Genomic DNA, 223873 nt, shown 5'->3' with positions numbered 1-223873 from the left:
TAATCAATCAATTGTAGAACAGCGTGTACAACAACTAAGGTGAGTCTCATTAAGCTTAAAAATGTTTATGCTGACAAGGGTGACCATCTGAAGCACCAAACATTACAGATGATCCTTATCATTATATTCGCCTTGGATCATTTATTCAGAAAGTTGCACGATTATTTTAAATCTAAAATCCAAGATTTTTATTTTTACATGATAAACTTCTTCACTATATTTTTTGTGAAGTGGCCTTAAGATCAGCCTGTAAGTAGTCATTTTATACCCGATCAACAATTAACAGTCTGCAGGCTAAATCCATATACATTTTTACAGACCAATATGTGACTTGTTGTCTGTCTATGTGTGCTGATTTCACCTGTAAGTGCCAACAATGCACATTCCTGACTCACTGCAGTACAAAACTATGTGCTACTCATTTCAGTGAAATGTACAAGGCTAGAACTAACAATGCACCTCTCGTTATCTACCATATCTGTGCAAGTGTAAGTGCTTAGGTTTATAGACCTTGATGTAATACTGTGAACAGATTGCAGATGGGCAGCATTAGCACCTTGTGTTTCACATTTCATCTGAGACAAGAACATTTTTTTAAACTTACACTTGAATCAGAGTGTATATTCTTGAAAAAGAGGAAGTTCTTAAATTCAAAAGTTTAAGTTGATATGAATGTTTTAAAATGCGGTGGAATAAGGTGTTGGCTTCTCATGGCAGGGACCAAGATGAAGACAATACATCAAAGTCATATTAAATTCTGATTCATGCATTTTTTTCAAGCTTCCACAGGGAGTATCAATCTTCTTGAGTTCTGTGTTGATAATACAGAATAGACCCAGTGTTCATGCATAGGGTTCAAGGTTAGTGAGAAGAGGAGGATACTTTGAAATCACTCATGTCTCTCTATTTAAACAAGTAGCTTTTATTGATATTAGAGTCAGAAAATGTTGACTTATTGTATTAAATGTAAAATGTGATGGGGATTATACTTGAGACTCTTACATTTTTTTTAGTTTTTAACATCTCATCAAAATACAGTCAGAGAGTCTGTGACCTGCTTTGAAGATCTGTTCGTATGAAGGCGGATTTATGCAAGTAAGTGGAGAGAAAGAGAAGGAAGAAATTAATTTGTACAAATTTAGAAAAACTAAATAACATTGGCTTTATTAAAAAGCGTCAGACACAACTGGCACACATCAAAGTTTTTGGCATATACAATTTGGGTACTTTGTTAATTGACACTTTGAGTATCATAGCGCAACAATTGCAAATGGCCGGAGAGAAGTAGATCAAAGAAGTATGGGGTTGCTTTGAAAGCTTCTGTTCTGTGCAAGCATTGGAGAAATTGGATTAGGATTTATGTCATGGCTGTTTCGATATTCATCTATTTCACATATTAAAAGTATGTGAGAGAAACTCAATTTAAACTAGCTGAGTGATAGCCAGATTGATTTAATTAAAATAAAAAGAAACGACTCTGGTGGATGGATGCATATCACTGTGCTCTCAGTTTTTCTAATTGACTGAGCTCAGGAGCCAGATCACAAATGGTCCAGTGACGCAGGTACATCACCCTCTTAGACCTCACAAAGAGCATCGAGTCATGCCCCAACAAACGGCCTCAGGGCCCAACCACTTACTACATTGCCCGAGAGGAAATCAGTAATTGGCATAATTTTTCATGAGCTCAACCGTAAAGGTGAAATAAATGACACTGTTCAATAATGCATTATATGCATCTATAATTGACTATGTTTTTTTTCTTCCAATGGGATACCTTCAGAGAGACGGGGATATGAAAAAAATTCAACCAAGAGATGAGCTAGAACGTCAAAAACAAACAGTAATACTTTCCTTATAGAAAAACAACAGTGACTTCTGTTTGGTGTTGTGTGTCTGGCAAATACTACAGTAAATATGTGCTGCACGTATATTCAGTCTACTTTTTGCTATGTGCTGTGTGTAATATGTACTGTACATTCAGTCTTTTCTACTCCACCAAATCCCAAGAGGACCGTCTGGCTTTAAGTTGCCAAGTGCTTTAATAATTTTATAGGATAGTAACTAACTGTTTGCTGTTTAATGCTATGCTAAGGGTTAAACGATGAGTTGCCATCCTACAAATAGCTTCCAGCAAAAGAAAGCAGTGAAGTTGAACCAAAACAGTAAGTTACAAGATAAACATTACCCACATTCATTCCATGAAAATATTAGTTAGAGCAGCATTTGTAGCACATTTTTTGACAATCACAACAACCCAGCATTGACACTTTGATGAATCATCACTACAGATGCAACTTGGAAAGTAGCTGCAGGTGTAATCCCACAGAGTAACTGTACAATTTGACAAACGTATGGTTCAGTATCATCCCAGGGCTGTGATCTTTTACACAATAGAGCTGATCAGTTGACAGGGTTTAACCAACCATGACAGTGTGCTTTCAGAGCTGCTGGGGCGCTTCATTTAAGTAAATGTGCAATCAATGCCAATGAAGAAAACAGCAGGTAATGATGAATTCACTAACTGGCTGTTTGCTGAATTAGAAGAACTTAGAAGTTGCCCAATGATCACAATTTAGAATTTGCAACCAGAGCTTAAATTCTTTAGGAAAGACTAGGAAAGTCTTTAAACCAGGACATCTGAGCAAAGCATCAAACAGGCGGTCTCATTCCAACACTGGTAAGGTCATAGCAAGATATTCTTTCATGCAGATACTTTCTCTTTCACGAACACTCTCTTACATGTTAGGAAAAGAAGACAACAAGAGAAAAGAGAGAATCACATAGACAGTGGGATTGATTCAGCTTCCCATATTTCAGAGGGCACTCGTGTTGCATCTGTTAAGCAAGCAGAGCCATTGTCTGGGTTGTCATCGCCATCGCGGTGGGGGACTCAGCACTGCATGGTATCATGGCACCGGGTGCTTCACGTTGACAACCTGACAGCAGGAACCATGGGTAATTAAAGCAGCTCTCTGCTTTGTACCCTCAGGGCAAGTATGCCTGGGACAGGAAGATCATACCTGGCCCTCCTGCATTCAATACTTGCAATAGCCAGCTAGAGCAGTATTCCACCTTAACAACATTCCTATGTTTGTAGTCATATGACCATGCAACAACTACAGGGGTGACACAGTAGTTTGACCAGTGCATGACCCAGATTTGAAATTTGTAAAAAGGTCTCATTTAAGATTTGATGATAGTCTAGGTAATTCTGTGATCTCAAAGGCTAAAAACATAAAAACAACATAGAGCAGCCCTGAGACAGCAACAACAGCCATTCAGAGCCTGGCAGTCCATGAGTAAGCATTCCCACTGATCTGATCTGCCCAGAGGCAATACACCATGCGCTGAAGTTAAATGAATGTCTTCCAATTTGCTCTCATGAATATTAAGCAGTACTGTGACAGTAGAAAGGGTTGGCTGTACGCAAGCTGCTGATCCACACCGACAGATCTGTCCTCTGATGTCAAGGAGGGGCGGGTAACGCTGAAACAAGGCCCCCACAGCAGATGAGTCTCCTCCTCCCCGGTCTATTTTCATGTCTTAAATGGGCCAGAGAGGCTGCCTGTCTCATCAAGGGGGAAGCTACAGACCCTGGACCGTTTCTCACTTTTGTAAAACTGAGTGATAAAGACATTGATGTCTAAATTATGCTGCAGCTGATGATGATGAGTGCATGAGAGAGGATCTGATGAGGGATTATACTGTTGCAAACTAAAGCAGCTCCCTCTGCTGCTGCTGATGATGAATGAAAAACTTCCACTTGTAAAATTCTATATTTTTGTAGTGGAATCAGCACAAATGAAAATGTGGGAGATTTAATATAAATAAAACTAAAGTGTCAAACAAAAGGACACAATCAGGATCTTCTGCTCTTCACTTCTCTTCATATAAGATTGAACGTATTACAGATTATTCATACTTTCCTTACCTATTTTTAAAATAATCTCTAATTGTAGCAAGAACTGAGGAGAGCAGCACTGCGATGATGCCACTCCTCAACCCTAATTAAAAAGGATGAAACTAAATATTTTTAGAAAACTAATGCTTATCCGTTAGACAAACACCACCAGGCGAATATATTTATAAATACATTTTATGGTTGATTTATTCTTGTGAGGCACAACACAGAGACTGCCAAAAACACAGCAGTAAGTGCAAATTACTGCAGTCTGATGAATGCAAGGAAGAGATGATGACTACAGTTTTTTAGTATTATGTAAAATAAAAATGTTTTTTTTTAAGTCCCATTAATCATCAGACTGCTTGTTTTGTTATGAAATTGAAAATATAGATAACATAATTCCTAGAACTCTAAATGCTCCCACTTATTTTTTTCTAAGAAATTCCATAGTAAGTAGAGGTTTCATGTACAGTGCAGTTATACAAAGAGGCAGATCTAGGCGATGGCTAGGGGTCCCCCCTCCTGAAATCTGATCGGCCACCCCAGTTACCACCCCAAAATTCCCAACCATGATTCACTTTTTGCCCATGTCACAAGCAGGACATCTTTTTGAAACCCTGAAGATTTAATGATTTTATAAAGATTCTGACATCTTTTGGAAATGAAATGATATCTAGATAGGATGGGTAAATACAAGCTTTTCATTCATGTCAGTTTGGCTACCACAATCAAAATAACCTGGCTCCATGCCCCTGATTACACATCCTAGATCTGTTTTTTTTTTTAGCTTGCCAGTCAGCATTTAATGTCAGAATCTATAAGATTATTTTTGTAATTAACTATTATACTAAAACATGTCTGATTGAGACTTGAGTACATATAATGAAATTCCCCTAAAACTAATCTAATGTTCAGCATATCCAGCCTCTTGTGATAACATGATTACACAGCAGCATTCTTGTACAGACGCCTGTTGGCAAAAGCCTTACCTCAGTTTAGCAAGCAGACATGGCACATAGTGGACAACCAACCTTATTATGTCATCAAACATTAAGGTTAAGGGCCGTCAAAAGAGTCCCTGTTGATGGTGTCCTGACATGACGGTTGTCCACCTGCATGCCAGTGAAGGTAACAAAATGTCCATGGAGGTTTCAGTGTACGCCACATGAGGGGTTGCTGGAGAGAGTGATCTGACAATGACAGGGTTTGGCCAGCAAGGATCTGATTTAATTAGTGAAATGATGTGTAACTGTACCTTTGTTATATAGAGTGGCAGCTAATCTTAACTCATAACTATACTTAAAGTTTTAGCTTCCTGAATGCTTGAAGACCAAAGTCAGCATGTCAATTCCTGATGATCAAACTAATTTACAACTTTAAATGCTTAGTGAATTGTAGGAGGGTTTTTTAAGTAGAGAGTGGAGGAAGACATACTGTACGTCAAATGGCCATGGCAAGGAGTCAAACCAGCGACCACAGCACCGGAGACTATAGCCTCTGCGCATGGGGTGGATGCTTAAACCGCAAGGCCAACAGCACCCCATGAATCTGATCAGGGTTTTAAAGAAAATACATCATGATGGTAGATATAAATTGTGGTGGTGTTATGAATGCATGACGGCTGTTCATAAGCACGTACACTAATGTTTAGGATTTGGGTCCATGTTGGACAGACTTAGGGGACGAAAGGCTTTAGGTTAAGGTGAGGGATGGATTGCAAGTTCAGTAAAACATGAAGAAAGTATGTGTGCCCTGTCTCTGGCTTCAAGTCACTTTATCACTTCCCTACGGACGTCCCTACTACTACTATCTCTCTCTCTCTCTCTCTCTCTCTCTCTCTCTCTCTCTCTCTCTCTCTCTCTCTCTCTCTTAATCTCCTCTATCTCTCTTTCAAGCCCCAACTCGTTTGAAGCAGATGGCTGTCTAACATGAGTCTGGTTCTGCTCAAGGTTTCTGCCTTTTAAAAGGAAGTTTTTCCTTGTCGCTGTAACTACCTAATTACTGCAAGGTGCAATGCTCATGGTGGGTTAAAATGGGATAAGATCGAGTCCTGTCTGTTAGAGAGGATTGGATCTAATCCTGTCTTGATGTTGTGTCTTTGTTATTAATTTAACAGAGTATGATCTAGACCTGCTATGTTTGTAAAAGCGTCTTGAGATAACGTTTGTTGTGATTTGGCTCTATACAAATAAAGATTGATTATCATATTGCAGGACCGACAATGTTAGAAAACAAATTGAACATTTTTGCAATGTAATATTTACAGATCTGTTTAGCATTAACATTTTGTACGTGTCGGAAAACTCTTTTTTTTTTCTTTTTTTTGTGCTTTATGCCTTTATTTGATAGGACAGCTGAAGAGAGACAGGAAACGTGGGGAGTGGAAAGTGAGGGAAGACATGCAGGAAATGGTCGCAGCTGGGAATCGAACTGGCGACCCCTGCGACGAGGACTGTAGCCTCTGTATGTGGGGCGCTTAGACCGCTAGGTCACCAGTGCCCCGGAAAACACGTATTTAAACATTTTTTATTTCATAGTTTAGGTGGCATTCTGGTTCAACCCTATTTGATGCTGGTATGTCATGTTCAGCTTGCTGAATGGCTTTATGTTTTTTGTACATCAAGTATATTCTTATGTTTTATTTTCCTTTTTGTAATTATTTTCAAAATGGTCGTTACCCTGTTAAATAGTGTGACTAGTACAACTGATATCCTCATATTTTCAACCAAATTTAGATTTTTTCCCCTTTTTCTACAACACTTTTGAACTGAATTTTGTTATACAAATGTTCTGCACTTACTGCTAATGTTGTACAGGTAATAATGTCATTATGGGGCCGTGGTGGCCCTTTGAAGATATACTGCTGCCTTGTTTTGTCCAGCAGATGTCTGTGACCAGCAGCTGGTGGAGTGTGTTAATGTTGATGTCACAGCAGCTGGTTGCTCTCATCCTGTTAGCTTTGCCTGCCATTATCAGCCTCCCCCAACCCCTCCCACCTCTTCCTCCTCCCCCTACCCCTCCTTTAAGCTGCTGCTACTGCTGCGTGCCATGCTCATTTTAATACTCCAGACTCATTTGACCGTCTTTATGGACTTATCATATTAAACATTTATCGCAGCCATTTCCCTAAACCAAGCATGTTTATTCAACACTTAAGGGACCACAGCAGGGCTCCTTTCAGCACCACCCTCCACCCCCACCTTACACACACACTCACACACACACACATACATGCTTACTTTCTCCTTTTCCTTATTTTTCTCCATCTCTCCTCCTCTCTCCCTCAGCCCCACAGCAATTTCATCCCTCTTCCCTCTCCTCTCTCGTTTTTTCTGCTCTCCGGTCATCCTTACCTCCAGTGGATGGGACACCGGGGGACTTGAGTTGTGTGAAGCAAGGCAGCCAAGCAGACACAAATGTATTCTGAGCATTTAGTACTTTGGATGAATCGAGTTTTAATTTAATCATCTGATCAAACACTAATTAGCATAATCACTTGTGGGGATGGATGGTCTAGATAGAGAGACACAGAGCTACACATAATAGAGCTCATCCTGGCAACAGTCTATGGGGACACTTAGCAACATGTAAACAGTTTTATGCTTCTGGGGAGCCATGCAGGGCTCTGTCCAAATTACCTCCCTTTGTATTAACAATACATACAATTCTCTATTTCCTTTAACAGCGCAGCCACTGCAGAATGATCTATTCACTGCCAGACTACCCTACAATCAAATGCACTGCTGCCAGGCCCTGTGCCCTTTTATTTGATCTTGGACAAGATGGCGTACTGCAGCATCACACAGTGGTCTGGGCAGAGGAGGTCTGGGAATTCTAGGAATACCACAAAGTGCTAAGATTATTGACAATGCACTCAGTCTCACACCGGGACTGGGGATCGATGAGTGGCTAGAAGGACATAAATCAGACTCCTGTGGCTCCACTCCATGTCACACCCTAACCCACCCACCCAGCTCCCCAATTAAAAACACACACACACACACACACACACACACACACACACACACACACACACACACACACACACACACACTCACACTCACACACACAAATGCAAAAAAAACTGTAAACCCATCAGCCTCCCAAGATATGTAGGTGTTAGCATGTAAAAATCTGCAAATACACTATAAAGCACCCACTTTACACAGCTCTCACACACCCTCACACACCTTACCTCAACTCCTACAAGATGACAGCGCTTTAAAAATGACCTGCTAAAAATAACCGCCACTTACTTGGTCTTAAATCTTAGCATCTGTGCCAGGTTTAAAAATAAAGAGCAGTGTCGAGAAACCAAGCTGGACCCATTTGTCTTTCTGTCACCCTGTCTATCCTGATTCGCCTTCTCCGTTATCCCATTGCCTGCTTATATTCGACTAAGGAGCGTCAGAAACATAGGCAGATTTAGCAAAGAAAGAAACTCCTGCAAATGCAGCCTTGAATATGTCGGTTAAGGCGTGGATGTTTGATGTGCAATAAACTGGTTGGGAAATGGCGGAGAGGTGAAAGAGATATGGTTTTGTTTTAAAAACATCAACAAACGTTAGTGAATTCAATGATATATAAGGGGAGACAGCAAACTGCAAGTGCAGCATGAAGAAGACCGAGATAGAGACATGTTAGTGAGCCACAAAACATCAGGCACACGCATCATGCCCCAGCCAAAGTCTCAGGGATCAATTCAGCCTTGGGCCTCAGAGTGTGTCGAGTTCAAAGCCTGGCCCTGGTATGTGGAGGACTGGATTAAGAGGCAGTATTTATGAGGTCTAGCCAGAATGTTTGTCTTTGTGGGTGATGGATAGCAAACTCATCACACCTCTGCCACCTGTCTCCCAGAAGGAACAAAAGCTCTGGTGGGGAGCTCACTGCAAGAATTAGGAGCAAAAGTGTGCGTAATAATGCACAGCAGAGAGTACACTGCACTGTCATGTTTTCATCATGATAGCAGGGCTGTTTTGTGCTTTTCTCAAAGTTTTCTAATTTCACATCTATGTGTGATGTGAATTTTCTTGGGCCTCGTCTGGGTGGATGATGGAGCTATACAACTTTTGTCTGAGAGAGGCCTTCATGTGGTTTGGTTGAGATAACAAAATAATTATGATAAGGTAATAAAAAGCTGGGGATGTCAGTAAAATATTAATACAATACAGACACACCCAACCAAGTATAGAAAATGACAATCTAGGGATGTACGATACCCCTAGATGTTATTTAGTCATGACACCAATTACATTTACATATTTAAAATGTGTTGCTAATGCACACATATTTATATTTATACTCTTTACTTAGCAATCAAAGTCAAATCACTGTTGACACACAAAAAACAGAGAACTCTTTATTCATCATTTATATTTTTTACTGCAAACCCCGAGCACTCCTGTGCATGTGATGTCTTTTTCATGTTTAAGTCTGATCCAGCCACTGGGCTGTCAAACTAAGTATACTCACTGAACTAACATTGGAAGTCCATACGTAGTGATGATTTGCGCTACTGTTGCACATACGTCCAGGAGCTTCCAAAATCCTTCCATCTCCCAGGGAAAAGGATGGCTCATATGCTGCTCCAAATTCAGTGAATTGGACATTAATTGTTTTAGCCTTTGAGCCGTCACTGGTAAACTTTCTGCTGTTCTCAAATTGGCACAACATCACTCACTATTTCATTGATGCCAATGCTAGCTGTGGATACTGCTGCTTCATGTTTCATCAATGTATTTTTGATGCGACAATGATTCTTCACGTGACTTGAAAGATTCATTGTGTTAAAATTTAGGACTTGCAGCTCATTGTTGCAAGTTATAATCATGTTGTTCCCTTTCCTAAAATGTAAAAACCTCCACACAGGTAGCGCCATTTTTACTCTCTATTGAGCTTGTTGTCTTCTTTTACTCTGTAAGGTACTGCAGCTGCCATTCGATGAGCTGGAATGTGTAGGTTGGTTGATAAGTAAAGGATAGCAACTTTTAACTTTCTTATTCTTTTGATTAAATTGTATTAGCAAATAATAAAGGATAGTACAATATCACCTTGATTGGGCTGATCATTTTTCTTTTTTTCTTTTTTAAGTTATATTTTGGGGCATTTTTGGCTTTATTGGATAGGACAGCTGAAGACATACAGGAAATATGGGGAGTAGAGATTGAGGGAGGACATGCAGTAAATGGCTGAAGCTGGAATTGAACATGTGACCTCTGTGACAAGGGCTATAGCCTCTGTAGATTGGGCGCGCGCCATAGACTGTATAAACTATGGACGTAGTATCCGTGACATCACCCATCTGTTCCTAAGAGCTGTTTTGAAGCCAATCGACGGCAGCAGCCATATTGGAAATGCGGAACTCAACCAGGCAGAGTGTGATGTAGTCTGAGCCTCCTAGCCAACAGCTATGTGTTCCCGACCGGGAGTCACATCAGTCATGTCCTTATTTGGGCAAAAACTCGTAATCTTAATATCTTTAATACCGTCACGTTAGAAAAAAATTCACCCCCCTTACAGTGTGTGCCGATAGAGATAGATATTAGGTTTCCGGTGCTTCTGCAGGCAGCCTCAAGCGGATTCTCAATGTATTGCAGTTTATAACACTTCTGCATGGGCTTCATCGTTTGAGACCGGAGGTTGCCGCTTGGCGCGCGACCACTAGGCCAATGGCGCCCCAGGCTGATAACTTTTCAATACTACCCATATTTCCTGCCTCCCTGCTACAATATTTTGCTCCCCTACAATTTGTCACTTTCTATTACCTACTACAATCTTTTGCTTTCCTTAAACAAATCCATTTTTACCACTTTTGACCATAGACTGCATAAAATATGGACGTAGGATCCATGACATCACTCATCTGTTTCTGAAGAGCTGTTTGAGGCCAGTCGGCGGCGGCAGCCATATTGCTTCTGTCGAGCGATTGTGACGTAAGGAGGTGGAGTTTGAGCCTCCGTGCCAACAGCTACAGTGTTCCTGCAGTCAGCTGTGCCTCTCATTGAAAGACTCGTGAACTCAATATCTTCGAAATTGCTGCGTTAGAAAAAAATTCAACCCCCTCACAGTGAGAGCACATCGAGAAATGAGCTATCCAGACTACACTCGTCTTTTGTACCAGGCTGTAAACATGTTTATTTCTGCTGTAAAGATCGTCTTTTTCCCATTCATGTGTATGTGACTTCCGGTACTTCCAGAGCCATCCTCAAGCGGATCCTTGGTGAACTGCGGCTTTTTAGCACTTCCTCATTGGACTCATATTTTTAGACCGGAGGTTGCCGCTTGCTTTTGACTCACTGAGTGGATATCATTGGTGGATACTGATGGGGAAAATATAATCAATGGTGCAAATGTCTCTTTGCAAATAAATTGTCAAAAACAACAAACCTCGTAGAAACGTTATTTTGAGGCTAACCACACAACATTTTGAAGTCTTGTTCTATATTGAAACTTTTTCCTTTAGAACAGACATTGACTTGAGCTTTAAAGTGAATTAATCTTCAATGATCATGATGCCACCTAGTTCATTTACCAATGACGACCAATGATGGTGAAATCTGATGAAATTCTATATGTCCGTCTGTTATTTATTGATAAGGTGTTAGCTATACCTTTACACTACAGATGTGTTTCACAAATAACAGCGCCCTATGATTAACAAAAAAAACCATCTACCTTAATGGCGAATTGAACCAGTATTATCAATTCCTCATTCAGCCTTTAATCAACCTGTATAGTGCCACAATTGTTAACTTAGAGTTTAAGTTGTTGGTGAAATATGAATAACACATTTCAGTCTAATGGTGATGAAGCCCTAATTGTTATTAAAACCATGCTTAGTTGGCCACAATTATTGCTGGAATAACAGCACAAGATTATTGTAATAATTCCAACAAGCATTGCACACTGGATTATTAAATGGTTGGTTGTGGGACAATTATGCAGAGTTCTACGGGCAAGATTTCTCACATCTTATGTAGGTGTTTGCTTGACTCCAGGGCTCTTCTTCATAAGATCTTTGAAAGATTAAAACACTCCTGCGTAGAAGAGCAGAAGTACCTCTTTCTTGACTTAGTCTGTTTTAAACTGTCAAATAAAGTGTTTATACAAGCGCCTCCACTACAGTACCTGTGCAGTGCAGCACAGTAATATAACATGTCACTTTGACAGGTACTGAGTGAATTAAAAACATCCTCTCTACTGAGAACCCTGTCTGAGAGGGAAACCCCCGCCAGATGTACTACAACCTCACTTTGCACGCATGATCAAACAGCTACATCTGGGTGCTGAGGGCTTTTCTGCTCATCCCTGCAGATGCTAAATGATATCGTTAACATTTTAATGCAGGAGACATTTACACACGGGCTTGCGCAATTACACCTCTGATTCAGTGGAATCCAGACAGACACAGTGTGATCGGTAATTAGATTTTACATTGGGTGAAACAGCTCGCACACACATACTCACACACACACCAGTCGCCAAAGCCTGCTCCTAATTAGAGAGCTAGACAGGCTTGAGGAGTTGGGTACAGTAGAGTAGCCCTCATTATGGTGAGGATGTATGAACTAGGGGATATCTATTATGATCACACATCAGGGCATCCATTACCCAACATTAGCAGCTCTTTCAACTGGAATCACACACAGAGTTCAGAATGTAACCAAACAAACCCTCTTATAACACTCACAAGTGAGCAAGAGTTAAGTGGATTCGACCCGTTATATATATTATAGCAAGACGGGACAAGATGATCACTTGACTGTACCCTGTGTTTTCATGGGGTTCTTTAATTAATCCATGAGCTTTTCTCCTGCATCTGAAACCAAACTTTAATTTAGAATCAGTTAACAGTCTAATGGCTATGAGTGCAGTGCATGATTGGTCAGGTGTCAGTTCAGAGACTATGAACTGCCTCGGTGACCTCTGATCAGCTGCTGATCTTTGGACGTATTAACTCATACTTTGGAATCACCTCACATCCCCTACAAATGGGGCTCTCATTAGTGCACTCCTTTATCGCCTTCCTTTGGATTTATTGCCATGCAAAAACCTGGTTCCCCAGTTCTACTCACAGCCAAGTTCAATTTATCTATCCAGCCTGATCCCTGTAGCATTTTCATCTAGTGTTTCAGGTTTCTTATAATGGTGGGTCATGTAAAATTGGCAGGCTAACTGATGTTGGCAGCTATTTACTGTACTGAAAGTTACACTGGGAGGATGCTTTGGAAGAGCCTCCTTATTTCAAAGTGGATCTGCCTTTGGCCTGAGAAATGTCAGATAATTGAGATCAAAATTTGATTGTGTGATCCACTGACCTCTGTGTAAAAATGTTCAGTTATTAAAAAGTTGGTGATAAGTCCTATAAAGTCATGAGCATCAGGTTAAGCTGTGTTTTAACGTAGACTAATCATCTCAATGTTCATGGAGACCGAGCAAGAAGCCTTGCCTCGTTATAGCTTTTGGATGCGAATTAGAATAGGCCAGTTAAGCTTGCTGTGGTTTTGCCGAGAGGTTGCTTTGAGGGCAAGATATTTATTATGATTCCTCTCTAAATTTATGGATTCTACTTTGATAAGCCTATCAAATGGCAAAAGAATAAAGCCTTTGATAGAAAACAAGAAATAAGTGTTACTCTACGCTGTTAGTGTGTCAGAGTTAGCTCTTTTTTAACAATCGAAAAATGCCTCAGGGATGCATTTGTCTTTTGCTTTTGTTTAAAATAGCCAGCAATGATGAATCAATTGAAATGTATCTTTCATATGCAATCAAACTGCGTCATTTGGCATTGGTTGGTATCTATTATCATGAGTTAAGATGACATTAGTATAGTTAAATTGAAAAGAACCTTGGACACCCATAAATGAGTGACAACAGACATATTATTGAAACAGGATGTGATTTGATTTGGATCAAGGTGGTCTTGGTCAGTTGCCTTTGCAACGACAGCCAAAATAACAACTAAATTTCCCGAATCGTCCACCTCGTAATCCACTTTTTCCTTGGTCTGCCATTTTGTAGTGGTGTCTGACTCGTCTTGGAAGCATTTTTATACCCAGAATACAAAAACAAGCCCACTATGCAATGCAGACAAAGAGTAAACAAGTTCTTACCAACAGTAACCCTAAATTCTGAATGATCTGAAGTGTCTGATATTGTTTTTGTCATCAGACACCATATAGTTTTCTACCCCATATAGTGAGAAGTGAATGAGTGAACGTTTTCGGACGCAGCCCCAGACACCCATTAAGGAGGTTACCATAGAGACAGGCCAGTGAGCATGTGATAGGCCTAACTCTGAAACAGCAAGAATTGTCTACAATCCAATCGCTGCGCCGGCTTCTATCTACAAGGTCATTCATTCATTCTGACAACGCCTGCTCAGCCGATGAACACCTCATTTTCATGATAATCAACAAAACATCCAACCGCGGAGGACAAAGTCTTGTAGCAGGGCTCCTGTACACACAGTGATGGAGAAATCAAATAAAATGGCAACTGAAAAAGCCAGTGATAAAGCACCATGATTGCAGCGAAAATGACGAACACAAAAAGTGTAATGTCTGCACTCAGCACCATCGACACTTTAATCCCTATCAGTTGTTGGCCACAGGCCTCCTCAATAATCCCTCATGCAATAATCGGACACAATCTTGCATGGCAGTTGATCTAATGTCAGAGACAGATGATTATGATTAATGAGGATTCCTTATTGTTTCTTTATGAGTTTCAGTGCAAGCTGGGCTGTGGGAGATACCATTTTATATGGAGTCAATGTCAATAAACGGTACGGACTGAGGGTTGCTTCCATACTGAAAAAGCGACGACACAATAACAAAATCCATTTTGAAGCCTTATTTTATCACCCCAGCCAGAGGGGAAAATCCATTTTGGGGGCGCACAATCAAATCTTAGCCTTTTCGTGTGGTTAAATGTATTCATACCTGTAAATCCACCTCTTTTCAAATTTTGGCTTCGTGATTTTGTTTTTTCTTGACCCTTTCATATAAATGCAGACAAGAGCAAGCTTGATTTTGTTTCAATATGTGAACAATCCCCATCTTATCCCCCTCATGTGTTTTCTCATAAACATGTTTCCATTTTCTTTCCTTTCCCTCCCCGTCTTCGATTCTTCCTTTTTCTTCCCCTGTTTTTCGCACACACCCAGTCAGCCATAATCCCTCCCTGTAGAAGGGACTCTGGCCAATAAGTGAATGCAATAAACAGTATCAATTTTCTGCTATTGATTATTGATACACTATATGAGCACACAAATATGCATGCTGCATGCGTGTTTGCAATGGTGCACATGTACTAGAGCAAATCTAAATGTGTACAAATAAGAAAAATCACAGGCAAGGCGCACAACCAAATCTTGGTGTTTGAATACACCATTTGAATGGAGAATGAGACTTGGGTTGATTTGAAAGGAAAATGTATTCCACATTTATTGTGCGTTTGTAAACTACTTCTGGATTGCCCAGAGATGTGACCTCTTTGGAATTTGCCTCATCAACTAAAATAAAGTTTCATTTTTAAGAATGAGTAATATCGTATGAACCAAGTGTGCTTATCTCCTCTCAACAAACTGCATTTGGAGATAATCCCCATAAAACTGAATTTAAATTTCATCCAAAAGCGGTATATAGATGCTGGTATAAATCTGACAGAGGCATAAACAATTTCATATTCTGCATTAAATCTGTTTAAATTCGAACATAGATAAATGATTCTCTGAATGAATAAAATAAACACATTTATGCATTATATTCTTTTGTTCAATTTTGACTTAAAAATATGCTCACTGTTAGGGAGGGGGGAAGGGGTTAAACCAAATGTCCATTATATCAAATACGTCACTTATTACTAAGGGCCACAGTGGAACATGGCTGTGACAGAAAAAGTGTCATTAGGCAGCACATAAAACAGAATGAATCACATAAATTGGATGTAAATTAAAATAATTAAAACGTAAAACAATACAATCCTATCTAAGCAACAGAATCAATAAATTAATTAAACAGAGGCCCAAACCAACATTATTTATCCTGTTTTTTCATCAAGCTCACTGTGTATGTGAAGGCCAGAAATGTGTATAATGGTTGGCAGTAGAGCTTGAAGGATTTAAAACGCAATTCATGCCTCTCCCGCCTCTCCCTCTATCAAGGGTGTCAGCCTTTTGACAAGCATATAAAATCCATTTCATGTGGGTCACAGGTGACCCCCATCCTCCCTCTCCAGTCACTTGGCTGTCTACTACTCATTTGCCTTTTGCAATAGGTAATGAGCACTAATAAAAAATTAAAAGAAAAACAACATCCAAAATTGGAGTCAGTGAAACTTACCATTCAAGATGCACTGGAAAAAGATAAAAGCCAATATCCACATGCCCTGCTCCGTTCAATCCCCCCAAGCTATGCTTTCTCTTCTTCCTCCGACCGGTGCCTCCCTGGGTCTCTCTTCTGTGTGCTTGGGGTAAGGTTAAACATTTGCCACTGAGCAAACCGGTCCGAGTCTACACTTTTAATATATCCTTTATACTTTTTCGTTTCACTGTTATTTTTCCCCGAGCCCTGTCTTAGCGCTGGGATCATAAATGAGCCTCTGTGATTGTCTTGGGGAGAGCTGTGCTCAGACTCTCTTCTTCTCCTCCGCGTCTTGCTGCTTCTCCCTGTTATTCAAAAGGATGCTGAAGGGGTAAAGCCAGCCCAGGTGTGTGTGATGCTGAGTCAGAGCCGGGTAAGAGCGGATCCTTAAACAAAAATGAACGCAAAAAAGAATTTGACTGAACTAAATCTTAAATGTCAGAAGCTCCGATTTTGTAAAGAAAATAGTGACTGACGGATCATCCTTGAGGAGGAAAAAAAAGAAAAATTAGAAATTAAAAACAACTAAAGAGCAAAGAAGCCAAAAGGGAGGAGAGAGTGACAGAATAAGAATGAAAAACAGTTGTTTTTTTTCAGGGACTCCAAAGTCAGATCATCTTCATCGCCTCTGTGCGTCCAGCAAGAGGCGAGCAAGCGCATCTTCCCCGCTGCCGCTCTCTAATCGCACCACACTGACTCTCTGAGCATTACACAGAGTAACCCTCTCCCTGCCCCTGCAGACGCTTTAATTCCTCATTGCCTTAAAGGAGCAGAGGCGGCTACCGGTTTGTCCTGAGGGCAAAATACTACTGGAGGTGAGAGTGTGAAAGCACACTGTGAGCAGAGCAATTTGCATTAAGGAAATGAGCTGCACCTGACGCACCGAAGCACCTAGGATAACATTTTTACGCACGGAGATGTGCCGGCTCAGACAGAAAGCGCTGTCTGATGTTGTGCAGGTGCACTCAGTATTCAACATTATGGACCAGATCTGGCTTGAAGTAAGTCAGTAGGGTATTTTTTCCACTAGAAGGAGCAGAGCAGAGGTCCCTATAGGGATGAGAGTACAAGGACATCCAATGACGCATATTATTTATTTATTAAATTAACTGTAAGAATAACAAAATTGTTTGAATGAATCACACTTTAAAAAATATTACATTTATTTAACAACAGTGCAAAGAGGAAATAGAAAAGCAATTTAGCATTTTGTCAGTGGTTCCAGAAAAAAACAGGGTTTGCCAAAGCATCCCCCTCCCCAAAGGCGCGCAGACACACCCACATCCACACCAGCACACACACAAACACGCTTTCTACCGCCTCCCTCGACCCCATAATCCACCCACCACCACCACCACCACCACTCCATTTTAATGCCTGCCTTGAGGTCAAGGGTGTAGCCGTTGTAGGCAGCAGGAGCCTGTGGGCCTGTCCACAGAGCTGGGTTATACTGAATGTGATATAACCAGTAGGGCTGGTCTGCATCTCATTCTCTCTTCCACATGACAGAATATATTGAATGTGAAATCCTGTTTATTTACCCCAGGATACCCATTTTCTGTTCTTATATCTTGTCTGCCCTCAATTTATCCCTGCCTGTACGAAAGTATATATATGTTTGTATGAAGGAAATAATTAGTCTAATCTCTGTGTCCAGATAGATGGAGGCATGACTCTAGCTTTCCTGTATCTAAGAGCGAGTGTTTTGATCAGCCTGTACTTTCCTGTTGACTAGTCTTTATATGTTTGTCTACAGTGCCTGTCCACTTGTCTGCTTGTGTTCACTCCTGTGCAGCAGACAAACACGAACGCTGCTCTGCCTTTGCTTAAGTCTGTACAAGTGTACCAGAACAAACTGTACTAGCTCACCTTAGAATGACTTCAAATGCCCTGTCTTTCTTCACTTCTGTGTCGTATTCAGCAGGTCCCGATTACTTTCATCACTGTTGTCCTTTTTTAACACTGTTATAACAAACTTAATGTTTGACTGGGTAAGGATCATTTTATTTATTTTTCCTAATGGGTCACAAGATAAAACCAAACAAGTTGGAGTCTCAGCACTGAGGAGAAAACATGGGTGAATCAGGGCAGTGGGTCAGAGATCCTTCCTGTCATTTAGAGTGGATTAGGAACGTCATGCTTGTGTTTGGGCTTTATATTTTTGGCATGGATGGGCAAGTTAGTTCATCAGCAGCAGCAAAGTTTAAGATATGATCATCACTAAAAAGGGATGCAATACCTACTTGAGAGGAAATGAGATCAGACCTTAGGTTTTCCTCTTGTAATATAAACATGCTGCTTTTCTGCAGTAGTGTCCTGTTTCTTTGTTTTGTTTTGTTTTGTAAAATGTCATGGTTATATTATGAATGCCATATATTTTCTGCTGCTGAGCAATTTCAGAAGGGAAAGTACAGGGCACCTCTGAGTTTTTACTTTACTTACCCTGTAAAGTTCAAGGACTGTGTGTGTTTGTGCATGATCCCAAAGGCAAATCCGACTCATGCCCAACAGGTAATCAACCATACCAGAACGAGATGTTGTTTTCGCTGGTTCTGCCTTCAGCAATGGTGAATGCTAGAATATTTTTTCTGCCACTGAAGGTGACATTAACCGCCGGCAAAGACAAACAAAAACTAAAGAGGGAAGAAAAACAGGATCCTACTTGGGCTCAAGGGATTGAGAGATGGGATCCATGGAATTAGAGGGTGCCATCTGACATTTAGGGGGAGATGAGGCATTGGTGTAATCTAGCTCAGCAAACAGGATTTCATGAGAAATTCAAACTAAAAAACTTTGTGGGTAAATGGAAATTACTTAAGAAATTTAAATTAAAGGTTATTTTGGTTTTTTTGTTTGTTTGTTTGTTTGATTGGGATATCAAAGCTAAAACAAATGGAACAATCAAGACCAGAATCATTTGAGCAGAAAATAAAAGTAATTGCTCTTTTGATCCTAGCATGCCAGGATGCATTGGCAGGATGGGACTATGCAATGTGTGTTCAATATAAACACAGTACACACACCCTACATATAAGGGAGTTGCTTGGTCTAGGCAGCACAGTTTGAGAGTGTGTTTTGAGAGCAAACAAACGTAAGATAACATCAACTCTGACCAAATGACCTCACAACACCCTAAAGACAGCAGGTGTGAATGACACTGTCGAGGCAGATGGCTATATAACATGAGTCTGGTTCTGCTCGAGGTTTTTGCCCAGCTTCAAGTCACTATTGGACCTTTTCCACTACACAGTTCCTGCCCTACTCGACTACTCGGTGTGGGTACCTTTTCCACCAGCTCGATTACCGACTCACGATTGGTGGGGTCGTCATAAACACAGCTGCATGAAACTGCGTTCACCTCATTTATAACACAACACAAACACAACAATCACAAACAATGGAGGACATGGAGGCAATGGTGTACTTGCTGCTCGGTCTGTGGCTTTTTGTCGCAGGCCGAGCGACATTTTACACATTGCGTGCAGACATTGTACAGTACTGATATTGTTTTTTAAAAATGGCGGGTTCCTGTTGGGCGTCGCACTCATAACTCTTCGGTGATGACATTCTCTGACCAATCAGTGGCCGGCAATCTGTTGACGTCACCTTTTAGTATCGGCTCAGCTCGCTTGGAACCAGAGCAGAGCCGGTACGAAAAACTGGTATCTGACAAGAGGTACCGTGCCCGTGGAAACACAACACAAACCGAGTAGAGTAGAGTCAAGTTGAGTAGAGTAGAGTTAAGACGAGCCGGTGGAAAAGGGCCATATGTCACTTTGCTATGGGCGTGCCAGACTCCAGCGGCAACAGCTACTGCTACTACTACTATCCGTCTCATCACTATCATCTCTCTATCTTAATTATCTCTACTCTTTCCAACCCCAACTTGGTCGAAGCAGTTGGCTGTCTAATATGAGTCTGGTTCTGCTCGAGGTTTCTGCCTTTTAAAAGGAAGTTTTCCTTGCCGCTGTAACTAGCTAAATGCTGCAAGGTGCAATGCTCATGGTTGATTAATTTGAGATAAGTCCTGTCAGTAAGAGGGGATGGGATCTTACCCTGTTTTGATGTTGGGTCCTTGTTAATAATTTAAAATAGAGTATGGTCAAGACCTGCTAAGTTTTTAAAAGCGTCTTGAGATAACGTTTGTGTGATTTGGCGTTATAGATAGATAGATAGATAGATAGATAGATAGATAGATAGATAGATAGATAGATAGATAGATAGATAGATAGATAGATAGATAGATAGATAGATTGATTGATTGATTGATTGATTGATTGATTGATTGACTGATAGATTGATTGACACTCAAATATGTATTACAAAGCATGATAATAAGTCAGAATGAATTCAGAATGATATTTTCTAACTCACATTAGATTCCTATGGAGTATATGTTGAGTTGGTGAGGGTAACTTAACATTGTGTCTTAAAAAGTACAGTACAGTCTGGTTCCTTAGACAGATTGAGTACCACAAACAAAAAGGAGCACTCCAGCATCAGAGCACTCCATAATGTAACCCTGGTGTTATGTGGGTGGTATAGGTATCACATTCAGCTGACCTTAGTGCTGCATACAGATCAAATGTTAGTGTTGGTGGCACACAGAGACTTCCATCCGTATGGAGAACAGGTGCTAGTGTTTATCACTTACGCCAAGTGGACAGCTGTACAACTGAACAGACTACTTGTGATGTGAAAGACAATACCTTGATTTTCACTCTGAAGACAAGAGCCTTGACCTTGTGACCAGTGCACTGAGGTATTCAAGGATTATCACCAACAGATTATACTCAGAGAAGGCACATATATTCACCAGCTGCAAAACAGCAAAACCTTACGAGGACGCCAAAACGGTCCTCTGACTGATGTTACTTATTTTTTCTCATAAGACAAAGTTGGAGCCGAACCCCTCAAAGGCTTTTAACTCCTCTGCCACTATGAAACTCATCGGTTTGGTGGAGTGTGGAGGAACACTAACACTAAAACTGCATTATTAGAGACATTGATCAGATCTGTCGGATAACAATTCAAGCCATATATTACTTGTTAATAATTCACACACCATGAAATCCAAGGAAACATTAAAAAGAATAAAAGAATGAAGTTTTGAGGTAGTAGGAATCTCATGCACACCATAGTTTGCCATGATTGTTTACTATGCTCATGACAACAGGTGATATCTGTGCAGTGAGTCAATACAAATATTTATATATTATGAAATAAGAACAGCCCAGTTAGTCCACGGTCAGGTTTTGAATATAAGTAGAGTGGATATTTGGAGGGGTTTACTGTGTGGGTAGGGGGAGGAAGCGGGTGTAGTTCATTTTAGCCCCCCGGCATGATGCCTAAACAGTGGTAAGTGAATGTGACAATGAGGCCCCTGGGCTGCTGCGCTGCAGACAGTCTTGGCCATGCATGCGTGTGTGTCTGTGGATGTGTTTGCATGCGCCACAACTGACTGTATGTGGATACAAGAAAGGAAGTAGAGCACATATGAGACAATTCATGAGTACAGCTCAACCCAAGGTCGTGACTCCTCTGACTGTTACACTCACACTGGCAGGGAATCTGTGCATGGTGTTCTTTGTTTTGCCGCCAACTTCAGCATGGATGACAAACATAAGATGATGTTTATTTATAAGAGAAGCAGCATCATAATCTGAGTATTTAAATCATCATCGGGCTGTTGATGTCTATTTCTAGTTAAATCTATTGTGAAACAAAGAAGATGTAAATCAATGGAAGTAGGCTAGTTAAATGAGGGATTTAGAGCAAGTGGATTGTGCAAATTATACTGAGACTTTGTTGTAGGGAGGTTTCTGTCATCAGTGTAATTTTGTTCCATTAGATGTTCCAACTCGGTTAAAGCAGATGGCTGTCTAATATGAGTCTGGTTCTGCTCATGGTTTCTGCCTGTTAAAAGGAAGTTTTTCCTTGCTGCCGTAACTAGCTAAATACTGCAAGGGGCAATGCTCTTGGTGATTAGATTGAGAAAAGTCCTGTCAGTAAGAGGGGACTGGAACTTATCCTGTCTTGGTGTTGGGTCTTTCTTAATAATTTAACATAGAGTACGGTCTAACCCTGCTTTGATCGTAAAAGCGTCTAGAGATAACATTTGTTGTGATTTGGCGCTATACAAATAAAGATTGATTGATTGATTGATGTGCAATTTATGGATATAATATGATCACCTCGCTACGTTAACTTTTTTGAGACATTTATCCAAAAGAAAAAGAAAACACTCAAAAATGATAAACAAGAGCAAAGTAAGACATGAGGACAGCATGAAAATGACATATACCTCATAACATTGTTTGGAGTCTAAAGTTAATATTGAAGTGAATTTGATTCTGTAGTACACTTAATTTTTAACAGTAGGTCTGTTGGATTCGGTAACAACTCACCCACTGTGTTACACAGCTTCTGTAACTTTCAGTTACTGCTACATTTTACAACTTCTTTCTCTTCATTTTTCAATCATACTCCAAAAGATCTGTGTTCAGAGACATTCATGTAAATACTGTACTCACGAAAATGTTAATGTGAATATGTCTTACAGTAATAATGGACAAAACATAAGATAGTGAAAAGAAAGGCTCTCTGACTCTAATTGCTGTAAATTGCTTTGTCAGAATCCAACAGGTGACAATGGTGTGTCATAGAAAATAACAACATGTGTATAGTAATTTATGCAGATGATGGTCCGGTTCATTTCTGTTGATCATATGGAGTTTTCACAATTAAGCCTGGACCATTTGATAATAATAACCAGTCTAAAAGTCCTTACAGTGGGTCATTAAATTCATGTTACAGTGAAATACTATTATGTGATCTATCTTGTTATTGAATGGAGATTATATACACACAGTGTGTTTCAGTAGTGAAAACAATTATATCATAAGCTGAATCAAATCAAGCGCTCCTTGTAATTTATTTCAATATATTCCAATACAGTCTCGGTCAAGGCTGAATGTGATACTACAGCCTCTGTCGTCACAAAACATGTGCAATTCTAGGATTTATAGAGTATATTTTTCCCCAGCTATGTCTTTTCTTTCATTTGACATCTTCTGCAGGGCACACAAGCACCACACATGTTCATAAACACACACGCATCCCCCCTCCCTGCCGCTCCCTGTCCCTCTGGCTGACCGTGTCCCTGGCGTGTGGGTAGACAGGCTGCGTAATCCCTCAGGATGGGGCCTCTTGTTTTGACAACTCCTGTGAAGCCCAGTGTCTCTTAAAACAAAACACAGACTGGCCTATCATCAGCAAAATGTCAGCATGGCTCACTCCTTGGTGACCCAAAGGAGGATCAGGTTGCCTTTACACTATGTGACCCATTAACTCAGAATAGAAACATTCTCAGCGCTGTAATAATGATCCCCTTTGTTTGCTAAGACAATGACAGTGATAAGAGACAAACCACTTGTAGCTCCTGATAGAAGCGTGTATAAGGTTACAAGTCTTCAGGGCAGAAGTGATGTGGCTCCTAAACACAGTTTCGGGTGGTGTACTCTTACATGCAACTGGTCCCAGTGGGATGAAAAGACTCCTGTAGGTCAGTCAGCATCAGAGCACACATGCACACTCTTTGAATTAGGACTGCTATAAAAAGGTTGAAGAAGTTCACCTGTCAAAGTAACAAATGATAAAATACACAGGAGAAGATGTGTTTCTGTGGAGGTCAGTGAAAAATGCAACTTCTTTGGAGGGCCACCCACATCAAACATACTGTGCTAGGTGACCTTGGTGGAAAAAAATAATATAAGAAAGTTAAGATCTCAAGTTTTGACATTTTTTAAAAGTCCAAAATCCTCTCTCTTGAGTCAAAAAGTTTGTCATTATGCCCAGTGTGTCCTTCTTTTCTTGCCAAAGTTAAAGAGAAGATTGGTACTAAACTCAAGTTAGCATACTAGATGCAGGGAGAGGCAATGTACACACTATACAAAACAAATCATGGTGATATATTAAGGCAAGTTGAGCTCTTTTATACTTGCCATTGATCTCAGTCAGTAGTGGGCACTGTAGACCAGTCTACCACAAGAATACAGGAAGACAGCCAATGAAGAAGAAGGCTGAATGCACAGATTCTTAATTAGAACTTTTATTTTGTCTTCATGGCTGTTTTTATGTCATTTGGTTTCAGCAAATACATTAGGTATCTGAGTATTGGTGTGAGGGATGTGTCTTATACATATACTACATAAGCATAACTTCTTTATTTAAATCTGCTAATTTCAATTTAGGCCCAGATTCCAATTACTGATTGAGGGTCTTAGAGTTAAGATGTTTCTCCATATTACTTGAATACTTCCCCACTTCAGCTCCACTCTGCAGAATGGACCATAGCACATGCACTACAGTAACCTCGCCCCGTCTCCCTCTCAATTCATGATACCAACACCCCAGCCTGCTACAGCAACCCCAGCCGGTTTCCCATTGGTTAGCCCCAAGGCACAGAGGAGCATATCTGTAGCCAACCTTGACGTGCTAAACTAGGACGCTGAAGGGGACAGAAATGGGAGGAGAGAAGAGGAGAGGCAGGAGAGCGAGAAAAAGGAGGGGTGGGGGCGTAATGAAAGGCTGCTGGAGGAGTGGCAGAAATACGGAAGTGAGGAAGGAGAGCTGCGAGGTTGATGGAAAAGAGGGTATAGAGAAAGGAGTGATGGAAAAGGGAGTGAAGGTGAGGAGTGTGAGTAAAAAGAAAGAGAAAGGAGAGAATGGGGTGGGTTTAGGTGATTTGTACTCAGGCTGCATAGACGCCTGGTCTTCATCTCCTCCATTCTCTGCTTGAAAACTGGAAAAATCAATACACCCACAGCCGAGTGTATCCCCACATGAACTGGATCATTAAAAATATATAATCTAACACCCCAACATCATTTTTCATCACTATTACTATCATCACATATATGAACAGGTAAGGATATCTGTACATCACCAGTATAGCTGTAACGATGTAATAACCCAATCAATGGCCATCTAACTATTTCAGTGCTTCAGTTAATCGGCACTCAGAGACAGGCTTGTTAACAAATACACACAGTAGAACTGAAGTAGGGCTGTTGTAATAAGAATATCTGACTTCTCAGCTTCACAACTCAATCCAACTCAGGGTCGCAGTGTTGCCTAGTAACGATGGCACACTACTGACCTTATCTATGTGGTCATAAAAATGTATGAAGAAGCCCCCCCTCCTCTCCTTCCATCCTTCTCCCTGCCTTCGTTCAGCCTATCCTGCTACCACACTGCCACCCTCACAGCCCCTTATCTCCCCTCTCAGAGCAGCATCCTGCCAGGGGGCAAGCACCCTCCACGCTCTCCTACCCCTGCCAGGGCAGCTCTGCAGTGGGTGTTATCTGCCTGCGAGCTCCCCCTCTCTTTTATTACAGACGGGGCAAGGAAGCGTAGACATTTGCCCCGTTCACAAAAACACATTGTGCTTGTGTACACTACATGTGCACAGTACATGCAGGCAACAGATACAGCACTGGTGGGCGGGTAGTGGGAGGCTGCAAGGATGCAGATTGCATGCAATGAAACTGATAGATAGCTGTTAGAACAGAGGGACACAGTCAAGCGCAAAGGAGACTCAATACCAAACGCAAGGTGAGACCAGCCTTCATGAGAATATCACTTTAGAGAGGAATTTCTACTCTTCCCACTGTGGGTGAAAATGGGCTTATTTATATTACATATATACAAAAACATTGTCTCTGTAATGAGTATCAAAAATACTCCATACCTATATTTGTGAGAGATAAGATGTATGTGATCTCTATTCACTCAGGAGTCCTATAAGAGCCAGGCTTAGCTTTTCTAATTCGCCATCACCTTGGAGATGCCCACCTTAATGAGGAAACAAACTCCAGGTGTTACACCTGAGATAACTCCTCTGGATCACTAGAGGACTGCTGCACATACTGTATACACAGCCACACCTGCTCCATCTGTCTGCCTGACAATTAACACCTTCAGGCCATAATACATCAGGATTTTTATTGCAAAGTCAAAGCAAAGATCTTCAAACTGCTGTTATGATGCTAATTTCACCATGAAGTTATTTACTTTTGCACATGAAGACAAGTCTAAACACTAAACCACAGAAACAGTCTTACCTGCCTTGTCAAAATAAACACAAGTTTTATTTTTATTGGTCCCTGCTGAACAATTATAACAATCAGCATTACAATAATGAGGATAGCTGCACACTGCCACTACTCTCCATCCCACTGCTACTGTAACATCTGCTCTGTGGCACCAAGCCCATCAGGTGGGATCCCTGGTATTTGAACAAACACAGGAGGCATATGTGTGTGTATGTAAGTGTTAGAGTAACCAGGGAGACTGGTGAGGGTATGAGTAGTAGTGCCTTGAGGCGAGGAGCAGAAGGGTGGCAGGGTTCCTGACTCCCACCGTGGCCTGCTTAGACACTAGCCTCTGTGACTCATCTACGTGTCACTGATGCTTTTCCTATGCATGAAAAAACAGATACAGATACACTGCAGGGAGGCAACTCTATCACCACGGGGGAAGTATATGTGTGAATAGCCTGTGAGACTAGCATGAGCCATCCTTAGTCATACTCCCGCCTGTCTAAGCAGTGAGAGTTGCCATGAAACTACTTGTAATTGATGCAAAAAAGAAAAAGAAAAACGAAATATATCAAAAGCAGCTGTCTTTTATACTGCTGGGAACATGCAGCGTGGTACCAGTGATGTATCCGTGCACTTGTTGTCTGGCTCTTCCCTCTTATCTTCTTCGGGCTCTCCTCATTTGGGCTGCTCTCCTGCAGCAGCAGCTGTGAATATGTACACCTTGTTAGGGAGTCGACAGTTCTGGCAGAGAGAGACAGGGAAGTACTTTGCTAGGGAGAACAGGCTAACTATGTGTCAATCTCTGCTATAACAGATACAATACAAACAAGAGATCTGAAAACCCTTAAAAGATTAATATCATGTTTTGATGAGTACAAATGAATTAATGAAGCAAGCTGCATTTATCAATTTAAATGTTTTAATGGACCAAACTAAAAGCTAATTGAGCCCAACCACTCCGCTAATATCCAGTCTACAGTACGGTAGACTGGATATTAAAATGAGATTTGTCTCAGTACCATGAAGCCGGCCTGATCATAATGACCTGGCCCTATGTAATCCCCATTTGCTGCTCATCCAGCTCCGTCATGCCTGTGCTATAATTACACTGCATTGGACATCACAGAGAAATGCTAACAGATTCAGAAAATCTGCGATCAGCATTATAGACTTAGTGATTGGGGGTGTCTGTGGGGCTGATTACCAGACCTTTGTGTGACACTGTTAAAGGCCAAGAGCTGGGGTCACTGTACAGGCAATATTACTAATTCAGTACTTCCTAATGTACAATTTCTATGCTTAGCTGAGCTGATTTTTTTTCTACCAAACCTGGGAAGATAAATGATGAAATAAAATGTTGTACATTACAATGTACATTGGATATCTTGAAGATGTATCATGAAATGAAGCACTCGCTTAGCTTAACACAAATTATCTATATAGGGAGTCACACTGGCTTATAACACATTAGTGTTTATACAACTTAAAAAACAAGATACTCATGCACATGCAATGCGTTTTCCAGTCTTAATGCCAAAGTAAACTAACTAGTCTTTTTTATTTTCTTATTTTACTCCATGAAGAAAATAAGTGTATTTTCTGTAACTATTATATCAACTTTGGTTTCTAAGATACAGGTTCCCATCATAGTAAGCAGTCATTCTTTGATTTAGATCTGTTCATGTACCACAAATATGTGTCTTTGTGGCATGAACTAAATAACAAAAAAATGTGTTTCTATTTTTCAATATTTAATTTATGCTTTTAAATCAATTTTTAAAAAGATCATGAAGTCATTATAGCTTTACAATTGTAGCCCAGTTCTGTATTGATTGCAAGATGAATCCTTTATAAGCAAAAAAACATAGCTTCACTTAATTTACTTAAAAAATAATAAGCAGCAGCATCATCACTCAATTTACGGCTAATCATTTTTATTGACTTTGACCTGCTTAAAGCTGCTGTGATGAACTTTCTGTTCGTGTCAACTTTGGCACCCCGCTGTGGAGAAAGTGATACCTGCAAAGTGATACCTGCATCTTGCAGATTTCGTCTTGTACATTTGTAAATTATGATTATACTGCTTTCAACTTACAGTCAAATAATTCACTCATTAAGAATATCTACTGAAGAAAAAGCATAAAAAGGGTTTTTCTTTGATGTGCTGTTTATCACATCGTCTGACACCTACCCCCTCGCAGCAATTTCAGACTTCAAATTGACAAAACAGAAATCACCAATACCTTTTCTTGTTTGCTTTTGTAGGTCATAAAGAGACATCACTTTTAATTTCAGTACATTTCATGACCACACAAAAACTCCTCACAGGAGCTTTAAGTTATTAGCGAGGAAGAAACAGTCTCTCACTACAGTTCCAAATTTGAATATTTGGGGTTGCTTTGTGATTAATATGAAATCCTTATCACAGCAGTATAGAAAATAATCAGTTGCTGCCAGTGGTAATTATTTACATTACTTGTGCACAATATTATCTAAATATTATCTAAATGTTCTTTTGTCATTTCTACTGTTCACTTAATCAAAAACAGAATATTGTGTCAACTAGTCGACATAAAGTTGCAATTTTCACAAAAACATGAGCAAAAATTGCATCAGTAAATAGTCTATAATCTCATTTAGCAGCAGCTTTAAATTCAGCACATGCCGCTTTTTGTTAACACAAATCTGTTCCGCTACATAGTTGTGAAAATGAGTGACCTGAAAAATAACAAAGCCTTCAGATCGGGAGCCACTGGATATCTGTAATTAGGTGGAGATGTGTGTCTGTTGTTATAAGGCAAAAGTGGGTGCATATGGGATTATGTAGAGCTCTCTTATTTTTTTTCATCATCAGCTGTAATGATCAGTGATGTCAGGATTAAGTACCAATGTCCCAGTAAAGGAGCTTTGCACTGCCAAATGTAGGACCACTGGCTCTCCCAAGCTGCCTAATTTGTTTTGAGACAGACAGACAATTTGAAGGCTACAGTGCCTGGAGATTGGATTACAGGCACAGGGGTGGTATGGAGTGCCTTGTTGTGGCCAAAAGTGGAACTGCAGGGGGGAAATGCGCAAGTGCCTTAAAAATTCTGAATCAACAGACAAAACACAGGAATATTATTAAAGTATGAGCAAGAAAAATTGTTGGTAGGAAACCAAATAAAGTTTGGCTATTTAAGTCATTGTTGATATGTCTTTGAACAATCCTCAGAGATCAATTAAAGTTGACAACAAACTTTTATTTCATGAAACTGATTATGCTTACAAATCAAAAGCTATAACTTCTACAAGAATGTTACATCGGATGTGTTTGATGTATCTGATCACACTCAATTGGATATATTTCCATCAATAATACATTTTTAGCTTATATGTCTCAGATTTCACAGGATTCTTATAGATGCATTTTATTTATACACCCGTGGATTGGACCCTTTGAAAATCCCCTTTATGCCTTCATGGGTATAACATACCAACCACTGTATTCACAGTGTTTCATTGGTAGGGGGGAACAAATACTTAATGGATCCTTGCTTCCCCCTTTGCTTTTATACTCTGAGGCCAAGGAAGTATCTCGAAGTTACAAGAAAAACAAGAATTATGCTTAAATGGGTCATTCACAAGACCCAGTGCATGACAAGAAATACACCGGAAAGAAGATTTTTTGTGGTCACAGTCATTCCCCACATTATTCAAGTTATTGTAACTACAGTGATTAACTTCAATGAGATAGTGAGACAGAGAGAGAGGGGGATAGGGTGAACATGTGACACTGTAACTGTGGACTCATGAGGATTCCAGAGCAAGACAGTGGTAGTCTCTGTGTGAAACAGGCAGCATGGAGAAGGCCTGTGACATTGATCTCGCCTTACCGCTGGGCTCTTCTTCCTCTCTCTGTGCCCTGTCAATGCAGCAAATGTGACTGACCCGGCTGAAAAAAACAAGAAACTCAAACCTTTAAGTTTCTAACACTTAAAAATAACTGTTGGCTGTTTGAGATAGCCGTAACTAATACAAGAGCTGGAATTATTACTCACACTGACTGAGAAGCACAATCTCTGACCAGCAGTTGAGGCTTGAGCAAATAATGAGCTATAGAGGCATGTGATTGCTGTGTGCATTAATGCTGATTTGGATTATTTTTGATGACTTGATCATAAGTAACTCATTTAACTGAATGTATCAGAAGAGTTTGCTCTAGGGATTAATGGGGACTGTTAAAACACATCCGTGTTGGGTTTAACTAAACAACAGTGTATAACTGTGCCTGACATCATAAAGAGCTTATGTAACTAACTGTCATTTAGTGTACAATACTCGATATTTGGAGATTTGGAGAGTCTATGTACACACATTACAACACCAAACAGCATATTAAGAGGCCTTCGAAATGACTAGTGTACAAAAGAGTGCTTCAGTCTGACATTATTGAAACATGTGAACCTGTTCCTCTGGTTTGATGGTAATACAGTAGTTCATTATCACTGTTCAGACTACAGTTAGGGTCAGAGACAAAGTTGTTAGCTAGCCTTAGCATGTTTTATTGTAAGCTGATTCATAGAGTTTCTGAAGGGCTGGCCTGTAATCATTGAGCATTTGCTATCAGGTGGAGCAGTTAGGACTTTAAAAAAGTGGACAGACACATGTACTGTGTGATGTTACAGTACAATAGTTTGTCTAGTCACCCAAAAAGAACTGTCTGCTCTGTTTAGTCTTTTTACAGACAAATTCAATGTGATCTTTCCAGGATAGCAAATAGTCACTTATTACACCCAAGAATTATGAGAAGTCACTTGCTTGATTGGTTCATTATGTATGGCAATAAGGGCTTCTTGGGAGTCGGATGTTAAACCAAATATAAGTGTCTCTGATTTCTTTGTATTAATCTCCAGAACATTATCATTCCTCCACTCAACCACTTTGTTCACAGCATGCTGATGCCGCCCCAGGTCATACTTGCAAAGATATCAGAACTGTATTATCAGAATTATCAAGACTGTACTTTGGTATAACTAGATTACAGTCATCCTTATAGGCACAGCCGAACTCACCTAACCCTGGGATTCCCAGCATGAGTTGTGATAGTGGATGAGAGGGTGTTATTGGCCTTAACAAAGTGGATTCAGTTATAAAAGAGGCATACCAAAGACTCAAATATAGATTCAGTCCCTTTTGAATCATTTTGTTCACTAAAATGCCTGCTTTTATTGTGTTGAATGCTGATGAAAAAAAGCCAGAAAGAGTGCTCTTGCGTATGTGTTTGGCTTGTCTAAATGTAGGCATAAAGACAAAGGAATTTCCTTTTCTGTGACTGAACACAATTAAAATACTACACTGCCACAACAAGACAACCAAAGACCATGGCCAAACTGAAAAATTAAAATTTCATTGAAAATGTAGTCACAGTAAGCGAATCAAAAGCTGTGACACAATGTTAATTTTTTTGACACACTTTAAAAAAGACAGACGCACACCACCAATTGTTGCTGCTCTGGTTTGTGAACAACAATCTGTGTCGCGGTGGGAAGTTGGTTGGTTAAATTCCTGAGCCATGTATCCAAAAGTCTTCAACAGCAGTATTGAGGCAATGAATTCATGGATAAATGAATGAATGAATGAATGAGTCAACAAATCAATCAATCATCTACAGAGAGATTTTTAGCGCCCTCCCTCATGAATGATTAAATGCTGTCATAAACGGAAAGAATGAGCAGTTTTTAGGGGTTTGGTCACCATTTTTAGACTATCTGCCTTTAGACCTAAAGAAAATACTTATGAGGGGAGGACACTTTTCCGATCGGAAGACCCACAACCCCAGTGTGTGTGGGACACAACGTGACATGACTTCTGAGGTCTGGTTACCCTAAACTCACTTGTGGACTGGAAACATTGTTATTATTATTATTATTATTATTATTATTATTATTATTATTATTATTATTATTATTGTTTTTTTTTTATTATTATTATTGCCGAACATATCTGTTCAATGAGTATTCAGATTCAATTCCATGTTTGTTCGTTGTTTTTTTTTTTGCTCTTGTTGTTGTTGTTGTTGTTGTCGTTGTTTTGTGTTGTTGTTGCTGTTGTTTTTTTTTGTTATGTTTGTATGTCGCTATTTGCTTATTTATCTTAACATTCTATTTTTTATCTACGTATTTACTTTATTTGATTTATGTTCGTATTCTCAATGTATTTATTATTATTATTATGTTATGCAGTCAATTTTCTATGTTTGTATTTGATGTACTGGATAGCGGCTTTGGGTGGGGGGTATTGTGCACAGTTTTATGTATTGTAATTTTCTTAGTTTAAACTTATTAAAAGGTGGATAAAAAATAAAATAAAAATCAGTCAATCAGTCAATCAAATGGTTGGGCTATGTTACCTTCAAAATAAGAGGGGGAAAAAAACAACACAAAATATATTTAAAAAAACAAAAACAAAAAAACCCCCCCGCATAATAATGTTTTAGTATTTTTATTTGTTTGTTTAGGTTTGAAAATTGTTCACTTTTCTGTGAGATATAAAACAAGCTCCACGAGGTATAGCAGGAAGTGTTGAAGAAGTTGACATTATTAACATGCCTCCTCTTTTTGGCTACATTTCCCTGATAAAGTGTTTTGTTATTTTAACACTATTTATTTTGTATATTTAAAAAAGAGGGTCACGCTTCCACATAAAACCACAGCTCTATTTTTTACGAAAACGAACAAATACTTTGTTTTCTTTTATTTTGAAAGTTTAAACAACCGGAAGTTAGGTTATTCGTGGTTTTGTCGAGCTTGATTCCATTGTCGGATTGACTGGATGGAGGCGAAACATTCCGTGAAGTTCGTTGACTGCAGGCGAGCAATTGTAGTCAGTGACATAGCGTGTTACCATGTCAGTATGTTTAGATATTTACTGACGGCGAAAAGGCGTCGTTTCCGTGATGACGGTCACCGCGGTAGTGGCGTTTTAATGATGGCTGAACTCAAAACTTAAGCTGAGTTGCAAACTTTGAGCAAAGGAGCTGGAGACCTTTTCCCCCAAACTTTCCTTGTTATTGCTATAGAAACAACAACATGGCAAACACCGTTTCTCTTGTGATAAGGGCATTTGCTTTAAGTTTGTACTTCGTTCCATGCAAGTGTTTATTTTCAATACCGCTGAAAATCTATACAGGGAAGTACAATTTATCTTCGGCTGTGGATTTGACTCCTCTGAGGCAAGTCATGTTAACGTCTGATGGAAACGGCCTCTCATTGGCCTCTGATCCAACCGGGACTGTGAACTTTCTGGACATGGTAAATAACCTGCAAGGGGACTCTGGAAGAGGCTACTATATAGAAATGTCCCTTGGTACCCCAGGCCAAAAGGTAATGTACTGTTTGTATACATATATACTGTAACTGGCACATCTAATGTCTTGTTTCACATCTTGATCATTGTTGTGGTGTCCAAATGTTTAAGCTATTTTGTCTCCTTTTATTCTATTTTAGAAAAACATGTATTTATTTATTTTTAAATTTTCCCCTTTGAGTATCATAGTATTCATATAGGGCCATGTGTGTTTTTCACTCATTGGTGGCAGGTCTGTCAGTTGCTGTGTGTGAAAAGGGTCTGGTGGATCCATCATGTGATCCAATGAAGGGGGCTGAGTGTGAGTGGACTGGGTGTGTTTGTTCCACCCTGGGGTTTTAGATAACTGTCTATGCAATATCTGCTGTTTTGATGTATTTACGAGTGTTTTATATTTCCAAGCATTAAAAAAAGAAAAAGGAAAAAAAAAACTTCCGTCATGGGAAGAAGAGTGTTTTATTCTGCTCTGTAGCACTACTTTTACTGCAAAATCAGCTGTTTATTTCCAGGCCCCGTCCTAGAGGACAGTCAAAGCAGGAGAGAATCATGGGTGCGAGGTGCAAGCAGCTGGTACAAGTCTTCCGGGCCTTGGGCTATGTAGGTAGACTAAACCCCCCTCACATGCACTCACATGATGCTGCCTGGGAGGACTGCTGTTTCTTACCAGGCAGCTGACGGGGATTATGAGGCTCCCCGGGAGCAAAGAGCAACCCCAGAGTTGGAAAAAAATAACCCTATTGCCTTTTCAAAGAGTTTTCTCTTTTTGGAGTGAATGAACATGTGCCTTTATATTTCATGGTTAACCTCTTTTTTTTAGGCCTGTTATGTAAAGCGCCCAACAAGATCATATTAATGATTAGGGGTGACTAAATGCTCCTGGCAGACTTGGAAGAATGATCCTCCTGTCACAAAAGGAAATTATGCCAGAGGGTATTGGAAGTTTGAAGCTTCACGTTATTGTCGTGTCTTGAGTTGTTTGAAAAAGAAGAATTATCCCAATAGTGACTTGATCCATTGTTGGTATGTTAAATCAAACAGATCAGAGCTTTTAAGACTCTTTGCTGGCACAGCTCAGAGTACAGTTCCGACAACAAGTCATCACAACTAGTCTAAATATGTGATTTCTGGATAGAGTAACATAGTTTACGGTGTTTAAAACTTTACACTTGCTACTTGTTGAATGTATTATTAAGCTTAATAAGGTAAAGAGGTATATAACTATTCATATCTGATTGCCAGGGACAGGGACAGGTGTGGTAGCTGTTTGTCATTGACAACCAGCATTCAGGCTCACAAAATCAACAGTTGAATCTACTACAGGTCAAGTGTTCAGGGATAATAAACAGTGTATTAGTATTTTGCATGCACAGGACGTTGTGGATGATGCACCTGACCTTTTTCAAAGCAGGGGAAAGCAGGAAAAGGTGCGACTAAAAACATTTGATGGTTTTGTTCCATTAACTGTTCCAGTCTGTTTAAGAGAGACCCGGCAGACATGATACCAAGGTAATGAAACTAGCTTTGAATATAGAGAGAATTAGTTCTCGAGTTTCTTAAAATGACATATTGACAGTTGTGAAAAATGTCAGTGTCAGTGTCAGGTGACTTGTTTTCCACACAGCCCGGGGAAGCTTAAGAGGAAGTAAACACTGATGTTTTTGAACAAACATTTCTTTGAAACGTTGCACCCAGGATGATGCATTTTTAGAAACTGTGATGTCTGTGCTTGCAAAGATTGTGTCAATTTTCTGTTATATAATTTTCCATAGATTTAAGAAGTAGAGTCGCTACATCACTACAATTGTATGAACTTCTTCCAGTACAGATAGAAGAAGAAATAGTTCTTCCTCAAGACTTCAGAGAAACCTTTACATCAGTTATTCATGCCAGCAGAGCTTAACCCACATTGGTTCAGATGGTTTAAACGCCCTGTAACTCAACAGTATTGAGTAATACACTTTATGTTATTCAGACTAAATGATGATGTGATTACAGGGCCGTGGTGTTAAATGAGGCACTATTCAAATGAGCCACTAATTGCTGCATCTGTTAGCATATGGCACAGCCAGGCTGAGGTGTCGGCTAGAGAGCCTCACATCTGCTAATTGGTACAAACAGGTAGCAGATGCACATTGCCGCCATGGAGCCATTGCCAATTAGGCATTGAATGCTCAACTGCAGGCGACCGCAGGCTGCCGCAGCAGTGGGAGGAGGAGGAAATTTAGCCTGAGGCACAGCAGCTGAGCTAGGGGAGTAAAGTGTGAGAGAAAAGGAAGCTGGTATGGAGATAAAGAAATGCCCCTGCTTCACCTCGTTCCCCTCAAGATTCCAGTAGTTTCCTAAAAGGCCTGTTTGGCTAATTTAGGCCTTGTTTGAGTGGACTGATGCCATCTGCAAGGCAGGAGTAGGATTTTCAATGGCACAGTCACGATGGTGGGGGATCTGACAGAGACTGTCTGTGCTCATCTATACTTGTTGATACCCAGAGTTATATTTTCTAGCTGTTTGACATAATGACATGAAAGTGAGATGTGTTCTGCAAAGCAAAAATGATGACACTTGTGGTTCCTAGGAAATGGTGCTGTACAAAGAAGAAGGGGTTGTACTGTAGTTATACATGGTTTATGTGTGATAGGCTTTAGGAACCACACTTGAGAATGTTGCTTCATTCAAGTCATTTTTTTTGTTCTTTGTCTGTCTGTAAAACGCTTGAATGTTTTCTTTAAAAACTACTTCCTGCTGTTCAGGTCTGTCCAAAACAATAGAAGCCACAGGGCAGTGCTGATTGGTGGATTGGTTCAGTTACATTTCCCTGTGCCTCTCTCTGAGCATGCTCACTGGACATCTATGGTTTTATAGACTTTTCATGACTGAAGACACTGTATAGATCTCTTTGTTGTTGAGTCATCAGATGGCTGTGGGGCATTAGGTTTATGACCCCATCACGGTGAGGAATGCTCACTACTTGAGTGTTAATGTGGCCAGCACTCTGTAGTTGGAGGTGACAGTACTCTTCTGGCTAATTAGTTCCTGCTCGTTGACTTGATGCCTGGAAGATAACATTATCTCAAGAGCTGTTAGCTGGTCCCAACTGTGCACATGACACATACCATGATGGGTCACACACTCATGTTAGTATCTAGAGGCTATTCTGTTTGACTCATAGATCACACATTAGAGAGCAATTATATGAGTGTTGGTAGTTATTTTAGTTCCATATAAGCTTTTCATGCAAGTTTGCGACACTGGGATTTTTTGAAAATGACTCGGATCAGGAGCTTTTTTCAAGAATTGATTAAATGTCTTTCTAATGCTGAATCCCAGGAAGATGTTATCTTGATCATATTTTAATACAGCTATTTTGGGTATATTTAACAATGAAGGCTCTTCATTAAAAAAATTGTCTAACCTAAATTTGAAAGACATTTGTTTCCTTGTTACTTGGAGCCCCCATAACAGATATCAGTTTTGTCTACCTGTTTTGTTATTTTAAACTCAAGGTCCCACAAAAGACCCACTGCCCCCCCCCCCTCTGGTCTGAAAGTACACCTCTAACTTCAGGGCGCAGCAGGTACAGAATGCCCAGGATGCAAAAGAATCAAAATGGGCATCACATCCTTTGTTGCAGGCGTTGCATTCAGCTGCTTTACAAGCTTCGATACACAGTCTGGACTTTGCACCCTAGGCTTTAGTAAACTTGGCACTTGAAATTCCCCATAAGCAACCATGCAATGCTCTCATGGTGTTATTTCCAGTAACTGTGTTTAATGTTTATTATGGGCTGTCTGGTATGGCTGAGGATGTCTTTGTGATCTATGTGTTTTTATGCTGTTGGGGCAAAGGGAATTCCCCTTGGGACAATAAAGGTTTCATTCATATTTTAGTCCATCCATCAGTATGTCCATCCATCAGTCCTTCCGGCCATCCATCCATCCATCCATCCATCCATCCATCCATCCATCCATCCATCCATCCATCCATCCATCCATCCATCCATCCATCCATCCATCCATCCTTGTTTTTTATATTTTTATGAATTTTGTTACTCCTTTTACTTTTATTCTATTTTATTGTCTTTTGTGAAGCACTTTTTTAACCTCTATTGAATCAAAATAAAGGTATAAATATGAAAAGTATCATAAAGTTATAATGCTACAAACAGAATTTGAACTTGAGTAAGCTGCAGCTTTAAACTTTAAAAGTTTGAACGACTCTAATTTTGTAAACTGAGTCCAAGAGATTTTAAGGTCAGGGTGGAGTCGTTTTGTCGGGGATTAAGTTTGATGGTTTTTTAAAAGTCACTCTGCTTTGTGTCTTTCAGCTGAACATCCTGGTTGATACAGGCAGCAGTAACTTTGCCGTGGCAGCATCTCCACACCCCTTCATTACTCATTACTTCAACACTGCACTGTGAGTGGTTGGAACACTTTGAGTAGAAGACCTTTATTTTGTTTGCTTTTGATCTTTCAACGTGGTGGTTATATTTTGATATCAATGCCATGTATTTAATTTGTGTTTAACACTGTGTTTAATCTCTACACATCTGAGCTTCTTCCCCTGTGTTTAGCTCCAGTTCATATGAATCAACTGGGCGGACTGTAGCTGTTCGGTACACCCAGGGTAACTGGGAAGGGGAACTAGGCATCGACCGGGTCTCAATCCCAAAGGGCCCAAATGGAACCATCATCATCAACATAGCTGCCATCCTCACTTCTGATGGCTTTTTCCTTCCTGAGGTTAACTGGCAGGGCATCCTTGGTCTGGCCTATCCAATGCTGGCACGGGTGAGAGATGCCCAATAATTCAAATGCAATCCTTGACATTTAAAAGGAATCACAAATTGACAGAAAGGATAGATAGTAATTGCTGAATACTGATGGTGTTTTTTTAAACTTACTAGACTTATCATTGTATTTATTTTTTACCTATTACATCAATTTTATTTTAAGATTATAAAGCATGTACTTTGCAACAATGGAAAAATAAAGAGATCTTGCGGGGCTGGAAAAATAAGTGACTTGATAGTATTAGGGCAGAGCAGTTCCAAATAAATTCCATCTGTCCCACATTTTTGTCAAACCTCTGAGTGACGTTTACAACTAAGGTCATATAAGGTTGTAGTTATTTTTGGTAATCCTTCCTTTTTATTTACTTGTCTTTCTCTTAAAGGTCTTGCACACGTGTTTTTTGAAACACCCTGATGGTATTAAAATCTGTTTAATTTTTCCTCCTTCAAATATTTGATGACTTAAAACAAATCTAAAGTGGATACAATATATATCAATAATTTAACAATTTAGTATGCTACTGATGTCCTAAGTTAATTCATTAACTTAATCTTATTTTTTTTAATATAAAAATCCAAATATATATATAGACATTTTAACAATTCAGTATGTTCTTTCTGTTGTTTGATTGTGTTTATTTGGGTTACAAAAACATCAATCAATCAACCTTTATTTGTATAGCGTCAAATCACGACAAACGTATTCTCAAGACGCTTTTACAAACATAGCAGGTCTAGACCATACTCTATGTAAAATTATTAACAAAGACCCAACATCAAGACAGGATATGATCCAGTCCCCATTTACTGAAAGGACTCTCAATCTTATCTCATCTTAATCCGGCATTGCACCTCGCAGTATTTAGCTAGTTACAGAGGTAGGGAAAAACTTCCTTTTAACAGGCAGAAACCTCGAGCAGGACCAGACTCATGTTAGACAGCCATCATGCCTCGACCGAGTTGGGTCTTGGAAGAGGGATAGAGGGGAGTAAGAGAGAGGTGATGATGAATTATGAAGACAGAAGCTTACAAAGTTCTATCATGTTACCAGACCAGACTCATGTTAGACTGCTATCTGCTTCGACCGAGTTGGGGTCGAGAGAGAGAGAGAGAGAGAGAGAGAGAGAGAGAGAGAGAGAGAGAGAGAGAGAGAGAGAGAGAGAGAGAGAGAGAGAGAGAGAGAGAGAGAGAGAGAGAGAGAGAGAGAGAGAGAGAGAGAGAGAGAGAGAGAGAGAGAGAGAGAGAGAGACTCCAATCAGCACTGATCCAAAACACAACCAAATTAAACTCATCATGAAGCACTCCAAAGATCTGTATTTAGATCACTGGGGAAACCAAACAAAGACCCAAAGTAGGATGAATTGTTATTTGACCCTAAACCGTGATTATAAATTATCTGAATATCTGTACAGTGTCAGAGATACAAAACAAAGATGTATCCTGACCAAATACAGGCTGAGTGACCACCAGCTGGCTATAGAGACAGGGAGACACAGACAGACATGGCTGCCCAGAGAGGAGCGTCTATGTGCTCACTGCTCTACAGGGGACATAAAGACAGAGATGCACTTCCTCCTCCACTGCAGCAAGTTCTCTTTACTAAGAGATGCCCACTACAGGGACATTACTAAAATGGTACCAAACTTCCCAACATTAACCCCAGAAGAGAAACTGTCAGTTCTCCTGGGGGAAGGGTCAGCAGCTCCTCTGGCTGCTAAATATGTGTCTGCCTGTCACAGCCTGAGGGATGTACCATCCCATGGTGTTTGATTTTGGGTGGAGGTTTTGTGAGCGCGCCGCATCGGGTGAGGACATTGAGATATGCTGTATAGGTGACACCATCGTTCATTAATGCATATAAAATATGTAATATATGGTTGATATGTGTGTGATGAATATAATATGTAATGAATATGGTGTGTGATTAATGTATATATGGTGAGTGTAGTATGTTGTGAATATATATAATGTACTGTATGAATTTATGTGCTTTGGCAATAATATCTCGTTGTTCATGGCAATAAACCAAATTTGAATTGAATTGAATTGAATTGAGAGAGAGAGCTCATCTGATGTTTGTGTGATAGACACATGGACCCCAGGGTGCTGAAGATCAGCTATCTTCACTGTGATTACTTGTTGTTGATAAGAAAAGAGTGACGTCAGCTTACACCAGCAGAATACATTCCTTCATCCAGTGCTGACTAAAGCAACCTTTTAGATCAGTTACTTGTGATGGAGGGGCAGATTTGCCCACACAGGCCACTTTGTGCTGCTGATGTCTCCTGAGAGTTCAGGTTCAACTTGCCTGAGGGCTGTTTGTCATCTGTGGCATGGTACCACCACACTGACATTAAAACCTGCCTGAGAAGAAAAGGAGAAACCTCATCCTTTCTCTGCAGAGGTATACCTGCTGTGAAGTATTCGTGTATGCACAGGGGTCAGAATAGTACCTAATTTTGTGAAAAATGTCATCATTAGAACTCTACATTTTTTATAGCAGCATTGGTATTTGAAAGGTCAGTAAATAAGAATCATCTGCGTACAGTTAGAATATTTTTTATTTTTTAGATATAACCTTTTCCTGCTCCATATATGTTTTACAAAAATCAAGATCCAAGCAACTTGAATTTTGTTAAAAGTACTTTGGTAAAATATTTAGCTTTATGAACTGAAATTTTTTTGATGTTCTGACTGTATTAACTGGAAAAGAGAAAATAGTACATAATTTGCTTTTAGTTTCACACAAACTTCAAGTGTAAAATGCTGATTAAATAAATAAAGCTGAAATAATTGGATATGAGATAATGATTACATTTTTCCTCTCTCAAATAGCCCGACTCGTCCGTGGAACCATTTTTCAACTCTTTGGTGAAACAGACGGGAATTCCAGACATCTTTTCCCTCCAGATGTGTGGTGCTGGACTGTCAGCCAGCAGCACAGTGGACGTGGCAGGGGGCAGTCTTGTGAGTGGATGAGAGAGATTGTCATGTTATGTATTTTTGTCTAATAGCTTTAACAATAACTGCATGTTGCTTAAAGTATAAATGTTATATCTTTTACTCAGGGGTTGCGCTCCTTTTTTCATAAAAAAGCTGTCCTTAATGGATCAGACAAAGAAGCTGAGCACATTTAAAAACATAATAGCTGGTGTTCTCCTTTTTAATGTTGTTTCCACATTGGAAGCCAAGTCTAGTTAGAGTGGAGATAATTAAGCTAAGATAGCATCCTGCTGAGAGCAGGTCTGTCACTGTTATACACACAGCCTAGGTGTCTCACTCACTGAGTCTCCGTCATGTGACCCACTGATACAGACAGATGGATAAAATGGCAGGGTGCTTGTTTGTGTGGACGGTGTGCTAATTTGTTTGTTATGGCAGAATAGGAACACAAGGATGTACAGTTCTTACATCCTAATAGTGATTCAATGTGTAATTGTGTTTTCATTCCTCCTCAGATTATGGGAGGCGCTGAACCAACTCTCTACAGGGGGTCGGTGTGGTACACCCCTGTAGTAGAGGAGTGGTACTACCAAGTTGAGGTTTTGAAGCTGGAGGTTGGCGACCAGAATCTAGACTTGGACTGCAGGGAGGTAAACTTCAAACTCTGCTTTTCTTCTCAAGTTTTCTCACCATCTCTCGCCATCCAGAAATAAAATATGTCTTTTATCTAGAAGCAGTAGAGCAGAACTAGTTTTTCAACATTTGTTCTAGGTGAGATGATTTTATCAAGGTTACAACACGGAAATGAAACTGAGTCTGAATAGCTTGCCTGCAAGGGCATGAAGTCATTTTTTTTGGCAACTTCCTCATTTATTCCTTTTATTTGTTCGCTCAAGGTCTTCTATAGGAGTCTGTTGAACTAAAAGAACCCCTACTGCACTTCACTCTTTCTCCCTGTCTTTCAGTATAACATGGATAAAGCTATAGTTGACAGTGGGACGACACTGCTGCGTCTTCCTGTCAACGTCTTCAATGCCGTGGTAGCAGCCATCACACGCGGCTCTCTGGTACGCTGCTGTCTTGCTACTGACAATGATGAAACATGTCAAAGCAAAAGAGATGCAGGGGAGGATAACACACACTCACTGTTCAAGGACGTGGTAGCTTTTAGAGGAAGGATGAGGGGTTTCTTTGATATAAAAATGTGTGTGTGTGCATGCATGTGTGCCAATGCTTTTATGTGTTTATCCCCATTCTGTTTATACTTTTTCATGTTTTGCTAGCGCACACAAATAATGCTCAAGGTTAATTTGAACGTGGAAGCAGTGTTTTCAACCAATGTTCCCATATCCCTGTAGATTTATCAATGGGAAAATGAAAGAGAATAGCAAAACCTGTTTTGGTGCCGTGCTGACCTTTTTTTTCAGTCTGTTTGTCTTAAACCCTGTATTTCTTCCTCTGTCTCCCTTTGTCTTTTATTCTCTTTGGTTTAGATCCAGGAGTTTTCTTCAGGGTTCTGGGAGGGCACAAAGCTTGCATGCTGGATGAAGGGAGAGACGCCCTGGAGGTTTTTCCCAAAGCTGTCCATCTATCTTAGGGCAACAAACACCAGCCAGTCCTTTCGCATCACCATCTTGCCTCAGGTAGCTGGATAAACACTAACACTAAGACACAGTTAATCCTTCTCCATCCGCCTAAAACACACCAACATTTATTGCTCTCCCTTTGTCTCTGCTTGTTTGTCTGTCGTCTCACAGCTGTACATTCAACCAATCACAGATGTGGATGGAACCTTAGATTGCTTTCGTTTTGGCGTGTCGTCCTCATCCAATGGACTGGTAATAGGTGCAACTGTTATGGAAGGCTTTTACGTGGTGTTTGACCGCGCCCAACGGAGACTGGGCTTCGCGCTAAGCAACTGTGCCGGTGAGGGTGCATTTGCTTTTGATCATAATGTTGGTTTGGATGCTAACCTGCTAACACAGAAACAGAGTACTGTGCATTGGGTTGTCAGACTCATACAACAGTACCTTTTATGTGTTGTTCTCTGTTTAAAGTTTTGAACCATATAAATCATAGCAGAGAGTTTGCTAGATAGTTTGGACTCCATTCTTAATAAGTCACCAGCATATGAACAAAAATCACACAAATACCTAATGTTGATTTTTAGATTGATGTCAGGTCCAGTATAAGTGAGTGGCCTAAATAGACTAAAACATTCAACACATACAGGAAAGATGACCCTTCAATAAATCAATCAATCTTTATTTGTATAGTGCCAAATCACAACAAACGATATCTCAAGATGCTTTTACAAACATAGCAGGTGTAGACCATTAACTGTGTAAATAATGGATGTAGTATCTGTGACTTTAACCATCTCCATCTGAAGCGCTGTTTTGAGGCCAATCGTCAGCGGCAGCCATATGGCTGCTGTCAAGCGATTGTGACGTAAAGAGGCGGGCTTTGAGCCTCCTAGCCAACAGCTACAGTGTTCCCGCCTGTCAATCAAGTCAGCTGTGCCTCTCAATGGAAGACTCGTAATCTTAATATCTTCCAAATTGCCACGTTAGAAAAAAATGAGATGAGACGGATAGTGATGAGAAGGATAGTAGTAGCTGTTGCCACTGGAGTCCAGCAAGTCCGTAGCAACCAAGCGTCAAACTCTGGCCGCGACAATTGAAGCCAATGCGGATGTGTTAAAAACTGCAGTTTCTCAAGCATCTGCTTGAGGCTGGCTCCGGAAGTACCGTAAACCACATACACACCAATTCAAAAAAGCCGATCTTAAGATAGGATTATTTAAGATACTCCTTTATTCGTCCCACAACAGGGAAATTCATGGAGTTAAAGCAGCAAACAAAAAGGTGTACAGTACAAGAATTTCAACAAGAATATATATAGAAAAAAATGTTCATCAAAGACGACAGCTTGGCCATAGTTCTCCTGTCAGCCACCACCTCCACAGGGTCCAGGACTGAGCTGGCCTTCTTCGCCAGTTAGTTCAGTCTTTCTCTCCTGTATCCTGTCCGCCCACAGCAGGTGAAATCCTTCCAATGTGGCGTTTGTGTCTGGCGTTAGCTGTGTTAGCATGATGCTACTCTGCCAGTATTCCCTCTGGTGCTGGGTTAGCTCGTCCACCTTATTGTAGATAGATCTTACATTCCTCATAACGGTGGGTGGAAGGAAGATAAATAAACACGTTTACAGCCTGGTACAAAAAACAGTTGCAGTCTGCATAGCTAATTTCTCTATTGGCACACACTGTACTGGGGGTGAATTTTTTCAGAACGTGGCAATTTCAAAGATATTAAGATTACGATTGTTCCATTATGAGAGGCACAGCTGACTTGATTGACAGGTGGGAACACTGAAGCTGTTGGCTCAAAGCTCGCCTCTTTACCTCACACTAACTTGACAGAAGTTAGGTTGAGTTCAGCATATCCAAAATGGATTGGCTTCAAACAGCTCTTCAGAAACAGATGGGTAATGTCACAGATACTACATCCATTATTTATACAGTCTATGGTATGGTAGCAACTGGAGTCTGGAACGTCACTGCAGCAGGCCGAATACAGCTTCACAGTTGTTCAGAGCAGCAACTGTTTAAGATTACACAAAATGGCTATGTGTTCGATCTCTGATATATTTCAACTGTCTGTCTTTAATTTTTCTTTTGCTAATGTGTTCATGATACTTTTGCAAGACTTCTAGACATTTACCTTTAATCAGAAAAGAAGAAAAATCAACATTAAGAATTCTGTAAAGTAGTTTGACTAATTGCTAACTCATGAAAAGGGAATCTGCTACATGCAACAATGCTGTGTAATATAAACCACAACTTGCAGGTTCACTGATTAAGGCTTTAAAAAACTCCTTATTCATTGCTTCCTTAAATGTACACAGTGTTACTTCCTTGTACTGCTGTGTAAATATGAGCTCTGACAAGACCTCCCATTCTCATCTTAAAGTACAAAGATCACTTTTGTTCAGTATTTAGCAAACTTACTTGGAGCTGATGTAGGCTGAAGGTTAGCGATACAGGCTTGTGACAGTAAAGTTCCCAGCTTTAATTCCTAGGATGGCTGGTTGAATCTAAAAGGAAAAAAAAACTCCTATCAAGTAATAAGTTACCTTCATGTAAAGTAAACCAACAGCATGCAACCAACTTTGATGGTAGTGCTGAGTTTCTACCAGTCAAAAACAACTGAAGCTGGTACAACTCACATGACATCTAAGCTTGATAGTTAAACAGTAAACTTTTGTTCAGAATCAGCAGAGTGATGCCAAACTTTTACTTGTAAAATAATCTCAAATTGATTACAGGAAAGCCCTTCTCAACCTGCCACTCGTCAGGTTGTCAGGCTGAAGCCTCATATCTCCATAACTTTTCCAGGGAAATAAAAAAAACAGTGTTTTTAAATAAGAAAACACTGAAGGGAATTCAGTCACAAGCGCTGTTTAATATGTTTCATTGGCTGATCACTCATTTTGTAATGCCAACTGACAAGCAGGGTGACCCAAATCAACAATAGATGAATAATGAAACATGGAGATTCAAGGTTTCTGCCTGACAAAAGCAATACGTGTTTATTTTAATTGTCATTTACATTAACATCAAGCATGTTTTCTCATGGATTTCACATTTTAATTTCTTCTTCTGTGTTGACTCCACTGGTCAAAACCATAGACTGTATAAAATATTGACGCAGTATCCGTGACGTCACCCCATCCGTTCCTGAGCGCTGTTTTGAAGCCAATCAACGGCAGCAGCCATATTGGAAATGCGGAACTCAACCAGGCAGAGTGTGGCGTAAAGGGGTGAAGTTTGAGCCTCCTAACCAACAGCTATGTGTTCCTGACCGGGAGTCAAGTCAGTCATGTCCTTATTTGGGCAAAAACTCGTAATCTTAATATCTTCTGAACCGTCACGTTAGAAAAAAATTCACCCCCCTACAGTGTGTGCCGATAGAGAAATTAGCTACTGTAGAGCCAAGCCGTTTTTTGAACCAGGCTGTAAACATGTTTATTAATGCTGCAAAGATCGTCTTTTTCCCATTCATGTCTATGTGGTTTCCGGTGTTTCTGCAGACAGCCTCAAACGGATTCTCGATGAACTGCAGTTTATAACACTTCTGCATGGGCTTCATAGTTTGAGACCAGAGGTTGCCGCTTGGTCACAAAAGAGCTTTGTAACTGTTAGTCTTCTCTCTCCCTGCAGTGAACAGTGGGATTGCTCTGTCGGAGATCGCAGGACCCTTCTCAGCAGCAGATGTGGCAGGCAACTGCTCTAGCGGGCCGCTAAAGGAGCCTCTCCTCTGGGTGATCTCCTACGCCCTGATGGCGGTCTGTGCCTTCGTCCTCATCATCCTGCTGCTTCTATTAGTCCTGCCCTGCCGAGGCAGACGACACTCGGGGGAGATAACTGACGAGTCCTCGTTGGTCCGCCATCGCATCAAGTGACTGAGAGGAAAGAAACAGGAGGGCAGGGTGATCAGACAGGGGGACAGCATGCAGGGCCAAACCACAGCAGAGGACATAGGGGTTACACTTAACCTGCACCAATCAGTGACACTCATCTCTGAATGCCTGACAGACTCTAGACTGAACTCATCAGGTTGCCCTGTGGAGGTTGAAACAGACAGATCAATGGCTTCTTGAAGGGAACATTTACCCTGAAAACAACTCTTAAAGACAGATATTGATGTATTAATTATGTTTCATTGTCATGTTTTGGGCACATCTTACTTGGCCTCAGTTGATTACTGGTCATATGTCACATGTTGTATGACGTTTCTTCCTAACAGCAGGAGGGAAACACTCATTGGTGCATTTTTAAGACTTTAATTATCCCTGTAATCAGTGATGTCATGTTTGTTGTGCCATACTTTGTTTCAGAGTTAACCTTCACATCTTCTAAGGAGTTTAGTTCACGCCTGTGTGTGTTGAAATTAAAAAGCTGCTTAAACAATCACTCTAAATAGAAAGACTTTCACTTAAAGTGAAAAACAGATTTACAGCCCTGTTTGTGCCTTGACGCCTCCGCTGACTGGTCATATAAAAGTGACACACATGCACCAGCAGCGTGAGACTTACTCTGCTGAACTGCACTTTGTTTCTGAAGTCAATCAAAGTTGTATTATAAATCTAAAGATCTTTTGTTTTCAATCTGTAATGTAACTTGTTTTGTTAATGTAATTTTGATTAACCTATATACCACTAACTATATTTAATTCTCTTTGAATGTGATTGTAATAGTTTTCCAAATTGTGTTTTGTAGCCACTAGATGCTGAATGTTTAGTACAAACTCAGCTCATTGTGTACAAATCTACATTACAGCCAAAGGACACACTCCTTCTACTTACCTGCTGACTTTAGATTACTTTTTAAAAGGGTGACCGGTCCATATGCAATAAGTGAGTTTCTTGACATACTGACAGCTGCTTATGTAAAGCCAATGACACAACACGTAAAACCTGTTCTACCTTGAGACTGCTGCACATCAGTTCAGCCAGTCACCATCTGCCAAAAAGTAGAGTAGTACAATCGAAGGAACACTTGAATCTTTGAATGTTCCCTTATCCATAAGCATAGTTTTTGTCCCCAAAACTGTCCATGTTTTGTCAACAAAAGAACTTGTGACCAAATCAAAGATGTAAATCTTTTTAAATTAATAAATATTTTTCTGGAAAAGGTTACTCAGGAACAAATCATTTCAGAGTCAGTGAGAAGCTTGATGTGTTGTGAGAGTGACATCTTGTGTTGTGGCGGAAATATCACATTTAATTATATGAAAACTTAAAATCATTTTTGTACAGGCGAGAGTAGAGATGTTTAAATATATACATTCATAAAACAAACAAAAAAAGATTTATGTATGCATTGTTTCTTAGAACTTATTACATCAGCTAGGCCAACATCTGCACAAGCAGAGGTGTGAATTATCAATCAATCAATCAATCTTTATTTGTATAGCGCCAAATCACAACAAACATTATCTCAAGACGCTTTTACAAACATAGAAGGTCTAGACCACTCTATGTCAAATTATGAACAGAGTCCCAACTTCAAGACAGGATAAGACTCAGTCTGACCCCACCTTAATCTACCATGAGCATTGCACATCGCAGTATTTAGCTAGTTACAATGGCAAGGAAAAACTTCCTTTTAACAGGCAGAAACCTCAGGCAGAACCAGATTCATGTTAGACAGCCATCATGCCTCGACCGAGTTGGGTCTTGGAAGAGGGATAGAGGGGAGTAAGAGAGAGGTGATGATGAATTATGAAGACAGAAGCTTACAAAGTTCTATCATGCTGGAAATAAGTTATGTGACAGTGAAAGATACTGTTGAAGCATGGATACACATTTTTTTTCTCTCCCGTTATTAAGAAACAACATCCCAGAAAGTTCATCAGTAGGCTTGACATCAGTCATCTTGATGCTTCTGTAAACAGAAAAACAAACACATCAACAATATAATTAGTTTCTAAAAAGAATTTTCATTTTGTCCATGCTTTAATATGAAGAACATCGCCTAAACATACTAATGGTTCATAATGTAACCACTGTCATCATGTAAACATACCTTACAAAATGTCAAATTATGACAATAAACTATGGTAATAAAGTGTTTTTAAAATTACTTTGTAGAAATAATGATGATTCTTTTTTAAAGATAACATAAGATAAGATATTCCTTTAATCGTCCCATAACAGGGACATTTAAAGTGTTACAGCAGCAAAGTAGATAGTGCAAAAAAAGTATAAAGTAAACCAGCATATAAAATTGTGATAATTAAAAAATTATTAGCAATTAAAAAAGTTAAGTTAAAAAGTAAAAAAAATAAAGAAGTAATAACTAAATAGTAAATAATAATACATAATAAAAATAATAATTAATTAAATCCTAAATAATCTATACTATGGTTTATCTTTACTGGTTATTCAAAAATAATTATAATAATCTATCATGACTGTCAATAAAAAAATTTGAAAATAAATTTCAAACAAGAAAATGAGTCATGTCTGAACAATACAGTATTGTTATGTTCAGTATGAATGACAAAAATCGCTCACACTACAAGTACCATAATGTAAAAACTTTAAATAAACTGGAATCAGATTTTTGTTAAATAGTCGAAACAAGTCAATCAGTTAATTTATGTTTATATAGCTTCAAATCATGATAAAAGATTCCACATGACACAAAAAGGGCACCTCTAGACTGTAATCTTTTTTTCCATCTTAAAATGACCCAACACCCATCTACCAAGCTACCACATGGCTACACAAAAGCACAGAAGAAGATGATTTCAACAGGCAGAAATCTTGAGCAGGACCAGACTCATCTGCCTCGGTTGGATGGGCTGAGAAAGTGGAAAAGAGGGAGAGATAGTTTTTTTTACCCTCATCTGTTGGAACATCCAGTCCAGATAAAAGGTGATGTTGCTATAAACACCAGGTTGGTTAGGCTCTATGCAGTCCTGCCCCCAGATGCTGTCCCCTATGAGCCACCATAAGCCATCCTTCAGGGATACCAGAAGTCCACCGCTGTCAGTCTGAGAAAATGTTCAGCACAAAACTGAGAATTGTCTTTTTGTTTCACTTATCAGATTTCCACATAATCTTGAGTATTTATGAGGATATTATAATATCCGTTTTGGTGAAATCTTAACTCTTAATATTATTCTATCAGATTGAGAAGCATACAGGGTCTCTCCAGGACTCGATAAGCTTGATGAAAAGAACTGTTTAGTTAAGCTCCAGAGTGGAACCGTTTCTTTTATGTTGTTACCATATGCATAGAACAGAGCTTGTCTGTTTGAATCTTCAAAGCAAGTTACATAAGAGCATGAAATGCTCTGAATTCTTTCAAGAACAGAGAATGCTTACATGAAAAAGCTGAATTATGCAAGCATTATCACAATATAAGGAATTTTTTTCCTCTTATGAGCACTGACTTTCAACATTGAACAAATGCTTTTGCAGCAAATGCTTAAACAAATACACCCTGAAGGCAGGGGAACAATCTGATACTAGCTTCACAATAAACAAACCACACTGTGACATGTTTAAATATATGGGTGGATCATGTCATTGTCAGTCAATACAGCCATTTTATTTGTGCTGGTTTTTACATTTGTCCTTCACACCTCTTACAGAACAACGTTTGTTTGCCTACGTGTGTGTCACTTGTTTGTCTTACCCGGCACATATTGTCTGATGTCTCCACCCCTTTGGCACAGAACATATCCTGTGATATTCTGCCATTGTAAACCATGGTGCTGTTGCAGTCTGCAGTTTCCATGAGAAAAACCTCAGCCTCCATAAGGTAGGGAGAGCCAGAGTCTGTCAAACAACAAGACATTACATTAAGTCATTAAATCCACCATCTTTCATCTAGTCTGTCAAGTTTATTATTGTTTCATAGACATTGTATGTGGAACTGGACAAACACTAGCAAGGAAAGCAGAACAAAAGTCCAAGAGCTCCATCTAGTGGTAGTTAAACATGAGATCACTTCATAAGTAGACATCAAATCCTAATATTTATCTTTTATAATCTTGTATTCACAGTTATCTTGTCATTAACAACCACAAGGAGCCTGTCTCAGTCGAGGCAGATGGCTGTCGAACATGAGTCTGGTTCTGCTCGAGGTCTCCGCCTGTTAAAAGGAAGTTTTTCCTTGCCACTGTAACTAGCTAAATACTGCGAGGTGCAATGCTCAAGGTGGATTAAGATGAGATAAAACCGGGTCCTGTCAGTAAGAGGTGACTGGATCTTATCCTGTCTTGATGTTGGGTCTTTGTTATTAATTCAACATAGAGTACGGTCTAGACCTGCTGTGTTTGTAAAAGCGCCTTGAGATAACGTTTGTTGTGATTTTGCACTATACAGATAAAGATTGATTGATTGATCTTACCTCCATTGATGGTGCCGGAAAATTGTGTTAGCCAGCCTTTCTGATTGTTAGTGGTGTTTACACCAACATTTGGGAGGCACACAGGTCCGATATTACTGGAAACTAGCAAAGAAAATAAAAGATCTGTTGTTATGTGTGCAAGGAAAAATGTGGTTCCTCATGATAAGGTGTTATTGAGGGAGACTCACTGCTTCTGTGCTCTCTTGACACAGTTTTTACACAGTTCAAGAAATCTACACCTACTATAACCTAATAAATGAGTCATTCACTGATCATTCAATCACTCTCGTCTTCATGACTTCACTAATTTTCAGTTTTTGTTTGTTGTTTGCTCCCAACATGCAGGCCTGCTTGTTGTACCTAAAGTCTCTAAAAGTCACTTTGTCACTTCCCTATGGACGTCTCTAATACTATCATCTCTATCATCTCTCTCTATCTCTCTCTTAGTCTCCTCTATCCCTCTTTCCAACCCCAACAAAGTCGAGGCAGATGGCTGTCTAACATGAGTCTGATTCTGCTCGAGGTTTCTGCCTGTTAAAAGGAAATGTTTTCTTGCCGCTGTAACTAGCTAAATACTGCGAGGTGCAATGCTCATGGTGGATTAAGATGATAAGACTGAGTCCTGTCTTAAGAGGGGACTGGATCCTATCCTTATAACGTTTGCTGTGATTGGGCGCTATACAAATAAAGATTGATTGATAAAGATTGATTGAGAGGTTCTGGTTAAGGCCATTTGGGAGAATCAAGTCAAATAGACAGGTCTACCTGCATGTGTGCAACATGTGATAAAATGGGGTTAGTTTTGCTCCGTTCATTTGTGAAATATTTTGCATTGAGTATGTAAAATATGTTTTTTGGCACCTGTGTGGTCCAGAGGTTTAGACAGCTTCATCAGAGCAATGTCACTCCTATGAGTTTTGCTGTCATAACCTTCATGGGCTATAACACGGCTCACAGAGTATGAGGGGTTAAAAAGGGTGCCTAAAGATTCCACTACCCCAGCGTACACTGCCCAGTCTCCTGGTGTGGAGACACTGCAAGCAGAAACAAGCAACAGATCAGAGATTGATTCAAGCGGGATTTAAACACAACACTGCTTTAGAATGTGATTAAAGAACCACAGCCTCACCTAGCCACACAGTGAGCTGTAGTGACTATCCAGTAGGGGGAGATGATAGCTCCTCCACAGCGGTGGGAGCCTGCAACCTGCAGGCTGACCTGCCATGGCCAGGCCCCCAGAGAGGCAGGTTGGATCCCAGTTGCTCTAGTTGAGTTCACCCCACTCCCACAATCTGAGGACAAAATTGTTGTTAGAGAAGATATGTGGTGACAGGGCTTTTGTACAAGCAGGTTAAAAATTGTCATAAAACCCATGAGTATTTAAAAAGGGATTAAAAAAAAAAATGCAAGTTCATTTGCTGTGTTCCTAAATCGTGTTTGCATACCTGTGCAAAGCAATGTTACTGCGCTGTTGTTTGGGCAGGTACTGCTGCAGATAAAAAGAATACTTAAGTATAACTGAGAGCACGTTTAATAAGCATTTTCATATTTGCACATGTTTATTATCAATATATCACTAACCTGAGGACAACCTGCTGCAGTAAAGATTCATCAGGTTTATAGTTAGACTTCACAATCACAAAACCATCACTGGAGTCAATCTGTTGGGGACCTGATTTAAAATATGTGCCTCTTCCAAACCACACAGCAAGACAAAAAACATAACATTATTTAAAAGTTTACATTCTCCAGGATTCATATGTCAGAGTAAAGAAAAACAGCAAGAGTGTCTTACTTGCTGTATCCAATATGCTGGCAGCCTGCTCTACCATGCAGGTCGCTCCAGCCCTTATAGCAAACTGTCCTCCAGTTTTTACTCTGAGTGGAGTAGATCTGGAGTAGGAATCTCGAACCATGTACCCTCACTGAGCACAACCAACAAATACAAAATTGACTTGACGTGTTGGGAAAAGAAGCAAGTAGGTGAAGAGGGCAGAAGGGAACATAACATGGATGATGGACAATTACCAGGCAAAGCAGTCAAGTTTGATATTTCAATGTAAGTATAAGTAGTCTCCTACTTAAAGTTTTTATATAAATTCAACATTTAAAAAAAAAAACTTTTCTTACACATTTTTTTAATGAAATAAGAAAAAAATAAGAAAAATACTACATCCAGCTGGAAAAAACAGGAACACAATTTTGATGTAATCTCACTGAAAGTATATATAACTACTCTTTCAAACAGTAAACTGCATGTTTTATGACTCTAGATGTGAGTGAACCCCCTCCGGAATAAGCTGTTTACCACAGTTAGCCTCATCCTGGCCTGCACGACAGTCCATCACTCCGTCACACCACTGAGACTCCCACACACAGCCCCCATCACCGCACTGCCTCCCGTGCACACAGGGCGAGGAGTCTGGGATACAAAGAGGACACAGAGGAATGAGATAAAACAGTGTGATGATACAGTTTATGTATTCAAGGTCACTATTATAGTTGCATATTATATTACAGACGCAGATGGGGATCAATATTGCACTCACAGTAATAACCAAGGAGGACGCCAGCCACCAGAAGGAGGAGCAGCAGGCTGATCACAGCAGCCGCAGTGAACTTTATACACCTCTGTTTTACACCTGTCAGGACATCGCACACACTGTGACTCCAAACCCATTTTCACCAAGCTTATCCTTTATCAATCCATTAATATGAAAATGTTATTTGAAAAAACAATGAATGTACCTCTATCAAATATAAAATGATGGCTATATGTGGCTAACATCAAAACAAGAATAAACAATGAGTAACTATGTTTTTTTGGAAATGTAAATCAAAATGCATTAACATCAGATTTATTTTTAAACTGAACTCACTAGTGTCTAAATCAGAAGTTCCCAAAGTGGGGTTATGGTTGGGACCCCCTTGGAGGTCGCGAGACACAAAGTGGGGGTCGTGAGAAGACTTCCAGAATGTTTTTAAAAATATACAATTTCACATAGCACATTTTTCCTATTATTGTAAAAAATACTGTAAAAATGAAAAGTTACATTTGAAATAAACCCTTTAAATATTTTTTTTCATTAGTTTAAGCCTTACTTTATTGCCAGATGACTCCTCAGGTTATGGTTATTTAAGTTAATTAACATGTATGTCAGTGGCTAATTTTCTGCAGACCAGCTAAATGAAGTATGAGGCAACATTTAGTCACTTCAAGGGACAGTGGGGGTCACAAGTCTTTGGCACCTATGTTTTGGAGGTCATGAGCAGAAAAGTTTGGGAACCCCTGGTCCATATCTTTTACTATTGATAAATGTAATACATACATATATATTCTTGTATTCTTTCTTATTTTAAAATAAGTTTCTGTTTTGACATTTAAATAGTATCAGCAGTATTTGTCAGTACACAGAAAAGGAGACAGGACTACCTTTGCGTTTGGGAATGGAGTGGCTGATCTCAGGTGGAGGATTTGGGGTCAGATGATGAACATACTGAGGGTTCACATCTGGACTGCGGGGTGGAGGAGGTTTCCAAGAACCGGACTCTTGATACTAGGGTGTAATTGATGAGAAAATACATTTAAAATTTGGAGAGAGAGAAATGTAATAATTTGATTTTGGGGTGTAAATCATCAGAAGTATAAGTCAAATATGAATATAAAAAGGTTATTCAATAGCTTTAAAAATCTGAATCCTCATTTAATTTAGTCATATTTCCTAAATACACATTGTTTCTACCTTGGTAGTGCTACAGGTCAGAGTTCTAAAAGTAAAAAAATAAAAATGATCACTTACTGGATTTGTAGCCATTTTCTTTTTAACCAACAGTATTTTGGAATCGATTGATGGGTGTTATGGAAAATGTTGCTCCCTGTGAAGATTCAAGCATCAATCTTGCATGCAGAAAATTAAATAATTTCCATTCAAAGATCCAAAAGCAAGTGGAGCTTTGAGAGTCAACTTGCTATGTAGGTTCTCTCCTCTCACATTTCACTGCTCTGTCCTCAGAATTCTCCCAAGCCTGTGATAGAACAAAGAGTTTGTATGATCTTAAGAGTGGCCACCCCTCATGCTTCATTAGCATTGGTTTAGAGTTTCTCTCCTGAGCACACAAATAGTACAAAAAGGAATGTTATCTTATATAAACACCCAACAACTTTTTATCTGCAGGCTGTCAGTGTGGCCAGTGACTGAGTGCTGCCACAGAGTACACAACGGAAAGGTACTGCACTGCATACACTGTATACAGGGAAACACATTATGCTTGAGTATTAAAGCTAGTGTATGTGACGTGCAATGAGCACATTTACATTATAGAAAATGAATTTAGTTTACTATATTACACCATTTAAAGACAGGACTTTTATTCACATCAATGCATCGTTCACATCAGAGCAGCCTTTGTTACAGAACGGGCGACTTAAAACAAAGTTGCTGTTGAACAGTTGAAATCTGTACACGTCCTTCATTACAGTGAGAAGTGTTTTTTCTAGGTGAAGAGCTTTCTTTATAAATCATTTCATAAAAAGGCTGAAAATAATAAAACATTCACATTCAAAAGGTTACATACAAAAGCCCTTCTTAACTTTACAGTAACCATGACTTGAACAGACTTGTCCATTTCAGGCCCACAGTTTATGTCTCTTCAAACATCGCAGTCTTTTGGAAATGCTCAGGTTTTTGTAAAACTGAAGTTGTGATTTTAAAGGTTTAGTAAGAACTATTGCAAGCATTTGATAAGTTGACCCTTTTCAGGATATAGTGCAAAGCAGCAGAATGTCAAATAACAATTCAAAAGGAACATTCGATTTGGACCAGTGGGTGTTTAGAAAGTGCCATGTAATGTTTTCCTATTCATGCAAAGTAATTGCCTTCGTGTTCTTTGAGATTGGCACAGGCAAAAACTGAGAGTGGATTCAGTTTATATCAAATAGAGGCTAGAAATACAACAAAAGCCATTGTACTTGTTGCTTTCAGTATCGCTGAGGTCTGAGGTCTAAGGTCTACACCCAGGCCTGCCACCCTGGAAAGAGTCTGCTGAGGTTTTTTGGGTCCATAGCTTGTTGGATTAGAAGGTTGGCCTGCCCCCCAACGCTGAGCACCGTGCCCTCCTCCACCCCCTTCAACTTCTCTTGCAACCTCAGTAGCACTCGCTCCGCCACTTTATTGAAGCTCTGACTGTCACTGTTGAAGGAAAAGAATAATGTCAAGAGAGAAATAAGTTAGGAGAGATGAAAACTATCATATGAATAGTCACTCACCTGGATTTACGGTGGTTGTCCATGTCGTCTCCCCCCATCGTGGAGCTGAGGGTTGCGTTGAGCTCCTGCTGTTCGTCATGTTGCAGATAGAAGGCCTTCAATGGGTTCATGGTCCAGTCGAATAGAGGGTCATACAGCAGCACCTACATGACACATTAACACATTAACACATTAACATGAGGAGGGGCAGTTTCAAAGGTGTTACTGTGTGGGCCACTGTCAATGTTCTTACCTCTACTATAGTCAACAGAGCTTCTTGAGAGCTCCTCATCACCTCAATAGTCTTCTCACAACATCTGACGGAAGAAAACAGGTTCAACCAATAAAACAATGATCATGCTAAGCAATACTGCGAGAAAAATCCAAGGCTCAAGTTGATTTTCAAACTATTGCAAGAAAAGAAAATGTCTGACTGTGAGGTGAGATGTCAGTCTTAAAAGACGTGCCATGTTTTGGAAATTTTTCAGGAATAAGTGAATATATGCTTTGAGGTGAATTTGTAACTATGTGTTTAAATAGATTTCAGGTCAAGAGGTTAGACTATTCGGACAACCAGGATCTTTCCACACCTCCTGAAAACTCCCTCCACTCCTGTGATGCCCATTCCATCCACAATGTCTCTAGACAGTCTAAAGGGGACAGTCTCGGGGGTGGGGAGGATCTTCCCCTGCTCGAAGGCCACACCTGGGAAACAAAAAGCATGCAAAGGAAACAGGGTGATGTGTTTGATACAATAATTTACTCTCATGAGTCCATATTCGGTAGGTATTTCAAACAGGATATGCAGAGCGTGCCATCAAAAAATGAAGAGAGAGGCTGACCTGGAAAGCCCCTGGGCTGATTTCAAGCCCTGTACACTGCAGTTAGTATTAAGCGTGCAATAAGAGCCATTGAATCCTTTTTGTTGAAATGAAAGATGATCTTTACTAGATTTAGAATGGGTCCGCTTCAGAGTTTCGAAGACCTCTTCATATTTCTTTATAACAATGAGCTCAGTACACGCTTTTGTGAAGGCAAGAATGATGTTGCAATGTTCATAAGTGAATATACATATATATTTACCTAAATCAATGTGCACCAGCTCTGCAGTCTGCTCATCAATCAGAATATTCTGAATGTGTCTGTCGCCCAGGCCCACAATGTAGCCGACTACGGACAAAAAAAACAGCAGAAAGTTACCGGTCATCGTCAATTTACAGTCCTCACAATGTGTTATATTTAATTCTCACTGTTTTTTATATGATTGAATTTAAAACATGACCTGACTGTTACAAGTAAATGAGTTAAATTAACCAGGGATCCTTGCACATAATCAACTTCAACTTTGGACTTAAACAACAAATACAATGTTATACTTTTCCTATTTAATGCAGGCCTCAGGGTTCCCACTCTTTTCCAGAGATCATTTTCCAGGACATTTTCAATGATGATCAAGCTGGTATGACAGTCTAAATTTAGTTCCTAATTTAGTTACTCAATAGTCTAATATCTTCCTATCAGTGAAAGTCTAAATTGAATGACGTGCAGTCTATGGCTATCCATGAAATCATCTCTTACATGATTAAAGATTATGGCAAATTTATTATAGAATAATGCAACCACAGATGCACAGCACTTTATTAGTGCAACCAAGTAACATTAATGGGCAACATCTCATCTCAGCTTTCTCTTTTCTCAAAAAATATATGATTAGCTAAGTAAAAAACAAAAGAGCCTGCAAAGGAATCTGGAATCTGCCTTACTGAAATAAATAAATAAATAAATAAATAATAATAATAATAAGAGGATTAGTGCATTGATTAACCTAAATAGAACTGAATGACAAAAAAGGCCACAAATGTTGAATGGGAATGTGTTTTTTTAACCTTGTCAGGTCGCACGCAGTCATGTTGGAATATTTTTCCAGGACAATAAGTGATTTTCCAGGACATTTTATTTTTTCTCCCATTGTCCAGGTGTTTTCCAGTACTGGAAAACTGGTCAACTGTTTTCCATGCTTTCCAGATTTTCCAGGTTTTCCAGGACGTGTGGGAACCCTGAGGCCTGCTTCCTTTCTAGTCTTGTTTAAATGAACCACCCACTTCAAACTTTCTTTCACATCAAAACATGACTTTGAGATAAGATAAGATAAGATAAGATAAGATAAGATAAGATAAGATAAGATAAGATAAGATAAGATAAGATAAGATAAGATAAGATAAGATAAGATAAGATAATACTTTATTGATCCTGGGGGGATATTTGGTTGTTGCAGCAACACAGACATAGTAGCAAGAGTAGTATAAGAATAATAGAGCACTAAAGTAAAATAAAAATTATTAAAAAAATAAAAAAATAAATGAAATAAAAAATAATAAATAATAAAATTAAATTAAAAAATATAAAATAAAAGTAATCAATTAAAAAAATTAATCTAGAGCCGTTTTATGGAACCCTGTATTCATACCAATGACTTGGGGTAAATGTACACGTCTGTACCTATAGAAGAGGTGGCCACGCTGCGGGTGTAAGCCAACCGTTTCTCCATCCACACTGCAGGGTCCAGGAAGCTTTCCATACAGAAATACCGGAAGACTGGCCTGAAGTTCTTACATACTTCACTGTAGGCCTGTAGCTTCTCATCAAATGCAAGTCTCTGGGCCTCCTGTAAAGACAGCAAGACACTGTATTAACAGGTCAGGGTTTTAGTCTCTGCAGTTATGCAGCAGGTTACACAAAACAAATTGGCAAAGACTCATGAACCAAACCGGCTCAAATAAAAAGATAATTACCATCATCTTCTTACGGCAGGCGAGGTTTGTCGAGTCCTGCGGTCTGAAGCGTTTGTGTGCTCCATTACTTGGATCCACCAGAAACTCCCCAATAGGCACAGTTCCTGAACACCACTCTAACACACCACTACGCTGCGAGAATGGCACCACCTGGAATGACGATGAAAATTGGCGAGATACAAGTCAATCACACAAAATCAAAAGAAAACAACAACCCAGTCATGATTTGTTATTCTCTTTAAACTAAAGAGCAAAGCTTTAATTAAAAGAGATCAGATGAAACAACACGTGTAATCAATGCATCTTGCCTTGTATCGTCTGATGTTGAGCTTCCTCTTGCGAGTGTCTGTGTTGCGCTGCAGCAACATGGAACACATGCTGAAAACCTGCTGCATGACTGCATCCTGCCGCAAGTCATCCTGACCCTGAGGACATTTAGAGGGGATCGATTACCAAAAGACAAAATGCAAGAAATTATGGTGACAAGGAATACAAAGACGCTGATTTCACATTAACATTTTTAAATTTGTATATTGCATATTTCACAAATTAATTATAGTACGCCTTACAACCATCTTTATTAACACTGAAACTGGAAGAAAATATTTACAGTCCAATGAAAGTCATGTATGTAATCATGTTAGCTTTGATTTTCATTTCATAATACGTTCTGATCCATAGCATTTCCCTGTAATATATTCCTGATGAAGCAGCTATAAAACAGACTCAGTGCGGGTCAGCACACTGTCAGTATTATGCACAGATGGTCTGCTTGTCTAAAAAACTACTCTTGTCAACATAAATTGACCAAATATAAAACGTTTTTCTAAATGGGGGGTCAATAAACTTGATCTAAAATATAATGTCTGAGGTTAAAGATTAAAAAATGTTATTTCACCATGACTCTCTGAAGTATGAATAAGGTTAATTATTAGCTATCAAGTGTCTCACAAGTGTTCCCTTAAAACACACACAAACAGTCTTGTGAAGAATGTCTTCATTGGAAGGTGTGATCTTGAAAAAACTAATATTTGTCCGACTACAAAAACAAGATTAATCATTTGCGACAGTCAAACTGACATGGGGAGAACTTAAGTTGGTCAGACTCTAATTACACATGTCATCAAAGAGAAGGACCTTGTTCAGGTGAGAAGACAAGTGTTTACATCAGAGGGAAAGTGAAATAAACTCAACCTCACAGGATCACTCACAAACATTCGCACCCACCTTCACCAGCTGTCTCCTGCTCTTGCCGTCTGAGCCGACACAGTCCAGGATCTTGGGCAGGTTCACTCCTCCAGCCAGGTGATAATGGGGCAGGAAGGATCTGACAGTCACAAGGTTGTCATAGCAACCAGATGGATCCACCTGTTTACACAACAAAACAGCTCTCTTTAACAAACACACCTGTTAAAAAAGTCTTCAATGTTTAATCTGGGAGAAGATTAAAAAAAAATGGCCAATACTTCTCTAGAGCTGAGATCACATAAGCTTTGACTTGTAAATAAAGACATACAAATCATTACTTCACAACAAATCTCCAATGATATAAATCTGTAATTCCATACAAAGTAAATTAAAAAAAATTATGCCGACCATATGGCCTTTCTGGTTTTGGAATCCTTTAAACTTCTTTCAAACAAAAGGAATTAGCAATAACAGAAGAAGGGAAGATCCATCACCTTGATCTCCATTGTGGGGATGACAACTTCATTAAGGTCTTTGATTTGCATGATGGGCTGATCCGCCGGGATGGGAATCGCCCCTGTAATGAAACAATAACACTGATCATAAGGATGACTGACCAGCTAATTAACAACTACAACTCAAACAGGAAGGTGTTGATTGTTCAGGTGAATGGCTATAAAGACTATGAATGAGTTTGACTCAGAAAAAACTATCAAGAATAAATGCTGAAATTTAAGAGAAAAATAAGTTAAATCTTTGAAATGACACTATTCCTCTGTAAATGTTCTCAGTGAGCCTGACAACACTCACGCTTCTCAGTCTTGTGCTTGCTGGCGTCCATGTAAGCCAGAGTGATGTAGGCGTCGCACAGACGTTCAATTCCTCTTATCATCTCGCCTCTCTTTTTCTTGATCACATGAATAATCTTTCGGGCCACATCTGAACGCTCCTGCACAAAAAGCAGAACAAAATTGTAACTTTAAAATCCAAACTAAAGGTACGAAGAGAGCTATGCAAACGATTCATTTAGAGATGGTGTACGGATTAGCATTTTCTGCTTCAAAAAAGATATACAAGAGCTAAAGTAGAAGAGGAAGAAAATGCACAAGAAAATTATGGGACATTTCTGTTTGGAACTATCAAAGAATACAAGAGTGACATTTATAGCATTGCTGTTAAGAGCTGTACAGGCTGTGGAAACACTCCATATACTGATTTTAACGAGTGATTGAAAATGCAATAAATTAGGGATGCACCGATCCTACTTTTTAGATACCGATATCGATACCTGGGCTTTGGTATCTGCCGATACCGATACTAGCCGACCCGATCCTGGTATTGATTTACCAATCTCTATTCCTTAATGTGAGGACAGAATCATGTTATGGCAACTTCAGGCTTTTCTGACTTTGTAAACCAAAATAAAGTAAACATTTTTAAACTGACATTATCATTATTCAAGAGATTATAAATGTGTACCAGCAGTCTAGTGCGTTAATCTTCATAACCAATAGATATTGTAAACACAGAAAAGAATAGAACTGAGATGAATAGATCTGCCATATGGATCAGCACTATATATCGGCCCCTTGTCACCGATATCCGATCTAGCTTTTTGAGTCCGATCTAGCCGATATCCGATCTAGCTTTTTGAGTCCAATCTAGCCGATATCCGATCTAGCTTTTTGAGTCTGATCTAGCTTTTAGAGTCCGATCAAGCTTTTTGAGTCCGATCTAGCTTTTTGAGTCCAATCTAGCCGATATCTGATCTAGCTTTTAGAGTCCGATCTAGCCGATATCCGATCTAGCTTTTTGAGTCCGATCTAGCCGATATCAGATCTAGCTTTTTGAGTCCAATCTAGCTGATATCTGATCTAGCTTTTTGAGTCTGATCTAGCTTTTAGAGTCCGATCAAGCTTTTTGAGTCCGATCTAGCTTTTTGAGTCCGATCAAGCCGATATCCGATCTAGCTTTTTGAGTCCAATCTAGCCGATATCCGATCTAGCTTTTTGAGTCTGATCTAGCTTTTAGAGTCCGATCAAGCTTTTTGAGTCCGATCTAGCTTTTTGAGTCCAATCTAGCCGATATCTGATCTAGCTTTTAGAGTCCGATCTAGCCGATATCAGATCTAGCTTTTTGAGTCCAATCTAGCTGATATCTGATCTAGCTTTTTGAGTCCGATCAAGCCAATATCCGATCTAGCTTTTTGAGTCCGATCTAGCAGGATCGGATTGGTTCATCCCTACAATAAAAGCTATGGTGTGCTGTTTGTAAAGTTGTGCAAGCTGAAAATAACAGCAACAACCCTCCACATTTAGCTCTGAAATGTCTTAAAATTTAGTGTGAATTTTTAGAAGTTCCTTTTTTATCACATTTAGCTGAATATTTGTGGTCATTTTCAAATTTAATTTTGTTGTGACGAATATGTTTTAGTTAAAATCACTGTTAACTCTAAATACTAAATATAAATTTAAATGTTAAATGTAAATGTTGAATTTTAATCAAATGTTAAATATAAAATCTAAATGTTAAACATAAATCTTAATGTTAAATCTAAATATTATATATAAATGCAAAAGTTTAATGTTAAATCAAAATGCTAAATTTACATAAAAATGTTAAATCTAAACGTTAAATGTTGCTCTGTGATCCTAAATATTTAGCTAATATGCAAATTCACTCTGCCACCAAGCTGAAACACTAAAACAAAAGCTTCATAAAGTGATACAGATTTCCCAAACTAGCTTGTCTGTACCATAGACTGGGTCAGCACTGTCTCTGAGCGTTGTGAAATCTCTTCATGGCTTCCAAAACTGCCTTTCCAATATTGTCTGATAAATCAGTGAACATTATGGACAACGGGCAGTACTGACAGACTATGGCTGGAATATCTGAATTGCTTTATGAAGCTTTTATTTTGGTAGTTTTGCCAAAAGTGTGAATTTGCATAAAAGTGAAACATCTAGGATTGCAGAGCAACATTTAACATTTGTCACACCAGGGGGCGCTGGTGGCCTAGTGGTCTAAGCGCCCCACATACGGAGGCTACAGTCCTCGTCACAGGGGTCACCGGTTCGATTCCCGGCCAGTCAACCATTTCCTGCATGTCTTCCCCCGCTCTCTACTCCCCACATTTCCTGTCTCTCTTCAGCTGTCCTATCAAATAAGGCAAAAGGGCCAAAAATATAACTCTGCTCTAACTGTGATAGAAAAATGACTTCAAAATTCACACTACATTTATATTTATGACATTTTGGAGCTTAATGTGGAGAAATGTTGCTGTCATTATCTGTGTGCACAGCTTCACAAATGGTGCCCCATAAAGCAAAGTTAGTTATATAAGCCAATAACAGAAGAGTGTTTTTGTTTAGTGTACACTAAAAAACTAATCAATTCTCAATTTACTGTTAACAATTGCTTAAGGTATATATACCAGTTGCTAACAAATGTTTGGGCAATGTGCAGACCATCCTCAACACGACTTCTTACATAGCGCTTTTCTAGTGTTTCTGACCACTCAAAGCACTCTTACACTACTCATCACATTCACCCATTCATACCCATTCACTCACTGATGGTAGAGGCTGCTATGTAGTGAGGGACCATCAGTGTTAGCTAATCTCATTCATTCACATTCACACACCTCTGAACAACAGAGTGTCTTGCTCAAGGACACTTCAGTATGCGACTGCCGGAGCTGGGATCGAACCGCCAACCTTCCAATTGATAGACGACCGACTCTACCCACTGAGCCACAGCCGCTTCAATATCACTTGTGTACAAAGTCAAATTATACAAAACATTTTTAAATTCAGCTAGCTCTTTTGTGTATATATATATCCTTTCTCCCTGATGCTTGACATGAAATGTAAAAATATCTCAGAATAGTCTCACCAGGTCAAAAGGGGAGGACTGTCTTGGAGCACTCTTAGATAGCCGGGATTTGCAAAAGTTTTCGTCTTTGTTGGCATTGACCAGGGCAAAGATGATGAAGAGTGTGTGGTGGGGGTGCTCAAGAGATGCTCTGCAGATCAGCTGGAAGGACAGAAAACAATTAAAGCAGAAGCTCTGCAAATGGTCATTTATAATCAACTAATCAGACTTTTGTTGGACTGTTATCATATACACATGCACTAATCAAAGAAATTCAGCTGTAAAAAGCATTACTGCATTGAGGACATCATGGAAGCCTGTTTCCTCAGTGACACCAGATGCTATCTTAGTTCCCATGCGAGCGGCCAGCTGATACATAAGAGGTAGAAATTTGTAGGAGGGGATTTGCTTCACCCCTTTCTGAAACACACAAAATGAAAAAGAAAACTAAAAGCACTGAACTTAGGTTCATCGAGTGACTTTACCCCAAACTACAAAAGAAAAACAATCACATCAGGAGAACTTCACTCACCTTCATCATTACATTTACGGCCTTCACATCAGCATTCTCCAGCCAAAGTGAAGCCAGGCGGAACACCCAGGTATCGTGCTCCTCCCCTTGCTCCAGACACTGGATATAATTCTCCACTGCCTTACAAAGGAAACGCTGCCTGTCTGCCTGCAGGTTGGACAAGGCCTTCTCATCCAGCTCTAGCTCTCTCTGCACCTTTATAGTGTACCTGTGAAGTGATTTATGACCATCTTAAGTTGGTTAATTGCTTTAATTTCAGGTAAATCCTTGTTTTAAGGTTAAAAATGTATAAACATAACAATGACCTATTGGATGTCACTTTGCGCTCCCTCATCAAGTCCACTTCTTCTTTGGCCTTCTCCAGCAGTGCCTGCTTGTTCTCAAACTCAGAGGAGTTCATGTATTTGTCAATGCTCTGGTACTGAGCGTCAGAGAAGCGTGCCAAAGACAGAAAGGCCTCCGTCCGCTGAGCTTCTAGCCTGGAGTCGTGAGCACCTGACTCCCCCTCGATCACTTCCACTGCCTGACAGAACGGCACAGAAGAGACTGTTACATATCTAAAAAGCAGACTGTAGGAGGTTATTGTCAACATAACATAACATAGCTATTCAGACTTAAACCTTTTTTTTAACCAGGCTGTAAACAAGTTTAATATTGCTGCAAAGATTGCCTTGTTTTAATTGGTATGTATGCTTCCTCCTACCCTCTCCAGGTACTTCTCCAGTATCACTCCAGGGTTTTCCAGACAGGTCTCAGCAAGCCAGTTACCGCACAACCTGAGACATTCTGTGTAGACCGGTACCAGAGCAGGATTCATGTCCACCTGCATAACAAGTGTAGTTCAAAGAAGATGATGGCATGGTCACATTAATTGCTAAGGCTATTTGGTACAAGTCAGCATGTGTGTGCCTTACCTTGTCCTCAAGGTTGTTTATCATCTGCCTCAGCAGCCCCAAAGCCAGTCCCTGCTCTCCCTTTGCCCAGAACACCTGGGCTTCCTCTAGTTGCCATGACGACACAGGGGATGACGCCCAGGACCCTCCAGTACCTTGCTGCTTTATTTGGAAGACGGCCCGCTCTGCCATCTGGACAGGAGTCACAACACTGTAAGTCATTCTGACCATTGAAGAAGGAAGAGTCGCCTTAATTCATACGCGTCCTACCTGTGTATTCCCAGCCTTGCGAGCAAGCTGGCAGAGCTCCATGAGGTGGTCAGTGAGCACAGATCTGAGGTACTGAGTGCTGTCAGGGTCTCCCACCCTTCCCATCAGGGTGTGCTGGGCGACAGAGCGGGTAGCAAGAATAGGCTCAACCAGAGAGAAGTCTCTGTCAACAAGGAGCTGTAAGTGCTGCCCCCACTTGCTGCAGACGTCCTTCAACGTCAAATCGGAGAAGGGTCTGGATTGAGGAGTACACATGACAAACATTTACTACAGGAGACATTTCTATAGAACTTATTCAAAATGGCAAGAAGGAAAGTTTACTGGCTTTAAAATCCTGTAAATCTTCAGGGCTCTTTCCTTTGTGAGATGTGAAGCCAAAAGATCGCCTCTATTAGGCACTGACATAATGCACAGAACAGATTCTTTAGTTGATTTGAAGATGACATTCATGACTATGGAAAGCTTAATGACTCTTGTGTTATTTTTTATAATGTTTTCTTCATTATTCCTCCTCTACTCTACTGATCCGGTACAGAAAGCTGCAAAAGCTGCAGGATCACTCGTTTGTCGACAAACCTTTTAAAAATCAAATAACTTATTAAAATTAAGCATCACAGATAATAATCATCTGTAAATTAATCAGCATGATTATAATTTACTATAATGACAGAAACCATGCTTGAGAAAAAGGTATTTGATGTGTATCTTAATTTTAAAGTTTGACCCATGTTCCATCTGTTTGAATGGAGGAGGCAGGGTTTTTGGCCTACACTGCACCAAGCCAGTAGAGAGAGCTCTGAATCTTTTGGCTTCACAGTCAGCGAAAACTTAAGGTGTCCATTTGATTACCCAGGGTGTTTTCGAAACAACCTGCTAGATACTACCTACTAAAGTAGTACGCAGTAGGTAGGTATGGTATGTAGCTGCATACTACATACTGCGTTTGAATTTAGTATGTACAGGGTTCCCACTCTTTTCCAGAGATCATTTTCCAGGACATTTCCAGGACATTTTCATTGATGATCAAGCTGGTATGACAGTCTAAATTTAGTTCCTAATTTAGTTCCTAAATAGTCTAATATGTTCCTCTCAGTGGAAGTCTACATTGAAAGACATGTAGTCTAGGAGTTTCTGTGCAGTTGTGTCGCTCTTTTTGTTCCGTTTGTTTTCACTATCGGGAGTTTGCACTCCTACTAGCTAGAGCAGGGGTTCTCAAACTTTTTGGATCCAGGGACCCCTTACAGGTGAGAAAATTGTCCGAGGACCCCCTCATAATTGTAACACAGATTAAGCACATTAGTGATGTGTCATGATCAAAAGCTGCGGCTCTGAGACCCGATGCTTTATAGTGAATCAGAAGAGCCGGCTTGCATCGAGAGAGAGCCAGCTCCCAGTTTTTTCCCTTTCGTTTTTTTCTCACATTGCTCAACCCCAGCTCTGCTCACAGCAGAACTTTGTGTTGATTGGTCAGCTTGGCAGCCATGCAGCCAATCACGTGAGGATATAAGATACAGGTGATGGAGGGGAGGCTCTGTATCGTGGCTTCATCTGTTCCTTCAGAGAGAGTCTTCTTGAAGACCGGGCAAACACTTACTGAGAGGAGAAATCAGATCAGCCCATCCAAGCTGAGGCATCGGATTTTTCTCAATGCCAACCTGAGGACATTAATAATGTTTGCTTGAGTTTGGTTCTGGTTCTGTTCTGGTTCAGTTCTGGTTCGGTTCTGGTTCAGTTCTGGTTCGGTTCTGGTTCGGTTCTTGTACGGTTCTGGCACGGTTCTGGTTCGGTTCGGTTCTGGTTAGGTTCGGTTCTGGTTAAGTTCTGGTTCAATTCTGGTTCGGTTCTGGTTCGATTCTGGTTCGGTTCGGTTCGGTTCTGGTTCGGTTCTGGTTCAGTTCTGGTTAAGTTCTGGTTCGGTTCGGTTAGGTTCGGTACTGGTTCGGGTTCTGTTCTGGTTAAGTTCTGGTTCAGTTCTGGTTCGATTCTGGTTCGGTTCTGGTTCGGTTCTTGTACGGTTCTGGCACGGTTCTGGTTTGGTTCGGTGTGGTTCTGGTACGGTTCGGTTCTGGTTCGGGTTCAGTTCTGGTTAAGTTCTGGTTCGGTTCGGTGCGGTTCGGTTCTGGTTCAGGTTCAGTTCTGGTTAAGTTCTGGTTCAGTTCTGGTTCAGTTCTGGTTCGGTTCTGGTTCGATTCTGGTTCGGTTCTTGTATGGTTCTGGCACAGTTCTGGTTCGGTTCGGTTCTGGTTTGGTTCTGGTTTAGTTCTGGAACGTTCTGGTTCGGTTCTGGTTGAGTTTGGTTCGGTTCTGGTTCGGTTCTGGTTGAGTTCTGGAGTGTCTGGTTCGGTTCTGGTTGAGTTTGGTTTGGTTCTGGTTTGGTTCTGGCACGATTCTGGTTTGGTTCGCTTCGGTTCTGGTTCAGTTCTGGTACGTTCTGTTTCGGGTCTGGTTCGGTTCTGGTTGTGTTTGCTTGAGTTTGGTTCTGGTTCTGTTTACTTAAGTTTCGTTCTGGTTCTAACCCTAACCCTAATCCGAACCCTTACCCTAACCCTAATCCGAACCCTAACCCTAACCCTAACCATAACCCTAATCCTAACCCTGACCCTCATCCGAACCCCAACCCGAACCCTTAACCTAACCCTAATCCGAACCCTAACCCTAATCCGAACCCTAACCCGAACCCTTACCCTAACCCTAATCCGAACCCTAACCCTAACCATAACCCTAATCCTAACCCTGACCCTAATCCGAACCCCAACCCTCACCCTAATCCGAACCCTAACCCTAAACCTAACCCTAATCCGAACCCTAATCCGAACCCTAACCCTAACCCTAATCCGAACCCTAACCCTAATCCGAACCCTAACCCTAACCCTAATCCGAACCCTAACCCTAACCCTAATCCGAACCCTAACCCTAATCCGAACCCTAACCCTAAACCAAACCCTAATCCTAACCCTAACCCTAATCTGAACCCTAACCCAAACCCTAATCCTAACCCTAACCCTAATCTGAACCCTAACCCTAACCCTAATCCGAACCGTAACCCTAATCCGAACCCTAACCCTAATCACAACCCTAACCCTAATCACAACCCTAACCCTAATCCTAACCCTAATCCGAACCCTAACCCTAATCTGAACCATAACCCTAACCCTAATCCGAACCCTAACCCTAACCCTGATCCGAACCCTAACCCTAACCCTAATCCTAACCCTAATCCGAACCCTAACCCTAATCTGAACCCTAACCCTAACCCTAACCCTAAACCTAACCCTAATCACAACCCTAACCCTAATCCGAACCCTAACCCTAATCTGAACCCTAACCCTAACCCTAACCCTAATCCGAACCCTAACCCTAATCCGAACCCTAACCCTAATCCTAACCCTAATCCGAACCCTAACCCTAACCCTAATCCGAACCCTAACCCTAATCCTAACCCTAACCCTAACCCTAATCCGAACCCTAACCCTATCCCTAATCACAACCCTAACCCTAATCCTAACCCTAATCCTAACCCTAATCCGAACCCTAACCCTAATCCTAACCCTAACCCTAACCCTAATCCGAACCCTAACCCTATCCCTAATCACAACCCTAACCCTAATCCTAACCCTAATCCTAACCCTAATCCGAACCCTAACCCTAACCCTAATCCGAACCCTAACCCTAATCCGAACCCTAACCCTAATCCTAACCCTAACCCTAACCCTAATCCGAACCCTAACCCTATCCCTAATCACAACCCTAACCCTAATCCTAACCCTAACCCTATCCCTAATCACAACCCTAACCCTAATCCTAACCCTAATCCTAACCCTAATCCGAACCCTAACCCTAATCCTAACCCTAACCCTAACCCTAATCCGAACCCTAACCCTATCCCTAATCACAACCCTAACCCTAATCCTAACCCTAATCCTAACCCTAATCCGAACCCTAACCCTAACCCTAATCCGAACCCTAACCCTAATCCGAACCCTAACCCTAATCCTAACCCTAACCCTATCCCTAATCCGAACCCTAATCCTAACCCTAATCACAACCCTAACCCTAACCCTAATCCGAACCCTAACCCTAATCCTAACCCTAACCCTAACCCTAACCCTAATCCTAACCCTAATCATAATCACAACCCTAACCCTAATCCCAACCCTAACCCTATCCCTAATCACAACCCTAACCCTAACCCTAACCCTAATCCTAACCCTAACCCTAATTCGAACCCTAACCCTAACCCTAATCCTAACCCTAATCTGAACCCTAACCCTAACCCTAACCCTAACCCCAACCCTAACCCTAATCTGAACCCTAACCCTTCCCCTTATCTGAACCCTTACCCTAACCCTTATCTGAACCCTAACCCTAACCCTAATCCTAACCCTAATCTTAGTCCTAACCCTAATCACAACCCTAACCCTAACCCTTATCGTAACCTTAAGCCTATCCCTATCCCTAACCCTAATCACAACCCTAACCCTAACCCTAACCCTAATCACAACCCTAACCCTAATCTTAACCCTAACCCCAACCCTAACCCTAATCCTAACCCTAACCCTAATCCTAACCCCAACCCTTCCCCTTATCTGAACCCTTACCCTAACCCTTATCTGAACCCTAACCCTAACCCTAATCCTAACCCTAATCCTAACCCTAATCCTAACCCTAATCTTAGTCCTAACCCTAATCACAACCCTAACCCTAACCCTAATCGTAACCTTAAGCCTATCCCTATCCCTAACCCTAATCACAACCCTAACCCTAATCATAACCCTAACCCTAATCCTAACCATAATCACAACCCTAACCCTAATCATAACCCTAACCCTAGGATCAGGGTGAGAATGGTTTTGTAACAGAAATGCACAAAATTGGGCAATTATAAGGCTGCTCATAAAAACACGGTACCTTAAAGGGTTTTCAACACAAACCATTAGTTTTTGCAAAGTTAAGGTAAAATATACGGCAACAAAAGATCCTAAATTAAGAGCCGTTCGGGAGTCGAAAGAGCCGGCTCTTCTTTGGGAGCCGAGTTAAAAGAGACGGCTCTCTGAAAAGAGCCGAAGTTCCCATCACTAAAGCTAGTAATGCTTACTACCATTTGCACTCTTAGTTGCCCTTGGAACTATTTGTATTGTAAAACGTATCAATGTAAATACTTCAGACCTGTACCATAGTGATAAACAGATAACACTTCAATTTGAATCAAGTAAATACCACTTGTATACTTTAAAACAGAGGGTCATTTCATTCCTTGTGGACTCAACATGACAACTTTTATACTTCTCAAGTAATTGATCTTAAACGCTTTCAGAAAATTAACAGTAGCAAGACTCACATATCCCTTCGAGCCACCAAATGGTATCATAACAATGGTGTATGCTGTTTTGTAATGACACAGCACAATTTTATAATTTACTAGAAATGTATTCAAATTGTTTCACGGACCCCCACGCTATGGTTCATGGACCCCCAGGGGTCCAAGGACCCAACTTTGAGAACAACTGAGCTAGAGTACGGTAATTGAGCTCTCAGCCTGCAGAGAAAGTTGTGAGGCACAGACCCCCAAGCTCTCTGCCCGACTCCACTGGTCACACTATAACTTTAATATAAGACTCTTTGAATTAAAAGAGCACTTTACAAGGTTAATGTACCATAAAACATAAACAATATACCCCCGTTTTCTGTGAATGCATGATTATGAAGTGAAGGAGAAAAGATGTGAAAAAAGTTGCACAGTGTCGCTGTCTTTTCCAGCACAGCGTGCACTCAACTTTCAATGAATGGGGATGTGTTTTCTTAATAGGGTCAGGTCAAACGCAGCTATGTTGGAATAATTTTCCAGGACTATAAGTCATTTTCCAGGACATTTTACTTTTTCTCCCATTTTCCAGGTGTTTTCCAGTACTGGAAAACTGGTCAACTGTTTTCCAGGTTTTCCAGATTTTCCAGGGCGCATGGGAACCCTTTATGTAGTATGTCTGGTCTGTTGGATCTGTTGTGCAGTATGCTGGGTCAGGTGACGCTGGATTTCCGGTTTCAGAAAGCGGAAGTAAAAACGGCCAAGCTGATAGCGGAAACTGCTTCTTTAGCATCCACTTACAATTTTAGAAGTTAAGAAGTGGTTTATATGGAATTTAATAATTATCAAAGCACCTAAAAACTGAGTGCCCCCCGTTCAAAAAGAAGAAAATATGATGCGGAATGTTAGCGCTGTACATTGAGACTGGTCCGCTGCACACTGAGAATTTTTCCTGATTCAGTACAACATCTGGGCAGTTTTGGCATACTGCAGATTTGCTCTTGTTTACATACTGCATACTCGGTTGAGGCAGATGGCTGTCTAACATGAGTCTGGTTCTGCTCAAGGTTTCTGCCTGTTAAAAGGAAGTGTTTCCTTGCTGCTGTAACTAGCTAATTACTGCGAGGTGCAATGCTCATGGTGGATTAAAGTGGGGTAAGACTGAGTCTGTCTGTCTGCCTCACCCCGTCTTGATGTTGGGTCTTAGTTAATAATTTGACATAGAGTGTGGTGTAGACCTGCTGCGTTTGTAAAAGCATCTTGAGATAACATTTGTTGTGATTTGGCGCTATACAAATGAAGATTGATTGATTGATTGATTGATTGAATCAAATTTTGGCCAACTCAGTACGTACTACTAGTATAGTAGGTGGTTTCGAAAAGAGCCAAGCCTGTGGTTGTTACTGTTGTTTCACTGCTGTTATCACCTGGAGAAAAGCCGTTTGACACTCTCCAGCTCCCTGATGCTCTGCAGGTTCCTGAGAGCTGGGTACAGAGAAGAAACAGCCTCGAGACTTCCTCTACACAATTCCTCCACCTCTGCAACCCTGTGGAAACACACAAGCACATACATGGCTGAATTAGTTTGCTGGTGGAGAACTAAATTACAGTTCAAACTAGAGTATCTAGGCGTCTATCATACCTGGCCTGCTTCATAGTTTCATCAAATATTGAGAACTCTTTGTCCCTCAGCGCTTGCAGGGAACAGAACACTGATTCATGGAAGCCTGGCTTGGATTTGTCGCTCCTGATAAAACAAAAACAATTTTGGGGGAAAAACAAAGCGTTAAATCTTTTCGTGTGTTGTCACATGTGTGTTTTATGTGGCAGGTAGCTTTGCCTCACCTCTCTGATACCTCGCAATCCCACTGCATGTTCCTCCAAGCAGCCTGGAAGCGCAGCTCACTCAGCTCAGCCCCCCACTCAACCCCTTCACTCTCCAGACCCCTCATGTAGGTGGCAAGGATGCTGCTCAGACCAAAGTTCTGCAGGCCCTGTGGGTGTGTCAGAACAGAAGGACAGAAAAGTAATCAGCTACGTCTCATCATTTTTTTTAACAACAGTGGAAGCATCCATATAATTTTACCTCCACGATTCCCACTTGTCGCACAACATCTGGCAGCGAAGAGTGGAGGTCATAGGATGTCAGGGCTTTCCCCCACATAGCTTCATGCTCGTATGTTCGAATTCTATTAATGAATGTGACAGAATAAGCTTTGAATGTCAGACAACAATTGACAACATCAGGGTAAGAGCCATTTTGAATTTTACAAATGAGGTCAGGGGGAACCAAAAATGTGTTTTGACAACCTTGTCAATGGACTGGTCAATGTCTCTCCCCCACAGCCATACAGACTGTCAGGCTCTCCAATGCTGCGATACACCTCAATCAGAAGCTCCTACAAAAGAAACAATCATGAAGTACTGGATATTAAATTGTATTTTTTGTCTTTTGTAAATCACAAGCCAATATCCAAACTTATTTTGTCAAGTTTTGAAGATTATTGACCTGCTTTGGTCAATAAAAGGTAGAACTTTAACATTCTCAGGTAGACTTTTCTTAGAAAACACAGCGGAAAAACCCAATCAGCTTCTTTGTGTTTTGAATAGTATTTGATAGAACATTTCTCTGTTTGCCAACCTTGAAAGCAAAACCCTGGTTCCTTTGATAAAATGGAAAAGGCTGAAGGATGTTTCATTTTAGAGTTGGGCGATATTGAAAAAGATGTTTTCACGATAAAATGTTTCGCATCAGTCAATATCGATAAATTATCACAAGGCATATTTTTGCCCTTGAGGGAAAGTTGAAGACGGTTTGTTAGCTTGCATCTGGGTTTAGTTCTCTGATCAGCGTCTTGAGTAGGGGAAAACGGGGTTGGTTGTCACACTTTTTACTGTTTTGATGATTGCTCATCGTCAAAACATTTTTCAATAGACATTCCTACATTAAATTGAAGCTTAAGGTGTTGGCTTGAAATGTGTAAACCTCTCATTTTCCAACTCATTGTAACAAAGAGGCAATTAACTATCAAAGACACTCTGACACATTATGACAACCAACCCCATCACAGGGATGGTTGTCACACACTATGGGGTTGGTTGTCACCAAGCGGCAAACTCCGGTCTCAAACGATGAAGCCAATGCGGAAGTGATATAAACTGCAATACATCGAAAATCCGCTTGAGGCTGGCTGCAGAAACACCGGAAACCACATAGATATGAATGGGAAAAAGACGATCTTTGCAGCATTAATAAACATGTTTACAGCCTGGTTCAAAAAACGGCTTGGCCCCACAACGCTAATCTCTCTAATGATACACACTGTACGGTGGGTGAATTTTTTTCTAACGTGACGGTTAAGAAGATATTAAGATTATGAGTTTTGCCCAAATAAGGACATGACTGACGTGACTCCCGGTCGGGAACACACAGCCATTGGCTAAGAGACTCACACTACGTCACACTCTGCCTAGTTGAGTTCCGCATTACCAATATGGCTGCTGCCGTCGATTTGCTTCAAAACAGCTCTCAGGAACAGATGGGTGACGTCACGGATACTACGTCCATATTTTATACAGTCTATGGTTGTCACACACTACGGGGTTGGTTGTCACAATGGTATTTCAATGGGAAAAATCTTTTTAAAAAGGCAAGAAGGCAGAACTAAATTTGAATGTTTAATTGCACTGACAAGTGATAGGCCTACATAACTTAATGCATTTTAACATAAAATGAGCAAGGAACATGAACAGGAAACACATCTTTAGGCCAGCCTATATAACAACATAAAGCACTAAACCAATAGGCCTAACAATAATGGTCGACTCAACTAGGCTACATGCAGCCACTGTCTGAGTTACAGTGATGGCAAATGTAGGGTCTGCGCATTCCAACTAATTTCACCATGCATGATTTTGCCAACATAGGGGTTAGTTGTTACATGTGACAACCAACTCCAAAGAGAATGTGACGACCAACCCCAACTGGATTTTTTTGCCAGCATCAAGGCTAACAACCATCTAACAACTATTTAGCTAGCTAATAAAAATCTAAACTATAGCTTTCCCCTCACACTTTGTAAGGGTAACACTTGTTTTATTATAAACCCATCGTTTAAAGGCCTAGAAGAAAAATAATGAGGAGCTGAATATTTACAATTTGGCATGAAAAACAGAAAAAGTCCTCTCACCTCAAGTTCAGCTGTCTTACTCCAGAGAAGACTATGTAGATGAGCTCTGATCCTAATTCTGGAAATGTCTATAGCCCAATTTGAGAGACAGCACCCTCTGGTGGCGAGATATAACGAGTGTGCCAACCAACCCGTGTGACAACCAACCCCGTTCTCCCCTACCTCTTTTTGAGGATGTTAACAGGAAGCAGGCCTTTTGTGTAAGATGAGATTTTTGGGAAGTTTTAGTTTATAGATTTTTATTTTTGTCAGGTTGAGGTAATTTGCAAAAGTTGATTTCAATTTACAACAAAGATATATCAAATTGTATTCTGTGTACCAGTTTAGTAGAGTATTGTTTTGACTAGTGCACTTCACTTTAAGATTATTAAGCGTTAAGAGGGGAGTGATTGTTTCCCACAGTGCAGTGATCATGGTTATTCAGTGTTCAGTTGTAAGAAAACGAAATGCTTACTCATTCCCACGATATCAGACTTGTTCATACAGCACTGTTTAGAAATTTCTAGGGCAAAATGATACATGACATTAAAGACAAACCTGCAGACTGATTTTGGTGTCCTCCATACTCTTCTCAGTCAGGCTAGAGATCGTGAAGTTCTGGCTACTCTCTTCAAAATTGAGCTTGCGTGTTGCTCTGGACTTGGTTCTGCAAGTTTCGTATTTCATGTATTAAAAATATGTTCACAGTATTTTATTATGATTATGACCTGGATAAAAGACATTAAGAATATGAAAACTTGTATACCTGCAATTATCTTCCATATCAGCTTTGATCTTGTCAACGTAGATCTCAGTGTACAGCAGAGCAGTGAAGTGGGCTGAGCAGGACTGAGCAGCTTTAGCCACCTCCAGGTAGTTCAGCTCCAGCCAGAAGTTTGACTCACACACGGTGCCACAGGAGCTGCTGTAGGAAGGTTTTACAGACAGTGTTTCAGTTAGCATGAATGAACACATCAGTCATATATGTTATATGTTACAGAATAATACTCCAAACCTTTCAGCTTCACGTGGTCTCTTTTGGTGTCTTAGATAGTCAATAACAGCAAGCATGGTGCGCAGAGAGGTTTTGTCATACAAGCTGTGACTGGCACTATCTGACTCTATGAATAAGACACAAATGTTACAGAATGAAGAGAAAAACTGATCAAAGGAATTATGTCTCATGCTTACAAACTTACGAGAGTTACAGATGAGAGGTGTAGTCGAGCGACTGGAGGCATGAGGACTTCTGGAGCAAAAGTTGAAGAAGTCCTGAATGTGGGAAGAGAGCAACTCCCTCCATGAGCCGTTAGAGTCATTCAGAAGGATGGAGTGAATGATGAGGGGCAGCAGCCTCTGACAGCAGTCCACCCTCACCTGGGGAACAGATAAGAGGAAATCGAGTGTCATTAGATCTGGAGCTCTGGATTAGAGGATGGGATTAAACAGGTACAGAGACATCAATCAATCATTATTTGTATAGGGCCAAATCACAAAAAATGTATCTCAAGATGCTTTTACAAACATAGCAGGTCTAGACCATACACTATGTGAAATTATCAACCAAGACCCAACATCAAGACAGGTAAGACTCAGTCTTATCTCATCCTAACCCACCATGAGTAGAGCACTTTGCAGTATTTAGCTAGTTACAGCTGCAAGGTAAATCTTCCTTTTAACAGGCAGAAACCTCAAGCAGAATCAGGCTCATGTTAGACAGCCATCTGCCTCAACAGAGCAGAAACTATTGCACAGTACAGGAATGTTTAAAACCACCTACTTGATCAAAATGTGGCATTGATGAGAAAGTCCAGTAAGAAGTGCTTCTTTAGGTAACTTCCAATCACTCACCACACACAGAGGTCGTGACAGCAGCAGAGATTCACTCCTGACTCCTCCGCTGTCGAGCAGGGCTGTGCACAGAGCCTTCAGCCAGGCCTTGTGTCCACCTGTCTGAGGTATCCAAAACTCCGGTCTCTCTAGCTTATCCTTGGCATCCGAGCTCTCCTCAGGAGACACAGCTGGCTCCTATTTAGCAAAAATAGTCAGTAAGAACTGAGTAGAGACAGTAGTGAAGAAATTTTTTATTGTACTGCAACAACATCTCTGAGCCACCTTCTTCTTGGACTTTCTGAAAGGATTGAGGTAGGCTAGCATGGGGTCACTGTTGACTTTGTGTTGATCCCAGAAGTCCACTCCAGACTGCGTGGCGAGGATGTTTTTCACACACTGAGCAGCAGCCTGCCTCATCTCAATCCTGAGAACAAAAAGGCACAAAAGACAGAAACAAACAATGCAAACTTCTTTCTCCTGAACTGTCATACGACAAAAGTTCCAAGAGTTGCTGTACCGCTGTTGAGTGAGAGCGTCGTTCATGCAGTTGAGGATGATGTAGAGGCACTGTGACTCAGTGGAGGTGAAGAGAGACACAGCCCTTTCATAGAGGGGGTCGCTGCCGTGAAACAGGGCAATGGTGGAGAAATCAACAGGACCCAATTCTCCCAAACAGCTGCCTGCCGCCTCTACAGAAAAGATTTGTGTTTGTAAAAATGGAAATATGGAGCAGTTCATGCATTGCAGAGAAGTTATTTGATTTATACCAAGAATTTCAGCTCCACTGGGGTGGTTTGCAGCATGCTTGCAGAGCTGGAGCAGATTGAGAACTAGCTTCAGCAGCACACTGTCAGTTGGGTCAGCTAGATGGAAGAAAATGATAGACAACTTGTAGAATTAAGCTCATCCAAGCATGAACAGACCACAACTTTTTACATTTTCCTCATAGAATCTTTCACCATGACACTCTTTCAGCAGCTCCCGGATCTGCCCCTTATTTGAATGTAGCTGTCTGGTCAGCTCCTTCAAACCCTCCAGTCTGGTAAGAGGTAGGCAGTCAGAGGATGACACAGACAGAAAATGGGATATCTCCTGTAGTAGGAAATATGAAGGATTAAGTTCAGCAATACATTAAATGTGAAATCTTTACCACTCAATTTGCTTTGGCATAAAATCTATATATTCATCATGAGAATATTCCTTCAACACATGATACCATAAATCAGGTTTTAGACAGGGCATCACCTGTCGGAGCGTAAAGGTCCCAGAGTTGTATTTAAGCAGGTGCTGGACAGACCGCAGCTCTCCGAACTCAGGAAGGTCAGGAAAAGGCTCCAACCGTCTGATGGCTCCTTTTAACTTCTCTTTATTTTCCATCACAAGAAACTGCAACAGACTGAGCACCTGGAGAATAAAGAGAGGTAGAAAAGAAAATGTTGGGTTTAGAAATGTTGGAGGGAGGCAGATATTTCTTTAAAGTGGTAATGACACAATGTCTGAATGTATTGTGGGACTTAGACAAGTTGAATAGCTCAATCTAAAATTTGTATTATTTATTTTTGAAAGTTATATTGTTGGGAATGTTTTGCCCTCATTTGATAGGACAGCTGAAGAGAGATAGGAAATGTGGGGGGTAGACAGTGGGAGAAGACATGCAGCAAATGGTTGAGGCCAGTCTGTATTAGGGACATGCACTTTAACCACTAGGCCAACGGTGCCCCACCTCAATCTAAATGAACTTTTTTAATGGTGTACAATAATGTTACAATCATGCTCGATCACTGAAATTAGATGTTAAAAAAATATTCAACAATTTAGAACAATGCAGTCCTGAATTCATGTATCATTTACAAGCATTTCTGTGTTGTTGTTTTTTTTGTTCTTTTGTGTTTTAAGTTATATTTTTAGGCTTTCACAAGTTTATTTAGAAAGGAGAGAACATTGGATACAGCAGGAAACTGGCAGAGAGTGCAGGAATGACATGGGGGATAGGGGCCACAGGCTGGAATCAGACCCATGCCGCCTGCTATATGGGCACACAGTTTAACCATAAGGCTAAACTGCAATTGCAAACCCAATTTGTTAAATGTATAACTTGTGCAATTTCTTGAAAGGGCTCCCTGTTACTTACCTGTTGTGATATTGCAGGCTGACTCGTCACCTGAGCAGTGAGAGTCCCGATGATGACCTGTAGATGGCAGTCTAGAGCATCATCACAGAACTGCAGTGCAGCCCCACACACAGAGGTCAGCAGATCGCAGCACAAGGAGAGACTTCTGATGGAAACCTCATCACACTGAGCCGGTCTGGGGTCGAGAAAAATACAAAGGTTCCAATCTAGTTGCCTACACTTTTTACGGTGTTGCACTCTAATTTGTAAAGCATTAGTACAGGTGCACCAACCTGCTGTTGATATGGTGAATGAGTGTGTAGATGATATCTCTGAGGACGAAGGCCCAGGCTCCTCCAAGGCCATCCTTCACCTCCTTGAGCAGCAGACTGACAAACAGGTGATACATGAGGAGGATGCGATGGCGTTCGTAGCTGTTGGTCGTCTCAGCTGCTTTTTCACACACAGCCAACAGAATCCTCTGAATGGAAATCTACGAAACAGTAAAGGGTCCACAGTTACAGCAAAATTCATAAGAAAGGGAAAACACAATCACGTTATAGTTTTATTATTATCAAGGATAAGGGGTGATAACTAGGGCTGTCAGTCGATTAAAATATTTAATCGCAATTAATCGTATGATTGTCTATAGTTAACTGGCAATTAATCTCAAATTGATCGCACATTTTTTTATCTGTTCTAAATGTACCTTAAAGGGATGATTTTCAGGTTTTTAATGCTCTTATCAACATGGGAGTGGACAAATATGCTTGTTTTATGCAAATGCATGTTTATTATTATTGCAGCAATCCAAAACAATGATAAATACTGTCCAGAACAATCGCCACACAACAATGCCACACAATATGCAGAGGGCATTTTGACCTGAATGTAACATTACTTAGTAATACTACTGTAAGATGAGATTTATTTTGGTCTAAGTATTTGTGTCATTGAGTTCTTTAATGAAGTTTGAAATACTTCTGTTTCATATATTGCACTGCCTCTTTAAGGTTGCTAAGGGTGATATGGTTTTGAGTTTAAGTAAATGTGTCACGAGTTCGATGTGCTGTTGTCCTATGTTGATGAAGAGTCATTAAAGGCATCACAACGCACAGCAGAAGTTGTGCCGTGCTCTTTCTTCCCCACAGCCCTGAAGTATAATTAATTAAGTTTCTAGTTAAGGCTGTTGAAGTTTAACAGTTCTGAAGAGATTAAACAAGTTACGGCGTTACACTCCCACCATGTAATATCCAACAAACTAAACATCCTGTTTTTTTTAAGCAGCTCAACACAAAGTAATTGAGCTCATGCATCACAACAACAGACGCATTGTCCATGCGTCTCCACAATGTTATGTTACTGCTGTATCGATTCCTGATTTCCAAAACTCCGGGGCGGGCTGAGGGTCATACACAGAACGTGCACGCATTAATCGCGTTTCAAATAAATTAGTGGCGTTTCAACAGCCCTAGTGATAACTGAAACCTCTTACCGGCGTTTTTGACAGAATGGCGACCAAAGACTTGTGGTTTGCACTGTGGCACTTGCTCAGATAGTCCAGTGTAGCTTTAATGACATGGGAGTTGAAGTGCGGTGGGTTTGGCGCAGGGTCAAGTTCCCTGAGGGAATCCAAAAAGTTATTCAGTCAAATGCTGAACTCCATTTCTGTATTATGTAAATTTATAGGAAGACAGACTATAAATATGAGTGCTCACTGGGGGGTGGGCTCACGGGGGGTGCAACTTTGTGGAATATCTTAACTACATTTACCCGATAAAGCGTTTCAGATCCCCTTGATCCCCTTCAGCTCCACTTTCTTCATACAGAGTCATAAGCAGCTCCACCACTATGTCTGCTAGGTTACTGTGGATCAGACTGTCAATTTGCTGCAGACACATGCACAAACATAAGAAAAAACAAGTCAGACTGTTAGGAAAACCATCCATACAATGTATTTTAACACTTTTGTTGCACAAACTGCTGGGTCTGTAATCTTTAGTGTCTCAGATCTCACCATACACATGCATCATTGAGCTAGGGTTTACCTGTTTGCCCAGACAGTTAGCGTCTTTAAGCAGATCGTACACTCTGTGGGCCTTCTCTCTCTGCTGTGCAACCTGAGGGTCCTGACCAGGCCGGGCAAAGTAAGGCAGGATGTTGACCATGATCTTGGGGAAACAATCAGCCAACAACTCTTTCCAGTCCTTTTCTAGACACCTGCCGATAGACTTCACCTGTTCAAAGTCATCCAAGAAGACCAGGTGTGGGATCAGTACCTGGTATGAAGAGCTTCAAAGAGACAAAAGGCAATAGGCATGTTTGATGTTAATGATGATCAATCTTTCCATTAATGTGTTTTATGTAAGATCATTCCATTAATAAAAATAAAAATGAAAGCTTTTTTCCTCACTTATAAAATTCTTTGACCGTGTTGTGATCTAAGAGGGTGAAGGGAAAAGATCCGAGAGTGTAGCGGTCGTCAGACTGTCTCTGGGCCAGCCACTCAGCCACCAAGTAGTATAAATGAGAGCTGACAAATGTTTTCACGCTCCTGTAGCCAAGGGATGTGGATACGCTACACAACATCTGTGATGAAGGCAGAAACAGTTCATTTTAATCTGCAGTTCTATTGATTAGTTAGAAGTCTACTGAAATAAAGGATCATTTAAGTATAAGGTTGTTCGTTAAAGCTGCTCTCAGTGATTCCACTGAATGAGTCACCTTTTTGATGAGCTGTTCCTCTATATTGTTCTCTTTGTAGGACTGGAAGAGGGCGAACAGAGACTGTTTTTCACAGACTGGGCTACAACACAGCACAACAGACAAACTCTTCAACAGGGTGGCCTTGCGGTTGAATGCCTCATCATGCCCGCGCTCTGTAGAGCTGCTTCTCTGCATCGGATCACAAAAGATAGACAAGGAGGGTTAAAATGTGACAGAGTACATATAAACAATTTAGTGCACGGTTATGACAGCACATGTGTTTACTTACCTGGAGCTTCATTCCCTCCTGAGCCTTCAGGTAAATGGTCTCAAAAGCGGTCTGCTGGAGTTTGAGCGGCAGCATCTTCCTCTTATCTGGGTGCTCTGGTTTCAGCTCCAGAAACAACCTGGATGAAAAGAATGATAATGGTGACAGTCAGATCTTGGATCCAATAAATGACTTCCACTCCTCTATAAAATGCAATACTTTTTTTTCGTCATTGCTCCAGCTAAAGCATACCTTTCCAGTGACATGGCTACCATCATGCGGACTTGGTGGTGGGCATCTGCAAGGTAGGACGGTAAGATGATGGACACTGGTTGCTCTTCTTCTCTGTCAGGTCCCCTGATGCTCAGGATCGCCCAATCACAGCGTGGATCAGCCTGTCAGAAGAAAGACTTTCTGAGTATTGGTACTTAAGATGTTTTACAAATAGGCTAGAAAAAAAGGTTGAAATGTGTGGTTGTTTTCATGCTACAATCCTCAAGTTCCCTCTTGATGTTCAGTTTCTTCATAACTACATTTTAGATTTCACTGATGTATACAGTAGTTGAATACAATAGGTAACATTTTTACCTCCAGCAGAGCAACAAGACACCTCACAAGAGCCACTCGTACAGGTGCAATGCATTTCCCTGTTTGGCTCAGCACACTGAAACACAGCATATCAATTAAAATCTGTATCTGAGCAGAGTAACACATAAAATACAAACACATTACGAGCACCACTAACCAGAATCCATACACCACTTGTATCAGAGATCCCTGAACATGTCTCATTTCCTCCAGTGCGTGGTGGGTTTTCCCCATGCTCTTTATAGAAGGTAACAAACCCAGCAGGACTGCAGCACAGACCTCTTGGTCCTGTCTGTACTGAGAACACACTTCCCTGTAAATACAGAACAAGCAAACTTTGGAATAAAAAAATAAAACAAAATAAATAAAAATCAGTCAACACTTAATCATACGTCATATTTAACATACATGGTAAATCTATATGTTAAATATGAATTTAAATGTTTAATCGAAATGTTAAATCTAAATCAAAATGTTAAATGTGAAATCTTAAATGTTAAATGTTGCTCTGCGATCCTAAATATTTTGCTTATATACAAATTCAGAGCGGAAATTTCCCCCAAAAAAATTCATAAGGCAATAATTTCCAAACTAGCTTGTCTGTATCATAGACTGGGCCAGTACTGTCTCTGAGCATACAAAATTTAACATTCATATTTAATATTTAGCATTTATACTTAACATATAACACTTAGATTTAAATTTAACATTTACATTGAACATTTATATGATATATACTTAGCACTTAGTTTTAACAGTGATTTAAATATGTTCGTCATGACAAATAAAAATTTTAAAAGATCACAAATATTACTCTAAATATGATTTTAAAAAGTGACTTTTCAAAATTCACACGACGTTTTTATGACATTTTCAGTGGGCACAACTTGACAAACAGCACCACATATGTTGTGTTCATTGTGCATTCATTTCAGTTTCATTTCTAAATCAAACCCAGTATGTGTCATAGAAAGATTTCCCTACGCTAAGGGACGAAGTAGTGAGTCAAATTCCTCAGGAGACAGTGAGTCCTCAGCAGGAAGCTTCTTTAGAAGGACCAGATACTGAAAAAGAACCGCATACTCATTACCACATATTCATAAGCTGCACCATCACTGCCCCTTCAATCAACACCTCCCAGCAACCGCTACACCCACCATGTTGAGCTGCACGGCTTTGCCAAAGTCAATCTGCTCCACCACCAGCAGCAGCCTGCGCCGCACCTCCTGAGGTTTGAAGAGAAGGCCATGGACAGGCTGGACAGAGCCGCACTCACACAGGAACTCCAAGATCGCAAGGAAAGCCCGGTCCTGGTGGGCTAGATGATCATCTGCTAAAAGACTTTTTGCACCTGATACACAAAAGTACAAAATAACATCATCAAGAACATGCACTACATTTTATTCTACTGAATAAACTGTCAGTGGAGAGGCGAAGAGGTAAATAGGACTCTTTATGCAAAGTGTGATGAGAATATTCAATCAAAACCTGAAAGATAGATTGATTGATCTTTTACCTGGCCCACAGGGATTGTCGTTATTATCTCCCGTCTGTCTCTGGGTCCCGTTGGCACTGCTGTGGGGCTCCTCATCATCTTCAAACAAGTCAATGTCGTCCCCTTGTTGGGTTCTGGTCACGTCCATGTCAGCATCTAAGTAATCATCTTCTTCCACAACACTAACTCTCTTAGAAGCACTGCTCAACTGAAGAGTCAAGGTCATAAAAAATAAAGTTATATTTTCGCCTAAAACCACAACAATCTTACATCTGCTTTGTTGTGAATGCTGCTTACCAACATTTTGAAGATCTCAGCCAGTTCACTGAGGAGACTGGCTGGCAGGATCATAATGAACAGACTGGAGGAGACAGGGCAGGAACTCTGCAGAAGACATGAAGAAAGTTGAGAAGATTCTTTGGATTTATATAACTGCTGTGTTATTGTAATTTCGTGGACAATGTCATAATGGAGACTTAAGTCACCTTGCTTTTTCTGCAGGCGGACTCTGTGCAGAGTTTCATGATTGACCGCAGTGTGCTCATTGTACCTTCCTCTGTCATCTTCACTTTCACACTAGAAACAAAACCACTGAGTTCTTGGGCCAGGGCCTGGATACAAGAACACAACCATAAACTTTCAACATCCACACATCAATCAATCAATCTTTATTTGTATAGTGCCAAATCACAACAAATGTTATCTCAAGACGCTTTTACAAACATAGGAGGTCTAGACCACTCTATGTCAATATATATAAAATCTATCAGAATATCTAAAAAAGAAATGTTCATCAAAGATGACAGATTGGCCATAATCCTCCTGTCAGCCACCACCTCCACAGGGTCCAGGACTGAGCTGGCCTTCTTCACCAGTTAGTTCAGTCTTGCTCTCTTGTATCCTGTCCGCCCACAGCAGGTTTAATCCTTCCAAATTCTACACATGTGCTCTTGATGCAATGTTTTAACATTTGGGATGATGAATCACCAAACTATGGAATGATAAGGCTACTACACATTTCATTTCATGTATTACATACATCTGTGTAATACCTTGGCTTTTGTGAAGAGCTGTGAACGACAGGCCTCCTCTTCACTCAGACAGCCAGTGGAGACATAACCTGCTAGAACCCCAGTAAGCAGACTAGAGCAACGCACCAAGCACTCTGCTGGGATGGATTGAGACTATAGAGGGGGGAGTCAGAATGGTTTCCATTATTTTCTGTAACAACAGCACAGACAAGTAAGCTCAGAGGGTTCTACTTACATCAGGAGAGTAGCAGTTGAGTAGGTTGTCAGCTACACAGAGTAGTGATTGTTCCAACTTGCTTTTGAGGCCCGGTAAAGCAGCAAATTGGCTATCAGCTGAAGCTGTGTTCACGGAGTCCTCCGCCTTTTGTTTGGCTGAGGGCAGCATGTTGAAGCTGAACTGTGTGTACAGTCTCTCGATGTCCTCCAAGTTATCTTTGGCATTGGATGAGGTTTGTTCTTGCAAAAAGGCACTGAAAGTGATAGAAATTGAATGATTTATAACCAGAAAAGACACAGAGAGATAATACAAGCATAGAATCACTTTTAAAATCAAACATATCAGGTTGTGTAGCTATAACAATGCCTAAAAAACATCTGATTTGTGATAGTGTGATAAAGGATTACAAGGATGTACATGTGTTTTAGTGTAGATGGTTCATTTATCTCACCTTTTTACTCCATCAGTGCCCAGCAGAAACTTCAGGCCAGTTCTTGTGTCTTTCAAAGTCAGAGAGACCAGGATGTTTGCTATGAGGCTGTGAGGAAAGTCTCTGCACACGAGGAAAAAAAACAAACAATTACAGACCTTACTCCTCAAATCAAAGAAATATTGATCCATCTTCAAAAACAATTTAAAAGATTACTTTTAAGCTGATATTTTTTATTTATAAATGCAAAAGAAATTGCATTCCTGGAAAAAACAACTCTGTATTCAAACATAGGAGCAGATTTACATCCTAAAGTAAGCAATAAACAGACAAGGGAATCATTGAATCAACCTGCAAATGATGGGGTGGGGTCTGGAGCTATCCTCCATCTCATCGCTCTGATCTGTCATCAGCAGCCAGGTCGTGAGAGTCTCCTTCAGGGTAGGTGATTCAGATCCATCTGTGACTCCCATATACTCCCAGCCTGAGCCGGAGATGAGACTTTTTGGAACAGGAATCTTCAGCATGGCCTGGGCTAAGCAGAGAGCAGCACTCCTGTGTGGCAGGGAAAAAAGAGCTACTGAGTGCAACCACATGAAAAAAACAGCTGTGATGACATATTTCAGCCCTAGTAGAGAGCAAAGTTATAAACTGACACACTCACTCAGAGGGTTTACATGCTGATCCAGAGTAAAGCTTCCAGAATTCCCTGTCCATATGGATCAGTCCACCATCGACAATAGAGCTGAGCAAGTCTAGGCTGTCGACCTCTGTCTGGGGTGAGCTGACCCCTCGCAGTGCAAGGGCCCACACTCGACCCCATAGCCTGCTTAACTCTGTCCTGGGGACTTGGGTCCTCTCTGGGTAGCGAGCCTGGCACCGAGCTAAGTCCCTTAAACAGCGCAGCACATACGGCCCTCTCTCTCCTTTCCGCTGCTCTGCCAGGAGCTGGTGCAACACTGACAGAAGCGGAAGCAGCTCCTGGCTGGGTACCATGGATGGATACTTAGAGGTGAGCACTGAAGTGACCTGAAGCCTGTGGAGAAAACAGAGCTGGGTTAAATATCGTCGAATTACCATTAAAATAACACTTTATCATGTTGAACTTTTTTACTATCCTGTTTGCATGTAGATGTTTTGATATTAATTCTGATTTTCATACCATGGTATGATATCAAAGTCGTTTTGCTGAGGCTGGAGATGCTCCCGGAGGACCCCCCAGCCCAGTTCAATGCGACGCCGCTTGCTGGCTGCTCCATGTGTGGGACTGAGGGTGGCTCTGACGGAGACCTGTGTCACCTCCAAGACGTGGGTGTCATTGTCATCACTGAACAGCTAAATGTGAGAAAACAGACAAATTAAGTTGCTAGTTGGTGTTTCTTTTTGACACATTCAGCTTTAAGTAGTGTTTAATTACCTCAAATTGGCAATATAATTGTCGAATAATTACATTAAAAATATTGTGACGTTCTGTCTGCATATTTGAGACTTAATCTCTGTTACCTGGTGACAAATATCAGCGGTGAGCTCAATCAGATTGTCTTTGACAGCAATATGCCGTGTCCCTGTCACGTACTTCCCTCTGCTGCCTATTTGGCTGATTTCTCTGATTAAGGCATCATATAGGTTGTAAAGAAGACTCCGCCATTTGACCCAGTCCTCTGCATAAGCATCTAAGAAATAAGAGGGAGGGGAACATGTTATTGGTTATTGTAACCTTAAAGACTTACCTGTTTTAAATGGGAAAGGTAATCCAACCTTGTCCATCTGTGGTTACCTGTATCCTGTGTCTTGGCTCCTTTGGGGTGATGAACGTGAATTTGCAGGTTAAAGAACTCCACTATCTCCTCTTTGAGACCTGCACTGGGCCTCATGTCTGCCCAGATATACATTACTGAAGCTAGAAGCTCCTCTCCTAGATGGCACACCTTCATCCGACAGTTCAAAGCAGCAGATCTTAAAAAGATGTTGAGAGCTGAGACGAGGTGCTCCAAAACAGTCAAGTGTTTCTCCTGCCTAAAAAGAAATGACAAGGTAGGTGTATCACATTTGCATGCATCAGTTCAACTATTTTGTATCATGCTCATAATAAACAGGATGAGTCGCAGCTGTAGATGTCCTGCTGCTGTGGATGTTCAAGACTCCAGCTGCTACAGCTACTACAGCTACTACTACTATCGGTCTCATCACCATCATCGGTCTCTCTCTCTCTCTCTCTTACAACTTGGTCTGGTTCTGCTCGAGGTTTCTGCCTGTTGAAAGGAAGTTTTTCCTTGCAGCTGTAACTAGCTAAATACTGCGAAGTGATATGCTCATGATGGATTAAGATGAGATACGACTGAGTCCTGTCCGTAAGAGGGGAGTGGATCTTATCCTGTCTTGATGTTGGGTTTTTCTTAATAATTTAACATAGAGTACGGTCTAGATCTGCTGTGTTTGTAAAAGCATCTTGAGATAACATTTGTTATGATTTGGTGCTATAAAAAAAAAGATTGATTGATTAATTGATTGATTGATTGATTGATTGATTGATTGATTGATTGATTGATTGATTGATTGCATTAAAATAGTGATCACCTGGCATTTAGCAGTGCTTTGGAGAAGAAGATGAACAGCGAGTTATTAAATCCATCAGTCTGCTTGCAGCAGCCCTGCACCAATGTGTGGATGACTCTGCTCACCAACACACGGTTAATAGACTTTGATGAAGCGTTGAAAAAGCTGCAGAACAATTCCAAAAGACCTGAGAAGCACAACATCAAACAAAGATAATGCACCAAATGAAGGCAAGATGGTGTCATAGTATCAGACTACAGAAAAAAGGGAGTGAAATGCTCCTGAACAAGCCTTACTGCTTAAGATATTCTGCTTAAATTGTTATTTCATTCATATTTAACATAGATGAATATCCCACTTACTGTTCCACTGTTGAGCAGTAATGTCACACCAGTACTTGCGAACAGAGAGGATATCCTTCAATAGAATGCTGCTATAATCTTCTCCATAGGCTGAACAGCTGTATGAATTCTGCAGGACTTCCATCACATGTTTCAGCAGCTCACTACACTTTAGACAGGGTCTGCCTGCAGAGAGAGAAAAGGCACCTGATAACAGCAGCCCCTTTAAAATGTTCAGGGTTATTACTCTGAATTTTTGTGGTTTTCTGCTTAGGCGAGTAAGTCATAATGTCCTTACGTTTGTTTGCATAGCGGATGAAGTATTTGATCAAGCTGCACACATCAGCCATCTTCTTCTGACGTGTAGCCAGTGTAGTTGCTGTAACGTTGGCTTTACTTGATTTAATGCTTTCTGTCTCCTTCTGGACATAACGCTGCAGAAATCTGAAGTGAAAAAAAAATAAAGTATGTATTAATAAAAGTGATTTGTTTTGGCAAATGACTAAGCAAAACACAAGGAGGTAACATGTAGACTAGGCTCATTGTTCAGGAGGGCAAATCACAACACAAGGTTTGGTGCAGATGCTTAAAAGTGTGCCTATTATCACACAACCAATGTGTGGCTCATACTGCAATGGAGAACAGTATTTGTATCTTAAACTAGGCTGACATGCATCAGGTAGCTACCTGAAGACAGCATCCCATGTGAGCTGCTTGGATCCTTTGTTTTTGTTTCCAGAGGAGCGATCCAACTCCTGCACAACTTCTGGAGTTCGAATGAGCCGCCTGAAGCGTTCAGCCTCTTTCTGTGGCATTAAGAGAGGACTGTCAGAGCACAGGATATATACAGCACTTCATAAAGCAAATGTTGCTATAGTGAGGCTGGCAAAGTCAAGGAGCAATACATCTCATCTAATTGTTTCAATGCCCATTGTAGCTGTGATTACCTTCCTCTCTGTGATTTTGTCATTCTCCAGCCCCCTGCAGCAGACCAGAAGATCATGAAGGGCCAGAGTCATGCTTCACTGTGGATGAGAGCACAGCTGCATCAATATGACCCACTTTCCTATAGGAGAAGGATGTTGACAAGGAAGAATTGTTCGTCCATGATATGTTAAATAATAACATAGCCTTGGCAATTCTTATTTGAAAAGCAGTTCTGAAAAACTGTCTGCATAACTTACAGCGAAATGTGGCCTAGTAAGACGTGCTGCTTTTGCAACAGAGCAGTGCCAGATTAGCCTGAATTAGAATGGCAAACACATAGTTAGTTTAAGCACTCAGTTCACTGACCTCCGGTGCCTGCTCTGTATGTGGACACGGAGCTGGTACTTGTCGAAGATGTAAGCTATGGTCCTATACTGTTTGGAGAAGGTGTTATTGTGCACCTCACAACTTTGCCATCTTGACGTGCCTGCTTCACACACACGCGCACACATAAGCATACCATGCAGGAAATTCCCGCCCCAGCAGCTATGATGAAGTCACATCACTTCCTGGTTAGTCCAATGACGTTGGTCTCAAGGTTAAAACAGTCATACTGTTTCGTCAAATTAAACATTAATGACACTTCAACGTCCAAAAGACGTCCTATTCGATATGTAAAAGTATTGGGTATGTTTATGGAAGTTTTATGGGTGTACGGGAGTTTCGCTTTTGACGCTGGACTACAACTCCCAAATTTGCTCGTGGCAGATTCATTAGAAACTTCCGGGTTATGTGTGCTTGAGTTCCCCGCCTTTTGAGTGGTGTCCTCGGGACGTCGCCTTACTGTAATACGCTGACGGTTTGTGAATTTGACGCTTTCTAACGGGTTTCAGAGACTTTCTTTGAATATGCAGCTAACCGTTCAACATTGAACTCTTTGTGTACGCCATCAAGCTGCGATGTTGCTGCCGTCTGACGTCGCCCGGCTTGTTTTGGGTAAGTCTTTTGTTGTTGTTTCATTAAGCAAAGCTGTAGCTGTAGCTTTAGCCCATGTTGATAATTGTAAACAAGCGCCCTTAAGCATATCATGGTTTACTTTTTGAAAGCCAGGTGTGTTCATGTAACATATTTCGAGTACCTGTTTGCCACTGAAGCGTTGTTAAAACGTGTTTCATGTTTCTTAACCGGCTGTATATGATGTCCTCCCCCTTCACAGGATACCTCCAAGATGAAGGACTGACCGCAACAAGCCAAGCTTTCATTCATGAAAGTCCAAACTTGAGAGAGTATGCCGACCACACCACAGGAGATGGGACAATTCCTGCGTGTGTGTTTGTAAGTGTTACCCCTTCACAAGTAAATGCCCATCACATAAAGGTACAACTTGCTCCCAATGCTCATTGTTTATCTTTCACACACAGTCTGTCTTTGGGAAAGGCCTAACAATGATATTGAACGAGTATGTGGCTGCTAAAGCAAAAGGTGGGTGTTATCTGACATGATTACCATGACAACATTTAACTTCTGTAATGCTTGCATGCCTAGTCATGTGACAACTTTGTGTTTCTACTTTGACAATCTGTTTTACAGAGTCAAGTCGAGAGGTACCTGTCATGATGACTTCCTTGTGGAAAAAGCTGGATTTTACACTAAACCAGATCAAGTAATGAGTCCTGTCATCAAAATCACACATAGTATTTTGGTAAAGAAAGTGATATTTGAGGGGAATATTCAGTGATATTGTTTCAATATTCTTCTTTATCTTTCCATAGATCATTGCAAAACTCCCCAGCTATATCAGCATGTCAAAGAAGTAAGTGCATTTATTTATTTTTTCAAATTTCATGTGATTTTCTGTTGTTATAGTTTCGTCAAGTACTGCAGTGGCACATTTTTTTATTTTATTTTTATTGAGCTTTTCTAATATAGACACATAACATGCAAACAATCAGAAATTGTCAAAAGGGAAGCCTAAGGATATATAAGAGATCACATGTCTAGTGGACAGTGTCCGTTTTACACTTCCTTATATACAGTGACAGCATTGAAAGCATAGAAATACACACAGCAATACAAACAATACCAAGATAACTCAACCAAACAGACAAAAAGAACAGGAAGGGGGAAAAAAGGTGTGTTGGGGGACCATGGTACATGTCAAAAATAGAAAGTTACAAGTAAAGCAATATGGAGACAGCATCCAAGTGTAGCAAATTTCTCAACAGTACATCATCATTACTTTTGCCAAGGTACTTCTTAAAGTTCCTACCACTCTATAACAGGTTAGTTAGATATTCCTAACTGTGATCTACCAAGCCTTTCATCACAATGGCTGCCAGTCTAGGGCCAATATAACCTAAGAAAGGGGACCATATATCAATAATACTTTGATCATACACTTTGATCTGTATGTCAGATATTCTATAGGTATAATATAAAAAATAACCTTGTGCCACCCAGCAATTGTTGGAGGTCTGTGGTCTATCCACCTCAGCAATGTATTTCTCCTGGCACAGAAAGTGAGGACACATAAAAGTCTCTTGGATATGTGCTTTTGAGTTGTGCATCTGACAACCCCAACAGTAGTCACAAAGGGTCCTTGTTCAGTCAGTCAAACATTAGAATTAAGTAGGGGAGAACAAGGTTGGTTGTCACACATTTTACTGTTTTGATGATTGCTCATCATCAAAATATCTTTCAATCGTCATTCCTACATTAAATTGAAGCTTAAGGTGTTGCCTTGAAATGTGTATCCCTCTCATTGTCCAACTCATAGTAACAATGAGGCAATTAACTATCAAAGAGATGTCATTATGACAACCAACCCCATCAAGGGGATGTTTGTCACACTATGGGGTTGGTTGTCACACACTATGGGGTTGGATGTCACAATGGTATTTCAATGGGAAAAATCTTTTTAAAAAAGACAAGAAGGCAGAACTAAATTTGAAAGTTTAATTGCACCGACAAGTGATAGGCCTACATAACTTAATGCATTGTAACATAAAATGAGCAAGGAACATGAACAGGAAACACATCTTTAGACCAGCCTATATAACAACATAAAGAACAAAACAAATAGGCCGAACATTAATGGCCTACTCAACTAGTCTACATGCAGTCACTGTCTGAGTTAAAGTGATGGCAAATGTAGGGTCTAGACAGCTCCCTCTGGTGGCGAGATATAACGAGTGTGCCAACCAACCCGTGTGACAACCAACCCCCGTTCTCCCCTATAGTTTATCCACTGTTTTTCCAGTAGTCATCAATATGTTTACAAGTCCAAACACAGTGACTAAAACTCCCAACCTCAACATAACACATCATACACAATTTAGATGTAATATGATCCACTTTATGTCTAAGCTGGGGAGTAATTTGTAGACGGTGTAGAAGTCTAAACTGATTTTCTTTCATTCAACTACAAACTGAAATACTGTTTGGAGATCTCCATACATGTAACCAGGTGGCTTCATCGATGTCTATATTGGAGTCATTACTCCAACTGCAGTAGTGGCATATTAATGCAGCCCGAGTATAGAATTAATTTGTATGAGATTTGTATCTTTTAGATGCACATCTAGTGCAGTTTCAAGTGTTTTGTGAATGGACACTTCTCTTACAAGGATGCATTTACAGCACAAGTGTCTGCACATCTTGAAAAATGAACTCCTATGCAAACTGCTACCCAAATCAAAATATATTTTATCAGTTATTTCATTACTTTAGATACAGCCAGTGATATTATGTCAGTAAACCTATATTATGTCCTGTTTTCTCAGATGTTTACATATAAGCTTTTAAATCAACCCACTTCTGTTTATTACAGCTCGTTCACGGGTTGGATTGGCAAACATGGCCAGACAGCGGGTCTTAGCAGTGACTTCAGCCAATGCTGTAGTCTGCTCAACAGTTTCCGATGCAAGCTCCATCATGAGCCCAGCCCACACCTCCCACGGCATGCTGGGCCACTCCACTCCTGTGGGCTGCAGCGCCCTCCCCACCCGACTAGCTACTGGCAGTGGTGCCCATCAGCTGACCCAAGATATCAGCCGATTAGTTAACAGTCCAAGTTAGTAACACTAAATACAGTTTCACCTTCTTTGATTTGATGTCATTTATCAGGTAGCTGAGATGACAGCTTGGCAGGTTGTTTTAATTTGTTTTCCACTCTTAGAGACAGTGGGTTTTAAATGGAGAAAAACCTTTCTATCCTTAAAAAAGTGTTAACGTATTAAGCAGTATTTTTGACTAATCATCAGTAGCAGAATAAGTTGTTTTCATAATGTGTGACATCTGTTGTTACAGGAGATTCCCCAGTACAGATAATTGTTTCAGAACATCGGTTAAATCCAGGCCCAATGTCTCCTGGGCGGAGGAAATGGTAAGGATTATGATTACTACCTTACATGTATTAACAACCCAGTAATGAAAGATATAAAAGAACAGATAATGTTGTCCTTTTAAACCAGCAGTGGCTTGGTAGATACTACAATAGACGGCTATGTTATGCTTAATGTTTGATTCTATTTTATGTTAAAGGCGTGTTGATTGATACATTGTCTTTCTATGACCTTATTATTATTTTGTACACGTCGGCAACAAATTCTATATTAATTTCTTCAGGGACACCCCTCGGAAAAGAAGTGGTGCTTCTTGTGGGCCGAGTGGCCCTGCCAGAGGTGCCATGGCTGTCAGTGGCCAGAGTGCTGAGTCCCAACCTGAGGAGACTGTCGATGAGAACTTTCCTGTGAGTAGACCTGTATGTTTGGTTTCAGGTTTCCTTGACACTTGAAATTCATACAAAACTCTTGGTTTGTTTTGTAGATTAAAATAATGGCTAGTTTATGCATGGCCATTTGTATGTATGTATGACAGACAGACAGACATGTAGACATGTAGACATGTAGATAGAGATATATATAGATATATTTCGAGATAGATAGAAGGATAGAAGGATAGAAGGATAGAAGGATAGAAGGATAGATAGATAGATAGATAGATAGATAGATAGATAGATAGATAGATAGAAGTACATAAATACATATATAGATATAGAGAGATGTAGATAGATATAGATAGTGAGACATAGAGAGATTTTATTTTGTTTTTGATGAGTTTGGTCCAGTTCTCATGCTGTTCTGGGCCAGCCTTCATGGAACAAGTCACAATGTTTCACTGTAGAACAACATTTTTTAATTCTGTGACTTTAAAACACGTCCTTATCTCCACAGCAACTTGTGATACAAAACGCACGAGACAAGATATTGGGAGATAGATCGCTGCAAGAGAAGCTTGCTGAAAACATCAACAAAATCCTTGCCAGGTATGTGTTGAGTTAGAAGTGTGCATCGCCTAGTCGCCTAAAAGCTGCCATTAGATATTATGTATGAATTTGTTTGTAGGAACCAAAACTATGTACAGCCATGTTATGACACATTCGTCAATTTCCCTGTGTTTGTCCCCTAACATCAGTGATCCAACACCCCAAATACCAAAGCCTTCATCAAGTACAGTGGAGGCAGACCAGTCTATAGATGAAATCCTAGGATTACAGGTGCTGAAAAAAAAACATACATATTCATTATAAAACTGTGTTTATTTACCTTTACCATTAACACTAACATCAAGATTACCTCCTTTTCACTGTGTGATTACATTACTTTTTTGACATCATCTACTCTCTGCTACAGGGGGAAATCCATATGAGTGACGATGCCATTCATGACATTTTGGAGCAAACAGAGTCTGACCCAGCTTTTCAGGCTCTCTTTGACCTCTTTGAATACAGTAACTATGAACTACTTTGCACTGAGTACTGCAACTGTTTTCTTCAGTAGTATATAAGCACATTGGAAAGCTATGTTATAACACAGTTTCTGTACTTACAGGTAAAAACAAGGAGAATGGAGAGCAAGAGGATGAAAATATCAACAGTATTCCAGAAGAGAGTGACACAGCTGGACCTTCGACTACAGTCAGATCTCTTCAAGGTGATGAGCCAGGTAAATGCTATTAATCAAGTATTAAATTTGTTACCTTTTTGACTCAATCAAAAGGTATTCCTTCTGTATTGGACCTGCCACACTGTAATCTTTAGATAGAGAGTTGTAAAACTTAGCTGCTATTGGGACACAATTAATCGTTACATTTTCTTTTGTTTTTCAGGCACTGCACAAAAAGAAACTAACTCCTTGGATCAAACACCAAACACAGTGAAGATAAGAGCACCAGACCAGAAAGAGCGCAAGACAAGAAAGTCAACTGCTCCCACTTTGTTAAAGAAAACGGTTCTTGGCCCCAGCAACCGAACATCTAGAATTGAAAATAGCTCAGCCAGGTTATTAATCAGTCATGCACCTGCTACAGTTGACTCAAACAGAAAACTAAAAGCCTCACTCGTCAATAACAGTGCTTTTGAAACTCCAATGGATATTGATGAACCACTGAATACGCCTCCAGCTCTCTCGGACATTATGGCAACTCAGGAGCCTACAACAGAAGACATAGCTTTGACCCCAACTGTCCTCAATGACTCAACAATCCCCACTCCAAGAGCCCCTGTTGTATTTGCTGTACCGGGAGGGACAGCAACCTCTAATAAGGACAAAAAACCGGAGTTCAAACGGGCACATGGATCTAAAGAGCAACCTGCTGCAGTCTGCTTATCAGCTCTAAGTAATCCCTTTGCATGTTTGTCTCCTTTACAAGATGAAGTAAACAACCTTCCAACGCAGACTACTGACCTACCTCATATGTCAATCCCAACCAGCGGAGATGACAACCAACTAGTGTTAACTCTCTCCACTATTGAATCTGCCTCATCAGCTTCAACTGTGCCTGCCTTGCCTTCATCAGCTTCCTCTTCTGCATCCCTTATAGCAACACCTTGCTCTCTCACAACTGCTTCAACCTTTACTACACTAACACCTACACCTGCCACATCCACACCTGCATCTAACTCCCCTTGTGCCCGAGTTGTTGCTGCACCTGATCCTCCAAATGACATCCACACTACCCCAAGCAAGACTGCAGCTGATCCCAATATAGTTTCTTTGAAGATCATCATCAGTGATAACCAGGATGAGCATTCTTCTAGTGACACAGCCTTGAATCAGGCAATTACTAGTATATCAGGAGAAAAAATACCTACCATCTTTCTCTCTTCTCCAGCTAAGGCTCCTGCAGGTTCTTGCACACCGAAAAACAACTTGGACGAGGCAGCACTGGCAGTTAGTGGCTTACAGAGCTCTGAGGGACATCCAAGTCCTCTCAGCATTAAGGCTGGGGCTGTAGTTGCATCCCCACTAACTGGGACATCTCAGGGACCTCAGAACTACATTATCCAACTACCCCTGGACACCACTAACCCTGCTCTCCAAGTAGCCACTACCAGCTATTTCTTTGTAACTGAACCTCCAGTCACAGATGCTCAAAGCAGACAGGTGCTACTGTCTCCTGGTGTCTCCAAGGGACAGTCTTTGCCCACCAACCCGTTTGAGTTAACTTCACCAACTCACTCTCAAGGATTCTCCCATGGTAAGAGAAAACAGATGTTCTCCATTTTTGCTGAGTTTGTGGTTTTTATTTGCATTTGTGGCTTTTGGGTCGACAAGTCTGGGCTACACACACTATAGAAAAAAATAACACCGGAAACCACATGCACACTCATTCAAAAAAGACGATCTTTGCAGTGATAATAAACATGTTTACAGCCTGGTTCAAAAATGGTTTAGGTCTGAGTAGCTCATTTCTCTATCGGCACACACTGTACGGGGGATGAATTGTTTTATAACTCTGTATTTTTTGAAGATATTAAACTTACAAGTTATGCCCAAAAAAGACATAGCTGACTCGATTGACAGACATTGTAGCTGTTAGCGAAAAGGCTAAAGGCCCGCCTCTTTACCTCACACTAGCTCGGATGAAGTTTGGTTGTGTTAAGCATTTCTAATATGGCACCTGCTGATGATTGGCTTAAAAAAAGGGGCTCAGATACAGACGGGTGATGTCAAGGATACTATGTCCATTTTTTATATAGCTTGATCATACTCAATAGGATAAAAGGAAGGCGACCGAAGATGATGAAGTACCATAGAGGCACACGTCACATATTCTGTTGTTTCCCAGGTGCATGGGAGAAGGCTTTATTATAGTGCTGATATTAGTTGTATAAAACTTCTCTCTTTATTTGCAGGGCCATCACTCATCTTACCATCATCTGTTAAGCCCATGATGCTCCCTGTTTCTGTTGTGGGCCAGAAAACTCTGGGAAGAGTTCAGATGGTGTCAAATCAGGTAACGTTCATTACCTCATCCAATAATCTTCTGTTATTATTTCCACCAGAGCAATAGTGTGGTTCTTGATTATTTTAGTTTCTCTCATTCTTTCATTCAAATGATAGCAAAATTATAAGCAACCTTCTGAATTTGCTGACTATGATTGTGTAGACCCTCAGCATCATCTAGAGCTGTGAAACTTAACATATGTATTTATATACAGCTTGTCGCCATCCCGTCACAGACTGTCAAGCCCAAGCAGCCAACACTGGCTATCAAACAGCCTACAAATGCAGGTAAGTAACAGTGCCACTTGCTAAGTAGATTTATTTTACAAATGTCAATGGTACAATTACTTTTTAACTAATGTTAGAAAGTTTATATATCAGTGCTTCTGTTTAAGGTTTATGTGCTGCTAGCTTACTTCTCTGGCTTCTCTAATTCCAGGGGCAGAGCAACATCTGGTTGGTAAGTTGGTTCAACCTGCATCCGCTGAAAACACAAGCCAAAAGGATACGGAAAAGGGTCCTAAACACAGGAGGATTTTATGTTTTGACCCGTCTGCAGAAATTCAACCAAAAAATGCTAAACCCAGCTTACTTCCAGCTACAAATAGAGCTACATCACAACCTGTTCAGCAGATCAAGACAGGTAACCCACACCCTGCCCCTCGAACAAAGCCTACTATCTTGGGTGGCAACAGGCCCAAGAGGAGGGTACAGCCTGTAAGATGCTCAACAGATTCTCAGACTGGAGCAGGTTTTGGGAGAGAGGAAGAGAAGCTTCCTCAACAGCAGCAGAAAGATCCTGTTCAAGAGAACCCTGGCAAACAAGACAGCGGACAGAACCAAGAGTCTCAAAGTAAGGCAGATGAGTTGAGGCTTGAGCCTTCAAATAAAGCAGAAATGGTTAGAAAATCACAGTCTATTGACAGGAAACACAGTTTCGATAAGGGTGATGAGGGAACAACTGCAAAGGATTCTCACCGATCCAGGTCACTGTCTGCTGACACTGCACTGAAATCAGGAACTAGAAAGGAAAAAGAGAGCAGCAAAAAAGAACTTGCAGAAAAGGCTCCTGCTAAATCACATGAGGGTCATACAGAAAAGAGAACTCCCTCTCAGGAGCTGCCAAATGTGACAGCTAACAAGGAGAATGAAATTAAGGTCATCCCACAAGAGCAGTCAACACCGTCATCCTCATCATCGAGAGACCTGAGTTCTCCGACTGTGACCCAGTCTACATCTAATCCCTCGTCCAAGGCTGCAAAAACTCCCTCAAAGACCAGCTCTCTTGCAAAGCAGGCAGCTGAGATGCTACAGGACATCCAGGGGCATAACTCCCCTTGCACTCCAGTTAAGAGGCCAGGAGCTGGCAGTTCAGACCTTAGTCTCTCTTGCAACCCTGGTACTGCGGTTAATGAGGATGAGTCTACTGACTCTGCCAAGACTCCTTCTCGACAGAGGAAGGGCAGAGATAGAGAGGGGACTCCAAAACATCTATTGCCACCAAACACCCCAGATGTCCCCACCTGCAGTCCAGCCAGTGAAGCTGGCAGTGAAAACAGTATCAATATGGCTGCTCACACACTCATGATTCTTTCTCGTGCGGCCATCGCTAGGACTGGCACTCCACTGAAGGACAGTTTGCGTCAGGAGGGAGCTGGAGAAAAGATGTCCGCAAGCTCGAAGAACTCTAAGAAGCGTAAACCGTCTTCTCCCACAGCCAGCCCGCCTGCAAAGAAAGACAGAGTGAGTACAATGTGAATATTCACTGTTCAAAATGCTTAAGGGCAGCAATGTTCTGCTTTGACAATATTCTGATTTCAGATGCACTTAAGTGTTGGGATACAACTGATTAGTTAATACTAATGTTGCACGATGGCCTTATAAATGACGATTAAAGGGTCGTTTTGAAGCGCTTTTGTATGTCTTACTTTTATTTTTTTTATTCTGCAGGAACGGAAGAAACTTATGGATTGCTTTCCCCTTGACTTGGATGTGGACAAGTTCCTATCTTCGCTTCACTATGATGAATGAAACTGGACACAGCAAGAGAAAAGGGCTATCATTTTACTACCTGATTAAGTTACTTCCTTGGAATAGAACAAGCCATCTGCTAAACCTGTGCCTATGGTTCCTACAGGTAACCTTACCCAGGACCTTACCAGCTCCTTCAGCTAATGAGTGACTTTGATTTGGTTGATTTGTTTCTCATATAAATGACAGGTGGTAGGCTTCATGTCCTGTTCAATGCATCAGCAGCACAACCATGGCACTTTGTTATGTTTTGTATTCATATATTCACTGTTTTTGAATCCTCATTGTTTTGAACTACAGCAAAGCAAACTTCTGGGCCCAAGGATATAATGGATGCTTGTGGTTAAAGCAAAGTTCAAAGCATTACTTGGTCAATATTTGACTCTAGGTTGAAGAATTTACGAATGATGACTGACATTTTGAAACATGTCTACCAGTTTCACAGGATGAAGAGCGCTCAATGATTTCAGCTTTTAAGGAAAAGAGAAAATTGTGAAGCAAATTGATTCAAAGGTTAATGTACAGATCAAATTTAATGGTTAACTACGTTTTTCTTGTCACATACAATAAAGTGCAGTCAATAAATTAATTGTTGCAACTGCTTGAATTTGCATACCATTATTTCTTTCCATGTTGTAATAAAAAACAAACAATCCATTGTGTGAATACTTACAATATCTGAATAGTTATTTGTATCTAAAGCAAGTATTTTTCTCTAAACAAAAAATGACTGCTCAAAAAAAATGAAACAGTCTAAAGTGCTTTAAGGATTAGGCCCAATTTGCCTGCACCATATATACATTTTACACGAAAGTTAATACTTAAGACATTTGTTTGATAACCGACTGCTTGAGATCTGCATGTATTGCATACTTGGAGCCAAAGCGGAAGTGATCGAAGAGTGGGAGAACTTTAAAGCATGTTTGCCTAGTTCTCATTTAAACGGTCTCTGAAGGGACATGACAAAGACTGGAAATACGTATGAAGTACTAAGCATAGGCTGTAGTCTGAATAAGGTATTATAAAGTTGACATTCTTAGGAGAGTAGATTGGAACTGTCAGGTTTTTTTTTTGGCAAATCTGGCATCCTCTGATTGGCCAACTAACCAACTTACGGAAGTGCGTCACTATTTAATTTTCACAATAAAAGTTTCTTGTTTATCAGTTGAACAAAATGAAGTGGAACCGAGGGTAATAAAAATGTAGTTCTGCCATAAATAGCTTACGCGATATTCATACTTTTCATACCAATTTGATAACCCGTTTTGTAAAAAAAAAAAAAAAAAAAAAAAACATGAACAAAAGTATAGTTTTAACTTTGACGTATGTGACATTTGTTTCCGGGTGAAGAGGGACAGGAAAGAGGTACGAATATACTTAATTCCAACGAACATAGCTTCATTTCTACTCTAGTTTGCGACTGTTTTTTCATTTATCTAACAGCCTGGTGACACAAAACGTCTGTACGGACTCCTCCACATAGAAGGCCACCAGTTGTTGTTGTCATAACCGTAACTTTGATGTCGAGTGCCATTAGCATGCTGGCTAACCGGTTAGCATGTGGGGGATGATGATGTGAACGTATTTGGCATAATATCTTGTTACAGAATCACTCAACTACAGAAGGAGTGTTATTTCACTAAACTTTATACGTTATTTAGACGGCTTTTTGGAACTATATTAGCATTGCCCTCGTGGTATGTTGTGATATTTGCCTTTATCATAACCATGTGATTTGAATATCAGCCGGCTTGTTGACGAAGTGACAGTCTACTTTCATATCGCCACGGAGCGGTTGATAAGGATTTTACGTTCAGCCTCAGCCCCACAGCGTCTGTCATTCTTCTCCTGGCCAGGGAAGAGAAGGACACTCACTAGCTTGTGGTTTTTTCTGTCCGCTCAGACCGCCTGACCTGCTAAACCTTGATTGACATGGCAGCCAATGGAGCAAGCTGTGAACAGCCTCAGAAACGAGCAGGAGCTAAAGACAGACAGAATGGCAAGTCTACAGGTTAGTTCTGTCAACTCTCTCTCTCTCTCTCTTTCTCTCTCTCTCTCTCTCTCTCTCCCTATAAATGCCCATATAAGTGAAGTTGACACTCGTGGGTGAAGTTCGCCCATGTGTTATCTCTGACTCAAATTCCACCACAAGGTTCGAACATGTCATAAAAACACTCAAACTGGCTCATGTAGCTTACTTCCTGTTATGAAAGTACAATCAACTTTGCTTACATTAGAATACACGATGCAACTTTGTTGATGTGAGCTTTATCATGTGCTTGGCTGTACCAATACAACAGGAGGAAAGCACTTCTGTTGATGCAAGTATAATAGTCAATCAAGGTGACTGCAATTCTGTGTGTTGTCCAGACTTCTCAGTAAGGGAGAGGCGACAGAAAGATAAGGAGGATCGCCTGTCCCTGGTGTTATGGAGGAGGCCTGTCACCACGCTGCATTATTTCCTCCTGGAGACCCTCATCAAGTTAAAGGAGTGGACATTTAAGTAAGGAGTCTAACAGGTCTAACAAGTGTGCTTTTGTATGGTATGCCTATGCTTGTGACTGTTTGCTCTGTTTATTTTTCTTGGAATTTCGCTCAGTTGGAAAACATATAAACTTTGGCCTACATACATTTTTTGTGTGGTAAATCCTATCATGAACACATGTAATCACAAGCAAGTGTAATTTATTTTTATTTTCATTTTTTATTTTTGCCTCCTGTCAGGCTTTGGCAACGACGAGGTGTGGTGTTCTTAGTTTTGGTGTTGTGTTCTCTGTTCTCCATTGCCTACTCCACTGAGGGAGCTCACCAACAAGTAAGGCTGGACTGATTTGTTTTTTTAGTGATGTTAATAATTAACACTATTGCTTAATCTCTGACATGTTTAAAGGTTAATGATAAGTCACTTCTAGTAGAAAGCTAAACTTGGAATGATAATGAGATCTGCACTGTTGTCAATCAACCCTTGATCATGCAGTCAGTCAGCTGAAAGTTTTGTTTACAGATCTCTCTTTGCATCCAGCAGTCTGTTAGCATCAGCTGTCATCACTGTAGTACTGTAGATAATGTACATATACAATTACTGACTTTTTTTAACCCACTACAGGTAATAAAGTGAAATCAATTACATGAAAAAATAAATACAAACTTATTTGTCCTGCAGAAAGAGCTAACTTGATTAAGAATATTGTTTTATAATTTAATTTCCCAAACCAAGAGAACCTCAATTTCCATTTATATTGTTCTATTTAAACCTCTGTTTAAATTTGACTACAAAGAAAGTTCACTCAATGACCTTTTTTTTGCATGCTTTGTTCTCTTATCGGTTGACTTCCTTCACTGAAGTATGTTGAGTATCTGGAGAAGAGGTTTCTGTGGTGTGCCTACTGGGTTGGCCTTGGAATCCTGTCCTCTGTCGGCCTTGGGACTGGCCTGCACACCTTCCTCCTTTATCTGGTAAGAAAGCACTCAATTTTACTTGTGGAAAAATATATTTATATGCCCACAAACATCTAAAAATGACAAAGCAACAACACCCTGATGTGAACTGCCCCCAAAACATTTTTAAAAATTGAGCTCCTTATAGAAAAATCGTCTACTACATCTAGATCTAATAATCTTTGTGTTGTTGTGATGAGGATATGGGTTAACTATTGAATATTTTTCTCGAAAAACAGTGTCAGCTGACCCACGTGCAACATCCTAAAAGTGAAAATAACAACGAAGCAAAGTTTAATCTCAAAGCTAGGACTGGGTTGAAGTTCCTGAAGATGTTTGTGGATATCCTCAAAGTTTCTTCAGCTTATTTGGAACTATCTTAGTTTCTTTACTCAGCATGGGTTTGAGTGGTCTTGTCTGTCCACCTAATTCACCACAAGCACTGTCTTTCTTACCTCCATAAATTATATCCCTCTCACTAGCTTGGAGCATTTCTTCAAAGCCCTGTGTGTCAGTGCAGCTGCCAGTGGATGGCGTCATTCTCACCCATATTCATTGTCTTCTACCTCTTCAAACTTGTTCCATTGTATCATACATTCATCTTAGGTCGCCAAAAATAAAGTATGGAATTTCCTCAACTGGCTGTCACAAAATGACCGTAGGAATGAGTAAGTCATTTGTCTTGGTTGTGGTTTAAAAAAGGAGAATTTAGCGAAATGAAAGAGAGGAAGAAAGTCTGCAACATTGCCTGCTTTCGGCTGATGATGTGGCTTTTGTTCAGTAGAGCACGTGCAGATGTGGGGCAGCTGACTCAGTCATTTCCATTGTAATGAAATAAAGGGAAAAGATTCAACCAAGACCATCCTCTATTTCACAACATCTGTACTCTTTCATTGATCACAATGTATTACATTTCAGTTCTGTCATTTTCTTCAACTGTCTGATAGTCTCCTACTTTACTTTTACTTCTATTTGGTGTGTGTGTGTGTGTGTGTGTGTGTGTGTGTGTGTGTGTGTGTGTGTGTATATGTACTTCATATTATTTTGAAGGTGTGATCTCACCCTGTCCTTACTGTGTATGGGAGGTTTCTGTGCTATGATTAGTCCATCAATCAATCTTTATTTGTATAGCACCAAATCAGACAAACATTATCTCAAGATGCTTTTACAAACATAGTAGGTCTAGACCATACTGTATGTTAAATTATTAACAAAGACCCAACATCAAGACAGGATAAGATCCAGTCTCCTTTTACTGACAGGACTCAGTCTTATCTCATCTTACTCCACTATGAGCATTGCAGCTCGCAGTATTGAGGTGCTAACAGCAGCAAGGAAAAACTTCCTTTTAACAGGCAGAAACCTCGAGCTGGACCAGATTCATGTTAGACAGCCATCTGCCTCGACCGGTTTGGGGTTGGAAAGAGGGACAGGGAGAGTTAAAGTAAGTGATGGGGGGTGAGATAGGCTCCCAGTATGTCAGTGTGCCAGTTCCCCCCGGCAGTCTAAGGTTATGGCAGTATAACTAATAGCTGGTGTAAGCCTGAGCCAGCTCTAACAGTAGCCATCTCCATTATATGGAATAACGTTTTTTTTTTCACAACTGTTACTGTGGAAACATTTTGAGACATTACTTCTTGATTACAGCTTTCCTTTGACCACTTTTTACTTGTTCTATAACAAAACTTCCTATGTTAATCAACAAATGGTGCATGAACATTGTTTCTAAGCAAAATATGAAATCAATCATCTCAATATTAAAATGGTCTGTAGGTCAATTTTGAGCAAATCCTATTTTTCCAGCAATCACACAAAAATATTCGTTCTGAAAATGCTGAGTCACTGCTTGCGACACATCTCCTGCTCATTTCATTCACAGTAGTAGAGATGCAGGGGTTTTTTTTTCCAAGTGTATTTTTGTCCCTCTATGCTTGAATTGAGAGGATCGGACATTGGATATGGCAGGACACTGGGATAAAGAGCTGGGAATATGGTATAAGACTAAAGCCTCTGTACATGGGGTGCTCGCGACTTAACCATTAGGCCAATCTGGTGCCCTGTTCATGTCTTTTTTTAATTAACTTTATAGAAGTTACATTCTGAGAATCATATCTGCATCTTCATGCTGATGTAAGGTACAATCTACGTTTCCACTTCTCTGTACCACTTGGTCACATGGTCACAGTTCTCCCACTCACTGTACTTCACAGCTTGTTATAAACATTGAAAGCTAATGAGTGATCAGCTAGAACAATTAGTGATGTGTTTAAGTTGGCATTGACAAGTAGTACAGATACAATTTTTTTGCTCCACTCTCATCTCCTCACCCCTCTGATGTTTTCTACCATTTAAAGGCACAGTGTAAGAAACAATGGAGGCCTAAACGTGACATATATATGTATATATATATATATATATATATATATATATATATATATATATATATATATATATATATATATATACATATATACATATATATGTCACGTTTAGGCAAGATAAAGTTAATCCAATAAGGTCAACATTTCTTATTATGTGAGGTTCCTTTTAATGAAACAGCAGACCTCTGATTGTAATGATATCCTCGAGTAATGGAGTGGCACAGTCACTGCCACTAATGTCCCCCTTTTTTTCAGAGCACTGTGAAAAGCATCCTGTGACTTTTACAGTTTAACAAAAAGTAAAAACCACCTGATGCTGCTCATGCATGGACTATTTCCTGTATCCCTCTGCACTAACACCTAGTTCATGATCACAGTGAAACAGAAACACTTTACTCCCTGACTCTGCATTAATCTTGAAGGCTTGAAGGAGAAACCACATGTCCCATCACTAGAGTTATACTGTGACTTTACCTCAAGCCTGAAGCATTAATATACAGCCCAAAGAGGATGAGATCATCATGCATATGGGAAAGGGGATTCACTGAGCAATGTGATTTTCTGATTCATCATAATGTTTTCGAGGTCATCACAGTGCAGTTAAGTGCTGGATTCCAGACATGAGATTGTGGGAAAAGTAAGAGAAAAATCACATTTGGGAATTTCTGCTTTTACCACAAGATTTGTTGATTTGAAGCAGATTTTAATTCTGTAAAGCTTCTTGCTATGTCCCCCCACCCCCTCCCTCTGATGTAAGATTAAGTTAACTCGGACCTCTTTTCTCCACCCTTCACTTTGGTTAGGAACTAGCTGACCCATTTTTCTTAAATTTTTCTATATATCTAAAGAATTTTTACAATTGTGGTAACTCAGTGGGAGTCAGGCCAGCTATTTTCTTTTAAACAAAGCACTTGATAACCCTAAACGTTACTGTAGTTTTTTTATTATTCAAAAAAAAATAACCACTGTGTTTTTGATGACACATAAAAACAGCACACAATAGCTTATTTATTTCTTTCACAACTCTTTTTATTGGTTTTGGAATTACAGTGCATATAAGCAGTGAGAGTGTAAAAAAGGAGAGACAGAGTGTGTGGACCAGTGGCAGTACTTAAATACAACAACTGTACTGTCATTATCATAACTATAACCCCAATCCCCTCCCACCCAAACCTCCCATGACTTGTATAACAACAACAATTGTTAACTTAATAATACAAATGATACAAATTATGACTAAATAGAGATATAATAAAAGATTTAAAGCATTAAAAATTGATTGAAGGAAGGGGGAGAGAGAAGGAGAAAGAGAGAAGGAGGGGGCTAAGATTTGCCGCTTGGTTGCTGAAAGGTTGGACACTCCAGGTGGTGGGACTCTAAATAGGACAGTGAGTGGGTCAGGGAGAAGGACTGTGTGAAATACTGTTCCCAGTGTGTTAAAAATTTGACTCCAGAGTCAAAGTGTAGTTGATATTTCTTAGAAGTCAGTGAATACTCATTCCTTATCCAGGTATTTGATGCTGCGTGAACCCCTGTCATGCCAAACCTGAAAGGTGGGGTCAGCAGAAGATGGGGTTTTTGAAAATTGGGGCCAAAGTAGAGGGTTTGTCTAGACCAGACATATCCAAAGTACCATTGATTGTTTTTATCATGATGAGAAAATGTTCTTGATGAACACTAAAAGTTCAGAAGACACAAAACAGGACACAAGACAAGACCAAAATTATGAAATTGTACAGAAAAGGCTAAATTTGGTGAATAAAATTGTTCAGAACTCAGGAAAATTACTAGTTTGTTCTTAAAATGTTGTCTGCTGGTCAGAAAAGTCTTAAGAACAACATGAAAAAGATGTGTGATGAAATCCAGATCATGATCCTGCCATCGGAAATAATGAGACAATATTTTTCCCACATTGCCAGACCTTAATGAAAAACATTTTCCTCCAGAAGAAGATAAAGTTTGCTAATGTTTACGTGGCTTGTGGAAAACCGAGGACTTCCTATTTACTGACTTACTGAGAAAAAATGTAAAATATTTTTTATTAAATAGATAGGATTCCAAAGTCTCAGTAGGAGCCACTGGCCCTGAGGTATTCTGACAACATCATATGTGGCCTTCTTTGAAAAAAGTTTGGACACCACTGGTATAGACCAAAATGTTTACGAAACTGTAGCCACACCTTATGTGAATTTAATACAAATAGATTGAGGGAGATATTTTTTATTTTAAGAGGGAGTTGTGCAGTAAGGCGAGACCGAGGGGAGAAATTTGAAGAAAGGGATTCTAAGTGGGCACATGGGTGAGCCTCATCCCACAATAACTTCTATCATAAGATGCCATCCACAGGTCATCATATACTTGGCTTATTTTTGCTGTTAAAGGGATAAATCACACAGTGCAATCTTCCCAATAACCTTAAAATTCAAACACTCATTATTTATAAAGAACAAAAAGATCAGATTTATTTATTAGATTGTTATTTGTTCCATCAAGCACGTACTCAGTAATGAGCGCCACAGCTTCAAAGGCCAGTTAGCAATCCTGAATTATTATGATTTAAGAAGTGCTTCATGTCATGAATGCAAAGAAGTCCATCATGTTGCCTGAGTGAATAAAGAAGTTCACTGCAGTAATACCAGTCTTATTTAGAGTAGGGTTGAATCATAGCTTAGTTTCTTAACACTGGCTTGTTGTGTCATGAAGAGATGCCATTACATGCAGTTGTGTTTGGTTTGAAGCAGACTTTGTGTAAACCAAAGAAGCCTCCTGTGTGCTCTTACTCATAGTGAGCTGGGGAGATACTGTGCGGGGAGCAGATGCAGTCAACACAGACTAATAGTGTGCTGTCAATCTACTGTCAGTGTTGCCTAGATCACTTTAAGGAGGCATAATAGAGTAGCTGTTGTGTTCACAGGTGGACCAACTGTTATGTGGCCAGATGGCCCGGCCTAACTAGACATCTCTACAATGATAAATGATGACCTGTCAAGGAGACTGGGTGACTCAGCTACTGTTAGTGTGTGTGTCTGTACCTGTAGGCATATGAACTCTTAAGGCTTTTGTTCATACTGAACAACACTGACATATTTTAAGATGTAGCTGGGCCTAGTTTTGTAATTCAAGCACCACAACCTCCCAAAGGATCAAAAGATTAAAATGACTTAACTTTAAAACATTTGAGGGGATTTTTTTTAAAGCACAGCTGCAAGAGACTGCATCGGTTTTAGCTGAGTGATAAGCAAAACACTAAGTGGAAGTTAATACTGACATGCAATACTGGTACTATTTAAAGCTTCCTCTTTTAAGAAATGGCTTAGATTGTTGCATCTTTCCCATTTCTTCTTTAGGGTCCTCACATAGCATCAGTTACCCTTGCAGCATATGAGTGCGGCTCTACAGACTTTCCAGAGCCTCCTTACCCAGACCAGATTGCCTGTCCACAAGGTGGAGGGGTAGAGGGAAGTATCTCCCTCTTGACAATCATGTCAAAGGTTCGCTTGGAGGCCTGCATGTGGGTGAGTACCAGTAGTTTGAATAAACAGACTATGAAGTGATCCAGCCAGAAACATGTCTGCTGCGTGTCAGTGTGATAAATTAACCAGGTGATGAAATGGAACAAATATATTTTCTTGGATTAGGGGGCAGGCACTGCCATCGGAGAGCTGCCTCCATATTTCATGGCCAGAGCAGCTCGTCAGTCAGGAGCTGATCCAGATGATGAAGACTATGAGGAGTTTGAGGAGATGCTGGAGCAGGCGGAGGGTGCTCAGGTGAGTTTCTCACACTTACACACTTGTTTAATACGATTTTTCTTTCTTTGTCATACACATGTACGCTCTTGTACTAGTTGCTTAAGGAGAATTGTTGACATAGTTTTCTTTAGATGTTTAGTGTGAAACACAGCATCTCAACTGTCCACTGAAAACACAGCAACTTTACTTAATTCTGAAGTATCCATCGTCGTCTGTGATCCTGTCTTGGCAGAGATGTTTACAGTTTGAAAACCCAACAAATATGATATGATTATACCTGGTTTGGCTTAATCTTCATAATGCTCAGCTGACAATGGAGTCACTCTCCAGTGATTGGTCCCAAAGTAACATATGACTTCAGTGAAGCCCCTCCTTCCTTACCCTTCCAGTAAATCTGTCTGTTTGTGGGTGACTCACCCTGAGCACAGCTCCCCCTTTAATCATCCCTCAGGCTTTGCTCTCACTGTACCTCCCTCCTTCCTTTCCTCCTTCTCTCTTCTCACCGGCCTCTAATTTGAATGACAGACAGTTCTTTCAGGAACCAATTTCACATGACTGGAGACAACTGAGATCAGATGCTGAGTCAGCTGAATAGAAATGAGACATACTTTTGTACGTGTTCTCTAGGACCTATTCTAACTTTGCTAGTTCTAAGCTGAATAGACTGACGGGGCCAACCTCGCATCACATGTCTTTCATCATGGGGATGTATCCCGAATGTGTTTGCATAGGCATTTATCACAGACTTTCTGAGGAAAATTTGAGACAGGGAAACCTCTTAATTTCCATTATTGCAACATAGTAAGGAAGTATAATATTTTAAACAGTGAACATTTTCAAACTTATGCTGGTATGGTATGCTGTCTTGTTTTTAATTTTAATTTTTTTAAGTTTCAAATGGGCTTACCCCTCCATCATTGAACAAACTTAGAAACAAAAACAATAACCTGATAAATAGAGCACAAACTAGAGGAGATTGTGATATACCAAGACATTAAACCAAATTCAGTCAAATGATAGTTTCTGTTAGAGGCACACACTCCTGGAACATGCTACCAGCTCGTATCAGGGAGCTTGAGAACTACTTTACCTTTTTAAAAAAAACACTTCAACATTGGTTAAAAAGAAACATGTACACCTGTTGATCATTTGATGCCCATTCCCTGGGGGTTAGGCCTCACCTTCCATTCTGTTTTTATAATGTAACAAAAGTGTACGTTTTGTATGTAAAATTAGTTTACCTAATTTCGTGTAGTGTCCTGCTTACTGTCTTGTGACATCCTGTAACTGTAGATCTGTTTTTTGTTTTATGTAAGTACCTGCCTTAGAACTATGGATGAAATGTAGCTATTGTGCTAACTCCTGCATATTTACATTGAGGCATACTGTTGAAATGTTGATTAATGTGCGTTGTCCATTAGTATGTATTTCCATAATCAAATAAACTCAAAAAAAAAAAAATACTCAGGAGAAAAATGCACAAAAAAACAAATATTAAAAGAAGTGACGTACCTTAAAGTCTACAGAGGAATAATGGTGAAAATTTGAATCCCAAACCGAAAATTAAAAAACGCTTCCAAAATGTGACACTGGTGAGATACCAGCTGTTGAAACGCCTTCCTAATCTTCCTCAAGCCAAGCTGTGATCTTCACCATGTAACCACGCAGAAACCACATTTCACCCCCACGAGGATGGATATATTTGCTGAAAAAGATCCCCCGCACTCTTTTCCCCCCACACAGTTTCAGTAAAAAGCCACAAAATTCATCAACCGAAAAAAAAAAAGTCACTGTGTTCAGAAATAGCAGATATTCTACCACAGTACTCTCACTGAAGCTCTCATTTCTTATAATAACATTCAGACATTTTATTTGGTGTGGTTGAAAAACCACACATCTACGAGAAGTTCAGCCAGGTTATTTCTAGCAGAGAATAAGAGTGTGTTTAAATACACCTGTGGTTATAGAGAAAAATGTGTTGTATAAGATGTTGATTCTAATGTGAAAAATAATTACTCTTGTATCTAACTTTTTAGTTGTTTTTTTTTAATCTGTTTGCAGGATTTTGTCACAAGAGCCAAACTGGGAGTCCAACATATGGTGCAGAAAGTGGGATTTTTTGGGATCCTGGCATGTGCCTCTGTAAGTTTTGACATGTTTAAAATATCTTCCTCTTTCTTATAAATGCATGCTCAAGGATTCTTGTCACATTTAAGATGCCTTGCCTTATTTTAAGACACGTTTGTCACAATCATAGACTATCAAAAATGGACGTAGTATCCGTGATGTCACCCGTCTGTTTCTGAAGCGCTGTTTCAAGCCAATTGTAGACGGGTGCAATATTAGAAATGCTGAACACAGCCAAACTTCATCAAAGCTAGTGTGAGGCAAAGAGGTAGGCTTTAAGTGTCCTCACCAACAGCTACGCAGTACCCACCTGTCAATCAAGTCAGCCATGTCTTTATTTGGGCCAAACTGGTAAAATCAAGAGTTTTTAAAAAAAAGTTCACCCCCGATAGAGAAATTAGCTACTCAGATCTATTTTATACAATAATTTTTTGAACCAGGTGTTAACTTTTTTATTATTGCTTCAGAAATTGTCTTTTTTGAATGGGTGTGTAAGTTGTTTCTGGTGTTTCTGCAGATGAACTACAGTTTTTAGCAATCCGCATTGGCTTCATATTTTAAGACCGGAGGTTGCTTCTTAGTCACAATAGATAAAAATTGATTATGTAGGAAGATAACACGTAACAACCTTTAATTTATAAACGTAAGTTAGTCACATTTTTATGTGAAACAAACAACACAAATTTAAAATATATATGAACATCATAGTCAAACAAAAAAAATCAATAAAGAAGCAACCAATGAATGTGAATTTAAAATATTATCTCCTTTGTTTCTTTCAGATCCCTAACCCTCTCTTCGACTTGGCTGGAATAACTTGCGGTCATTTCATGGTTCCCTTCTGGACATTCTTTGGAGCAACTCTAATCGGGAAAGCCATCATCAAAATGCATATACAGGTTGGTAGTATGATAAAAAAGCTTCATCAGAGGTTTTTATAAACTAGCAAAGGACCAATTCAGTTTAAATAACCACACGTTTTCCTTTTTTAACTCAAACCACTCATAGTCATAGTGGCCGTGCTTCAAATATAACTCAACTTTTGTTTCATGTCAACACAATTAAGTCCACAGTCAAATAATTCACTCTCAGAAAAAATGGTACGATCTGCTGAATGATTCACTTTGAACAATCCCCACATCTTAAAACGTGTGGGAGAGCAGACCTAGTGCTCAAACATGAGTCGCGACTGTGAGAAACTTGTAATTGCAGACTTCTTGTCAAGTCTTTGTGAGGCTGTTCTTTTGGGATTCCTTTTCTGGTTCTAGCACTGGATTCCATCCAAACCATTTAGGCTGGCATCAGATAAAAGGAGATCAGGAGGGAAGCTTTTAGGAAGTTTTTAACAAGAGTTAGATTTGTTTTAATCTTACTAAATCAAAAACATGTTTTAATTACGGGGAGTTGTTTAGTCTGCCACACTAGTGAGTAATATATGTCTGTATATGTGTCTATGTCTCTAAGAGAGGCTGAGTGTCTTAACGAACTAAACCTAGCCATCTCTTGGTGGTACCGGCTTGTGATCTCATTCTGAAAACGAACGGACAAAGGATTGTGGGGGATGTAGAGTGGATATGAAAAGGTAGACGTGAAAGAAGGAAATTGTGTAGACCATAACATGCTGTAGGGGGGGGACTTTGTGTGTCTATTATTCCTAGTACCTTAAACCTCTCGGACATCACGTGTCATATCCTGTCTGATTTTGTCCAGGGGGCCATGTGTCATGCTTGTTTCAAGCTGATCAGTTTCAGGACCGGAGACGAATATTGTGGTTTGCTCCCCCACTTAGCTGCTTTGCTAACCACACAAAGCCCCTCGCTGCCCAAAATTTAGCTCACTGCCAGGTTTGAGTTTAGTAATTAGTGTGTCTGTGGACAGTGGCAGATGTGGCTTCAATTTTTCACAGCTGTGCCACCAAATGAAGAATCTGTTTAAAACATATTGGATTGTTCCTTCCTGGTTTCCTTTTAAAACAAAGGTGTTTTTGAAATGTCTGTGTGTATTCCTCAGATTGATCATTTCTTCCTTGCTTTCTTACAGAAACTCTTTGTGATCATCACCTTCAGCAAGCACATAGTGGAGCAAATGGTGTCACTCATAGGGTGAGTGTCCTTTTATTCTGGTGTGTGTGGGTGAGAGAGAAAGAGGAAAGAGTCACTGCATTTAAATAGTTCTTTGTGGCATTCAATGTCTTTCCCATGGGTTTTGTAGTAGCCAGTCGTTCGTAAACACTTGCAGCTGCAGTCTGATCACTGATTGAGAATCCTGAATGAGTTCATGTTTTCACTGCAGGGGTGTAAGTGGTCCTCCACTCACACCCATCTCTGCTGCATTGGTGGTCAGGCATGTGAGGTTTAATCTGAACTTATTTATCCGAATCACCAATTTCAGCTTTGACTAAAAATGTTGCCCCCCCCCCATGATGATGGAAGCACAATCATAGACAAAGAAATAACCCTTTGTAACTTAACAAAGCGGATCAGTTGATGTCTGTTAACTCTCAAATGTTCACATACACATTTTTCATATCCAGGTTAATCTTTTTATCTCCATATTTGGATCTGAATCTGTGGCCATACTGAGTGTCATGTTTCTCGTTGATTACAACAAAAAGTCAAGGTTCTTTCCCATGATTCATTCAAGCTTTGCTAATACAGGATGAATTTTTGGCCGTTGGTGTTTGTGTATTCATGTGGGATAGAGGACTTAACTGACTCAATCAAACAGAATAGGTTCATTTTAAATGAGACATTGAAACTGTCCTGTTCAATTGAATGTTGTGCTAAGCTTTGAAAAGTCCAACCGCCTCTGCTCTTTCTATCCCTTGACCAGGAACAGAATTTGATTTATGCATTGTAACCACCGTGTCTCAGTATCTGAGGTCTGGAGTGTTTTTTCTTTTCATGGTAATAATAAGTTTAGCATCATGCTGAGCTGTATGTCTGCTGACCAAATGGTGAAACTACAATAATGTCTCAATATGACATAAACTGACATCCATCATGATAGGCCCCCTTAGTTAGCTAATCTACATTGCCTAATAAGGATATGTGCACGCCCTGATTAGATATCTTTCCACCAAGAAGGCAATGGTGGTAAAGCTGATGACATCATGTCGACTCACTTCCTGATTGAAGGGCTGACACAGGCTCCTATAGAGAGCCAGGCCCTATAAAAAAGAGGGCTGAAGAGTTTCTGCTTCATTCCTTCCTGCTGCTTGCCTCTGCTCACAGTGCTGAAGGAGGAGGTAGAAGCTCCAAGGGGCCCCACATGTTGGATGGGGCCTGCTGTTGCAGGGATGCTGGTTGAGTGCTGGATCAGTATAGACGGTCTTTTAGGGAACAACTTTTGGAGAGGCTGAAGTTTTCTGTTTTGTGCTCTGCGGTAAGGAAGCTTTCTTTAAGGGTAAGTGAATTAATCTTCATTCTCCTTGTCTGTTTTCTTTGCCTTTCTGTATGGATGTATTTGGGGTGCTGCAACGTCAGCTCTGTGCCCAAAGTGGGACCAGCACTCCAGAAGCCCTTCAGTCAGTACCTGGACGCACAGAGGAACAAGCTGCACCATGCTGGAGGCAGTGCACCGGCGGTAAGAACAATATGTTGTTCTATGATTAACCCCTCATATATCTCAAGTTGAAGCTTGATTGATCTATTTATACATTGAGAGTAACAACTTAATGTGGCTAAGTGTGTACTGTGAAATATGTTCTGAGATCAACTGATGCATTAGTTCAAAAAAATATACATATATATATATTTATTTTTTAACTAAGCTGAGCATGCTATAGCTGAGAATAAATAAATATATATATATATTTTTTTAAACTTAGCTGAGCATGCTATAGCTGAGTATGAAATAAATATATATATATATATATATTTATGATATTTTTTTATGCAACACTTGGGAGCATAAAAACACCTCAGTAATGTAATGTTTTTAAATGTTACCCAACCATTTTAACATTTTCATGTTGATCTTCAAATGAGGTTATTGGACATGCTGTGATCGGAGCATTTTACTGTAAAAATATATACCTTTATTGGTCTCTGTTGAACAAATTATGTAACTTGAAGATAATTTAAATTAACTTGAACAGATATAATTTGCAGTGATTTTCTAAATTCACTGAAAAACATTTTTGCACATTCTAGAATATTTCTCAAGTTACTTTAATCATTTATTTATTATTTATTGTTAATAATTCTTAATATTATGAATTAAATTATTTAATATGATTACAATTGATCATATCCACTCTAATTTTGGCTTTCCAGGATGAGAACTGGCTGTCATGGGTATTTGAGAAGGTGGTGCTGGTCATGGTTTGCTACTTTGTCATCTCCATTGTTAACTCCATGGCTCAGAGCTATGCCAAACGTCTGCAACAGCAGAGGCACTCAGAGGAGAAAACCAAGTGATGACGACACACAGCGATACCAACATCCAAGTGACTGTTTCCTGCTGCTGCTGAGAGCCCTTCACTCAGCCCCAGCCACCTACAACTTAACAACAAACCTCACCCCACCCCCATTCATTCTCAGACGCTGAGCGCTCAAAAAAAACTAGGCACTATTTGATGGTGTGTGTGCTTTTAAGGGTGTATGTATTTACTGTTCATCCCTCTTCTTTAGGTTTTGGTAGTTCTTCCTCTCATCTCATCTCACTCTGTAGGTATGTGTAGTGTGATTGGTTCCATTTCTGATCTTAACATGTTACTTTAATGTTAAATTAACCCATTCATTGACCTCAGATGTTAAGCAGCAGTTTGGCGGTGACTGCTGCGTTCGGGCAGTGCCCATCAGATGCTATGCCTTATGCAAGACAGGAAGGTCTGACCTCCCTTGAATATAGTTCTTGACTTCTAAACTTGATTTTTATTTAATTTTGTACCATTAACGTTTGGATGGATCTTGACTTGTTTATGCAGTGTGCTGCTGAGATAACTTCTATGGATGGTCTTACTTTCAGGGTTTAACTTTCCTCATGTTTCTGTCCTCTTAAACAGAAAGAAGTTCTTTTTGTTTTGTTTGTTTCTGGAATTGTCAACTTAAAATGACAGTGAAAAAAGCAATATCAACTAAAAACAGTGTGGTATTGATGGTTTGCACATTGTGTAAATATCTTATCTTTTTGACAGTATGAGCAGATGTGTTTGTGGACATGAGTGGACTTGAACCAAAACAACGAAAAAAAAGATATCATTTGTAAAGTGGCATTGTACTCTCAGCTGACTAGTACCATTTCTATTCTGTACATTTGGGTTGAACCTTGGATTGGATCATATATAAAATCTGTACATCATTGCACTTGTTTTGTCATTTTTATAGTCTCTTGTAGAAAAAGCTGAACTGATTTTGTATGAATGGCTGTAATTTGTTTTAACCATCACAATCCCAATGTTCTCTTTGAATTGATCACCTCTGAGGTAAGTGAACTACCACTCGTTCAATTTCATTTGATATATTTATAGTATTTCTGAGAGGAAGATTCATGTTCTTTCCTTCAAAGTCACTGCTAAATTGTTCTCACTTTTCTTTGGACTTCACCCTGTTGGTTCGGACTAACTGCCTGACTCCTGGCAGTGTTTGGGATAAGTCCTGCAGGACACAGGTCCTGGTGGACTGGAAAGAACAGGTTCCTTTCTGTCTTTTTGGTAGTGTCCTCATAAACATCACTTTCCCATCCCATCAGCTAGCTTATCAGACTGGTGTTGGCTGTTTAATTTGCACGGCAACAGCTCTCTGTAAGCTGACTGAAGTTGTGGGTCTTCAGCATTTCATCTGTGCCTCTAAGCATATACTAAGACTGCACTTCCACTGGTCCTTTAGTGCAACAACCTGTCTAGTGTGTGACTTTGATTTTATGCTTATTAAGCCAGTTCTTAATAAACTGATGTAAACTTGATGACCAATAAAGGAACTGAAATTTGTAACCAATGCTGTTGCTGCATTTCTTTGTACAGTGCTGCTACTTCTGTTTTGAAACAGGGGTTCCCAAAGTGGGGGTCGGGAGACACTATAATTGGGTTGCAAGAAGTCCTCCAGATTATTATTTTTTTAAGTAATCTAAAATTGCATATTTTATTTACCTATTGTTGTAAATATATTGACAAAAGCACCAGTAGCAGCAGGTGAATTCATAACAGCACAGGAAACAAACACATTTGCATGTAGGTAGACCAGCTAAACGTAGTATTAAGCAACAATTAATTACATGCAGGGACAGTGGGGGTCGTGGGTCTTTGGCACCTATATTTGGGCGGTCGCGGCCTGAAAAGTTAGGGAACTCATGTTTTAACAAACTACAGCTCCAGTTTTGCAACAAAATCCAGACCGGCAGTCATGAAATGTACTGGTTGAAATCACCTTTTATTAAGGAGGACTTCAACAGCTGTTGATAAAAGTCCATTGTGCCCTTTGACTGCATCTGTCCTAGTGCTACTTAAAATGTTAAACTTACTGCTAGGAAGAGAAACTTTAAAATGTCCCAATTGCTTTTAATAGACAAAAGAATTCTGTTCAAGAAACTATATTTTTATTTACATTTAAATATTTAAAAAAACAGTATCTTCATGTCTAATGGCTTTATCTTGATCACACACAGTCCAAAGGCGAAGGGATGTATTCCCCTTAAGTCACAAAGTTTTTCATCGCTAGCATAATTCATTGTAGCTAGCGATGACCTGCTCAAGAGATGTGAAGCTGTCGAGAAAGTCCTCCTCTGAGATACCAAATTTGACATACTGATGGATGTAGGCCCTGTAACAGAGAAGAGAAGAGCAAAATGGGAGAGAAATACTAAACTGTTCACATTTATATACATTTCTCCTACTATTACTATTCGTCTCATCACTATCATCGCTCTCTCTCTTATTCTCATCTATCCCTCTTTCCAGCCCCAACTTGTTTGAAGCAGATGGCTGTCTAACATGAGTCTGGTTCTGCTCAAGGTTTCTGCCTGTTAAAAGGAAGTTTTTCCTTGCCGCTGTAACTCTCTAAATACTGCAAGGTGCAATGCTCACATGATATGTGGATTAAGATGAGATAAGATTGAGTCCTGTCAGTAAGAGGGGACTGGACCTTATCCTGTCTTAATGTTGGGTCTTTGTTAATATTTTAACATAGAGTATGGTGTAGACCTGCTCTGTTTGTAAAAGCGTCTTGAGATAACGTTTGTTGTGATTTGGCGCTACACAAATAAGGATTGACTGATTGATTGATTTATATGAATAAATATTCACATTTATACAGCTTTAAAGGTTTATTTTTTTGTGTGGAAATATGTTTTTAAAGAGTTATTTAAGAATTTCTATTTTTTCATTCACATATTCAGACTCCTGCTTCACAATAACTCTACTTTGGATTAAAATAGCTCCATCTTGTCTTTCTCTGAGTAGCGCAAATTACTTACCTTGATGCAAACATATTCCATGCTTTTCCCACCATGTTATCCAAGGGTCTGAGCAGAGCCTGGCTGTTACTGACAAGGGTAGCAGATTTGTCATACTTATTAAAAGGCACTGGGGATTTCCACACATTGAAAGCTTCATCTGGTGAGAGCCAGGAGGAGTATAGGGCTGGGTCCTTAAAGCTACCTGTAGACAGGTCAAATTAACCGCACTGTTCTGCAATATTTGAGAAGGCAAATCATAATGAAAAAACATTCAAAGCATTGCAACCAGTACCCTTACCTGTCTCTGCGCTGTACACTTCTTTCCCCCTCAGTATGAGCAGGTTAGCTAGAGAGGTGTTAAAGCGTGGTCCTAAGAGACTCCTGGTCTGCTCTGATGCTGCTGGTAGCTGCATCTGCCAGTCTATACCTGACACGCATCAAAAAAAAAGACAGGTCCTTATTATTCTTTAAAGCAAAAGTAGTGCTATGATTATGATATTACTGTATTCTGTTACACAGCTGCCTTTGAAACTGAATTCAGATTGATTAACCTCTACATTAGAGTCCGGCTCACTCTTCCAGGGTTCAATTCTGCTGTAACCTATACATTATTCCTTACATAGTCAGCTCAACTTAAAGGTGCAGTGTATGGCATTCAGCAATATTTAGCAGAACAGACTTGGTAGAAATTAAATATAATACTTGTAAGTATGTTTAAATTTGTGTAAAATCACCGGAGCAAAACATTTTTACTGTAGCTACTAGTATTTGAGCATTTCTGTATTTTGTGAGTGGCCGGGCAAAATGTGTCAGACAAAGAAATAAGTAGTTGTTGTTGTGAGCAGATGTTGAGACGTTTTTGGTGTTAAAAATCTGACAAATGGAGGAGCACACTTATCAATGTAGAATCTGACAGCAAAATATTGCTTTAGCATTAGCATTTTTACCATAGACTGTATAATTAATGGACGTAGTGTCCGTGATGTCACCCATCTGTTTCTGAAGCGCTGTTTTGAAGCCAATTGTTGGCGGGAGCTATATTGGAAATGCTGAACTCAACCTAACGTCTGTTGAGCTAGTGTGAGGTTTAGAGGTGGGCTTTGAGCCTCCTCAACAACAGCTACAGTGTTCCTGCCTGTTGGTCAAGTCAGTCATGTCCTTAAATGGGCAAAACTCATAATCTAAATATATTCTGAACGGTCATGTTATTAAAAAGCCATTTTTTTAACCAGGCTGCAAACATCTTTATTATTGCTGTAAATATTGTCTTTTTGAATTGGTGTGTATGTGGTTTCCAGTGTTTCTGCAGCCAGCTTCAAGCGGACCCTCAATAAACTGCAGTTTATAACACTTCCGCATGGGCTTCATATTTTGAGACCGGAGGTTGCTGCTTGATTTTTACGCACTGTACCTTTAAGAGCATCAAAAAGGCTTTGAGAGAACTTGCCTTCTTCCATTTTGCTGTTGGAGATAAGCATCTGTCGAAGGTGCTTGAGCAGGCCTGGCCAGCTGAACGTGCTGTAGGCTATGGAAGAGCTAGGCATCTGAGGGATAGTACTCAGACTGAGCAGCTTGTACTCTGGGTGGCACACAAGGGTGCTCACCAAGTCACCTAAGAGACAGAAAAATCAGAGGATAATGTGTGTTGTCTTCTTTTTTTCAGCAACCGTATTTTGAAGAGTTCACAGAATTTAACCATTTCTGATCCAGTAATACTCTGTACAATTATAAAGAATCCATGGAATAAGGGAACATGCCGTGTCTGTTTGTATTTGTGTCTTGTCCAGTCTCACCTAGAGGATTTCTGCTGTAAACTCCGTGGGAGTCAGCAGTGAGAGCCGGCTGAAGAACGCTGCCCAACTGGTGAGCAATGACCCGATTGACATCAGTGAATGAGATATGTTTAATGTTAAGCATCTGACTACAGATTCTGTGCACTGTGTCGTTCTCATGCACAAAGATGGCATCAGAGAGCTGGTAGAGATGAGCGAGTGTAAGCACTGAGTTGTAATTCTGGACGATCACCTGAAAGGACAGTTCAAGGAATGAAGTAAAACAAATGTATGATGAGCCAAAGAAAAACCATTGACAATTTCCATACCTCTCCTGTGTTGTAAGGCCAAGTGAGGTGGTTGAGTATGAAGGACTTGGGATAGATGTCTCTGAGATACCGAGTTACATAGGTACCGACCCCTGATCCTGTCCCCCCTGCTACACTCATTATGGCCATTAGCCCAGCCAATCTGTCACAGCGCTCCACTTCTCGCCTCACCAGCTCCTCCACTACATCTCTATGACGAGGACCGTGGACACAGAACCTGGTGTTGAACAAGAAGCCCATTACCATTAGTTTATTATTAGTTTTTTCTACAATAAAAGTTTTCCTCTATTTTTGTGTGCCAATTACAGTTAGTGGTCTTTGTTAAACTACTATTTCTGAGGTAAACAAGGACCTTTAATCGTCTGTTTTAGAGTTTTAACAATAAACCAGTCAAGCAATGAGTGGATAAACTTAAAATGGTGTACAGATTTGTTTGAGGAAAATCTTTTGCTGCTTCTAGATGCATCACAAACTACTGTAAATTTGGGGTTATGGTCAGCAAGACATCTGGTCACACTTTGTATTTATTTACATGATAAAGAATGCTGAGTGTCACTTTGCTTACAAATGAAGACATTAGGGGAGAACGGGGTTGGTTGGCACACTCTTTATATCTCGCCACCAGAGGGCACTCTCCCAAATTGGGGTATGGACATTTCCAGAATTAGGATCAGAGTTCACCTACATAGTCTTTTGAGTAAGACAGCTGAACTTGAGGTGAGAGGACTTTTTCTGTTTTTCATGCCAAATTGTAAATATTCAGCTCCTCAGTATTTTTCTTCTAGGCCTTTAGACGATGGGTTTATAACAAAACAAGTGTTACCCTTACAAAGTGTGAGGGGAAAGCTATAGTTTAGATTTTTGTTAGCTAGCTAAATAGTTGTTAGATGGTTGTTAGCCTTGATGCTAGCAAAGAAATCCAGTTGGGGTTGGTTGTCACATTCTCTTTGGGGTTGGTCGTCACATGTAACAACTAAACCCTGTGTTGGCAAAATCATGCATGGTGAAATGAGTTGGAGTGTGTAGACCCTAGATTTGCCATCACTGTAACTCAGACAGTGGCTGCATGTAGCCTAGTTGAGTCGACCATTATTGTTCGGCCTATTTGTTTTGTTCTATATATAGGCTGGTCTAAAGATGTGTTGTTCATGTTCCTTGCTCATTTTATGTTAAAATGCATTAAGTTATGTAGGCCTATCACTTGTCAGTGCAATTAAACTTTCAAATTTAGTTCTGCCTTCTTGCCTTTTTAAAAAGATTTTTCCCATTGAAATACCATTGTGACATCCAACCCCATAGTGTGTGACAACCAACCCCATAGTGTGTGACAACCATCCCCATGATGGGGTTAGTTGTCACTATGTGTCAGAGTGTCTTTGGTAGTTATTTGCCTCTTTGTTACAATGAGTTGGAAATGTGAGGGATACACATGTCAACACATTAAGCTTCAATTTAAAGGTGGAGTAGGACATGTTATTTTGATGCATTTTTCTCAATCACGAGCAAAAAGCGATGTATACATCGATAGGGAGTAATACACAAAGTGATCTAACACTGAGATGAGAAATCTCAGTTGTCTGTGTCAGCAGCTAGACTGCAATAAGTTCGTCCAATCATTCATTCGCCACCGAGCGCAATGATTGGCTGACCGGCCGGATGACCTGTGACCTGCCGAAAGACACACCTCCTGTTTACAGGAGTGCGCGTGACCTGACTGAGATCGTCATCAACAGACTGTTCACTAACGCAGAACATCTGATAAACATGTCAGAGAGAGAGTAACCAACGATTTAGCTCAAGTTCTGCCCTCAAGTTCTGCCGCTACACAGAGCAAGAAGAGGGAGACTGTGATGGAAAAGGAGACGACTTAAAAACACTGGATGAAGATACAAACACAAGTCAATATTCGGGCTGCATTTCTGCGACGGCTGAAGGATTTGAAGGGTCTCTAAAGCGACGCCATGGTTGCTGATTTTCTACTGGACAGGTAATCATGTCATTTCATTTGTCTTTGTGTTCATGGTTTAGTTCATCTATGAGACAGCTAGCGATAACTTCGGCTAATGCTAGCGGCCGGCTAACGGCTTGTAGCTCTGTTTATAGAGACCTGTACACAGTCTGTTAGCTTGTAGCTCTGTTTATAGAGACCTGTATACAGTCTGTTAGCTGGTCGCTCTGTTTATAGAGACCTGTACACAGTCTGTTAGCTTGTAGCTCTTTATAGAGACTTGTATACAGTCTGTTAGCTTGTAGCTCTGTTTATAGAGACCTGTACACAGTCTGTTAGCTGCTAGCTCTTTATAGAGACCTGTATACAGTCTGTTAGCTGGTAGCTCTTCGGTTGCTCTTTATCAGCATGAATGGGGTGTTGTACTAAGTCTAAATGCCGTCTTGCCTGTGTTTTTATAGCTACGTGAAGGAAACATCGACGTCCACACCGTTTAAACACGGGACGCAGAGGCCTCCACCCCAGCTGTTTCATGTGTTCGGAGTCCCCCTCTGACCGGTGAGTTTCAGGCCCGATAAGAACTCCATGAACATGAACGTTGCTTTGACCACTGCTTGCGTGGAGGTATAAATACTGCTCTCTTTTTTATTGTGAGCTATTTTTGATTTACGTACGCAGAAGGGTTTTTTTTAATGCCCGCACAAAATAAAATCCAAACCATTCTCTTTCACGTCACGTGATCTGCATGCTAAATCGCAATCTGAGACCACACCATACAGACTAAAGAGATGAGAGACAAAAAGTTTGGCTGATAAAAAATCCTGTGAATGTTAGCTGCTTCTCTAAAAGCTTGGTTTGGTGAAGGAAAGCATGAATAAAAGTGTTCAACGAGGAATCAAATACACAGAATAATTGTATTAATAATCTGTGGGCACAGTCTTCCTCTCCAAAGAGGGAGAGAGCACATTTTGACATCACTTACTCTGAAAATATTAGATAATATTCAAGATATCAATAAGAAATACAGTATATGTACCATATGTGCACAATACACACTGCAGTAGGTACTAAGCACACACTAGTGATAGTGGTGTCAACTCCTTGAATGGCTAGAAGAAATAACTGTTTACATACGGGGCTGAAGGAAGGGTTATTATGATCGAAATCAAATGCACAGTGCTGTAAGATAATGAGAACCTTTGACTAAACTTCTGATTCTTTCTTCTATGTCAGGTATTGCACAATATTTAACAAGAAGTCAAAAAAGTGGAGCCTGTACACAATGAAGGTGGGTAAGGACTACAAGTACATCACAGACCTCCAGAGCACAATCCTGCACAGAAAGCTGACAGCAACTGGGGGGATGCCAAAGAAGAGAACCAGGAGGCCGGATGATCCACGCCAACATGTTTACCTTCAACAGCCATTATTTTTATTTCTGTAATAAATACATTTTCTAATAAAAGTAAATGTAAAACAACTCTTTGATATTGCAATTATTTGTTTATAATGTTGTATGTTACTTGATATGGATTTAAATTATTTTGTGATTTGAAGAGAGAAGGCCAGTGTAAATTTAAAGATTTATTTAACAAATGTATACACAGCACACTCAAGTATTTTTTTACATGAAGATAAAATATATACAAAGGAACTAAAGGGTCACCATACAAGTATTGTATGTAATCATGTCATAGTTTCATTCACTCTCCACTGAAACCTTTATACTGTCCATGTGGAAGGGTCACGGATTTTCCAGATACAGCAACAAGGTATTACTACTCTATGACCTGCACCAAGTGCTCCATGCTGCCAGACAACAACCTGTCAGTGCAGCATGGCGGAACTTTCTGTTGCTGTCCCCAGGATCTGGAGCTCGTCCCCGGTCGTTGCTCTCCCTCTCGCTCGTATGGCTCTGCCTTGCACTCGACCCCGGTCTCGTCCTCTCCGACCTGAGGTGCTTGGCTCAGGATCGTAATCAGAAGTCATCATGAGAGCTCTAACAAGCACAAAAAACAGTCAATATGTTGTAGTTCCAACACGAAAATGAAGACTGTCAACAATGGTGAACGCTAATAAATATATAGGCACTGTAGCCGTCTAGTAACTAAACATCATGACATGCTAAATCAAAATAAACATGGCTAGCCGGAGTTATTAGCCCGGCAGCAACAACTTGCTCTAGCTGTATTTCAGATGATAAAAAACAAACACACATAAAGCTAACATGCAGACTATGCTGTGCATTCTAACTAATTACATAATTTTTTAATGTGGTAATATAATCGGTTTACTTACATGGGAGATAGACGTGTTTTTCCTCCGATGAAAATAAAGTCAATCGCTCGCCGCTCCACAGCTAGCTATGGTGACGTCATCCTCCAGCTGGAGTCTGCCACAGCGCGTTCATGTGTTAGGAGGCGTGTCCCTCCCCTCTCCCTACAGGCTGCTCTGAATGGAGGGGGAGGGCTCTGTTCGGCTGTGTGCTTTCAAAGTCAAGCTAACTGCTGCGGCTTTCTCAGGATCTCCTACTCCACCTTTAATGTAGGAATGACTATTGAAAAATGTTTTGATGATGAGCAATCATCAAAACAGTAAAAAGTGTGACAACCAACCCCGTTCTCCCCTACTGAGATTGCCATAAATTAAATCAGAACATCCACTGAGTTTGTAGGTCAATGGATTCAACGCTATGAAAACTGAGCAAACTAATCCGTGGCGCAGTTTGGATCTGATTTAATATGATAACTGGATGAGGTTTTTGATAATTATTAGCCTTACTTTACTGTTATGACCATATAGTAAAAGAAACAGTGTCAAGTTTTCTTACCCATTCGCCCAGTTGTTTCCAGATCCCTGCTTCTGACTAAAGTGTGAAGTTTCTCCATACCTCCACCTGCCAGATTTTGCAGATCTGCAGATACTCTGGTTAATAACTTTGGGCTCCATGTCAACAAGCACAGCCCGAGCAATAAGCTCTGATCAACAGGCAGGAGGAGAGGAACACGTCAAAGGATGCACAGCAGCAACACAAATGTATCACGTTTAGAAAAGAGAATAAGTCATACCTCCATGTGCGTTTTGGTAGAAGAATCGCTCGCAGCTGGCTGTGCTGTACCCCCTCCTCTGTCCCTCCTGTGCATCACTACAGATGATATCAAACAGCTCGTGACCCACCTGGTTACCGCACTGACCGAGCTGGACACTTACAACAGACATGTTTCACTCAGCGACAGGCTGAAAGGACCGACAGTGTTCTGATCAGGTGTTGAAGGCACAGAGTCTACATTCTACCATTTGCTCAGCTGTGTTTACATGATTGACAGAGCCTCGACTGAACTAACGCTGTCACTATGGTACCGATTGCCGCCGATTGCCGCCAGTAGAAGAACTACAATGATATTTCCGGTCACTTCCGTCTAACCTTTCAGAATAAAGCACCTATTCTCGTGACTTCAAAGTCAAGAGAAAGAATCCCGAAAGAACACGAAATGAATGTAACAATTTGAGGGTGCTGAAGCCCCTCTAAATTGAATCCCAGCACCCCTAAAAAATGAGAGATTTTTACTTTTTTTTTTTTTTTACTGTATGTCCTTTTTAACAAGCAAGAAAAGTTTCAAAAGCATACTGGTTGAAGACTGTATAAAATACCATATGGAATTGAAACCATAGGTTGAAACGTAGTATTTTAACAATAAAAATACAGCAGCTCCCCCGCGTTTTACATGTTGTGCATTGCAATTCAAATGAAAGTCCAAAAATAACTCCAATATTAATTCTGGGTATTTTTGGTTCTCACTATAGGGGGCTGGTTTACTCCAGAAACATACATACTGTTTATGTATATGTTGAGGACCTGCTGTATTAAAATTAGTTGTTTTTCCCCAGAAATTAGGGTTACCATATGTTTCTTTTATGAGTCCAATCCATTTCTCTTTTGCTGTGGCTCAGCATTTAAATAACCTTTATCAGATTTGATGGTTTAGTCACAGACTTTCCCAAAAGGTGTGATACTTTTCTTTCACAAATGTGGGAATGAAATTGCATTAAATGTAAAAAACAGTGAAATGTATCTTGCCCGGCAGGGCAGCTCTCTGGGTGCTCAGCACCCCCAAACATCCGATCCTAGAATCGCCCCTAAATAATAATAATTATGATAACAATTGTAAAAAATATTATGATGTTGTTATTATTATTATTATTATTATTATTATTATTATTATTATTATTATCATTATCATTATCATTATTATTATTATTATTATTATTATTATTGTCATCAACTCAATAAAGGCATAGACAATACTGTAGAAGTACAAGGAGGGGTAGGCCGACTTATAAGTAGGAAGTTGCTTTTACCTCATTAATTCAAGAGTACCTGGGTTTTTGTTTAAACCCTGGGCAGATTAAATAAAAAAGCTATTCTAACGAGCGTTTCGTTTTGTCAACAATTGATTTTGTGGGAAAAAATACATTTAAGCAAAATCACTAATTATTGGAACTGTACTGCAATGTTTTTTAAATGTTTTTTAAATCCACAATGTACAGGTAATACAAAAGACCTGCATAGTTCGGAGGCAATGATATACTAATTTAATATTGATTTATGAGAGGATTTATGATTAATATGATTTAATCAATCAATCAATCAATCAATCAATCAATCAAGCTTTATTTATATAGCACCTTTCATGCAAGTCAAATGCAACCCAAAGTGCTTAACAGCAGAAATAAAATAATGGCAAGACATATTAAAAAGAATAAAAATGGATTTTAAAATAGAGACTAATGCACACCAACAACAATAAAATATGTGTAATTGAAATCAGTTAAAGCGTCAAATTAGTATTAAGAATATAAATAGTTAAAATAAATACATTTAAAAAGAGGTAAGGATAAGAGATGAAAATAAAATGAAGGCTAAAAATGTCAATAAAACTGAGTAGATCAATTAAAATAAATAAATGAATGAATAAATTAATACAAATAAAATAATAAGATATACAGTTAAAATTAGTAAAAAAAAAATCATATTTAAATAAATATAACAGTAAAAAGTAAGTCATACAATTGCTAAACCCTACATAAAAGCTAGACTGAATAAATACGTTTTTAGTTTACGTTTAAATCAAAAACGTAAACTAAGTGTAATATTTAAATTTAGTATTTTTGAGGGATGATTCTGAATATTTCTGACAGTCTAAATGCTTCGATGAAATGTATTTTTTCGGTGACAAATGTGTGTTTTGTTGTTTTATGACAAATAACAGCGAACCCCCTCCAGTTACCGCCCCTTTGGTTGAGTGTTGCAGTGCGCATGCTCAGTGTAGTAGCCGGTTATGGCGGCGGTGTGTGTTTGTCCATGAGGTGGGGGACGCCTGCTATTCTTGCAGTCTGTGACAGAGAGATCCGAGCGAGGCGCTGCCATGGCTGGAGTGTTTGACATTGATTTGGACCAGCCGGAGGATAATGTCTCCGACGATGAGAATGAGGAGGTACTTTAATGGAATATGTTAAACGTCACTGCGAGAGTTGTCACAGCAGAAACTGTTCATGCACAGCAACCAGCTAGCTGTTAGCCTGCAAGCAGCCACCACAGGCCTGCTCCCGCAGCCTGAGCTTTCAGGCCTGTTCAAATGGAGTCAGCAGAGGCTACTGCTAGCTCGCAACCATACTGACAGCGTTCGTGACAGAGTGGTCACTTGTTCTGTTTTTGTTTTACGATTGACGATAGCTGGTGATAAAAGTAATGTGTTAATACTACCACATTAAAAACACATTACTGTCATGTTTGTGTTGAGCAAGCAGAGCCTTACTTGATGAAAGGTTCTGCAGTGTTAAATGTGGCTTGGTGTGCAACAGTTTATTTTGGCAAGGCTGTAACAGAGTGGGTCCGTCTTGAGTTTAGGATTGTAAATTGAGTGCAACTGTTCATGCTGAGTCCTGAATGCAACAACATAGAAATACAGAGTCACTCTTTTAAATAGGCACAAAATAACAAGCACTCTAATGATGTGTAAATACTGTTGTATGCAAAAAAACGGGATCCCCCTACTGTCACCCGAGCAGTACAGTGATTAAATGTGTATTTCAAACTGCAGTGTTAAGAAAAAATAAGCATATCAAGAAATATTTGAATAGTTTAAACCACTTTGGGACTCTTACTTGGCATCTTGCACCATGTTTTTGTTTGGTTGGAAGCATGAATTGGGCAACTATTTCATCACTGCAGCTCTTGTTTGTCAGTGTCAAATCACATGATATGAAAATAGCCAGAGATACATTTCATCTTTGGGCGGTTTCAATGTCTTTTTTTTTTTTTTTTGTATTTTTGTATTTTTTCTTGTTTTGTTTGAAAAAGTATACATAAAGGCACATCAACATACAATATCTCCAACTTTAGAGTCCAGAACAAGGGATCATTTTTCATTTATGCTTTAGAAATGTTTCAAATTATGACTGTAAAAATAATCTGGTTAGAATTGCTGGATCAGTGAATCAATCAATGTTGCAGTCATCAATATAAGTAATGAATTGTATACTTTTTCTGTAGATTTATAATGCCAAACCCAATACGTTCTCAGTATAAGCATTCTATTATTTAGATTTTTAAAAATCCTGGTCTCATATTTAATTCAGCCATCAAACCATGTTGTTTGTGTCTTCTTTTCAGGTCCAGCTCAGTGAAATCATGGACCAGTGCAGTGGATTTGAGTTGTAAGTATTCAGTATTCAGTGTCTAATTGAGCTTTGGTTCATTAAATATACATGTAAATATACAATGTAACAATTCTCCAAGCAGAATTCCATATTTCTATTTATTTTATTATTTAACTACTTTTTTTTAAATGTAAAACTACCTCTGCTACTCACCACTGCACTATTATCATATTATTTTAGCCTGTACATATTAGTCATGCCTATTTGTTGTTCTTTTGTATTTATAGCTGATGTTATTGTTATTCAATTTCATGTCTTGTTCTTATGCCTTGTACAAAGAGAGCATAGTTTACCAAGTCAAATTCTTTGTGTGTTCAAGCATACCTGGCCAATAAAGCTGATTCTGATTCTGATTCTGATGTATGATTTTGTGTCTTAACCTTATCGTGATGGAACTAATCTCTGTAGTAATATGGACGACTGTGAGAAGATTGAGATATCCGAGGACAACGTCAATCAGGGAACTGAGAACATCAGACCAGAGTGCTTTGAGCTGCTGCGGGTTCTGGGGAAAGGTGGTTATGGAAAGGTACCTGTGGTTCCCACAAAGTAGTGCATCATATGAAAGTCAAGTTACAATGCACGCAAAATTTTAACTTACACTTTTTGGATCACTTGCTATCTGTTCTGTAAAGCAGAGTTGTTTCATTTGATGATTTTAAACATGTTTAATATGTTTCGTCCTTGCAGGTTTTTCAAGTTAAGAAAGTGGTTGGAGCGGCATCAGGCAAAATATTTGCTATGAAAGTTTTAAAAAAGGTACTTGTTTTTTTCTTTCATTAATGCACGAAACAAATCCCACACAGTATAATAACTGAACTTATCCATCAATCCATCCGTCCATCCATCCATTATCGTTACTGTTTATAGCTTGGCTGGAGCCTATCCCAGCTGTCACAGGGTACACCCTGGACATGTCACCAGCCAATCATAGGGCTAACATGTAGAGACAGACAACCATTCAGGCACACACTCACACCTACATGCAATTTTGAGTGGTCAATCAACCTGGTGAGCATGTTTTTGGACTGAATTATCCTATGGACATAATTGCTCACCTGGTATCACAAATAAATATTATGGTGCGTCTGCCGGCAAATATTGGCTGTCCTTGAAGCTGGTAGTGGTGTAAGGTTTCAGGGCTAGTTGGTAAATTGCCATCTGTGCAGCATTGGCACTTGAAACACTCTGCCTCAGCCGATTAGGTTCTGCTTGATTTTCACACTGCTTCTGCTTAACAGACCCCAGTGGTCTTAAACATCAAGCTACAAACCGGCAAGTTTTTGTGCTTCTTGCCTTTAGCTTTGATCAAGGCCCACCATTCATAACCCATATTTAAAAGAGCATCTGAGAGTGAGAAATAAGTCCTGACTTGCCCAAAATTGTCAGTGACATATACAGTTGTGCTCATAAGTTTACATACCCTGGCAGAATTTGTGATTTTTTTTTTTGGCCATTTTTCAGAGAATATGAATGATAAGAGAAAAACTTTTTTTCCACTCATGGTTAGTGGTTGGGTGAAGCAAAATTTTAATCAAACAACTGTGTTTACTCTTTTTATATCATAAAAACAAAAAAACAACAGAAACTACCCAAGAAACCATAAAGTCTGCCAGGGTATATAAACTTATGAGCACAACTGTATGTAGTCCTGAATTTAGCCTTAAAAGAGAAAGCACTTTATCAGCTTGCTCAAACAAGGACATTATTCAGCACTTTCCTAGGAATTAGAAGAGCAACAGAACTGTCCTAACCTGTTTTGTGTCTCAGCAGATGGACGGTGATAATACAAATGTGCAATATGTATCTCTGAATACACAAGGAATGCTCAACTTAATTTGGTGTGAGAAAATGTAACAGCATTGTTGAATGATTTCTCAGCTACAGATACTGTTCATCCCCCAAATGATATTGAATACAGTTATTTATCCAATGTAAATTGTGTATCATTGTTATGCTTTTACTATATATATTCTTTTTCTTTCTGTGTATGCAACTAGTTTGTAAAACAAGTGATATGATGCTTTATATAGTTTGTAGTTTCTTCAAATTCAGCTTGTCAATTCTGTGTATGATGAGTTTTTAAATCGCTAGAGTTTTGCATTTGTGTTTGACAATTTTTTTCCTTTGGAAATTGTTTGTCTTGTCTAAGATGAAAAAAAAAAACTCCACAGGGCTAATCCAGAATAGTATGCATAACTTTCAGACTTAACTTGCTAATACAGCAACCTTTAAAATCAAAAGGTTTATCATGGCCTCAGTCTGCATATTGAAGCTTCGTCACAGTTGTAAAGCTGCAGCAACATTGTTCTTAACAGTTAGGTCTTTAGCTTTGTGACAATAGTGGATAGCAAACATGAACAAACCCTGGAGCAGTTCAACAGAGAGGCTTTGAGCAGTGACAGAAGGCGCTGTCTGTGCATGTATGGAACTCTAAAGAATGAAGCTTAAAGAACATTCTGTGTGGGAAGTCAATGTGAGAGGATACATTATTAAATGTTCATTCTTCAACCAGATCAGCAGTATTAAACATATGTCACTCCATTTGAGTGTGATAGCTACTTACATAATTCAGCTCAGCCTCTCTAATTTTTAGGATGGCGATGCAAACACCTCATAATGCAGTCATATGCAGCCAAAATGTCCTATCTGCAATGATCAAAACATGCCTTCTCATAGTGTCATCCTGCCTCTAACACTGTGGGTTCATTTATTCTGTTTGGTGGCAAAAGGCTATGATTGTACGTAACGCCAAGGACACAGCTCACACAAAGGCGGAGAGGAACATCCTCGAGGAAGTGAAGCACCCATTCATTGTTGATCTTATCTACGCCTTCCAGACTGGAGGGAAGCTGTATCTCATTCTTGAATATCTGAGTGGTGAGTACAAGATAGTGCACACACAAACACAAGCTCGCACACACACACACACAAATACACACTCGACAGGCATAGTATGCATGGAGGAATGTCAAAGCGCTCTGCTTTTAGCCCAGTATTTACTATCATGATTTGTAGTGGATGGATTAATGAAGAGTGAGTCAGGTTGGGTTAGTGGGTCAGTGAAAAAGTTCACAAACACAATTAGAAACATATCCATTGTCTTCTTTGTACCTGTCTCCTCCTTTGAGGTCATTAGTGAGAGTCTACTTCACCTTTGCAGCTAACGGGAATGTATGTATGTCTCTTGTGTTAACCACATAAACATGTGTCTCGTACAGGAGGAGAACTTTTCATGCAGCTGGAGAGGGAGGGCATCTTCATGGAAGACACAGCCTGGTAAGATATGTGAAGTTACAATTTTCAATACTCACCTCTGATAGGTTGGTAGGAATTTGTTAATGCTTGTTTATACTTCTACGTCAACCTTACTCAGCAGTGGTTGATGTGGAGGTGAGCACAACATACTTGTGCGTCGATGTGTTCATGTCACGCCGCAATACTCCGCCGAAATGCTTGAAGGCAGTGTAGTCTCCCTGATAGTCGGATCGCCTGTTTCTGGCCCAGCTATGTTCTCTGTTTACCTTTTCACAGCGGTTCAGACCGTATTGTGTTAATTTACAGCTGATACATGTTGCTGTTTATCATACAGCACTGATTACAGGGAAGAGTAGAGAGGAGCCGTCGGGGAAGATGAAATACACATACAAATGGCGATGTGCGGGGATCCTGGAAGTGCTGAAAATGCGGGAACTACAATGCAGCTGAGCGTACGAATCACAGGGCTTGCGGTCTAGGTTGATTAGACGCGTAGTTACATTTTGGAGGAGGTGCACGTTGGCTACGTGAGTAGGCCTCTGCCTAGATTAACAACAAGCGGCAACCTCCAGTCTTAAAATATGAAGCCCATGCAGAAGTGTTATAAACTGCAGTTCATTGAGTTTCTGCTTGAGGCTGGCTAAGAAACACCGGAAACCACATACACACCCATTCAGAAAAGACTGATCTGATCTTTGCAGAAATAATAAACATGTTTACAGCCTGGTTCAAAAAATAGCTTATGTCTGAATAGCTAATTACTCTAATGGTGCACACTGTACGGGGGATTAATTCTTTGAAATGCAACATTTCAGACGATATTAAGATTATGAGTTTTGCCCATTTGAACACATAGCTGACTGGACTGACAGGCGGGAACACTGTAGCTGTTGGCTAGGAGGCTCAAAGCCCGCCTGTTTACCTCACACTTGCCCGACAGAAGTTAGGTTGCGTTCAGCATGGCTCCTGCTGACAATTGGTTTCAAAACCGGCTCCAGAAACAGATGGTTGACGTCACAGATACTGATTACATGTTGAAAATGAGTACATGCATATTGGTTTGAGACTAATGGCACCTTGTTACATTTCTTTGCAAAACAACAAAACAATTGAATAAAAGATTTTCTGTTTTTGCATAGTTTCTACCTGGCAGAGATCTCCATGGCTCTGGGCCACCTGCACCAGAAAGGAATCATCTACAGAGACCTAAAACCTGAAAACATAATGCTCAATAGTCAAGGTTTGTGTTTTCCTATGCATGTGTGCGTATCAAAAAATGAACTCAGTTTTGCAGCATTTTTCCAGAAATGGTCCTACATTGTTTTGTATTTACTATCAGTTTGCATCAATGCATGTCACATAAACAACAGTAAAATTTTGGTCGCTGTGTTTGACTCACTGCAGCTGTTCTTTTATGTCAGCCACTTTTGGTATGGGAATTGTAAATGTCAGATCATGTGTTGTTTTCCTTCCAGGTCATGTAAAGTTGACAGACTTTGGGCTTTGTAAAGAGTCAATTCACGATGGCACAGTCACCCACACTTTTTGTGGCACCATTGAGTACATGTAAGTCTTGTTCTCTCATTTCCGTCAGTCACACCATCCTCACACCACCTTCTTTAAGACTTTAACACACCTACAAATATGCTTTATGACTTTGATGACTCCTTTTTTCCCACATCCACTGTTGACTTAAAGGGATATTTTTTTGAATGAGGTTGTATGAGGTACTTGTCAATAGTGTGTATATTACCTAACAAGGGTCAGCTGGGCCCCTTGGTTGAGAAACCAGGTGGAAAACTAGCATGGAAGCTCAGCTATCAACCACTTCTGATGGGGTCAACTTCACCATATAGAGCATACACTTCCACAGACACTGTGCTTGGATCTGAGTTTCTAAGAATTAACAAAACGTGATGAAGTGAACTCCATCTCCAGTGGTTGATAGCATAGCCTCTGTGCTGGTTCTCTGCCCAGTTTCACAACAAAGGGGCAGAGCTGAATGTGATTCCCTTATGTACCTCATACAAACTTACTCAAGAAAAACAGAAGTTTAGTAACAGTTGCATGGTGGGGGGGAACATTTTGTAAGGAAGCCAAGTGAGACAAGACCTCTTATCTAAGTATATTGTGGATGGGTTTCACAGAAAGAGTATATTGCTGCTTTAACAAGTAATGTTACGTAACCATATGTAGTGTTATTGCACCCATTTTACACACTTCTGTATCATACCAATGCAGAACTTGCACATATCAATTAACAAATAGACTCTTACAACACTGACACTCTCTCCTTGTCTCTCTGTCTCTCTTTTTCTGTCTCTTTCTTTCTCATTAATGTTGGCATTTTCTTGTTAATTTATGCAATTCCTTACTCAATACAAAACGCACAATGTATAGTCCAGATGCTTTAATGGACAAAAGAAGCGAACTCCCCAACTCAATCAGGCTACATGTAGGCTATCAAACATAGGACTTGCTAACCTTGTTGTAAGCACTTGATGCTTATGTTTTGCACTGCCATTAAGTCAATCCGTACACCGTTAACTTTCCTCACTGAAAGTCTGGCTTCCTCCTTATTTCCTCTCAGGTCACAGCTCTGCTTTCAGAGTCAGTGTGTCATCAGATTTAATTTTAAGTTACTGTTTTAGTGTTAGTGAAAACACCAAATCTCCACCCTCGACAACTGCACCTGCTAATGTTATTAACAGTGATCTGAGGGCTTATCTCATGTTATTTAATTGCAGTTACGTTAAAACTATAATATGATTTGAGCAATGTGAGGCCAGAGGGCTGCTGACTTTTCCTGGCGTAGTCCAGGACATTAAAAGGTTGGTCATTTCCCTCACTGTAACATTAGTCTATCAGTAAAATACTGTCCTCTATGTTGCAGGGCCCCGGAGATCTTGATGAGAAGTGGACACAACAGAGCGGTGGACTGGTGGAGTCTGGGCGCTTTGATGTACGACATGCTCACAGGAGCGGTGAGTTCAAAATTGACATGACCACCCAAAACATTTTTTAGTTCTTGAATTACTTTGTGTTCTTATAAAATCTAAATAATATCTGCGAATGTTTGAGTAACCACTTCTTCCCTTTGCTCGCCATAGCCGCCATTCACAGGTGAAAACAGAAAGAAGACTATCGACAAGATCCTGAAGTGTAAACTCAGCCTGCCGCCCTACCTCACACAAGAAGCCAGGGATCTCCTCAAACGGGTATCTCTTCTATGTTCTAAAGGAACCCCACATAATATGACACGCTGACCTTATTGGATTAACATTGCTGCTCCTCAATGCCAACTCACAGAAAGTTGGGGATCAAATACCTGGAATTAGGAATGTTTACTCGTTAAACCAATCTCAATGAGACAGCTCTTAATAGCATTTTATTTTTCATATGAAATCATGAAGCACTTACAAAAAAGAACATAGACAGACAAAAAAAAAAAAAAACACTAAAGTGGGAGATATTGAAGTATTACATGATTAATTTAAGTCAATAAAAGAAAATAATAATAATAATAATAACTCTCAGTCTATTCTAATGCAGGTAATTGATAACCACTCGTCGCCAAGATACACACTGAGGAGGGACCACTTTTTGATTAAGTCATAAAGGGTTCCTTGTAGTAGGGGAGAACGGGGTTGGTTGTCACACTTTAGACTGTTTTGATGATTGCTCATCATCGAAACATCTTTCACTAGTCATTCCTACATCAAATTGAAGCTTAAGGTGTTGGCTTGAAATGTATATCCCTCTCATTTTCCAACTCATTGTAACAAAGAGGCAATTAACTATCAAAGACACTCTGACACATTATGACAACCAACCCCATCACGGGGATGGTTGTCAAACACTATGGGGTTAGTTGTCACAATGGTATTTCAATGGGAAAAATCTTTTTAAAAAGGCAAGAAGGCAGAACTAAATTTGAAAGTTTAATTGCACTGACAAGTGATAGGCCTACATAACTTAATGCATTTTAACATAAAATGAGCAAGGAACATGAACAGGAGACACATCTTTAGGCCAGCCTATATAACAACATAAAGAACAAAACAAATAGGCCTAACAACAACGGCCTACTCAACTAGGCTACATGCAGTCACTGTCTGAGTTACAGTGATGGCAAATGTAGGGTCTACGCACTGCAACTAATTTCACCATGCATGATTTTGCCAACACGGGTTGGTTGTTACATGTGACAACCAACTCCAAAGAGAATGTGACGACCAACCCCAACTGGATTTTTTTGCTAGCATCAAGGCTAACAACCATCTAACAACTACTTAGCTAGCTAATACAAATCTAAACTATAGCTTTCCCCTCACACTTTGTAAGGGTAACACTTGTTTTGTTATAAACCCATCGTTTAAAAGCCTAGAAGAAAAATAATGAGGAGCTGAATATTTACAATTTGGCATGATAAACAGAAAAAGTCCTCTCACCTCAAGTTCAGCTGTCTTACTCCAGAGAAGACTATGTAGGTGAGCTGTGATCCTAATTCTGAAAATGTCCATACCCCAGTTTGAGAGACAGTGCCCTCTGGTGGCGAGATATAACGAGTGTGCCAACCAACCCGTGTGACAACCAACCCCGTTCTCCCCTACATGGGATAATCTCTCGTAAAGAACAATAGATGATAATTTGTCGTACCATATTGACAATGTAGGTGGATGTGCATCAAGCCAGACTTGCAAAATTGAAAGGCGGGCAGCGTACAACATAATATTGAGCAGTTCAGCCTTTGGACCAGATAATGAGCTAATACCAAGAATACACAGCTTTGGGTCCGATGCTGTTCCGATGCCAATGGGACAGCTCTAAGCACAACTGTTTGTACCTGGCCAGATTGTGCATCTTCATATGTGTCTGCAGTGATCACACACATCTATGTTAACATAGAATATAGATGTTTCATGTTTATGAAATGAGCAAATATGATCTGTCTGTTTGTAATGCTCTGTCCTGGCACTTTCGCTGTATAAGTGCCCATGCCCACCCCGTGTTAGCATTGACAAGCAGTACTGATACATTTATTTCAGCTCAACTTTTGCCTCTTTACCTCTGCGATTGTTTTGCTTCTGATCCACATTGAGAGTAACGTTCTCATTATTGGCCTCTTGCACTGTGCTCGCATTAAGATTGAAAAAGCTCAATGGGCATCACTCATGCAGGGAAAGTTATGGAGAGAAGAATGCTGCAACCATAACAGAGCAACTATTTAAAATCCCATGGCGGCCCATGAGGGAGTTTATTTTTTTACATTTTCTCAAAGTGATCTATTGCATTTTGTACAACATAAATATGACACATTATAATGTTAATCCAACATGACTTATTATGCAGGGTTTCTTTTTAAGCTTATACAGCCTTTGTTTATTTAAAATAAGCCTGGAGCTATTGTGTGTTTTAACATCTGACTGCTGGTTGCAGCTGCTGAAGAGAAACGCCTCGTCACGGCTGGGGGCTGGAGCAGGAGATGCCACAGAAGTGCAGGTGAGTACAAGAAAGGGATGGACAACACAGTCAGTAAATTGACCCAGCCTGTGACATCTCCAAAAATGGCAATATATGGCAACTGTATGATTTACCAAATTCACAATGCCTTGATCCTGTATTCAAAAGAAGTCAGAGGGGTTTTAACAGGCCTGGTTAATTCTGTAAAGAATAGCATGTTTCATCTCTGCTAACCCCAAACACTCCCACACATTAGCATCTGTGTTTTTCAGCCCTCTGCTCACCAGACTCTTTTTGTATTTGATGTCCCACAGGCTCATCCCTTCTTCCGACACATTAACTGGGAGGATCTGCTTGCTCGGAAAGTAGAGCCGCCCTTTAAACCCTTTTTGGTGAGTAGAAGAGCTGCAGTACCATCAAAATACAGCTGGAGTCCTGATACCTCTTTTTTTTTAGAAGTTGTATAAAGGAATGTTCTCTTTCAGTTAGTTGTAACGTTTGCTCATGTTGCTGCACCACTTATGTTGCCCTCTTTCCTTGATCTTTCCAGCAATCAGCTGAAGATGTGAGTCAGTTTGACTCAAAATTCACCAGTCAGACACCAGTCGATAGCCCCGATGACTCAACCCTCAGTGAGAGTGCCAACCAAGCCTTCCTGGTAATCCCTCTGGCTACATTCCCCAATGTTTTATTCATTGACATTTTAGTTAGACATCTTGACCAGAAGAGAAGTCAAACATTTTGGGTTGTCAGTAAAATTCAAAAATAAATTACCAGAGCTTTCTTATTCTTGTTAGCCCTGTGTCTTCAGACACAAAGTTACTGCATTACTAACTTCCACAGCTCTGTTGATGTGAATGACATTGCTGCTTTTGACGCAGATATTCAGTAATATGTACTTGTGCCTTCAACTTGTCTCTCAAAAGTGACTCGCCCTGTTTCTGATGTCTTTATCCTTCCAGGGTTTCACTTATGTAGCTCCATCAGTCCTGGAAAACATTAAAGAACGGTTCGCATTTGAGCCAAAAATCCGCTCTCCACGACGAATCCTGGGCAGCCCAAGAACACCTCTTAGGTATGTCTCTCTGTCTGCAGTAGGACCTGTAGGCATAACCCACTCTATCTAAGTCTTATTGTCGCGCTCCTTGTGTTTTCTTTTTAAATTCCTCTTTTGGTCCAAATTCAAAACTGATTTAAAATTTGAAACTGCTGGTCATTTTAACAAATGCCTCCCCTCCTCCTGCCCGTTCAGCCCAGTAAAGTTCTCAGGGGGAGAATGCTGGGCCCGGAGCCCCCTCCTCCCTGGAGTCGGACCAAGTGTCCTCCAGTCACCACAGGACCAGGCCATGGAGCTGTCCACACCAGAGCAAATGGATGTCACAACGAGCACCGAGGCCTCTGCCCCTCTGCCGATCCGACAGCCTACTGGGGCCAACCTGGCTCAAATGAAGCAGCAGGCCTATCCTGTTGTGGCTAAACGGCCCGAGCATCTACGTATGAACCTATGACCCACCGCACCTCTTTAGGAGTTTCTTGACTCTTTTTTTCTTTTTTCCTTTTGTTGATATTTTTTTTTAAAACAAAGCAAAAACATGGATGCTACAGACAATTAAATTTTAAAAATTGCACATCCGCACACTACGTATACTGTCACAACCTGGAGTTTGTGCGTTGGTCTGGAACTCCAGCGTGCTTCAGTTCAAGTGCTACTGGCAACATCACCATCTCACCTCTTCTCCTCAGACACCTCAGGTCACATGACCGTTGTCTTCTGACTCTCTCCCTCTCTCCCTCTCTCTGTCTCTCTCTCTCTCTCTCTCTCTCTCTCTCTCTCTCTCTCTCTCTCACTCTCTCTCTCTCTCTCTCTGAAATGGACTGGTAGGACTGAAAATCTTTTTTTTGGAAGCCAACACCTTTGTTTAACCAGGAAATGAAAGGTGGTAATGTATCACTTGATATGCAAGCAGTTTTACTCAGTCTGCAGTATAAGATAACGTCTAAAGTGCTTTCTGCTATTTGATTGATCGCCAGCAAGGACATTACTCTTCATCAGGAGATTCTGAAAGTTCTTGTTAGATGAAAATGCTCCCTGCTTCTGAACAAAATGATATTAATTAGATCTATTATGAAAAAAAGATCAAAGAACATTTTGAGCAGTGGACATGTTGGCGTCCTGGTATTGATAATTATAGCTTTATGTCTAACAATGTGTAACAACATGGATGCATTAACTGTGCTATTCGTAAATGATGAATCAGATAGCCTAAATTAAACGAGAAAAAAACATGTTGACTTTTTACATTCTTCTGGCATTGGTGTTGTGAATGACATGTGGAACAGTTTATTAGATGTGGGAGCCATATTTCAATTATCTGCTCTTCAGGCATACAATGCTTTTGGATGTGTCTCTAGATGAATTGGTGCATCACCAGACATAATTTAGTTTGAGCACCGCCACCATCGGTAGCTACAACATGAAACAGGTCTTAGCACTGCTTTGCAGGACCCCACTCTGGCTGTGGGCAAAGCAGCAAACTGAAAGTCAGACCTCTGGAGTGATGCAAATTAGAGACCGTGACACCAGTTGATCTGGACACTGTCTGCAGTTGAGGTTTAAAGTTCCAAAAAGTTGGTGCAGCATTTACAGCCTCTTGCATCAGCATTCACATCTATAGGAGGGAAGTTTAAGAATTCCTGAAAAGCAAGGAAATTATAATAAAATGTAAAAAAAAACAAAAAAAAAACCGAGTGCCTTGTGTTTCTTGTGTGCTATTTATTTGTATTCAATGAGAGAAGAAGCAACCTCAGAAGTGGTGATATTTCTTTTTATTCCATAAGATTTATTTAAAATCTTATTACATCCTACGAATGTCAAAGTTCATCATGTTTGTCATCCGGACATTACAGTACTGCTGCAAGTACATTTGAATTTGTCTCTACTGTCACCCTGTGCCGTCCTTGTATTTGATTGTAGATTTGGACCCTTAACAAAACATGTGCAAAGTAAGGAAAATAAAAATTTCACGTTTGAGGATTATATGACAAAAGTGAAGGAGGGAAAAAATGAATTAATTAAACAAAACATTTCTGTAAACTGAGATAATTTACCAATACAAAAAAGTCAGACCTTAGTGATCCAAAAAAACATCCTAAAATACAAATTTCAAGAAGCCAAATGTTCAGAGAAAATTGATGTAGTGGTGCCATGTTAACGGCATTGAGGGCTTTTAGTAAGACATGTCATACTACACTGACCTGCTGGAAAAATGAGTATGAAAGTCCCATTACAGATGACAGCAGAGTCAGACAAAACTGAAAGGCAGCTAAAAAGAAAAAAACAATATTTAAATCATAAATAAGGCATAAGAAATCCAAACTTCAGTCTGATATCCCAACATGAACCCTGATTGTGTGCTTAAACATTAACATTTGACAAAGCAGTTGGATGTTCAATGCTGGCTTTAGAGGAAATACTGCAACATGTACTACTATGTACAATTTACAAAACATTAACCAGGCGTTTGTTTGTCATATTGACATCAGGGCTGCTGCTGCTTGGGGATCAGAGTTGTATTTTGCAGGATATAAAATGACAGTACAGTTTTATTCCAATCCTTTTCTCCACTACAAAGCTTTCCAGAATGATGATCTCTGTAATAATATGTTGCATTTACAGATAATAATGCTGCGAGAACAAAAAAGCAGATCTAGAAAATAAAATATGTACGTCTTGAGTATATATTCTTGTTGCAACTTGGTAAAAATAATAATAAAACCCTTTTGATAACAAAGGTGAACATTTAAAAGCTAGCTGTCATACTAGTTTGAAAGATTGAATCCTATGATGATCCTATGTAAAACTGACCAGATTTCAGGAAAGTCTGAGAAAAAAAAGACAGCTACAGTATGAAATATTCCAGAACTACAGAAGGAGTGATTGATAACATTTGTTATATTTTATGCATACATGTATATAAGGAATGCATCTTTTAATGTGTAAAATAATGGGGGAAAAAACTGGGTTATGCAACCAATCATGTTTCTGTTTACCAAAATAAAGTCTTCCCTAGCCCACCTTTACAGTTCAACTGCAGCTTCAACAAGATTACCTCAAAGTTGCTCAATAGAAAAACGTACCAAGGCACAAATTACTTCAAGATGTAAAAAGAAAAGATGAAATAAGAGATACAAGCAGAACTGATTCTTGACACTGGGTTTAACCTGCTTTGGTTAACAGAGAGTGGACTGAACATAATCCAGACAGTTCTTGAAAGGTGCATATAGTCAGTATGCAGGTGCACATTTGTGTGTTTTGCCTGGACTTTCCCTTAAGTATCCTTTTATTATTGATGTGCTATATAGCAGGAAGGCAAAGTCACAAGAGCTGAGTTTAGTGCTCATTTAAAGGTTGTTGTTGCAATTTGGGCCAAATGCAAAACCTGCACCAAAAACATGTGTTGACACTAAGTAAACTCAGTAATGTGTACATTAAAGCAGGTTAAACCTAGACTTAGCAATGTTTTGGTTTGTTGTTCTGAGCAGCAGAGAACGGTTTAAAAGAAAAGTCAACATTATGTGTAAAAGTTCTTAGCTAGTCTAACAGCTTGTTTACATTTGAGGCCTCTGTTACAGTTGGGAAGAAAAGCCATAAGGATTTATCCTCTCAAAGACAACAGTATCTTTCATCAAATGTATGTACTTCATGATACCAATTGTGTGAAACATTGCTTTCTAAATGTAGCATCTTGAGTGTGACCAGATGGACTACACAAATGGATATGGGTGGACTTACTTATTTCCAACCTTTCAGTCATTGTTGGAAACAGAGTGTGAAAGAAAATAAGAAGAAGAGAGTCAGTGGTCAAGTGTTGTCACTGATCAGCTCTGCACCTCCACGCAGCTGGACTCTGCTCCTGCAGCTGCCTCATTTTCTTCCCTAACCACACCCACCAAGCTAAACCAATAACTACACACACCACCGACTCCACGTAGTAACCGTCCAATGTGGTCACACAAGCACCGCCCTCCTTTACACAGAGCTGGAGGTGAAAAGAGGAGGAAATAATTAGTGACATACTCCACTTTGAATATCTTCTCACACACACACACAACCTCTCATGCTTCCTACTTACCCCTGACTCCTCTATAGAGCCACAGCTTTGGGCCTCAGCTCCCTGACACTCCTTAGAGGTCAGTGGATCCACCAACCACAGAGCCACAGTGGACGGCCAGTTTCCACCGAGATTTGTGACGGTGTTCAGCAGGGTCATGTAGGTCCCTCCAATGAGGGGGTCACTCACTTTGGCATGGAAGGCCATGCAGGCCACATACATACTGTACAACGCCACCTGTAGCAACATGTATATCATGTGTTCAAGCCAATCACCTCTCAAAAATTGTTTGAACTTCATTTTTTCCAATCTATGTTATTTTATATTTATTCACAGATCCTGATTGATCCATGATTTTCATACACTCAACATTAGCATGCTAATATGCTAACATGCTCATATTACAGAAGGTTGATATATTCATGCTTTGGGGACCATAAACAATATATCATGGCAACCCGTAAACAGGGCTCTCAGTTAACAGCCAACGTATATACTCAGGTGCCAGTTGCTTGCAGGAACATACATATACAAAATAACAAATGTTATTTAATTGTGTGATCACATAACCAAAACAAATATTTGTTTTACCATTCAGCTTTTCAACAATAACAGTATGTCAAAACAGAATGACATCTCCTTTACTACAAAACAATTTAAAAATATCAGGCTCACAATTAACAACAAAGTTTCAAAGTTTCTTTTCAGGTAACTTTGCCTCCTAGGGAAAGACAATTCACTAGGTCGGTTCATACCTGGCCCCTCTTTCCATTGAAGTGACAGGTTGACAGCTGCAGTGCCTGTTTTTGTTTTTGTTTGTTTGTGTATTGTGTTTAAAAATAGAGCCGTTGTGTTTTAGGTTTATATAAATCATCTACCAGTCAGGGTCCAGGAGGCAGACACCCTCTCTACTTTTATGATTAGGCTTAAAACTTTCCTTTTTTTTTTAAAGCTTATAGTTAGCACTGGCTCAGGCTCTGACCAGCTCTTAGTTATGCTGCTCTTGGCTTAGACTAGGGGAACTGGCACACTGAGATCCTATCTCACCTCCAATCACTTACTTTGACACTTCCTGTCCCATTAAAGTGACTAACCATAGACCTTTCTGGAGTCCCTGAGTGCCATTGTCTCGTAGGTTCCTCTGAGTCGCTGCCGTACAAGTCCTGCTGCTGTGACCAGCTAAATACTGCAAGGTGCAATGCTCCTGGTGGATTAAGATGAGATAAGACTGAGTCCTGTCAGTAAGAGGGGACTGGATCTTATCCTGTCTTGATGTTGGGTCTTTGTTAATAATTTAACATAGAGACATACTATTATTGTTGTAATATTGAACGGTTAAAAAAAATAAAAATAAATGTTGTCATGTGACCACAGGTATTTATCGTAGCTGTGAACACCCATGTGATAAAGATGGGCCAGCCTGAGGAAATGACGGGTGAAGCGCGTTTTGAGCTCACCATAAAGTCTATGTGAAGTCATTTCAAAATTACACGAGGATTGATTTGATAGTTCAGACATTTCCTCAAAGGAATAGACTGGCCATCTCACAATCTGTCAGACCAACACAATAAAACACTATGAAAGAGGAGAAAACAAGGACAGATGTACCAAACCTGATGCAATGCATAGCTAAGCAGCACAATGGCGTAGTAGTACAGAGGGAAGCCTCCGTCTTGTTTAACACTTGGGGTCCACCACACCAGGAAAGCATACTCCAGTCCTATGAGCAACCTGTGAACACAGCACAACAAATCTTAGCTTTTTGTGTGTATAAATGGATCAGTGTGGCTGTGTGTTTCTGAGTAACAACCTGAAGGGGAATGCCTTGTAGAAGATATCCAGAGGTCTGGGCCCTGCTGTGTATTTGCTGATGATTACAGGTAGCAGGATCTGTAGAGGAACCATGGGCACAGCCAGCAGTGCCAGCTGCTCCTTGGGAACTCCTGCTTCTATTAGCTTCAGACCGGTCACTGCATCGGCTGCAGAGAAACCAATCTGAAAAACAGAGATACACAAGACGTTTTTACTTCAAGATGGATGATCATGTTAGCATCAAAACAAACACACAAAAACAGTTCTATATAAGAAAGGAAAACACAGATATATCAAGTAGTGATCAATTACTTTAGCAGTGAGAAGCAGGGTGCAAAAGGTGAAGACTGTGGGCATTTTGATGATAGAGAACAGCAGCTTGTAGGTTTCCATGACGCCCTGTGTCTCTTCATGCACTCTCCTCTTTCCTTTGCCATGCTCATTTTCCTTTTTAATGATGGCAACCAATGTGGTGGAAACCAGGAACACCATCCCCCAGAAAAACAAGAAGTCTGTACCAGAAAGACCAAAAGGCATTAGTAAAAGCATACTGACTTTACAAACTACAGTCCTCTTATAAGGAGGTAACAAAAGGGACAACTTTTTCGAATAGCATCTGAGATTATTCATACCTGACAAAGTGACAATGCCTGTATCTTTGGGCACTACTCTGAGGTATTTGTTGCAGAAGTCAGCAGACTCCAGTGCCAGAAAAAGCACATTTCCTAAGAAGTAGCCGGCTGTCTGGCCCACAGAGTTGCACGTAGAAGCATAGCCCACATTCTGTCTGGATAACATTGTCAGGGCCCAACCATCAACAGCTATATCCTTGGATGAAGAGAAGATAAAGCAATTGGAAGATGAAAGAGAATCTATAATGATAAATAAACTGTATTTATCTTTCTGTATATGGGTTTTGCCAACGTGTTTGTGATTCCCTACCTGTGTTGCTGCCAAGAAGGCAAGCATGAAGAAGACTGCAGTAAGTGTCACCACCTTTGGGCCTCCTTCGCTCTGCAGCAGCAAATCGACTGACATAGAGAGGTAGATCATGAAGAGGCCAAGCAGGTACTGTGTGGGAACCAGCCATGACTTCCTACACAATCATGTGAGAGATGAATCAGGAAAAACATAAGCAGAGTAAGACAACAATCCATGTTGATTACAACATCAACATATCAGAAATCCCCTCCTTACCTTCTACCAAATCTAGTGAAGTAGAGAGCATCCACCAGTGGTGCCCAGAGAAGCTTGAGACTAAATGGCCAGAAGACAAAACTGAAGAATGCTTGATCTTTATAACTCACATTCTTACTCTGTAAGATCAGAGGAATACTACCAGCCAGTCCCAGAGGAATTCCTTGTAGCACATAAAGGAACAGAAGAAGCAATACATTGGTCAACTCGCCACGAATCCCAGGCTGGACTCTGTGCCTTCTGTCCTCAGAGTCTGACTCTTTGATAAGACCCTCTACTTCCTCTTCAAGTTCTGGTTCAGAGGAGCTTGATTCTCCTCTGCCCGTACCCCTCATAATGTCGGTTGGGACATTGGCACCTGCCAGTTTCCTCTGCCGTCCGTTCATGTTGGAACATGGGCATCAAACCTGCTGCGCCCCCGGCAAATCTGCATGGATGATGGAACATCATTATTGAAGCAATTTAATTGAATGCTAATTAGCTTGAAGTGTCATTTAATCAATCAATCTTTATTTAGATAGTGCAAAATCACAATAAGTGTCTCACAATTCCAATCTTAAAGTGTTTCGGTTAAAAGAGTGACCCTTTTCATTTGCGGCTTTGTAAATACTACAGCCATTGAGAAAACGTTCTTGAAAATGCGTCTGTGATCAGTTATTCATTTAAAGGTACAATGTGTAGAAATGGGAATATTTAGCAGTCTGCTTCTGGAATGAAACGCTCAACCCTGCTCACCCCACATGTCAGTGGAGCAACAGTGGTTTCCACGAACAAAAAAACTACCTACGTGATGCTTGATGAGTTTGATCTTCCATTTGTCACGCTAACAGAAACTGAAATCAACGCAGTCTTTTGTGCATCTCTTCCTTTTCATCTTCCAATTGGAGCATTTTGAGCAGCCACTCACAAAATTAAAAAAAACTGTTTTTTTTATAGTTTGTCCATTCTAGGCTACTGTAGAAATGAGCAGATGCAAGATGGAAGCCTCCATTGAAGGGGACCCTGTTCTATGTAGATACAAAAGGCTTATTCAGAGTTACAAGAAATAAAACAACTGTTGCATTCAGGTGGTTTACATTAATTTAAACATACTGTACTTATGAATATTGTATCCCTTTTCTGCCACGTGTTCTACTAAATGCTGCTGATTACTACAGACTGCCCTTTTTATACGTCACTGATAAAGATGTGTTGTTTATTCTGATATTATAATGAAAAACTGAACTAGGAGGCATTCACAGTGATTCTCCCGGTATTGCAACAAACGACGCAATACAAGTATCTGGGTATTTGGCTGGACAACACACTATCATTCCTCCCCCATATCAATAAACTGCAAACTAAGGTCAAATCAAAAATTGGGTTTCTGTACAGAATGCGGTCTTCCTTCACTCTCTCTGCCAGACTCACCCTGGTTAAAATGACAGTTCTTCCCATGTTGGATTATGGTGACACCATCTACAGTTCTGCCTCCAAATCTACTCTGCAAAAGCTGGACTCTCTCTATCACTCTGCCATACGTTTCGCCACATGCCCATTTCAGAACTTACCACTGCACTTTATACTCCTCTGTAAACTGGCCATCCTTACACACCCGCCGTGAAATACACTGGTACATGCTCATATACGAAGCTCTCCTTGAACTGTCACCTCCGTATCTATGTAGCCGGTTACAACCTGTACCTTCCACTCACAACACACGTTCAGCCAACCTGATCCTGCTGAAAATCCCCAAAACACATTCAGTCATCGGTCAGTCATCATTTCAGTCTGCTGTGCCCACAGACTGGAACAATTTACAGAAAACTTTAAAACTGGTCCACTAAATCTCAAAATCAGACTTGAGGAACTCTCTCATGGACACTCTTAAACACACCTGCAACGGCTTTTAATTCTGGACTCCTGCTGACGCTGTTCGTTGTTCTGTCCTGTCATGTTTAACTTGTCTTTTATGTTTTTTAACCTTGTGTTTGTTTTTATCATTACTGTTATCCCTGACCCTTTACCCCTCAAAATGCTGTGCATTTTGCCAGGTCGTCACAGTAAATACGAATTTGTTCTTAATGACCTACCTGGTTAAATAAAGGTTAAATAAAAAAATACAAATAAAAACGCATTCGGCTGTAAATCGCCAGTTATAAGAGTCGCTCTTTAAACCAAAACAATAATCTGAATAATTTCCCATTAAGTTTTTCAAAATCATATTCGATGGACAGACTGATCAAATAAAAAGTAACAAAGTACAATTGGAACAAGTAATGCGCTAACCTTAATTATGAAGTACAAAATGAAATGAATGGATCATGTCAAAACAGCCACAATTCACATTGAAATTAACAGATGTTGGACAACGTATATTTAAAACAGAAGACAGGACTGAACGATTAAAAATAATTTCAAGCAGAGTAATACAATCGAAATGTAAAATCAAAGCAAGAACATGCATGATTGCAAAATGTTAAGCAAAATCTGTCACACAAACACACACACTGTCGATGAAGACATGCATACCTAGTGACGATGAGAGCATGCCGATTCAAACAAACAGATCACAAATCGCTGAATTAAAGAACCGAACAGCAACAATTCGAGATTCCCTTCAGTCGGTAATGATTCGCATAAGTTTTCCGAATATGACAATGTCAAAAACATCAAAATGTTACTACCGTTTGGCATAAAACCTATCACATCGGTTGATATCAAAATAGCAGCACCAGGAAGTGCAGTGTGTGCGACGCCGAAATGTGTCCAGCACCCAAAGCTGACGTGTCAAAACACGGCTCACCTTAGTTCCGCTTAAGTGCAAGTACGCAGTAGCTTATATCAAACATAACTATAAGATCACGTATTTCATATATACACCATCACTTGAATGAACAAATACATAATACAAAAAATGCAAACAGGAAAATCAGGGTGAAGAGAGAGAGAGAAGGAGAGAGAGATAGAAATAACTCGGTTATGTTTTGACTATTTAAAGGTACAGTGTGTAGAATTTACTAGTGTTTAGCAGAACAGACATAAATGGAGTATAATACTAATAAGTATATTTCAAAGACTGTATAATCGACTCATTTAAAAATGATTTTGTATTTGTTTACTTAAAATGAGCCTTTTATATTTATATAAGGAGAGGGACCCCTTCCAAGGAGGCCGCCATCTTGCTCTGTAACATTTCTACTGTAGCACAGAATGAACAAACTATACACTATGCACCTTTTTGAAATAAAGATTATTTCATAAAGGAAGGATCATACTTTGCATGCATCACAGGAGCTTCTTTTCCAGGGGTTGAACAATACTGTTAATACTGTACCTCTAACTCCATGTCAATAGTCAAAATATAGTCAAGCCAAGACGGCTCCAAACAATTTACCTAACAATAACAGGTAAAAGTTTTGAGAGCTTTTCTCTTTGTTTTATCTTCAACATACGTTTAACCAAGATGTAACGTGAAGTAGGACTCTGTTTTCAGCTTTTCAATAGGCTACTGACTGACAATATATGTATGTGGAGTCAAGCCAAATTGTTCTTGACTCTTGTAATTGTAATATTTCACAATAACAAATCCTCAATATTACCAATTTATAATTATCCAAGCACATCATTCCCAATTGACTTTTGTTTTGAAGCTAGGAAAGGTGGCTTGTGACTTCCAGAATACAAAAAGAACAATACAGATGCGTTTAAAGCGAAACTGACAGGGAATTAGTGACCTAAATATTATATCCCAGTCCAAAAATCACACTGAAACCTTCTCAATCAAAATAACTCTGCCAAAAGTCATGAAGCACTCATTAAACCATATTTGAGTTAGAGGTAATGAATAACAGCATGCAGTGCCTTGTGGTTGCTATGAGCGCATGTGAGGTTGCTTATCCTTACATAGGACATGTGACAGTACAACAGGCACATTTGGGTAGTTCAGCATGTGATTTCAGGAGCACTATGAGGCTGCTGTAGTAATCATGTGAGAAGGTCTGTGTAAGCATCAATACAGAAAAACCAGAAAAATAGAATGTCAATAGAGAGGGCATATTCCTCTTTTTTATAGTAATTTCGTGCTCATTATTAGCTTTGTTTTATTAAAAGGAAGAGTTGTTGCTATTGTCAAGATCATTATCTTTTAGCAATGATTTTGAACAGAGGCCTTAGTTTGGCTGGTTGACATCCACCATTTTCCATACCCATAATTATCCACAGGATGGCGCTAATATTTTCACATTTCACAAGCCTTACAAAAAAAAAAAGCCCTGCACATAGTGGAATTTCACATTTGACTGCTATTTGTGGCTTTGTTGTGACACTCCCCTTTATTTTTCAGACAATTTAAGCTGTAATTTCTGTAATAGCAGTAGGCCTATTTCTTTTGTAGCCTATAGGAAATATGTGCTGTGTAACTTCTTTATAGTTGATGTATTTATTTATTTATTTTATTTTATTTGTTTGTTTGTTTTGACATAGAAAGTGCACAGTAACCTAATGGCCATATAATGAAAGTACATGTCAAAGGCACACACAAATGCAACAAGTGACTTATGACTCTTAAGGCAACTTATGTAGGCCTATGTTATTTCATGCAAACAAAATTCTCAGTGTACTGCGTCCCCCACTCGTGGAGCAGTAGAGTAGACATGTGAAAGTACAATATGATCCTCTCACATACTTGTTGCTTTTACCAACAGAGTCATGAGTACAAGGTTAGTTGATTCATTCTTTTTGTAAATTGTTTAGCAATCTCTTCATCATTTCACTTTTCTCACATCAAGCAGTCCAGTAATTGTTGAGTGATATGACATCTTATTATGGCACCATCATTTTTTAACTAAAGAGTATTCCATTGTCTGTATTAGGCTGTCAGTAGTGTTTTGTAGGACTGTTTCATATTGATATATTTTTAAAGATTACCGTAAAATAGATGTCATTATGTAGCTATAAATATTTACAGATTGCTTTATTGGCATGAACAGTTTAGTTATGCCAAAGCAGAGTAAAAAAAGCAGATACAATAATTATGTTTATACATATTTTCATTGATTACACTAACATTTCATTTTCTAGAATTCAATACAATTGATATATATATATATATAATTAGTCAATACAACGGTTGAGCTATACATAATTAGACAATATAAAACAGTTGATCTGTATACATAGTTAATTCCTACAAGGAGAAGTTCTGCTCACTTAAGATAAGAGATAAGATATACTTTATTGATCCCCCATTGGGGGAAACTCTTTTGTTACTGCAGCTTACAACACGGGACAGGGGAAAACAACAATGTACTAACATAGTTAAAAAATATAATAACAATAATAGTAGCAATGACAAAGGTCAATAAAATATAATATAATAAAATAAAATAGAATAAATAAAATAGAATAAAGTCGAATAAAATAGAATAAAATAAGATAAAAATAAATACAAATAAATAAAATAAAATAAAACAAAACAAAATAAAGTAAAATGAAATAAAATATGGCAACTGAGAGAGACGATTTCAAAAAACTAGCCAACAAAATTCCAAACTTCTGGACTTTACGTCCTAAAGAGAAGCTGTCAGTCCTCCTGGGTGAAGGACCAACAGCTCCCTTAGCAGCTCAGTATGTCTCCTCCTGCCACAGCCTGAGGGACACTGATCAACTGTGATAGACTATTTCATTATCTGTATTAAACTGTATTTAGATAAACAGTGTACTATTTAACTGTGTTGTAATAATTAACTGTGGATATAGATCAAATGTGTTGTATTGATTAATTATATAGAGATGAATTGTATTGAATTATAGAAACTGAAATGTTAGTGTGATCAATGAAAATAAGATAAGATAAGATAAGATAAGATAAGATAAGATAAGATAAGATACTCACTTATTCAACCTGCAACGGGGAAATTCAAGGAGTTACAGCAGTAAACAAGAAGGTGTACAGTACAAGAATTCCAACAAGAATATATATATATATATTAAAAAAAATGTCCATCAGAGACAACAGCTTGGCCATAATTCTCTTGTCAGCCATATGAAGAGGCATCATTATAATTATTGTATCTGTTTTCTTTACTCTGCATTAGCAATAACCAGACTGTTCATTCAATAAAGCAATCTGAACTGAACTAATAACTACAACACAGTTAAATAGTCTAAATACAGTATGTATGTATGTACATGTGTCTATGTGCATGTGTATATGTATATATATACATGTGTATCTTTGTGTATGTGTATGTGTATGTGTATATCATAGGCGTTTCTAGTCCATTTTTGGGGGTGCTGAAGCCCCTCTAAATTTAATGCCAGCACCCCTAATATTTGAGAGATTATTATTATTTTTTTACTGTATGTCCTTTTTAACAAGCTAGAACATTTTCAAATACATACAGTGCTTGGTTAAAACGTACTATTTTAAAACAAAAATACAGCAGCTCCACCACGTTTTACATGTTGTGCATTGTATTTCAAATGAAAGTCCCAAAAATAAATCCAATGTCAATTTTAGGTATTTTTGGTACTCACTATAGGGGGCTGGTTTACTCCAGAAACATACATACTGGTTATGTATATGTTGAGGAGCTGCTGAATCAAAATGAGTTGTCTTTCCCCAGAAATTAGGGTTACCATATGTTTATTTTATGATTCCAATCCATTTTTCTCAGCATTTAAATAACCTTTATCAGATTGGATGGTTTAGTCACAGACTTTCCCAAAAAGTGTTATACTTTTCTTTCCCAAATGTGGGAATGAAATTGCATTAAAGTGTACAAAACAGTTAAATTGATCTTGCCAGGCTTAGCACCCCTAAACATCCAATCCCAGATTTGCTCCTGGTGTGTGTGTGTGTGTGTGTATATATATATATATATATATATATATATATATATATATAAATATATTATATTATATTTTATATCGGCAATTTTCCACATTGTGGAAAAATAAAGTTCTAATCTAATCTAATATATATATATATATGTATATGAATGTATATGTCAAATATTCCCATGAAGCTTACTTTGCCTATTTCAAATGTAAACAAACTTAACCTCAGAAGAGGTGCATTTATTTATTATTTCACTACAATTTTTTAATGTAAAAACTACCTCTGCTACTCACCACTGCACTATTATCATATTATTTTAGTCTGTACATATTAGTCATGCCTATTTGTTGTTCTTTTGTATTTATAGCTGATGTTATTGTTATTATTTTTAATTTATGTCTTATTCTTATGCCTTGTGCAAAGAGAGCACAGTTTACCAAGTCAAATTCCTTGTGTGTTCAAGCATAGCTGGCCAATAAAGCTGATTCTGATTCTGATTATTTGAACAGTGTCAGTCAAAGTGTATATTCAAATCCTATTCACATGTTCCAAATGTGCTTATTTTGAATATGTATTCAACTAGCTTGTTTGACCAGTTAAAGTCTGCTGCTGTCTAGTTCATCCAGAGATTGACCAATGTCTGTCACTATCTCTTTTTTTTTTTTTTAGGTTAGAATTAACTTTGCGCTCCACCCACAAAACACAGACACATTTATTTAGTCTGTTCCCTTGGTGAAGGTAATTCCCCAACCAGAGGAGAAGAGGCTGTGACATTCCATCTCAAAACCAACAACCCAATCTGTTTTTGAAACAGTAGTCGGCGTGCTGAAGCAGGAGCTAAGCAGCAGCACTCTCTCTCTCTCTCTTTCTCCCTCCCTCTCTCTCTCTTTTGGACCTGGGACGCCGAGGCGTAGGGGAGAGCTCATTCCATAACACGGCAGTCCTCCATGGCCCTGTGCAACGGAGAGAGCAAGGTCAGTGGAACTTGAACACTTCAGTCCATCGGCAAAGGGTTGCCCGGTTGGCTTCGCGGTAGAACCCTAGTTGCTGATGTCGTCCCCCCGGTCAATTCCGGCCTGTATTCACCTCGCGGGGAAAGTTAGAGAGCATGTAACATTATCACCAGTTCCTCTGAGAAGCACTGCTGTCGTATGCCTGTTGCAGTATTAACATGTTGCTCACAGCTTCTAACTAACCGGACACAATGTCTCAATTATTGTAGCCTGTAAAATCTGTCACACGTTTCGCCACTACACTCTGTTGCCTTCTTATGGAGGATTCCCACAGCACACCTTTGCCTCCAAGCACCGCGTGGGTTTTAGCATAGCAGCGCTAACTTAGCCAGCTGCTAACAAGCTAGCTGTGGTTTTAGCCTGTGTACACAACCCGTGAGCTAGCATGCTATATAGGCGATTTGATAGCTAGCTCTAGCTGGTCAGTCGGAAATTGTAAATATATACCAACCAACCCCTCACCTTTTGTTAAAAATGCATTTTGGAAAATGACTTTGATCTTTATGGCAAACTTCTTTATTTCATCCCGCTGTTGTTGGTTAACCGACAGCAACTGACAGTTTTGCTAACGTCGTCACCAAGCTAGTCTGAGGCAACTTGCGGTTACCGGGTCTGACAACTTGTTCCACTACCGATGTGTTACCAGCTGATTTGAAGCGTGATTGAAAAACTGTCGTGTGTTTTTATTCCTAAGATTTCACTTCTGGAGCTGCTGCGATTGCCAGCTGATTTCTAAATGTGTGTATTCATTGAAAACACATCGGCTGTGATGGTTAGATTGCTAGAATGTTTTTAGAGACATCTACGCGCGGAGGTGGTACCCATCACTACGTTGGGTCCCTATCTACACAGTTTTGGAATATCGAGTCAGCTATATCACTTCTCCATAAGTTTCTCACTGATTATAATTGTTTCCTAAATTTCATCAACCCCTTTGTCTAGAAAGTAACATGCAGGATTATGCCAACGCTCAGACAGTACCCCGTTTGAGCAACCTTAAAAAAGCGATGGAAGGCTCCTCATTAATGACCTTAACTAGCTCGGGGTTTCATGTGATTCTACTGATGGGCTGAATGGTTACAGAACGTTTCTCTTAAGTGACTGTCTGAATTAGATTTCACGTGTCCATAATTATGTTAGGCCTTATTGAGTCACATTTTCCTGGGATGGGCAGAGATGGATCACTATCAAGACTAGGAGTAGTACATCTCAACACATGAGTAAAAGTTTACTTTAGTGAATATTAGGGATGTAAGGGTACATCCAACCCAAGATTCAAATAGATTTTTTGTTCACAATATGATTCACTCACGATTCTCTAACGATTTTCAAGAAAACATGATTGAACTCAAAATTTAAATAACTATTATTATATTTCAATTCTCCGAGATGGACAGTTGCAATATATGTTGTAACTCAAATAAAACCACGGCACACTTGTTTTCTGCAACTTTCAAAAAAACTAAAATCAACATACAAAAATACCTTGTTGGAAAATTTCAGAACTATTATAGAGAAATGGAAAGTGAACAATTCCCTAATGAAAGTATTAAATATTAAAACAAATAAGGTAAATCTCTTTAAATTAATGTCTCACCTGCCCCTGTCCAATCAGAACCCCTCCCAACCTCCAGACCGTAAGCAGAATTGAATAAAGATGATTAAATGTGTTTTCCATGTAAACCTCAATTCGGAATTACTATTTCCATGTAAACACGAAGGAGAATACTTTAATTCCGAATTATTTCATTCTGAATAATTAATTCAGAATTAAAAAACATTGTGTAACCGTGGCCAATGTGTATTACTGACGGTATTAAACAGCAAAATGTTAACCCACTGAATATCAATGTGAGGAGCAGGCTTATAAATAATCTCTGTGGATGCATTGTCATAAAGTGAAGACTCAGACTTTAACATGTGGATTTACTGCAACAGGACAACTGAACAGATTCATATTTTGGACTCAGTGTCCATTTTTCTCGTTTTTATTAAGAAAAATAAGCATGTGATCATGGTCAGGTGTCAGCTGGGAGCGCAACTGGGTCAGAATCAGTCCGGCTGCAGATAAAAAAAGCGCTTGTGGAGACCTGTCACTCAGCTGCAGCCCCCAGCTGAACGTCTCCGCTGTGTACAGTCAGCTGATTCCGAAACATGCTTTAAACTTAAAACACCTCCACTCAGCGAGTGACGTGAGAGCAGCGCAAGAGACTTAATGATGTTGAACAAGCGGAGTATAATGCAGATAGCTCCTTCTAATGTTTGAAAATAATATCCAGATACAAATTTTGTTGAATTGATTTTAATCCACCCTGATTTGTATCGATTTTTTACCATCTTGCAAATTATCCTTACATCCCTAGTGAATACTAGTGGCAAGAGTACCCATGGATGAATGCTTTTCAGTTTGAACTCTGCAGGCACTTATAAAAGTGTGTGATTTTCTGAATGTGTGTCCACAGCTGGAGATCAGCAGCGCAGAGCAGAATGGGTCATGTGAGGGAGCGGTGGCGATCCTAGATGCTGGGGCCCAGTATGGTAAGGTGATAGACCGGCGGGTGCGGGAGCTGTGTGTGCGCTCTGAGATCCTCCCTTTAGAGACCCCAGCCTTTGCTATCAGGGAACAGGGCTACAGGTGAGCATGAGAAGAATATGAGACTGCTTTTTCCTCACTTTGTTAATACTATAAATTATCAATATACATGCCGTATGCTACTATTTGGTTCAATTATGTTTTCTTTCTCTTGTTAGAGCTGTCATCATTTCAGGAGGTCCTGCCTCTGTGTATGCAGAAGATGCCCCCTGGTTTGACCCTGCCATATTCACTATAGGAAAGCCCGTACTTGGGATTTGCTATGGGATGCAGGTATTTATGCACACTAGTACAATTCTGTGATGGTAGGGTTTCGTACGAATGTTCTATCTTCCACAATGTTCCAAGAAGTGTTTTTGTTGCACCTTGACTCTGAGCTGCTACACTTTACTATCATCCTACTGTAGTTCAGCTCTCCTGAACACCAGTTAGGACATTATGTTCTTCAAGGATACTTTGACTGTAGCTGAGGGATAGAAGGGCGTTATTTGCTCAGTTTTCTCAGATTAAAACCGGCTGCCATCAGTTTTCTTGCATCTTTCTCCAAATATAAGACTGCTGCAGTATATTTATACTATCCATCTTATCGCTCTCTCTCTCTTATTCAACCAACCCCAACTTGGTCGAGGCAGATGGCTGTCTAACATGAGTCTGGTCCTGCTTGAGGTTTCTGCCTGTTAAAAGGACGTTTTTCTTTGACGCTGTAACTAGCTAAATGCTGCAAAGTGCTCTGCTCATGGTGGATTTAAGATGAGTAAGATCAAGTCCTTTCAATAAGAGGGGACTGGATCGTATCCTGTCTTGATGTTGGGTCTTTGTTAATAATTTAACATAGGGTATGGTCTAGACCTGCAATGTTTGTAAAAGCGTCTTGAGATAATGTTTATCATGCTTTGGCGCTATACAAATAAAGATTGATTAATTTGGAATCGTATCAAATTGTAATATTTGTGTTCAACTGCTCACCCTGCTGTGCATGTTTGTTTTTTGTTCTGACAGATGATGAATAAAGTGTTTGGCGGCACAGTCCATAAAAAGAGTGTAAGGGAAGATGGAGTGTTTAGCATTGGACTGGACAATACTTGCTCTCTCTTCAGGTAATATGGTTGCCCAAGTTGATCTTTTCATGTGTTTTCGCACTATAGATATTTGTTGATATAAACAGTAATTCATATTAGCTTAATACAGCCACATGTCCATATATACCACCCCCATGGCCTGAAAGAGTGGACAGAGAAAATGAATTATCAGAAGACAGTACCAGACCACAGGTGGACCGGGGTTGGGTGAAGGAGCAGGGTCCAGTAATGGCCAATTACTTACCGAGGTAGTGTTTGCCTGTGCACACACCTACAGGAAGGGAGACTTATGGGACATTTGCAGCAGTACTATATTGTAGGTAACTGCTGGCATGAAATACATTTATAGTGTGTATTTATAGTGTGAAGGTGTGAGTGTGTGGGCAGATCCCTGACACCTTATTTGTCAGTAGAAATAGTTCAGTGGACCATACAGCATCACACTCTCTGACAAGCCTGGGATTTTTATTATGGAATTCCTCTTAATGCTCTTGTTGGTGGAGCATTCTAGCTATTATAATTTTTTATCTATTTTTCATGAATAGATGGTAGCAGTTTTTTATTAATGTCAGTGTCTCATTAACCTGAATGTACTCAACTGAATTGCTTCTTTCTGAACTCCTTCTTATGTAGTTTTATTAAACATTGAATGTGTGTGTTTATTTTATCAGAGGCCTTCGTAAGGAGGAGCTGGTCCTGCTCACCCATGGAGATAGTGTGGATAAGGTGGCTGATGGCTTTAAAGTCGTGGCCCAGTCAGGAAATATCATTGCTGGTGAGTTAAGTACAAGAGTAGAGTGACACTGGTTAACGTAATGTAACATTATAATGAGGACAAATAAATATTAATCCAGAAAGGGGTTCTATTTCCCCCAACTACCTGCTAACCAGACATTATCCTGCTTATTACCCAGCTACTAACTTCAAATACAAACACAGTGGGAAAAAAAATGATTAAAGGATAATTGTATTGATTTAAATTGATTTATTTACTGTTTTGAAAAATAGTGATTCGACTGCAGCGTTAGTGTTCCATGGTGATGGATTCTTATCTGCCAGTGGCGGTTGATTTAACATGAACTCCACTGAATTTCAAGAACATCTTCAGTTTGACTACTCTCTACTTTGTACATTTGAATGAATCATGCAAAATATTACTATGGTAAAGTAAGACATGATATATCTTTATTGGTTGCCATAGTAAATCACAGGCTCCACAGCATCATTTATTTAAATGAATACAATTCATATAACTCAGTTCAAATAAGCTTCAGTGTTATCTGCTGCAAAAATAAAGTCATAGACACACTTATAAATCAAAATTACTATAAGATAATGTAATCAATACTCCCAAATGGGTCATTCTACATAAGAAATAACTTTTTAATTGGTTCTCAGAAGTATAGTTAGATCTGAGTAAATATTCCTCTGTCCTTTTGAGTATCAAACTAAGGTCCTCTTTCTCAGAATGCAGTCTCGGGATGCTCTTAAAAGTTCAATCTCAGGAGTATCACTTATAGGTGATACTTGTATTGGTATATAATGTACTTGACTGTAGGCCATCCATACATTAAAGCAGCCACATTAATGTCATCTCTGTTGCCCTGGATGTTGACCTTCAAAAAAAAGGACAAAATGTTTATTTTTGATGTTGTCTTGGATAGAAAACTGTTTAAAATCATGAGGGCTTGTGTTACAAGTCTTGTTTTTTTGTCAATATTGATCTTGTTGTTGTTGTTGTTGCTTTAATCCCCGTTTTTTTTTCCTCCCAGGAATCGCTAATGAACAGAAGAAGCTGTACGGGACACAGTTTCACCCTGAGGTTGACTTGACAGAGAGCGGCATGGAGATGCTGCGTACCTTCCTTTTTGAGATTGCAGGATGCACGAGCAACTTCACTGTACAAAACCGCCAACAAGTTTGCATTGATGAGATCAAAGAAAAAGTAGACAAATCTAAAGTCCTGGTAAGTGAAACCTACTCTCTCTTCCCTCTTTTCACCTTGATCCACTGTCCTAACCCTCCATAAAGGCATACAAAAGGAAAAATAATGATTTAAAAAAGGAGACTTTTTGCTCTTGTTTCAGTTTTTTTCATGGGAGATAATTTAAATGCTAATGCTTGTGGTGCTGAATGCGATGCGTGGTAGCTGCTCAGGCAGTCCTGACTGCAGCAGCGTTGGTTGGAAGTTAGCAGAACCAATTAAACCCTCGAATTAAACCCTGTTTTATCTGAAAAGAGGTAGCTGACTCCCTGAGCAGCTCCAAACTGGGCCTCATCTCTGGAGGGAAGGGCGATAAATGAGTGTTAGAAACAGACTCAAAGCACAGGAGTTATATTTAAAGACACACATGCACATTCTGATTCTAATTTCTTCACCACAGTAGGAGACATGTATTATCACTGTTTGTTGCTAAACTGTCATAGCTTGTTACTGTAGTTGCGAGTGTAGCAATGGTTAACATTTGTGACTATCTGATGAATCCCTAAGGTGTTGCTGAGTGGTGGGGTTGACTCAACAGTTTGCACAGCTCTCCTCAACAAAGCTCTGAACCAGGACCAGGTGATCGCAGTTCATATTGACAATGGCTTCATGAGGAAGAGGGAGAGTCAGAGTGTGGAGGAGGCCCTCACCAAGCTGGGGATCAAACTTAAAGGTGGGGGCAGGAAGCTATCGCTACTGCTATTTTGGTTATACTTTTGTTGTAATGATATTCTATTCTATAGATTCATCAAGTTTTTGATGGAGAATAATGGAATCACAAAGACCAGATCACTTCTGTGTACTAAAATTGATATTTCACTCTGGATTGAACAAGATTTTTTTTTCTCCCTGTAATTATTTAGTCTTTTATTTGATATTAAAGCGGCAACCTCAGTCTCAAATTATGAAGCCCATGCAAAAGTGCTATAAAGTACAGTTCATTAAGTATCTGCTTGAGGCTGGCTGCAGAAACACCGGAAACCACATACACACCAATTAAGAAAGACTATCTTTACAGCAGGAATACCATGTTCACAGCCTGGTTCAAAAAACGGCTTCAGTCTGAATAGCTATTTTCCTATCCGCAAACACTGTACAGGGGATGGATTTCGTAATAAGGCGACAGTTCAGAAGATATTTAGATAACGAGTTTCACCCAAATAAGGACATGACTGACTTGATTGACAGGCGGGAACACTAGCTGTTGGCGAGGAGGCTCAGAGCCCGCCTCTTTACCTTACACTAGCTCGACAGCAGTTCAGCAATTCCAATATGGCCCCTGCTGTCGATTGGCTTCAGAAAAACGCTTCAGAACAGATGGGTGACGTCACTGATAATATGTCCATTAATTATACAGACTATGTATTACAGCTTATAGCTCTGTTTCTGATCATGTCTTCTTTCCTCTACTCCTTGTTCTCTTGCGTGTTGCTCATTGTAGTGGTTAACGCCGCTCACACCTTCTACAACGGAACAACAACCCTTCCCATCTCTGAGGAAGACAGGACACCACGTAAACGCATCAGCAAGACTTTGAACATGACTACCAACCCTGAGGAGAAAAGAAAAATAATTGGAGATACATTTGTCAAAGTGAGTGCAGAGTTTAACTTGATTATTTTTGAGTATTCCAAATATATTTTACAAAGCTGGATACTGCCCAGGTTTATCGTTCTGTCAGTTCAGCTTGCATTTGTCTGTAAATATTGCTGAATTTTTCATCTGTATCTTATTAGTTCACAGTTGTATCTGTCTAAATGAGTTGTGTGGTTACACAGGTGGCGAATGAAGTAATAGGAGAGATGAATCTAAAGCCAGAAGAAGTGTTCCTGGCCCAGGGTACCCTGCGGCCTGATCTCATTGAGAGTGCCTCTCACATTGCAAGCGGCAAGGCAGAGGTCATCAAAACACACCACAATGACACTGAGCTCATCCGCAAACTCAGAGATGAGGTACTGCACACTTGCACATGCACACATCAATGCTTAATTCATTTATTTCCCTGGTACATATGATTCAGGAAAGTGGATCAATACGTTAACTACACCTTTAAGAGTTGTGGATCTTGTAACATGAAGTCACAGAGAACTATCATGTAGTATCACTGAATCTTTTATAATCATTGTCTGGTGTTTTTGCTCTGTCCTTTTCTACCAATGCACAACTATGCTACATTTAAGCTTATTCTACATTCCCTCACTATTGCAAAGCTGATCCCATTGCTCTGTGATTCTCCAGGGAAAAGTCATCGAACCGTTGAAGGATTTCCATAAAGATGAGGTGAGAGCACTGGGGAGAGAGCTGGGCTTGCCAGAAGAGATTGTCTCCCGACACCCTTTCCCAGGCAAGTTTACACTCAAATGCTCGTTAACATTAATATTAGGGGTCCAACGACCCACAAAATTCATTGTTTGGTTCGATTCGATACGTTTTTGTCATGGTTCGAAACTTTTTCGATACAGAAAAAGAGAAATTTCCATACCTTTTTTTTTACTTGTTATTTATTGAAATTACCAACCTTTGTTTCAGCTCAAAAGCACATTTTTTTAAGTAATGCATATACGCACTTTAAAACCACATCACCCAGTCTAGCATCACTACTGGACCACGGAACAACTCTGCTTTACAACCGAAGAGGACACGCGTGCTTCCTTCTCGTGTAGGCGCGCGCTCACACACACATACATGAACATATGAACCCAGCAGACCGTAGTATGGTGAAATATATATTTCCAGATGAAGCAAAGTTAAAACAAATGTGGCCAAATTGGACCGAATGAATGTGGGAGGAGCGTGCAGTTCAGTGGACCTGGGCTCGACAATGCAATGGAGGAGTCGGCGCAGATCCTCTGAACTTTCAGCACAGAGACCCTCGTCAGAAGTTGATAAAATAAATATAAAATTGCGTATTGTTCAGTTCATAGGGCGTACCGAACCGTGACCACTGTATCGAACGGTTCGATACAGATACAAGTATTGTTGCACCCCTAATTAATATGTCTTTGATTCATGTACCAATTAACTTTTTCTGGCCTTCAGGTCCTGGTTTGTCCATCAGGGTGATTTGTGCAGAGGAGCCATACATCTGTAAGGATTTTGCTGAAACCAACAACATTCTCAAAATTGTCACAGACTTCTCAGCAAGCGTCAAAAAGGTCAGAGCAATAGAGAAATCATTGTCCTGTGTTTTCTCTTTTTAAACTTTCCTGAACAACAAAAAGGAAAGCTATCATTTAAGAAGGTGTTTTCAAACAGTGAAAGCTCACACAATGATGGGGCATTTGTGGCTTTTCTTCTTATCAGATGTATTATGGAGTTGCAGATGTGCAACCCCTGCTGGTTGCTTGGTCATATTGCAGCAAAAACCATGTCATAAATCAGATTTGAAGATGTTCTGAATCCAAATCATGTCATGTAGTGTGTTTCTTTAAACTGTTTGGATTTAACCAACAAAAGAGAATCTAGAACAGAAAGGAAAAAATGTTTTTGCTAAATATATCTCTTTCTGCTTTTTGTCCAGCATGTGATTGGATCAGTAATTAGCAGTTTCTTAATATGACAGTATAAACAAACTAAAGGTGAAGTAACTGTCTCGATTCTTTACAGCCCCACGCCTTGCTGCAAAGAGTCAAGTCTTGCATATCGGATGAGGAGGAAGAGAAGCTCATGCAGATCACCAGCCTTCATTCACTAAATGCCTTTCTACTGCCTATCAAAACTGTTGGCGTCCAGGTAATCAGTAAAATCCAATCAGTCACTCTTAATTTTTCACTTTAAATCGATAAGTTATGAAGAGTTATGACTGGTTAAAATATTTAAGACCAGGCTTCACTTAATCTGACAAAGGAGATCACACTGAGCAGTCACATGAGGTTGGTTATCAACCTTGCAAGTCAACCTGGAGTTAACGTTAGCATATGCACATGAACAGGGCGATGTAAGCAACATCTGACCAATCGCAGACATGATCTGCTGTCAGCAGGTTCGGTGCTTGGTCCTACAGGGTGGGGAGAGGAGGTTTTCATCGGAGGAGCGCAGGCCACAGGGGGAGTTGTGACGATGAAGCTGGTCAGTGAGATAGGAGGGGGCCTGGTTATTTAGGGCTTTGTAATGGCTCTTTTCCACCGGCCTGTCTTAGCCCTGCTCTACTCGACTTGACTCGACTCTACTCGGTTTGTGTTGCGTTTCACGGGCGCGGTACCTTGTGTCAGATACCAGTTTTTCGTACCTGCTCTGCTCTGGTTCCAAGCGAGCTGAGCTGATACTAAAAGGTGACGTTAACGGACTGCTAGCCACTGATTGGTCAGAGAATGTCGTCAACGAAGAGTCATGAGCGCGACGCCCAACACAGGAATCAACCCCGCCATTTTAAAAAAATGACATCAGTACTTTTTTGCTCTTCTTTTGCTTTCCTCTCTCGCTCAGCCTGCGACAGAAAGCCACAGACCAAGCAGCAAGTACACCATTGCCTCCATGTCCTCCATTGTTTGTGATTGTTGTGTTTGTGTCGCGTTCAAAATGACGTGAAGGGAGTTTTGCGCAGCAGTTTTGCGCAGCAGTGTTATGACGACCCCGCCCACTGTGAGACGGTACTCGGGCTGGTGGAAAAGGTACCCAAACCGAGTGGAGTCGAGTCAAGTAGAGCCGAGTCAAATCAAGTAGAGCTGGAACTGTATAGTGGAAATGGCCATTAGTCAGGAGGAGGAGTTTGAACTGAATACGTTGGGGGACAGGAAGCCAATGGAGGTGTCGGTGGAAACGGGTGATGTGATCGCGGGAACAGGAGGGAGTGAGTAGATTGGCAGCCGAGCTCTGGATGTACTGGAGTTTATTGAGAACTTTAGATGATGAACCAAATGTGTTTACAAAAATGAAAGAAGAAATGGCAGGAAAAAAGCGGTATGGAGATTGGCATAACAGAAATTAAACAAGATTCAATTTGACAAATGTAGTGATTATATATTTAATACAGTACAACATCACCTTTAACCCGTTTTAGCTTCTGTTCAAGTATGACGTCAGGAAAGCACAATTTTCTTATATGTTAATTACCATGGTGATCTACACAGATAAGAAGTGAACCACCTTTGTAGTACTGAAACCAAAGAGTTAACCTTTAAGTTCCCTCAATAACTGCAGATCCTGCTTGGTAGTATACCCCAAAGGCTGGAGACGTATCCAATCAGAACCGCTATGCTCTCAAGTTGAACAAAACTGCAGACTTTGGGCGTAACATAAACAAAACATGTCTGTAGAAACATGCTCTTGTTTTTATACTAGTCCCGGAGCACGCAGCTTCAACCCTGATCTCAAATGGGCTCTGGTGGCCACTTACAGAATCTATTCCATGAAAAAGCTGAGGCCTTTCACATTAAAATCACATCAACTTGTGTATTTGTAAATGTGTACAGAGGTTTTTGTTATTTTAGACATGGTATCAAAAAAAGTGTTTTTTTTTTCTTAATTGATTTGAGTAGCTTTTGGAGCCTATAGATATGTGTAGGACTTCCCATGAATATCCAGAAACAGAAAAAGTGCGGCATACTGTTTGCTTCTGTTTGTCTTGCTGTATTTCCACTATAATTTTGAGGTAAACCACAAGACACACCCACCCACACAAAGCCACCCACTTACTACATACTGCTGTCAAACGGTGACTGTGTGCCTGCTCCCTATTACTTCCTGTTTGATGCCAGAGTTCTAAATTTAACCCGACCTCAGACTGTTTGGCAGACGGGAGACAAACACAAGAAAGTTTTACTACCTTTGGAGTTTTGGGGAATTCAAACCAGAGGGAATGCACAGATTTTTATATAAACATAACTATACATTATACTGAAAAAATCGATAGTTACCCATTTACAAGAGCTGTATGATTTTGCAGCCCGTTTGTGTAGATTTTGATGTTTTGTTTTTTCGCGTCTCTATCCGAGAAGAGAGAGCAAAAGCTCTTACACCAAATATTTTTTTTGCTTATGATTTAAAAAAACCTGTGTCCTCAGGGTGATTGCCGGTCCTACAGTTACGTGTGTGGTGTCACAAGTAAAGAATCTCCACACTGGGAATCACTCATGTTCTTGGCCAGACTCATCCCTCGCATGTGCCATAGCATCAACAGGTAAGACACAAACCTTTGCTCTCAGTGATTTGTTTTTTCAGACTCTCCCTGCTACATATGAACACAAAGTCACATGTTCATTGAGTCATGTCTCTGTTTTTCCAGAGTTGTGTATGTATTTGGGTCCCACGTGAAAGAACCACCTACAGACATTACTCCAACCTTCCTGACCACAGGCGTTCTGAGCACGCTCAGACAGGCTGACTTTGTAGCTCACTCTATCCTTAGAGAGTCTGGTAAGTGTAAAGGATTCGTATCATGTGTGTAACTTCAGCCAATCTGCCAATGCTGCTTCTGTTTAACCACTTCTATTACATAGATTATATATTACCACTATAATTTAATTGTCTACTCTACATGCTTGTATCTGTATTAAGGGGATTGGCCCATAGACAAATCAAATATTTGTAGTGTTCTTCTATGAGAATAGATTTATTTTATAAAATGCCAGTGTTTTCTTATGACCATAGTTTCACTTAATATGTCATAATGCAACTCAATATGTGATTTATGGGCATGCTGTAAGAACAATTGTTCACAATTCCTTATATATAGATAACCCATATAATACTAATTAAGCTTATTTGCTCTGTTAAGACTTTTTGAAGGTCTGCCGTGTCCACTGCTCCTGTTTTTAGAGCTGGGACAGATATTTTATTTTCAAACTCAATGTGATTCACTCAATTTGAAACTCGGTGTTTTCAGCGCTCAGTGTCAGCTGTTTTTTTGTCACAGGGCTCTCAGTAGAAAAAAGTTCAACTTTTGGAACACCACCATGCTCATCAATGTCACTTCTTGACCGACCAATCAGAATCAAGAAGGGGTGGGACTTCTGAAATCTGTTCTGTTGGATCTGTTCTGCTGAGCCAGACGTCACTGGATTTCTGGTTTCAGAAAGCTTAAGTAAATGATGACCAAGCTGATAGCAAAACTGCTTCTTTAGCATCCACTTATAATTTAAATAGTTGAGTGGTTTATATAGAATTTAATCATTTAAAAAACAGCACCTAAAATCTGAGCTGCCCCCCGCCAAAAAAGAAGAAGCATAACGTTAGCGCTGTGCATTGTGGGAAACATTACACGAGGGAGACTGGTCCGCTGCATACTGAGAATTTTTCCAGAATCAGTACAACATCTGGGTTGTGTTGGCATACTGCAGCTTTTGCTCTTGCTCAAATACTACATACTACATACTGAATCTTGGCCAAATCAGTACGTACTGCTAGTATAGTAGGCGGTTTCGAAAACAGCCTAAGGCAACAACAATGGCGGAGATCCGAACGGTTAAGAAAAGTTATCAAACTTGTTTTTTGGGGTACAATTTGCGAGTTTAGAGCTGCTGCTAATGCTACAACATGATTTCTGTCAATAGATTTTACAGTTTCTTGTTGTAATGCCATTGATTGAAAGCATGTATGAAGCATGCAGCATTTTAAAACAGACCCAACGGTCGTTACTTAGAGAAGCGGAAGTGCTGCAGGAATATTTTCGTAATCTAGCCACAGTAAACGCTGATGAGAAGCGCTCTGAAATTGAGGTTGTTGCCGCTCCAAGCACTGAAAACGGCGGCAGTCGCAATTCCAAGCATTTTTACTAGTTCAAAAAACACCTTCAAGATTGTAAATGATAAATATACAGATGAGAAAAAAACCTGTCAATCTATTTTTTGTGATTTTGAAAATCAAGCATACAAATAGCAATGATGAATGAATTCTCAACCCATGAGACTCGGTCGGAGACGATGCAGCAACTTCCTAACTTTGTTCCTTTATGTCAAGTTTGCTCAGAAGTTTGGTTCTTCCTCCTTCAGGCTATTCCGGTAAGATCAGCCAGATGCCGATCATCCTGACGCCTCTGCACTTTGACCGTGACCCACTGCAAAAGCAACCATCCTGCCGGCGCTCTGTTGTGGTCCGCACCTTTATCACCAGCGATTTTATGACTGGCATCCCTGCTACGCCAGGCAACCATATCCCAGAGGAGGTATGCTATCATTCCGCCTCTATGCTTGGTCTCAGATGTTTGAAAAAGATTTATCTTCACAGGGAGAGTTGCATTTAGAGTAATTTATCATTTTTTTCTGGATCCTCAGGTGGTTCTGAAGATGGTAAATGAGATCAAGAAGATCCCTGGCATTTCCAGAGTCATGTTCGATCTGACCTCCAAGCCACCCGGCACCACAGAGTGGGAATGAAACCCCTCATTGCATCGTTCTTAAAGGACACACACACACACACACTCACACACACAATGCACAAACACACTTAGCAGATAACAGAGAGGGCTGGTGAACTCTTTTCCTTCTCAGTCCTCCCTTCTACTATCCTCGCCCTGCTCCTCTTCCTCTCCTGTACCTCCATCCCTCTCTTCAACATTCCCATGGAAGGCAGACCGTACTGTGACGGGCGCACATACAAAGGCGCTTCTACTCTGCCCTCCCCACAACTCCTCCCTGGTCTTAATATTTTTGGCGATAGGGATTAATTAATGTTGGTTATTGATAATATATTGTCATTTTTTGATCCATGTACAACAGTGTTTATCCTCTCCATAATGAAAAGGTATATTGCTGCTTCCTTTTTTGTAAGGTCAACCTTTAAAGGCAAGTGGTGAGAAGCTGTGAAAGTTCATTGCGTGGACTTTGATGTTGTGCCTCAGATTGTATTATGGGATGAGTTTGAACGTGAAAACAAACAAACGGTAGTGTCAAGAAAAAAAAGGAACATTGTAAAGGGGGGCTAAAAATTTTGAGTAATTGCTTCCTGACTTTTGTGTCTGATGTGTTCGTTTTACCACTGTAGGTCAGAATGTTTTTAACTGAAGACGATCCTCTCTGTTTGTTACTTTTCACTTTCTGCCTCTATACTGTGCTATGAAGAAGGTTGTCTGTTTAAGTGTAAAACTGCACAGACAACCATTGTGACCAATCGATAACTTTTAAGCTTCTTTTTTTTGCCAAACGTAGAACATGCTGTGGTGATATATGATATTGTGGGCTCCTCTGACGATCTTCTACATTTGTTGAAAAAAGGCTTTTGACTTGTTGCTGGACCCTTCGTGGACAGCAAGCCAAGATTAGATTCATTATGAAGACTAGTATGCAGCTGTGCTGGAGGCCAATATGATGGATAACTTTGTATGTGCCTGTTCGATTGCTTTTTGTTTATTCCTTTGGGGTGACCGAACGTGGATGTTTCTGGAAAGGAGAAGACAACACTTTTTCTCCTCATGCTGCAATATGTATGCTTTTCATGAAGAATAAAAATAGCAAGGGGACTAGCTAATAATGAAATTATAAGTACAGTAGAGTTTATAACTACATTGTGTAAATTGTTGTTCATCATCATTTGGCTGCTCATTGTTGTACAAGGGCACATTTATTTGCACATTTAGACCCGTTTTCACCCTTTAAGTATTGGTGCTTTATCAGCATAACATTCATTGAGAACTTCACCTTGTTAAAGTGTCAAAGGTCAGGTTAAGAGGACAGACTATTGCCCTCTCTAACATAAGTCCACTGTGTCTAAAACAGCTCAATTCTTCTGTCCACCACTGTCAAAACATTCAGCACTTCATATCGCTAGTCTTTAGTCTTGTCATTTAGATCTCAGTGAATACAGCACTCAGGTTTAACTGAGTTTTAACAAGTGTACCCCAAAATAGAGACATTTCACTCAGATGTGGTGGTTCTCATGCCTCCAGAACTCAACTTGTTTCGTGCCTCTCATCCTCTGTTAAATCCTTAATCTTTAGTTGCAAAATACTCTCAATGCAAACTGGTTCTCCTTACTTGTCTGTACTGCTATTAGTGTCTCCCTTTATTCTGCCTTTTTCTAAGTGGGTTTTTTTCTGTTACAGTAAGTCTCCGTTACAAACTACAGCCTGAGGATAATGGAGATACAATTTTGTAGTTTGATTGCAATATCAATAAGATTAAGTTATGCAATTTATTGTCTGATGTTTTTCTTTTCTTCAGTTTTGTTCAACAACGCTCATTCTCCTTTAGTAACGTGCCTCAAACCAAGCCACTGCATGCAGTTTCATCTACGATGACATTTGTACAATGGAAATCTGAGCTTTAATAAAGATCTTCATGTTGAAACTTCTTATTTCTATAATGAGCTACTTATCGTTTACTGCTTGACTTTCAGATATCTTCAATCTCAATCATCAATCTTTATTTGCAAAGTGCCAAATCACAACAACGTTATCTCAGGACACTTTAACGAAACAGCAGGTCTAGACCATACTCTATGTTAAATAATAAACACAGACCAACATTAAGATAAAATCCAGTCCCCTCTTCTCTCATCTTAATCCACCATGAGCATTGTACCTTGCAGTGTTTAGCTAGTTACAAAAAAAATGTCCTTTAAACAGGCAGAAACCTCAAGCTGAACCAGACTCGTGTTAGACAGCCATCTGCTGTGACCGAGTTGGGGTTTGAAAGAGGGGGAGAGAGAGATATGATAGTGATGATAGTGATGAGACTAATAGTAGTAGTAGTAGCAGTAGCTGTTGGCGTGTAAATGAATCTGAGTTACTGTACTTGTATTTGAGTTGAAATATTTGGTATTCTTTTCCCCCTTGGAAATTTTGGAAAGCTTATACAACAAGAACAACTTGTATCTAATTACGGCAAGAATCACAGCAGATGTAAGCTGTTGTGATATTTTGGCAGTATTACATCCAATCAGTTTTACCCCTACAAAATTGAAGAGCTATAAAATTGAGAATTTCACTCGTATCCTAATGTCTTAGAAAACACATTTAATCCAAGGACTCCTGGTTTTGGGGTTTCTTTTTGATAGTGCTATGGTTCATGTATTATATGTCCTATTTCTTGTTTGTTTTTAAAGCAGTTTCTTTTACAGCCTTGTGTTTGTTTCCCTCTTAAAATGTATAATGAAGGCTACAATTCCTTTTAATCATACCAGTTGTGTACCACGCAGTAAGTGAAGGGATCTCAGCAAAATGAAAACTTCCTTCAATAAAATGGAATAAAACTGAGTTTCAGGAAAGTGTTCAGTAAAAAAAGGAAAGTAGACTGGACAGTTAACTTGATCAGGTTTTTCTAGACTGCCCTCTCCTTCTAATTTTATCATGTGCCTCTACAAATGTCTGCACTGTGCACCATTTAGAACACTACTACACATAATTGATTTCTTGCTGAACTCATCAGTAGTATCACTCGACTCTCATGTGCCTGAGATAGATCACAAGGGCTCAGTCACGCATACGCTCGGAAATTAATCACAGAGCACCAGCACATTTTCCAGATATACATCTCTCCCCTTGAACTTTTAAAGGTTACACTTCCTGTGCGTCAATTTCTCATTATTTAGATTTCCTGCACTTAACGTTGTAAATAAATGCTGTATTCTGCCATGTTGTTTCAAATGTAATCTGGTTCCATTAATACTACACTGCTCAAAAAAATAAAGGGAACACTTAAAAATTACAATGTAACTCCAAATCAGTCACACTTCTGTAATATCAGCCTGTCCAGTTAGGAAGCAACCCTTATTGTGAATCAATTTCACCTGCTGTTGTGCAAATGGAACAGATAACAGGTGGAAATGAGAGGAAATTAGCAAGACAACCCCTATAAAGAAATGGTTCTGCAGGAGGAGGCCACAGACCACTTCCCTGTCCTCATCCTTTCTGCCTGATTTTTGGTCACTTTTGCATTTTACCAGGGCCCTCACCACTAGAGGTAGCATGTGGCGGTGTCTGCAACCCACAGAAGTTGCTCAGGTAATGCAGCTCATCCAGGTTGGCACATCAATGCATTCTGTGGCAAGAAGGTTTGCTGTGTCTCCCAGCACAGTGTCATGAGCATGGAGGAGATACCAGGAGACAGGCCAGTACACCAGGAGACATGAAGGGGGGCGTAGGAGGACAACAACCCAGCAGCAGGACCGCTATCTGCTCGTTTGTGCAAGGAGGAACAGGAGGAGCACTGCCAGAGCCCTACAAAATGACCTCCAGCAGGCCACTAATGTGCATGTTTCTGCTCATCGACTCAACTGTGAGAAACAGACTCCATGAGGGTGGTATGAGGGCCAGACGTCCACAAGTGGGCCCTTTGCTCACAGCCCAACACCGTGCATGCCGATTGGCATTTGCTAAAGAACACCAGGATTGGCAGGTTTGCCATTGGCACCCTGTGCTCTTCACGGATGAGAGCAGGTTCACACTGAGCACATGTGACAGACGTGGCAGAGTCTGGAGACGCCATGGAGAACGTTCTACTGCATGCGACATCCTCCAGCATGACCAGTTTGGCGGTGGGTCAGTGATGGTTTGGGGAGGCATATCCTTGGATGAACACACAGACCTCCATGTGCTAGCCAGAGATACCCTGACTGCCATTAAGTACCGGGATGAGATCCTCAGACCCATTTTAAGAGCATTTGCTGGTGCAGCAGTTCCTCCATGATGATGGCATTGATGTTATGGACTGGCCTGCCCATTCCCCAGACCTGAATCCAATAGAGCACCTCTGGGGCATCATGTCTCGTTCCATCCACCAACGCCACGTTCGCACCACAGACTGTCCAGGAGTTGATTGATGCCCTGATCCAGGTCTGGGAGGAGATCCCTCAGGAGAACATCCGTCGTCTCATCAGGAGCATGCCCAGACATTGTAGGGAGTGTATACAGGCACGTGGAGGCCACACACACTACTGAGCCTCATTTTGAATTGTCTTGAGGAATTTCCACAGAAGTTGGATCAACCTGTAATCTGATTTTCCACTTTGATTTTGAATATGATTCTGAATCCAGACCTCCATGTGTTAATGATTTTGATTTCCATCGATCATTTTTATGTTATTTGGTTCTCAACACATTCTACTTTGTAATGAATAAAGATTTTTAATTTCATTAATTTCATTAATTTCAATAATCGTGTTCTAGGATGGGTTGTTTAAGTGTTCCCTTTTTTTTTTGAGCAGTGTATTTGTGCTCAGCTAGTCCTTGTTGCCCAGTAGAAGTCCCTCAGTGTGCTGGAGGGTTCAGGTGTTTGTTTCTCCCTGATGACTGAAAGACAAGAGCAGACACGTTCAGTCAGATATCAACACAGCACAGACCCACACTCAGGGGAGAAGGCACAATTTTGGAACAGTAGCTGTGCAGACGAGTGTACAAGTTACCACATGCTGCTGCTAATTAACTCTTAGGCTGTAGCACTTTAACTAGCTGACCTGTGAGCTGACTGCTACACTGATTTTTATTTATGGGAGGAAAACATAAAGTTTAAAAGATGAGATTTTCTTTCAGATTTTTTGACAGAATGTAGATGCGTTTATCTTTGAGTCTCATATATTTGATTGGTGTTGTGGTGAAGATACATTTAGACCATTCCTTATTTGAGACATTCTTAAAAAGACTTGTGTTTTGAGAGTTTATCAAAAAACGCCCCTTTCTATGTTTTATATGAAATAAAGATGAATAAGATAAGATGCAGTGATCCAGTGTCCTTCTCTTTCGCACTGGTGAATCTGTTCTCATGTTACCTCACGCAGCACATCTCTCCAGAGAGCAGGTAGGACACCTGTCACACTCCGCTGTTTCTTTTACTGTGTACACAGCGGCAGCTCTCCCAGCGTTTTTTCCGTGTCCACATAGGATGGAAATCAGTCGCTTTTTGCTTGGACTATGTGCCTTTTTCTTCTTTGGCAGATCTGTTTCAGCAGAGTCCACATGCAAGCTGAAGGCAAAGTTCAACCTGAGCGGCTACAAGAATGTGGAAAAGAAGAAGGTTGTAATTGGGGGCATGTTTCCTGTGCATAAGCGTATTGCATCCAGTGATGGAAACACTTCAAGGGTGCCTGTGTCTTCAGGATGTGAGGGGTGAGTTGAGCATTCATGGAACACTTAATGTGTCTCTTTTCACTATTGTTACCATGTTAGCTCGATGTCCTGAGTTTAAGTTCATGTAATCTGTTAACACCTATCTGTGGTAATAAAGAGGGCCTGTTGAGGTTAAACTTTCTAGTTTTAATCCCTTAAATAATACATTATTTCTCCTAATTGACCTATTTAATTTTTCTCTCATAGCTTATTTAGGTAATATAAAGAAAAAACACTTTGTAGGTTGCATCAGTTGAGCATTCAAATTTTACGCATCTGGGTATTTCTTTGGGCTTTTCTGATTTAAAATTCACTGACAAGTTTCACAATGCTTGTAACTCTATGCATATATATAGTGTTTTTTCTAGTCTTCTGACTACTCAAAGCACTTTTACATTACATGTCACACTCACCCACTCACACCACTTTCATACACTGAAGACAGATGGCGGAGGCTACTATGTGAAATGCCAATCAGTGTTAACTAGTCCAATTCACACACTGCAGGCACAGCCACTGGGAGCAGTTTTGAGGTTAAGTGTCTTCCCCAAGGTCACTGTAAAATAAAGTTACACCATTACTCACCTTATTTTCTCCAGGTTTAACTTCCGAACCTTTCGCTGGACCCAAACCATGCTGTTTGCCATCAACGAAATCAACAAGAGGACCGACCTCCTCCCCAACACAGACCTGGGCTACGTCATCTACGACTCCTGCTTCACCATCTCCAAAGCCGTGGAGGGCACCCTCACCTACCTGACAGGCCAAGATGAGGCTGTACCCAACTACCGCTGTGGGACTGGGGCGCCTCTTGCAGCTCTAGTGGGCGCTGGGGGCTCTGATCTTTCTATCGCCACTGCTCGGATACTTGGACTGTATCACTTCCCACAGGTAGGCTGATGCTGAGTCTCATAAAGATTGATGGAAATAAGCACACAGGTAAAACTTCCTCTCTGCTGTCGGCTTCAGGTCAGCTATTCTTCTTCATGCTCTGCCCTCGAGAGTAAGTTCCAGTTCCCCACCTTCCTGAGGACCATTCCCAATGACAAGCACCAGTCTACAGCAATTGCCAAGCTGGTGCTTCACTTTGGCTGGACTTGGGTCGGCACCATAGCTGCTGATGATGATTACGGCAAGTATGGCATCAAGGACTTCAAGGAGCAGGTGGAGGAAGCTGGTGTCTGTATTTCCTTCTCTGAAACCCTACCCAAGGTGAACAGTTCTATCCCATCTGCTATTGTGATCACACGCTGTAATGTCATGCCTGTCTTTTCTGTATGTGCCACATTTCACTGCTGTTAAAAAATGAGTGCTGCTCTTCATAAACTTTAGGTGAGTTCCCCAGAGGATATTCAGCGTATTGTTCAGACTGTAGTTGAGGCCACGGCCAAGATCATTGTCGTCTTCTCATCGGATGTGGACCTTAGTCCCCTTATTGTTGAGTTGCTCCGTCACAATGTGACCAACCGCACTTGGATCGCCAGTGAGGCCTGGGTGACCTCTGCTCTCATCAACCAGCCTGGGGTGAGTCCTCAGCCTAGCTCAGTTACCTCAGTTATGACCACATTGAAAGACTAAGTGATAATGGAACAGAAATATAAGTCACAACTTGAGCTAATTTTTATAATGTACCTGTGTTTATGCAGGTGAGCTCAGTAATGGGTGGTACTCTGGGCTTTGGAGTAAAAAGGGCAAACATACCAGGCCTTCAGCGTCATCTGCTGGATCTGGATCCATATGATGATCAGCTCACTGAGGAATTCTGGGAGTCGGTGTGTGTATCAGAATTACTAATGGCAGTCATCTCATAATACACACCTGTTAGCCTGGACTAAAATGCATATTGTGATCTTACGTTTGGTGTTCCGTGGCAGAAAACTTGAGACATCATCAATTCAGTGACCACAATGTCACACAAATTTAATCTCACTGTATATTCATCTTCTAGTTGTTCAACTGCACGCTGAGCTATGGCACAGCTGTGAGGCAGTCCAAGCAGAGGGTCAAAGACGCTAACAGCACACTGTCCATAGCAGTGAGGGGGATCCCTGACGGACTATGTACAGGACTGGAGTCCCTGGCACAGCTCAATAACACCTACTCTGATGTTGCCCAGTTACGAATCACTTACAGGTTAGTTTTTAACTGCTCATATATTACATCAAGCATCACCATTTCTAGCTTTTTCAATTTTCTTTTTAGGGGCCGAGCACCGACAATGTCAGCGAGGCCCTTTTGAAACCTGAGTGATTATTATTATTATTATTATTTCTTCTTCTTCTCCCGACTTTTGAATCCCCAATTTGCTTGCCTTAACGTGGCTTAAAAGTCCCCAACTGTTGCACATGCACCAGGCCTGGCGAAAATGTTGACATTTTTGTGGTCCCGAAAAAAAATCCCCCCAAATGGCTAAATGGCGCCCCCTTGAAGTTGAAAATTGGAAAAGGCCAGCCCCATAATATGGTTCAACATACATGCATGACATTTTTTTTGAATAGATCCCACACAGATTATAAACATAGCAGAGCGTGGGGATCATTTTGTCGAGTCTTGTAAACTAAGACTAGTTTTAATGATACTATTTTGAGATAAGTGGTTGTTTCAGGGTATGACATGACTTATGAAAAAAAGACACATGGCTGTTGCTTGAAGCACAATCAAAGTCCTTCATCATTATGAAGCAGCAACAAATATCTGAAGCAAGACAGAAAAATTGATTGAAAACATATTTTTAATTATGTTATTGAATGTACCCTCTAAAGTTAAAAGTGTAATAAGTGAAATATGTAATGTTTATCATGGATCAGTGGTATACACAGGGGGGTGGCAGAGGGGCATCCCCCCCCCCCCCCCCCCCCCCCCCCAATGGTGACCCCATGTCTGAAAGAAACCGCACTAAAGTGCCCTTTTGGATAAGATAAATCATTACAAATAGCTTTTTCTGGTGCCCTTTAATTGGAAAACGAATGAAAAGTGCCCTTTGGATTCCCTTCAAATGTACAAAACATTAAAAGTGCCCTCTGGATGACCCTCCAATGTATAAAACGTAGACATTTAAAAAAAAAAAAAAAACCTCTGGATATAGACTTCTATACTTCTATTTAACTTATTGTGGAAAATACTCCTGAACACCTTACAGTCAATAGATTGTTAAAAAGTGCCTTTTGGCTTCCTCTTCTTTGGATTGAATGCACAAAAGTGCCCTTTCAATGCCCCTCCAATAAATTCAGTGAAAAAAAAAAAGCCCTCTAGATACCTTTGTAGTTAATTATGTTATGTTATGGTCATAAAAATATTCACTACAATGCAGGAATTAAGTGTTAGATGCTCAAAATTTTATTGGGGAGGGCCCCAAACCCCCCTCTTGTTACCGCTGTATCAATACATTTAAACTTACCCTAAACTGTGAGTACCATGCTTTTCAAAGGAGGTGCCCTTTTTTTCCACCCCTGCCCCTAAAACAGCCTGAGTACACCCCTGATAATGAATAATATGAAGATGCCCTTCTGATGTTACCCTACAGTGTGTACAAAGCTGTGTACGCCGTGGCCTATGCACTGCACAACCTGGAGCACTGCGAAGCTGGACAGGGACCGTTTAATGGAAAAAATGAATGTGCAGACATCAGTAACTTTGAGCCATGGCAGGTACGTTTGTGAGTGTGTGTATGTGTGAGTGAATACAACCACTTAAAGATAAGATAAGATAAGATATTACTTTATTGATCCCCCGGGGGGGAAATTCAGCTGTTACAGCAACCCAGACAAAAGTACAATCAAGAAGAATTTTCAATAAGTAAAAATGAGTAAAAATAAAAATAGATAAATAAAGCTAGAATACAATTTAGATATATACAATGTTACAAATGGAATTTAAATTAAATATAATTAATTACAGGCAGTATTAAAAAAATTCAGTAGTGACAGGTTGACATGGTGTGATTATGGTTGGTAATGACAAATTAAGCAATAAAATAAAAATAGTAAAGTAGAAGCAGTAGCAGTCTGTGGCCTCCATTACTGTTTAATAGTTCTGATGGCGGTGGGCACAAAGGAGCGCCTGAAGCATTCAGTCTTGCACTGTGGTGGAATGATACGCTGACTGAACGAGCTCCCCATCAGCCACAGCTCATCATGGAGAGGGTGAGAGGGGTTATCCAGGATGGCTCGCAGTTTGTCCATCAACCTCCTCTCAGCCACTGACTCCAGACTGTCCAGTTCTAGGTCAACCACAGAGCGGGCCTTCTTTACCAGCTTATTGAGCTTGCTGGCCTCACCCGTCTTGATACCTCCACCCCAGCACGCCACAGCAAAGAAGAGAGCACTAGCCACCACATTAAAGCTGCTTTGAGGAACTTTTGTTTTGTATCTATTCTTGTGCCCCCTTGTGGACAAAGTGATACGTCCTATCTCTTGTCCTATACATGCAAAAGTAGTGTTTTCAACAAAAACCTCATCCTGTGGTCTTTTAACAGGCAACTTTATCAGGCAATGTGATTATTTTGCATGAAAACAGTCAAATAAAGGCTGTTTCTAAAGCAAGATGTCCATCATCTGGTCTGACACCTACACCCTCAAGGTGGTTTCAGGCATTAAAAATGACAACAGAGAAGGTGTCAGTGTTGTTGCTGATGGTCTTGTTTGCTACTGAAGGTCATACAAAGGCATCAGTATGATTTCCAGTCTGTTTCTCAGCCAGTTCAAAAGTCCTCACAGGGCCTTTAATAAACATATTTGTGACCAGGATATTGCTTTGTCTTTCTATTCACAGCTGATGTACTACCTAAAGAATGTGCGTTTTAAAGTGCCACACACAGAAGAAGAGATCTACTTTGATAACGGGGATGTAGAAGCATTTTATGACATCCTTAACTGGCAGGTCAATAGTGAAGGGGAGATATCCTACGTCACTGTAGGACACTACAATGGCTCACTAGCACCTAAGGACAGGATGACCATAATGAATGATTCCATTTTGTGGAACAATGAAGCTTTGGAGGTATGTAGCATGTTGATATATATACAACAATATAAACCTCATACTCTTCTAGCATATGATCCAAAGAGCAGGTCTGCACTTGTTAGAGTGTGTATGCATATGTGGAACAGGTCTGTTTAATCTTTGTTCTGTATTTACATGTGTTGCAGCCCCCTCGGTCAGTGTGCAGTGAGAACTGCCAGCCAGGCACCAGGAAGGGAATCAGACAGGGAGAGCCAGTCTGCTGTTTTGACTGTATCCCATGTGCAGATGGAGAAATTAGCAACACAACAAGTTAGTATAAAGATTTCAGAGTGTATCTTATGGTCATCTTTGTACCTGATTTTCCAGACAAGCAAGACTTAAAACAACTTAAAAATCACAAATTTGTATTAACAGCAAATATAACCCTACAGTCTGCTAACACAACCCTGCTGGCCTCTTATCAACCCATTCCTCTGTGACAGATGCTCGTGAATGTGTCCTGTGCAGTGGGGACGACTGGTCCAACGAGGCTCATGATGCCTGTGTACCAAAAATCATAGAGTTCCTGGCCTTTGGAGAGCCACTGGGGATCACTCTCATCGTCATCTCAGCTTTTGGAGCTCTGGTCACAATTGGCGTTGGGGTGAGACTCACTTATGGAGGTACTAACAGATCCTTTGATGCAGTGAGTAAGGGATGAAACGCCAAAGGGTCTGTTTTGCTGTTGATCTGTTTTTCAGGTGGTGTTTGCTCTGAATATTGGCACCCCCCTGGTGAAAGCAAATGATCCTCTGTTGAGTTTCTCACTGCTCTTTTCGCTGGTGGTGACCTTCCTCTGCTCCATCGTTTTCCTGGGAGAACCTCAGGACTGGAGCTGCATGACCAGCCAAGTAGGCCTAGCTCTAGGCTTTGCTCTCTGCCTTTCCTCTCTCATGGGTGGGTACATGGTCTAAATTGAATACCTGTCTTTTTACTTTACTGTTTTATGTGTATGCATGTATATTGAACACCTGTTGTTCACAATATGCTTCTGCTTTAAAATCTCTAATACTCATGTCATAATCTTGGGCATGCTTATTTCTCAATGTTAGATGAAAACAGGGCTATTGGAAAAAAAAATTTATATTTCTTGCAACATCAATGTGCAATATGTCAATTTGATGTCTCTTTACTTTAGGTAAGGCTGCTATATTGATGCTGAGAGCTCAGGCATTGAAAGCAGCTCGTACCAGACACAAGGCAGCTGCAAAAGCTGCCAAAGCTGCTGCTGAAGCAGCAGCAAACAATGGAAATCCAGACGTCATTGTAACCAACACACTCAATAACAATGATGCTAATGCTTGTGCTAACCCAGAAGTTGACACTCTCACATGTGCCCACCAGAGGGCAATAGCTGCTCTGGCAACATTAATACAGGTAAACACAAGGGGGAACAGACTCAGATCTTACTATGAACTCTTAATCCTTTTTATTTTATTTATTTAACCTTTATTTAACCAGGTGAGTTAATTGAGAACCAATTCTCATTTGCAATAACGATCCTGATGTTGTTATAATATTTCAATTGTCATCACTACTCTTCACAGGCTATAGCATGCACAGTGTGGCTCATCATCCTCCCTCCACATCCAGTCAAGAACACCTCTGCGCAGAATATAAAGATCATCCTGGAATGTGATGAAGGCTCTGTGGTCTTCATTTGTTGTATCTTTGCCTATGACATTCTTCTGGCTCTTCTGGCCTTCATCTTTGCCTTCATAGCGCGCAAACTGGAGGATCATTTCAGGTAGGAAACACAAGGGACCAGTTTTAAAATGTATAAACTATATATCTTGATCAGGATGTTCTGAAGTTAAACAGCAAAGAAAAACAAAATGAAACAACAAAAACAATAGGAAGAGACTACTTTTTAGGTGAAATGTCATAAATCACTAATCAAAACATGGTTTCATTAATGGCTTGCGAGGTACATTTTTGAGGGGAAAAAGTTTATTTACTTTTTTTACTTTTTCACCATTTGTAGCTTTTTCAATTTTCTTTGTTATCCTTGCCCTTCTGAACACTCCTATCATTCCCACAGATCCCACACAGATCAGAAACATAGCAGAGCGTGGGGATCATTAAAAGTCTTAACCCAATCAATTATCTAATTTATGTAATCTAGTACTTAGTGTTAAATACATGAAATGCAATTAATCATATATTTTATTTATCATAATTTTGATGAAGGTTCTCAGTACAAGGTCCTTGAATTCAAAGCTTGATCCAAAAGGCAACAGGACATTGTTTGTTCATCATTATAGCCTAACATTATGTTGTTGTTTTGTTAAAATTCAACCTGAAACCACCCATCTGCTTGGATCAGTCTAACTCTAATTGTTTAAATCATAGATATCTTAATGCTACTCAAAATTTTGGAACAAGTCCTTAAGGTTTGATCCTGATCAAAACCAGAATAAATGATACAGAATAATGATATCAACACATTTTTGAATTGTATTTATTCCTATCTCTTATCAAATAAAAACAGTAGTTTATAATGTTTCCACATTACAATTATTACATAATTATTTCAAGAAGTTTTGATTAATCCAACCAATTTTAACTTTTTCCAAATTATTTTCTGTTGTGAAGCAGGTCTTGAAAATGACTGAAGTCCAGAAAAAAGAAATCTCAACCACAGAAAATATGAAAATGATAGTTTAGCATGCTAGAAAGGATATCTGATTGAATGCAGATATCAGCTGCAAACAAAAACTGCTAAATTCCTTTTAAATGTAAGTTGAAGAGAATCTAATTTAAATTCAAAGCAATTTAGTGGCATGACCTATTCTTGATATTCTATCTTCCAGTGAGGCAAAATGTGTGACCTTTGGCATGCTGGTCTTCTTCATCGTTTGGATCTCCTTTGTCCCGGCTTACCTCAGCACACGCGGAAAGTTCATGGTTGCTGTCCAGATTTTTGCCATCCTGGCATCCAGCTTTGGCCTACTGACCTGCATCTTCCTGCCCAAGTGTTACATTCTACTGGTTAAACCTGAACGCAACACAGAGGAGATGATGAGGCCCCGCGCCAAACCACGTGATGGGACATCAACTGGAACCTCAGCATCACTTGCTACAACCGCTACTGAGGTTGCATCCACTGCGATTGATGATTAGAGGACCAGTATGAAGAACTTAACTAGGCCACAAAAATTAAGTTGTAAACAAAAAATGTAGTTGGCAGAAAGAAATGTTAAAAAAAAACATTGACATCAATACCATATATCAATGCGTAGGAAACTTCTACCTCTTAATCAGCAAGTAATAAAAGAATAAAACTTCAATATACTTTTTTTAAGGTTAGATTTTGGGCAATTTTTTGCCTTTTATTTATAGGACAGCTGAAGCGAGACAGGAAATGTGGGGAGTGGAGAATGGGGGAAGACATGCAGGAAATGACCAAGACCAGCAGCCTGTTGCACCAACTGTGCATAAATGGTGTCCTAAGTTAGGGTGTAAAGTCCACACTAAACCAAACGTTGAAACTAGTTAGTTTGTAACTTAAGTTGTGTCATTGTTTGGTTGCACCACGGAGACGTAAGGTTCATCGTAGTAGGCGGTAACGTCCAAACTAACCAAAACATTGTCCCAGATATGAGTATACACTTCCAGCAGCCAATCAGAGGAAAGCACCAATTTTGATGCATTGTAATCTTTCGTGCCTAATCGTCTCAGAACTGAAACAAACTATCAAACAGCTATCAAAAAAACTAAAGTAAAGTGATAACTATAGCCTAAATCCTTAATCTATGGTGTGTATAATAAAAGTGACATCAAGTGGTAAAATGATCAACTACAACATATGTTAATACTCAGGCGGGCAATTCTTGGTCATCATCTTTTTCCAAAAGATTTAATCTCTCGCTGATATCATGTTGTAGACGTCATATAGCTGGGAGAACCCTCTGTATCTCCTCATCATCCCACTTTTCAAAACGACGCGCCATGGCAGCCGATATACTGTACGGAGGACTTTACACCTACTATGAGCCAAGTGGAAGAACTAAGTTGCAACTTAGGCTCATGTTTGAACTATCTCAGCTGGTGCAACACCCAAAACATTAGAAGAGTGTAAACTTCATCCTAAATGAGAAATTATGTTCAAACTAGGCTACGTTTGAGCTTACGCACAGCTGGTGCAACAGGCTGCAGGAGTCAAACCAGCTAGCACTGCACGAGGACTATAGCCTCTGTATATGGCATGCTATGATTGATAGGCCACTGCAGCCCCTCAATAATAAATTTAAGCTCTTTTGACTTCACTAGCTTTCATATGATTTACAGTTGTGTTTAAAAGTTTAGATACCCTGGCAGAATTTGTGATTTTTTTGGCCATTTTTCAGGGAATATGAAAGACAAGAGAAAAACTTTTTTCACTCATGGTTAGTGGTTGTGTGAAGCAAATTATTATCAAACAACTGTGCTTACTCATTTTATATCATAATGACAACAGAAACTACCAAATAAATCATACATTCTGCCAGGGTATGTAAACTTATGAGCACAACTGTATATTATATTAAAGCTGCTGTAGAACTAATATTAAGGTAACGTTTACCTCAGATATTGTACTACTGTACTTCACCTTGCATATCACATCTGACAGTTTAAAAAAATGAATGAATCTAGCTGAAGTTGTCCAAAATAGGAATATTAAACGTTTACAATGTGAATTCAACTTTCTTTTTCTACTATAACCAATCCTGTCATAAAAAACATAATGTACCCCTGTGATTTTAATAAAATGCTCAAAATAGTTCAAGGACAGAGAGATTGTAATGTTGTTCTTTTGCTATCAAACTAACATTGTGCATGGTTGATAATCACCAGAAAGAAAACATAATTTTACCTCACAAAATTCAAATTTGTGAGAGAACATGTGACAATTGTAATCCTTTAACTGTAGTGTACACTGCCTATAATATCTGAAATGTTGTAATAATATACATTTTCTTTTTAAGCAATAACTTTGTTAAGCTCATTCTTTGTTCTATTACGTACCCTCAAGTATTGTAAGTATGTATTTAAGGTATTTATTTATTTATTTTAAACACTGTAGATTAATACTGAAGACATTAAAACTATGAAAGAACACATGGAAATATTTAATTGACAAAAATGTGTTAAACAAACAAAAATATGTTTTGTATTTTAGATTCTTTAAAGTAGCCCCCTTTTGCCTTTATGACAGCTTTGCACACTCTTGATATTCTCTCCATCAGCTATATTAGTTTGTCTATTGGAATGGTTTCTAATTAACAGGTGCCTTGTCAAAAGTTAATTTGTGGAATGACTTGTCTTCTTGATGAGTTTGGGACAATCAGTTGTGTTGTTCAGAGGTAGGGATGACACAATGGATAGACCTATTTGACTACTCTTGCAATCCATATAATAAAATAACCATAGCATTTCATAGTTTTGATGTCTTCAATATGTATCAACAATGTTGAAAATAATTAAAATAAACAAAAAAACATTGAATGAGAAGGTATGTCCAAACTTTTGAAAATGACTGTACTTCCCAAATTTACAGAGTACCTGACATCTTTTTAATTTTGGGCAAATATGCCATTTAAGCCTTCTATTCTAGCAAGTGCCACAGGAACAGACTTGGAACTTTTCTTTAAAGGTACACTTATTATCATATACTTAGTACAAACATCGATAAAAAGGTACTGCAACAGAAAAAAAGAACGAGTTGTGTGTAGTGATAAACACAGATAATAACATAACTTATAAGATAATAAGAAAACTTTCAGGTGCCCCTTTAAGCACCTTATTGTATCACCCACAACATTTTTTTTTCCAGTCTCAGGGATGTTTCAGCTTTTCCAGGTCAGCTGTTTTCACTGAAATAGATAACTGTAAGGTGACAGCAAATTTGCATTTAGTAGATAAAGGTCCACCTGATTCCCTCAAGAGTTGGTGACTTGGAAGAACTTCAGAAAAATGTGAATGTCCTTAAAGAGGCAATTTGTGATACAGCACAGAAATACAAACATACCAAAAATACAAAAGATAATACAATAATTGTATCTGTTAAATGTGCAGGAAATCTGTGTGTAGGAAATGCGTTGGAAACTTTGTGCTCACATGTTCACCGGACTGTTGGTTGTGAACTGATTTCAGCATGACCTGCTGAGCCAAAGTGGGAAATATAGCACACACATGACAATGACACAGTAGTTAGATAAGCAGGCTACAACAGTAAAAATGCCAGTGGAAATGGCATTACTGTCTAACAAGCAGTAGTTTTACATGGAATCTTCCTAAAGTTTCTCTGGTTTGTAAAAATGTTTGTCCTGTTAAATGTGCATGTAATACCGAGGATGATGACCTTCCTGGAAAAGGTAGACATATACAACTGTAGGGTGGTGAGTGATCCAGCTGAGGAAGCTATAGGAAGCAGCTGCAGGAATTAACACATGTGTCCTGTTGACTCTGTTGCCACCACAACTCTGGTCCTCATTTAGACTAAAAAGACACTATGGTAAGTTTGTAGATGGATTAATGATGACAAAAATTACAAAACAAATCATATTTTAATAGAAATATGATGCTTCACTACATTTTGAATCTTTTAAATTACATTTTGTTTAGATTGGAGCAAAATGCGGATACTTGTGATGGATGACTTAGATTAAAATAATAAGCAAAGAAGCATAGAAAGCATAACAAATACTTACAAGGAAGAGGGAGGTTTAATATTGCGTATTGTGGTTTATATGTGTTAACTGTCTCATAAATCATTGTAAGCTTTGTCTACATAGAAGCAATATTTAGTGTTGTTTCGTGCATCACATAAAATATTTATATATATATGTTTTCTGTATTGTTTATTGAAGCATTGTCTCTTGCATTAGTGGGCAGCCAACCTTTTTATTCATGTGTATGTGCTTGTGTTACCATATGTGTGTCAGTACAGGTGTTGCTCTATCCTCTTGTCTGGCCATGTTTTGTGCGTATGTTCCAGTGTGTGCTTTTACCTTTCAGCACTTGGTTTTCCAAGAATTTGTGGAGCTGTGAACTGAAGCCAGCCAAAGCAGTCATTGCAGTGGGTAATACATTCTCCTGGTGACAGAGTGGTGAAGGGAAGGATTGATGATTTATTGTTAGCTGACAAGAGTGGACAAGAGTTGTAGTGCTAAATCAAGACAAAATGTGTGTATAACCATACCTGAATATGTTGAGGTGTTTATTATTTTATCACTTTGTAAAGTCAGTAAGGTCTGCTTACAATGTATCTTCTGTTTCCTGTGCCGTTGCTTTTTTTGAGTGTTTCAGAAAGTTGAATAAAAAAACTAGGGAAAACTAGCAATGATAATTAGATTAGTTTAACAGTTTCAACATTTTAACTAATTATTTACAAATGAAACCGTGTGTGTGTGTGTGTGTGTGTGTGCCGATGGAGTGTGTGTTTGCTTGGATCAGTTTGCGTCTCAGTCAGGGCTCAGGGTAAAGGACTTGAATAACCAATTTTGTCCATTCTAGAATTTCTCTCAGAGCGGAGACTTTACCAAGAAGTCAGATTAGATTCACCTTGTGTGACGGAACTCCTCAGGCAGCAACCTTGAATGACAGAAGGTTATCCAGTCCAAGTGTGGTGTGTGCAGGCCTTTGTGCGTGTGTGTGTGTGTGTGTGTGTGTGTGTGTTGTGTCAAATATGCCATATGCTGTTTACCCCAAAAGATCCTAGAGTCAAACACACTGCACATAACCAAAGTTAGACTAATAATATACCTGAAAGTGTTCAAGATCTGAGGTCTGCAAGTATTCTGTCAAACTTACTCTTACTTCTGTGACCCTCATCTAATAAACCTATGAAAGATTAGAAATATGGAAAATATCTTGTTCCCCTCAAATCAATAAAGAATTCCAAATTGCAACATAGAAATTTTAAATCTTTTCACTAATGAACTTGTTTGCTTTTGTAGGTCATACATAAGCTTCATTGTTAATTCTGTCTGTTTCATAAACATTTAAAAACTCCTCACAGTAGCTTTAAGATATTTATTTGAATAATATGCAAGTGGTTATAACAGAGTCTTAATAAAACTATTCAGCGCAATTCAAATTTAAAACAAAATGTATAATCCAATTAGCTACAGTCTGTAGACAGAGTCAGATTCATTTCCCCTGTCCCTTAACACAGTACAGTTAGCACTGACCCCCAACCTTTCCCCTCAGGCCCCTGAGACACATCCAGTAAGACATCAGGGTCTCATTACCCAGCTAAATAATTTAGTGCTGAAGCTCCAGCACTGATCTATTCAGTTGACCTGTGAAGACACTAGTCTCTGGTTTTCTGCTAAGATATCAGGATTGACCACACACCTTGACCACAGATATACATTACATAGCTGTGCACACTAGCAATATAAAATAAATGCCTTTTCGGCTCTTTAAATTGCATCACTGGTGTTCATATTGAGAACCTATTGAAGAACATATGCCCTCATTTAGAAACCTCATGATGTTGTCTTCCTTTAAAATAATATATGCGGCGGCTAGCATATGTACAGATACTTTTAAAAACAGATTTTTTTTTCTCTTGATGAGAAAAAAAACGAGTTATTTAATTGAAAACCATAGAGTGTAATATATTAATTTGTATATTGATAAATAAGCAATTAGATTTCCTTCTAAACTTGCTACTAAACCTAAAAGTCCCAAGCAGACATAAACAAACTGGTAGCTTGCCTTCTTGGTGCGTATGCAATACATACAAACAACAATTGCCATGCATAGGTATGTCAGCGTTCCCAAACTTTCATTTTTGCTGTTCACGCGAAAACGAAATGAAAATTTCAAAAATCTCCACCTTGGAAGGTGATTTTGAAAACGTCTGTTTTCAGTGACTCAAAAGCCAGTTTACGAGTGAATGTAAGGCCATAACCCAGAGGAAAATATGGGTTTTCAATAATATTCATGTACAGAGGCCGGGCATCAGACCAACCAATTTCAAACAGTAATACTGCAATATTGACCACCAATCAAAATATAGCTGCACCAAGCTATGATACATTATCTAGCTAGCAATGTATCTTTTGACATTCTCAATATAACCAAGTGCCCATCTCTCATGTATGGGGTTGACTTAAATGTTGAAGTGGGCAAGTATCTCTATCAAACAGAGGCTAACATCGAACTTTCAAAACAGATTCTCATTTTCCATATTTTTAGATTTTCAATCATATTAAGCTAATATTAACTCACTGGCTAGCTTGCATTTGATTTGATCTGCTAGCTTAAATTATTAGCGTAAATTATTATCGAGCTGAAAATGTTGATGCTTTCTGCCTTTGTTAACCTCTGTCTAAACAAAATATGAAAACTGTAGGTGGTAAAACTGTGAAAACTGTCTTAAAATAGAAAATGTAGTGTCTGTAGCAAAACTTGTGGAAAGTCTGGTTTTAAGATTTCACAGATGTTCTTATTTAGTTAATTCAGTTAGAGGTGAACAGATGCCACCTCCTGAATTTCAGTCAACTTTGAGCAAAATTGTCACGTTGGACAAATGAGGAAGAGGACTCAAGTGCAGATTAAAATAAAAAAGGATTTGATAAATACAGAAAAACACAAAAACCTACTTAAAACAAAGCCCACAAAATCCACAAAAGAAAACATAAGGGTATCACGAGGAAAATGATATATCCCAATGAACTGACACAGAAGGGAGGAAACACAGAGAATATATACACACTGAGTAACGAGTAACGATACACAGGTGTGACCAACGAGGCACAGGTGTACACAATCACAAAGGAGGGAAAACACAGGAAGTAAAACTAGACTTAACACACACAGGAAGAATATTCTACAAAATAAAACACTGAAAACCAACTCAACAACAAGACCACAAGAAATCACACGGAGTAAACAGACAAGATACTTAACACACAAGAACACATAAAGGTAACAAATAAAACACAGTACATAAATCACTAAAACCCAATACTGGAAATCAAAGACAGATTCATGAAATTGAAGGTTTTCTTAAACATCCAATTCAAAACACAGTGCACTGGTTTCACTTCAAACAAAGCTCACTCTCCTCTTGTAATGTTTGGATAAGCCAGCCAGTGCTTTACTAAGCCTGCTTTAATAATATATGGAGCCCACGCTGTCTTACTCCTTCTAAAAAAAACTGTCTTTGAACCTCACTGTGTATTTGACTACATTTCTGATATACCATTTGATAAAGGGCCACATCAGCCCTCTGCTCTCATTGTGAAGCTACCTTCAATGAATTGGTATCTAATTAGCTTGCATCTCTCCAAAACTGATTAGATGCATTTGTCTCCCATGTCCTTCCAATCACTCTTAATCAAAATGTGTCCCTCCCCCTTGCAAATTGCTGCTTTGCTGTTATGTCTCTCTCTCTCTGGTGCAAGAAACAAAATAAAGTCTATATGTGCCCACACACTATTGCTAACTAAATACGTTTCTAACAAGTGTGTTTGAAAGTTCCCAGGGGGAATCCATAAAGTCTCCTGGCCTTTTGGACTCTGAACTTCTGACAACAAACACACAAATGGAACCACAGTGAAACATAAACCCTTACACAAAACCTCTATATAGGAATTTACAGGGAAATATGAGTTCAACTGACATAGCAGACATACTATAATTCTTTTTTGACAAAGGTGGAAGTAAAAAAAAAAGTACATAGTCTGCGGCTGTCCACATGAAGTTTGATTTTTGTGGTTTCTACATCATTATGCCTGGCAAAGGTGTAAATTAGTGTTTCTCCTGTACTAGCCTGGAGTCCCATTACACAAAGAATGGTGTCAGGACACTTAGACTCTGACACAGTCAATGTGTGTGTATATATATAGAGTTGTGACTATTACTAACCTTTAAGATTAAAAGAAACATTTATGTCTACCTTTAATCATGAGGTATGTGGGCCTATAAGGTGTACATAATCTGTCTTGATATAATTTCTACTACACTGATTTATCACTTCTAGCGACTTATCTATGTACTCATATTATGTGTGCCTGCATGTGTGTGTGCGTACAATTTTGTGTGCAATTGTGTAGGGCCGTAAACACATTGTCGACACCCTGGCATGTTTGGCTACCTCCTTTTAGGCCAGGGTAGGCAGTGGACAGACAAGGAAACCAGGATCCTGTTTCAGGCTGGATGAGGCTATAAGAGACCAGACAGCAAACTGCACAGACACAAACATAGAAAGACTCAGAGAGAAGATACATAGATAGACAGTCAGAAAAAGGATTAAACAAACAGGAACTAGGTTTAAAACATAACTGAGGTGGGAACAGCGGAGGATGCCCAGAAAGGAGGGAAATAAGTGCAAGCTTGTCTGAGATATGTATCACCCCTGAGGCTATACTTGATCAACCAGAAAGGTAAAAGTTGAAGATCTTGGAAACCTGAGTCTCCTTCTCTTCACCTTGCTCTCTGAACTCTGCCCTTGAGGGGAGGCGGGCACCCTCTGGGACCATGTTAGCAGCCCGCAGCAGCGGAGGGGGCGTTGGAGGACCCAATGTTGGACACCAACCGCACCACGTGCACCGCAGACAATCAGTGGCCTCTCTTAGTGGGACAAAAGCCCACCGCAGCAACTCCCAGGATGCCAAGCGCAATTCCTCATCCGGGAAGCAGGGGTCACATCACAGGAACAAGGCAGCACTTATCAGAGAAATGGAGACCAACTGGTACCTGAAAATGTTCGGACTGGGCAAAGAGGACACAGTTGCAAATAAGACTGGCATGCCCTACAGGTCAGTTAAGCCCATTGAGAGTGTGAGTATGTGTGTTTGAAAGAAAGAGTGTAAACAGCATCCACAAAGCCATCTTTGACATGGAAACAGAACAAAGGCCTCATATATTGTGCAGAGCTCTTGTTGATCCAAAAAGTTGTACAGTTTACAACTTGATCTCAGAAACACAAACACACACTCGCATTCAAATAATTTACATCACAATTAGCAGATTGTGCATGAGTTTTCAACTAACAGTAAAGACACATGGTGTGTTCATGCACTCAGATAGATTATTAAAGTATTTTTAGTCTGGACCATCAGTGCTATCTGATGACAAGTGTTTCCCCTTTGTGTGTCACAGGAGTCACGCTGTTTATAACGACTCACGGCTTAGAGTTGTGTTACCTGATCTGGTTGTAATGCTAATAGCCAGCATCTGTCTTGCCACATTAGACTGTGTTGACATCTTCTAACACCATGGTGACAAAACATATGAAGGCTGCAGGGAGTGTTTTGATTCTTGTCAGTGGGATTGATGGAAAGAAAGCACCAATGGTGTTGGTTTCCAGATTGTGACAAATGTGACTTTTTCCACTTTTGGAAGTTACAATGTTAGTCCAGTAAGTAGGGATTCTTTTTTTCCCCCATCGCTCCTTTTTGTCTGTGTCCTCTCCATTTTCTCACACTGATATTTTCAGTATTAAGTCACCCCAACCGCCCTTTTCTTTGTCATGTCTTACCTCTTGTTGTTCTTCTCTCCTTTCTTGTTGTCGAATGTCTAATCTGTCTGTGTCCCCTTCTAATCACTTAAGCCTAAAGCTCCACATATATCACTTTGTAGTCAGCCTTTCTCCTCTCCGCTTATCTCCTCTCTTCTCATTTAAGCCCTATCTTTTATTCTCCAGTGTCCCTGCTAGCTTTGGCTCTGTCCCTCCTCTAATTTAGAAATCAAAGCAGAGTAGAAAGAGGCATAGACGATTAATAACCAAGGGCACAATGTGGGGGACAGACTAGTTCTCACAAGTACTTATGGATCCATTCATTTTGTTGAACAATGAAGCTGGACTTTTCATAATCCAAAGGGATTCTTAGTTTTTTTATTCCCTCTTTCAGAGAAAATAAATTGGCAGAAGGTTGTGGAAGCTTACTATATTTACAGCTTGGATGTTTTGTCTTATATGTAACTTCATATTCTTCGGGATTTCTGGCAGCAACAAATGCTCTATAATTTTTCCCCATGATTATATTGTAAATAACAGAACACAAAGTAAATGTACAACATGCAAACTTAGATGTTTAAGAGTCATCTTGGCTGTTGTGTGTTTTAAAATATGTAATTAATTGTCATTCATCAGGCTTCATCAGCCACTCGCAAACAAGCTTGGCTCATCCTGTCATGTATATTGTAAGCAATTTTTTTTATATCTTGAAACTTTCTATAACAGGAAATGTGTATATGACAATGCACCTGCCTTAAAAGTTGAGAGGGTCAGTGTTGTATGATACACTTTAATACAGCTAGTGTTTGGCTTTGAATAACAATCTAGAAGCTATGTGCTGTGATTACTTTAGTTTGGATTCAGAGCACTGAAAAACTGTATTTTGAGCACTAAGGTATTTCAACAAAGAAATGTACTTTCATGAAATCAACCGGCAACCTCCAGCTGCCAGAATTTAAGCCATGGCTGAAGTGTTAAAAACTGCAGTTCCCCGAGTGTCCACTTGAAGATGGCTCCGGATGTACCTTAAACCACATACACACCAATTCAAAAAAGCTGATCTTTACAGCAGAAATAAACTTGTTTTCAGCCTGTTACAAAAAACAAGAGTAATCTGAATAGCTCAATTCTCGATCGGCACACTGTACGAGGGGTGATTTTTTTTCATAACACGTCAGTTTTTACGTAATTAAGATTACGAGTTTTCCATTATGAGAGGCACAGCTGACTTGATTGACAGGCGGGAACACTGTAGCTGTTGGCTAGGAGGCTCAAAGCCCGCCTCTTTACCTCACACTAGCTTGACAGAAGTTAGGTTGAGTTCAGTTGAGTTCAGCATTTCCAATATGGCTCCCACCGACGATTGGCTTCAAAACAGCGCTTCAGAAACAGATGGGTGACATCGTGGATACTAAGTCCATTATTAATACGGTCTACGGTTGAAATACATAATTTCACATCAAAGATCAGGAGTGTAGAGTTCATAAGTGGAGAATATGGAGAACAGGAAGATGCTAATGCACTTAAACTTCAATTCCACTTATGTATGTACAGACCGGGAAACCAACTGGGAATCCCTTAATTCCTAAGAGAACTTAGGATGAGATCATATTTGGGTGCAAAACTCTGAATCCGCAATCTTTCCCTGAAAAGAAATTGAACAATATGACAGTGTGCTAGCTAAACTAACTGCTGATGCTAACTAGCTTACAAGCTATTTTCTTTAATTCAGTTGCCAATGTTGATGTATGTTTGAATAAATACTCCTCAAGCCTGAAGTTAGAACGATGTCAAGCCTTGCTTGTCCTCCATACGCAAGGACAGGATGTTGCAGCTCAGCTTTTCAGTCTCTATTAGTTTGATATGACATACAGACAGATCTATCAATCAGACAAAATGACCATCCCATATGGCTGGAGGTACTTTCTATTAGGTCTATTAAGAGCTACGGACACCAGTCCTGTACGTAGCTCATGTTAGCTTGTAGGACTGTACCTTCTATGCAGTCAGGGTGTTGATTCTGGAGTCCCTGAGCTCCATTGTCTCGTAGGTTCCTTTTAGTTACTGCCATAGACGACCTGCTGCTGTTGACACGCCAGACTCCAGCTGCTACGGACGTGCTGGAATCCAGTGGCAACAGCTACTACTACTACTACTACTACTACTATCCGTCTCATCACTATCATCTGTCTCTCTTTCTCTTATTCTCCTCTATCTGTTTTTCCAACCCCAACTCCAAGCAGATGGCTGTCTAACATGAATCTGCTTGGACTCACGGTTTCTGCCTGTTAAAGGAAGTGTTTCCTTGTCACTGTAGCTAGCTAATTACTGCGAGGTGTAATGCTCATGGTGAATTAAGATGAGACAAGATCGAGTCCTGTCCGTGAGAGGGAACTGGATTGCATCCTGTCTTGATTTTAGGTCTTTTTTAATAATTTAACATAGAGTACGGTCTAGACCTGCTATGTTTGTAAAAGCGTCTTGATAACGTTTGTTGTGATTTGGCGCTATACAACTAAAGATTGATTGATTGATTGATTGATTGATTGATTGATTGATTGATTCCCTAAAGTCCTCCTGTAATCTGTGATGTCTCCTTTGTTTTGTGCATTCCCTATCTATAAGTCTCATTCAGCTTTAGCATGAACTAACCCTCCAGGTGTACTCCACAGTGGGGTTCTTCACAGGGGGGTTCTTCACAGGGTACACTTAGTGTAAGTATAAACTGAAAATTGAGGAAAGTCGTTACCCTGTCCAACATAAACACATGTTGAAAATCAGGTTGACAGCACAGATAAGGCTTCCAATGTTATTTTGGAGTTGGCTTGGTGAGATGCTTGTGGTTACACACTTCACACGCTCCTTGTTTACAGGCTCATGTAGATATGATGACAGCCTCTCAAGGATCGACTGACAGATAAGCTGCGTATGCGTGTGTGGAAATGTGAGCCTATTAAACGGGTATGTGTATCAAAAGTGATGAGCTTAATAGACCACCAATAAAACTTGTGTGGGTTGTTATAAGATCAATATGACCTTTACACATACACACTCACACAGCCTATACTCACCCATGGAGAAATAACACCTTTTTTAGTGGATTCCTCCAGGACAACCAATACTGGTCAGTGTCTGATCAGCAGACCTCCATATTCATGATGGGCAGTCAGCTGTTTACTTGAAAAAAAAGATTGATTCTGACCTAGAAAAGACAACCCCTTTTAAGTCCCCTTTTTGCCAATCAGCCAACTCATCCCCCCAAACACATGTTCTGTTTGCCATATCCTCTGGATATCCTCTCTCTCATTTGCAGCAGAGCAATTGCTAGGATTTTTAACTCCCCAGTGATTCTCCATAAAACCTAGTTTAGAATATAAGCACAGGATTCCCAGGCTTTAACTGAGTCAAAAATAGCCCCTTTCCTGCAATAAATTGATCTAACGGTTAGTTGCTTCTTCATATAGACAGACTATCAAAGCTTATCTTAGTCCTCATTATTTAGGTTAGCGGGTGGTTATACGAAATAGAACCCTGACAGGGTGAGACAAGACCCCACCTGCTAACTATACATTATCCTGCTAATTATCCGGCTACTAACTTAAAGCTGGGGTTGGTAGTCTCGGAAAACTAGCATGAATTTGAATGTAGCATTTCCTCATGACTCCGTCTAACCCCTCCCCTCGGAGTTCCTCCAAAACAACGGAGTCCCCCCCCCCCCCCCCCCGGTCACACGCACGAGCGCCACTGACTTGCAAACATATGATGGTGACTGATTCAAAACCGGTCCTCACCAAAACATTATCATAGTGAAAGTTAAAAACACAAACAAACATGGCTATTGTTAGTACTCACAACTTTCATGTTAGCATTATCCAGTTGTACTGGTGACATGATATCAGGAGAAAAGTTATAACACATATAATACTGTAACAGCTCTACTGTTTGTTAAACCTGTTCAGTGTAGATGTTCTTAATTCCTACAGTGTTTACAGCTAGTGAAGGCATCAGGAGGAGCGGGAGAGAGGAGAGACAAGAGGAGAAGTTTTTCATTCATTATCATTAAAATAACTTCTACTGCCTCTATGGCAGTATTCAAAGCATCTCTCTTCTACAGCATTTAACGGGTTAGGGAAACTTGAGCAGTCTTACTGTATCACTGCCCCTCTCTTACCAGGTATCCGTTTTATTCATGTTGCCTCACAACCTTGGCAATAGAGAAAAATGTGTGGCAATATATATAGAACAATATCATGTTTCAGTAGAGGCTGTATAGAGGAGGCATAATGATGCTACCTACACAACAGTAGTAATTTGAGTCAGACAGAAGCCACATTTTTTGCATTTGCACAGGAGAGGGCTACACTACCCATCCCTTAGTTCAAAATCAAAACATTAGCACTATGCTCGATGAAGCTAAACATGTTTTTTGCCTTCTTGTTCTATCTTTTCATACCCTTTAGAAGTTAAAAGATGAACAGATAAGAGTAAGAGGAGCTCTAAGACATCTGATAAGTCGATTACACAACTACACTTGGTGTACTGTCTGTATATTTTAGAAAGTCAGTCATGAAATATAATGTTATCATAATCTCTTTGCTCTCAGGCTTGAGCATTAAGCTGGTTTAGATTTTCAATGATAATAACAATGGGATTTAGAAGAGAATGTAGGCCAGCACATTGGTGTTAAATAGGAGCAGGACAGTCCCTGAGGGCTGGAGAATGATCACTAGCATAATTATGTCTGCCATACAGTCAGATGGTACAGAAATAGCTTTCTTATTCAAATACACAGCGTAGTAGAATTGTTTGACACAGATACACACTTAATGCAGGTGAAAGGTTCAATTTGGACACAAACCTCAGTCTAATCTAATTATTCCAAACTCATCAACCAAAAAATCAAAGTGGTGTTTCATGCAAAGTTGCTCTAGTTCTGTTTCTATCATGCTGTGCTCGCTGGTTAATTATCAAACATAGTATGCAATCATTGTGTAGGGATTCACTCCAAGGGAGGAGTGCATGTGGGGGTGGTGGAAGCAAAATGAAATAGACAGAAAAAAGATTGCTAATTGGTCTCAGGGAACGTGAAGCTGACAAAAAATAAAAAAAGCAGAATGAAAAGTTGGTGAGACACTTTGCACCTTGAAAATATTTAGCTAGTTACAGCAACAAGGAAAAACTTCCTTTTAACAGGCAGAAACCTCGAGCAGAACCAGACTCATGTTAGATGGCCATCAGCATCCATTATTTAAAAGCTCTTTGGTGTCTGCAGCCAAATGCTCTTAGGTTTAGGGCCCTGTCTGCTATACTGATGATTATGGGAGACACCAGACTCTTGCCTGAGGCTTGTCGTAACAGATTTTTTTGTCCAAATAATCCTCAAGTGTAAGGGGTCAATACAACTTTAATACCACAATGAGTCTGAGCCTCATTTATTGCAGCAAAGACAATTGATATTTATGGTTCCAGGTTGGACTGTTTCTGTTGTCTCTGACAGAATACCTCCAATAACCAATGAGAGGAGCCATTGGGAATATGAAAGCCAGCATTTAACCCATATTCTTCTTCTTATGTTTTCTTGATTTTTTGTTGCAAAACAGAACATATGCCAGAACAGCCAGCTGTTTGTTTTTCTTCTGACGTCAAGTTTAACCTCTATGCTTTCTGTGAAGTCTTGTGTCTGTGGAGTTGCCACTGTGAAATTGTTACCACAAGTGTGTGGTCTAGGAATATTATGGAATATGGTGTGTGCTCAGAGGATTGTAGTCTTAAAAATGAGTTGGAACTGTCTTTATGTGTGTGGTCTCTCACAGTTTTCAAATTGATTAAGATCATAAAGTAGTGTTTTCATCCTCTATCTTCTTTCTAGGTATTCTTATCAGTGACTCACATGTCCACATGCCAAGCAGCTTAAGGAAAATGTGACCGGGCTTGATGCAGGAGGCCAAAATAAAAGAAAGAGCAACTAGAACTGCAAAAGTTTTAAACTCTTACATATTAATCTACCTAAATTTAGAGCTATATTAAAAGCTGCACCAAATGTGTGCATGTGTAGGCTCCATGTGTATGGATGTATCTGCCTCTGGTGTCTATAAATACACTGTAAACACAGTGGCATTGCATAAGCTCAGCTGACATTCCTGCTTCCAGGCAGGATCACTTTTTCCACCCATCCTGCTGGACAATGGACACAGCTGCACCTATGACTCTCTCCTCATACACACTCTGTCTATGTGTGAGGGAGTGTTTGCATTCTGTGTTTTTGCATAAAAGTTCTACAGTTGAATTTGTAACACAGAAATACATTCATCCTGAAGTAGTAATCTTTCAGAGGTCAGAAAATTAGTATTTGTTTTACACATTTTTAAATTAAGAAACATAAAGAATAAATCCTTTCCCAAATACCAGTTAAAATGTAATGCAAAACAAAAGCAGTAAAACTTTTAAGCAGCAAAAGCCAGGGTGTTTGACAGCTAAGCAGTTGGTGCAAATAGGGTTAATTTTACCACGCAATTTAGCCAATCTGAAGGAAGATATCAGCGTAAGCGTAAGTCTATGCTACATTAAGAAAGTGTTCAGTGCTTTACTTTGCTACCTGAAAGCTAATTTGATTTAGCACTATTCATGGACACAACACCTAAGCGTTGATCCGCCTGCAGTGCTCCCGTCAGCTGTTTGGGTCTATGATGTTTGAGTAAACTTGACTTGTCCTTAGTGCACTGGTATATTGTGAATTTGGATAGAAATACACCTCAGTTGGAGATAATTTTTTGCATGAAATGCTAAGCATTAACTGTCTGACACAGAAATGGCTATAGAGTTAGATATTTCAACTCAGTCTTTCCCCTCAACAGCTAACACAATGTTTTTTGATATTTTGATATTTGAATAAGTGGTTACAGACCAAGCGGCAACCTCCGGTCCCAAACTATGAAGCCCATGCAGAAGTGTTATAAACTGCAGTTCATCGAGAATCCACTTGAGGCTGGCTGCAGAAACACTGGAAACCACATAGACGCTGGTTAAAAAAACGGCTTGGCTCTTCGTAGCTAATTTCTCTATCAGCACACACTGTATGGGGGGTGAATTTTTTCTAACACAATGGTTCAGAAAATATTAAGATTACGTATTTTTGCCCAAATAAGGGCATGACTGACTTGATTCCTGGTCGGGAACACATAGCTGTTGGCTAGGAGGCTCAAACTCCGCCCCTTTACGTCACACTTTCCAATATGGCTGCCGCCGTCGATTGGCTACAAAACAGTGTCAGGAACAGATGGTCGACGTCCCTGACGCCCCCATTTTATACAGTCTATCTTACAGACACAGCTCTACAACTTAAAGGACCTGTAAGTATTTTTTTAATGGTTGTGAAACAGATTGTAATTGGCACTTATGCCTCTTTACAACCTACATAAGAAAACAGCTATGCCACTGAAAATGTCTAGATTATAAATTGTAATGCCTGTAACTGCCAAATGTTTGACTGTAAAAAAAGCAGGATGATATTTTTTTTTGGTCAAAACATGCTACCCTGGCATGTACAGAACAAAAGCATCAAAGAGATTAGATGCACATTTTTCCCACAGGGGGTGCATTAATCAACACAAACTAAAAGTTCCCTACAGGAGCTTTAATATCCCAATGATTTCATGTCAAAATGACTACTCATTTGAGTTTGTTTTTGTGGGCATGTTTATGTCACAAACACCCAAATTTGGGTATTTTGGCGAAGCTAATATTACTTTAAACTATTCCTTGAATACCAAGAGTAAATAGAGAGACAGTAATGCAATTGTGCACATGTGAGTTTGTAAGTGTATGTGTGTATGCAAGGAGATTTGTAGAAAAGTTCCAGTGTGTTGAAACTGGAATCTCCTGATATGGGAGAATGGTATTTCTTATGATTCCCACAATCCACTGGAGGACCAGACATGATGTCATTGAACACTCCCAAGAGGAGGCCAGAGTTGAGAGACTATAAACTGTGAGTGTGAGTGTGTGTGTGTGTGTGTGTGTGTATGTTTGTGTGCGTGTGTGTGTGTGTGTGTGTGTGTGTGTGTGTGTGTGTGTGTGTGTGTGTGTGTGTGTGTGTGTGTAGGTGTGTGTGTAGGTGTGTTTTAGGGAGAAAGAGAATGACGCAAACAGACTATTAAAAGAGGCTTCCCCCTTTTTATTTTGTGTCCCATTTTAGCACAAAAACACTTCCATCAGCTGTGTGTCAGAGAGTGTGTGTTTATTTTATGTTTGTTATGGGCAAAACTCTAGAGTACACTTTTTTAAAAGGGGGACAGAGGAAAAAGAGAGCAACGGATAAAATGACAAGAAAGATATAATTGTATAAGGAAACATTAAAAGCTGGGGAGGAAAAAGGGAGTAAAGTAACAAAGAGCATACGCAAATACACAAAAAGATGGAAGATAAGTCAAAAGCTGGAAAAAGAAATGCTGGAAGTGAGACACGAGGAAATCTAGAGTAAGTGTTTCTGACGAAGGGAATACCAGGAGACAAAGAAGTGATGATGGGGAAACTGAGAATTGGAGGCAGGATAAGAGGGAGCTAAAGAGAAAACAGGGGAAAGGAGAGGGAGAGAAAGAGAGAGGGAGAGAGAGAGAAGAAGAGGGAGGGCGGGAAAAAATGTCCCAGATTCCCCTGCCATTTAATAGGGAGCAAAACCAAACTGAGCTTATAATGTAGACTGGCTGAGCAGGGGGCAAAGTGACAGCATGAGAGTGTGAGTTGTGTGTGTGTATGTATGAGATAGAGAGAGAGAGAAGAGGAGAGAGAGTGGGAGATCTGTGAATGTCTCTCTCTCTCAGTCTGCATGTATGTATGTGTACAGACAACATATGTGGCACAGGGCACATGGAGAAGAACATGCCTGATTTTTTTCCTGTGTGGATGTGCAGCCTGCTGACAGATTGGACTCTTAATTGCTGTTTTTCTCTTTTCAAGTTGTTTTCTCCAAGTTGGATGTTCCTGCAGTTTTTATTTTTAATTTTTTTTCTTCTAATAAAGGGATTATGATTTTGGTAATGCATTATCCAGAGGAAAACTTTTCTTCCCTCTGAGCTTTAAACACACTAACAGTCCTTAAGTCCTCTGCTTCATGTAGAGATGTGTGTGTGGGCGAGAGGCCTACCTGGATTACTCTGAGCGTACATGTCTGTGGAACACAGTCACAGAAGACGGGAGAGACTGAAAGAGAGGAGAAAGTGAAGAAGAGAGAAGATGTACCTGTACAAAGCTACATGCCCAGAGATCCCTAACCCAAAGCAGAGGGGGTCCAGGGGTCAGGGAGGGGGTCAAGGTGGGGTCCAGGGTCCAGGCCCGGGCCAGGGGAGGCTTGTCAGGCAGACGTCTTCATTGACAGGCCCCCGACCTTTGGCTCCTCTGTTGTGGACATCAAACAAACCTAACAGTGTGGTGGAGCTCAAACAGCTGGAGGAGTTTCTGAACTTCCACTCGTTGTCGATACATGACACAGTCAAGAGCAGGACAGGGATGGCCTACAGGTAACATCACTGGTGTGTGTTTGCGTATGCAGTTGCAGGTGTTTGTGTATGTGTGTGTTAATTTATGTAAGACTATTACTAAGCAGAGCTCCTTAGTGCTCCAAGGCTTGCATCCAAAGGGTGATTTGTTACCATGGCAACCCCCCAAAGCAACTGTGCCAGGAGGGATTGTTCCTGTTTCCATATGTTTCGGGCGAGGGATTTGTAGAGCTTGGTGATTGGATGGCGGTTTGTGGAGGGCTTGTAGTTATTTGGCTGCTCTTTATTTACATGGTTATGTTTACATTCTAATTGCTTTATCAGTGATGAGGAAAAAGTGTGACAATACATGGAAATCGAAGGTAAAGAAAATGCTACAAAAAGTTCTGAACCCAGTGTGTTCGTCTCCAATTTCTTCAGGATCAGCCTTTTAATATTGCACATTTTACAGAACATCATTAGATAGCAAAAACTTTCACTGTGGCTAATGCTAATGCTGTTATACATTTAGTAGCTACTTTTCATTGTTATACTGTATGAAATATATAAAACATCTATACATTGAATCATCCTTAAATGGTCCAAACCAGATATGGAATGATTTTTATTTAAAAACTAGTCCACATTGAGACAGAGTGTTCCTTGTGTGTGTTATTTTTCTTCTACTTTGTCAGCTGTGCCAAAGCTGCATATTGTTGAGTGGTTTGAGTGAGTGTGTGTGATTGGGACACTGAGGATTGCTGCTAAGCCCTCAGGCTAGAAAGCAGCACGAAGCTGCTCTGCTTTCATTGTGTTGTTGTTTCCAATGAAGAGGAGAGGGAACGAATGATCCAGCACAAAGCATTTAATTCTCTGATAGAGTTTGTGGTTTGGCTAGTGGCTCTGATACATTTTCGGCTTAAATTTAGCCATAAATGTTCATGAATTTTATTTTACAAACAGCTTTACTCACATATTCATTGCTGTCCTCAAAAAGCATGTTTAACACTAACAACAACACTAACAGCAACACAACATAGATTTGATTTTAGAATTTGAATCTAAACTCAAGATTCCTCTTTTCATTGACCAGAATCATACTGTATGGTCTGTGTTGAACACAGTCATGTCTGTTATTTGGAGGCTCCCGGCTTAACATTTCTATCAGTTGTATTTTGGTCATTTGAACTGCTCGTTCTCTCCCTGGGCTCTGTCACCACTGATTCCATGGCTATATTCTGCTAACATTTATTTATATTGTTGAGTGCAGAGGAAAGTAAAGCACAGAGCGTGACTTCTTCATCAGCTAAGCAAGTCCGCCAATGGAGAGGGAGGAAGGTGGGGGAGTAAAAGTGGAGGGAAGTGTGGCTATCTGTATCCCTGTAGGGTCAACCTGGCTATGGGAGCGTTCATAGTGCCATGTGCTGTAAGCATTTTGCCATGGGACCTAGGCATATGTGTGCACATGGGTCTATGTATGTATGTGTGTTTGAAAGTGTGTGTTCGTTGCCATGGTAACATAATAAAACAGCTGGTTGTCTACTTTCTTTTCCAGGTCAGCGTGTATGAGTGTGTATCGGTGGTCCAGACATTTGCTCAGCACTTCACTCAAACAGGAAAAATACAACAACACTCTAATTGGGAGAAATGTTATTCCACTAGCCTAGAGCACCTGAAAGGTTATTCATGTTTGAACTATAAAACAAGAAAAGTAGCTCAAACCTTTTCTAAATAATAAGGCAAAAAGGTTTATTATTATTATCAGATAAAAATATCAAAGGTAGATGTTAGCCAGTGAAGTGCCCTGAACCCTCAGTGGTTCTGTGGAGCCAGATGAGTCAAGACCATGGACTGTATATTAATATGAACTGTTCACCCCCATTTACTCCTATTGTGAGATGTTAAGCCAAAATACTGCCTTGATGAGCGCTGATATATTACACTGACATCACACCTTTTCTGCTACCCATCAGCATGATGAGAACTAATGGCTATGAAACAGACTATGTCTATGAGAATATAATATGATGTGTATTTTAATTTTCTAGTTGACCCATGCCCCGTCTGTTATTATGGGGGAGGCAGGCTTTCACACCTTTATTGCAGCAGATCCCCAAGGGAGCCCTTAAAATTCTGGCTTTTCACAGGGTAGTTGTTGGACTGTCAATGCTTTTACACAGTCTATGGTCAAGTCATTTAAGTGTGCCAGCACCACCAAAGTCATTGCATGAAAATAGCTAGCTAAAGATCCAGAGAGGAAAAAGTTTGAGAACATATTGAGAGGAGTGTGTGCAAAGAACTACCAGATATGTTTTTCCTTATCTTTCATATCTGTTAACATCCTGTGACCTTTCAGAAACCACTGTCTTTACAAAACACACAAAAATGTGAATTTAAACCCATTATTGGTCACCTTTAACTAATACTGCATTTCTGGTAATTGTTACACTGATTAAGGTTATACATCTCTATTTTTCTAATGTGAAGAGTAATAAATGTCCATATATCTTATATATACAGTATGAAGTTTAGTTCTCAGCAAATCAGAAGAAGAGAATATGGCGCCACAAGTCCACTGCTGCTGTTTTTTGCACTGACAATACCCGTTTTCTTTTCAAACTCAATGTGACTCAGCATTTTCCATTGAATGAAAGCAAGTATGACGCATAGAGAGCATTTTAAAACAGACCCAACATGACCATACTTAGGGAAGCAGAAGTGCCACCAATAGATTGAGAACATATGAGATTCTTGCATAAGATGTAGAAGAGCCCTGCGCGCAAATCACTCAGCTCATACATACATATATGATCATTGCTAGTGCTTCCACAGCAGCGTACAACATTTATTCTGCTTGTGAGTGCAACTTTGCAGCCTGAGGAAAAAACTACATTTTGATAACATCCAGAAACAGACTGATTCTGTGGTTGGTTTCCCAGTTCTCAGTGCCCTCCTGATTGCGAAACTCTGACCTGCTTGCTCACAAGCAGATTTTCTGTTTTGTCAGTCAGTGGGCGTGTCTGCATTGACACAGTACTTCTTTTTTTATGATTTGACTGATTGATGATAGGAGTCAAACATCACTTTCTGCTCACCAAAAAATGATAAATCATGGAGATATTAGCCTCTGCTTTACTTGGGTGTGTGTTTGTTTATTTTCAAATGAGAAGTAGCATCTATATGTGAGTTTGTCAAACAGTCTCTGCTTCTGATGTGTGCATGCTCATTATAACAGAAGTGTCCATCTTGACCAAGCCATTGTGACCATTCAGAACATGCATTCAATATTTCCTTGGGGCTAATGTGGCAAGGTTAATGCCAATTATTTAGTCAGGGCCAGATACTGTGGCTATGTGACAAGGTCAGTGAGCTATATTGTGAAAGATTAGGTGCTTTGCTCTCAAAAGACTTTGGATTTGATCCCCTTACAGTGAGCACGTTGTTCCTGAGCGCCACACTGAATGGACATTTGTACAGGTTCAGTGTGGCATTTCCCCCCCTTGTAATTGTCATTTTAAATCTCATTTGCATTTCAGTCTAGTATCTCTGCATTGCATCATTTACTTCAAGTTGTTTTTCCTCCATTCTTTATACATAGAATAATGCATTATGTAATTGATCTCATCAATATCTCCTGCTTAAGATTTTTTGCAGAATATATGACTTTATAAAGCTCAAAACATGTTTTGGTAGTTGTAATTTGGAAGGCACTTACTGGCTGAATTGGAACAGAAGGAACGTTAACAGTTTTAACTAATGAATGATAAGCTGAAAAAGAAACAATTGAATTAATCAACATTTCCTGTTGCACAGCATAAACCTGGTACATCCCCTTTTAACCTAAATGTCAAAGCAGGCACAGAGGGAAAGCAGACATCAATTCAATCAGCCTAGCGGGGAACATAGATTCAAAAGCTCATGATATTATAAGGCTGTCCAGTAAGGAGGTGACTAAGAGGGGGCATTTAAACCTCCAGGGGGGTAGAAGGTCACATTATGGAGCATATGCCGTGTGCACATGGCATATGAGCGTGTGTGTGCGTAATTGCATTGGCAGACAGTCTGGATATTTGTCGGTCTGTCTGATTAAATAAGCTCTGCCTGCTGATAGACTTTGGTGTGAAGGTGACAGAGTTACAGCTTCACCACAGTTGTTCCTCTGCTCCTCTACCACTCACGTTTTTCTTCATTCTCTGTTTCTTTCCTCTTAAGTTTTGGGTGTCTCACATCCCTTCAATGTTTTCAGAGGGTTAGGTTTTGGGTGTCTCACATCCCTTCAGTGTTTTCAGAGGGTTAGGTTTTGGGTGTCTCACATCCCTTCAATGTTTTCAGAGGGTTAGGTTTTGGGTGTCTCACATCCCTTCAATGTTTTCAGAGGGTTAGGTTTTGAAGAACTTTGAGAATAGTATGAAAATGATCAAGTTAGAAAAATTAACAATGTAGGTCCAAATTTCCCCTCTATACTTTCAAAAATATCAAGTGCTTTCCAGGCTGTATGAATACTATGTTTATTAAGACCCTTGTAAAAATGCATCCAAGAAAGTAACACTTTTTATAGATAGGAGTGACAAAATAATTTCAAACTGAAGCACTCATTTTAAAGTCATTTTTTGTTTGAGTGAAAAACTATAAAAAATGTTTTCTGTTTATGCTTTTTGAGTATTTTTTTTAAGGAATGTGCTCCACAACTCCTGTACAAACAAATATATAGGGGAGACTGAGTATGGTTGGAACACTCTATATAACTCACTTGTTTTAAAGATATTGAAATTCAGAGTTTTGCATTACAGTAATAGGGGCATGGCTGACTTGACTGACAGGTGAGCACACTGTAGCTGTTAGCGAGGAGGCTAACTCCACCTCTTTGCCTGTAGTTAGGTTGTGTGGAAGGTAGGTTGAGTCAACATTTTCAATATTGCCACTGCAGATGATAGGCTTCAAAACTCTGCTTTGAAAACCAATGGACGTCACGGAGAATACGTCCAATCTATGGTTAAAACCCAACCCTCTAGGTCTTGTAACTAAGAATGCAACAATATAGTTAACCCACACCTAAATACATACCTTGGTTTTTTGGTCATGGTTGTTGGTTTGGTGTGGTTCGGTTCTGACCACAGACTGTATAATTAATAGATGTAGTATCTGTGAAGTCACCCATCTGTATCTGAAGCACTGTTTTGAAGCCAATTGGTGGCAGGAGCCATATTGGGAACGCTGAACTCAACTGAACTCAACCTAACTTCTGTTGAGCTAGTGTGAGGTAAAGAGGCGGGCTTTGAGCCTCCTCGCCAAAAGCAACAGTGTTCCCGTCTGTCAATCAAGTCAGCTGTGCCTCTCATATTGGAAAACTTGTAATCTTAATACCTTCGTAACTGACGCGTTATGAAAAAATTCACCCCCCATACAGTGTGTGCCAATCGAGAAATTAACTATTAAGACTAAACGTTATTCAAAACATGTTGCACAGTGCTCTATTTCAACCCCCAATCCCTCCCTGAAACAAAAACAGACCAAAACAGCATTCGAGATATGAGGCAGGGGAGGGGAGTGAGAGAGATTGTGAGAAATATTCTACACTAACTCTGTCTCTCCTATTTGACACAGTGGTAATATGTGTGTCAGTTAATCTGTGTTTAACACTTTATTGATCTCTGTGTTTGTGCCAGTGTGTGTGTGTGTGTGTGTGTGTGTGTGTGTGTGTGTGTCAGCCTTGATTCTTAATCAGAGCCTGATGAAGCAGTAGTTTTAACTATTCCACAATTGAGAAGCCCTGAGCAAACTGTGCACTCATCTGTATCAAACTGTGTACACACAGACACACACCTGCAATCACACACAGACATACCCATTCAGATAAATGCATCAATTGCTCATCCTTAATTCATGTTGGAAAACAAGTGAATATTTAACAGAGTAGCTGGTATTCTCACTAAATACTTAATTTGTTGGTCACAGAGACATGTGTGTATGTGTGGAGGAAAAGTGATCCTTCGTATAGCTCGCCAACTTGGCAGTAAAATCATCATCATCATTATTTTATTCAGTAAATTCTTAATAAAGCAGAAACAAATAAAAAATCAAGTGTTTGACTTTCCTAGTGGAAGTCAAACACAAAAATGCACAAGATGATTTTGCCACTTTGCTATGCACTAAATAAATATATAGAACATTTCATTGTGCAGTATCATCCCTCAATATGGTCGGAGCCATTGTGTGTTCAGTTGATTTAAAGCAGGCATGTCCAAAGTACGGCTCTGGGGCCAATCGAGGCCCAAGGTCCATTTATCTATGGCCCCAAGCTTCCATCTTAAAAACGTGTCATTTATAGCATGGAAATTAATCACCTTCTGAATCCTCTGTACATTTGCAGTTTCTTTCAAGTGCACAAACAAAACTAAAGTCAATCCAGAAACATCTCAAAAAGCTTCATATGGACTACCTGTCTAAAGCCAAAGCACAGAGAATTCTGCAAAACGGCAACAAAAAGAAACACAAGAACTCTTAAAGTTGACAGGTTTTCAAATTCACATTTTTATCTTGATGCGAAAATGTTCTTGATGAACACTATAAGTTCAGAAGACACAAAAGAGAACACAAGACAAGATCAAAATTATGAAATTGTACAGAAAAGGCAAAATTTGGTGCATAACAAATGTTCAGAAATCAGGAAAAGAATTATTTTGTTCTTAAAATGTCGTCTGCTGGTCAGAAAAGTATTAAAAACAACGTGAAAAAGAAGTATGATGAAATCCATATCGTGATCTTGCCATAGAAAAATAATGATACAATATTTTTTCCTGCATTGCCCGACCCTAATGAAAAACATTTTCCTCCAGAAGAAGATAAAGTTTGCTAATGTTTACATGGCTTGTGGAGAACTGAGGACTACCTAGTTACTGATTTATTGAGAAAAAAATTTGAAATAATTGTTATTCCGGAAAGCGGAAGTAAACAACGGCGAAGCTGATAAATAAAATGCTTATTTAGCATCCATTTATGATTTAAAAAGTTAGGAAGTGGTTTATATGTAATTTGATAACTTTCACAGCACCCAAAAACGGATTTCCTCCCGTCAAAAAATGAGGAAAAAGAAAAAGCAGAACGAGCGCTGTGCATTATGGGAAACAGTACGCGAGGCAGACTGGTCCGATGCATACTGAGATATTTTCCCGAATCAGTAGACATCCGGGTAATTTGCGATGCCAGACCACTACTTGCGTCTATTCACGTCTCAACATTGACTTTACATGTAATTCATTTGCCTGAATCATTTTATTTGCGTTTGGTGTGAATTATACACTATTATACACCAACTCTCTGGTTCACTACTGGCTGCCTCTCATCTTAAAATTTGTTCATTTGTCACTTTGGGGACATGTCTTTGACCTACTGAAGATGAGGCAATTGTGCAAGACGGAGTGGTTGACATTTTGACATAGACTTCTTTTCGTACTAATTGCCTGCATCCATTTCATTGCTGTCTCTATCAAACTACCGCTCTCTGCCATGCTTGTATGACTAGCTTGTTAAAGACACTCCATTCATGCTACATAAGTCTAGTCAACAGGTAGGCTGCCAGTTTGGTAAAAAGGCACCCCATACAATTTCACACTGCCGTCTAGCGGAAGTACCAAAATAAAAGCTTCATAAAGCGATACAGATCTCTCAACCATAGTCTGTCAGTACTGGCTCGTACAGGAAAGGTAGTTTTGGAAGCCATGAAGAGATTTCACAATGCTCGGAGACAGCACTGACCCAGTCTATGGTACAGACAAGCTAAGTTGCTATTGCTAAGTCCTTATGGCTTTATGAAGCATCTATTTCTGTATTTCTGCTAGGCAGTAGTGTGTATTCGCATATTAGCTTAATATTTAGAATCGCAGCGCAGCATTTAACATTTAGATTTAACATTAACCATTAAGATTTAACATTAACCATTAAGATTTAACATTTAGATTTAACAATCAACATTTAAATTTAACATTTAGGTATAACATTTATATTAAACATTTATATTTCTACTTATATTTATCATTTAGATTTAACAGTGATTGTAACTTAAATACATTTTTCAAAACCAAATAAAATGTGAAGAAGATCACAAATATTGCTCTAAATGTGATTAAAAACAGTGACTTCTAATAATTCACACTACGTTTTTATACATTTTGGAGCTAAATGTGGAGAATTGTTGCTAATATTTTTAGTGTGCACAACTTTACAAACGGCGCCCCATAAACAGGTGCAAATGAAATGGCGGAAGAGATTCAAAACAGATGAATGCCACAGACATACAATGTTTATTCCTTAGGAGTATTTCATGTATTGATAGCTATTGAGAATGTACATTTCAAAATGCAAACCCAACCATCACTTACTCTAATCTGTAGTCCATAACTTAAAAAGTTCAACCCCATAGCCTTTACATAACCATGGGCAGAGACAGAGACAGAGGCAGTTATTGTTCAAGCTACATGTATTCTAAGAGAAAACAGTCTGGCAAATCAGTTCAGTCTCACATTAGTTGTTGTAGATACCGGTCTTAATAGGACTTAACGTGGGCCTTAAACTCTCTGGGGACTCTCATTTCCCCAGTGCACACACAAAGAGACACAGATTGGCAGTTCATTAGTTTGCTATTGAGTGAGCTAATGCATGTTCCTTGCATGAATCTCATTAATAAATCAACTCTACTGCTCGGATCACGCATACAATATATTGCTTCAACTCTTAACACTCACGCTGATCTGATATAGGCCTCTGATATTTCACTTGTGTCAGCAGTGCTAGCTGACTGTGGGAATCAATAGGGCACTGGTTTGTCCTATTGATATGCTGATTTAGGGAAGTGCCTGATTGGAGTCGACTTTTATTGGATAGCAGTCAGTGTTGATCACTGTGCTCGGCTGACCAGTCACTTAGACTAGCTCAGTTTTAGAAATATAACCTTGATAGCATATCTGCTTTATCAAATCAGAAAAGGGTGAAAAAACATAAATGATCCATCTCTTTGTCTCTCCTCACTCTTGTCTTTCAGTGTCAATGCCTTGCTCATCTCTCTAGGTATTTGTCCATAATTGATGAGGGCTGATAAGCTGTTATTTAAGAGCCAGTGTTCTGTCTCAGAGGTCATTTGAGGATAACACCCGAGTTGAGCTTCATCTTATTCTCCCAGAGCACTTTGTGTAAAAGCAAAAAGAGTTGTGCTCTCTTTAACTTTGTAGCACACTCTTACACACTTATATTTTTACTTTATACCCATTGAATGATGTTCAAGGTGATCCTGCATCCTTTGGCAAATGACCATCAATTCATAACAATAGTTTGAAAGTGCACAGCAATGAAGGGGTAATCCCAAAATGACTTCCTAGATGTGCGTGTGTATTTGATGGGGTGACACTGATCCGTTTCATGTACACCTACTGTACTTCTTACAAGATATGGGCAGCAGTCTAATGCCATATATTTTATGATTTTGCAATTTTTAGGTAACATGATGGGTGGGGGATACAAGGATGGAAAATGGAGACAGTTTAAAACATGTTTAATGTCCTTATGTTTATACTATGGTGCTGATTGTTGGTGTCACCACTAGGGGGAGCCGTGGTCCTGCTGTCACATAGACATAGGATTTGAAAGCAGTTTGATTCTAATGTTTCTGTGTGTAAGACTGTGTGCTAGGGAGAAATAACCCTTTTAACAGTAAGTATCTGCATTCATTTCAACTTCCTTTTCGTTATTTTATAAAATACAGATGTAGCATTTATAACATCACTGTAGCACTGTTTATCAATGCATGGTTTCATTTTTGCCTAGCTCACCTCATTTATTTACTGAAGCTCAATTACTAAAGTCTGTGCACAGCCACAGCCACAGATATCAGTGAACACACCTCCTAAAAGGCACTAACCTGTCTTCTTAGAAAATGTTTCACCAAAGTAAAAATACTGTATTGCTTTAAGAGGTGCTGCAGTGCTTATGCAGAGGTAGACTCAGTGAGAGTGTCACCTACTGTGGATTGCAGAAAATGTTCTTTTACAACGGCTATGAGATATCCAACCCATCTTTTAACATATAAATTATATCCCATCCATATCTTTTCCTTGAATTTAACCTCTACCACTAGCTCCTCAACATTTTACTGCAATTTTTTTTACCATATGTCTCTTTAAAATGCTCTTTCTTTCAACATTCTAACATGTCCTTGCACTCTCCTACCCAAGACTCTCATTTATGTTCTATTTTACTATCTACCTTATACATTATGAGGCTGATTTACACTGATGCAGTCCAGGCATGTACTTCCCATGATCAGCACTTTTCTAATCTTTACTGTGCATGACTGTATGTCTCATTATAGATAGTTGTATAGGGTGTTGTATTGTGGGTATTTTTTCCTGGTTTGTGGTGTTATCTTTTGTAAGAAAGGTAATACACCAGAAAAATACAATAGTCTCCCTCAAGACCTATTAAGAGAGGAGGAAGAAGAAAAAAGGGGGAGAGGACCAGGATATGAGAGATTGCCATCATAATAACAACTTAACACACACACATGCACGCAAGTGTGGACTTCACTGCGGTGATTGCTGCATAAGTGAAGGAAAACACAGTGCCAATATTTGCACAGCAATATTGAGCATTGTGCGTGATTGCAGGTCAAGTAGCAGCATTAATCCTAGTCTATAAATGAGCAGTTAAGTGTTTAAGTGGTTACTGTAGCAATTCAGCATATACGCAGCAGTCAATAAGCATTAGCTGTACACTAACATTGCAATTTGTAGAGAGAATTTACACCAACATAAATTTAGCATGGTGACTGCTTTTTAAAAGGACATAAATTAGAGGTTGATAATGAAAACCATACTTGTGCTGATGAAAACACACTTTTGTTTATCATAAAACAGACCTCTGCAAGGCTCCAGTTGTCTTCAGATGACTGCAGAGACTAAAGTAAGACTAAGAGAAGAAAATGCTTTTCACCCTCTTTCTTATTATGACATTAGCTGTCAGTTGGTACTCCAGGGAATTACATTAACTTAAAACAAATTTCTAGCTACACATACAGTGTATTTGGGTAGTGACATCATGTACACTGAATTAGGTTTTCAATTCACATATTAAAGAAGGGTTTTCCTGTGCCTTACCTGTACCTGTTTAGTTGCATAAAATGATCAGCATTGAACATATCCTATTGTTGTAATTTATACAAATAAAGCCAACAGTCATCTCAAGTTATACAATTTCTTATCCAACTGAAACCTTGATTTTCCCTTACCTTAGTTGGTGCTTTTTTTTTCTTGAACTTAGACCAGAGCATAGATGGGAATCAAGGACCCTTGTGTAGCTGTTGGGAAAAAACAACAAGGATGAGAGAGAGAAAAGGGTCTGGGTCCAATCCACAAGGATAGTGGTCTGGTTCTCATTCTTGTGCATTACTTTTGGTATATTATTTCAAAATATTGAAAATCTATATATTTTTTTGTTGCGTCCCTTGACTAGTATTGTAACTACAGTTCTTTGTTTGTTGTGACATAACCACTGTGAATTCTTTCTTTGTTAATCCTCATGCAATGCCCCTTGAGTAGTCTCTTGTGTGTAAAATGTGCTGGTTAATAATGAGATCAGCCTTGATTTGCGAAACCAGGATCCTTTACAATAAGCAGTGTCTAAATAAGATCTGTCACCCTACAACATAACAACGTAGTAGAACAGTTTTTCATTCATGTCTCCTTTGTGTGTTTATTAGTTGCATTTTTCTGTGTTGTTCCATTGTTACACCACATTAAATGATTCAATCTTTCCTGCAAGAACACATTCTCCTAAAAGATATCTGGCCACATTTTCAAAGATGCAGCCTATGAATCTTGCTTGATGAGTTGTGTGTTGTGCAGATGATACATGGAATGAGATACTGTACAGAAATTCCATGTCACAAAAGAAAGTGGTGGGGAGTCCTTTTGTGTGTAGACGATCGTGCTCACACATGCACAATTACAATATATCAATACAGACACACCCACACCATACAAACATCACACATATGCTTACATAATACTATGGACAGCCCTTACAGCATTCACAAAGTAAAAAAATGTTTAAGCTGCAAATATTTTTCCAAAAAGATTTAGAATTCTCAATAATACATTTGAAAAGAACACATGTTGTCTTTATTATAAATTACACTTTATAGTAACTCAACTTTAGTGTCAACCTTAAAAATGCTGAAGCCATCTCATAGTTTTCAGAAGTACATACCCCAGAGGTACATATGTGTGGCTTCCTTACATAAAAGAGAGTCCTTTGTACAAGATTGAGAGGGCCTGGCTGTGATGAACCCTCAAAGTTGCATGTTTCGCCACTTAATAGGAAGTAGTTTTTATCTCAGCAGTACATGCTACATGCTCTGGTGTGTTAAGGGTCCAGGCCTGACTAATTAGTATAGTGCTTTTGCCATGGGGATCAATTATTCACCATGAACTGGAATTACTTTTTATGGGGGGGTTTAAAATGCATGTAGAGTCATCGAACTTGGTGAACACGAGTCTAGTGGAGTTATAAGATATAGGTTCTTTGCAGGGGAATGGCTAATTGGTGTAGTGGCGCCCGTTACAAAATTAAAAAACTTCAGCCCGACAGCATGTCATAGAAGTTTGAGATCTGGTAGTTTATTAATCATTCCTAGACCTATAAAAAGTCTCTTGGACTCCTGTCGGAACTGAAAGTAAAGCATTTGACATTTTCAGTTAAAACAGGTTACTATTTAGTGATTTCCAGGGGTCCTTCTAGAGATAACTCCTCCTAGGTGCTTAGTCTGATCCACTTCAAACTTGGTGCAGGGCTAGAAAACACCTGCTTTTAAAAAGCTATTTGGCTTGTATGCAAAACACAAAGAGTGTGGCCATGGCAGCAAGTCAAAGTTGGCTGTCTGAAAGACGGCAGTTTTAGCCATTTTCAGGGGTCATTCTAAAAATAACTCATCCAAAGGGGGTTATCCAATCCACTGCAAATTTGGTGTAAGGCTAGAAATGATCTTACTTTTAAACTCTGTACAAAACTCAACCCATTGGGCCAAAGATCAATGTCGGATGTAAAAGACTGTTTTTAGCCATTTCCAGGGATCAAGGGTAAAGTCCAATAAGGGTTTAATCCAATCTACATCCCCCCCCCCCTAGAATACACTTAAAGGCAATGTTCTTTAGCTTGTGTAACCAACTCAAAGGGTGTGGCTATGGTGGCTTTCAAAAATTGATGTTATATCTCATACAGGCTCCAAACTGCTAATGAAGGTGGCCAATAGTGGACCTGCCTTTACACAAAATAATCAATCAATCAATCAATCAATCTTTATTTGTATAGCGCCAAATCACAACAAACGTTATCTCAAGACGCTTTTACAAACATAGGAGGTCTAGACCACTCTATGTCAAATTATGAACAGAGACCCAACACCAAGACAGGGTAAGACTCAGTCTGACCCCACCTTAATCCATCATGAGCATTGCATGTATTTAGCTAGTTACAGTGGTGAGGAAAAACTTCCTTTTAACAGGCAGAAACCTCAGGCAGAACCAGACTCATGTTAGACAGCCATCATGCCTCGACTGAGTTGGGTCTGGAAAGACAGATAGAGGGGAGTAAGAGAGAGAGGTGATAGTGATGAGACGAGTCGTAGAAGCTGTTGCCGCTGGAGTCCAGCACGTCCGTATCAACTGGAGTCCAGATCGTCCACAGCAGGAGGACGTCTACGGCAGCTCAGAGGAATCTACGAGACAATGGAGCTCAGGGACTCCAGAAAGGTCTATGGTTAGTAACTTTAATGGGACAGGCAGAGTTAAAGTAAGTGATGAAGGGGTTGGGGGGAAGAAGGTGAGCTAGGATCCCAGTGTGTCAGTGTGCCAGTTCCCCCGGCAGTCTAGGCCTATAGCAGCATGACAAAAGCTGGTCCAAGCCTGATCCAGCTTAACTATAAGCTTTATCAAAAAGGAAAGTTTTAATCATGATCACAAATTTGGCCTTCCAACAACCAAAGAAACATAAATGACAGCTATTATTGAGGTTTAAATGTACATATATTATGTTCAATATTTGTATTTTAAACATTACTATTTTGAGATTGAACCTGTTTGTTTTCTTTTAACAGGAGCCTGTCAGCTAATGTTTAGATTATGGATGATAATAAAACATGTTTGACATCATAGGGACGGCCCTGTCTGTCAGGTTGTAAGGAAGCTACAAATTAATATGCAAAACCCTAACATTACCATTTTGTTTGGCCTAATACAGGCACTACCTGAGGTCCAAACCAGATTCCTGCCACAAGAAGGGGTTGTATTATAAATAAATCTGCTTGAAATGTTTGTAGCCTAACCCTGTGAATGACCACTTTGTCCTTGTTCTGAGGCAAAGACCTGGAACATTGACTGACATTGATGATTAGCCCAGCCACAATTTAACAGTTCTTTGAAGAGCCAAGTGGTTTGGCAGGATGTAAGAGCTCTTATTCATACAACATTTTACCCTTCCATTAACCTTAAGTGGTTTCATTCCAACACGTTTATGGTTTAAGCAATTTGCTGATGATCATCCTCCTAAAAGTAAAGGGAAATTAATTTATGTTTGAGAGTTATAATTCATGGAAAAACTGCTCCCAGTATCTATAGCATAGGAACTTTGTCTGAAGAACATTGTCCTCTAGGAATGAACATTTAATATGAGAAGTCATGTGAATATTGTGCATAAATATCTACTTTCAAATGGGACATTTAAACTAATAGCATAAACTAAATATAGTGCATCATGTAGCTATGGCTTTAAATAGAATTAGTCCTGCTCTAGAGAATCTAACACAAGCGTTATAGAGATGTCAATCAAGCTTAGTCCATTTCCACTTGTACAGTCATGAGTGGTTTTCTACATATCATCATAATCAAATTGTTTTCCAGATTCATAGCATATATCGCCCAAAATCCATTCGTTTAAAAGACGGTATCACCCACTTATAGTCGGATGCCTTTCTGTAGAACAAAAAGTGATGTCAATGCAAAATAAGGGTTTGAAGCAGAGGGAGATGCACATTTGACTAGACACAGGTGTTCTAAATAATCCAATTAACAGAATAATTAACTAACCAGAAGTGATGGATGAAACACAGGCAAACTTTGCACACTCTTTCATCTCTCAAACATTCAAATGCAGATGGGAATACAACCATATAGGATTAATATGATGCAAGAACATCAAACAGATGGAAACAGACACACCATCTATTTAAGTCTGTCAAAAAAGTTTGCGTCTATTCTAACTATTGAGTGAGTTGCATGGGCCAATGGATTTAACCTCTTCTTTCTGTCTGTCTCTGCACTGCAATATACTGTTCATGTACCTGCTGAGTCTTTTTCCAGTGGTTTATACACTAAGACCTCACTGTGAACCACTTTTAAATAAAGGGAAGGTTTGAGTTTTTAGAAGTGGGGTGGTTTGGGGTACATATCAATAAGAAGTGTACTATGCACAGTTGCCAACAGTCAAAGCAGTCCTTGTTTGAAGAAGCCGGCTGGAGTTGCTACTCAGAAGCTGAGCTATCTATCCCAGTAGACAGGGTCATGAGGGGAACATAAGCTACTTTTAGCCACTACAAAACATGTAAAAAAAAAAGAAAGAAAAGTACAAGTAGGCTAAATATGTGGCTATTTTGACCACTTCACCCTAACCGAAACAGCCCTCTTCTTTGGGACTTTGTTTTCTAACTGCACAGAAGCTCTCTGTAGAGTGGTATCGTCATGCAAAGACTGCAGCTTTACTGATGGTTGGGCACAGTAGTGCTCTTTAGCAAAAGTGTAGCTGCATTATTTGGTGTGGGTTATTGGTGTGGAGTTGTCTTAGTAGTGGTGCTTAGATTCAGTTTGCCAGAGCAGTCTCAGGTCTTTATCACTCAACAGAACTAAGTGTTATCTATATGGTGACTTAAACAATATTTGTGTGAACAGTATGAAATTCACTAGCAAGAGTCAACTGTGTTTTTTCAGATAAGGGAAGTTTGATTTCAGTCTGCTAGCCATAGTACTTTCTGACCTGAACAGGTGACTTAGTGCTCAACTACGGTGGCTGGAAAAGTGCATTGCAAATTTGCTTCAGACTAATAATGGGATGCTATTTTTTAAATTTTCAAATGGCTGATATCTTAAATTCACACATCAGATCAAGCTGTGATTGGCTGTATTATGTTATGAGGTTGTCCACTATTAGTATAAACTATAATGAGTCGGTAGAAACTGAGATTTGTTCATAATCTCTGATAGAAAATATTCAGGATCACTACCGGATCACTTCCCGCATTTGGTACATTCCTTCTCTGTCATAATCGGACAGAATCTGTTTGGAATTTTGTTTCGAGGCTGGTAAAAATGTTCCATCACTTGTAAAATAGTCTCACCACTTGTAAAAGTGTTTCTGATTTTGTAAATTTGTTTTCTTAAATGTAAATTTGTTTTGGCCTTAGTAAAAGTGTTTTGCTAATGTAATTTTGTTTTATAAAATGTAAACATGTTTTTCAAAAAGTAAATTTGTCTCCAACTTTGTAAAAGTGTTTCATCCTTTTTAAATTTGCATTGCACTTCCCACCGTATATAATAGATATCAATGTTTTCTCGCATGTACTACTTCTTTTGCTAGTGGTTAAAGAACATGGTACTTGTGACTCTGTCTGCAGTGGTTCATTACTTGGCTTCTGTGCAGGGCCGGCTTCACCAAACAGTAGCCATACTGTCTGTTAGGTACTGAATGTTGAAAAGAACCTAAACCCAACTTTGAAATCTATGCCTTTAAACTTATGACTGAGCAGGCTAGACGATGATTCAAGTTACACTCTCTTGTATATGCTCACTTTTAGTACACTACTACATTCACATTTTTTTCCTGCAACACAAACAAAACTACAGTAGCACTGTGGGATGTGATAATCAGGTCACGAGTACAGCAGAAAGCAATAGATAAAATGAAATCTAGGGCAGCATGGTTTGGGTTTGGGTTTTGGCACTGCTTAAGTGTTCCTCCTGAAATGTCTGATTACCTGACAAACAATTTACTCTATTAAACATTACTTTTGGTGTTTAACACCCTGTGTTTCAGCAATACCTCACATGTAAAAGTTTGTCTTCAAGGTAGCCAGTCTCCCTTCTCTCTCCAGATGCTGCCTGGTTGCCATGTGGCATCTTTATCCTTTCCTGGTGTTATTTTATTGCTGCTTTCCCACACACATAACGCCTCCATACTGTTTCCATAGCAATGCTATTACTGAGATGACGGTTTTCTCTTGTTGTTACCGCTCTTCACTATCAAGTGTTCATATCTGAGACACTTGCAGCTCTAGCAGCTAGGAACGTTGCTCCCTGCATCAAATAGCTAATTGTGGTGCAGTTAGTATAGGAGCATGTGCTTATTACATAGGACAATTTTGAAAACAGCTATAGCATGTCATGCATTTAGGTATTTTGGAGGGTATTGTGCTATGCAATTTTGCTTATAAGAATTATATTGTTAATATGCTCAAGCACCTTCAGTATAACAGAAATGTATAACTTTGTTGATGTTGATTTGGTGTTTTTTCTTTTAACTTGAGTCTGAGCAGTTTTCTGAGCAGGGAGTTACTTCACAGAGCAAACATCAAAATGAACAAAAACGCAAAGATTTTCATATCCTCTTTTAAATCACTCCCCAGATACACTGCAGTGACACTGGACGGATACAAAAATGACCTGAGCTGCTGCGGAGGAAGTGTTAAACTTCACATAGACACAGACATACTTTAACACACACACACACACACACACACACACACACACACACACACACACACACACACACACACACACACACACACACACACACACACACACACACACAGGAGGAGAGGTTTGACTCTTGGCACCGTGGAAGCTGTTCAGAACAAGTGTGAAAGTGTACTCGCAGGCTCTTATTAATGAGGTCCTTTGTTGCTTGGTATGCACAACATTTCAAACCAAACATATGGTGCAAACTGTTTATTTTTCTCAATGCAGACATTACCAGAGGTACCAAACGAAGAGATTAGAAAACTAAAAAAATCATGGTTTACAAGAATGAAAGTTGCTCACATGTTACAGACTGTGGAACATTTTAGGAAATAGTGTTATTGCTGCTTGAGCTTCACTTAAATCAAATTTGTGATGACCCTTTTCATACACACAACAAATAATTTTGGTGGATACTGAATCTATCAACACGTTTTTCTTTTTTAATTATCTGTGACTGCAGCAGATGGCAGCTGTGATGTCTGGAGTTTCCAATCCAACTAACATCATGGTGGCAATGGTAATTTGGAAGAAAGACCTGAACCTAATGGTAAAACTAATTAAAACTAAACAAAAATTTTAAATTCAAATGTAAAAAAAACAAACAAAAAAAACAGCATTTAACACAAAGACTACTGAAATTATAAAACTATAATGCTTGTATGACCTTGCCCCTAACCTCTTACCTCATTGACCAATAAGTCATTATGTGGCTGGGTGGATAATTATGTTCAAACCACAACTGATGATAGCCTATTTAAAAAATGGACGTAATAATCTTAGTGAATTTGCTTGTGGTTTCTAAAGAAGTGTTATGAAGCCCTCATGAAACTCCACAGCAGTTGCCATATTGGGAATGCTGCCTCTTGTCTGCCTGTTCTACAAACAGGCAGAGAGGTAGAGCTGTGGCAGGTCTAATTGCTGGCTACAGTGCACCCATGTTGGTCAAATCAGTGCTTATGCCTAATTATGCACAAGTCTTACCAGGGACTTCCACCGGATCCGCAGGACCGCTGGAAAGCTGCAGTCATGTGACCAAGGTTTTCCCGGGGTTATTACTGGATTAATGAATATTGGACTCCTCTACCCATCCATGTTGTCTTCATCGGCCTCAGTAAACCTCTGACCTGTTGACTCCAGGCCTAGCTCTGCTCATTATGACGGCTTGTTGTTGTAGTTAAGTGAAAAACAATCTGGCAAAGACGAAATGAACTGGATGTTTTAATTTTGTTTCAGTGCCTGACTTCCTGTCCCGCATGATCTTCACTGTTGAGATTCATGCGTCGCGCTCCGACATCCGGCAAAAATAGAAGTCTTGCGTATCAGATCCGGATCAGAGACGGAACACAACGTAGCAGATCCAGATCCAGCTTTATTCCTGCTGTAAGAACAGGCATTCTAACTTGAAGCCTAGTGTGACTTATTTGGCTTTAAGGGCCAGCTTCAGATGGACACTCCTGGAATTGTATTATTATTATTTATTTTTGCATTGGCTCTTTTTTTCAACACTGCAGGATGCTGCTTGCAAAGGACCACATTTATATTGCCAGTTGCCATGCCAATTTTTCAAATTGAAAGTGTAGACTTGCTACAGTGAAGGTGAGGTAGATTACTGGTTGTGACAGTGATGAAGGCCTTCACACTTTGACTCTTCTTATCTTCACCAGCTGTCCCAAGTCTGAATGATCAGCTGAAATCTAATGCTCCTCTGGGGATAATGACAGTCACTAAAGGAGCACAGTCTAAATTATGGCCCAGCAGTGACCTGCCTGAGTGTGTGTGTGTGTGTGAGAGTGTTTGCATGAGGGGGTAAAGAGAGAGTGGAGAAATGCTCTTGTATTTTCACTGACATTTGTGGAGGCATTTCCATCATACAACTTAAAAACAATTTTAATCAAAAGCCCAACTAAAGATAAAGTTGTTTCTTTTCATGGATAGTGGTTTTAGCTTAAGGGTGATTGGTATCTTGGACTGTAATACCTTTCCGCAGTTGTGGCAAAAGTACACTCATTTTTTCCTCAAGGATATTAACAGAAAAAAGACTGAAGTAGAAATACTGATTTGAAGTGAATCAATCTATCTGGATATAGTAGAAATGTTCTCTCAAGATGCTTTACAAAGAGCAGGTCTAGACCTTACTCTATGTTATATTGTTAAAAAAGACCCAATGTTAAGATTACATAAGATTTAGTACCATCATATATTAATGACTTAGTCTTATCACATCTTATTCCACCTTGAGCAGAACACTTTACAGTTACAGTGGTAAAGAAACATGTCCTTTTAAGAGGCAGGAACCTCAAGCAGAACCACACTTGTGCTGAACAGCCATATGCTACAACTGTTTTGGAGTTGGACAGGGGCATAGAAGGAGATGCAGAAAGAGAGAGATGAATACAAGAGCAAAAGAAACAGCAACAATAACAATAACAGCTCATACAGACTTATGGTTATAGTGCCAACAATAATGGTGAAAGCCCACCTCGGTCTGTCTGACATGAGTCTGGTTCTGCTCGAGGTTTCTGCCCGTTAAAAGGACAAATACAGAGACAAAGACACATGGATCATGTTAAGCAAAGGAGTGCTAGCTATTGGAAGGACTTCATCAGCTGCTTTTTATGGTGTTGACTTTTACATTTTGTCTCCTTATTTATCATCTGACTTTTGGTAGCTGGTAAATTGGAAGCTTTTGATAATTAAAAATGTATTCACAAAAAATAAACAAAATGCAAAAAGCTCAGTGATTGGTCTTTAAAATCACATTACCATCTATTTTAAGCCCACATGTGCCTCCTCTGTAAACGTGATCCCAGCTCCATGCACCATGGTTAGAGCCAGTGCAAACGGATCTTCAGGGAACAAACCATGATTGACAAGACGATGACCTCAGGGCCAAGACTCATCTCATTGCTGTAAGGCTGCAGTATCCTTGACCAATGATCTACTCTTGCTGCAGTGTGTAAACTGCTCAAACGATAAAAATGATAGAGGAAGGAGTAACGAATGTCATACTGTTGGCAATAATTGATCGTGTATACACACACTACAATCTTATTACCTAAGATGCCCTGCTAGTATCAAATATCTGCACAGGAAATGAAATCATCGCCTCTCATAACACATATGAGCTCTCACAAAGATTACGCAGATCCCTGATATTATTAATGCAGCTATATGCTGATGCTTGTAGTAGAAATACTATGTAATCACATTTGAAAGCAATAATATTTTGACAACTCTGCAATCAACTCCGAATAATTTTGGAATATTTACTGAAATGTGTAATCCAATCCGTGCTCTGAAAACATGAAATATGAACATGTACCCTTTACTATAAAATAAACCCAAAATCTAACATGTGAGCTGCCTGTTGGCTTGAGTCAGCTATGAACACAGGGTCTTATGGAAATGATCAGGTATGACATTTTCATGGTTGAGGGCAATGCAATGCTTGGGGTGAAATTGAATTGCATCTTTTATGGATTTTAATGGATTGACTAATGAAGCATTCATACTCTGTCATTCTGCCCCTTGACCTGTGGCTTCAGTCATGGCTGGAAAGACAGATTTAATGAAAGCATGATGTCTGTATGTGTTGCATAGGTATAATTTCAAAGAGTTGTTACTCTGTACTGCACTATTATTATTATGAGTTTATGTTGACAAGGGTTGATGTTTTAATTTCAGCAAAGCTAGTCACAGCCTTCAACAACAATGGAGAGCATATCTTTGTGAGGGATGCATTCCTTTTAACAGGCTTTGAGCAGAACCAGACTCATGTTAGACAGCCATCTGCTTCGACTGAGTTGGTACTCTGTATCTGCAATATCCAGCGCCCAAATATGGTATGCCACCAAAATACTTTTGAAAACTGGGTAATTCTCTTAAAGTACATCACTCTCTAAGGAGTGACACTCAGTTTAAAACAAGCCAGTAAAAGATGTTTTATCCAGTTGCACAATAGTTATGTTCTTCACTTGATGTGCATACTGAATTGGTTGAAAAAAATGAAAGCAAAGACAAGTCTAATTTGCTGTAGAGCAGCATCAAATCTCATTAATAACAACCACCCTGCAGCAGTCCCTGATAGTTCAGTCCACAGCAGTGTGAACAGCTCAGTCTCATGGCCAGGGGGCGAGCAGCTTACAGTGGTAAGGAGGAATGACATCCCTGATGCTGCCCTGTCAACTTGCGTCATGACACTCCAGGCAGACCCACAGACAAGGTCATAAAGTATGCGCTGTACTGAGTTTAAGTTTTTATCTCTATAAAACAGAGAACTCTGGTTTGTTACCAGTCAGTAAACTGGGACCTGAAAGTCTGTTTTTTTTGCTGAAGCCATATCAAATGTCTTCTCGAAACTTGTACTTCTTACTCCCGAAGCTAGAACTGGTACTGTTGGTACTGGTAACTTTGCGCTAATTTCATGGTGGCATAAGGAATAACACAAGCAGCATGATGACACTGTTTTCCTGATGCTGAAATT

The 223873-nt window shown here is 39.8% G+C and overlaps 10 protein-coding genes and 1 long non-coding RNA gene across 22 annotated transcripts; 6 read left to right on the top strand and 5 right to left on the bottom strand.

Annotated features, from left to right (window-relative positions):
• Positions 1 to 33142: 33142 nt before the first annotated feature.
• Positions 33143 to 48147, top strand: bace2 (beta-secretase 2). Of its 2 annotated transcripts, XM_034701469.1 has the most exons (11): positions 33625 to 33736; positions 33952 to 34020; positions 34229 to 34316; positions 38041 to 38129; positions 38287 to 38503; positions 41341 to 41472; positions 41964 to 42098; positions 42414 to 42515; positions 42942 to 43091; positions 43206 to 43374; positions 46670 to 48147. In XM_034701469.1, the coding sequence occupies exons 3-11, from the start codon at positions 34266 to 34268 to the stop codon at positions 46909 to 46911; spliced, it is 1287 nt and encodes a 428-aa protein (XP_034557360.1). In that variant the 5' UTR covers positions 33625 to 33736; positions 33952 to 34020; positions 34229 to 34265; the 3' UTR covers positions 46912 to 48147. The 2 variants fall into 2 exon arrangements, with proteins under 2 accessions (XP_034557359.1, XP_034557360.1); XM_034701468.1 differs by lacking the exons at positions 33952 to 34020; positions 34229 to 34316 and having other exon boundaries at positions 33143 to 33736.
• A 482-nt stretch (positions 48148 to 48629) lies between these two features.
• On the bottom strand, positions 48630 to 55285 carry LOC117825559 (transmembrane protease serine 2-like). Its single transcript, XM_034701470.1, has 13 exons — positions 55174 to 55285; positions 54807 to 54930; positions 53923 to 54015; positions 53682 to 53795; positions 53169 to 53298; positions 52955 to 53065; positions 52819 to 52862; positions 52503 to 52665; positions 52235 to 52407; positions 51374 to 51475; positions 50657 to 50799; positions 49857 to 50009; positions 48630 to 48895 (listed from the first exon to the last, which is right to left on the bottom strand). Exons 1-13 carry the CDS (start codon positions 55186 to 55188, stop codon positions 48878 to 48880), a joined length of 1383 nt encoding a protein of 460 aa, XP_034557361.1. The 5' UTR covers positions 55189 to 55285; the 3' UTR covers positions 48630 to 48877.
• A 435-nt stretch (positions 55286 to 55720) lies between these two features.
• Positions 55721 to 90684, bottom strand: atm (ATM serine/threonine kinase). Of its 4 annotated transcripts, none has more exons than XM_034700623.1 (63): positions 90397 to 90684; positions 90160 to 90278; positions 89900 to 90018; positions 89511 to 89656; positions 89234 to 89398; positions 88893 to 89058; positions 88093 to 88331; positions 87819 to 87988; positions 87478 to 87650; positions 86980 to 87351; positions 86667 to 86870; positions 86337 to 86438; positions 85904 to 86138; positions 85690 to 85821; positions 85123 to 85248; positions 84935 to 85021; positions 84659 to 84845; positions 84300 to 84493; positions 84127 to 84206; positions 83300 to 83455; positions 83143 to 83218; positions 82807 to 82949; positions 82576 to 82693; positions 82305 to 82475; positions 81994 to 82169; positions 81629 to 81872; positions 81354 to 81469; positions 81076 to 81202; positions 79874 to 80073; positions 79602 to 79776; positions 78716 to 78874; positions 78430 to 78562; positions 78238 to 78333; positions 77988 to 78159; positions 77753 to 77894; positions 77489 to 77665; positions 76837 to 77014; positions 76653 to 76758; positions 76404 to 76562; positions 76196 to 76304; positions 73779 to 73867; positions 73555 to 73657; positions 73314 to 73462; positions 73111 to 73215; positions 72896 to 73015; positions 66167 to 66401; positions 65918 to 66088; positions 65707 to 65826; positions 65309 to 65526; positions 65004 to 65211; positions 64766 to 64891; positions 64493 to 64633; positions 61409 to 61547; positions 61093 to 61175; positions 60638 to 60778; positions 59719 to 59835; positions 59411 to 59560; positions 59118 to 59283; positions 57702 to 57788; positions 57209 to 57323; positions 56872 to 56935; positions 56640 to 56782; positions 55721 to 56562 (listed from the first exon to the last, which is right to left on the bottom strand). In XM_034700623.1, exons 2-63 carry the CDS (start codon positions 90229 to 90231, stop codon positions 56382 to 56384), a joined length of 9273 nt encoding a protein of 3090 aa, XP_034556514.1. In that variant the 5' UTR covers positions 90232 to 90278; positions 90397 to 90684; the 3' UTR covers positions 55721 to 56381. The 4 variants fall into 4 exon arrangements, with proteins under 4 accessions (XP_034556514.1, XP_034556516.1, XP_034556515.1 ...); XM_034700625.1 differs by having other exon boundaries at positions 90160 to 90237; positions 90397 to 90681; XM_034700624.1 differs by having other exon boundaries at positions 90506 to 90681.
• A 128-nt stretch (positions 90685 to 90812) lies between these two features.
• On the top strand, positions 90813 to 101065 carry npat (nuclear protein, ataxia-telangiectasia locus). The gene is made up of 17 exons (XM_034700626.1): positions 90813 to 91135; positions 91356 to 91474; positions 91561 to 91621; positions 91730 to 91802; positions 91912 to 91952; positions 93969 to 94211; positions 94448 to 94523; positions 94766 to 94889; positions 95374 to 95465; positions 95615 to 95696; positions 95833 to 95929; positions 96031 to 96144; positions 96308 to 97678; positions 98337 to 98437; positions 98643 to 98715; positions 98867 to 100170; positions 100378 to 101065. Exons 1-17 carry the CDS (start codon positions 91099 to 91101, stop codon positions 100456 to 100458), a joined length of 4089 nt encoding a protein of 1362 aa, XP_034556517.1. The 5' UTR covers positions 90813 to 91098; the 3' UTR covers positions 100459 to 101065.
• Positions 101066 to 101621: 556 nt separating this feature from the next.
• On the top strand, positions 101622 to 118091 carry vmp1 (vacuole membrane protein 1). 5 transcript variants are annotated; one of them, XM_034700630.1, is made up of 12 exons: positions 101622 to 101649; positions 102362 to 102469; positions 102829 to 102961; positions 103183 to 103273; positions 103804 to 103914; positions 109625 to 109792; positions 109916 to 110047; positions 112091 to 112171; positions 112939 to 113055; positions 114197 to 114258; positions 115642 to 115741; positions 116434 to 118091. In XM_034700630.1, the coding sequence occupies exons 2-12, from the start codon at positions 102391 to 102393 to the stop codon at positions 116575 to 116577; spliced, it is 1218 nt and encodes a 405-aa protein (XP_034556521.1). In that variant the 5' UTR covers positions 101622 to 101649; positions 102362 to 102390; the 3' UTR covers positions 116578 to 118091. The 5 variants fall into 5 exon arrangements, with proteins under 5 accessions (XP_034556521.1, XP_034556519.1, XP_034556523.1 ...); XM_034700628.1 differs by having other exon boundaries at positions 101627 to 101823; XM_034700632.1 differs by lacking the exon at positions 101622 to 101649 and adding an exon at positions 101698 to 101823 and having other exon boundaries at positions 102362 to 102457.
• A 580-nt stretch (positions 118092 to 118671) lies between these two features.
• tubd1 (tubulin, delta 1) lies at positions 118672 to 126998 on the bottom strand. The gene is made up of 8 exons (XM_034701956.1): positions 126669 to 126998; positions 126431 to 126578; positions 121653 to 121869; positions 121345 to 121576; positions 120999 to 121163; positions 119850 to 119978; positions 119570 to 119753; positions 118672 to 118917 (listed from the first exon to the last, which is right to left on the bottom strand). Exons 1-8 carry the CDS (start codon positions 126817 to 126819, stop codon positions 118812 to 118814), a joined length of 1332 nt encoding a protein of 443 aa, XP_034557847.1. The 5' UTR covers positions 126820 to 126998; the 3' UTR covers positions 118672 to 118811.
• Positions 126999 to 128890: 1892 nt separating this feature from the next.
• On the top strand, positions 128891 to 141328 carry rps6kb1b (ribosomal protein S6 kinase b, polypeptide 1b). Its single transcript, XM_034701729.1, has 15 exons — positions 128891 to 129095; positions 130274 to 130317; positions 130729 to 130849; positions 131011 to 131079; positions 133053 to 133200; positions 133542 to 133599; positions 134718 to 134818; positions 135054 to 135144; positions 136472 to 136562; positions 136689 to 136796; positions 139018 to 139080; positions 139356 to 139433; positions 139592 to 139699; positions 140004 to 140116; positions 140294 to 141328. The coding sequence occupies exons 1-15, from the start codon at positions 129027 to 129029 to the stop codon at positions 140547 to 140549; spliced, it is 1518 nt and encodes a 505-aa protein (XP_034557620.1). The 5' UTR covers positions 128891 to 129026; the 3' UTR covers positions 140550 to 141328.
• Positions 141329 to 141852: 524 nt separating this feature from the next.
• On the bottom strand, positions 141853 to 149940 carry slc33a1 (solute carrier family 33 member 1). 4 transcript variants are annotated; one of them, XR_004633904.1, is made up of 10 exons: positions 149673 to 149930; positions 147162 to 147588; positions 146907 to 147060; positions 146597 to 146792; positions 146277 to 146476; positions 145963 to 146147; positions 145766 to 145883; positions 144174 to 144389; positions 142297 to 144080; positions 141853 to 142024 (listed from the first exon to the last, which is right to left on the bottom strand). XR_004633904.1 is itself a non-coding variant. In XM_034701726.1 (10 exons), exons 3-10 carry the CDS (start codon positions 147545 to 147547, stop codon positions 143913 to 143915), a joined length of 1623 nt encoding a protein of 540 aa, XP_034557617.1. In that variant the 5' UTR covers positions 147548 to 147588; positions 148712 to 148882; positions 149673 to 149930; the 3' UTR covers positions 141853 to 143912. The 4 variants fall into 4 exon arrangements, 3 of the variants coding, with proteins under 3 accessions (XP_034557617.1, XP_034557619.1, XP_034557616.1); XM_034701726.1 differs by adding an exon at positions 148712 to 148882 and having other exon boundaries at positions 141853 to 144080; XM_034701728.1 differs by having other exon boundaries at positions 141853 to 144080; positions 149828 to 149940.
• A 4474-nt stretch (positions 149941 to 154414) lies between these two features.
• Positions 154415 to 170877, top strand: gmps (guanine monophosphate synthase). The gene is made up of 16 exons (XM_034700352.1): positions 154415 to 154958; positions 157460 to 157632; positions 157749 to 157863; positions 158590 to 158687; positions 159341 to 159444; positions 160442 to 160635; positions 161161 to 161326; positions 162095 to 162246; positions 162432 to 162605; positions 162892 to 162997; positions 163693 to 163808; positions 164260 to 164385; positions 166656 to 166771; positions 166877 to 167007; positions 168582 to 168754; positions 168864 to 170877. Exons 1-16 carry the CDS (start codon positions 154932 to 154934, stop codon positions 168963 to 168965), a joined length of 2073 nt encoding a protein of 690 aa, XP_034556243.1. The 5' UTR covers positions 154415 to 154931; the 3' UTR covers positions 168966 to 170877.
• LOC117824864 lies at positions 154680 to 155770 on the bottom strand. Its single transcript, XR_004633736.1, has 2 exons — positions 155460 to 155770; positions 154680 to 154937 (listed from the first exon to the last, which is right to left on the bottom strand). It is a non-coding gene; the product is annotated as an uncharacterized LOC117824864 (long non-coding RNA).
• A 3345-nt stretch (positions 170878 to 174222) lies between the features above and the next one.
• On the top strand, positions 174223 to 182888 carry LOC117825659 (vomeronasal type-2 receptor 1). The gene is made up of 15 exons (XM_034701572.1): positions 174223 to 174320; positions 174458 to 174628; positions 175228 to 175519; positions 175598 to 175840; positions 175961 to 176152; positions 176275 to 176400; positions 176577 to 176761; positions 178152 to 178275; positions 179399 to 179626; positions 179776 to 179899; positions 180073 to 180233; positions 180331 to 180526; positions 180768 to 181006; positions 181177 to 181376; positions 182443 to 182888. The coding sequence occupies exons 1-15, from the start codon at positions 174223 to 174225 to the stop codon at positions 182750 to 182752; spliced, it is 2889 nt and encodes a 962-aa protein (XP_034557463.1). The 3' UTR covers positions 182753 to 182888.
• Positions 182889 to 223873: the final 40985 nt, after the last annotated feature.

This window comes from Notolabrus celidotus, chromosome 14, assembly GCF_009762535.1.
Source record: "Notolabrus celidotus isolate fNotCel1 chromosome 14, fNotCel1.pri, whole genome shotgun sequence".
NCBI lineage: Eukaryota > Metazoa > Chordata > Actinopteri > Labriformes > Labridae > Notolabrus > Notolabrus celidotus.
Note: the sequence above shows the minus strand (reverse complement) of the source record. Positions and strands in the feature narration are given on the sequence as shown.

Excerpts from the sequence above, each read along its gene's own strand:
- bace2 (XM_034701468.1), top strand. The coding sequence starts at position 33,443 with ATGGCAAACACCGTTTCTCTTGTGATAAGGGCATTTGCTTTAAGTTTG. Across the intron at positions 33,737-38,040 it reads TTGGTACCCCAGGCCAAAAG|CTGAACATCCTGGTTGATAC; the intron begins GTAATGTACTGT and ends TGTGTCTTTCAG. Across the intron at positions 38,504-41,340 it reads CCTATCCAATGCTGGCACGG|CCCGACTCGTCCGTGGAACC; the intron begins GTGAGAGATGCC and ends TCTCTCAAATAG.
- LOC117825559 (XM_034701470.1), bottom strand. Across the intron at positions 52,863-52,954 it reads CTGCAGCAGGTTGTCCTCAG|CAGTACCTGCCCAAACAACA; the intron begins GTTAGTGATATA and ends TTTTATCTGCAG. Across the intron at positions 50,010-50,656 it reads CATCAGACAATATGTGCCGG|ACTGACAGCGGTGGACTTCT; the intron begins GTAAGACAAACA and ends ACATTTTCTCAG.
- atm (XM_034700623.1), bottom strand. The coding sequence starts at position 90,231 with ATGACTCTGGCCCTTCATGATCTTCTGGTCTGCTGCAGGGGGCTGGAG. Across the intron at positions 89,657-89,899 it reads ACATGGGATGCTGTCTTCAG|ATTTCTGCAGCGTTATGTCC; the intron begins GTAGCTACCTGA and ends TTTTCACTTCAG. Across the intron at positions 65,827-65,917 it reads TAAACAACCTTGAGGACAAG|GTGGACATGAATCCTGCTCT; the intron begins GTAAGGCACACA and ends CTTGTTATGCAG.
- npat (XM_034700626.1), top strand. The coding sequence starts at position 91,099 with ATGTTGCTGCCGTCTGACGTCGCCCGGCTTGTTTTGG. Across the intron at positions 91,953-93,968 it reads TATATCAGCATGTCAAAGAA|CTCGTTCACGGGTTGGATTG; the intron begins GTAAGTGCATTT and ends TGTTTATTACAG. Across the intron at positions 97,679-98,336 it reads CTCTCAAGGATTCTCCCATG|GGCCATCACTCATCTTACCA; the intron begins GTAAGAGAAAAC and ends CTTTATTTGCAG.
- vmp1 (XM_034700630.1), top strand. The coding sequence starts at position 102,391 with ATGGCAGCCAATGGAGCAAGCTGTGAACAGCCTCAGAAACGAGCAGGA. Across the intron at positions 102,962-103,182 it reads TTAAAGGAGTGGACATTTAA|GCTTTGGCAACGACGAGGTG; the intron begins GTAAGGAGTCTA and ends GCCTCCTGTCAG. Across the intron at positions 103,915-109,624 it reads ACACCTTCCTCCTTTATCTG|GGTCCTCACATAGCATCAGT; the intron begins GTAAGAAAGCAC and ends TTTCTTCTTTAG.
- tubd1 (XM_034701956.1), bottom strand. The coding sequence starts at position 126,819 with ATGTCTGTTGTAAGTGTCCAGCTCGGTCAGTGCGGTAACCAGGTGGGT. Across the intron at positions 126,579-126,668 it reads CTACCAAAACGCACATGGAG|AGCTTATTGCTCGGGCTGTG; the intron begins GTATGACTTATT and ends CCTGTTGATCAG. Across the intron at positions 119,754-119,849 it reads AGTGTACAGCGCAGAGACAG|GTAGCTTTAAGGACCCAGCC; the intron begins GTAAGGGTACTG and ends ACCTGTCTACAG.
- rps6kb1b (XM_034701729.1), top strand. The coding sequence starts at position 129,027 with ATGGCTGGAGTGTTTGACATTGATTTGGACCAGCCGGAGGATAATGTC. Across the intron at positions 133,600-134,717 it reads TTCATGGAAGACACAGCCTG|TTTCTACCTGGCAGAGATCT; the intron begins GTAAGATATGTG and ends GTTTTTGCATAG. Across the intron at positions 136,563-136,688 it reads ACGACATGCTCACAGGAGCG|CCGCCATTCACAGGTGAAAA; the intron begins GTGAGTTCAAAA and ends TGCTCGCCATAG.
- slc33a1 (XM_034701728.1), bottom strand. The coding sequence starts at position 147,547 with ATGAACGGACGGCAGAGGAAACTGGCAGGTGCCAATGTCCCAACCGAC. Across the intron at positions 144,390-145,765 it reads TTAGCTATGCATTGCATCAG|GTGGCGTTGTACAGTATGTA; the intron begins GTTTGGTACATC and ends ATGTTGCTACAG. Across the intron at positions 144,081-144,173 it reads GCTCTATAGAGGAGTCAGGG|CTCTGTGTAAAGGAGGGCGG; the intron begins GTAAGTAGGAAG and ends TTTCACCTCCAG.
- gmps (XM_034700352.1), top strand. The coding sequence starts at position 154,932 with ATGGCCCTGTGCAACGGAGAGAGCAAG. Across the intron at positions 154,959-157,459 it reads TGTGCAACGGAGAGAGCAAG|CTGGAGATCAGCAGCGCAGA; the intron begins GTCAGTGGAACT and ends GTGTGTCCACAG. Across the intron at positions 161,327-162,094 it reads GCTGGGGATCAAACTTAAAG|TGGTTAACGCCGCTCACACC; the intron begins GTGGGGGCAGGA and ends TGCTCATTGTAG.
- LOC117825659 (XM_034701572.1), top strand. The coding sequence starts at position 174,223 with ATGAATAAGATAAGATGCAGTGATCCAGTGTCCTTCTCTTTCGCACTG. Across the intron at positions 176,153-176,274 it reads CTCTCATCAACCAGCCTGGG|GTGAGCTCAGTAATGGGTGG; the intron begins GTGAGTCCTCAG and ends GTGTTTATGCAG. Across the intron at positions 176,762-178,151 it reads CAGTTACGAATCACTTACAG|TGTGTACAAAGCTGTGTACG; the intron begins GTTAGTTTTTAA and ends GTTACCCTACAG.